This window comes from Neofelis nebulosa, chromosome 1, assembly GCF_028018385.1.
Source record: "Neofelis nebulosa isolate mNeoNeb1 chromosome 1, mNeoNeb1.pri, whole genome shotgun sequence".
NCBI classification, from domain to species: domain Eukaryota; kingdom Metazoa; phylum Chordata; class Mammalia; order Carnivora; family Felidae; genus Neofelis; species Neofelis nebulosa.
The window spans coordinates 235,969,054-236,257,411 of NC_080782.1; the positions used below are offsets into that span (position 1 = coordinate 235,969,054).

The window sequence follows — 288,358 nt, forward strand, 5'->3', positions numbered from 1 at the left end:
GGGAGCGTGAGCAGAGAAGAGGGGCGGAGGGAAAGAGTGAGTCGTAAGCAGGCTCCACTCTCAACAGTAAGCCTGATGCGGGGCTTGATCTCATGACCCTGGGATCATGACCTACACAGAAATCAACATCACTCAAGTGACTGAGCCACCCAGGCACCCCAAGAAGAAATTTTTTTTTTTTAATTTTTTTTTTCAACGTTTTTTTGTTATTTATTTTTGGGACAGAGAGAGACAGAGCATGAACGGGGGAGGGGCAGAGAGAGAGGGAGACACAGCATCGGAAACAGGCTCCAGGCTCCGAGCCGTCAGCCCGGAGCCTGACGCGGGGCTCGAACTCACGGACCGCGAGATCGTGACCTGGCTGAAGTCGGACGCTTAACCGACTGCGCCACCCAGGCGCCCCAAGAAGAAATTTTTTAAAAATTAAGCTATTACATCCATTGCAATCTTTAAAAAATACTTTTTTTCCCCTCAAATTTTAGACAGTATTACTCCCTGCCATGAGAGCAGAGGACAGTAGTATTTTATTTCCTCCCATTTTCTTCCCCTCCTGCTCTTTGCCCCAATTTACAATGTGTACATTCTAGTAAGTAACGTACACCCAGGAGTTGTTTACTACACATGTGTATATATATTGGTGTCTTCAGATGGATTTACTGTTCATCTTAAATCCTTTACCATGGCTTCCTCATTCCTGAGTTCTTATATTTGATAAATTTTTTTAATTGGCTGGAATTTGTTGTTGAGTCATCTAGCTTTTCCATGAAGGGCCAGAGCATTGTATTCCCCAAATTCCGCGAATTTTGAGAAATATCCACCAGGACATCCTGGCCTGGTCCAATATCCCTTTCCTCAGAGCCTTGAAGGCAGTGCCCCTGAAGGTCACGAGGAGAACCCTGTGGCCAGTCTGATTTCTCTCTTTGTAGGTAATTTGCTTTTCTGCCCTAATAGCTGATAAATCCTTCCTTTGTCCTTAGCGTTCAATAGTTTAATTAGAATATATCTCTTTGGTATTGTGCTATCTTAAAATCTCCTGAAATAGGATTTGTTATTTTGGTCTGTGGAGTCAGTTTGTTTTTTTTTTTTATATATAGAATTTGTCTCGCAAAAATTTGAATAAATATTCTCTTTAATTTTAATTTTTTAAGTTTCTTTGTTGATTTTTGAGAGAGAGAGAGAGAGAGAGAGAGAAAGAATGAGTGGAGGAGGGGCAGAGAAAGCAGGAGAGAGAGAATCCCAAACAGACTCTGTACTGTCAGCACAGAGCCCAACGTGAGGCTTGATCTCATAAACTGTGAGATCGTGACCTGAGCCGAAGTCACGAGGCGGACGGCCACTTAACCTACTGGGCCACCCAGGTGCCCCTCTTTAATTTTTAAAGATTACTTTAATTTTTAATCTTTCAAACACTTTCTACTTCAGGGACATCAACTGTCTTACGTTGGAATCGGTTAATCTTTTCACTTCCCTGTGTTCTCATTAGTTGCTTTCATATGGTTGTCCTTTTGCGTATTTTTTTCCACTATTTCAAGACTTTCCTTTATGTTAACAATTAGATTTTCAATGGTATCGGTCTGTTCTTTTCGTTCCTAATGTATATACCTATTTATGTGATGATGTTGGTTTTCTTGTGTGGGCAGATTCTTTTTAAATTTCATTCTGTTGTTTCAAGAATATTAGGCTGGGCTAGGTTACGCCACTGACTAACTAACTAAGTAACTAACTGGCCACAGCTTCTCCTAAGTTGATCACATATAGGTTTCTTTCTTTCTCATGCAAAGTTAGCTGAAGGCTGACAGCTTTCCAGGGTGGTTCCTTTCGGAGAGAACTCAGAGCCCAAGATATTCTGCATCTCAGAAGCCTTGTCCTAGGCTAAGTTGCTGTGGCCAGAGAAATGACAGCATGAAGAACTCATATCTGCTGACCTCCAATTCTCTGCAATTGCCCTGGAATGGACACATGTCGTTTACATTTGCTATTTAGAATGTACACTTCTCACCCAGAACTTGTCAGATGGCCGTAGTGGCTACAAGAAAGGCAAAGGAATGCGAAACGCCTGTGTGCTGGGAAGAAGGAAATGACCCGAGATTTGGTGAACATCTAGCATTATCTTTTCCACGCTTCCCGTATGATCTGTGAGCCCTTGTTTTATTGATTCACGGGCTTAAAAAAGAATTATTCCCTTGTGTAAAGAGATCAGGAAGAGTTTTCTTCTTCTATTTGAGGGAAGTTTTCTCCTAATTTTGGTTCTTTGCTGGTCTTGTGCCTGCTTGTTGCCTCTCTTCCTCTTGCTTTTTTTTCTTTCCTTCCCTCATGCAGCAAATTTGCATAGTGGTCACGCTGGGTTTTTTTTGTTTTTGTTTTTTTAATCTTGAGCGATTCTGTCCAGACCTTGTATTTTCTCTGTTACAAAGTGGGTGACTTTTTTGCTCCTTCTCCACTGTATCTAAAAACAGTTTTTCTCCTCCAAATTATAGTTTGACGGTGAGCTTTGCATATTTGTTTGTTTGTTTGTTTGTTTAACAGGAATGAGAGGAGAGTGGGAAAGGAAGAGTTTCTCTGGGGTGCTAAATAGTATTTGTTAGGCTATGAGATCGGTTCCTCTCTTCTGAGCTCTTGTTAAAATGCCGGTACCAGGAATCCCAAGGCCCATGAGGAGAATGTTCTCAGATTTGAGACTGTTTCTTGCGATGTGCTCACTTGTTTCTCCATTGTCGCTGTTTGTCAGACAGAAGGGGGGAAAGGTGAAGGTGTTTGCGTAGCTTGTCCTCCCCGGTGGGTATTCACGGGGGTTATCAGTAAGAATTCTTAGGATTTCTCTACTCACTGGTTTGGTTTTGCACTTGATCTTAGCCAAAAGGCCGAGAAGCGATCACTGGTATGGTTTTGGGTGGAGGGGAAGTCTAGGCTTGCTGTGCGTCTCTGTCATGCTCCAGAAGGTCCCGCCTCTCCCCCCTTACTGGTAGTTGAAGTGTATTTCAGTAAGTTGTAATTCTGTCCTTGCCTGTCTGCTGTTACCACATATTTTGGGGATGGTTTTCATGGTTTTTTTCCTCTTTAGGTATTAAAGGAGGGACATGCTTTGCTATAAATCTCATCTCTCATTTTAACCAAGACATCGCCACGCAAAACCGGTCCAAGTTTGTATTTTTTTCCTGCAAGTAATTGCTTAATCACTTAAAAGCTTAAGCTTTCAAAATGATTTGCATACTGTAGTTCAGAATTTTCTTATGATTTTTTTAAAACTCCGGACTGTACCTGTATATTTAGCCACTTTGTGGAGCCCCTTGTCATTACTAATATATATATATATATTAAATTATTATTATTTATTTAATAATAATAAATTATTTATTTAAAACGTTTAAAAATATAATATAATATATAAATATATAAAAATAAATATATTACATATATAATATATATATATATATATATTTGTCCTGTCTTTTTTTTCCTTACCAATTCTGCTAAAGGATTGTCTAGTTTTTAGTTTCAAAATTACAATAACAACAGAAGGTCTATAAAAGTTTAAGGTATGTTCCCTACCCTTGGTGAAATTTTAACAAAGGTGTGAACATTAGAAAATTAAGATTTATGTTGTGTGTTATTAACTAGAAGATAAAATTGTAGTTTTAAGAATTAAGAAAGTCAGGGAAGAGTAGTATTAGTCTAGTGGGGCCCCCGTAACAAGGTAACACAGACTGGGTGGCTTAAACAACCGACATTTATTTTCTCATAGCTCTGGAGGTCAGAAGTCCAAGATCAAGGTTTTCTTGGAAAACCTTCAGTTGGTTTCTTCCTCTCTCATTGGCTCGTAGTTGGCCATCTTCTCTCCTTGTGTCTTTGCATGGTCTTGCTTCTGTGTCCAATCCTTTTTTTCTTCTAAGGACACCCGTTGTATTGTTTCGGGCTACCCTAATAACCTCATTTAACTTTAGTTACCTCTTTAAAGACCTTATCTTCCAGTATAATCACATGCTGAGATACCGGAAGTCAGGATTTCAACATATGAATGTTGAGGGATCGCCATTCAGCCTGTGACAAGTAATCTGGAGAGACTTCTATAGTAGCTAGGGCCTAGGCTAAGAGATTCAAAAATACAGTGGCTCAATAAAAGAAAAACAGGTATGTTATTTTTTCTCATGAAACAATCTAGAAGAAATAGATGGTTCAGGGCTTCCTTTGTGTCGTCCAGAGACAGGTCTCTCTTGGTTGTTGCTCTACCTTTTTTTTTTTTTTTTTTTTTAGTTTATTTATTTACTTTGAGAGAGACAGAGACAGCTTGAACAGGGAAGGGGCAGAGAGAGAGAGAGAGAGAGAGAGAGAATCCCAAGCAAACTCTGTGCTGCCAGCACAGATCCAGACGTGGGGCTCGAACTCACAGAAACTGTGAGGTCATGACCTGAGCCAAAACCAAGAGTCAGACGCTTAACCAGCTGAGCCACCCGGGTGCCCTTGCACTACCATTTTCTAGAGAATAGCTCTCATCTAATGCCCAGAACTTGGCAGGCGTTCAACGAATGCTCATGGAATGCCTATGGAATAAATGAATGAACGACATAGTGTGTTCTGGGGCAATGAATGGGCTAGCATAGAGGAAGTAAGAATCTTGATGGAAGTAAATTAACAGGAGATACGATGACATATGTATGTCTGGCTAGATTTGAGGAAGGCTTGAAAGTCAAAAGGCATTCACAGGGGTTAGGAAGGTCAATTGTTATGGCTCTCATGTGTCATACATCAGTAGCTATCCATGTACTTACTCTAGCTGAGGTTGATGCTTACACAAAAGATAATTTGTCTCCCTCCTGGTTACTAAGAGATCTCTGATCTTGGTCTAGTTGGTGGCAGCCTAAAGGAGATCCTTTGTTCTAGGAGAGGGACAGAGCCCTACGCAGAGCTCAAACTCCCCAACCTGAGATCGTGACCTGAGCTGAAGGCTTGAGCGACTGAGCCACCCAAGCACCCCCGACCAGTAGTTTTTGTTGGGCAGACAGGGGTGAGGGTGGTAATTAATCTTGATTGGCCAAAGCCAGTGAAGTTAACGCTATTCCCCGTTGCCAGTGATCGTTCTAAATGTTGACATATGACCCAGTTCTGGCCAATGAGACATAAAGAGGATTCTTCTGGGTAGCTGATGGGAGATTGTTTCTTAATTGCTAAGAGCCTGGCAAGGAGAAGACCGCTTTGCCCCACTGCCTGCTTTGACTATAGTTTAACAAATCAATTTATAACCATCAAGCAACATCAGAGATAGCAGGGCAGAAAGACAGAGGCAGCTTGCTTGGGTACTTTGTAGCATTGTGGACTATCACATCCAACTGCCTTCCCCAGACTCCTTGCTCTGTGAGATAAATAAATTTTGCCTTCATCTCATTAACGTTAGTCAGGTACATTGTTTCTTGCAACCAAAGCATGCCTAACCGTATATCCATTATATTTGCTATTTATATTTATTTATTTATATTTTACTTATTTATTTTTAATTTTCTTCAATGCTTATTTTTGAGAGAAAGAGACAGAGTGTGAGCAGGGAGGAGCAGAGAGAGGGAGACACAGAATCCGAAGCAGGCTCCAGGCTCCGAGCTGTCAGCACAGGGCCCGACGCGGGGCTCGAGCTTACCAACCGTGAGATTGTGACCTGAGCCGAAGTCGGACGCATAACCGACTGAGCCACCCAGGCACCTCTATTTTTTTTTATTTTTTTTTTTTTATTTTTTTTAATATTTTATTTTTAAGCAATCTCTATGCCCAATGTGGGGCTCGAGCTCACCACCCCGAGATCAAGAGTCACCTGCTCCTCCATCTGAGCCAGCCAGGAACCCCTATATTTGCTTTTTAAACAAGCATTTAAATCCTAAAACCATCCCCTTGTCGTTTCCCTATAGTCTCTAAACAAGAAGGTGAAAGATAAAAGCTCAGAGCGGGGCGTTCTAGGGGGGGAGCGGGGTCCAGCTGACTGGGGTGCTCGGGAAAGTCTTCAGAGTGCAGATGACACTTGGGCCACGAACTGTCTAGGGGGTGAGAGCTTAACAGGCAGATGGGGATTGTCAGGGCGTGTCACACGCAGGTGGAAGGTCCCAGCATGAGGAAATAATGCCAAGTCCTTTGGACACACTAGAGGACCTGAGGGTTACACGTCTCGTCTCAGGGATCGCACCGAAACCCTGTCTTCCAGCACTCCCTGAGGTCGAGTCGCAGTTAAGCCAAGCACCTGTGGAGGTAGGGGGCCGCACATCAGCAGTCCTCGGGGACTCCAACTCCAGGCTGGGGTGTGTGCCTTTGCTCTTGGCGGGGTGGGTCCCCTGCCTTCCTAATATACCTTCCTCCTAAGACTGAGATCTTCGTGTCCTCCTTTGCGGTCAGAGGCGGTCTTCCCTTTTTTTTTTTTGAAGTTTTTAAATTTATTTTTGAGAGAGAGAAAGAGTGCATGGGCAAGTGGGGGAGGGGCAGAGAGAGAGAGAGAGAGAGAGAGAGAGAGGGAGAGAGAATTCCAAGCAGGCTCCACATCGCCAGCAAAGAGCCAGATGTGGCGTGCGAACTCATGAACCATGAGATCATGACCCGAGCCCAAGTCAAGAGCCGACGCTCAACCGAATGAGCCCCCCGGGCGCCCCAGAGTTGGTCTTCCTTTTGGTGTCAAGGGACCAGACCGGCAGTCCGGAAATTTCCTGCATGGTCCTAGAGGGTTCTCCTACGCAGCGAATGGTGCTCCTAGGGGCCTGTTGTACACTTTCTGACTTTTAGGTGTGGTCAGGCTCCTTGAATTGCCTAACACTATTAATGTTGACAAATACCATATGGGACAAAATACAAAACCTTCTTTTTTAAGTGACTCCTTATCTGCAAAGCTGACACCATGGCTGTAGAGGAAAACCCAGTGTCTCCTACTGATGTGCCACTAACTTGGTGACGTGGCTTTAGTCACGCCAAATATAAAATATAAAATCGCTTAATATTTTGGGACTTCGTTTTCTTCGTTTATAAGAGATGAGTCATTGGGGCTTTTCTAAACTCAAATCATACTTTAAGTGGTTGTTTATAATCGCTGCTCCTTCTAGACACTGAAGTCACAGGATTCCAACTCTTCCCTCCTATACTACCATTTTTAAAGTGGGAGAACATTTTAAGCACAGAGAACCAAATAAACAAAAGCAAAAGCAAGTTGCAGCCTGCCCGGCTCAGCAAGAGGGATTGTGGCCACGGAGGTCCAGGCAGGTCAGCAGCCCGTCACCTTCTGCCCTATCTGGATTTTTTACTGAAGCCTTTTACCTGTGGATTCCCTCTGGTCCCAGAGCTCAGTCGGATCACGTGGGGTGATTGAACGGGGGGCAGGAGGAGAGTATCCCATGGGTTCTGGAGGGGCAGGCCATATCCACCGCTGGCCTGCCTGAGCCTTCCCGAGGGTCCTCATAATGATTCCGGTCAGTTTCCGCTCTGCTGAAGGAAGTTAAAGGAAGCTTGCTTCCCCACTCGTGGAGTGCTACAGGGCAGCACTGGGCCGTCGAGGACCAGCTCCACGGTGGTGGTGGCGACTCGTAGAAAACCCAAGGAAAGAAGATCTCAGGACGAGAGGAGAATGGGGGTGGGGGTGGGAGTTTCTCCCAGATGAGATTCTCCCTTCACGGTCGGCTGTGGTGGGTGAAGGTTTTTGCTTATTAAAGGAGCTGGTGGGTTTTCTTACGGAAAGCTTAGGATTTTATGCTGGGACTTCAGTAGCAGAGGCCCGTGGAGAAAGGATGGGCAGCCAGGCCAGGACAGGATGGAAAGGAAAGGAGGCAGGGAAACAGTGTGACCTGATCCCTGCAGGGATGGCCATGAAATGGAACAGTTATTAGGGTCAGATCCCCGCAGCCAGCCAGCCAAGGGCTCCCAGTCCAGAGGATGAGGCCAGCTACTGGAGGCCCTAAGCATCAAGGGACACTTGAAGTTGGACAGGAAGCAGGCTCTCCAATACCGTCTTGGAGTAAGGAGAAGAGAGACTACCTTTAAGGACAAAGCTAGTAAGTCTAAACAATGGGTTGGGCCATTCAAGGCCCAGGCCCAAGGGAGACCTGGAATTTGAGGCCAAAAGTACAGTCAACCTCCATGGAGACAGGTGTGGGAGGATTAGGGAAGGAACTTGCAAAGAGGCATGCCAAACAAACATTACTAAGGTAATGACAGCTAACATCTACTCGGTATTTATTTCAATCCGGGCACTATTATCAATTCTTTTCTGGATTCCTCTTTTAACCTTCCCAACAGCCATATTATGTCTTCCCTGCTGTGCAGAGTAAGGCCGGGGCCCAAAGACGTTAAGTGCTTTGCTCAAGGTCATATCTCCAGCAAGGGGCAGGGAACCCCCGGGCAGGTGGCCCCGGAAGCCGCACGCAACATACCCCCCATACGAGTAGGAGCTCTTTGCTCTCGCTTAATTTTATGTTGCTGTCTGAGTTAGGGTGACCTTCATCTGACTGACATATGAACTTGCAGGCAGAATCATTCTTCCTTTCACTGGGTTGTCAGATCATCTCACACTGACCCGGTGGATGAAGCCATGGGTCTTCTCTCCTTCTGTCTGATAGGCTTGGTTTTACGAGACCAGAAGGGTGAGGTGAGTGTCAGGGGACTGTCCGAGCCCATCACCTCTCTGCCTATTTCCTCACCATCAGATCAGACAGCTGGAGTAAATCACCTGTCCGTTTGTACCTTAATATTTTATGTTAAGTTTATTGTAAAATTACAATTTTATGTTTTCTCTCCAGCAGTCAGTCTTGTGGGGTTCCTTTCTCCATTGGAACCTCTTTTTTTTTTTTTTCATACGTTCTAGAACAAATGGCCAATTGTCTTGCAATATTGTCTTCCTGTTTCTAAAATTGTCTCGGATGCTTGCCAACAGATCCTTTTCTTTAAAAACATAGTGTTAAATGTCTTTTCAATAATATCACTATCCACAATTTTTAATAAATATCAGGAGGAAAAGGGATTTTGTCAAAGCGTGTGCATTTCCTCTCTGTCATTTGATGGTATTTTCCTTTTAAAGCAATGTTCCTATTTTCTTTCTTCTTTTTTCACTTTTGACCTTGTTTCTACTTATCTGTTACTTCTTAACACCGCACTACCTTTCAAATTAAGTGGATTTTTAAAACTGTGAGTTGTCTCCCCCGTGATTGCTTTCCACTCATTCATACCTCTTCATCAGCAAACTTTGGATTTGCTGTGAAAATTCATGCGAAGGACACAGGTCCTCACGGCTAGCCATGAAACCTAGCCTCAGGTCCCGGCAATATTTCACTGTCCCTCTTTTCCCTCTAGCTTCACTTTTTTCCTAGGCTCAGATCCTAAAACTTACTTTGGGCCGAGAGTTTGGGTTTTCAATTTCAGACAAAGAAAGAAAAAGGTGTTTTATTGAGAAACATTTATCAAGAAACATTTAAGAAAGGTACCCGGGTGGCTGAGTCGTTTAAGCATCCTGCCCTTGATTGCGGCTCAGGTCACGGATCTCACGGTTCTTGGGGCTTTGGACACCGACGAGCTTTAAGTCCAAAACCCAAGATTTGTTTGTCATATCTTGACACTAACGTTTTTCTTCTCTTCTGTTGACAGAGTTGTACTCCAAAATACAGAAACAGTGAGCGCGAGGAAATTTTTCATATAGAAGTCTAGACACAAAGTTATCTAGCAATCTGAAAATTACCGAGGGCCGTTCCTGATGTGTCTTTCAGGTACTAATTGGAAGCTGTGTTCTCAATTTAGCTAGAACTCGATTTTAGGGACGATTCTTTCTGTCAACAGAAAGAGCCTGAAGCCACTGACGACACTCAATTCTTCCCTCCACAGTAGGGTTAGGTGAGATGGGGGGGGATCTCACTGTCTCACAAACGGCCGGCCGATTTGCCAGATTTTGCCTCTGATGATGACTTAGGAAACTGCAGAGTTTCTGCATTCCAGCCGACTGGTTCACATGGGCCCGTGGGCTGGGGCAGGGTGGCCCGGCGTCCTGGGCTGCAGCTGAGACTGAAGTACGGCTGGGAGGAGCCTGGAAGAGACGCAGGAAGGAAAGGGATGGTCTTCCACTGGCGACGCCAGCAGACCTGCCCCGAGGCTGTGCCTGGGGTTAGGAGAACTTTTGAAAAATGGAAGGCTTGAAGACCTGTAACTGCCCATCACCCCTACGCACCCACAAGTGGACGTTAGATTCATGGCTTTCAGTAAACTCCCTAGCCGTAGCCCAGCCACTAGATGAACCTCAGACATTACGTTTAGATAGAAGAGATTTTTGTTCAGTGTTAGGGCACAGCAATCTGATGATGAATTCCACTTCCTTCAAAGGTCTGGCCCCGAGCCAGACTATCACTTCAAACCCTGCCTTGGCTCAGGAGGAAATGAAGTACGTTGCTTTCAATTGCCCACTCACCTCAGCCTGGCTAAAGTCAAGTCCTCTCCACCCCTCCCCTCCTTCCTCTGCCTCTTCTCCCCCTCCCTTTCTTTCCCCTCCCCTCTTCTCTCCTTTATCCCCACCCCTCCCCTTCCTCCTTCCTTCCTCTTTTCTCCCCCTAGCCTCCTTCTCCTTTCCCCCTTCTCTCCTTTAACCTTCCTCCTCCCCTCTTCCCTCCTTCCCCTCCTCTCCTTTACCCCTGCCCCTCGCCTTCCTCTCTCCTCCCCCTCCCCTCCCTCTCTTTCTCGTTCCCCTCCTCGTCCCCTTCTTTCTCCTCCCCACTCCTCTCGGTTACCCTCCCCTCTTGCTCTCCCTCTTTCCGTCCTCCTCCCCCCAGCACCCTCCCAATGTCCCATCCTGGCAAGGCTCAGCCACTTCCAAGTCCTCCTGGAAGCCCTGGAGTTCTCTTTGGCCCCTCCGTCTCCCTCACCTCCACCCCAAAGTTAATCTCCCTCTGCATCCCTTCTCTGAACTGTTAACCAGCCTCAAAAAGAAGCGGAAACCCTGAGTAAATCAAAAGGAGAAGAACAGCAGCAGCATCAACCTACGTGAGGAGCAGGTGATCAGGAAGAGAGTGAAGCAAGGGTAGTGGAAAGGAGAGGAGCCAGGATGTTGGCCTCGGCCAGTGTCCCCCGGGGAACTCCGTCAGAACTTAGAAGCATCTGTCAAATCAAACCCTAAATGTGCCTGCCTGGTGTGCTTAGCCAAGGAGCTTGCTATGTGCGGTGTGTGAGTATGTGCTTCTTAGACCCAGCAAACTGGAGTGAATATGCCCTGTGAGGTGGGGCGGGGCGGGGGAGGGGGGAGGTTCATATAACACAGAGGGTTTTATAAGATCACTTGGTCCTTGTAGCCAACCATACCCGTTGCTGCTGTGCAGTGTGCAGCCAAGGAATATCATTTCTCTTTGCTCTGAAGCTACCTAGCACAGGTAAGGATGAATTTCCTGATGGAGCCCCAGTGCCGATAAGCTGAGCAGCTCCACACTTGGTCCCCTACGAGAAGATGAGGCCTTGGCTCCCCTCCTGCCACTCACACTGGTGCCACCACACTCTTATGCAGTCTTGAATATTAAAGCTGTTGCTTTTACCAACACTGAGCCTCTGAATAGGGACTGGAAAGAATCCTCAAGAGAATGTTTGTAGCTGATAACGAGAGAGAGTGTCTGGTTTTGCAGGAGGTGAAATGTTCTTTTGTGTGTGAGCAGGAAGCAAGCAGATCGCCCACTTCAATAGCTTTTTATACCCACCAGGCATGTTGAAATTGATCTTCTCCATCCCGATTATCTAGAAAACCGCTTTCGTTACTGGTTTAGTTAGAAGAGTGCCGGTAACCCATCCTCCTTCAAAGGCATTATCTCTTTGGAGGGAGGGGGAGCTGAGAGCCATACTTTTATTCCCCATCATTTTTGCTTTTGTCTAAATGTTAAAATGTGAGCTGAAATGAAATCATGAACAAACCCTTGTCGTGTCTTGAATTCTTTGTGAGGAGGCTAGCCCAGCTACCAAAATAAAGAAGCAGGGGGGAAAAAAATTGCCGACTATAATTAAAAGCCTGCAACTTTCCCAAAGAACAGTTGAGGCATTTGTGGAGGACCACTTTTCAGGCAGAATAATTTTGGTCCACGTGAAGGTAGATTGATTTGACCAGGACTCCCTTAACTTTAAATAATTATGCAACGTGTCTTAAGATGACGAAGGTAATTTCGGCTGTCCAACCAACACCTGTTCCGGCTTCACAAATAAACTTGATACAAATTTATTTCTGGCTGCAGGCATGTAGAGTGCTGTCTCTCTGGGTGTGTAAAGAACCAAATGGCATTTTTAAAGCTGAACGAAAGGTTCGCAGGTTGTACTACGGACTACTCTGCTCCAGAGTCAGCTCAGTGTCTGTCCCGGAGAAGCTCTCCTGAACTCTCAGGACAGACCACCGCTTCTCTGTGCCCCCGTGGAGGATCCCTGCACAGGGTGATCCCTGCACTGTATTGTCATGGCCTCTTTATCTATCAACCTCCTCTCCGAGTTCTAAGCTCCTTAGAAGGCAGAGATGACATCTTCCCATCTGGATGTTTTTCGCCTCAGCACGATGCCTGCGCTCTGGGAGGTGCTGCAGAAGGGGGTCAAGGCTGAATGCTTCTCCTCGGGAGGGGGCCTGGGAGTGACCAGCAGATCTGAAGTGGGGCAGAGGGACACCTTGGCTCTCCCAGTGTGTCCAGGACTGGGACCAGGGCTGGGAGACTTGTTGCAGAAGGATCAGGGGTCAACTTCCAGCAATCCGTATTTATTAACTGCTCACCCAATGAATAATCCGTGGTTTTCCAGGAGTCGGGCTTGGGCGAGGCAGAGGGGAAAAAAAAAAAAAAAAAAAAAAAAAAAAAAAAAGGAGCCGGGGAGAGTGGTGAGGAACATTGGAAACACAGAAGGGGCTGGTGAGGCTGGCACGGAGCTGTGACTCCACGCCGTCTTTCTTTCTTCTGAACCACCAGGGACTGCGGCTCGCCAGGTGCGGCTTTGAGCAAGCCCTGCACCCAGGGCGGCGGGTGTCCGGGGACCTGTCCTCGCTCGGCCGCCCATAGGTGTGGCAACCTCGGCTTGCCCAACCTTCCCAGGAGGGGAGGTAGTCCAGTCCTACTGAAGGAGTCGCTGGTCCCCGTTTAGGAGCCACCACAGTCCCTTTTACCAAGACCGGCTCTCTGGCAGTTTCCGATAGAACCAACCAGAACCAACCAGCGGCATCTACAAAGACAAGACCCGGCCGTTCCGTAGAGTCTGGGGCGATTTCGGCCGGCCTGGGAGGTAATGGGGACATAATTGGTGTCATGGCAAATGATCTGGTGCCTCAAGTTAATGTCGGGTTTTGCTCCAAGAGCCGCAGTCACTCATCTGGCGGAGCAAGCTGCCATCAGAAAGATTTTTTTTTTTTTTTTCTCGAGCGTTTAGGAAATAAAGCCCAAGTGCTCGGCCCACACGGGTTGCAGGAGCAGTTTCACGCCTCAGCTTTTAAAAAGGTACCATGATGTTATTCCTTGTTTTGCTTCTAGGAAGCGAGGGGTTTAGGAAATGACTTGGGCGGGTGCATCCCTGCGGCCGAAAAAGACACAGACGCACTCCCCAGGGATCGGAGAGGGCTCTCCGTCTTCCCGAAGATGCCGGGCCAGCGTCCGGTCCCCTCGGATGCTCCCGGTCCAGTCCCTCGGGCCCGAGGGTCTCCGGCGCCTTCCTAGACGCCTGGGGACATGCAGGGGGGCCTGGGGCGGCTAGAAAGGGCGGGAAGAACAAGGAAGAGGAGGGAGCCGGACTGCGCCTCGCTCCTCCGTGCCAAGGACACCGTCGCGGAGGCGCGGCCAGCTTCCCACGGATCGGACTTTCCGCCCCCGGGGCCGGCCGGCGGAGCTCCAGCCCCGTCCCCCTTCCCAGCTCCGGGCGGCCCCCAGGGCTGAGTAAGCCGAGAGGAGGGAGGGAGGCTGCAAGGATTTCCTGAGCGCTAAGGGAAGGAGGAGGGGACCGGGGCCGGAGGGACGGGAGCAAGGACCCTGAACCTGCCGCGGCCGCCTCCCCGCGAGCACTCGCACGCCGTCCAGACGCGCGCTCGGCCCCCGGCTGCCCGCCCCGCGGCGGCCCCCGCCCCCCTCGAGAGCCGCAGGGAATCAGGTCCCGGAGGAAGAGGGTAGGTGGGGAGGCGGATGAGGGGTGGGGGACCCCTTGACGTCACTGGAAGGAGGTGCCGGGGTAGGAAGTGGGCTGGGGAAAGTTTATAAATCGCCCCCGCCCTCGGCTCCTTCTAATCGAGGTCCGCAGAAGGCTCGGAGCGCTCGGGACGGACACTCCCCGGCGGCGGCGGCGGCGGCGGCGGCTCGGAGCGGGCTCCGGGACTGGAGCGCAGCGGCCAGGGGACGCCGAGCTGCGAGGATTACCCGCGGACGTGGTGGTCTCCCCGGCCGGAGCCGGACAGGGGCTCTCGGGGCGGAGGACCGGAGTGCGACACGACAGATCCGCGCGGCTGGGTCCGTGGCCCGCGAGCCGCGCGGGGACCGGGCGAGCAGGCCGCGTCGCGCTCACCATGGGCAGCTGCCGGGACGCCGGGGTCCTGCTGTGCGCGCTGCTCGGCGGTCTGCTGCTTACAGGTGAGGCGGGGCCGAGGCCGGAGGCCCGCGCGGGGCTGGGGTGGGGCGGCAGGCGGGCGCACCCTGGGGGCCGGGGCCGGGTGCCCGCGGGGAGGTGAGGCTGCAGCCCGGGGGAGCGAGCCCCGCCGGGGAGCCTGGGACGCCGGTGGCGGCGGGCACGCCTGGGGGCCGCGGCGCCCTTCCCTTCCGCCGGGCAGGCGGGACGGGCGCCTGGGAGAGGAGAGCGGCTGGCGGGGGGCCGCTGGCACGGCGCAGGGGTCCGCGCCCCTTTGCGGCCGCTGCAGTCGCCGATCCTCTCCGCCCGGCTCCCGGGTCGGGTCTCCCCGCCCAGGCTCCGGGCTCGGGGAGCGCCGCGCGCTCGGACCTGCCTGACCCCCCCCCCCCCCCCCCCCCCCAAACAGCCTGCTCCCAGGCGGCCCGGCGGGGGGTCGGCAGGGCCCATCGGAGCCCGGAGCAGCGGCTCCCGGAACGCCCGCGAGTCTGCCCGGGGGCTGGGCTGGGGCCCGGACGTTGGCGATGTTGGGCACCGGCTACTGCGTCGCACCTCCGGAGGGGAGGAGGAGAGCCCGCTCGGAGGGGGTCGCGTGCCAGCCGCGAGCGGACAGATCCCGGGAGACGGCAAAAGCTGGTGCCCTTGGGCCCACTTCGGGTCCCCGGGCGCGAACGGCCGCGGGAACGTTCCACCAGCTTCCACTCCTCCCAGCTTCCACTCCTATCGCCGGGCCCCGAGCGCCCGGCGCGCAGCCACCGGGTGGGGCCTCCGCCGCGGGCGCAGCCCCAGGTCGTCGACCTGAGTGAACCTGACCGACCAGGGCCGTAGAGAACCCGAATCCCGTTACGTTTCGGAATTGCGAGCCTAGCCTTTAAATCCCGAGAGAAGAGAGGGAGGACGATTTGGACCAAAAGGTGCGGTTGGAGGAATTGGCGAGGTCCGCCCCTTTGCCGGGAGTTAAGGATGCCCGCGGCCGACCCGTTGGGACCCACGAGGTCATGCCGCTGTGAGTGTGGAGGTCGCCCCCCACCAAGGCGTCAAAGCCCGAGCGGACGTAGGGGCCTGGGCTCGCCTTTTCTGCCCAGAGGGGCGGAGAGGCAGAGCCACTGGTTCAGACCCTCCGGCGTGGGGGGTGGGGGGTGGGGGCAGAGAGCCACGGGCTCTTTTTCTTTTCAGCATCCTAGAGAAAAGGTAAACTATGAAATAAAATACAGTAGCATCAAAAAAGGTATTGCAGTGATTCCAGGGAAGGAAAAGGTAGGGTTGAGCATCCTTTTTTTAAATGCTTGTTAAACCCAAAAGGCAGTAACTTAAAAAATATTCTCTCTCTCGGTGGGAAGGACTAATTAGATCGTCGGTTTCTAAATAACCAGTAACAGTTCCAATTAGGTTGGCGAAAATATTAGACTGAGAGTCAAGGCGAAGTCCTGATGTCTGAGAACTCGCTATAAGTTGGGAAAGTCGCTAACATAACTGTGTCAAATGAAATACTGCTTTTCTATTTCAAAAGTATTGTTTTTTGTTTTGAAAAGTCACTTATAGTGAAGTATAGTTGTTCAGAGCACTTAACGTCTGAAGTCCATTCACCTGTTACAGAAAGGTAAATCTGGGTAAATCCCTGCGAATCCAAAAAATGGAGGGAGAAGTTTATGTTTCATTGGCTTTTCTGCATCACACATGGCACATCTTTACTTCTGTTTCAAAACCGTGGTTGACCAGTGAAGTATATATAGTTCTGTTCGTGATTAGGAGCAAGTTAGATTGGTAGATTTTCAGAAACCTGGGTAAGAGTCTCTGGAGAGTTCAGATTTTATTTTACTTAAACGAGGCAGACATCTTGGAAGTCTTTTGTTATTTAAAAAAATGTCTATGCGTTATAGCAAGAAAGCGAGACAAAACATTAGCCATGTGAGAACTCCTCTACCTGCTGGTTTAAGGACTGTTGTTTCAGTGGTTGGGGCGAGTAATTGTTGAAGCATGGCTTTGTAAACCACAAGCTTCTCGACTGGTTAACCCAGTCGGCTCACAGTAAAACAATCAGCTGCCTGCTTTGTAAATTGCATCAGGAGTTTTCAAGTTTTCCGGAGAGGGGCTGCTTCTCTGGGGAGTGGTGTCCAGAAAGAGGCCAAGTTTCTGCCCCCCCCATCCCCCCGGGGTTTACCAGGAGTCTGTTCATCTTCAGGTGCCGTATAGCCCTTGAGTATTTGTGAGTTAGTAATATTTTGTGCATGTGTGTGACTATGTGTGCGTGCGCCGAGGTATAAAATAACCAGAGGCGCAGTCAGACAAAAAGATAATGCATTTCCCCCTAACGATTACATTTACCTTCCTCCAAATGTCCTGAGAAAGAAAAGGGTAACAGTAATTCAAATATTTTCAAGTCCTCTATGTTGCAGTCTTTCCCTCTACAAAGAGTACCTCCCTTACTCTGGCTCAAAGTCTCATTTTCTTACTTTTAAGGCGCAATGTCCATGATTAAGGACACAAACCCTTTTTTATCTGCCCCCATTTTTCTTGAGATTTTGAGCGACTGATATTCACAATTTGCTCGAATTGCAAATGCATCCCTTAATGAATCTTGTGAGGGAAATCTGCATTAGTAATACAAAGTTAAAATTGTGCATGAGTAGAATGCTCATTTCCAAATAGAATGCCATGAACCTTTCATAATGAAGCTAATTTGGCACGACAGTTTTTGTTGTTTTCTCACAGGTTTAGGAAACCACGCTTTTTTGGTAGTGTTTTCCATATTGCATATTTGAAATGTCAATTATCACCTTGGGCAATCCGCGGAGGGAGTTTTCCACTTGATGGATTGTGTTGCAGATGAATTGTAGGTGGTCACCTGCTCTAGTTTCGTTCATATTTTTACCTTATTTATTTATTGTTATTTTGAGGTTTTTTTCTTTCCCTGTTGGAAGTTCTAGGACAGGCTAGCCAGTTTCTTTTCTAGGGATCACTAAGTGGGTTGTTTTCATATTTGAAAGTCAGAAGTTAGAATAGATGCCTATTTCAAGGCCCCTTTCGGATTCTTCAAGACTCAGTGAATGATGCCAAGAAATAGACTGAACAGTGGTGTCTTTTTCTCTCTCCCTTTTATATTTGCATATAGAATGGATGATAAGCCCTGTGATGTCAGAGCCGCAGCTATAATGATGAGCTGGCTTTCACCTGCTATCAGTAATCACCCTGCATTTGCTTTTTCATCTATCAGCTGGTTAACTTGGTCTTTAATGGGTTGCAAGAGCTAAGCTGTTAGAGGCTGTCTGAACCAGTCATAGTCATGGGCTTATTTTGCTTTTTACAAGCAGAATGTGCAACTCTATGAAGCAAACTCTACTTTCTAACTCTGGTTACATTACCTCTTCTAAGGAGGTCGGTCATTTTAAACTCGGAAGAATCTCTTGGTTTTTAAAACATTCTCACTGACTTGATTCAAAGGTAACTTTTTTCTAAAAATTTCAGATTTCAACAGGGATACCAAACCTCTATGTAAAAATTGGACCTATTTTGTGTAATTTTTTTTTTTTTAGAACAAACTAAATAATCACTTTGTTCTCCTTACCAAAGACTGTTGAGTCATTCTACATCTACTTTGAATGCATGTAATAGGGCAGTTGAAAATATGTTGCAAACAATTGGTTTTATAGTAACAAAAAAAAAAAAAAAAAAAGGAACGTCCTTGAGGAAGGTTATCCAACATATTGCCTGGTTGTCTCTGATGTTTACTCGGGCTTAGGAAGTTCTGCAAAGCAGGAACAAATAACGAAGTAAGTAGCTTCTGTGGTGCTTTAAACTGAGATGTGTTATGTGAGCGGGCATAAGAGTGGAGAGAAAGTGAAAGAAACTCTTCGCACTTGGGTGTTAAACGCAAAGCTCATTGGCGTTAGGTTCAGTTGCGTGGTCCGGAGTTGATGGGATATCAAGTAAACATCACCTTGCAGAGTGCTTGTCATTGTGGACAGGAGAGGAAGGACCTGTGAAACAACACATACGTTATTAGGAATTTGTTATCAGCAATGGTTGAAAGCATTAAAAGCATCTGTTGCATTGCTTTAAATAATTAATAGAACAGGATAGTCCATTCCATCCCACTGGTCTTAGGATACTAGTGAGGCTTGTAAGGAATGACAAGATCTGCCAAATGCTTTCCAGGATCACTGTTGATTCCTCACACACTTGGGTGCCTTGGAAATTGCATGCTGCTGATGGAATTACTGGATTTTATACCAGATTGAGGGAGGGGAAGGAAACGGGAGGAATGGGGTAATTGAGGGAGGGATTGAAAGGAAAGCCTCTGGCTTAGCATCTGGGACTGCAGGGGGGTTTCATTAAGGAAATGGTTCCATTGAGTCTGCTGAAGATAGTGGACTAGATTTCCTGCATTGCTGCTGGGGCGGATGTGGGGGGATGTCAAGAATTCCTGGGGATTTCCCATCAGTCTCGGTAAGCTGGATGCCTGAGGGTCATATCTGATGATTGCTCCTTTCCTTGATTTTGAGCTCCTTGCGAGATCTGATCTTGTCTCTCAGACACATGCATGGTGAGAGCTAGGTGTTGAACCTCGTAGATCCAACCTGCTCATTTCAGAGATGAGAAAACCCACCCAAAACAGTTCAGTGTTTCCGCCCCCCCCACCACCCCTCAAGTCAGCTGGCTAGTGGCAGACCCAGGAACGGATCCTGACGTTCACAGTAAAGATCACATTTCTTCATTTCTGTGTTTCCTCCACCCCAAGCGGAGTAGAGATGTTCAGATGTTAGTTGAATGACATTTTTATAGTGCTAACGTTTCTTTTTAAGCGCTGGCATCTGTTTTTTGAATATGAAATTTTCTCCTATCTTCTTAAGGAAGGGATTTAGGTGAAGATATCAAAATTATGGGGCGTCTGGGTGGCTCCGTCGGTTAAGCAGCCAACTCTTGATTTTGGCTCAGGTCATGATCTCACGGTTCTCCAGATGGAGCCCCTCCTTGGGCTCTGTGCTCACAGCACGGAGCCTGCTGGGGATTCATTCTCTCTCTGCCCCTCCCCTGCTTGCACCCTCACTCTCTCTCAAAATGAACATTTAAAAAAAAAAGGAATATCAAAATTGTGGCTGCTCGCTAGTACACGGATAGGTCTGGTGAGTGAGTCGATTTTCCTTGTGAGCTGTTAGAACCCTTCTTTTGAACTGCTGTGGCTGAAACAGTTACAGCCTCCCTTACCGGCTTCATCTCTCACCACTTCCCTCCACACCCCCTGTGACCCGGCTACACGCAGCCTTGCCCACTCAAATAAATGACCCACCTTTCTTAACGCGGGCCTCATGCATTCATCACTCTGCATTCATGCTGTTTGCCTGCAACACCCTTTCCCTGTCTCTGCATGGCCTCCTCCCCTGCCTTCGAAGTCCTTCAAGAGCTCAGAAATCACCATCTCTTTGAGCTTTTCCTTAGAGCTGCAGACAGAATTTATGGTTCCTTCTGCTCCTGGATGCACGCTCCTCTCTGCAACCCCTAGATAGGCCCCCCCACACACACACACAGCTGTTCTCACCCGCATCATTACTGTTCCGCTTACGTGTCTGTCCCCTTGTTCCCTTTTCTTTGGCGCCTAGCGTAATGCCTGGTATGGGGGCCCTCAGTAAGTATTGGAATCCAGGAAAGGTGTAGCCACCCTGCCATTTCAAAGACGAAATCTCTCAGGGCCAGACGTGAACTCATTCCAGTACATTAACGTACTTCTGCCTGTCTAACCGGCCTCGGCTCCCATGGATTCCTTAGAGGGACTGTTCTCAAGAGATAATGTTGTCTGCGATGACGATGTCATAGTAAGTGAGTGTGACTAAGATGGAGGAAATGGGCTCTGATTGTCAGCTCTCCGAGATGCCTATCTCCTGTAATCCCCTCCCGTTTCGTCCTGGTGCCTCCCTGGGTGCTCTGAGCTACCAAAGCCGGGTTTCAGTCCACACAGAAGTTCTGTCTTAGCCTCTGTGGGTGCGGTACCCAGCACTGAGGCTTTGCCCTCCAGTATATTCTACAATTGCTTGGAACAACCGTGCTCTCCTATTTTATGGTTTGACTTCCTCATCCATCCGTAGACTCCGAGCTGAGTCCATGGTCCTGGGCTGTGATACAAACCCAAAGAGAGACCCGGCCACACGCAGAACTGACATTATGTTTCCACTGACCCACTGGATCAGGCTCGTCGGCCTGAATTCCCCTTTCCATAGAATAGGTGCTCTTCAACCCTCCGCGTAAATCGGTTCCTGCCAGGACCACTGTGCTAGGTAGGTGTGAGACACGTTCTTAGAAACCTGCATCTCCTGGGCTGGGACCACAGTGGTGCCCCCTTTCCTCCCTCTCCGGCCCCACACTTTGCACGTGCCCCCCAAATTATCCAAAACCAGCTTCTCAGAGTGTGGTCCGTGGTCCAGCAACAGCAGCATCCCCTGGGAACTTCATGCATCAGAGAGTCTGTCTTTTAATAAAGTCCACTGATGTTTTGTTTGCACAGTAAAAACTGAGAAGCACATTAAAAAGTGATGTCCGGATCTAATTCCTCTTCGTCTGCAGCCTCGACCTTTGACCTATGTGGCTAAGGGACTAGATGGGGGGCCAGCTGGGAGCCTCTTCTGGCTCCTGCATTGTTCTTGTGCCCTTTCTTCTGCTGGGACACCTGTGTCCTACTTTGAGGCTCTTTTTATGAGATCTTAGACTTGGCTTGGACCTATAATCGAAGTAAACAGAGGTCGTCGTCTTGAAGAAGACCATCGTTAACTACCAAACCATGGGTGGCAAGATCAGGTTCTTAGAAAATGCGGACTTGGTGCAAAATAGCAAAAATGGCATGAAATAGATAGGTTTCAGTCATAAATGAAAGCTGCACGAAGCATTTGCTTTCAGAACAAAGTCACCTGGTGATCCCAAGCCCCGAAGGCATGTGTCCTTCTCTGGAATCTTTGTTGTCACGGAGGTGTCCCTGTCTCACTGTGTCGTGCTACTATTGATGAGAGGTTTTTGTGTGTGCTTCTTGCTGGCTTGAAATGTAACGTGTTTTACGCTCATGTTCTTCCTTGTTTCGTATCGCAAATCTTGGCAAACGCTTTTGTCTTTTCACAGACTGCCACGGTGCTTACGGGCACTTTTTCTCAGCCTGGTTTCTAGCCTTCTATTTAACTGCTGGAGCATGAGTGGGTTTCCTTTCAAGCTACAGACCCACCCATGCGGTCCACGCCAGCAAAGCTATCACAATGATCAGATGCTTCTGTGGAAAGGGGCCTGAAGTGAACCTTGTATAAATGAACAGCCTCGGCTTTTGGAGTCATTTAAACTCCAGGCCACCTTTGTAGCAAAATCCTGATCAGTGACTAGTCCGCCAGTTGGTTTCTGTGAAACCCTTTGCCTCTTGCTACGGACATGGTCCCCCACGTTGGCTCTACGTTAGAATCATCTGGGGAGCTTTTAAACATCCTCTTGTCCTGGCTGCACCCCTTACCAATTCAATCACGCTCTCTCCCGTGGGACCCAGGCATCAGTAATTTTGAAAGCTCCCGTGGCCGGCTGAGGTTAAGAGCCTCCTATTTTTGTCATCCCTCGAATCACCTGGAAAGCTTGTTACCCTAGAGTGCTGGGCCCCACCCCAGAGTTTCTGATTCAGCGCGTCTGAGGCGGGGCCGAGAATTTGCGTTTCGAACAAGTTCCCAAGCGTTGCCGATGCCTCTAATCCAGAGACCACACTTTGAGAGCCACCGTCCTCGGGGCTGATTTGAGAGGCCTGGCCACCTGGGAGGCCCAGGTGCCGATCTGTGAAAGGTTCTAGGTCATCGCGAGGTAGAGGAAACGATTTCTCAGAATTTCTGCTAGGAACAGTATGCGTCAGCAGCGTGGCAGAAGGAATATCAGGGTAAAGCTTGGGGGCAAGTAACCAGCAGAAGTGGCCGAATTGCCTTCTGAGGAAAGCGGGTCTGGTTTCCGGGTGGGATACGTGAGTTTGGAGCCGGCACTGAATGGCAGGTGCGGACACTAGAGCTAGTAGTCGTCATTCTCTGCTCCCCGGCGGAGCGCTCAGCCTTTCCTCTCTCTAAATATTGGTAAACGTCCACAGAGTCCTTTTGAAAGGCGTCCTGGGCACCCGTGTACCTCGGGCCAGCCCTCCTACCCTCCGGGATCCCCACACAATGCTCCGCCCTCTGTAACTGACCTGCTGTGTCTGTACTTCCTTTGCTGGGGTCAGGGTCCCCCACTTGGGTGGCTGAATCCTCCTTGTTGGTTCTGCTGACTCTCGTGCTGTGCCTGGGGGTCTGTCCCCATTGCTGAGAAGAGTGGCTGCGTGGCTGGAAACAGAGCTGGCCTCCTGTGGTACGGCACGACGTGCCGGAAACTTTCTCGTGAAACCCCAAGAACCCGAGGGGGAAAGGCTCCATGAGGCATTCGAGGCCTCATGTTAGGTGTGCTCCACTTGGATACCAAGTTCAAATACAGAACATGTTCTTTACCCGCTACTGAATCACTGCTTCTGCAGGGCTGAGTCATGGTAACAGTTGTATCCATCATCTATTACTGTGTAATGGGCTGGCCCAAAAGTCCACGGCCTTCAATAGTAATTCATTACGCCTCCATGAGTCTGTGGGTTAGGAATCTGGGCTGGGCTTGGCTGACTGATGTTTCTGGGGTCTCCTCTCTGGATCCCTCACGCAGCTGCAGCCCCCTGGCATTTCGACCAGGACCTTGGCACTGGCTATGACCGGGCCTCCCTCCACATGTGGTCTTTTGCCATTCGGTAGTAGAGCCCAGGCTTCTTTACATGGGGGGGGGGGGGGGGGGGATGCAAGAGGGTGTCCGTGGAAGCCTCGAGGCCCTTTGAGGCCTGGACTTTGCAACTCCTGCGACACCACTCTGCCACATTGGGTTGGTCAAGAGCAGGTCCTGACCCAGAGTCGCGGGGCGAGGAGACGGGCGCCTGTCTCGGAGGGAGCAGCTACACAACACTGCGGCCACGGTTGTCAACCTGCCACGCCACTGTTAGCTCGGTTAGCTTTTTCTCTTCCGTCTAGACATCGAGGCTGGCGTTTGGCCAAGAAAATACTAGTGAAGGATGCCTTGACCGTCTGAATGGTCTCCCGGGTTGAGACAGCTTTTCCAAGAGCTTCCGAGTCCTCCATCGTACGATTAGCGAACACAGGTCACGGTTAAGGTGACACAGTGTTGGGGCTGCTGGCCTCTCACGAATACCGTGATATCAGTAAGAAAGCACAGCCGACCCTCAGATTCGGAGTGGGGGCGGCTCTGAACTTCTCTGACTTGTATCACGGGGTCTCTGATGGAACACCTTCTGGAGGATGGGGTGAGGCTGCACCCCTTGAGGAAGGGAGAAAGGAGGAACCTAACCCCTGTGGATTGTCGGGCGCTTGGATACGTATCTGTGATTTGACTCCGTCCTGAGAGGCAGGCACAGTCCCTTTAAATATGAGGGACCTGAGGCTTCCATAAATTAAATTCTGAAGCGCACAGAAGTGGTAAGTAAAGCTGGGATTATTCTGGTCTGATGTGGCTGACTCCCCAGCCCCCTCCCTCCGCCCCCATGCCTTACAGCCTAAATGAAAAGGGGAGAAGGGAAAGAGCGTGGATGAGAATGTGCTGGTCTTTCCCTTCTGTCAAAACTATCTCTCCTTGGAGGTTTGCCATCTCCAAAGAATGTGAGACGCCACCGCTACTCGAGCCTGAAGCGGCCTCGGGAGATTCCACTCCTGCATGTGGCAGACTCCAGTCAAGTCTCCATTGAGACGGGATTTTAATCGTGTGGGTTTTCTTATCTTGGGGATGCAAGGCCCCTCCAAAACACGCAAGTCAAGAAAGGATCCCGAAAGCCAGTGAGGACATGATGTTGGTTTGTTTGCTAAGAACATGACTTGGGGTGAGTTTCCAAACTGCTTTCCTGTCTGTGACTTTCCGTAATGCAGATTACGGAGAAGGACGGGTGAGCCACACCAGCGCTGTGATTCTAACAGGTCCTCTGAAAAAGCCGGGGCTGCCCTCTGCCAGATTGCTTCCAGGAATTAAGTGTCTACTTCTCTGTGCACCTTTGAGATCCCGGAAACCTCAAAGACTTGGAGTTTTTTCCTAATGAGACTGGAGCACAGGGAAGGACCCTGATGTGTGTTTGACCCCAAAGGCAGATGTCACATGCCCTGGGGGAGGGGGAGGGGGACGATGCGTGGACTAAGCCCCTCCCAGGCGCAGGCTCTACATCTGGCAGTCCGGTGAACTTCTTCACAACCGTCCCAACAAGCGCACTTTTAACTTTGCTCTTTACAGATTGAAACCCTGAGGGTTTGCTGAGGGTCACACACTTATGGAGTGCCCAGGCCAGGAATCAAACCAGGTCATTCTGATTTTGAAATTGGTGGCTCTTTCCACGGGCATGTACCCAACATATCTTGAATGACAAAATCGGGGAATTAAGGAAGACCAAAGAGCTTGGCTTCTGGGGTCTAGAATGAAAAGCTCTACGTGTGTGAGAAAAACACAACTGTCTGAGAGCATCTTCTAGAGGGAGTTGCTTTTCAGTTGAGGATGGACAGCACAAGTTTTCTTTTTTCCTTCCTTCCTTCCTTCCTTCCTTCCTTCCTTCCTTCCTTCCTTCCTGGCAACTTTCAAGTATACTATGCAGCAGCATTAACTATAGTCATCCTGTTGTACATTGTATTTCTAGATGATTTACCTTGCTGATTACCATTATCAAAAATGGATGCATCTTTTTCAAGCCCTGTTGTGTCTTGGGCCTCTCCTCCCCAGCTAGATCGTTCTTTTCAGGTATTCAAACCTGCAAGAAGTCGAGAAAGAGGACAAAGTGTTCTACTTCTTCCTTGATCGATCACTTGAGAGAATCTTTTCAATACCAGAATATGGCCACGTTCATCCAAATCTGAGAAAAGCCCTGTCCTGCCACCTATGGAGGCGTTTTAGTGTTTGTTCCAAGCATACAGCGGAAAATGTAGCCAAATGGATATATAGCTTGGATGAAAATTGTAAGGACTGGTGATACATATACTGTCTGATTTTTTTTTTTTTTTATTGTTTTCTTTTTCTAAGTTGGCACCAGAGAAGCAAAAAGTAGATGTGAACAATTGGAAAGGCAAGGTTGTATTAGGAGAGATTGCAAACAACTTGAAAATGCATTGTAAACTCTAGTTATGGCATTTTGCCTGTGATTAATGGCATTGTTTTCTTTTGGGAAAACACTGGATAACCCTCTTTTCCACATAACATCTCCTGCTGGAGCAGATTTTTGTTCTCTGTTGTTCTTTGGAAATGTTTATAGCTTTGGAATCTTTTCCATAGGGAATTCTTTAAAAAAATTTTTTTTTCAATGTTTGTTTATTTTTGACAGAGAGAGAGAGAGAGAGAGACGGAGCATGAGCAGGGGAGGGGCAGAGAGAGAGGGAGACACAGAATCCGAAGCAGGCCCCGGGCTCTGAGCTGTCGGCACAGAGCACAGAGCCTGACGCGGGGCTCGAACCCACAAACCCTGAGATCGTGACCTGAGCCAAAGTTGGACGCTCAACCTCCTCAGCCACCCAGGCACCCTTCCATAGGGAATTCGACTAGAACTAAGAGAAAAAAAGAAATGCATGGGGATTGAGTAATTGGATTGTCCTAGAATGGACCTTATGTACCTCTAACTTCTTGGGGGCTAGAGAATATTTGACACACGTTGTTCATGTGCAAATCAGAACTGGTTGTTCCACACGCTCCCCAATCCCATTCCCTGTCCTGGCACCTGGTAAATGAGAAATAGCCTATGCAAAGTATTTGTCACACAGAGTCACTTAGAAGGCAAATGAGAAACTCAGGAAATTCACATAAATGCTAATTTGCAGGAACTTCTAACTCACCTTAGCCTCTTTGGATTGACGTTAAACTTAGTGATTCTGTGTCCAGGTATGTCTTGTTAGGGGCGATGGAATCCCAAAACGCAGAGATAGTGGTTTTGGGTTTTGAATGTGTTTTACAGGCCAAGCAGGTGGGGCAGATGATTGCCTTGCTAGAAGAATTCACTCACCATTTGGGGGGAATGTTAAGTCTAAACGTGGGATGGGAAATTTCTTTTAAGGAGTATATTTTCTTGGAATGTTTTGGAATGCTGTACTTTCTGCTGTGATTACACGAGGGGGAATGGATCATCTCAAATTTAATTCTCCTGATGCCTATTTCATAACCAGTCTTCTAAGTACATGTGCAACTTCCCCTGTGAATCCAGGCATGCGTAGAAGACTTATTTTAGAACATTGTAACATACTCGCTTAAATAAGGTGCTCAAGCAGTTGTCGTCCATTAACCCATTGTATCTTATTTCAAGATGCAAACATAGTTGTGATTGTTGTGTTCCATGTTGGCCACTGAAGATATGTCTTATTTTGTGAAGTTAGTGGAATTTTCCTGACGTGAATCCCTTAAGTTAGTGAAGAGTTTAGGACTTCCTACGCTCAAAAATATGTTCTTTAAAAACAAGGTATACGTAGTTAGGAGGTGATCTCTGTGTGTTGACTTAGATAATCTCCTACGTTTCTTGGTATTCACCTAATCTGCTTCTAGATGATTCATGACCTGAGGGGACCCTCAGGGCTGAGAGCCCTGATTCATCTTCCCAGCTACAAATTCAGTGCGGTACCTGGCACACAGTAGTCACTCAATAAATGCTGGTGGACCTGAATGAAACTGTATCATAGCCATTCTTCTGGGTTTCAGAGGCCCTTGTAGGAGTCACGGTTCCACATTGGTTCACTTTCTAAGAACCTGTGTGGGCGTGTGGAGAGGAGGTTGGCAGAAATCTGCCCAAGAGCTGGCAGTCAGTCAGTCTCCCAGCACACCTGTAATGTTTGTTCCTTTTTTTTTTTTTTAATTTATTTTTGGGACAGAGAGAGACAGAACATGAACGGGGGAGGGGCAGAGAGAGGGAGACACAGAATCGGAAACAGGCTCCAGGCTCCGAGCCATCAGCCCAGAGCCCGACGCGGGGCTCGAACTCACGGACCGCGAGATCGTGACCTGGCTGAAGTCGGACGCTTAACCGACTGCGCCACCCAGGCGCCCCAGTAATGTTTGTTCCTTCCGTGCGGGCCATTCTCTGATTCCAGTGACCCCTTTCTTATCTTGGGCTGAGCTGGCCATGTTCTCTTGAATTGAATCTAAACTCAGGATTCAACGTGAGGATTTAAGCTGCTCAGCCACTAGAGAAATGATTCCCAAGAGCGGTTTTCTTCAGATGAGCCCTCCGTCTGGAAAACTCTTAGCTGGTCAAGGTTCCCAAGCCCAGCACAGAAGGGAGACAGTTGACTGGGAATCCTAATTTTTAGGTACACCAATTCAGCCTGATGACATTAGGTAATGTTACCGCCACTGCTGTTGTTTTTGCCATCTTGGATAAAGACATTTGGGTTGAAGACTGTTTCCTTTTGGCTCTGGACCATCCCCAGGGTAGGCTAGGAGGACAAGACAGGTGAGGAGGAGAGACAAGTCCCGACTAATGTAATCCTACAAGTGAAAACTGATCTTTTTTTGTTTTTTATTCCTCTCATTGCTTCACCTCCACCCTAGACCTCTTCCAGGATTTCCAGAAGCACAGCATGACCTGGGCAGATCTTCTAGTGAATGTTCCCTGTGGCTTTTATTCTAGTGGCCGGTAAAGCCAGATAAATCCCAGATTTTAAAAAATATGCAAACCAGAGCATTGGAAGAAGACAATACGGCTTTCTCCTCTCAGCAAAGAGGTCAAGGAAAGCAGTTGTTCAGGCAAGAGCATTAAGGGTAGTTGATAAAGGAAAACAGTTGTCTGAAGGAAAGATGAAGCTTCAGAGGGTTTGAAGGTTTGGAAGTCTTCGAAGGAGAGAGAGAACCAAACGTTACCTTTAGCGAACACACACTCATTCTTCAGATCTTACCATCAACACTATTCTTCTGTGAGAACGTCCCTCAGTCCCTGGGCTGGGCTGGCTGCCCCACATCTCGTACTTTGCTGTGATAACGCACAGATATTATGTAGTTTTATATTTATATGTGAATTAGCAAGTATGAAATTTTATAATCTACATACACTTGTATATATGATATTACATACGTGTATCTTTATCTCTCGTGCAGCCTGATTTACAAGCACTTTACGGAAAGTGATCTTGTTCATCTTATTCTGGCCTTCTTTTCGTATATGTTTAAGATATTAAATGGAGGAATAAATGCTGAGGTTTAAGATCAGAGAAATCACCAAGGTGAGGGGTGAGAGAAAGGGGTCATATCGGGAATGTAGTAGGAAAAAAAACCAGGGCTGGCTGGCAGTGAGAGAGAGATAAGAAGGATAGATAAATGAAAGAAACAAGTTCCCGGATTCCCAGGATCGTGGTTGAGAGCCCAGCGCTTAACCCAGTGCATCAGTCTCCCGTCGGGGAATTGGTGGCTTAACTTTACTGGCGACTGGGGACCTTCCTACCTCTCTACAGAGTTCTTCCTTCCGGTTTTATGTAACTTCTGCTTATGGATTTTGGGCTTGTCCTCCAGAGTCAGCTGATTCATAAGTTATTTTAAAGCCCGCTTCCGTCAGAGGTGTGATATCTTGGATAGTGTCAAAACTGCTGATTCTAGAAATGAAATTCTAGGTAGGTTAATGAGAGTGTATGAGTAAAAATGCCCTGAGAACTAAAATCAGTATTCTCCCAGTTTGGGGTATAAATGACTGTAAAGCCTTTTATGGATATTTGTAAGGGAGGCCTTGTTACCACCTACTGAAGTGAGCAAAAGCCATTCAGCAAATTATTTCTTTAAAAACTGAACTGCTTATGCAGGGGGTGGGTTACTTTCCCTTCTAGAACCTTGGCTCTCAGCAAAACGTGTAGAACATTAGTTCCACCTGAGACAAGATCTATTTTTAAGTTTGTGAATCCGTAAGAAGATTGCCTATATTTACTGTGTAAATTAAGCGAGTCTTAAGAAAATGTGGAAATGAAAGGAAGCCAGAATTAAAAAGAACAATTCAGTCGGCATAGCCATTCCATTGTCTAAGCGGGATTAGTCTCCAAAAAATGCGTGATGAAAAGCAAGTGTATTTCAAATTGTTTAATTTAGAAGGAAACTGATTTTGACAACAGAAACACAATGGTCAAGAATAGTGTTTTAACGAGCCTTAGAAAGTATGCTAACATAGCTTTCAAAAACTCAATTCCCCTATGATGGATAACTTCATTGCACACACTTGGCCATTAGATCACAAGGGTCAGAGGGTTTGTATATATTACTGGTTACAAAGGCAAAGATCTCTCAACTCGCCTCTTAGCGAGGGAATTTATAAAGCACCTCTGTTACAGACCATTTAAAGTACTCCAGAAGAAAGTTCTTGATGTAGCTTAGGCTTCTGAAGCTGGATCAGTGTGAGCCTACAATGAACATGAGAACTGTATCACACAGCCTGCCACGCTTTTATTTCTCCCGTTTTTATGTGCAAAGCAAGTGGTACTTTGTCATTCTTAGTAATAGATTATAAGGTTGAAGAGTATGTGAAAAGAGACCAAACGTTGGTAGACTGTGGTGACGTTTTTGGCTTTTCCTTGCTGGATAGTAGAGTTAAGGTGCAGTCTTGCCTGCCTTCTTACTTGCTTTCTAGCATTCCTCATTTTATGACACACAGATCTTAAGGTGTTATTCTGGATTCAAAATTAAATCTTCAGGGGCGCCTGGGTGGCTCAGTCGGTTTAAGCGTCCGACTTCGGCTCGGGTCATGATCTCGCGGTTTGTGAGTTCGAGCCCCGTGTCGGGCTCTGTGCTGACAGCTCGGAGCCTGGAGCTTGCTTTGGATTCTGTGTCTCCCTCTCTCTCTGCCCCTCCCCTGCTCACACTCTGTCTCTGTCTCTCAATAATAAATAAGCATTAAAAAAATTTTTTTTAATTAAATCTTCAGCATCGTGCATTTTTTATGGCTATTTAATAGCATCACAATATACAACTCCATGATATATTCATTTTTTTTTCCCAGAAAGAACTGTGTGTGAATCTGCAGTTTATTTGTGTTACATAACAGATTATAGGCAGTGACTACACATAATTTAAAAGTTCCAGGGTGCCTACGTGGCTCAGTCGGTTAAGCATCCAACTCTTGATTTCGGTTCAGGTCATGATCTCATGGTGATGAGATCGAGCCCCATGTAAAGCTCTATTCTGAGCATGGAGCCTGCCTAAGATTCTCTCTGCCCCTCTCCCCCACTGGCACAAGCATGCTTTCATAAATGAATGAGTGAACGAATGAATGGATGGGTGGATGAATAATCCAATCCTGTTCATATGCTTTAACCATTCTTTGGCAAGCTCCTATGTGGAAATGATTAAATATTCCCCATATCTTCTCTGGGATGCTTTCCTTGCTGATAGAACCCACAGGGATCCGTGTAAATAACCTGGCCCTGAAATTCGGATACCTGCTCCCATCATCTCCGTAGATGACGGGCCCTTTGGGGTTGAACAGTTAATAGACACAGAGCACTTGGTAAGATATTTGGTAGTAGGCCCAACTGTAATCCTAATGCCGTGCAGAAGGGAGAAAACTTTAGGTTTAAAATTGTGGGTTGCATACACGCTGTACTCTGCTTCTAGACTGATAATTGTTTGGATTTGTATGAAGGTTTTAATCCTTAAAAAAATTTTTTTTTCGTGAAGTCGACATACAATGTTGGATTCGTTTCAGGAATAGTTGTCTATTTAAAAATAACATGGAGGGTGCCTTTGGCAGAACTGAAACTTGTGCTCTAGACAAGAGATTAGAGGTAAGAAGGCTGATGGTAAGGCATTCCGTGCATTCTATTAACACTGCCACCATTTCTAATAACGCAGCTCTATCCAAATGCTCTCTTGGCCGTAAGCATTCTGTCACTGAACGCACTGTGTTGTTTCAGAGCACTGTGATTCTGAAGAGGACGTAGCAAGCTCTGAAAGATGAACAAAACCGTTGCTTCCATTAAACCAAGTGCTGTATACTTAATCTTACATATATTGCAAGCGTTTTTATTGAAACGGCACTTCGACTTTTCAGGTGTGCGTGCGCTGAAATTTAATACATTCTGAATCTCAGGCACTCATAACCTGAAAACTAATACGTTCTGGCCTGAAATAACTTGCGATTCGACGTGAGCGACAGCAGAACACTGTCGGTGACCGCGATCCATCCTATACGAGGTGGCTCTGGGCCCCGTTTCCCCACAGTCCTCCGAACGGTAACAACTGGGCGAGAACAGAGGCCAACGGGGTTACGCCCCAGATGTACTGGGTTTGCTGCTATTGGTAGAGAATCACTACCTAGCAGACAAAACCTTTAGAGTGTGAAGATTATTCTGTTCCTCTCCCTTTGCATAACCAGATGAAGGTCTATCAGACTTCTCTACTAAATACTTTACGAGCTACGTCTCGTGCCCTGTCAACCAGATCTTAACCCTTGCTCCGGGCAGCTCAGATCACTTCCGTGACATCGTATGGTAAATTGAAATGACATGTTGTTAGACGGCTCTGTGGAGGTGGTTTTTGACCTCCTTCAATAAAAGAGCAGCAGTGTGGGAGTCGAGCCTTTTTTGGGAAAAGGTAACTTCTTGGTCGGCAGGAGATTTCTCACTGACCAACCTTAATTAACTCTGATGTCACATGAAAAGGAGCTGTGCACGGGTACAGGTCACTGGGAGGGTAGGCTCCTGATGGTAGTGCAGTGACAGGCCTAATGATAAATGAAGGCTCCCTGTTAAACCATGACCCTCCGAGAAGCCAGCGTTAAGTAAAAAGCTCGGAGAGGAACGCTGAAGACGTGCCCCCTCGTAAACACTGATAGTAGGAATGTCGGTGTTACGAGAGTACGTCTCTCTTGGTAAACATCTTAAACCATGCAGAATTCTTTCTTTTAAATAACTTTTGTAAAAGGAAAATGAAGGCGGCCAGTGACTCACGCATGGGTACAGTGAAGACTGTCCGAGTTCTGATTATTTTAGACATCGGCCACATCAGAGGCTACTAGTGTGTCCTCTGTGCCTTGCGCTGCAAAAACTATTTATGAATTTTGTTGGCGGACAGTTAAAACACAAATGGTAAGGCAGCTTTAAAACACACCGTGGCAGAATTATTCAAGCGGACGTATCTATGGGTTATGTGCCAACACTAACTGCTGAAATTAACATTTAAATAATTTCATAATCTCTTCCCTTATTTTTTTCCCATTGAATTCAAGGCACAAATGCCATGTAAATGACGATTTAAAACTTTCTGCTAAAGCATGGGGATCAGACACTTGACATTTAATGTCTAAAGATTTGGGGGTTACTTCGAATAGTAAAATCTCTAAAGCCAGAAGCCAGTGAATTCTTTTTTGTGGATCTGTGTGGTAAAATCGTGAGCTTAACATCACGTAAGACGTAAAGGACAATAGCCAACCCCTGGGATTAGCAGCTTTCTACAAATTAAACGTATGGCTGCTGGACAGCAGTTACTTCAACATTCAGACCTCTGTAGACCCCGAGATCCATCACACGATTACTCTAATGTAAAATATCCTGTATTTGTCCATCCAAAAGTTGCAAATAATCTTATCAACATAAGGGATTAGTCAGCAGTAAGCAGGAGCTCCGTGCCATTGCCAAATACATGTCGGCTTCTAAATCCCAGCCAAAAAGAGCTCTCCCTATGTCTAAAACAATGAAGGAAACAATTCAAACACTCACCCCCCACCCGGACCTTTTACACAGCTACACCCGCTTCCCCCCCCCCATACCTAAAACAACGTTGACCTTTTCACAGAGAGAGGTGTATGCATCCGAGTCAGGAGGTGTGTATGTATGCATGTATTTAGGTTAACATCCTTTTTTTCTTTCGGAGTTTCCTTGACCTAACGCCAGTTGTTTGGGGGGGAAAACTAACATTTTGAAAATTAACATTTGGCTAACCGTGGACTCAAGCTATGCCGCTGCTGCGCAGATCCCCATGGCTTTCCTGTCTTCCATGTGGTCCGTTGGTAGATGGAATATGAACCCCTGGGTCTTTCTCCATCATGCTGGAAATGAAACATGCATTATATGTATAAATACATTTATAATGCCCTCGTGCTGCCAGCTTTGCAGGTGGTGGGGTCTTCACTTAAGACTCTCGTTCTCGGGGCACCTGGGTGGCTCAGTTGGTTGAGCGACCGACTTCGGCTCGGGTCACGATCTCGCAGTCCGTGAGTTCGAGCCCCGCATCGGGCTCTGTGCTGACAGCTCGGAGCCTGGAGCCTGCTTCCGATTCTGTGTCTCCCTCTCTTTCTGCCCCTCCCAGACTCATGCTCTGTCTCTCTCTGTCTCAGAAATAAATAAACATTAAAAAAAAAAAAAAAAAAAAGACTGTCGTTCTCATGGTGCACTCGCTTATAATGTACCCTTTATGTTACCTGATCAATACTTTAATAAAGGCACAACACAGAGGTTGAGACTAAGGTTCAGCTTCTTTTTTCTTTTTTATTAAGCACTAGAGCCCCGCAGGAATTAGATCCCAATCAAAAACTTTGGTAGTTTCTAGAAATTTGGTTCATCTGCAGTTGCATTCATAACCTTTCTCCCACCCTTGCCTCCAGCCAGAAAGATTCTATAAAACTTAGTCTATGAGACTTACGCTTTTAATAAAGTGCATCTTGGGGAAAGAATATCTTCCTTTATTATGAATTATGCTTAATTAACCTCATACAACCTTGCTAAAGGCTCATGGTCTTAAAATCAAATTTTGGAAACATGATACTTGGGGATTTATACTTAGATAAAGAGGTCATTTATCATGTAGGATTATGTACTGTTGAAAACATGCAAAATCAAAGACAGATGCATCTCATTTGAAATAAATCTGATATACAAAGCTTTGCGTTAAAAAAGTAAATTAGAATTCAATTTTAATATGAAAGGAAACACCGCTAGGTTTCTACAGAGAGCTCTAACAACAGTTTTCAATGTGACTCAGTTTGTTACAATTCCAATTTAAATGGTTACAATTCAAAATACACCATTAGAAGTGACTTAACATCGAATCAAATTAAAAAGGTTGTAATTCGGGGGAACAGTGAGGTTTTTTTGCAATATGTTTGTAAAACTTCTAATACATAAAGAGTGATGTTATTGAGCATGAAGGAAAAAATCAGCCTTTTTGCAGCTTTAAGCTGGAAAAATAGTATAAAATCTAATAGTGATAGAGAAGTATGTAGCAACGAAGTTCAAAATAGCTCCATATTGGGGCGCCTGGGTGGCTCAGTCGGTTGAGCGTCCGACTTCGGCTCAGGTCACGATCTCACGGTATGTGAGTTCGAGCCCCGCGTTGGGCTCTGTGCTGACTGCTCAGAGCCTGGAGCCTGTTTCAGATTCTGTGTCTCCCTCTCTCTGACCCTCCCCCGTTCATGCTCTGTCTCTCTCTGTCTCAAAAATAAATAAATGTTAAAAAAAAAAAAAAAATAGCTCCATATTCCGTGTCTTCAATTTACCGGATTACTTTAGCCATAAGATTTTATTCTATTTTATTAATTTAATTTTATTTATTTTTTTGTTTTATTAATTTAATCTTACCATGTTATTTTACTTTAGGCTTCATGCCCAGCCCGGAGCCCATAAATGGGGGTTGAGCTCAGAATCCTGAGATTAACACCTGAGCTGAGATCAAGAGTTGGACGCTTAACCGACTGAGCCACTCAGGCTCCCCATAAATTCTTTATTTAAAAAAAAAAAAGAAGTTTTGAGATAAAATTCACGTACCATGAAACTCATCGTTTTGAATCGCATAATTTGGTGTGGTTTTAAAAAATGCTTGTTTATTTATTTACTTATTTATTTATTTAGAGAGAGAGGGAGAATGTGGGAGAGGCAGAGAGAGAGGGAAAGCGAGAACCCCAAGCAGGCCCCATGCTGTCAGCCCTACATGGGGCTTGATCCCACGAACTGTGAGATCCTATAATTCGGTGTTTTTTTTACAAGGGTCGGGACACCGAGACTCCGCTCTCCAGGAAGCAACTCGATCCGTGCCGGGACTGCTCCGTTGGGTTCGTAGCCGAAGACCTGACGAGCTGAATGCCACGCGGCGTACTTTTTTTTTTATACGTTTTCTCTTTCTCTGTCTCCCATGTTTGGTAACACAGAAACATGCAGTCTGATAAAAAGTGGTCTCGTGTTACGAGGTCATGAGGGATGTTATCACGTACGCGTGGAGTCAGGTTGCCTTGAGGTTGTTTTTGTTTTTGTTTATTTTCGATCCTTAGGGAGAGGACCCTACCACACCACCGCTATCTAATTTTAGAACATTTTCACCACCCCAGGAAGAAGCCCCATACTCTCCGTTTTCTTCTTCCCCTGCCCCTAGCCACCACTAATGCATTTTCTGTGGATTTGCCTACGCTAGACATTTCAGACAAATGGAAGCATACGGTGTGTGGCCATTTGTGACAGGCTGCTTTCACTTAGCAGTGGTGTTTTTGCTTTGGGTTCTCAAATGAGAGACACTTCTTTTCTCACAGTCTGGAAGCTGGAAGTCCAAATCTGAGGTATCGACAGCTTTGGTTCCTCCTGAGGCCTTTCTCCGTGGCTTGTAGACGGCCGGCTTCTCCCTACGTTCTAATACGGCCTTTTCCTTTTTTGTGCACCTGCATGATCTTTTCAAGGGCCATCTAGGTTGTAGTGTGCATAAGTACTTCATTCCTCATGAGTATTTTTGACGTGATTTCTAACTCGTACATGGGTATCAGTGACAGTAATCTCCAGGTCATAGAACTTTTAGGCTGGAAGGAATTCTGAAATTCTCAGGCCACCCCCCTCTGTTGGCAGATGAGGCACCTGAGGCTTAATTGATATGCCCATGGCTGCCACAGAGCCAGTTAGTACCTAAGCTGGAGAGATCAATGATGCTAAACAAAAACTGGAAAAATCTGGATGTTTCATGATTTCTATCTGAATAAGGCCCCTAAGTCCGTATACACCTACTGGTTTTAAGTTTTTTATTTAAGTAAACCATACACCCAGTGTGGGGCTTCAGCTCACGACCCCGAGATCCAGAGTCACATGCTCTTCTCGCTGAACCAGCCAGGTACCCCCCACAGTAGTTTTTTAATGCTATTACACCACGACGCTTGACAGCTTATTCTAATAAAGGAGCATGTGATAAACCCATTTCCACGGTCTGCATTGTTTTTTGTTTTGTTATTTAAATGATGATTTTCCTGACAGAAGTGGATCTCTTTGCCTCTCATGATTACAGTAGTCCCCCCATATGTCTGGGTTTGCTTTCCACGGTTTCAGCCGCCTGTGGCCTAGAAGCACTCATCATCTTTCTGATGTACGGGCAGACGGTCATTAATAGCCTGCGTCACTGACCTCACTTCACCTCATCACGTGGCCATTGTGTCATCTCACATCATCAGAAGGAGAACGGTGGGTGCAAGTACGATACGATATCTTGCGAGAAAGACCACACCCGCGTGACGTTTATTACAGTGTATTCTAATAATTGGCCTGTTTTATTATTCTTGTTCATCTCTTACTGTGCCAACCTTAAGGACTGAGCTGAATCACGGGTGTGTATGCGTGGGAAAAAACATAGTATATGTAGGGTTTGGTGCTGTTGTGGTTTCGGGCATCCACTGGGGGTCTTGGTCCCTTGCGGATAAGGTGAGACTGCTGTATGTTGTAGTTGAGGTGGACAGAAACAGTAGTTCACAGACCACTTAATTCACTGAGGGGACCATAATTTGTTTAAACCAGGTTTCTGGGCCACCGTGGCCAACGGTGGGAAGTTCGGGTCCCCGTCTGAGCTTCACACGGGGAGAATCCTTGTTAAATTCAAGCACTCCCCTTTTGGAAATAAAGTATCCTGGGGATCTGTTTCCAACTGGGCAGTGTGATTCTGAGCCATCACTGAGAAGAGCCAGCTGATTTTCACTTGCTGTGACAATGGATATGGGATAGGTACATATTTATATCTTTATTTATTTATTTTTTTAACGTTTATTTATTTATTTGGAGAGAGAGGCGGAAGGAGAGAGCATCCCGAGCAGGCTCCGTGCTTGGTGCAGAGCTTGACGTGGGGCTCAAATTCATGAACCATGAGATCTTGACAAGAGTCAGACGCTTAACTGACGGAGCCCCCCACGAAGCGCCCCCGTATTTATATATCTTGATATACATCCCTAGTGAAATGGAGAAAGGGCCGACCTACAGTAGAGACTCAAAGGATGTTAGTCAAATCTTCACTACTCAAGTAGGTGTATGGGCGTTAAATTGCTTTAAAAAATGTTTTCAGGCCTAATGTGTTTCCCAAGCATTTGAGGAATAAATATTTCACTTTCCTTTTCCCTGTTAGTTTTCCTGGTAAGCTATAGTCTTGGCACGTCCATTAATCTTTATGAGATTCTGGTTTCCTATTCACTGAAGAATGATGGGATACTCAGAGTGTCCAGTTCCTTGGAGATCTTTTCCTCCTACTCCTCCTTTCCTTTGTTTTAATCAACTACTTTTATTTAGCTTCCTCATTCCGAGTGCAAAATTCATTGATGTTGGGGGGAGACTAATTATATAGCAAATTATTTTTCTTAGCATTTTCCCCCCTAAACTTTCCAAGAACCCTATCGTTTTCTGTGTCTTATTTAACTGCTCAGTTGTGTTGCTTTCTTTCAGTGGGACGATGGGATGGGAAGTGCCGAGGAGAGTGTGTGGATGGCGTATTCGGGTTGTTTTTTTTTTTAATTTTTTTTTTTTCATTTTAGAGCAAGCGGGAGTTGGGGAGAGGGGCAGAGGTGGGGGGTGGGGGGAGAGAGAGAATCCCAAGCAGGCTCCATGCTCAGTGCAGAGCCCGACACAGGTCTCGATCCAACGACCCTGGGATCATGACCTGAGCCAAAATCTAGAGTTGGACGCTCAACTGACTGAGCCTCCAGGTGCCCCTGGATGGCGTGTTCTTTAAGGGCCCCTTCTCTGTATAGCACTTCCCTCAGCTGTGATTTGGGTGGGTCTTTGAGGTCCAAGCTTCCTTCTGATGAATGTCAGGAGTGCTGTTTTTTGGGGGGCACTGATAAAGATTCATATGATTTGGAAACCAAAGTGGTAGGCAGTGGGGTTCACCTCATGTCACGAAAAGGGAGGCTTTCCCCTGGCCTCTCCTGGGTGAGAAAGCTCATCATCTCCACGTCAGCCATAGAGATATTTCCACGTACTGCCAGAATTTTCTGCAGGGGTCTTCGCTGGATTTTTTCCAGCACATGAACAACTGCTTAATTAAATCTCCAGAATTCCGTGCCATAAAGAAGGGCAGCAAGTATCCTGGCCCGGACGTTTTTCAGGATAGGTGTTATCAGTTGCTGACTGTGGCTTGAGAAAAACTTAGTGTTCCCACGGATCACTGGTTTTGAGCTACATGTTGCCTCAGGAAACTCCTAAAGATAAAGTACAAAGTGCTTCCCTAGGTACCTGAATGGGTTGACGTGTTCTGTGGGGTTATTGGATAGACCGATTGCATCCATACGAAACCTTGATTTTAACTTAAATTAGTTCATATGGAGCCATTTTTTCCTAGTAGCAATCTGATACCAGGACCTATGGTGTATAAAAGTTGCTCTTACAACATCAATATATATCACCAGCAAACACCGGAAATGTAGATTAAGTTCACGTAATGTCTTTGCAATTACATCTCAACATAATACTCGGTGACACAAGTCGGGGAGAGCAAGTCTGCGAGATGGCAGCGATTGGGGATCTGCCCCATGTCAGGCAGCACCCACCACTTAGATGACACAGCACTGAAACCACACGCCATGCCTGCAAGGTAGGTCATGGGTTTTCCGGTTTTACACACGAGGATACTAAGGAGCAACAGTACAGAATGCCAAGACCACGCACTTAGTAAATGGAGAACTTAAGCTTCAAATGCAGGCCTTTTAACTAAGTCTAGTTTTCTTTGCGATAATAGGACCCACGAGTAACACTAGAGAGCACTGCTAGCCTTAACCGTGGAGTTTGACCTGTGTATCTCATCTCCCTGATCTGTGATCTGACATGAAAACCTAGAAGATTGTTCGGCTCAGCCATCTATCTTGAACTCCACCGCGTGAGCCTATTTCTTAAGTGAAAAAATATTTTTAAGATTGGCTCCAAGATTGGCTCCAATTTTCCTCCAAGAATATCCATTCTCCAGCCCCCCCAACCCTTATCCCTGCTAATCCTGGGCCCTGATGTCCTGCTTTTACCAGGCATCTGCAGCTGCCTCCACTGGGAGGGGGGGGGGGGAGCAGGAGGCAGGAGAGATCCTTCTTGATATTTATTGTGATGAGTCAGTGCCCAACACCGCTTCAGGAGAGGATCACCCTCCAATAACACGAATGGTTCCAAGGATCATGGGACTGGAGATGTCAGAAATGCAGTCAGATACCCAAGGTCATCTAGCCCAGTCTCTCGGTTTGCAGATAAGAGAACTGAGGTCTGGAGAGAGAGAGGTGGCTTGGCTAGTGGCACACGGAGTCCCTCAGGTGGATGCTATTATTGTGTTGTATGGAGATGTGTAGATGTCCAGGCACTTTTGTGTGGCTTATTTTATTATCTCACAACATTCCCCATGAAGTATGCTTGTCGAATGTCACGTAGAGGTGAATAGTTCCTTTTTTCTGTTCCATTATAGAGGGAACTTGGAGATTATGTAAGACAAACCAAGGGCTTCTAAAACCGATTTTGGTCTATAATTGGTTTTCCAAATGAGGAAACTCGTTCAGAAAGAGAAATGACTCACCCAAAATATCATGACCTTACTAATCACTGAAGTATGTCTATAACCCAGGAAGTGTGTATACTTTGTATTTGAGAAAAAAAAGATCAGCCAGGCCTGTACGACCAGATTATCCACCAGGGTGGAAGTTCAGTTTTGAAGGACACTGACATTTAATCCTGAGAGTTTTTGATGCTACTTTGTATTCTTAATGTGGCTGCATTTAGAAACGTGCATGTATCTATTAGTGTTCTAAATTTAATGGTTTTAGGATATTACTTAAATCATCTGGTATAATAGGGCATATATGTGAATGAGGCTAGGACTGGAAAAAAATTGTGAGTTAAAAGAATTTAATATGACATGTACCCTTTTGCACGGGCAAGCAAGTTAAAGGTTCGAAGTGATCTTCGTGGAAAGATAGGACTTAAGGAAAATGAGAAGGCAATTTGTGAATAATACATTTCCAAAATTTGTTTTCCAGGATCTAGTTCAGGTTCGAAATTAAAAGGTCCTGAACTGAGTTTAAAAGGCTCCCAGCACATCATGCAAGCAGGCCAGACACTGTATCTCAAATGTAGGTAAGTGACTGTGTTGGTTCGGGGATACCCTGGTTGCCTTTCCTAATGCAAAAATCATTCCCTGGCGGAGTAGAAACGTGGCCTCTCAGAGAACAAAGGTGGGGACTCCAGTGGTCTCTTGTGATCTGCAAAGTGCAAGCTGTATGCTCCAGCTTCACAAGGAGAGATTCACTCGGTCAAGGAGAAACACGGAAGGGATGCCCCTAGCCTTTTTTTTTTTTTTTTTTTTTTGCATTTTGCCTCCAAGTTGTTTAAAAGCTTTCTAAACGCCAAGTTGTGTCTCTGTCCAGAAGATGACCGCCTTTCAAGGCCCTCAGAACAGCGCTTCCTAACGAAATGGATGCTTGGGACCTGGCCCCAGCCCTCACTGTGTTGTGTTTCCTTATCTGTGATTGCAGAGGGGAAGCAGCCCATTCATGGTCTTTGCCTGAAACAGTGAGAAAGGAAAGCAAAAGGCTGAGCATAACTAAATCTGCCTGTGGAAGGAATGATAAACAGTTCTGCAGTACTTTGACCTTGAACATGGCTCAAGCAAACCACACTGGCTTCTATAGCTGCAAATATCTATCTACACCCACTTCAAAGAAGAAGAAAACAGAATCTACAATCTATATATTTATTAATGGTAAGATCTCCGTTTTCTACATTCTGTTTGCCGTGAGATATAAATTCACCCTGGTCCCTTGGAAAGTGGGCATTCCTAGTGGTGAAGGACATGAACCAGGAAAGAGATTCTGCCCCCAGAAACTGGTGGAATGCATTTTCAGTGCATTTCTTGAGTGTCCGCTTCAATCACAGTCCTCAAGGCCCGGTAGTCAATGATGTGCTCCCTGCAAGGAGGGACTCTTGTCTAGTTCGTTCACCGCCGTATCCATAGCACCGAGAGTAAATGGGTGGCCCATTGCACAGTTGGATCAATAAATGAGCGACAAGATTTTAGTTCAATTAAGAGCAAAATAGAATGTAAGATTTTTTTTTGTCCTTTAACACAACTGTATTCTCTTACATGTCAGAATTGTAAAATACTGTTCTTTCTACTAAATTACAAAGGTAATGTTGCTAATGTCCCTTGAATGTTACAAAATTGGTTCCAGTTGATGATGTTGAATTATTTCGTGTTCATCGAGCAAGTATTGTAATGACAGTAGGACCTGGCGTGTATCATTCCGTAGTAGAATGGGCAAAAGGTAAAAATGAATTGTTTTCCAGTTATAATTTTTATGGCACTGTTTTTCACTCCTTGGAGAACGAACAAACCAAGTGATACTCAGAGGCGAGAAATGCAAAATCCTTAAAGAAATATACGTTGACGGTAGAAACGGGTCCCCAAGAAAGAATAAGGAAAATGGCCCATCATTTTGTTCTTCCTTGCTTAGTTCCAACCAATTTCCAAAACTTGTTGAGTGGGATTTAAAGCAACAACAACAACAAACCCCCAAGGCTCTAGAGAACGCAAAGCAAAATTAGTTGGCATCTGGCACAAAATCAAGTTAAAAAAACCAAACAAGCAACCATTGCTGTCGATAGTCTAAATATACATGGTGGGTCTGCCTTCTGGTGAGTCCTTGCATTGGAGCGAGTTTGGGCAGGATTCTTTTTTTTTTTTTTTTTTTTTTTAAGCTTTGAAATGAGACAACTAGACCGTGTTTTACCGAGCATAACATGTGATCGCCCAGATTCAGAACTAGTTTTAGGAGACAGTAGAACAGTTGTGTGATACAGTCAGTAACATGTTTCTAGCTTTGATCAGCCTGATTGAGACTCAGCTGCTTCTCTGCTCCTGTTTTTACATGTTGCACTTTTCCAAGGGGGTAGATAACAACTTACTAGCAGTTTGCCATCACAGGAATGGAGCAAATGTACTTCAAAGTAAGAGGGGGGGAGTAGGTCTGGGATCTTGGCTTGGGGAAGTCAGCCCATTTCCCACAGGAGGGACGTGAGGGTGGCAGGCAGGAAATGCTGGAGTGGGGAGTGGCGCAGAGTAGGGACGGAGACTTCCAGAGAGGTACCTTTGCAGCCCATGGAAAAAGCAGACACAACGTTTGATAGCGGTGCAAAAAAGTCACGGACCCGGCCACCCGTTCTCTTTTTCTAGTTCCACATAGTATGTTATGTTCTTTCTGGCACTCGTGGAGGAAAGAAAACGCTTTTATTCCCGTCTCTCCAGAGGAATGGGAGAAGATTCATTCGTACTAAAATTCTCCTAAGAAACTTTTTCTCCTGTGGGTTTATCAGAATCTGACTTGCAAATCGGATACTCAGATGGGTAAAAAACAACCCCAAAAACATCTCTCTTATTTTTTTCCGAAAAAATAACGTTCAGCTCTTTTCACTTTTACCTCCTACACGCCTATTAAACTGTACTCTGAATAGTAACACCAGTTTTGTGGTCTTTCCTGATAGTGACGTTGATCTCGTAACACGCTTCATTGAAGTCCAAGGTAGCTGCGATATAGTTTACGAAGCAATTGTAACTTTTACAAATCGTGTAACATTTTACGCGTTTCCTATTTGCATTTGTTTTTTTCAATTCCTTTGAAAAAAATGCAGTCGTATGCTTCCATGTTAATGGAATACATACTCCGTTGCAGGTTTAATTTCTTTCGGGGGCACGAAACCTACCTCTGATGAGTCAGAATTGTCTCTGGGATTAACAAAACTCCAACCAGTTCCTGATACACGGCTGTGATTACTCACTAGTCGTTCACTGGTTGTCACTTATTTATTATTGTTGAATGTTTACTTCAGAGCACATTATTCTGTCTAGAGGACTTCTCTCCTGAGAAGCATCTGCAGATGTATATTGGCATTTGATTTTGGTTTTCTCTAAAGACGAGACACAGTGTGAGACACGTCTTTTGAGAGAGACTTAGGTTTGTGGTCCGATGGGGTGCCAAGGAAAAGAACCGGGGTCGTGTAGCTTTGTCCGTGGAAAGCGAGCATGTGAATTATAACCCAAACCATTATGTAGGCATTGTTGATTCCCTGCTGTGTAACCGGCAGTCTTCCCCCTTCCCAACTGGGCACTGATTCGCACACCACATCTCATATGTGGTGTACAGAAAGATCAACATTGCCACTTTGGCATTACAGCTTGTTCAGATCCCCCAAGCCTCTGACATAATACGTTACATCAATTTAATTATTGGAGTAATTAACTTTAAGTACTTTAATTACTGAATGGTCTGGTAAATTACAATTTCCTTTAACGTAATAACTCCTTACGTTTGTATTTTCTTTGCGTTTAAACCGATGGGTTTGTTTGCGTCGTGCCATTTTGTTCTTGCCACCACCCCTCGAAGCACTCCTTTTCGTTTTCCAAGCGAAGGACCTGAGGCCCACTTCACGTTGCGGCTACGTGGGGAGTGACCAGAAGAGTATTAGCAGCAGAGTAAGGAAGTCAGGTTTTTCCCTTCGGAGTCTCCCCGTGGTGGGAGGACATCCAGAGAGGGCAAGACAGAGGCGGGGAGACCAGGGAGGGGGTTGTTGAGTGCACTGAGGCAGGAGAGCTGGTGGTCCCAGGTCGCTTTGGCAGCCACGGGGAAGTGGAGGAGTCGGTGGGTTGGAGGGATTCAGTTGACCTTGGTGGGTGGTTGGGTCGTGGCGGGTGAGGGAGAGCAGTCAGAGACCTTCGGATTTCCGGAGGGGACCTGGGCACCTCGTTCCCGAACCCATACTCAGGGAGAGCTTTGTCTCACTAAATGACACCGATGTAAAGACAGTCATCCTCCTCTCCCGATACACCCTGGGCTTGGGCTTGATAAAATGACTGCTGAGTGGGAGTAGTTGAAAGACACTATATGCATTTTAAAAAATTGTTCCTGCAAAATGAATGGATTCCACCCCCGCTACCCTCCAGACTCCCCGCGTAGTTATAGCTACAAAATTCTGGGTCACAAAGAAAAGCAAATTGTAAAGCGCTCCTTCATGCTTTGCTACTTGCAAACTAAGATTTCTAGATGACTAGTAATGTAAGGGCTACTTAGGTGGTGTTCACCCCCCCTTTGCAGAGAGGAAGGAATGCATTTGCACGGCTTTTCTGCCGCGGGTATATACAAGAAATTGGCCCCAGCTCAGCCTTTCCTAAAAGGAGGATTTCATTGAAACTCTTACGGTAATATGTGAGTTGGGGCCATAAAGTAAGAAAATGGAGAAGTTTTTAATGGCATCTCTGAAGTATTTAATATTTTGTCAGCGTCTCTGGTTTAGTTAGGAAGACCTTGAACTTAGCATGATGAGTTCCCCACGCTGTGAAGTCAGCCTGGATTCCTCCTCTCTCCACGACCGAGCCTTTCTGGGCTATTTAAGAATAATGTCCTCTGTTGAAAAACTATAATGGAAAAGGGGGAAAAATGGATGTGCGTGTGTTACCTGCTGGGTGAATATCTCCTACCTCTTCCCTGTAGAAGAAACTCAATCTTTTTTTTATCCTGCTTCTCTTTACCTGATTGCTTTTCTCTCGGAGACTATGAAAGCAAAGTGGAGAATTTTCGTAACAGATTTTTTTTCTCCATTGGTTCTCTCCTATGTGTAAAACTCATGAGATGTGCATAGCAGCTTAATTTCAGGTAAAAAAAAAAAAATGATCAGACACGCTGGGTACATCATTGAAAAGTAGCAGAGGTTCTAATGACTCTGATATTCTGGGAGAGATGGGACACCTGGCTGGCTCATTCAGTGGAGCATGTGACTCTCGTTCTTGGGATCGTGAGTTCGAACCCCATGTCGGGCACAGAAATTACTTAAAAGCATTTTCCAGATACTCTGGGAGAGAATGATCATCACGCCTTCACGGAAAATGAGAAGAAGCTCTACCTGGCTACGGGACGCCCAGCAAATAAAAATACTAATGGCACAGACATTCTGAGAAGGGTCCAATTACTTGTTTTTGTTTTTTAAGTGTTTATTTTTGAGAGAGAGAGAGAGAGCACAAGGAGGAAAGGGGCAGAGGGAGAGGGAGACACAGAATCTGAAACAGGTTCCAGGCTCTGAGCTGGCAGCACAGCCAGAGCTGAGCCACCCAGGCGTCCCTCATTTGAGTTATTTTATTTTTGAGAGTGGGAGAGAGTGGGGGGGGGGTGCGGGGGAAGGGGAGAGAGAGAGGGAGGCAGAGAATCCAAAGCAGGCTGCGTACTGTCAGCGCAGAGCCTGATGCAGGGCACAGGGCTTGAAGTCCTAAGCCGTGAGATCATGACCTGAGCCAACGTCTTAACGACTGAGTCACTAGGGCACAGCCCGATGTACTCGTTTGTACGGTACTTCAGTTTCCTGAAGAGCTTTTACATAATTATCTCTGAGATAAACTATGCTGGTCTTATTTCTTCCCTTTTCTGGATGGGAGAGCAGCTTCAGTGACCTTCATGAGACAGAGCTCATAAAATGACAAGCCAGGATGGGGATCCAGGTGATCCCCGGGTGTTGTCACGACCCTGGCGTTTCAGCTGCTGACTTCAGACAACACTAATTGTCATTCGGTGGATTGTCTCGTTCTTAAAATTTTTTTAATTTCAAATTCAATTTCTTTTGAGGAATGATCGGCTAAGCTGGTTTCAGAGTGTTTTTCTGAGCGACAGATAGACCTTAGAGAAACGTCTCTTGATCCCAGAGAGCCTTGTGTTGTCACCTGTTGGGAAGAGTCACCTGTTTGGGTGCCAGCTGCATGCACAGTGCTCCGTTACCCTGCTGTGTTCTAGCTCACGCGACACGGGAAGGAGACATCACTCTAGTTACCAAGTTGACCAGGGCTTTTTATTTTTTATTTAATTTATTTTTTTATTAAAATTTTTAATGTTTATTTATTTTTGAAAGAGAGAGACAGAGCACGAGCAGGGGAGGGGCAGAGAGTGAGGGAGACACCGAATCCGAAGCAGGCTCCAGGCTCTGAGCTGTCAAAACAGAGCCCAACACGGGGCTCGAACTCACGGACCAGGAGATCATGACCCGAGCCGAAGTCGGCTGCCTCACCGACTGAGCCACCCAGGTGTGGTCAGAGCTTTTTAAAACGTACATCCCAACCTGCTAATGGTCTGTGGAAGCAAATTAATGGGTTGTAATCGGCATTAAAACAGTAACAATAAAGCAGAATAGAATGGAAAATATCCAAGTATATTGCAAGACGCAAGGGTCAGCGTTATTTAGGGAAACTTTTTTTTTTTAAATTTTTTTTTTAATGTTTATTTATTTTGGGGACAGAGAGAGACAGAGCATGAATGGGGGAGGGGCAGAGAGAGAGAGGGAGACACAGAATCGGAAGCAGGCTCCAGGCTCTGAGCCATCAGCCCAGAGCCTGACGCAGGGCTTGAACTCACGGACCACAAGATCATGACCTGAGCTGAAGTCGGATGCTTAACCGACTGAGCCACCCAGGCACCCCATAGGGAAACTTTTAAATAAAACTTTTGTTTCCACGTGATGCACGTACGCATACACACATGTACACACTCGTATTTTACGTGTGTGTGTCTGTGTGCATATGTGGATCAAACGGAAACAAAAGTTTAAAGAGTCTAATGTAAAATGTATGTCTTATTATGGAGCTCAGTAGAGTCAGTTGAAAATTTCAAACTTCTCCAAGTTTAAGCAAGTAAACTTAGTAAAGTGTTAGCTAGTGTAGACAGCGTAGGTCATCCCTGTACTTTGTGTTTAGGGAAACAGCACCAGTTATAAGCACGACGGTGTTTTTTGCACAGTGCTGACGCAGAGGCGTGGGGACAGCTCCGTCGTGGAGAGAACCGCTCTCCTCCCGTGGATGTGATTGCCCCGCTGCTGGGTGCTCCTGTACAGGACAGTCACCGCGTTCCCGAAACCCATCCCCCGCAAATCGGTGTGACCCCGGGGGGGCCGTCGGCAGACGGAGGTGATCTGCAGACGTGGGTCACACATCTGCTCCGTGCAAGGCCCCGTCGCCTGTTCTGTGGGAGGCACGGAGAGCAAAGTTCAGGGGTCTTAACGATTTTGGAGTCCCCCTGGGCTACGACCTTGACCCAAAATAGATTTGGGAGCATTTTAAGATGCACAACTTTAACTTTCTTCGAGAACAACTGTTGTTCAAAAGTGGGTCTTTTAAAAAAAATGTTTTTTAACCTTTATTTTCTGAGAGAGAGATGGCATGAGATGACAGAGAGAATGTGAAGTAGGCTCCAGGCTCTGAGCTGTCAGCACAGAGCTTGACCGGGGGCTCGAGCCCACAAACCACGGGATCAGGACCTGAGCAGAAGTCGGACGATTGACTGACTGAGCCACCCAGGTGCCCAAAGAGTGGGTCTTTCTAAGGAGTGAAGACGAATCTTCAACGGTCCTTCTTGAGTCCCCCGTGCCAGTGTCCCGTGAAGCGTGGATGTTCTAACACTGCCCTCCATTGGGTTCCTACCCGGGTCTCACGCACAGCGGGTCCCGCGCCGGCTGCTCAGGTGACACAGCTTAGCCGGGTGATGTCTGGGCAGTTGGCATTTGTTGCCCAGTTTGCTCTCCTGGTGTGGCCAATCCAACCAGCCGAGCTGCCCTTACACGCAGGGACATCAGTGAAAACAGTAGTGGTCTGCATGCAGATTTACTTACGGAGCCTCGTGGCTTCCACCCTTTCCCCCGCGGTGATGACAACATTTGAAAGGTGGCACGCGCAAAGGCTGTTGGGATTGCGTCCTCTGGCCTGCCCGGTCAGATCCACTGCGCGGTGCGGGTCAGGACCGTGATGCGCAGGGAGGGCATCGCGGGGCCGGACAGACTCTCAGAGCTTCTAAAATCCTTTCAGTGGAATCGCTGGCATGTTTTCGTGAGAGAAACTTTAAAGAGAAAATCCCGTTCCTCTTCATCAGAATTCTCCTCCAAGGGGAGAGAGGCTTAAACAGTTTACATTCTGTAGAACGAAAGAAAATTCAGAGACCGACTCTGACAAACAAAACTCTTACCCGGACTAGCCGGCTGAATTCTTTAGGTCTGGATTTCCTGGCAAAAATCTATGACATTATCTGTTATTGCTTGGTTAATGTTGAAGGGCATCTCCAGCTTTAAAAGTCAGTTTTCATTTGTTGCCATTTTAACATCGTTGCCTCATGTGTTTGTTCAGGAGACAGATGATCACATTGGGGTAAACAAAGTTGGGGCCCTCGGCCTCCTGGAAACCCAGGTGGGCTTCCAAAAACGATAGCACTTTCGGGCTCATTTGCATTTCCGGAATTCTACCACAAATGATCTTCTTTAAGGAATTCCTGGGAACATTCTGGCCTGTCTCTGCATACAGCTTCATCAGAAATCTAGCACAAGGTCAGATTTTGCTGGTTGTTTTTTTTTTTTTTTCTTTTTTTCATTTTGATGAGGTTGTGTAAAAAGGGAAGGAACTATTTCTAGGATTTAAAATATACACTGATGACACTGTTGATTGGAATGGCAGAATTTTTTCCTTGGGAAACAGACCCCTCTACACCCTAGGTCTGTACTCCCTCTAGGGCCCAAGCATGAAGGAGATTATCCATTCTATCCATCACTGGGGACAGCTGATTAGGACCACATGGAGAGAGTTTAGAGAAGAGTAACTTAACTCTTATCCATTCTCCTTTCCAGCTATGTGAAATTTTGATAGAAGGCCTTCTTGGTATCTTTAAGTCCTGACATTTCACATTTCCTTTCTAGAAACATTTTTGTCATTAGACGCCAAGGGTCTTTGGCCATAGAAAACACTTCCATGTGACTGGGATAGAAGCCACTCATGTTGGTAGCTCTGTTGATAGTCGAGAGCATTGCATTCTCTTTCCTTAGCCCCTGCCCCAGACCTTGGGTTCACCTAGCATATTCCTAGGGATTCGGCCTGAGCACTTGATGGTACCTGCCAAAAGTTTGGGCCGTTCCTTCAGAAAGAGAGCATTTCCCGACACTCCCTAGGCTCCCTACCAGAAAATATGGGCATGCCGGCCTGCTAAGCTTTGCTAGCAACTGCACACTTGGGTATCACCAGGCCTTGAGTCCAGCTACATAAATACTAAAAAATAATCAGAATGAACATAGTCTCGAATGAGCCATTTGGACACAACCTAAGACTTCGAGACGTTAACGATTGAGGTACGATCGTGAAATCTCAGGATGGCAGTGAAGTCCAAAGGCAATAAAACTGACCATACCCTGTCATTTTCCTTCTACGGTGAAGAAGCGTGGAAAACAGTACCTCAAAACTTTATGGTTTTAAGGATTTTTAAAAATCTCCTTTAAGTAATCTTTTAAGAAAAACGAGCAAGGGACTTTTTCAAGGAGAAATCCCCTTAAGCTGAAAAGGCTTTAAGTTTCTGACATTTTGTAACGTTCTTTAACAATGATAACAAAATGCCTGCCCTGCCCGGAGACCAAGAGAAGATCTGTTTTGATCTTTATGGTCCTTGCAGGTCTGATACTCTTAAGTTTTCCTTTACTCTTGAAAAGATCCGTTGTTTGGTCGTCTGTGGCATGCTTTCTGGGTTGCCTGGGCATCCTCATGGCTCACCGATGGTGCTACCTAGAAATCGGTGACTTACTGGGACCGTAAACACCCTCCCCGCTTTCCCTCATCACATGTCCACCATGTCAGCGACATGCTCGGATTCCGATTAGGTTCAAATCCCTGTTCTGATTCCGGCTAAGTCTTTGACTCTGGACGAATTCCTCAGTAGGGACGATCGTTAACCCCGAGGTCTTGCCCTGCTGGACGCCATGCTAACCGCTTCACGTATGGTGAAGCCCTGTGAGCGATGCTGTCATTCTTGTCTCCATTTCGCAGAAGGGCCAGGGAACTTGCTGCCACAAGTCCCGCACGACATGGCACATGGTAGAGAAGGCAGGAAAGTGCTTGCCCTTCCCCACCTCCAACGGTCGAGAGGTCGTACCCGTGAACTTGCGAGGTGACGGTCAAACATTGAGTTTTAGCGTTGGGCCTGCCGTGTGGACCATCTGCGTGTGTACTGTGATGACTCCTACTGTTGTTCATTCGACCAGCTGCTGAGCCTCAGCCTCCTTGCCTGTAAGATGGGAAGAGCATTACTTCTGGGGTCATTAGGAGATTAAATGAGATAATAGACACAGCCCTGTGCCTGCACTTAGGAGGATCAATTGGCAGTAATTACTCTGTGTGAAAGGCGGCATGCTGGGCAGAGTAGGAATCACAGAGATGAGGCCCTCAACTCTCAAGGGGCCGGGAATTGTTCGAGCAAATGAAATAGGTTATGATGAGCCAAGGAACACAGACTAGGGACCTTCTGCCTGGGGTGCTTCCCCCTGCCCCGCCTTCCCATGCCTCCCTCCAGCTCTTCTGTACCAGCAGGTCTCAAGTTAAACACCCTCCCCCCATTCTGGAAACCTCCTCAGGGTCCCCCGAACTAGCTTTGGAACATTCCTTTCACATGGGACCCCCCCCCCCCTCACCCCAGCCTCTGGGAGGACCAGGGCTGACAGTGCGAGCTTAAGCACCCGGTGCAGGGTCCAGTGACGGGAAGTGCTCAAGAACGTTCGCCAAACAGAAGAGACACATGTGGGATTTTTCAGTTACGCTAGCCTTACCTCACCTCCCGGACTTGGAGGAGGAAATTGAGGGCATGCTGAGCAAATGAGTAAAATCTTGGGAGCAAAAACTCACCTGTCATGTGACGGGATCACGATCCAAGAAGTCTCCTGCAGACAGAATAGCGAGCTGGGATTAACAAAATGAGATGTGACAGTAATTAGCGTAAAGGACTATGTGTGGCTTGCAAAACCCACTGGCCGCCCTAGGGCCTTCTGGGGGAGGCTGTGGCTGAACGAGCGCGCACGAGGGAGACTCCACATCGGCCAAGGCAATGAATCCAGTCTCAGGCTGCGTTAGTAAATACGTGGCATTCAGAATAAAGGCGGTGCCCGTCTTGCCGTTTAGTTTGTGCTTCAGGACGGACCATGAAAACGGGAATTTTAAGCAAGTTGCTCGACCCCTCTAAACTGCATTGTCACCATCTGTAAAATGGGCACCCGCCTCAAAGGGTTGGGGGCTTTAAATAATTGGATGACTTTATGATCTTCGCTGGCAAGGAACAACCCGAGAAAGGAACTGAAATGTTTGAAGAGGTAAAGAATTGCATGGGGGAAAATAGGAGGCACTATGTGATAGCCTCTTTCAAAGTTTTCTTTTTTTAAAAAAAATTTTTTTTAATGTTTTTATTTATTTTTGAGACAGAGACAGAGCATGGACGGGGGGAGGGCCAGAGAGAGAGGGAGACACAGAATCTGAAGCAGGCTCCAGGCTCTGAGCCATCAGCACAGAGCCCGATGCGGGGCTCGAACTCACGGACCGTGAGATCATGACCTGAACCGAAGTCGGACGCTTAACCGACTGAGCCACCGAGGCGCCCCCAAAGTTTTCTTATATGAGGAAGAGACCAAGCTTCTTCAGCTCTATGACCCTAGATGACAGAACTGCTATCTAAGAATGAAAGAAGTCAAGATAGGCAGCTTTCAGCTTGACATAAGGAAACACTTTCTAACGTCCAAAGCTGTCCAAAATGAAGTGTCTCGGGACGTGGTGAGTTTCCCGTGTGTCTGGCTATTCAAACATAGGGCAGGTGCTCACTGGGTGGGTTTTGACGAGACGATGCCTCAGCATCCTCCCGCTGTTGAGACTCACCGGGGACTCGGCATGTGTCGCTGTCACTTACCGACATGTGGCTCAGGTTCGTTATGTGCTTCGTACAAACAGCCCACTGGAATAAATTCCATCATAGGTCGCCTTTTACAGAAAAGTTGCAGAAATCTGATACGGTGCTCAAGGTGGCGCACGTCCAGCTTTGGACCCAGATCGGGGTGATTCCGAAGCCCCCGCTCTTTTCCAACATGACCCTGCCCGGGCTTCTGTCCCAGCCCCCTCGGGGCTTTGTGTGCAGTGTAAACCAGAGCTGGGGGGCGGGGCGCGGGGAGGTGCAGCGTGGCACAGGATTGCGGACTGCAAGTGTGGGGGCCACATTCAGCCGACATACGTTTTGACTGGCAGGCCCGGTGCTTTTGGCTGCCAATATTTAATAATTAGAGGACTTCGCATCAAAACCCGATTCCCTACTTGTCTTTGCAAACTGGAAATTAGCCACCCTGGCCCCTGTTCCACTTGGCAACCACCGGCCACCCCGAGCAAGGACTGCCTCTCTCAGACCTGGTCCCCACGCGCCCAACGGCCAGCTTTCTCACTGTCTCTCATCCTGCTGCTCCGTTCGTTTGCCTCCCCTGCCCAGCCCCCAGAGGGATGTCACTGTGCGACGCCCAGTGGGAACCTTTCAAGTCAGTGAACGACAGATCATCAGTGTGGGTGTGGGAGAGTGCTTGCTGTGTTTCCTAGATGAGGAGGCTGTGGCCGGAGAGTCCCGTGGTGGCACAGGTTGCCCGTGTAGGATGTGAACAGAGCCCTGGCTGCTGACTCCCTGTGCCCTCGACTGTGGAAGGAACGTTAGCCCGATAGCTGCCCCCTGGGAGAACCCGTGTCCTGGCTGGAGAGGCCTGTGGCCAAGCTCCCCCTGTACTCGCTGGCTGTACCCTTGGCAGGATTTCCAGCCCTGGTAAAACAGGGCTTTCTCTGACCGCCCTGGGTGGGGACGGGGCTGTCACAGAGATGACCACAGGGGCGCTGGCACCTTACATCAGAGAGAGCTAACTCAGCTGGATTTTAATAGTGAGAATTACTTACCAGTCTCTTGTTTTGTATTTTTAACTTCTGTCAGAAGATCCGTGTTACCCCTCCTCTGTGCCACCGTTTCTCCCATTGAGGTGGGTATTTGAAGGTGGTGTTGCTCCCGAGTCATTCAGGAGGGTTAGGGCCAGATTTTGATTTGGTGGAGAGAGAATGGTCTAGAATCAGGAAACCTGAATCCAGTTTTGGCTCAGCCATTAATATTATTCCTGTGCTTGTGGGAAGGCCTCTCCTCTCTGGGCCTCTGTTTCCTCTTCTTTAACATGAGAGACTGGGATAGGATATCGTAAAAGCCTGTTAACAGTTTTGCAACTGATGATTCAGAGGTAGAACTGGGAATAATAGGACTTGGGACCATGGCCAAGATCTTGGCGGTAGAAGAAAGAGTCACAGTAGTCCTTCAGAGCTCCTTGTTTTTTCCTCTCCTCTCTCCTTCATTTCCATTTCATTTCTTTCCTTGCTTCCTGCCATCTGTCCTTTCTTCCATCTTTCCATCTGTCCATCCTTCCTTCCATCTTTCTTTTCTTCCTTCCTTCCTCCCTCCCTCCCTTCCTTCTTTCCTTCCTTCCTTCCATCTTTCCTTCTTCCCTTCCTTCCTTCGTTCCCTCCCTCCTTTCCTCCCTCCCTCCCTCCCTCCCTCCCTTCTTTCCCCACTCTTCCTCTCTTCCTTCTTACCATCTTTTCTGTCCTTCTCTTTTCCTTTTCTTTTTGGGATGCTACAGTTGATGAAGATGAAGAGCTTGACAAAGGTCACTCATTCGGTGAACCCCAAAATCCGCTAAGCAGCTCGGTGTGAACACCCAGTGAGCGGGGTTCCAGGGTGCGGGGGAAGCCTGAGACCTTGGCCTGCCTTGATCTTGTGGTCGGGTCGAGATTTCCATCTACCCAGCCCTCCACTCTTGTTTAGATCTTCAACTAACTTATCTAGATCGTAGCTGTGGTTTTTAAAGAATGATATTCCCATTCTCCTTTAAGGCAGCATTTAGTACTTTTTCCTGTAGTCAGTCTGAGCACGTCTGTGTGGGAGAAGCATGTGCCTTGACCATACAGCTAGACTACAGCATAAGGACCTTGAGTTCATTCACAGACTGTGCTTTACGCACAGTGCTGGGCACGTGATGTGTCCTGATTTCACCTTTTTTCTTGCTGCTCCTGACGTCTTCTCCAGAAACATTAGCTGGCTCTGTCCAGCCAGTGCTGGACACTGGCTGAGAGGTGGTTGATTACGCTGATCTACAGCTAGCCACCCATGTTTCAAAGAGCAAGTTCATGGAAACGCAAGAGGAAGGAACAAGGGCGGACTGTCTTCTGTGTTCTCTTCTCTCCTTTCTAACCCTTGCCCTTTTCTCCTCTCTTGCTATATCCAGTTAGCTGCTGTAATTAGGTCAGTGGGGCCTCGACGTGAGACCAGGCAAAACCTGTTTCTCTTCTGAAGAAAGGTAGTCAGGAAAGAGCTTTTGTAAACCGAGGCATTTCTTATTTTGTACCGCACGCATAATACATTTAAAAATCAGGGGCGCCTGGGTGGCGCAGTCGGTTAAGCGTCCGACTTCAGCCAGGTCACGATCTCACGGTCCGCGAGTTCGAGCCCCGCGTCGGGCTCTGGGCTGATGGCTCAGAGCCTGGAGCTTGCTTCTGATTCTGTGTCTCCCTCTCTCTCTGCCCCTCCCCTGTTCATGCTGTGTCTCTGTCTCAAAAATAAATAAACGTTAAAAAAAAAATCGTTGAAAGTTTAGGATAGCAGCTTGAGTCTGGAACATGAGGAGCTTTCTGGGTTTGCCTTGCTGTAACAGAAAGATCTGTGTACCGTATCTGACCTAACTGGCAGAAACCTCCAGGCTCGGAGCTGTCAGCACAGAGCCCCACGTGGGGCTCGAACTCAGGAACCGTGAGATCATGACCTGAGCGGAAGTCGGACGCTCCACCGACTGAATTTCAGAAATATCACCCTTTATCCCTCCTTCCCTCCTGGCCCGAAGCGACCGCTAATCTGCTTCTGTCCTGATAGGTTTGCCTCGTCTGGATCTTTCACATAAAGAGAATAACGAAATGCGTGGCATTTTGTCATTAAATATGTCAATTTATGCTGGCTTTTTTCCACTCAGCACGTTTCAAAGCTTATCCACGTTACGTTGTACCACGTGTCAGCGTTTCATTTCTTTTTGTTGCCTGGATGGCACCCCACTGTATGGATCTGCCACCTTTTAGCTCTCCATTTATCAGTGCATGGACATCTGAGTTGTTCCCACCTTTTGGCCATGCCATTCGTGTACGAGTTTTTGTGCGGACATACGTCTTCATTTTCTTGGGAAGATACCTAGGGGAGGAATTGCCGGGTCATATGGTAATTCTGCGTTCACCCACGTGAAGAAATGCCAGACTGTTTTTCCGAAGTGGCTACGCCATGTCACATTCCCACCAACAGTACATGAGCGTTCCAGTTTCTCCAGATCCTGGCCAGTACTTGTTAGTGTGGGTTGTTTTATTGTTGTTGTTATTGTTGTCGTTGTTGCCATCCTACTGGATATGAAGCAGGATCTTGTTGTAGTTTGGATTTGAATTTTACCGATGGTTCATGATGTTGAGCATCTGGTTTTGTGCTTCTTAGCTACTGGTGTATCTTCTTTGGAGAAATGTCTATTCAGAGCCTTTTTCCAGGCTGTGAAAAAAATAGCCTTTTTCTTTTTTCTTTTTTTAAAAATTTTTAAATGTTTATTTATTTTTGACAGAGAGAGAGACAGAGCATGAGGGGACAGGGGCAGAGAGAGAGAGAGAGGGAGACACAGAATCCGAAGCAGGCTCCAGGCTCTGAGCTGTCAGCACAGAGCCCGACATGGGGCTTGAACTCACGGACCGTGAGATCATGACCTGAGCTAAAGTCGGACGCTCAACCGACTGAGCCATCCAGGTGCCACAAAAATAGCCTTTTTCATTAGGCTATTTGTCTTTATTAATGAGTTGTAAGAGTTCCTCAATTTTTTATTATATTAATAAATGTTATATAATTATAGAAGTATATTTAATATCACCTAGGCATAAAATATTGTGCTGTATGTTGTAGATACATATATATGTCTAGGTTTTAATATATTCTAGATATGTATAAACATATTCTCGATATTCTAGATACAAATCCCTTATCAGATCTATAATTTGCAAATATTTTCTCTCATTCCGTGAGTTCTTTTCACTTTCTTGATAGTACTGTTTGAAGCACAAAAGTTTTAAATTTTGATGAAGCACAATTCATCTATTGGTTTTTTTTTTTTTGTTGCTTGTATGGTATGTAAGAACCCAACCAAAGCTGAGATCACAAAGATTTACCTCTGTGGCTCTTTTTAAGTTTTAAAATTTTAGTTTTAACATTTAGGGCTTCGATCCATTTCGAGTTAATATCTGTATATGGTATGATGTAAAGTACAACCCCTTTTCCTTGCGTGTGAAGTTACTTCACCATTTGTTGGAAAGACCATTCTTTTCCCACTGAATGATCTTGGCACCCTTGCCAAAGCTCAATTGACTGTAGACTCATTGACTTATTTCTGGAGTCTTAGTTCTACTCCATTGATCTGTGTGTCTGTCCTTATGCCAGTATCACATTGTCTTAGTCACTGTCATTTATAGGCTTAGTAGTAACTTCTGAAATTGAGAAGTGAAAGTCTTCCGGCTTTAGTCTTCTTTTTCAAGATTATTTTGGCTGCTCTGGATTCTTCGCAGTTTTGAAGTTTAGAATCAGCTTGTCAGGTTAGCTGGAATGCTGATAGGGATTGCATGGAATCTATAGAATAATTTGGGGAACAGTGCCATCTTTTTTGAAAATTTAAATTCTAGTTAACAGACACTGTTGTCTTGGCTTTAGTAGAACCCAGTGGTTTATCTCTTACACATGACACCCAGTGTTTATCCTGGAAAGTGCCTCCTTAATGCCCATCACCCATTTAACCCATGCCCCACCCACCTCCCCTCCAGCAACCCTAAGTTTGTTCTCTGTATTTAAGAGTCTCTTATGGTTTGCCTCCCTTTCTGTTTTCATCTTATTTTTCTTTCCCTTCCCCTTTGTTCATTTGAGTTTCTCAAATTCCACATATGAGTGAAATCATATATCTTTTTCTGACTGACTTATTTTGCTTAGCATAATACTCTCTAGTTCCATCCACATTGTGGATGGACAAATGGCAGGATTTCATTCTTTTTCATCGCTGAGTAATATTCCACTGAATATATATATACCACATCTTCTTTGTCCATTCATCAGTCAGGGACATTCAGGTTCTTTCCATACTTTGGCTCCATCTTAATATCAATCCATGAACATGGGATGCTTCAAAAATTTATTTATATCTTTTAATTACTTTCCACAATGTTTTTATAGTTTCAAAGTATCAGTTTTACACTTCTTGTGCTAAACATATTCCTGAGTACTTTGTTCTTTTTGATGCTGTTATAAATGGGAATTGTTTTCTTAATTTCATTTTCAGATTGTTCATTGCAAGTGTATAGAAATACAATTCATTTTTGTATGTTGATCTTGGATCCTGCAATCTTATTTACTGTTCTAATAGTTTTTTTTTAGTGAATTCCTTAGGATTTTCTAAATAGAAGAGTATGTCATCTGAAAACAAAATTTTACCTCTTCTTTTCAAATATGGGTGCCTTTTATTTTTTCTTCTTCTTGCCTAATTGTGCTGGCTAGGATATTGCATTATTTATGATAGCCATTGAGCCTCTGGTGCAATGTTGAATCGAAATAGTGACCTTGCCTTGCTCCTAATCTTAAGGGGAAAGCATCCAGTATTTCATCATTAGTATGACATTGGTTGTTGGTTGTTAGGTTTTGTTTTGTTTTGTCTTGTTTTGTTTGTTTGTTTGTTTGTTTGTTTGTTTTTGCAGACGCCCTTAGCAGGTTGAGGAAGTTCTTTTCTATTACCAGTTTGTTGAGTGTTTTTATCATGAAAGGGGTTTGGATTTTGTCAAATGTTTTTCTGCATCTATTGAAATGATCGTGTGCCTTTTGTTTTTTATTCTACTGATATGGTATATTAACGATGTTGATTTTTGGATATTAAACCAGTCTTGCATTCCTGGAACAAATCCCACTTAGTTATGATGTGTAAGTCTCTTTATATATATTCAATGTGCTAGTGTTTTATTGAAGTTTTTTTGTGTCCACATTCACAAAAGATACTGATCTGTGGTTTCCTTGTGATATCTTTGGTTTCGGTATCAGGGTAACACTACCCTTGTCGAATGAATTGGGAAGCTTTCCCTTCTGTTTTAGAAAAGTTTTTGAAGAACTGGTGTTAGTTATTTAAATGTTTGATAAAATTCTCTTGCCATCTGGGCCTGGGCTTTCTTTGTTGGTAATATTTCGGTTACTAATTCAATCTCTTTACTTACTATGGGTCTATTTGGGTGGTCTCTTTCTCGTTGAGTTAGTTTCTGTAGTGCATGTCTTTGTAGGAACTTGTCCATTTCATGTTATCAAACTTACTGGCAAACAGTTACAATGTTCCTTTATAATGCTTTTTATTTTAGTAATTTAGACATTTAGTAATGCCTACTGTTTCATCTCTGATTTATTGATTTGTCTTCTCTCTTTCTGGCCTTGGTTTGTCTGTTTAAAGGTTTTCCAATTTGTTCATCTTTTCAAAGAACTAGCTCTCGGTTTCACGGATTTTGCTCTATTGTTTTTCTGTTCTCTATTTCATTAATTTCTACTCTAATCTTCATTCTTTCCTCCCTTCTGCTCCCTTTCGATTTAGTCTCCTGTTCTTTCCCTAGAGTTCGAAGGTGGAAGAGTGGGTTATTGGTTTGAGATCTCTTACTCCTTTTTCAAGTTGTAGGCATACAACTATAAATTTTCCTCAACACAGCTATAAATTTTAGCTCCATCCCATAAGCTTTGGAATGTGATGTCTTCATTTTCATTCATCTCAAGGTATTTACTAATTTCCCTTTTGATTTCTTCTTTGCTTCGTTTGCTGGCTAGGAATGTGTTGTTTAATGTGCGCTCCTTCCAAGTTGCTTGCTGTTACTGATTTCTGTTTTCATTCCACAGTAGTTGGAGAACACGCTTTGTCTTATTCTTATCCTTTTTTCCATGTTTTGTTCCATGGCCTAGCATACAATTTATCCTAGAGAATGTTCGCTGTGTACTTGAGAAGAATGTATATACTACTGTGATGGATCTCTTACAGGTGTCTGTTTGGTCTGGTTGGTTAGTAGTGTTGTTCGAGTCCTCTTTTTTTATTTTCTGTCTAGTTGTTCTGCCATTATTGCAAGTGGGATATTGAGATTTTCATCTATGATTGTTGAGTTGTCTATTTCTGTCTTCGTTTCTGTCAGTTTTTGCCTCCTGTATTTTGGTACTCTGTTGTTAGTTGCATATGTTTATAATTATATCTTCCTGATACATTGACCCCATTCTTATTATAAAGTATCCTTCTTTATCTCTAGCAACATTTCTTGTTTTAGAGTATATTTTATCTAATATTAGTATAGCAACTTCGGCTTTCTTCTGGTTTCTCCAAAGCTCTGCTTCGAATTGGCAAAGGCTTTGGTGGGCCCTATAAGTCAGTGTGGGAATTGCCTCCCCCGGCCCCACAATTTTTTTTTTTTGCTCATATTTCAAATGAAATATTTTCCTGATCAACCGACTCTCCTTGGGCACTAAGTATGGTCCACAATATGAAGGAGCCGTGTGATAAGAAGACTCCTGTGTCTAGTTGGAGCCCTTTTCATGGGATTGGTTCATCCTCCTCACTTTGTCCTCAATCAATTAAAATCACATCCTCCTTTAAAATAATGAGGCGTCCTCATGACCAGGAATTAGAGGTAAGGAAACTGAAATGAAAGGAAATTAGGAAAAATCTCATAAAAATCATACAAATGAGAAGGTGCTCGGAAATAAGATATTTACTTTTGAGCTCCTCTCCAACTCCGCAGAGCTTCCTTGAATTTTTTGAGTCATTTGCTTGCTCCGAACCCAGTGGAAGAACTCCCAGGCGATGCCGGTGGGGATGGAGTGGAATGAGGACAGCATGCTGGGGCTTCTGTGTCTGTGTGCCTTAATGTGCCAGAGCGAGTACGTATTTCAAAAGGAAAAACGAAAAACCCATTTAAAAAATAGATGTAATACCATTCAGAGCAAGGGTCCCTGTTTGATCTTTCTCTGTGTCCGAGCCCACTTGTTGTCCTGAAGGATGCAGCCCAGATACTCGCATTGGATGAGAAAACCTCCTATTCTGTGCCAGTTTCCTCTCATGGCTTTGAGCTCTGAGGGCTCAGAGAGGGGAGGGTGGCATGACCTCTACCTAGCTGTGCGTCGGCGCGAGTCCCTGGTGACAGCATGTCTGCACTGCCAGAACACCGACAATCTTTGGAGCAGCTCTTCCTCACTCGACAACCAGCCAATTTGGCCTCAGGAAACCACTCTGCAGTGCTGGCGGGGTTTAGAAGTCATTTTTAATTTTGTGACAAAGACAAATGCGTCCTATGGGAGTTGTAAGTGGTTTTACTGGTGATATTAATGGAACCGTGACCTCTTCTGTATCTATGGTCCTACAAAACAAAAAATGTTTGTATTAGAATATGTCAGGCAAGTTCATTCTTGGCCCTTCCTTGAAGCAAATTGCAGAGGAAGTATATACTATTAATAAGCCCAGAGCATATTGTGTGCGTGTGTGTGTGCGCGCGTGTGTGTGTATCCGCAGTCATCAGCCGATTTGCAAACACAGTGGATTTCAATGCTGCTGTTGACTTGATACAAATGATGTGTCTTGCATTGTGTTGGAACGGACGCAATTCACTGAAGTTTTGAACAGAACCGTAGTGCGCCCAGAGCTGGTATGGGTATTGGCTTTTAAAGGCCAATAGCTGTAGTAAAATTCAAGCGTTTGGGCGACCCAAAGTGACAAAAGGAAAGGAGAAATTCAGAGGCACGGTGAGTTTACCTCTTCTGTTTTCATTTGGGATTGGCATTCATTAGCCTAGAAATGACTACACTGATGTTTACTGTTTCCTGCACAAACTTTTTATGCCAGGGCCCTTTGTTGAAAACTATTGCTTAAGGAGACAGCAAGTTAAATGTGAAGGATCTACAGTTCAGTTACATGAATTAAACCATTTCCTGGTGTTTGTGTTTACCTTGGGACTCACAAAGAAGACAAAAATACAGACTCACGGGAGGAAGGAAAGGAATGATCAAATCCCAATAGTTTCTGGCTGAAAGTCTAGCTCAGCAACTTTATTTAGGGGAGGAATTTTGTGCTGATAAGTGAATCTTTGTCTCTGCATAATTAACTTTTCCTCCCTCCATATGTCGCTACACCCACTGAGCTCTCCCGGTAGAAATATCATATTAACTGTGCAGTTAATGTCCCATTCTGTTGTGCAAAACTGAAATAAATCCAATGCAGAATTGGTAGTTTTCCTCAAGTAAAAATGGACGCTGCTTTAGAATTCGAGACCTACCTTCAATAATTCAAAATGTTATTGTAAAATAACATATGCTCGTTCTAGACCGTCTGACAATCTATAAAAAGGTAAATAAGAAAATAATCTGTAAAGCCACTCCTCAAACATTTTAGTGTATTCATTTGTCTTTTTCCTACGCCATATATGAATGTGTATTTCTGCCTTTTATCGTTAAGATCACGGGTATAATTTGTGATTTTCGTATACCCTAACACCTACTGTCCCTAAGTTCAAATCTCTCATAATAATAAGAAAAGCCACAGTTAGCACGCCTATAGTGGTCACTGTCTGCCAGGTAAGTGTTCTTCTTGTGACCCTCATAAGAACCCTTTGAAGTTCATTTTGCAGATGAAGGACAGAGGCTAAAATGATTGGCCTGTGTGCTCTTAACCACCATGATCTGTTGCTTCCCCCCCGACTCAGCCTCGTAAGGGCCTTGTGCCCGGGCTTCCCCTCACCGCCCTGGCCCCTTGGTGATTGTCCTCTTCTCAGAACTGCTCCATTGCCAGACAGTAGGACACAGGGCACATCCTTTCCCCACTGAATGTCTGAGAATCAGCCTCAGTCTCTGAGGAGCGATTGCCAGATGCAGCCCTTCCTGAGCGGGGGGAGGGGGGCAGGGGGAAGGGGGGGAGGGGAGGGGGAATGCCAGCCCTGAGGGTGGGGACGGGGAAGGAGGTCCGGAGGCCTCCAGGCTTGGCTCTGCTCACGTCACTTCTCATATTTACACCTCCGTCTTCTCATCTGTGAAAGGAGGGTTGTTGGGTAGCCCTTCATCCATTTTGTTCATTTGTTCGTTCGTTTGGTCATTCGTTCGTTCAGTGCACGTCAGACGGGGATGACTACGGTCTGTTTCTTCTCCTCTAGGAACTCTCCATCCAGCGTGTAGCCAGAGAAGTAACCTGCCCGTTCAGCACCCAGTATTTGAAGTGGGATAGCCCAGGAGGAAAGCCCAGAGGGTGGGCTGGGCGGAGAAAGGGTGTAAGGAAGGGGCCGGCCCAGCACGCTTCCCAGAGGACAAGGAGGAATTATTTAGAAATCTAGGGCATGTGAGCTGGGCTGTGATAATAGGGTCTTTCTAGTATCTAGTGTGTTCCAAATGATTCCATCTTAAGCAGGCTACAGCAGTATCATCTTTTTTGCAGGGGTTGGGGGATTAAAACTACACGAATTTATTGTCTCACATTCTAGAAACTAGAAGTTGAAGCCAAGGTGTCAGAGGGCCATGCTACCTCGGACGCCTGCAGGGGGACCCTCCCTGGCTTCTTCGTACCTTGTGGTGGTTGCTGACGATCCTTGACCTCCCCTGACTTGCACCTGCGGCTCTCCAGTCTCTCCCTGGGTCTTCATGTGGCTTCTCCCTCCGACGTCTGTCAACGTAGGCCCATCTTCTTATGGCCACCAGTCGCACCAGAGTAGGGGCCCGCCGTACGTAACTGATAATTTCATGGGCAGTGGTTCCATTTGACCGAAACGAGGTCACATTCTGAAGTCCTGGGGGTCAGGACTTCAACCTTTTGTTTTTTGGGGGGACACGGTTCTACCCATGACAACCTCATAGCCACCAGCTAGTCTAGGCAACCACTGCCTCCTTCTTGCTCTGTTTCTTTCCATTCTCCATTCGGCATCCAGAGTGAGCTTCCTAAAGTACAGCAAGCAGGTGGGGACCTAGTTGGGTCTTTCAGGCCCAGATGGAGAGAGTAGACACTGGGGTTCTTTCCATCTGGGCGTGTAAGGCTGGAGTCAAGGGCAGAAGATGGGAGCACAGCGACTCCTGAAGAGGTCATGAAATGGCGGCGGGCTCTTGAGGGCAAGGGCAAGGTAGACCGTGCAAATGTTTCTAAGACATATGAGGCCTTTCTGGTCCCCAGAGGAACCACAGGGAAGCTGAACAGGTGGTTTGAATCCTTCTGGCCTCTGAGACTTGGCCAGATGCCATACTTTTTAAGGGTGGTATCTGGGTGATCGTTTAAAGCCTTCTCCAGTCCTTTTGCATGCACTGGCACACGTTACGCCATTCGTAGATATGTAGTGCGTACCCAAAGACCTCTGATATGCCTGTGAAGTGAATGTGGTCTTCAACACTGCTTCTCCAACCTTTCCCCTTGTCCTAAGCAGCTCAGAGCTTCTCGTTCATGATCAGTCTGCTGGGGATGGTCTTGAAGTCAGGCTTCTGTCATTCAAATGCTAATCCTGTCTCCAAGTCGATACGGCTGCATTACCTCTATCTGCCATCCTCTGTGCTCCAAAGTCAACTGACCATCGCATCCAGGGCCCTTTGACTCCTTACAAAGGCTCCGGGGGGCGCTTCCTGAGGCACTTAGCGTACCTGTGGCAAGAAGTTTATGCAGAATACTCTCCTTGCTTTTTCCCCTGCACTTTCACGGTTTCTTTCCCATAGTGACCTACACCCACCGCCACCCCGCCCGTTTCACAATTGCACATCGGCGCATCAGGGGCAATCTGACCCCAGGCCGGAACAGAAGAAGGAACCTGGTTCGCTATAGAAGCATTCTTTTCCTGGGCAGAAACAGAGGGCCAAATTCAGAGACGAGAATGTGTGAATTTATGGGTCACGTGATGGGGGACCTTTGACATAACCATACTGTTTCACCAGCCATAATGTCTACACGTTCTTCATACAACCACTTACATATATGTTTTGTTTTGTTTTGTTTTTTGCATTTTCTCCTCATTCAGATACAGATAGACCTTTCTTAGAGATGCACAGTGAAATACCTGAAATTATATATATGACCGAAGGAAGGGAGGTCGTCATCCCCTGCCGGGTCACGTCACCTAACGTCACTGTGACTTTAAAAAAGGTAAAGCCGAGCAATGCTTCTCCCAGAATACCTTTACTGCAAATGAGCACGGTGAATTCATCATTTTATCGCTCTGGAATGGTTTTCTTACAGACATTCGGGCTGCTCAGTGGACTTTTCTGGAGTGTCTTTTGACTATAAAGGATAAGTGCTAGACGTCCTTCCCATGCATGTATTTAAATGAAATAAAATGATAACGTGGGCATAAATGTGTGTGAATATAATGAAAACTAAAATTGTGGGATGTTTCTATATTGCCACAAATCCAAATGTCTGCATTGTGGGGGGGAAAAAACCCAGTTCTCTTGCTTCTGTGAGTCAGTAGCTTGGCAGAGAGCGGTTAATCTAGATTTTTGCTGAGGACGGAACGATGAGACAAGTGCCTAGGGAGCCACCACCTTGAGTTTGAGTCGCGAAGTTCCTGGTAACAACAAGCTTATCTCCTGCTGGGCATCCAAACTTAGCTGCTTAGGAAAAGGGAAGAGAGGGGGAGAGAAAGTTATGCTTGAGATTTTTTTATTCTTTATACCGTGTTATGAATTATGCACGTGGAGAAGGAAAAAGATTTGGAGTCGAATCTAATAAAGACAAGGACTAAAATGTGACATTCCGGCTAATTCATCGGCAGTAAGAGTTTGGGAGTGGACTAGGGTTGAAAGTTGGACAAGAACTCCCCAGGCGGAAAGCTGTGGTGACTCCTAAGAGCTTTGAGCTTTAAAGGGGGAAGTTAAGGCCGTCCCAAGGCAGCACCCAGCACGACTGCTCACACTGTGGGTACTCCGGAGGAGTTTGGTGATGGTGGTAGTCGAGTTGGAAAAGTTCAGAGTGATTTTCGCTATCACTGTTGACCTTGAATCCTGGAGTGTGATGGAAGTGTCTTCTTCCCTTGCCTTCGCTTTCCTACATTACTGATTTGATAGAAGCCCTCGATATAGTCCATCGGTGACAGGTCTTGGCTTCCATTGTATCCGTGTGTCACCACCCATGTTGAAAAGCAGTATATTTCAGAGCCGGAAATGGCCAGAGGAGCTAACCCAACTGGTGGAAGGAAAAACTGAGGTTCTGGAGGAGTTGAAGACCCTCCCACCGCAGGCCACAATGGCCATCGGAATCCGTATCCTGACTCCTCCTTCCATGCCCTTGCCACCTTTGCTAATGGTTTAGTTGGTACAGGAGAAAGGCCAGCGTGGTTCAGAGCAGAGCCCTGTGGCACGCTGCCTGGATTCTTACCACCCGGCCACTTAACCTGCTGGGCAAACTGGCTAGTTATCAGAACTCCCTCCACCTCAGTTTCCTCACTGGAGAGATAGGAGTGATTACAGTAGCACCCGCCTCTCGTGGGTGTGAGGAAGTAGCTGAGGTGATGCATTAAAAGCCCTTGGCACAGTTCCTGGCCCAAACTGAGCCCCCATTCAAGGGTATCTGTCTAACACTTTAATACTCAATGCTTGATTGATTATCCAGTGATACTTCTTATCAAGCATGGTATCCATTCCTCTTAGTTTGACGTAATAATCGCTATGTGATTAATACAGCACGTCTCTGTTTCGTGCAAGCCCCTTGCCTCTTTGCTCTAATGCAGATCGCTGGTCTGTTGTAAGAAACATTCCCAGATTCCCACGTGTACAAATTTGAGGAGGAAGTTTGTTTTCTCGGTTTTTCTACCTAAGACCTCTCATACACACAAGCAAGAGAGCAAGGCATAGTGTTCTAATAGGGGTTTGAGTTTGCCCCATATATACTGGAACGAGTCTGTGTTGCCCTAAAGTTGCTCTAAGATCTCTGCGCCCCCCGCTTCTCCTCTTAACCCTTTTAACTTGCTGTCCCCTCCCTCTCCTCTCCCCATGGCCAGCGGTGGCAGAGCCAAGGTCACCTGAAGACAGCCTCCCGTACAGTCCTTTCTTTCGAGGCCGCTCATCCTCCTGTCCCTTTATGACACACGTAGCCACCACCGTAGCTGATGAGCTCTGGTCACCTCTGAACAAAGTTTCTTTGTCAATGGAATACTATTAGTGGCAGTAAGGGTAGATGAGAGTAAGAGAAACTTAGTCGAAAACCTTAAAGGAAGCTTCAGTATATTTTTCAGTTGGGCTGAGGAAGTCCATCAGCAAACCTTCCTTCTACATTCAGCACACGCTTGTGTTCGGCTACGCTGTTTTAGTTTTATTTATTGGACAGAGAGAGAGAGCGAGCCCGAGTAGGGGAGGAGCAGAGAGAGGGAGAGGGAGAGAGAGCATCCCAAGCAAGCCCGGCACTGTCAGCACGGAGCGCGATGCAGGGCTCGGACCCACGAACCGGGAGATCACGACCTGGGCCGAAACCCGGAGTCGGACGCTTAACCGACTGAGCCACCCAGGCGCCCCTGCGTTCACCTGCTGTTAAGGCATCAGAAATTTCAATCCCTGACTTCAGTTTTCCCGAGCTTTCCCCTTCATCGTGTGCACCAAATTAGAGGAGAAGGTTCTTTCTCTTCCACCTAGCATTCCTAAGTTTGCAGATGGAATCACGATTTACTGACACACGAAGTGCATCCCTCACTTGCGTGCAGGTCTTCAGAAACAGGCTGCAGTTCCTCTCAGAGTTAAGAAACACAGACATAGACCAACACAGACGTGCTCTCGGAGACAGGGCACTGGTGACTTTTCACATAGGAATTTCTGCCATAGAGTCACAAATCCCGGCCAGATTAGCTCCTTCAGCAAGCAATATAAATAATTGATAAACAGGGGAGTGATCGCAAGGTGCCTTTTTTTTTTTTAATTTTTTTTTTTTTAACGTTTATTTATTTTTGAGACAGAGAGAGACAGAGCATGAACAGGGGCGGGGCAGAGAGAGAGGGAGACACAGAATCTGAAACAGGCTCCAGGCTCTGAGCTGTCAGCACAGAGCCCGACGCGGGGCTCGAACTCACGGACCGTGAGATCATGACCTGAGCCGAAGTCGGACGCTTAACCGACCAAGCCACCCAGGCGCCCCAAGGTGCACTTTCTTAAAAGAAGACAGAAAAGATCTGAAACTTCTTCAGGGCAGTTTGGCCTTTTCCTTTATAATCTGTTGTGGGAAGGTAGTCTGATTATTTTTCCTTTTTTAGCGGGAGATAAGTCACAGTGGTAGCCAGGGTGCTCTGCCTCTGAAATTGGGCTGGCGATCCGGCATCGGGGGAATTTGGCTGGACCACTCAGTATGCAGCAATGCCCCTTAGTAAAGCCTGACCTCGAGGCGGGTTGTTTATATTGCCGTCTTGAAAAATAAAGTCCTTGGCGTCCAGCAGAAGGCGTAAGGGCCAATCAAATCATGGATTCCTTTCTTCCATTTGGACTCACTGTGTTTGGGACTGCTTCTGAGAATTTGAGAGCAGTTCATTCATGACAGCACTTTGCATCTGTTTGCAGCTGTGTCTGCTGTCCGTTTCATTGGCGTTTTCCCTCCCAGACGATAACCCCAGCGAGAGCCAAGTCGATGGTGTGCATCTCCAAGGACTTGGAATGATTTACGGTCCTCTTAGGACAGCCACCTCTTTACTAAGTCATGCAAAAATGGGAGGACAAGTTATGGCTTGTTAAAAGCTCCAGATGATGGGACTCGGGAGGGAAACCTGGCAGCCCCAGAGGAAAAATTCCTCAGTGGTTTCTCTACCGAATATCAGGCCAGTCTATTGCAAGGCTGATTCCCAGAGGCCAAGTGATAAGGGCTCCCACTGGAAGTCCGACGTGACAGCTGGGTCCGTCCTGGGTGGGTGCGGCTCGTCACTGAGGCTGATAATGAATTCTTATAATAATTACTATAATTTATCATCATCGTGTGTTTCTTGCTACATGCGAAGAAAACGAAAAAGCCAATTAGCACAAACTAGAGTTTTTACCTGTACTGTTTGCATCTTCGGTGAAAATTATGTTTTCAGAAGCCATCGGTGAAGCCGTATCGCCACGGTGCTGGTACGATTTTGTTCAAGCCCATCTCTTTCTTTTCAGTTTCCACATGATACTCTGATCCCTGATGGAAAACGAATAACCTGGGACAGCAGGAAGGGTTTCATAATAGCAAACGCCACATACAGAGAAATAGGGCTTCTGGCATGTGAAACAACAGTCAACGGACATCTGTACAAGACAAACTATCTTACCTATCGACAAAGTAAGTGGTGTTCCAGAGGCATGGACGTGAGCCAAAATGCTCCAGCGTGTATCTGCTTAATGAAACTTTGATTTAAAATTTTTTTTAACGTTTATTTATTTTTGAGACACAGAGAGAGAGAGCATGAATGGGGGAGGGTCAGAGAGAGAGGGAGACACAGAATCTGAAACAGGCTCCAGGCTCTGGGCTGTCAGCACAGAGCCCGAGGCGGGGCTCGAACTCACGGGCCGTGAGATCGTGACCTGAGCTGAAGTCAGACGCTTAACCGACTGAGCCACCCGGGCGCCCCTGAAACTTTGATTTAAAAAAAAAAAATCTCATTTCTTATGCTTGCAGCCAATACAATCATAGATGCCCAAATAAGCACTCCAAGCCCAGTCAAGTTGCTACGAGGTCGCACTCTTACTCTCAACTGTACAACTACCACTGCCTTGAACACAAGAGTTCAAATGACCTGGAGTTATCCCGGTGAAGTGAGTGACGTTTTTTTCTATTTCTCCCGTAGGGCGATACTTATTTTTGGCGAGTGGAATGCCACTGCGTTTTTGAGGTGGGAAAAATCAGGATATTCCGACTCCTGTGGCAGTTGGAGTCAACAGGGAAGCTGTGGGTTTGCTGGGATGCTTTCCTGGTCTGACTTTTGGGAGTATGTGTGCACAGATACGGTCTTTTGATGTCTGGAGGTTTTGTTTTGAAGTGTCTAGGCTGGTATTTCGATCGCATGATTCCGGGTGGAAGAGGGGATTGTCTCATCCCTGGAAACTTTCTCTGGGGTTTAGAGATGAGAGAGAAATTTATCACTAGATGCCAGGCAGGGACTGTCTTTTGTAAGAACAACAACAAAAAGTTGTCATCAGCGCATTAATTGAAGATACTGGCCGACAGTCAGGCACCTGATCGGAGCGTGTTTGGAAAGGGGAGATATTACGGCCCAGCCATCCCGTACTCCATCTGTGAAGTGACAAAGGGGCAGTGCTGTCCTTCAGAAAAACGAGAAGAACAAAAGTCGGGTTTCCTCATTCAAAGCAAACATCCTTGCAAACAATCGTCTGAAAATGTGTAGATGGGGAGTCTGTGATCAACGGTTAAGAAACTCGCACTGTCCCCGTGGCACCCGCTTGCCGTGCGTTAGTATGATTGACGAGGCACAGCCCAAGCTCGGTGATGTTTCTGGGTTTTGGTAGAAATCAAATATTCTCAATAAACGCCAGGAGGGAAGAAACTCTTGCCCTGCTAGGGGCTCTACTCTAAGAGTGTGATGATACATCTATTGACGGCCAGTTACCTTCTAAGATGGCGCTGTCTAGTAGAACTTTCTGTGATCGAAATACCTTTGCTGCCTAATATAGTAACCACTGGCCCCATGTGACTAATGAGCACCTAGAATGTGGCTGGTGTGAGTAAGGAATTGGATTTTTAAACTTTATTTTTTAAAAATTTTTACGTTTGTCTTACTTTTTGAGAGAGAGAGAGAGAGAGAGCGTGCGAGCGAGTGGAGGAGGGGCAGATAGAGAGGGAAACATAGACTCTGAAGCAGGCTCCAGGCTCTGAGCCCTAAGCACAGAGACCGACATGGGACTCAAACTCAAAAACTGTGAGACCATGACCTGAGCCACAGAAGTCAGACGCTCAACTGATGGAGCCACCAGGCGCCCCTTTTATGTTAATTTTGATAGCTAGGTGTGGCTGATGGCTGCAGTGTTAGACCAAAGCAGGTATCTGAACCCCAGGATCAGCTGTTTTCCGAAGACAGAAACAATGCCAATGTTATTCAACTTTGAGAAGGCAAGAGTTCTCTAAGCGAGAAGACAGAAGTAATACCTACAAAGACCGAGGGCTTTTCCGTAACTCTATTTAGGGGACCGACTGTCTGATTTTTGACGGTGGTTATTGCCATCTTCCTTCTGTTTTCTGCTGAGAAGGAAGACAGTGGCCTAACCGTGTGTCTGTTTCAACAGGGCAATGCAAGGACAGGTGGGTAGAAGTTTCTTGAACATGGCACAGACGAGTGCTAAGTTGAAGACCCAAAGACCAGTTCTGCACAGCTTCCAAAGTCTTTCTTTTCCATGCCTCGTCATGGGGAAGGATGGAGAGGGAGAAAAAACATATTATGTGTTATAAAATGTAATGCTAAAACACGGGGGCGGGGAAGGAACAATGAAAGGAAAAGGCAATGTGATCTCATCTTCTCAAAACCAGGAAGGAGTCATTGTGGCCAATTTACACCCGCTGAGCCCCGGGGCCTGCTCTTGGTGTTCAGTGAGGCAAACACGGGACAACATCCCACCGCTGCCACCGCCGGTGGGTAGGTGGCTTTGCACGTCCTCAGATCCATTTGGTGTGATTTGGCCGAAGTTGGAGAGCATCGCCCAAAGAGCGAGATCACGAGACCAGGACGATTACAGCTTAGTACGTGCAGCCAGGACTCGGGACTGTCTCCTTCATTTCTAGGAAGAGAGCAAAAGAAAACCCACGCGGTGTTCTATTCGAGAAGCAGTCGTTACGCCAGATACTAAAGATAACGATTGCCTGAGTTAGTGATATCTACGCGCAGAGAACTGGTGACTGTTTAGAGGGCTGTGTGCTTAGAGGGAAGGCACTAGATTGACACTCAGAAGGCCTGAGTTTCCAGCCCATCGTGGTCTCTGACACTTCAGTTTCTTCACCTGTCAAAGGGCAGCAAGGCCGCCCGTCTCCCTGGGTTGTTGGGAGAAACTGTTAAGATAACGCACGTGAGCGTCCGTCTGGAGAAAACGAAGTACTAACAAATGTTACTGGGGCAGGTATTCGAAACACATGGAGACAGAGAGAGAGTTTCCAAACATCTTGCCATTAGATGGGTTTGCTTCTCGGCATAAAATGTTGCTCTCCGTCATAACCTGAGAAATGCTGTACCCTTGTGCGTGAACAAGACTGTTTCTACATTTGTTACACATTTTCTTTCTAGACAAAGAAGAGAGCTTCTATAAGGCAACGAATTGGCCGACGCAGTTCCGACGCTAACGTGTTCTACAGTGTTCTTATGATTGACAATGTGCAGAACAGAGACAAAGGACTTTATACTTGTCATGTGAAGAGTGGCCCGTCATTCAAATCTGTTAACACCTCAGTGCACGTATATGGTAAGCAGATTCATCCTCGACTTTCTGATCATGGTGGGTTTGGGGCAGGCACTGTAAAAATGGACATTCTCTTTTGGCCAAGAGGCACCCTATCATGAGCGATACAATTTGCTCCCCCTCCTAGCCTCTGCCAAAAAGCAAATCGCTTTAAGTGCTCTTTAAATTTAATATTTTCGAATTGGACAGAGGATCTTTTCCTTTCCAGTAAACTGTGGTTAATAATTCAGTAAGATCATGTTATAATCTCTATTAAATTCTTTTTTTCATCTTCCATATGAACAAACCAGAAAACATGGACAGATTTTCCTTTATTCTCTGGGGGAAATCTCTCAGGTACCCCTAGGATTTAGGGAAATGAAAATGTGGTGTGATAAATTACTTAGAATTGATGTGATTTTTTTATCCCTGGTTTTAGTCTCATGAAATCCTAATGTTGTCGCTTAATTCCAACAGGCAAAGTCTGTAAAGAAAATACTTAAACCTCTTTAGAGTCCCTGAAAACCTTACTTATTTCCACTGTTGAAAAACGGTGAGGGGCAGAATCTATGGAACAATGCTGCCAGGGGCCTTTGATATTCTTTTTCCTTTAATTTTTTTAATGTTTATTTTATTTTTGAGAGAGAGAGAGAGGGAGAGAGGGAGGGAGGGAGGCAGAGAAAGAGAGAGAGACAGAATCCGAAGCAGACTCCAGGCTCTGAGCCGTCAGCACAGAGCCCGACGCGGGGCTCGAACTCACGAACCGCGAGGTCATGACCTGAGCCGAAGTCGGACGCTTAACCGACTGAGCTACCCGGGCGCCCCTTTTGGGATTCTTTTGACTTTCTCCAGTCAGTTTTTGAAATCAGATCGGTTATTTTCAGGTGCCCAAAGACTTTCTTCCATCATACTCACGTTGGGCAAGCAGGTTTTTAGAAGTCTCTGTACTCTTCTCTTACTGTGATGTGGATATGTGAGGTGTTCTGCTTTCTGTTGCCCTGCCTCTGCTTTTCTGTTTCGCTTGCAGCCATTTGATGCGAAGTGTTTTCACCGGTGAGAGTGCTTCTAAATTATTTTATTCCTGGATCGATATTGGGGCTCATCGATAGGCTTGGTCAGCATTCAGTGCCATTGGGTCATTGCTGGCAACCGTCCTTTGAATGAGGCAGTGAGTTGGATTGTTTTTGTTCTGGTCAAGATAAACATAGTCTTTTCTAATCTATTTTGTCACCTCTCCTTTCAAAGATAAAGCGTTCATCACTGTGAAACATCGAAAACAGCAAGTGTTGGAAACTGTTGCTGGCAAGCGGTCTTACAGGCTGTCTATGAAAGTGAAGGCATTTCCCTCGCCAGAAGTCCTGTGGTAGGACCATAATTATTTTCCTATCAGTTTAAGATATGCCGTGTTAAGTAGGAAGATACAGGAGCCCAGTGACTTGAATTCCTGAAAAAAATAGCAAGATAATAAGTTCCCCAGACGGCAGTAGAAAGCAGAGAACTCTGTGGATTTCTGGGCCGGGAGGGAAGGAGGTAGACCGGGCCGGAGGGGAGGTGACACGGTGTGTCACAGGACGGAGCAAGGGATTAGGTGTTTCTGAGTTCTCAGTTCAGGTTAGCCGTTCACTCCCTGTGACTAAATTTCTGCAACTCTGAGCCTCTCTATGATGTCAACGTCCTTTGAATGGAGTGTGTTGGGCAATGGATAGGAAGCATCTTGAATATGTAACATGCTCTAGTAACCCTGAAGAAGCAGGCCCTTGTAATGAGGATAATAATTCTTTTATTATCTGAAAATAATTCTTTTATACACAGCTGGGATGAAAGTTCCAGTCTTGTTTTAAAATTAAACAAACATTAATAGAGACAAGACTTATTCAGTTGCAGGGGCGGACCAATGGACCTACTTGAACTAATGAAGGGGTTTTTTTTGGCTCGAGGTTTGCATATTCAAAAACTCCTGAAGCAGGTTTTTTTTTTTTTTTTCATGTTCGCACAACACCTGATGTAAAACAATGTAATCTGTTGATAATCTGCAGTCATTCTGTGAAATCATTTCTGAACACCAGTATCTTTGGCCCAGACCATTACATTTTAAACAAAGAGTCCGGTGCGAAACCGATTAGGAAAACAACCCAGACAATATAGAAGCGGTACCACCGTAGAATCACCTCCATCAGCCGTTATTTTGCTTTTGATACTGCGTGATTGCAGGATTTGTTCTCCGTTTCCTCAAATAGTTAATAGGGAGTTAAAGAGAACGTTAAACTCTGCTATGCCCCTCCATGCCGTCGCAGTAAAAGAGAGATTTCTGTTCGTTTTACGATGGGCCGAAAGTCCAAAAGTCCATTTCCCATGAGTGTCCGTTATTCCCTAAGAGGAACTGAATCACTCTAGGCGATACATTCGCTTTTTCCAAAGGATCTGAGCCTGTTAAACAGTGCTACTTTCTTCGGTAACTATGAAGCCAGGACTGAAAACACACACACAGCCCATCTTCGAAACCACCGACTGGCTAATGGGAAATAAAAGTAAACTAAGATTGTAGTTGCAGTCGTAAAGTAGAGCATAGCCATTTGGACTGCTTTGGAACTGAGACTCTCTAGTGATGAGAATTTGCCTGCAGAACTTGCATGGATATGAACTATTGGCATCTACCTTTATGCGGAACACAGTAAACTAAGAGATTTTAAAATGCCCAGCTGAAGAACCGTGCAATGTAATGAACTCGTAGAATTTTTTAGAGTTAAATCTTTGAGAAAGTCTAGAAAACTTGAAGAAACATGATGTCCGAACGGATGAGTTAGGTGCACAGCACAGGGTGGCATTCAGTCTCCCGACTCTCAGTTCTGTTTGCAATTGCAGGATGTCTAGGCGTTGATATATTTAAAGTAAAAAAAAAAAAAAAAAAAAATTAAGTTTTGTACCTTTTGTTTGCGAGTTTTGTGCCTTAACTGTTCTCCCTCGGGGGAAAGATCTTGATAATCTTGGTTTCACTATAGTTTATGAAAGGGACAACTGGTGTGACCATTTATACAACTAATAAGAACTCCACATGAGACCACAATAGAAAAGTCTATTTTTATTTTTTATCTGGAGAAATGATCTAGTTGATCTGACTTACAATGGCCCTTGTGCTGCCGATGAAGCGTCGTGGAAAACTCTGAAAAACATCTGGAGGGGATCAGCCAGTGCTTCTGGGTTAATACTTAAGTCACATGGTGACCAGCAGCACCCCTGTGGGTACCTTAAACCATCACTTTTTCTTTCTTCTTTCAAGGTACTTCTTCCTCCTTGCCAATAAATGTGAAGTGTGTCTCAGTTTAGGGGTTTTTTTTTTAAGTTTTTTCTTCATTTTTCTTCATTTCTTTAAGTAATCTCCACACCCAGCGTGGGGCTTGAACTCACGACCCTGAGATCAAGAGTCAGGCACCCTTCCAAGTGAGCCACCCCAGCGCTCTGTGTGTCTCAGCTTAAAAACCCCACCTGGTTTCCCTGGAAACTTAGTGTCTAAATGTTTTAAATGAACGTTGAGACGAACGTATGTATCACCTTGAGCTCACAAACGTAAATGACAGTGTTAAAGTGCTATCGGAGAGGCGGTGTGGAATGACTTCCCGATCATGCCCTTAACCGCAGGTTAAAAGATGGGTTCCCTGTGACCGAGAAATCGGCTCGCTATTTGGTTCTTGGCTACTCATTAATCATCAAAGACGTTGCTGCAGAAGATACAGGGGATTACACAATCTTGCTGGCCATAAAGCAGTCAAATGTGTTTAAAAACCTTACCACCACCTTAATTGTAAATGGTAAGTTGACCTGTTCACGCTTCCTTCTGGTTTCGGGGAGGGGTGAAGGTCAGGAAAACTTGTAAATCAAAAGTCGATATAACAACATCAAGTTAAACCAACTTTTTAAGTAATTATGTTATTTCTTTTTAAATGTTTGTTTATTTTTGAGAGAGAGAGACAGAGCAGGGGAGGAGCAGACAGAGGGAGACAGAGGCTTAGAGGCAGGCTCTGTGTGGTCAGTGCGGAGCCCGATCTGGGGCTCAAACTCACCAGCTGTGAAATCATGACCTGAGCTGAAGTCGGATGCTGAACTGACTGAGCCACCCAGGCGCCCCTTTTAAGTAATTATTTTAAAAATCACATATGCCCCCATCAAAACGATTTCATGTCTGCTTGTTATCTTCCATAAGCAATAAATGTTTTTGTTATAACTGTAGTCATGATGTCCATACCATGGAATCAATTCTTTACTGTTACCAAAGCGATTCTATTAAAAAAAAAAAAATAGCTGTGATGCCAACAAATATGTGTTTGTTTCTCTGACATCAAAACCAGTGGGAATGTGGTCCTTCAGGCTGTGGCCTGGGAGAAAGTCACCGTACAGCTCTTGACTTCTGTCCTGTTCATCTCCCTTCCAGTGAAACCCCAGATTTATGAAAAGGCCGTGTCGTCCTTTCCAGACCCGACCCTCTACCCCTTGGGCAGCAGACAGACCCTGACTTGTACCATTTATGGTATCCCTCAGCCTACAGTCAGGTGGTTCTGGCGTCCCTGTCACCATAATCATTCCAAAGCAAGGTAAGGACAGTTTGTTTCCTGACTAACTTTCAAATACTTGTTATACCTGGACTCGCGATTCTTTAATGGACAGAGATGGAAGTTTGCAAACGGAAAACGCAGCCGTATTTGGCGCAAAGACTTTCCCTCCCGTGGGGAAAAGGGGGCAATATCTACTCTTCTTCCTTACTCAGTGCTAACCATGTCATCATTTTTCTCTCTAGTTTATAGTTTGGGGAGCACAGGGACAGGTTATCTTCGCCTTTTTTGACACTCAGGTTTGAACTCCAGTCTCTTGTTTTCAACTGAGAATCCCTAGACTTTGGCTCATTCAGCTTCTTCGTGTTTTGTGAACGTTGGACATGATGGGAGACCTTCCCTGCGCTGATGATCGCTACCCGTGCTCTTCCATTCATCTGAAATGCGCTCCCACCCATTTGCTGCCCCCCCCCCAGAAGTCCTTCCTTATCCCCCAAGGCTCAGTTCGTGTGTCAGCTTCTCTGCCGCGAGCACTCCTAACTGCCTCATTCAGACCCCTTTCTCCCTCTTCAGTATGAGCCACACCTCGTACACCATCGTGACTTTGCCAGGCTTGCGTATGTGTGTCGTTTCTCTTAACCACGAGCCGGCTGAGAGCTTCTCTGTGTCTTCAGGCCGTGGTGCATGTGGTAGTCGACGCTCACCGTGTGTTTGCTGAACGGTACATCCCTCCCTTCTGGTCACTGTATGGTGTTTCCTTGCATCCTGTCGGTGACAGTCCTGCCTGCCCTTTTCCCATTTTTGTTTAGTCTAGAGGGATGATGCTGAGGACAGTTGGTGGGAGCCGATTTGAAGAACAGGAATAGAATCGATAAGTGCAACAAGAAGGTATTATTGAGACTGCCCAAGAATGATCATCATGCCATAATGTTTGCTTTCACCCCACTTGCGGAGTGTTGGGGGAAATTGCTATTCAACAAAAACAAAAACAAAAACAAAATCAGCTTGCTAAAAAAATAAGAAAGACACAATTCCAGCCTAAACAGAAGTGGCTGTTTGGTTTTCTAGATTCTTCCTGCAATGTCCGCGTTTCTTCACCGTGTGTTTCAAGTCGGACGCTTAACCGACTGAGCCACCCAGGCGCCCCATGAAATATGTTTTTATATAAATGTATTTTGTGTACCTGACACCTAGATTCCGTTGTAGATAGGAATTTTAGTTAGTGACATTTGAATAAAGGGCGTTCTATTGCATGAATTTTTAGAATCTTATTTTGAGTTACATGGTAACATATTTGCATGGTGACATCTATGCGTGGCCGTCAAGAGATTAGGTGATTGATATATGTACATTACTCTTGAATATATAGGATAATTCTTGGTATTTAAATTTTAGGCTCTAGGTAAAGGACATGTCTGTGTATGGACACAACCAAAGCGTGAGTTTAGTTTTGAGGTTTGAATGTGTTTTAAGGAGCTCCAACTTCTTAATTGGCTTGCTGTGGCCCACTGGCTCATGTATCTAAGTTAAAGAGGTTCAGACTTAAATTGTATAGTTTCCGGGAGCCCAATAAATACATAAATGTATTTTAAAACTGTCAGAACTACGGCTCAGCTAATTCATCTTTGTTCAAGTTAAGAACCATAAATAAAATGCACAGAAATTTCTTCTTCTTTTTTTTTAAATGTGATCCACTGCTGAGCCGTGTTTTAGCTATGCTTTTGATTCACCTCAAGTTAGTTCTTATAAAACGTTAGGAATGAAAGAAAGGAGGAAAAGGGTGGTTGGGTCCTTTTTAACTCAGATTCCTAACGAGCTGAGAGGAAATAGCAGAATCTTTTCCCCTTTTACTCTTTGGCACATTCGGAGGCTAGGGTAACATTTCTTTTGAATTAAAAAAAAATTTTTTTTTAGTGTTGGTGTATTTTTGAGACAGAGAAAGACAGAGCACGAGTGGGGGAGGGGCAGAGAGAGAGGGAGACACAGAATCCGAAGCAGGCTCCAGGCTCCTAGCTGTCGGCACAGAGCCCGACGTGGGGCTCGAACCCATGAACCGTGAGATCATGACCGGAAGTCGGACGCTTAACCCACTGAGCCGCTCCAGGGCGCTCCTCTTTTGAATTTTTAATAGCATTAAAATAACTGATGAATACCAGATGAAGTGGAATTTTGGATTCCTTCTTATCCTCAGCAACTGGCAGAGACTTCTAAGCGGATATTCCTAAACTTGTCCCTTTTTCGTGTGGGCATCACCTAGGGAGTGTGCACCGGGGTGTTAAGCTTACGGCACCTTTCACATGTGTGTAGTTTATAGCCTCTGTTCATATAAGATACAGATAATTACACACGCTTCACAGAGACACGATGAGGATCAAGTGAGGTAACGTGTTTGGCAAAAGGTACAGACTGTCCTAGGAAGGCAAGGTTGTGATTACCGCCAGCAGTGGGGTAAAATTCTCTAAACAAGCCTCCAAACTTTTAAGGAACTTGAGAAGAATTTTCTGCCTACTTATAGAGCTAGTTTCCCAACAGTGACCATTTCTAACCCAACGCTTCCGAGAAGGGAACCCAAGTCTTGGAAAGTAAAAATGTGACTTTTCCTGTGCTTGAGCGATGGAAAAGTAGCAGATCTGGGCTGTAGAATTGAGGAAAACGGAACATGATTTTTCTCAGAAGAAAAATGAAGGACATACAGACGAGTTAGGTAACAGTTTTAAAAGCACACAAAACTGTGCCGTGGGGGAGGGAAGTAACCGTCCCGGCCCGTGGCCTGCCTCGCTCACTCGTTTCGGTCATGGAGGGAAGTGATCCTGACCTGTGGGTTGGCGAAGGCCAGGGTGGGGCAGAGTAGGATGTGGGAGAGCTGACTCCTACTTGGCAAGCCCGTGATAGATGCTAGAACTTGACCTCCCCCCCCTGGATTTTGAAGAACTAAGTAGGACTCCTGACCCGCCCATGCGATGGGCTGGTCTGGCTTGCGTGGTCCTTCGCCACATGCTGCCCTGGGACGAGTTGGGACGAGGTTGCCTGCTGTGTGGAGGTTGGTCTCTCAAGGAACGAGTAACAGTCTTGGGCTGGAGGGAAGGGAACCCTGTTTGGGAAGCGGAAGAGATGGATTTAGGGGGCCCAGGAGGAAACAAGGAGCAGACAGGACAGCCTTGGTGTGATGTTGGTACTCCAGATCAACCAGTTACGTTTTCGCAGGAAGAGTCTGACATGTTGCAAGACGGCTTTTATTCGCACGTGCTTGAGCACCAAGGGGGCCTGCCAGTAACCGACTGGAGAATTCTAGGCCTGGCTGGCCCCTCTGCCCCCCCGCAAACAGGAGGCTGGTGAGTGGCGGTTAGCCGCTGCTGGGCCATCCTTCCTGACACTCGCCGTTAACCCATTAACGCAGCTCGCCTTCCTGTCAGCGCCCAGGGTCTACCCAGTTGTTTCTGGGGTGGCCTTTTCTTCTTTTTAAAACTAAGGCCCACTTGTCACATGATGAGTGTGTTTAGGTCTTTTCTCCAGGGAAGGTGAAGGCCTGTGACCATTGATGACCGCAGCTTTGTTTTCAGAGCATGCGTTCTTTCCGTCACAGGCCGCTTTAGTTCTCTGTCTCCATCTAACTATCAAGGTCACCAGTAACACTGATTATAATAGAGTCGCAGCACAGACTACGCTGGTGTCCTTTAGTGGAACGAATTGTTAAGTGTTTGGAGTTCTTTGTGAAAAACCTCCTTTTCTTTTACTGGCTGTCCGTGATGACCGGTAAAAGTACACAGAGAGAAACTTCGGCTCCTTCCCGTGCATTAAACGTTGCTTGCATCTTTTTAAAAAAGTACACGTCTCTTAATGTTTATTTAAGAGAGGGGTGGCGCACATGCACGTGCTCACGAGATGGGGAGGGACAGAAAGGGAGGGAGAGAGAAAGGGAAGTTTCAAGCAGGCGCCACGGTGGCAGCGCAAAGCCTGATGCAGGGCTCAGACTCATGAACTGTGAGATCATGACCGGAGCCGAAACCGAGAGTCGGTCGCTCGACTGGCTGAGCCGCCCAGGCGCCCCAAACATCGCTTGCATCTTGCAAATGCATTTTGCTCATCATCAGTATTCGACCCAAATGCACTGGCAGTCACCTACTTTTCCCGCCAACCGTGTACAAAACAAAGATCCCCACCATTGGCCGCTAGCATTTATGTTTTAATTCTGTAAGATCCAGCATATTTGGGAATTACTTATTTTATCTATACGTATTCCCTCGTCTCAGGGACAGAGACCTGGGAAGTGAGGAAGTGGGTTCTATTCTTGGCACAGGCCCTGACTTCTGTGTGACCTTGGCCAGCTATTTAATCTGTGCTTCAATTTCCCCTTCTGTAGATGGTAACTGCCCCGCTTCCCCTTTCCTATAATACACAGCTATTCATGAGTGAAATGAGAAAATCACTTAAAAATGACGTTTTCTCCATTCAAAAAAGCTTGAAATGATTTCCTAGTTGTTGCACACTGATGTTTCCCTTCTGCTTCTTACAAATCACAAAGCAATTTGATCTGAGGATTAACTCTGAGGATCAATGCCAAACTCACTGAAAAAATCAACTCGTGAAAGTACAGTGGTTGTTAGGAAAAGTCTGACGGGTAAGCATGTGTTCTGTGCTACAGAGAACCGCCTCGGTAATTATAATGCCGGTAATTACCCATTAAAAAAGAAAACCCCACAGCTTCCCCACTACTGGTGTCAACCCACATTTTCCTCACTGCCAACCTGGACTACCTTCTCCAGTCTTCGTCCAGCCCACCCAAGCAAAGGCATTATCGTTCTTTGCCCAGTTAGCCCTCAAACTGTGCTTGTTTTATTTGGTCTTCGGCCAGCGAGCCCCTCGGAATGTGAGACGTGTAATTGGATTCTCAGCTCATGGAAGGTGAAGGGGGCAGAGTGCTCTGCCTGAGTGAAAATGGTGAATTTTGGAAGAAAAACCCCGTAGACGGAGGTGGAATTTCGAGGAACTGCTTCCCAAACCCTAAAGCCGGTCCCGTCTGCTGGAGTCTCCCAATAATTACATGCTTTAGAAGTTTCATGGGAAGTAATAATTTCGGTCACACAGTTTGATGTCCCATTTCTGAACACTCTCCACCTGCCCAGCAGTAGAGGACTGGGTGGGGGAGGGGGCGGTCTAGGGAAAGCGGACCACTCTGGGGCTGAGTGTGGTTCGCAGGCCTTCTTGGTAGGGGTGGGGATGGGAGGCAGCCTACAAAATGAGGGAAGGCGGAGGCATCTAGGAACTCTGAGAAGGGTTTGCTTAATTGCATCTCTCTATTGTTTCCATCAGCAAATTGGCAAAAAGAGGAAGGCCTGAATCATTAGGGATGTGTGAGGGGTAGATCGTTTGAGAGAAGCATAATTCTACATACCCCACTGATGCACACAACGAACGGGACCAAAACAAAGCAGTTGTTAATGGTAGTTAATTAGAAACGTACTCAAGGATTTAATTGACCGCCAGCTTGAATGTCTATTATTATTATTTATTATTATTACTATTGAAAGAATTTTATGTCCCATATTCTGTCTTCTATCTACAAAATGGAAGTGTTAACAATTTAAACATTGAAAAGGTCAACATCTTTCCTGGGGGCCAAACAGATCAGGTGTGAGAGGGAAGCATAATTTAAGAAGACCCCTTCTTTTGGAAATACCACACACTGCATGTTTCAATATTTACCACGTTCCTCTAGAGTATACATGCGATTTGCATCCATGTGTCTCTTGACATGTTTTCTGTGTAGCGTGTGTATGGATCTGTGGACTCAAGCCAGCCACGCTATCGAGAATTTTAATTTGCCATATACAAGACCTCGAATAGACATGGGGGCTTTTAAAGACTAATGCGCCGAAGACCATCGTAGCAGCACTTTGAGCTTGAACACACAAGTTCAAATAAATCTGGCCATCTTATACAGGAGGCTTTCATCACAAGCGAAAAGTGAACGTTCACTTACTAATGAGAAACTTCTTGCTTTCTATTATATAATTGCTGGATGAGGAAGTGCGTGTTGTCCAATGTGAATGTTTGGACAACAGCCCTTATTAATATTTCATGCAAAGTCCTGAGAACAGAACACGAGTTTGTTTGCCAAATGCCTCTCTGCCACTTTTCTGTGCTTTGTGAGATGTTCCTCTTTTTCCCACTCCTTGTGGTAATACAGCGAGTCTGATGAATAATTGTTTCTAATGAATTAACTGTCTCCTGTAATTGCTATCAAGCATTTCATTATGTGTTTAAATTAAACCAAAAGGCTGAGTCATAGGAAGTCTACGCAGAATGATTTCTATAGGGATCTTTTGAGCAAAATTCAGCGTAGCGTCCCGGGATTAGGACTACCAGAAGGCAACGACACACAGTTTGGGAAGGTTCCTTGCAAAGATCGGCAGAGTCTCTCAAATTATTTCGGGCCGTGCTCGCAGATTTTTAAGAATTGAATGGGCGTTTTCATGACCGAATCTACAAATTACTGTCCTGGCACAGGAGCCTTAGGTCATAGATAAATAGGACAAATTACTTATAAAACGTGCACCTGCTCTTAGAAATCTACATTTTGATTAGATCTCCACTGACTTAGACGACTGTTTTTCCCCCCACACTGTGTAGCACAAAGAATAAAATCAGTAGACTGTTTCTTGAAATACGGACTCTAGTCTGTGGTTTTAATGTAACTTCACTGCCCTTTTAGGTGAAAAAGTAGAGCCTGATGTATTGTGTAGAAAGGATGTGATGGATTTAGACTATGGCCAGGTGGTATCTTACAATGCACTTCAAGTCACTGGAACTTGTTTCTTCATACTTTCTCTAGAAGCCTTGGGGATGCCTTGTCACCTTAAATGCCACTGTCTACTTAATGGTAACAGCTATAATAGATGGAATCAATGAGCCCTCCCTGGTGCCAAAGTTGCCCTCATCCCTTTACACATATTATCCCTAATCTGTACAGTTCTACATAATGGACATAATTTCCCCATTAGGAAACTGAAGCCCAGAAAGTTCTTTCTTGGGGTGCCTGGGTGGCTGAGTCGATTAAGCCTCCCACTGTTGATTTTGGCTCAAGTCATGATCTCATGGTTTGTAAGATCAAGCCCCGAGTTGGGCTCTGCGCTGATAGTGCCTGTCTAAAATTCACTCATTCTCTCTCTCTCTCTCCCCCCGCCCCCCACCCTTGCACTCTGTCTCTCTCTCTCAAAACAAATAAACTTAAAAAAAATTCTTTCTCAGGTGTTTTCAGATAATAAGAGAGGCTAAGTCGTTTGGCATTTCAGAAGGTTACTTTTCATTGGTATCCCACGGGACTCCTCTGAGTGCACCCCTATGGGTTCCCAGAGGAAGGAGCAGAAATCCTTGAGGGGACGGATTTGGGGAGGCACTGGCTTAAGCCCACTGGGTTTACTCTTGTCACCAGTGATCCCACAAAGTCTACCCGTTGAGTCAGAGTCGCACCGAGGATGGGAGGGGAGAGGAGAAAGAGGTTAGCAGCAGATGGGTTTGGGACCTGGTGACCAGACCACCTGCTCTGGTTTGGGCCCCAGACCTACAGGTGGGAATAGACTCTTTGAGGGGACATGAACCCCAGTGGGATGAGCAGGTCTAAATCAGACCAACCTGAAGAAGGTAGCAAGTCAAACGGTCCATTTGACACTTTGACTCTGGTGGTACTCTGGTGGTACTGGCCCTCTCTGGGACTTTCTCCCCATGCAGGGGTATTTATTTGATCCTTTGCAAGGAAGTTGCATTCCCTTATTTGTTGTTCAGGATTGATTTTCCGGATCAGGATTCAGCAAGCACTCAGCCCTCAGGGGGCTCACAAAGCTGTGGATTTTTGCAAGAGGCACAGGAAGGCAAAGGAGTTGAAGAATAAGGGGGGACAAAAGACCATGAAGGAGAGAGCATAGGGTTTGCAGTTGATGACTGAATAAAATAAAAACATGGTGGCTGCAAATCTGAGCCTCAGCAGGCCCTGATCTAGTCACTTTGAATGCTTAATTCACTTACAATTGGGGAATTTCAGCGATTAAAAAGAGCTTTATAGAGGAGAAACTGGCTCAAAGATAAAGAATTATCCCTCACCTCACAGCTAGTTAATGGCAAACCCAGGACTAGACCCAAGTCTCTGATTTCCTGTTTATTATTCCCTTTTATTATTTCCACCGTAACATTGCATCGAGTCTCCATGGAAGGTGCCTGGAATCTGCTTGAATAAATGAACCATCATGGCTTCCGTGGAGGTCGGTGGTGAGGACTGCGGTTTAGAGGAAACCGCACGGAGGAAATAAGATCTGAATCCTCAAGATGGCGGGGAGGTCTTAGAATGTCGAATGGAAGGAACATAGATATGACAGAGTAGCATGGGGATGGGAGTAGGTCGAAGAGTTGAAAAGGCCATGCTTGGGGAGGAATTTGGCCGGATCATCAGAGTTGGGTGCAGAAAAATTAAAGCCAAAAATTGGCAGAGTGAATCCGGATCTGATGTGGAATTCTTTGAGTGAGGGGCTAAACAATTGAGCCGGCCAATCATTCCCTTTCCTGTGGCTAATGCCTGGCTGTTCTGTCTCCTTCCCACAAACCCGCCCTGTAACTCTTACAGACTGATAGACTTTCATAGGCTCCTTTTTTGGTCGTCTTCCTCCTGTGGCACGTCATTAGCATGTGTCCTGTACATGCTGTCCTGCATGTCTGAAGACCAAAGCCTTAAACTCCAAGAACGTGGGTTTTCACTCGAGCTTTTTAAAAAATGAGCTGGAGGCATGTTATCCCCTTTCCTTAGGCTTTTAATGTTCCGTATGCCTTGCCTTCATCATTGAAAATGATGTAAGACGATCACTAGTTGCTACCTTGTTGAGAAATTCTGTCTTGTGAGGGTGAAAAAGTAAGGTGAGGAAAATAAAAGTGGGTATTTAGAGACCACGTAGAGCCAAATAGAAGAGTATGTATGTCCAGTAGAAGACCCCCTGGCCTAGGACCCAGGAGTCCTATGTTTATTTCTTTTATCGCTGAAAATTATTGAGCACTTATCTGGAGGATGCTAAGTGCTCAATTTGTGTTCTATGTGTGTTGTCTCATTTAATTATTACAGAGCTTCTATGAGGCAGCTACTGTAATTATTACCATTTACAGAAAGTTTAAGTACCTTGTTAGGAAACCAGCCCTGGTTGACATGTCAGAGTCTATCGTTGAGCGTCTTCTGGCACATCGTCAACCAGTCACTTCATTTTCACTACTAGGATTGGTTCTACAACAAGTATTTAGACCTTAAATTGAGTAAGTTGGGGGCCAAAGCTCATGATCCAGAAAGCAGATGTGTTTAGAGGGGCCGATGTGCGTGATATCAAGAACCAATTTAAGAAGGATGCAGAAAAATATAGTCTAGGGTTAAAGGTCATGGCCTCTGGAGCCCGAACCCTGGCTCTGCCACCAGCTACTATCTACCAGCTTCTGGGTAAAATAAACTGCCTCTGTGGGTCCAAGTTTCCTGATCTGCACAGTAGAGATAATAGCACTGACATCATAAGATTGTTTGGGGGGATTAAAGGAGCTAATGCATATCAAGTATTTAACTCCGTGGCTGGTGCATTGCACGTAAGTTTATTTGCTGGAAGTTGTCCAGTAGTTTCGGATTGCTCTGGGGCTGCCCGGTGCAAAGCAGTTTCCTTTCGAGGTGGCCTCGTGCATATATTAGTACGCTGTGAAAGCTGACAGTCTTCTGGCAAAATGGTCCCATGCCGTTAGGGTAATGTCCTCCCAGGAAACATGCTTGCGTCTTTAGACAGGTCTTCTGACGAAGGTGATTTACTCCAAAGAAATTAAGATGGGACCAGAAATGGCAGAATTTTCCGATTTTTTTAGGAAATTAAAGGAGCTATAATATCCTGAATCTCCTCGCATTTGTGAGTTCTGCCTCAGCAATTCAAACGTTCATTGACCCCAAGTCTTGTCCAGTGATGGTACCACATGGGCTCTTGGCATTTCACTCGCCTGCACTCAATTATATTCGGGTATTTTTTTTTTCAACGTTTTTAATTTATTTTTGGGACAGAGAGAGACAGAGCATGAACGGGGGAGGGGCAGAGAGAGAGGGAGACACAGAATCGGAAACAGGCTCCAGGCTCCGAGCCATCGGCCCAGAGCCCGACGCGGGGCTCGAACTCACGGACCGCGAGATCGTGACCTGGCTGAAGTCGGACGCTTAACCGACTGCGCCACCCAGGCGCCCCAAGGGTATTTTTTTTTTAATATTCTGATACGTGAGCATGCATTTGACTTGCCTCTTCAATAGATGTGTATGTTCCTTAATAACAGAAGGAACTAGGTCTTCTCCTTTTTTCAGAGGACACAATTCTACTTCTTAATTGGAGTATGTATGAATATGTATCTTTTTGTTTTAATCGAATGGGACTAATACTTATGAGCCAATATTTTTGTCCACCCTTGAGGAAAGGCGGCGACCATTGCTGGTTGGTTTTCTATTTTCTGTTAGACCAGAAGATGCTTCTCCACATGTCAGCGTCACTGTCTCAGTTGAGATTGTCCATGAGTGTCAGTTTGTCACGTACGGATAATGCGGTGAGGAGTTCGTCCAGGTCCCAGGCAGACCCTCTGTCTCCATTAACACTCCTCGCCGTGAATGGACAGACACTGATGGTGGTGACACGGTGCTCAGTTGAGGGGATACATGTGAGGTCATTTGAGGGTCAGCAGTGCCCCGTTTTTCAGCACGTTGGAGGTACGTGATGGATGGCAGGGTTGACGCCTGACACAGGGTTGAGTCCACATCTAGTCAGGCCATCGTCAGGGGTCACTCTTCTCATCAGACAGCCAACAGAGCAAGAGACGGGTGTTCCCCTCTCGTGTTCATGGGGTGGCGGGGTTAGGCCCTGAGGTCATCATCACGAACAGGACATAGCCCCTGCTCTTAAGTAGTTCTTAACCTAGGGAGATAATAAAATGACAAGTAACATTATCAGTCCATCTACCGTGTGCCAGGCGCGGTGCTAAGCAATTGCATCGATTGACTCGTTGAGTGCCACCCTGGTGTTCACCGATGCAAAGGATCTTCTGTGAATTATCTCCCTGCTGTTCGTCTTTTTTTTTTTTTTTTAATTTTTTTTTTCAATGTTTTTTATTTATTTTTGGGACAGAGAGAGACAGAGCATGAACGGGGGAGGGGCAGAGAGAGAGGGAGACACAGAATCGGAAACAGGCTCCAGGCTCTGAGCCATCAGCCCAGAGCCTGACGCGGGGCTCGAACTCACGGACCGCGAGATCGTGACCTGGCTGAAGTCGGACGCTTAACCGACTGCGCCACCCAGGCGCCCCTGCTGTTCGTCTTTTAACCCCTGTAAGAAAACTAGTAAGACATAGGAACATGGGGTGGCTTCTTTTGAGTCGGGGAGGCCAAGAGGACATCCGTTTCCCAAGGGATTTGAGGCGGTTCACAAAGAGTACAACAAATAATCTGAATGAAAGGAGAAAATGCCATCAGGCTAGTGCAGAGATAGGGCCCATGTGCTTTTACTTTCTAGTTGTGGAGAGAGAGAAAGAGAAAGGAAATAGACGTGCGCAAGGTGAAGGGGCCCATCAGATGAAAACAAACCAAGAGAGGTACAGCCTTCCAGGGAACTGAAATCTGAGAAAAGCGATTTCTCCTGTCCTAATCCTTGGGACGTGGAATACACAGACTCCGCAACGTTTCTCCTGTGGTGAGTGTCACGGGACCGGAAATCATCAGAGCCCTTAGCCCCTATCAGTGGCGTTAACATCAAAGCAACATTTATGACAGGTGATACGATCCCTCTATTTCAGAACTGTTCAAAGGACTGAAAAGACTGGGAGTCCTATGAGCAGTTTTCTGGGACTGTGGTTCTCTAGGTTGGGCTTTTGCCGTCTAGGGTAACCGAACTAGGACGTTGTAAAAGCGTGATTGGAACTCAGATCAGACTAGCTACACATTCTACGTTCCTAATGTCGTGGTTCCCCGCTTCTCCCCGTGAAGGCTCTCTGGACATTTGCACGTTGACAGCAATGTGACCAGTAATCTGGTCTCTTCTTTTCCGTGAAATCAAAAGGCAACAACAGTTTGAAATATTTAGAGGTAACACTTTAAGACTCCTTAAGTTAAAAGACGTTATTGGTGGCCACTCTGGAGATCTCGCTAAAGATTTCTTATTTATCAGATCACCCTTCCTCAGCTGACCAGCCTTCCACTCAGGAGAAAAAGGAATGAACAAAGTAGGCGTTCCTGTTAAGACCCACATCCGGGTGTGGCCGCATGAGTATTTACCCTTTGTCACCCGGGTGATAGGGTTGCAAGGATGCCTTGGCCCTGGCTCAGATTCTGTAAAAGAGGGACAGAATCAGGGAGAGCTTGGAGTTCTTGATGGAAGCAAGCAGGGAGAGAGAAGGAAGGAAGGAAGGCAGAGCCTGGAAAGACAGGCCCTGTCCTGAGTGTGAATGGACCAGGAGACCCTGGAGAGCAGGAAGTGGCCCAGGCCAAGACGCTCACGGAAAAGCTCTTATCGAAACAGAGGTGGTCAGGGCGCTGGATCACCTCCACCATTGTCCAAGGAGCTGGGCCAGAGCCTTCAATCCCTGAAAAGCCGCCTCCACTCCCCGCTCTCCGTGCAGACAAGAAGTAGTTTTCAGTATGGGCTCCGAGGCGTCACAAGGTCTCTCCGTGCGCAAGAGTCGTCACTCGTCCAGAATCCCCTCGGCGTGACCCTGTGACCACCCCCAAGGCCCAGGCCCTTTTCCTGGAGCACGAGGAGCAGGAACCATTCTGTCTAAACACTCCTTCCAACTCCACACCTTTTTTCTGCCAGCGGCCCCTCCCCTATATTGTTTTATTTGTTTGGAGAGAACGTGAGAGGAGGGGAGCAGAGAGTGTTTGCAGATTCTGTTCATCTGATGGCTCAGGCACACCGTCACTAATGTTTTGACACAACACGCACAGTAGCGGAGGAAAGTTTACATCGGGCTCTTCTACAGGAGGGTACGCCATAATGGGCAACCAGTCCTGGCCGTGCCCTCTGGCAGGCTGCCAGGTGGTCTTTTTTTTCCTTTCTAGTTTTTTTTTTTTTTCTTTAAAGACACTTTACAGCCTCGATTTGCTCTTCGTTACTGCTCTCCCCTTTTGTTTCCTAACTTGAAATGATCAGTATTCTGTACAGATTCTAATCAGAGTTAGCACGTGCAGTCAGACCCCATTAAACAGAGAAGCAGGGTCCACCCCACCAGGAGTCCTCCGATTTCATTGTCCAAAGAAGGAAAAAAAGAGAGAGGGAGGTTATTCTCCGTCTTGAGACTTCATAGAGCTTTCTAGAGCCTCTTTTCCAACTAATTGTGCTTTAATTATAAACTGAGGCCTACATTCATTCCTAGGCATGACTCAGGCTCGAATAGGCAGCCCATCGCTGCACACCCGCACCCCAGAGGCCCTCTTTAAAGTCAGCTGCCCGCCACGAGTGTATTGGAGTTCATAGTCAAACAGGCCAGCTTCATCCTGGAACATCCTAGAACATGTCCTTCATCGTAGGGCATCCTAGAACATGTCCAGCAATCGTGCCCACACAAGTAGGTCACAGGGGAAGACAGAGATGGTGATAAAAGTTTGGATTTGTTCTTTTGTTGCATGTTTTTTTTTTTTTAAGTGGTCAAATTCAGCCAGTAGGAGCCCAAAAGTTCCTATAATTTTAGCATCAGAACATTTTTATGGTCAAAACAAAGCAGAATTTATGTCAAAAATGTAATTATAAAACATCCCTCTGCCCCTTTCACCCTCCACCAAAGGACTAGGTGCTTTTGAAAGCCAATTTTTCACTTTCTCTTGGTGTCTGACTTTGCACCAGTTAGATTTCGAGGACCCCCAGAGTCTTCCTCTCACCCGTGACTCTGAGCCAGATTCACCCTGTGAAGCATGGTGAGAAGGGTTTGGGGAGGTTTCTTGGGAACAGAACGTGTCATGTGTGATGGATTGAATTCTGGTGTGATAGAAAGATTTGAGGCCATCTGGGGTCTGATCCCACGTCTGCTACTTCTGAGTCCCGGTTTCCTTCGTAGTAAAGCAATTTTTGAAACAGGCATGATAATGCCTGTTTCGCCGAAGGGGGGGCTGTGAGAATTAGTTGGACTTAAATGTCTGTAGCTCCTTAGCTCAGACACAGTAGTATCAGCCCAGTAACTGCCAGTTTCCCTTCACCAACCGAGAGTCAGGATTTAGCAGATGCGAAATGTTGAAAGAAAGGTCAGCTAATCAGTTATTTACCATGGGGTGAAAGGCAATCCAAAACAAACCACACCCGTGTGTCTTCATCTTGAGAGTCAGGCTGTGGAGTAGACCTTCCGGAATTGGGGTGGTTCCTAAATTTGGTAGAAATCATTTAAGAAGTGAGAAGTTGTACTAGATAACCATAGGAGGCTTGGCTACCGTTACAGGCACCAAACACGTGGTCAGTTTCTAGAAAGGCTCAGTGAAGCGTTGGGCCGTTATGAGAGCGCCACACAAAGAATACACAGATACTGACCATCAGCGGCTAAAGCCCACCCAGCTGGACTCTCCCTTCTCGTTCCAGGAGATGTGACAGTCCATCCTCTAAAGAAAGTGTGGGCTCTGCCTTTGAGGTCGGGGGGAGGGGAAAGAGAGGCAGGAGGAATGAAGACAGTCTGCAAATCGGAACTGCTCAAAGCCAGCACTAAGAAATGCACAGGTGAACACAAAGGGACACCTTGGGATACAGTCTGTACGGCATTTCCTGTCAAGGTGACTTAAAGGGTTTGTAAAGGTGAATAGGAACCGAGTTCAGAGACTCGGATGACAAAAGGAGTTCTAATAGAAGCTGTAATCGTGGAACGTGCACACTTTGGGCGCGTAACATGTTTTGGTTGTGTGATGAGGGTGTTGGCCCAATTGTGGAAAGAAGCTGACCCTTACTGCACAAAGGGCTAAAAAAGAACCAAAACAAAACGAAGCAAAACAACCCCTTAAATCCCCAGCGCAGTAACGCAGTTTGTGTAGTGGATATTTGAGAAGCCTTTTCTTCCTGTACACAAAGAAGCACTGAAGTATAACAATTTCTTGGTATGGGAGGACAGTTGATGGATGTTGTGTTGCATATGGAGGAAGGGTTAAGTGCGCAGATTCTGGAATGAGTCAGAACTAATTTGTAATCCGTTTACTAATCAGATTACTAACTTGTAATCTGCCTCCTCCATTTACTAGCTGTTTGACCTTGGGTAATAATGTACTTAACCTCTCTAATCTTCAATTTCCCTATCCGTTAAAGGGGGGATGATAGTACCTACTTTTTAGGATGTTGTATGAATTCAGGAGATAGAGTATATGAATCACTTAGCGTGGTGCTTAGCAATAGGAAATACCCTTATTATAGTAGAGTATAACATTGCATAGTGTGTGTTACACTGTGTGTGTTATTACATAGAGTGTGTTACGCATAGTGTGTATTATAGCCTGTGGCCGGTTAGCTTGCCTGTGAGGACCAGCAGTGAAGATTGTGGCTTTGACCTCGGTGTTGGCTTTGCCTTTGTCTGTGGCCCCAGACTGGCTTCATCTGTCCTTGGTCACGGAGGAGCCAGATATTTATGAATGTGAAGGGAACAGGGCACATCCGTCACCCCTACAGGAAACATCAACCCAAAGCCTGCGGGTCTGTAGAGTCCTGAACATCTCTGGAGGGTGGTGTTTTCCCATTACGTGCGGAAAGAACCTACCCGGTTACTTAGACCAGGTGGGAGAGTCTCACAGATGGTTCCTTCTTGCAGTTAGACTGACGTGTCACACGGAGGGATCTCCAGCGCCGTGTGTTGGACACATAATCGGCCGTTTGGGTCTAATGTCTTGACATCGATCTCTAGTCCAAGGCGAATTTGTTTCACCTCCAGGGCAATTGATGAGATGACACAGAGTACACTCTTACCCCGGAAATCGTTTGCGACTCGATGGTTATAAATACCCCCCGTGCTCTTGTATTTGGCGCACTGTATGCAAATGGAGGCAGGAGTCCGAAAGCTCATTAGGCAAGAGACAGAGGCTGGGCGCATGGAGAGGACCGCGCGGAGCTGAAGCTGATAACCGTGGCCTTGTCCAGAATAGTGCCTGGGAGCTTTCTTATCTCCCTTTGACAGGAGGTGCCGTGGGCTTCCTGTGCGAAATCAGGAGTGAACGCTGCTTTCCTCTTGTTGTTCGGCTTCCTCCCCCCTCAAGACGGTTCCCAGCACAGTGATTATCTTTGCATCTTCAAACATGGCACAATCTACTTCCTCAAGAGCTTGATGTATTCTTAAGGCTTCGGCAAATTCCCCTCCCCCCCCCCCCCAAATCTCTTTTCAAGTGCTGTTATATAGTCAGGCTCCTAAATGACCTTCTATTTTTATGGTTCCAATTACAAAGAGGGAAAAAGGAAAAAAAAAAAAAAAAAAGCAGTCCCCAAATTAGAAAACAGCCACAGAATCTGTCCTGTGCACTCGGAGGACCTTTGCACCGGGGCCGGCCTGTGGTGTCCATAGGAGGGCTGGTGCCACTGTCAGCGCCCTCAGAGTTTGGGGGCAGGGGTGGGGGTCAGAGGCTGACAGCCCCACGTGAACTCGGCAGACCGCGCTTCCCTCGGGAAATGCCTAGACTTGCTGGGCTCCAACATATTTCTCTGCCTTTTCCTGAAGACCAAAAGGATGCAATTAAGATCTCCGCGTGAGGCGTCCCTGGATCTTTGTCCCTTCTTTGGGGGGAAAAGAAAGAATGAAATGCAAAGCTTCTTTTCCAGGTACAAGAGAACTTCAGCCCTTCGATGGGAACGGTACCAAGTACACACGCACTGGCCTGATACAGGTGTGCGCGTGTGCACAAAACCCCAGCTACGTGGGGGGCAGATGTCCCGTGTATATACCCGTGTGCGTACTGAGTGTGTGTGAGAGATGCGAGGGCAGGGATGTTACAGTCTAGAGAACGGAGAATACCGATCGCGAAAAAGAGCGCGATGACGTGTGATTTCAAAACTGTGGCATTAACATGTTTCAAGTTAGAGGAGAAAGGATATCATTCCTCTTGGGTTCGTTTTCTTCTACTAATCAGTAACGGTTCAGATGTTCACCGATTTTCCCTGATGATGATCAGGCATATCTGGCAGAAATCGCTTACATTCCTCACGGAACGGCCAGTCCTTACTGTTCTTTTTTATTTTAAATCTTATAATCTAACTTGTGTAGAAAAGAGACATTTTATTTTATTTTATATATTTTTTTTAATTAATTTATTTTTTAAAAAACAACATGAGCAGAATTTTATTTAGCCTCCATATTAGGCATGTTTTTTTTTTATGTCTTAAATATCTCCTGCCATTTTATTTTTTTTTCAATATATGAAATTTATAGTCAAATTGGTTTCCATATAACACCCAGTGCTCATCCCAAAAGGTGCCCTCCTCAATACCCATCACCCACCCTCCCCTCCCTCCCACCCCCCATCAACCCTCAGTTGTCAATTTTTAAGAGTCTAGAAGAGAGACATTTTAAAAACATCTGGGCAAGTCTGATACACGGAGCTGGTACAGTTAGGCGTTGTTACGGTAGAAGGTGTGCGCTCTTTTAGGGATATGTAGGGCTGAAATGACACGATGTCTGAGATTTGCTTCAAAATACTTCACAGAAGAGAAAACAGAAAGAAACAAGGATAGACCCGAACAGCTGTGGCAAAATCTTGATAACTTCAATCTGGGCGGTGAGTCTGTGGGGCTTTAGTACATTAGGTCTCTACTTAACCAGTATGTTTGAAAATAACGAACAGTTAAATGAAAGCTGTTGCTAGAAACAGCGTATCTGTCCCCCGTGCAGGTGTGTATGTTTACAGGTGTTAATGGAGTGCCAATTACACGCTAGGCCCTTGCCTTACTGTGAGGACGGAGTGGCTAAGCAGATGGGGCCCCATCCCCTGGAGCGGCTGGCCCAGGGGGGCCACTTAGAAAGTGGTCAGTGCTCTGGGGGAGGACTTGACAGGCCCGGAGGGGAGACCACCCAGAGAGACTCAGTGGTTTAACAGTCCGGAGCCCCTTCTCAGCTCAAGGAGAGGGATAATCACAGAACTTTTTCCTGGTCACCACAGTCCCATCTATCCTACCTTCTTCCTCACCTACTTTATTCTCTGTCATCGTATGTCAATCATTGCTGCCATTGGCTACCCTGGATCAACCGCTCATTCTTTCTGGAACTGGGCTGTTCCTCCTGGAACAGCCTGGAGGCTGAAGTTCCTCCTGGTTGGAAAAGCTCCATAATCTGCCCACAACATGTATAAATTAGAGCCCAGCAGGCTCTCTGCTCACCACAAATTCTGGGTAGGGAATGCGTTGTGGATGGTCTTGACTGTCAGACAAGGAAGCCTGGGCTTTCTTCAGTACGCCCTTTGGAACTTTGGAGCAGAAAGGTTTCCACTAAAAATGAGAACATTCGGGGGATGGTCTGAGGTGGGAAAAGCCAGCGGGCAGCAAGGCCAGTGAAGATACTCCTGACTGGGTCAGAGTGGACGGAAGTGTCTTTTTTGTTGTTGGGATTTTTTTTAATTCACGCAGAACCTGGGTTATGTAGAACATGATACATGACAAATAAATATTTACACCAAAATTTGAGTAGTAAACCATACGAAAACCGTAGTTTGCTGATAATAATGTGTGTTTGAGAGAGCATGTTACCTTCTGTCTTTAAAAGGGTACTCTACTAGCTAGCTTAATAAGAGATTTCATGGACTTTTAGAAACAGAGGAGATTGTTTTATAATTAAACACTGGAGGCCTAAGCAGTTAAAGAGCTTCTCATGATATCCCCAAACTTGGAAAGAAATAGACCGAATTTAATAACTGCTGTGTGTTTCCATATACACTTAATTAGCCCTGGAAAAAAATCAGCTGTATAATGGAATATTCTGATTAAAAGCCAACCTTTTATAGATGTGAAATGCTATTATTTCCTTGAGGTTTCCATTCATTAATGTAACTTCTTTTTTTTCCCCCCTGTGTTTGCATGTTTCCTCTTCCATGAACTCATTAAAATCTAGATACTCAATTTCCTAATTTTTGCATTTTTACTTAGTATTTAACATTTAGGACAGGAAGGATGTACGAAGATACACTGGTGTGGGTTTCTTTCAGTTCAAGCAAAATGTGTTTTCTGTTTGTAGGTTCTAAGGATGGATATGGGGGGACACTCCAAGGGAAAGAAGAGAATGCGTTTTGTTATCTTGTTATCTCAGGACTTAACCAGTGATGATTTTGATTCCACCTGTCACCCTGGACTGGACCATGCTACCATGCTACAAAGCAACATAGTAATGACCTACTTTTTTTTTTTTTTTTTAAACAGATATGACTTCTGCTCCAATAATGATGAGCCCCTGATCCTGGATCCTGACAGCAACGTAGGAAACAGGATTGAGAGCATCACTCAGCGCACGGCAATAATAGAAGGAAAGAATAAGGTATTGTCTGCAAAAATGTGCATTTGGGATATTTATTTTAAAAACACGCACTCAGCTCCCAGTTCTAGGTTGACTAGAGCCAGAAGTCATTCGAATGCTCAAACAAAAATTCAAAGAGAAGAAAGACGAGATCTGAGACAGGTCTTCGTGCACAGATACTCGGAGACTTCTCGCACTCGGTTCTCCAGTGGCCCACCACTTCCAAAGGAATGAGTACTGGGTCCCAAAGGAGCTGCCTCTCAAATATCAATGGCTCTCGACCCTAGCTGAATATTAGAATACTCCACGAATTATTAATTGCATTTGAATCTCTGGAGTAGAGCCTAAGGTTCATCAAAATTACCTGGGAGATTCTAGCATGGACCCAGGACTGAGAATCCCTGATAACCCACAGAGTAGGGTGTCGATAAGCATAAGCTGGTACAAGACTTAGGGCTCGAGTGGAATGTTTCCATTTCACAAAATACGTTGTTTTTCCCCCTCTGCCTTTGCAAGGGCAAAACCTTACTCAGGGTATGCAAACACATACAGTATGTTAGGATTCCCTGACCTAAGAAATGCAAATCAAAACCACGATGAGCTGTTGCCTGACACCTGTCAGAATGGCCATTATCAAAAAGACAAGAAATAATAAGCATTGGTGAGGATGCGGAGAAAAGGGAACCCTTGTGCCCTGTTGGCGAAACTCTAAATTTACACAGCTGCTATGGACGACATGGAGGTTTTTGGAGGTTCCTCCAAAAATTACAAATGGACCTACCACGTAATCCAGCAGTTTGACTTCTGGGTATGTATCCAAAAGAAAACAAAAGCACCATTGTCAAAGATACGTGCACCCTCAAGTTCACAGCAGCATTACTTACAGTAGCCCATTTATGGAAGCAAATGAAGTGTCCATCAGTGAATGAATGAAGACTATGTGGCCTGTGTAGACACAAAGGAATATTACTGAGCCACGAAAATGAATGAAGTCCTGCCACTTGGGACATTGATGGACTCGGAGGGCATTATGCAAAGTGAAAGACGTCGGGCAGAAAAAGACAAACACTGTCTGATCTCACTTACATGTGGAATCCAAAGCAAAACCCCAAGCTTATCGATAACAGAGAACAGATTGGTGGTGGGGTGAGGGGTGTGAAAAATAAGGTGATCAAGCCAAGTTCCAGTGATAAAGTAACTGAGTCCTGGGGATGTAATGCACGACATAGGGACTATCGTTGATAATACCGTATCGCGTATTTGAAAGTTGCTAAGAGAATAGACGTTGGTAGTGCTCATCACAAGAAAAAAAAAAAGTTGCTTAACTATGCGTGATGACAGATGTTAACTAGACTTATTTGGGTGATTGTATGGTAATACATGCAAATTACGCTCTCCATTTGAACCGAATACAATGTTATGTATCAATTATACCCCACCTTTAAAAAAATAGACTTCTAACCAAAAAAAAAAAAAAAAGTTCCCTGACCTAATGAGAGCCTAGTAGGCATCGTTGCTGGTGCTCTTTTTAGTATTAAAACATTTTTATTGAGGTATGATTGATGTACAAAACACTGTACGGATTTGACGTATACAGTTTAATGACTTTGGAGGTAAACGCACAGCCATGAAACCATCACCACAGTCAATGCCATAAATTCACCTGTCGCCTCCAAGAGTTTCCTCCCATTGAATATATGAATGCATGAATGAGCGATACCACTTAGCAGATGTTTCCATATAGGCCACAGCATGGTAAACTAGAGCTGTTGTGTCCTGTGGTGGATCTCGAGGACTTAACCTAGCATAACTGAAACTTTGTACCCATTGGCCAATGTTGGAAATCCAACTCCTCCTCTAAAAAAGGACGCCAAGAACTGGAAGGGCTCAGAGACTTTACCCTACTTCTAGGCTACCACAGTTTTATGTTTGGTGGTTGAAAACCTGCTACTCGTGGGCCAGATGCAGTGGACTTTATTACTCTCAGCAGATCTCCTGAGCTTCATGTTGGCCTTGGTCCCCCCCAGCCCTCAAGTGTCCAGGTAGAAATTGTGCACGCAGTGGATTTGCATAAGAGCAGAGGAACCTTGAACTTAGGGAACGCACACTGGGTTGCCTTTGCTGCCCTCTCCGCGAAAACACTGTGCGTTCGCTGCGCCCCTGACCTCCACTGAGCCTCAGTAGTAGCTGACATCTTCTGAACTGGGCACATCTCAGTAGACCTGAGACCTGGTGACTTTTGTCTGTTGACATTAGTGAAAACTACACTTAAAAATCTGCTCTTATCAGGCACAGGGGTAGCGATGCTTTAAAAAGGAGAAACCTATCAACCCATTGCCAAGTTGTCTATTTATATATGCATATCTTGATTTGGAGCCGTTCATTCGTATGGATACTGTCGGCTGGAGTGTGATTATGCTTATGTTATCTGTGTGTCCAGCTGTATTTTTTGCGTTTGAAGGCACCAAAGTAGACGGCATCATTCCCCCCACATAGGGTTGAACAATAACAAATAACATCTGAATTCCTCATTCTGTAAAACTTTTTGACATTCCCCAGTCTTTGGGCAGAGTGCTTGTCTCCTTTTTAAAGATGAGAGGGGCACCTGGGTGGCTCAGTCGGTTAAGCATCCGACTTCGGCTCGGGTCATGATCTCACTCACGGTTGTGGGTTCGAGCCCCGCGTCAGGCTCTGTGCTGACAGCTCAGAGCCTGGGACCTGCTTCAGATTCTGTGTTTCCCCCTCTCTCTGCCCCTCCCCCACTCGTGTTCTGTCTCTCTCTCTCTCTCTCTCTCTCTCGAAAATAAACATTAAAAACAATTTTTTAAAATAAAGATAAGAAAAATGGGGGTGACGAGATGAACTCAAACAACTTAAATGTGGTAAATGAGAAATTCAAAGCAAAGTGTTCCTGTCCCCAAAACCACTGCTCTACCAACTAGTAGAAAACTCTAAGATGCCATCAATTGTGTCCGTTTGTTTTGCCTTCTGACCACGTCAGGTACGCGTACCGTTGGCTGCTGGATATTAACACGAGAATGTATGAGCCTACTTTTCAGCGGCAGCTTCTAGTCCTGTTGTGGCATCCTAGCCACAAAAATACACAATAGGAAAAAAAAAAAGTGAAAAATGAAAAAGCCAGATGAGGTTTCGAATTAGCCTGAATGAACCCTGAAGCAGCAGCCTGACTCCATGCAGGATACCTGGAAAGCACAGGGCGAGTGAAGGCCCAAACCCTGAGGGAGAGAAGAACTTCCCTGATTGTCTGTCATGTGGCTTGAAACAACTTTATCGTTTTGTAATTTTGTACTTGTGCAAAGGTTTTGTTTTTAATTTTTTTTAATGTGTATTTATTTTTGAGAGAGGGAGAGACAGAGTGCAAGCTGGGGAGGGGCAGAGAGAGAGAGAGAGAGAGAGAGAGGGAGACACAGAATCCGAAGCAGGCTCCAGGCTCCAGGCTCCGAGCTGCCCGCACAGAGCCCGACGCGGGGCTCGAACCCATGAACCCCGAGATCATGACCTGAGCCGAAGTCAGACGCTCAACCCACTGAGCCACCCAGGCGCCCCTGCAAAGGTTTTAAATATAGACCTCCAGACCCAGTGGGCACTTGTGTCCACAAGACTGCTTTTCTGTCCATGTTTAGCAAGCATAGTAAAGTCCCAGCTTAGGCTATAAATGACCCTTTTACCTGCAGTCACATAACGAGCCTGCCCAGCGACACCCCTCCCCCTGACAGGTCAAGAGGATGGAGGGCTCACTGGAGCATCCGTAATATTCCAGGCGTTTCCTTTTTTCCCCCTTTTTTTTTTTTTTTTTTTTTTTTTGTTTAACTCCTAGAAGGGTGCAGAGGACAATCAAATTTAGTTTCCTTATTGGCAAGTTTTGGCCTAGATCTGTGAAAAATGAGTCATCAATTGGAGTTGCTGATAACAAGTGAGGAGTTTTAGTATTGTTTAATGGGGTTGCCAGACTGTTGGGGTTGCAGCTATGGAGTAGGAAGTCGAAGGGACCCTGGGTTAGAAAACACAGTCAGGAAATACATATTACGGCGTTAACTCCGTGAGGCTGGAGAGTTGCGACAATTTTACCGTTCTGGCCACATTTCCGCCGAGGTAGTTTGCTAGTTTGGAGGTTACCTTGAGAAGTGTGCCGTATGGGACCAATCCACGAAAGAGGCATGAAACCTAATCACAGAATTGCAGTTCGGGTCTCATTTCCCACATTCCTCCAGGCTTCTTCTTTTTTTTTTTTTTAATCCTTCTGTTCTATTTTCCCATCACTTGGCTCGAACGTGCCACCCGAGGTTAATTTTAGATAATTTTAGATGCTTCCATGGCCTTTATATATCTACTCTTATGTCCCCCTGACACACTTAAAAGGAAACGATATTAGAAACATCCCGAGATTAAAATCACCGTTCCATATTTAGACCTTTTAAAATGAGTTCTGGAAACTAGGCAGAATTACACATCATCCCATCCATTCTCTTCCATGAGGTTCAAACCGCATTGTAGTAGGGAGTTACTAATGCTTGGGGAGAGGGAAGGAAGGAAGGGGTATGAATAACTTCCCACTTTACAGTACCTGACAACACATTTTATCAGCATTCTTGGGTCATGTAAAAGAACCCGGAGAATGACGTGAAGGGTCTTTTTCTACTGTCTAAATCCTTGGGGTCCTGGCAGGGCAAGTTAAAGGCACCCTCAAAGTGTAGATTCCACATGTAACAACTCAAATTCTTGGCACTTGCCCTTTTCAAGTATTAAGTTAATATTTGGTGTTCCAACTGTTAGGCTATTTTCATGTTTTCCCCCCTTTGAAACAATAGTATTTGGTTACAGGCACCGGGGAAAGGATTTGTCCCTTTCACTCAGAAGACTCCTGCGTTTCGACTTAACGCCCTAGGAGAAGTTGTCTTCTGCCCAGAAAAACCGCACCCACCTACAATTCACACTTGAGCTTTTTCTGACCCTATAAAGTTTCTACTTCCTTTACCAAACATCTTTTGTTTTTCATGAAAACACGTTTCCGTTTGTAATTTAAAAATACATTATCTGGAAAAAGAAGTGCCCTAGAATCAGATAATTTTTAATAAAGTTGATCATAGGGTATTCATTTCATCTTATCCTTAAATTTCCTTCTTTATAACTTTTTCATTCATCCGTCCTGTTTTCAAACCTTATAATAGTGTATCAGTTGAAAAACAGCTTGCAGCTTGTGTCAAATAATAAGAAAGAACCGAGTATTTCTGTCCCTAGGAAGATTTCAGCTTATGTGACCCATCTCTGCCAATTTAAGGATGTATTCTTCAAGAAAAATTCAATCCGAAGAGTAGACAGAACACTACCAATAGATCTGTGCTTTTCCATCTAAAGAGTTTTAAGGCGAAAAGCAGTTTCATGTAGAGATCAAGGGTAATATACCCACCTCACGGGGCTATGGGAGGAGTAAATGAGATAATACCTCACACATTGGCACACAGCTAGAGGGCTACATAAACGTACCCAGAAACAAATAATGTAAACCCCCATCAATGTCATTTTCTCATTCGATTTTAATAGAAACTTGGGAGAGGTGAGTTCTGGAGCAGACTTGCCTATGGCTAAGGTGTTGGTTTGGGGAGGGCTCATTCAAGCAAAATAAGAGAGACTCGGATGCATTTGTATCTCTGTGGCTCATTGTGTGACCTGTATTCCTTTCATTCCTAGGTATCTCGATTTTATTCTCTGATTATACAGGGGTTCTGAGCTATCCATCTGTTCATTGGAATTATCGCCAGATTGCCTGCCCAAGTCTTAACTATGGCAGATGTGCACATCTGAATTGACTTTCCCTTGCTCATTTGCTTTGAGTTCAGTGAAATCAAAATAATTTTAATAGAAACGCAGATAGAACTTTCAGATTCAGGTGATCACTGTCCCTAATATCAGCATTCTCGGTACAGACAGAAATGAGTTCCTCACTTACTTATTGAGCAACAAATCAAAGAACGTAGATAGGATTGTGCCGAGCCCCACGAGGATAAACACTTGAGAGCTAACGTCATAAGAAAAGCAGTGCTTGAGCGGGGGGGGGGGGGGGGGGGGACCTTCATTGGTGTCCCTTGGGTCTGAACTGGCTGCGTCTGGGCCCAAGTTTCCAGAGACCAAATAAAGAAGTCAGAGTCTTACTTGACGGTCTGCATTGTCCCAGCGGCCACGAGCTAACACTTCCTTTCACGTTGCTGCCTGCAAGCTTCTCTTCGAAGTACTTCCATTTTCTTCCATGGCTTTTAAGTGGGGGGTGCGATAATTCAAAAGAAATATTCTGGATAGCTGTTTCCTCTTACTTGCCACCTCTTATATCGATTAATAATTAACATAGAGAAAAAAAATAATTGACATAGAGAAAAAGACCCCTGAGCTCCTTCAGGGTCTTCTCTACTGGTTATTTGCCTGCATGGGAGTGTTTTCTCTGCAGAAGAGAGAATAACACATATTTGGCCATCAAGTGGGGAATTTCGTCTCTATCACCTTAAAGTAGGCCTTCAAGGACTCTTCAAGATTAAGACTAGGGATTGTGTCACGTTCTTCTCTGTTTCCCCTACAACATCTGCTCAGTGCCTTGATGAACACCCAATCAGTGAGGGCGAAGTTGAATGAGAATTGCCACAAATTGCAGATGTTTTCGTTGCCAATAATGTCAACAACATACAGGATATATGAGCAGATGTAATTAAACAGATCCAACAAACAGAAGAGGAAATAACACGTAATATACACTCTACCATAGTGAAAATTACAGAAAATTTGCTGACCAAAACAAACAAAAAAACTAGGAGTGTAGTTTTCAGTCATCTTGATCTGTAGATAAAAGACAGAAACATGTCCATTTATTGGCTGGGATAGGAGAACATAAGTGAAGTGACTAGCCCCTTACTTAGCAACTCAGAAAAATGTTAGGACCCTTTGTAGAGTTTGTGTTCATCGTCTTAGCATGCCCACTGTCACATTTTAGTCTATATATTACTTTAGCCTGTGAGTCACTGGGTCTAATTAACGCTTCGGCGAGGACACCCCTCTCATCCGGAGGCATCACTACAGGCAGCCTCTGTAATTTCAAAGCCTCTGACCAGTGATTTGTGTTCTAGAGCAAGAGCTGCAACAATCTAGAAATAATGGGATAAATTCTTTTTTTTTTGTCCTTTTAAATATAAAAAACTTAACTAGCTTTTTTCATTTTTTTTTTTAATGTATAAGTATGTATTTTTTGCCCTGCTGGGTTAAATTTTAAAACCAACCATCTGTTGCGTATTACTGATTTTTATCTTTATTCTTTTTTAATCGATCTTTAAAAGACAGCAAAGTGGGTCTTAAAGCTGTGTAAATGTGTGTCACACTACTCTTTGAGACATCACAGCTTAGATCGTGCCTTCACACTCACCCCAGTGTCTCTTTCAGGGCTCATTAGTCAAATAGCACTAAAATCTAGTGAAACGATACTGTTGTATTCACAACTTTGGTCTTCATTTCCTAGACTGGGAATTGGCAGGCGAAGAAGTTGAGTAATTTGTGCGCGCGTGCGCACACACACACACACACACACACACACACACTGACAACCTCAGTGAACTTTCCAGCCTCTCCCCCAGCACCTTCGGGGCTATGAGGCTACATTCTTTGCCTACAAGAAAGGGTTCAGCCAGCCTTTCTCCACTGTCCCTGCCCAATGGACATGCCCATTACAGAAGCAAACAGCAAAGAGACCTCCTGTTACCAAACGCATCCATAATCTCAGGTCATCCGAACAAAAGGGAAGGCCTTGGCCTCACCTGTTCCTCTCATTGACGTGGAAGTGACCACCTCACAGAGTAGGACGTGCCGTCCTGCATCTCGGCTTTAGGTCTATAATTGTTACGCCAGCAGCACGAGATAAATAAGCCTGAAACCCTCATACGAGTCGGATGTCATAGCCCCCGGTCTCCTGAGGATCTGCTTTCCTGTTATTTTTCCATTCTTGCTGGGGCTCAGCGGAGGGAGAGCCTTCTGGTAAACCACCGTGCGTGCAATCGTACCCTTGCTGAATGAATGGAATAGCTGAATCATTGCAGCCCTCAGAAGAATCTTCGGGATGTTCAAATGGTTCTTTGCTCTCGCTAAAGTTTCCTTTTCTTTCACAGACGGCTAGTACCTTGGTTGTGGCGGACGCTAGGATTTCTGGAATCTACAGTTGCGTGGCTTCTAATAAAGTAGGGACTGTGGAAAGAAACATAAACTTTTATATCACAGGTAAGCGATATACCCTATACTCACAAAGATAGCCTGGTGACCTTGATGTCCTTTCAATTTGCTTCTTGGTGCACTTAGAGCTGGAAGGATTTTTGTTTTTAAAAAGTTCCATAGAATTGTTTGTTAAACGTTGAGTACCTTCATCCTTGCTCTCAGGAATAGAATTTGGCGTCACTGGATCTAACAACTTATTTCTCCGAGTTCCCTTGTAGAGCCGTCTGTGTGCATCTTCCTCCCAGATTGGGTCGTGAGGTTAGGATCTTGTCGTACTCGTTTTTAAACTCTTTTCCGCACCTGGCACGGGGTCTGGTACATAGCGGTTGTTTGGTAATAATCAAGGAAGCCAAACCTTTGATGACATGTTTTTTTTTTTTTTTAATTAAAAAGCTAATTGTCTCACAACGTCAGTCATTTCTGCTTTTGAGGAATGAGGCTCTCCTATAGAACTCTGAAACTGAGTTTGTTGACGGTAACTCGTGCTGTTTTTTTGGTAGCATTTACTGATTTTCAGCCTTAAATGTGATGGTCTCTGCAAATCTTAGAATGTCCAAGGGACACAAATGGCACTCCCTATGTCCCTCCATGGGTACAGGAAGGAAGTAAGTAGCTCAAAGTATAAAAACAATTGCCTGGCTCCACACTCCCCCAATTTTCTGAGGAAACCCGGGCAGTTTGCCAGCTTTCTGGAAACTTCGCGCTGCATGGGGCAGGCTGCAGCAGTTGCCTAGAGTTCTCTAGAAAGAAATAGGTAGGTCTGATTGCATGAGACATATGGGATGTCAGATCACAGGGAGCCTTCCGGCAAGTTAGCCAATCCTCAGAGAAGCTGTGTCGTGGGAGATCTCCTGAGGTAGATTCTCACAGAATGTGAGAGCCGGAAGAGACTTGAGAGGCTATTCAGCCTGATAGCCCCCACACTTTCCAGGTGAGGAAATGGGGTTTGGAGAGGTGAAGAGGGACACAGCAGAGCCACTCCTAGACCGGGTCAGCCCCTGTCCCCTTACAGCTGAGAAGTATAAGGGAAATCGTGTTTGTATCGACTCCAAGTTGGAAAATTCCTTTATTTAGAGAAGGATTCAGATAGCCATTGCACACAATATTGGTTCTCTTATCAGTGTTGGATGATTTGGACCACTTAGGAACAAAGGTTTGTACTGTCCTTTATGTTTGATTGGAAACAAATTCCTATGCAAATCCCTAGTCACCGTACGTATGATTTAATGTATAAAAGATTGAGCAATCCTGTGCTGAATGTTCAACAAGTTTATACAAGCTTAGTGGGCACTCCCCATTGAATAGAACAGTTCAGCGCTGCCCTGAGCACTTGAACGGCTCTCCGTGAAGCCCCGTCTTTATAGGAAGACAGTTTTAACACAAAAAAGAAATGTCACATCCCCATATCAAGAGGCATGTGTAGCAGCAAGATGGCAGGTGCATTTACCGATGTTAAGCCAATGCTGTCCGATAGAGATTACAAGCCACACACGTAATTTAGAATTTTCCAGTAAAACTACATTTTTGAAGAATAAAAAGTAAGATGAATTTTATGTAAGCCAGTGTATCCAAAATATCATCATCTTGACATGCGATCGATATTTTTAAAACCTTGTTCGGCTTCAGTGTTTAAAATTTAAAGTAATTGAGATAAAACGGAATAAAATTCAGTTCTTGGCCGTCACACTCACCCCATTTGAAAGGGCTCGGTAGCCACACGTGGCCAGTGGGTACTGTGTGGTCCAGTGGTGCTCTGAGCCTCTGAGAAGGAAGGGCTGAGGTGGTCCGGGGGAAGGAGGGCATGAAATCTGAACAGGTAGAAAGAAGAGGCTAGCCTTGCCCTGACGTTCTCAGAGCCCAGACCGGATACCATGCTATGGTTCAGCTTCTCATGGGCAAATAGACCTCTCCACGATGGCCCGAAATGTGAGACGCGGATGCCGAATTCGGGGACTACTCACAGGTCCACAGCGGGATGTGACAGTGCCTGAAGGTGCAGAAGGAACTGACCCCCGTCTTCTCTTTCTATTCCTGGCTCTGCCCCACTCGTGCACCCACGTGTATGGTCATCCAAGTACTGTCCGCACCCCTAACAGTCTTCTGCTTGAGGCCATCTTTACAGGGAATTCTGGGATCCCCAGGACCCCCCCCCCCAAAAAAAAAAGACATGGAACAGGGGGTGGCACAGGCTTGGGGTGGCATGCTTTCCTGACCCCACAGACTCTTTATATTGGGGCGGGGGTGGGGGGAAGGACAGCTAGCATAGAGCCAAGTAAAGGCCCAGGGCAGGGACCCCTCTTGCCTGGATCTGAAGGCAGTACCGGAAGAGGAGTTACCAAGAGTGGAGGGGAATGTTGTGTTCGTTTCCTTGTTGTTCGGAGTCCCCCGAAATGATTAATTTGATGACCAGCCTCAACTGCAACAACCAATATCTAGCCCATCCTACTGAACTTTGCATTGTTGTGTGTCTGTCTGTGGTCAGCATGTCTGTTGAACGCAGACAGAGATTCCCTCCTACTCCTTCCACATTATACAGTTTTTAACCATGGGATGGCTGAAATCCTTTCTAGATCTCCAGGCTTGTCCTCAGAAAGGGGCGATGAGAATCCAACTCAAACATACGTACTTGAAGTTACAGTGTTTTCCTCTAGGAATTCAAGAGCTTTCGTCTTAAACTGAATAGAACTGCTCTGAATTATTTTCTGCTAGTCCTGAAAAGTTCTAGTTTTGGTCATTATGATTTGCTTATATTCATTGTTTTTTTTAATTATGACTCTTTTCTTTCTTAAATCCTTGTCATGAGATTTATTCTCAACTAGAGATAGAGCTAAATACTCAGGAATGTTGCCCCTTCCATGTCTATTTTCTGAAAGATGAATGCATATTGGCTTGGTGTTTATACTTAACCTAGTGGAAGCACTGGTTTAAAAGATCTCACATTCACCTGTTCTAAATCAAAAGATCTGGATTTGGATCCTTATTGGTCCTCATTTCAGTCGTGTTGCCCGTTCGTTAAAATATAAGAACAATTTAACACAGTTGCCTTCCAAACTAATGAAAACAAGTTGGCCTTGGCCTTTAGAATTCCCCACCCCTTCTGCTCTAAACTTTGCCATTCACTTGCCCGTAGTAGCTACTTGAAACAAACAAACAAACAAACAACTTTCTAGTAACCACTCACTTCTTAAGGACTGTTATTTCTGTTCTTCAGCAGAAGGAAAGCCTTCTTTATTAGGACCTGACAAGCTGTACCTCTCAACCTGTGCATTTCTATGCTTGTCTGTTTCGTGAGCTTAATTCACATGTTTGATCCAACTGAGTCAAATGTCCATCCCCTAATACACACCTGTGTATTAGGTGTGTATACACAGGTATACAAGAGTATAGATTACTCTTGCACCTACCCCTAAATCAGATATCTCTTCCGAGCAAAGATTGATTCTTCTCCATGACGTCTCATAAGATGCCATGGATGTGATATGCATTAGTTGGGGCCGACGAGGATTGTGCCGAAATCTGCAACAGATATGCAAGTGTGGGAAGGTCGCCTGCTTTCGCTTCGTTAGAAGGCAGTTCTTTCCTGGGTCTGTTTTTGTACTCCATCTAAAAAAAAAATTTTTTTAAAAATCCATAGGAATTGAGAGGAAAAAATCCCTCTGGATTCGTTAACTAGTGTTAGGACGTTTTACTTCCCATCTTCTATGGATCAGAAGACAATGCCAAAGGAGGTAGCCTGAGAAAGAGTCGTTTCTAAGAGGCTGTCTGGTGACATGAACTAAAGTGACTTCGCTAACGGTGTGAGAAGCAGACCTCAAAACCCAGCTGGTTCTTTTCTTTGCCTCCGTGTGTGTGTGTTTTTGCCATTTGCTGGCACTCCGCGGGACTATGGCTGGGTGTGTTAGCAATTACTGGGGGTGAAGCAGGAACAGCACTGCCTTATCTCCCTGGTTTCCCAGTGTCACTAAATGCATTTTATTTTGAGATTCCTCGTGGTGCTTGGCAAAGATAAACAAAATCTTCCATCAGGAAACCTGTGAGCTATTTCCACAGGAAGTTTCAAATCACTAAAGTAAATAGAAACTCTGCATGATCTCAATGGTGTTACTTGGGCTCGCTTGGGTTCTAACCGCCAGGACGGGACCTCATAAATGGCAAGCCCGGGGTCTTTGAAGAAATGATTCGACTGTGGCCCGTGTGCACACGACGGCTGGTATCTGTGAAGAAGCTGGTGGCTGGCGTTTTACTCCTCAGGCTTGGAAAATGTCCCCAGTGTAAAAAGATGCTGAGTTAGAGGGGCTATTTCTGACACCTTATTGTTATGCTGAAAATGACTGTTAGCTGCTTCGGCAGCTTCTGACCCATTCTTAGCTTTTCATTTTAAAAGCAGGAAAACCTTTGCTGGTCTCCTCTCCAGCCACTGACAGCTTCATAAGCCACTGTTACCCCCTGCTCCCAGGTTTCAAATGAATACTTTGGCATTTCTTCAGACGTGACACTTTATAATAAAGTCAAAGCCCAGAAAAATCAGAAAAACAAGCAAAGTCCGATTTAGGAAAGAGTTGATATGATATCTAATTTTGGACTATTGTCCCCCTAAGGTTTAAAGGTTTCTTTATAGCTTTGTGTGCAACGGATAATAATAATAACAGCAGAACATAATGCTTTTCATCTTCAAAGTACTTTGTAAAATGTTGGCCCAAATTCTTTGCTCAAATGCAGACATGCCACCAAGTGACAAGCAATGGGAGGGTTTTGAGAGCAGGTCAGTTCGGGGCCAGTGACCAATGATTTCTTTCTTTTCTTTTTTTTTTTTTTTTTTTCAATCCTCCGGGGAAATGCTCCCAAATGAGACCAGGGAGCTTGAACGCAAAAAGCTGAGTGAAGGTCAAGGTTAAGAAAGCAGAGGAGGCGTGCTCCTGAGGTGTTGCTGGAGACAGAGATGGTTAGCTGGGGATTGACAGGAGAGAAATGGCTTCTGATGGCACAGTAGCTTTCAGAAGGTGTTCCCTACGTTTTTGAGAGTAAACTTGATTTTTAGACATGACTCTCCCCCTCCCCCATCGGAGCATCAGGCGGCTCTTCCAGATTAGTTGACTGCATTTTGTTCTCATACATCCAAGTAGGACCGTCCCCCTGAAAGGGTACCTGAGCATGTGCCGTGGCTCTTCTCTGCCCACTGTGCCAGCCAAGGGCAGGCAAGGTAGATGGCACACCAGCAGGATGGATACTATCCATCCAATTGTAGGAAACCGGGGAGGCCAGTTGGTGTTTTTACTGGAAAAGTCTAGGCTTAAAGTGGTGTTGACCAGCATGGCTCAAGTCTCCTACCACGTACCTGGGACTTCCTCACTTATTGTGGAGAAGTTTGACCATCAAACTACCCTTGGGTTTTTTTTGTGGTTTTTGTTTTTTGTTTTTTTGTTTTTTTGTTGTTAAAAAGAAACAGAGGCACGAGGAGAAACCATGAGAGAGAGGAATGCTTTTAAATATTTATTTTTTGAGAGAGGGTGCGCAGGGGAGGGGCAGAGAGAGGGAGACAGAAGATGAGAAGCAGGCTCTGTGCAAATAGCGGGACTCGAACTCGTGAACCATGAGACCATGATCTGAGCTACAGACGGACATTTAACCTACTGAGCCACCCAAGTCCCCCTCATCCTTGGTTTTTAGTACAAATGGCTCTTTTACAACTTGCCCATTTCGCCCAGTCGCCAGGAGGAGTCCTGTGCAGACTAAAGAAATGGGAAACGTGGTCATCATTCCAAGTTGTAAAACAAATTCCACTCTGTTGCCCCAAACAAGGAAAATGTCCCACCCGAAACAGCCTGCTTTGCATTTCCTGCCTCGCTTCTGATGGGCTGCCCTTAGGTGGCTCTTACCTATGTTGGATCAGTTCCCCAGAAAGGAAGAGACACATACTCATCCTTTTAAGGCTGATGCTGAGAGAATTCGTGTAGGAACAGTTGTTAAGGTCTGTGACTGTCTCCAGATGAGAAGCCTTGAGTTTTCTACGAACTGAAGCTCTTTGTTCTTGTTTTACAGACGTGCCCAACGGATTTCACGTTAACTTGGAAAAAATGCCGACGGAAGGAGAGGACCTGAAACTGTCTTGCACAGTTAACAAGTTCTTATACACAGACATTACTTGGCTTTTGCTGCGGACAGTTAAAAACCGCACAATGCATCACAGTATCAGCAAGCAAAAAATGGCCATCACTAAAGAATACTCTGTTACTCTCGATCTCACCGTCAAGAATGCTTCCCTGGAAGATTCAGGCACGTATGCCTGCAGAGCCAGGAACATATACACAGGGGAAGAAATCCTCCAGAAGAAAGAAGTTACAATTAGAGGTGAGCACTGCAGCAAAAAGGCTGTTTTCTCTCGGATCTCCAAATTTAAAAGCACAAGGAATGATTGTACCACACAAAATAATGTAAAACATTAAAGGACTCATTAAAAAGTAACAGTTGTCTCATATCATCTTGATTTATTGTCACTGTTGCTAACTTTCCGGCTCAGAGGAGATGCTCCTCCCAAAATGAGTTTGGAGATGATAGTGATGTTGAGCTCCCAAGGTCCCAGCCCGGGGCTCCCCACTCAGGCTGAGGGGCTCCGCTCTCTGGGGCCGACTTGGTGCGCGTTTGGATTTGGAGGATCCCTGCGGCGCATTCTCTGTTTTTTTTTTTTTTTTTTTGTCTTTGCTGTCTTCTCCTGCCTGATAAACAACAACCTGGGACTGATCCTTTCCTCCCACTCTGATGGCAGCCTCTTTGTATTTTTAAGTGTCGAAGCTACGCAAACTGAATAATTTAAACACGTGCGCTGGTTTCTGCCAAAGATGGACGTGAATAAGTTAATCTTCCAGCTCAGAACGAGTACAGTTGAACTTGAGACTCTGTCGGACCTCCGCCTGGTTTTATTTTGTACTATTTTCTCTGCTCTTGATTTGTAAATGGCACCTGGATAGCAAGTTACAATGCTTATTTATTTGAAAATGCTTTTTATTATTATTATTATTATTATTATTATTATTATTATTTTTACATTAAGCACATTAATCTTAAACTGGAGTTCTAAAATGGGCCCCAGGAGTGCAAGATGTTGGTGTAGTTCAGAGGTATTAAAGCTTTATCACAGTATGAATTAAGAATGCCCACCAGAGTCCAGCCGGTTCGTAATCCGGGTAACCAGGCCACTGGTCAGCACGGGGCTTCTGAGTGGACCATGCAGCCACTGACCGCCTCTGACAAAAAGTGGATCCTGCCTTCATTTTACGTGTATTTGTCCCCTGGTTATTCTTTTAAAGAACTCCCTTCTCTCTCAATGATGGCATTCAGAGACAAACCACGATCCGTTTATCAAGGAAATCGAGGCTATCGTGACCGAAGGTTGAATGCATTCTTCTAAATGCGCCCGTCAAACAAAGTCCACTTTCCCTGTGTGGAGATGGTGATAGGATTTTTGGGGGGATTAAGAAATGGCAAAATCACAGGAACAGAATTCAGGGAGCCGTGTTTAAATCAGGAGAGATTCTAATCTCTTGTAGGCTTGCATTTGGGGGGAAAGTGACTTTTTCACCAATTTAATATGCATTGTTCTGTTGTTCTCATCAATGATCGATCATGATATGTGACTTGCATGGACTATTGGAAAACAACCTCCAGGGACCAAAATAGCCGGGGCTGAGAACACAGTGGCCGGGCAGCTCAATAGAAGGTGACATTATGACAACGTTTCAGGCTTGGGAACTCACCAGACCGTTTCCTCCTTTAGGTAACAGACCCTGTCCCACGGGCTAAACTTGTCTTTCACGTGGGAATTGCTTTTGTCAAGTGTGAAGGAGTAGACAATAGCATTTCCCCAGAATGCCCGTTTCATGGAGCCCCAAATGCTCTGAAAACAATTAGGAACCTGGAAGTTGTCAGCCCAGAGGAAAGAATAATGAATTGTATCTTGAAATTTTACCTATGGCTCTTTTCGCCTGGCGTCTTTGTTCATTATAAGTCAGCGTGTTCCTTCGGGAAACAATGCCTCAGTGCCACAGATCGTGGGGACTCGGTTGGGACTAAAGCTGAAAATGCAAGTAAAATGGCTGAGGGCTATCACTTCCGGAAAAGATGCCAAATTAGACATGCAGAATCGATCGTTTCCTTCCCCTTGAAATTGCAGTCGCGATCTTTGCGGGGAGGGGAAGGGTGTTAGTATTGGCAGGAGATGATCTTAAGAATTCCATCGAGTAATTCATTGTTCACTGTGGAATTCGTCCTTCCAGAGAGTTTCGGAAAGAAAGACCAACTGGGTGGGTTGTGTTTCGTATTCGTCACTCTTCTGGGTGTGGAGGAAGGGGAGGAGGAGAATGGGGGAAAGGGTAAGAAAAAAGAGCCTAATGTGGAGAATGATTGAGTTGGACTAGAGGACGTGAGGCTGGTTCCTCAGTCCCCATTCCAGGTGGAGAAGAGAAAACGGTGTCTTTATGAAACCTGGCAGATCTCTGGGGCCATAGCAGTGAAGAACCAGTGTGGAGTGATCTTTGGCTATCGATAACCAGCAGAAATACTCCGTTAATTCTGATTTTCTCAGTTGGCAGGGATCAGCTTCCCTTTGTTAAGTTGTGGAAAGCAGCTACCCATTCCGTCCAGCCACCGAGGCTTAAGAACAAGGGCTCAGTGTACCTTTGCCACCTCTCTCTTGCCTAAAGTTTGTCCAGGGCAGGTAGGGCCTTTGGGAACTCTCATGGCATTGTTTCCAGTACACCTGTCAGGGAAGCCAAATCCTGTCTGCGTTGGTGATGCTATAGTTTGTAGCTACGGTGATAATTTGGGTGTTGGAGGCCTTGTATCCAGACTTCCTTTTTGATAATAAGGCCTACGGGCGATGACAGATTGCTTTATCCTATTTAGTGCATGGGAAATTGTAAATATGGTAGGGGAAGCTATTAAAGGTGTAACTCAGTGAGGTGTCTGAGTTTTAAATGAGATCTGTCAAATTTGGCTTGCCACCTGAACTAGACCAAATAGTAATATGGCCCCGTTCTTCGTTACCTTGTCTTGTTTCACCAATCTGTGTAGAGTCTTTGCTGTGTAAAAAAAAAAAAAATGTCAAAACTGTAACAATCAAGCACGTACAAGTGATCAGACTTGAAGATGTTGCCATCTGACTGCATTTTCTTTTAGGAAACACCACGTGACAGGTGGCCCAGAATGCCAACACAGAAATGTTGAAATGCTTCCGCCTGGGGGGTGGGTGGGGGGCGGGTGCAGGAGAGATTAGGAAAGATACACCGACAGAAGGGGAAAGGGCCATGGCAATCATTCATTCCACTCTACGCTTGAAGAGTTTCTATGTCAGGGCTCTCCTCTCAACCCTCTTTTTAGCCTTCAGATCCCATGTTGTGTAAAGTGAGGAAAGACCAGCGGGAAGCGTGGAAATCAAAATTTAATGAGAACACTCTTCCTCCCGCCAGATTAGTAACCCTGCCGGGTCAACGTGCTGTTTGAGTTACGTGATAATCTGCTTTTTCACCTGAGATTTCTAAATTGCTTCAACGAATGCTCATCCTGAGAGTTTCCCTGCAGGAACAAAAAGAGAAAGGTTGTGGGACCGGGCAGAACCCTGCAGGGACGGGGGAATCAGGGCCACTGCAGTGTGTCACTTCTTAGAGCACTGTGATTACTCCCAGGCTGCTTTCACAGTGTTAGTACAATAAGATGAGGAAATGCAAAATGGTCAGAGAAAGCTCCCTCTAGTTGAAGACAGTGGCGCAGAATGCGTAAGTCACGCCAAAACTCTTGATTTCTGTTCCAGGAGTTGCAACACGGGCAGGGGGGCGGGGGGGAGAGGAGGAGGATTCGGGAGGGTTAGGACTTGTCTTCGTCCTTTTCACCTTGGAAGCTTGAGCTACCCATGCAGCACCCGCCTAACTAGAATGTATACACATCAGCGGGACTGACTACTTTGTTACATAGAGACGCTGTACTCACTGGGGCCTCGGGGTGCTGCTGTTCCAATGTGGGATTTTAATGTTGTAATGTATTGTATCCTAATGTATTAAATTCCTGTTGTTGTACTATATCGGTCGGCATTTTATTAAAATAAATTGTATTGTATCATATTTGTATGTTTTAAGAGAAAATAATATAAAATACAATACTTGTACTATTATATAGTGCAAAAACCACAAACCTTTGCCTCTGCCTCTTGAATTAATCCTTCGGTTGCTTGCACTGGGGAAGGGGTGAAGGAAGGAAATAATCAATAAAGCTTCCAAAGTCCACGCAATTCTCCTGTTGGGTCTGCCACCTTACAATTTAGGTTACAGACAGCTGAGCAACACACACGTGGCCTCACAAACACATCGAAAAAACTACGGACAAAATTACATTAGCTCATCACGAGAATACTAGGATTTCCGGAAAGATTGGTTACGAGCCTGTGTCCAAAATCGCCTTTTTCCTTTTTAAGCTCCTCAAACAGTAGGCAAAATCCTCAGGATTTTGAAAAGCTTCTCTCACAAAAGGAAAACTGGTTGGCCAGGCGAAAAACAAAACAAAACAAAACACCTTGATCCTGAAACCCAAAAATACAGGGCTCCGTTCTTGATTTCACTCTGCGTTCTAACAAATTTCCATTGATTGTAGCAATTCGAGAAAGACGATGCAGTAGTTTAACAGTAGAAGGAGAACTTAGGGAACAAAATGTGAGGGAAACCTGACCGTTGAGTTTTGCTGCTTCTCTCTGTATGTGAAGTATTGATGTGCCTTTGTAACAAGGAATACAGCTAATGAGTAGTAACAACCCCCTTTCTTTATTCACTAGATCAGGAAGCACCACGCCTCCTGACAAGCCTCAGTGATCGCACAGTGGCCATCAGCAGCTCCAGCACGTTCCGCTGTCATGTTACTGGTGTCCCAGAGCCTCAGATAACCTGGTTTAAAAACAACCACCAAATACAGCAGGCACCCGGTAAGAGATTGTCTTCCTCGAATTCCCTGTTTCTCATCATTCTCTTCTTCCTTTAATGTTCCTCTCAGCTCTGTTCTGTACATTGAGAAACACTTGCGGATGGAGCTCTGGATCATGCTTCTATTAACTTCTTCTTCTTCTTTTTTAATGTTTATTTTTGAGAGACTGCGTGGGCGGGGGAGGGGCAGAGAGAGAGGGAGACAGAGACTCCGCAGCAGGCTCCAGGCTGCGAGCCGTCAGCCCAGAGCCCGACGCGGGGCTCGAACCCACGGACCGCGAGATCGTGACCTGAGCCGAAGTCGGACGCCCAGCCGACTGAGCCACCCAGGCGCCCCATTGTTTATATTAACGTCTAATGAGGAATATTATTAGAGTTAGTTCTTTTGCACGCCATATTCCTAACCCTGTAGAAGGATCCATACAGAATCTGCTTTAAATGGTACATTCATAAAGAAATGGTAAGAGCCCCTTAGAAAACGTGTCAGTTCAGCTTAACAGAGAAAGTGAGGAGTTGGTTCCTTGGCTTGAGGTATGGCAGAACTTTGAACATCTGGTGTATATGAAGTTCAGGGTAGTTTTGTAAGCTTTTTTTTTTTTTTTTTTTTTTTTTTAGTTTTTATTTATTTTTGAAAGAGAGAGAGAGAGAGAGACAGCGTGTGAGCCAGGGAGGGGCAGAGCAGGAGACAGAATCTGAAGCAGGCTCCAGGCTGAGCTGTCAGCACAGAGCCGGATACGAGGCTCGAACCCATGAACCGTGAGATCATGACCTGAGCCAAAGTCGACGCTCAGCTGACTAAGCCATCCAGGCACCCCTAGAAGCTTTTTAATTCACCTATATCAATTTTAATGACTTCGTAAAAAAGAAGACTATTTTAAATGATAGAATACTGGTTTAAAAAAAAAATCTAAGTTAAGGGTCACGTCTTAATTTTCTTTCAATAAAAAATATACCGAAAACCACCAGACTTAAATCAGTAAGTATCAACACTGTCTGTTGCCTGCCTGATAATTTTGTGGTTAAATAAGATTAAAAGAAACTCATTTATAATTTTACTTAATAATTCCACTTATATTAAAAGTAAAACTGCCATTTATTAATTTTTTTAAATTTTTTTTAACGTTTATTTACTTTTGAGACCGAGAGGGACAGAGCATGAACGGGGGAGGGGCAGAGAGAGAGGGAGACACAGAATCGGAAGCAGGCTCCAGGCCCTGAGCCATCAGCCCAGAGCCTGACGCGGGGCTTGAACTCACATACCACGAGATCGTGACCTGAGCCGAAGTCGGACGCTTAACCGACTGAGCCACCGAGGTGCCCCAAAACTGCCATTTATTTACAACAGCCCAACAACCGAAATCAAATGACTAGCAATGCGGAATGGTCCTTAAATATGAGTCCTCCGCTCAAAACAGAATCTCCGTTTGAGCTTGATGCTCACAAAGGGGTTGTGGTAGACCATCTCCAACGTTAAGGTATCTTAGAAAGGCCTTCCTCTAGGCCAGTCCCAAACTCACCACGTCCCATCATTTTTCTCCGTGAGCAGCGCCTCCTCTCGTACTACGTCGTCTGCTTCATGGTCCACACCAGAAGCGGGTGACCTCCCCTCCGTCCTTCTCTGGTCTGTCACCAGGCTGTCCAGGTTATGCACGTAAATAGGACATATGCCTCAAGTCCTCCCTTCCCTCCGCTGTCCTCTTGTCGTTTTCTGGGTTCAGAGAACATCTCCTGACTGGTCTCTCTGCCTGTTTTTTCTCTCTTTGCATCTGTTTTCTACACAGCTGGATAAGAGGCGGCTGTGAACCTGGCACTTCCCTCTTTCCAAGTCTTCACGGGCTCCCTATCCCACGTTCAAGCGTCTGACAGAGGAAGCCCTCAACAACTGGCCCTTGCTACTTCCCCAACTCCAAGCTCACCCTCCCCTGTTGAACCTTAACTTCTAGCCGTCTCCAAGCTCTTGTAGATCCCGGGACTCCTTGTGCTGCTTCAATGCCATCTGCTTTTGTTCTTGTGTCCCCGCTGCCTGGAGTGCCTTGCCTTCATTGAACGCCTCCCTGTCCCTTAAGACCCAAGTCAGGTGTTCTTTCTCCAGAAAGCCTTACTCATCGCCTGCACAGAGGGGGCAGGTCCTCCCGGCGTCTTTATTATTCGTGACTGCTTCTCTTCGCTCTTACTGAGTTGTTCTGTGATCATCGGTCCATCTGTGACTCATCTGTGCCTATTCCCACCGCTCTCTTACTGTGGGTCTGCTCTCTCACTCCATGTTTGCCATCATATCACATTCATCCTGAGGGCAGACAGTGCAACCTTCCTCTTATTTGTGTCTTCTCTTTTTGTCCTCCAAGCTGGCATAGTGCTTGGCAACCGATCAGTGTTTCATGAGCGAAGGAACGGATGAACGTTTTTCAGAAAGTTTTATTCTGTCCTTAGCGAGGTTCACCTGGTAGCACAGATGTCTGGACTTCCGGGTGGTTGGGGAGACTCTGTCTTGGGATTTTTAAAGCTAAAGGGACCGTTGGGGTATCTCTAGTTCCATTTGTAGAATAGAACATTTAGACCCAGCGAGGTAAAATGATTTGCCCAAAATGACACACTATTAAGATAGGTTGCTTCACAGAAAACGAATCCCTTGAGGCATTCTACCAAAACATAAGGATGAACGAACACATGAATAAACACATACGTTTGTGTTGGGAAACAGTGCCTGGAATAGTCTCCCTTTAGCGATTCAGAGTCCACGTTAGTATATCAAAGACCTCAAGAAGTCCTGTTTTAAAGAAACCAGGCAAACTTCTTTAAAGTATTCCCCCAACTAACTTGATCACCAAATACATTTTACAAAATACTAATCTAAGATGTTGGGTGTTTCTTTGAAAGACGTAAATTTGGCTGACGTTGAGTTTTCATCCTTTGAATGTGGGTTAAAGAATTAGAGTTGAACTGGGGCACCTGGGCGGCTCAGTTGGTTAAGCATCCAACTCTTGATTTCAGCTCAGGTCATGATCTCGTAGTTCGTGGGTTCGAGCTCCACATCAGGCTCTGCCCTGACAGTGTGGAGCCTGCTTGGGATTCTAAGCCTTTGGAAAGCTATACTGAGAGTAAATTTTAAAGCCTAAATAATACTTAAATGTGTAATGAAATATATAATTATAAATGTATATTTACAAATATAAAATATATAATTAAGGGGCACCTGGGTGGCTCAGTCGGTTAAGTGTCCAACTTCAGCTCAGGTCCCGATCTCACGGTTCGTGGTTCGAGCCCCGCGTCGGGCTCTGTGCTGACAGCTCAGAGCCTGGAGCCTGCTTCGGATTCTGTGTCTCCTCCTCTCTCTGCCCTTCCCCTGCTCACATTCTGTCTCTATCTCTCTCTCAAAAACAAACATTAAAAAAAACTAAAATATACAATTAAATATATGTAATGAAATATATAATTATAAATTCAACATTTACAAATAGAAAATATATACTCAAATATAAATAGATAATGGCTTGAAATCAGTTAAGCTGATTATTTCAAGTTTAAAGAGCCAGAAGATAAATTGCACGCCCTTTAAAGACTTGCGACATGTGGCGACTCAAAAAACATTTATATACCGAGAGGATTTCGGTGGCCTTGGGTCATTGATAGGATCTGGCCCATCATCATTGTCATTTGTTAAAGGCAACGCACCCGAGTCCAAAGAAAATATGAGAGAGGAAACAGGGCACACGTGAGAGCTTGCGCTCAGGACGAGTGGCCATAAAATGCCTGCTGAAAGACCGTAAGGGGAGAACTTTTCTCCTCCCTCCTCATTTCCTTTCAGGAAACCCTTCAGTGGGGCACAGCCATCCTAGAGAAGAAATGCAGTTTCAAGGAAGCCTGACGAAAGCTGAGTAGGACTTTCTTGGGCCACAGGGCATCTGCAGGAAAAAAGGGATGATAAGCACACAGGCCCCGGAAAGCGTGTGCACGGGGGACGCGGGGCAGCCTCCGCCAGGGCAACCCCCGGGAGAAGCAAGCAGGCACCTTGCAAACCACACGCCCACCACCCATGGAGCGGCCCTCCAGGCCAGCCCAGCTGCCGGCCCTCCAGGGCCTCTGGGGCCCCGAGTCACCCTGGACTCCCACCGCTCCTGGAGCGTCTTTATTTCCCCTCCTGAGAACCACAGAGGCTGCCTCCACTGGAGATCCTTCTTTCTCATTCTAGTACGTCGGGACTCTTCCTTTCCTTCCATGTCTGGTTTATTTGCAGTTCGTGTCACAGAAGGGTTATTCTCTAGTTTTATGTGTGCCCGTTTTTAAAAGCTCTGAAGACAGAATAGCTTAACAGGTCTTCTTCATTAAATAAAAATGCCTTGAGCACTCAACCAGGAACCAAGGCACTGTGTGACCTTGACAAAGACCTCATTCACTTTTCACAACTGTCATCAGAGGTAGGTACCGTTAGGAGACGCATCTGGCAGATGAAGTTAACTTCACGAGCGCTGACTGGGTGCCTGTGACTGTTCTGAGCGCGTCACTAAGGTCGATGGGTTTCCCCTTCATCACAATCTTAGGAGTCTTGCTAAATTACGACGCCTGTTTTCCAAAGGATGGAACGAGGACACAGACGCACAGAGAGGAGAAATAGCTGCCTCCAGATCACAGAGCCGGTGCCTGGTGGGCAGAGGCTGGGACCAGACATTGACTCTGGGGCCCACACTCCGAGCACCGGGCGTGTGCGGCTGACTGCGCCTGCGTGTCACTCCCAAGTCACCAGTTTTAGTGACTCCTTGGACATTAACGTCATATTCGTCAAACAACATTTTCTCCTTTCTAACCCTTAAACCTTAAGCTCCCCAAAGACTGCAGTTTATTTCTTAAATGTTAAAAATGTAAACCATATAAAAAATATTTAAAACTTTTTTTTTTTTTTAAAAGCAGGCATGCCCACGGGGCGCCTGGCCGGATCGGTGGAGCATGCGACTCTTGATCTCAGGGTTGTGGGTTCGAGCCCACGTTGGATATAGAGATTACTTAGAAATAAAATCTCAAGGGGCGCCTGGGCGGCTCAGTCGGTTGAGCGTCCGACTTCGGCTCGGGTCATGATCTCGCGGTTTGTGAGTTCTAGCCCCGCGTCGGGCTCTGGGCTGATGGCTCAGAGCCCGGAGCCTGCTGCGGATTCTGTGTCTCCCTCTCTCTCTGCCCCTCCCCCGCTCCGTCTCTGTCTCTCCTGAAGAGTGTTGAAGAGAAAGGCAGTCTGAGACATATTTACTCTGAAAAGACAGGTGAAGAGAGAATTGATCAGCTAAAGTGAGTAGAATGTCCAGGACCGGACAGGAAAGACCAATATAACACGGAAGGACCGATGGCAAGTTAGGGATGGATTCTACTGGCCACTGGCTGTTTCGAGTATGGTTTGATTCTCAGGAGTATACAGGCAGCAAAGCTCATCTAAGAAACATCCATTTCCATTGGGTTGAAAATTTAAAGGGTTTGCACCCAGCCTTGGGGCAATGGTCTGAAGCCACCTTGGAGGACATATGACCTCCTCCTCAACACTGCTCCAGCCACCTTCTCAAGGGCCCGGCAGTTCCTCCAAAATGATCAGAAAGTCACCTTTCTACCTCACACTCTTCCCAGATTCTCCACCGAGGTCCTAAAAATGTTCAGAGCTGTGACAGAGCTGAGCAAGCATGTAGGTGGGGCTGTTGGCACGGGGCGGATGGCACCATAAGGACACCAGATGAGGGTGCGAAGCGGATCCAGAAGAAGGCCTGTCTAGCTTCGTTTTGCATCGATACAAGCACAAACCTGATTGTGCAGAGAAAAGTGGGATTTCTGAAAAAGTCATTAAAATGCTGGAAAAAGTAACAAACTTTCCTCCGAAAATATTTAAGAGAGCAGAAAACAGTGCCACCCTGAGACGTTTTTGGTAAAGCCTTCCCTAAACCGAGAAACCGTCAGCGACCTATTGTGTCAATTACATTTCTATGGCAGCAAAACGGTTCAGACTATTTTAAGATTAGAGCTTTTTTAAGTTTAGGATGAGACTATTTTAAGATTGGAAACAACCAAGAGCTGAGAAAGAATAGATTCGCTCTTAAGTAGCCTGAGGCTGGGGTAGGAGAGAATCACTCTGACCCGCTGATTAATACTGCTTCCTAAGTTGGATCTTGGTTACTAGGACTATGTCTCGAATGACCTGAAAGGGACATCTTTCCTGTCACCACTAGATCCCTGATACGAAACATCTTCACCTGTAAAGTGCATATTCACATCAACGTGACCAGCTGCCCTCGGACTTCAGGGGGAACAGAATGATGGCTGAAATACAAAGTGGTTTTCATAGAGCTAGGAAAGATCTTGAGGAAGGTAGAGGAGAGAAGTGAGTGAGGGTGTTAATACCTAGGGGTGATAATGGGACTGTCACCCTCAGAATCCACAGCTTCACTTGATGTCTTACAGAACATAAAATTCAGAAATGTTAATTATCTTTTGCAAAACCTGAGTGGTAATTGTCTTTTCTTATGAAATCCACCTTTAGGGTGCGTAATGAATGAAGAAACATTGCAGGAAAGCGTGTACAGGATTCCTGGAACACGTTGGGGAGTGCGTGGGAGGGGGGGCTGACTGCTCTATTTATCACCCCCACCAAGCCCCATCAGTCTGCTGATGTGATTGGCTGAGCAGCTGCTCTCGGTGTCCTTTCTCTCCAATATGTGTCTTTAAGGTAAGGGGCAGGGAGGGGTCCATGTACCCAGACCAAGAAGGGCCAAGCTTCACAAGTGACCTTACCAGTAGCTTCTTTCCCCAGCCAGAATCTTCCAACAAATTCTCAAGGTTGAGTCGTATCCCCCGACGACAATATAAGCATAGGGGGCGTTCTGAATATGTTGCAGAGCCAAAACTCGGTTCTTTTCTAAGGATCGACTTCCATTTAGAAGGTGAGGAGAAAGGAGTGGAATTAAGGAAAGAGTACAGTGAGGTAACAGCAAGGAAAACGTCTTGATTGGTACTGCTGGAGTTCAGAGCTGCAAGCCCAACCCCAGACGAAAGAGGAACCCTGACTTTGATCACAGCCTTGACGTGGTGAAGAAATGGAGACTGACACTTTACGCAAGTCTGCGACTGCTTGTTGATGTCCGGCTGGTTCAGTGCGACCATGGTTCACCCTCAGAAAAGTAAGATAACCCGTGGGTAGAGTCCCATTTTGTATTCAAAATCGCCAGAAGTTATTTATGGAGAATCAGTGTTGACACCCAAATATGACTCTTTACTGAAATACTGTCATTTATTTAGGTCTTGCACATACATACATACATATGTAGCTAATCATACCGTAACGCTTTGCCCAAAGAAAATTGCCTGGACGCGCCTTCCGGTACAGCATCCTTATCCCCATCCAGCCCAGAAAAGCCTCCTGAAACGTGTGAGCCACAGCAAGACCCAGCCGAGGGGATCACACAGCAGACGGCACAGACCCGCTCGTAAATAGCGGGGCTGTCTGCTGGTCATTTGAGTCTTTGGTGCTTTCTGAAAGTCCTCTTGATTTTCAAATGAAATGAAAAATTTAGACCGTAAGAAATAAAAAACGAACTTGAGAATGTGAGCGTCACTTCAGAAAGGGCCTCCCCCCACCCCCCGCCTTTGTGTGTGTGTGTGTGTGTGTGTGTGTGTGTGTGTGTGTGTGTGGCAAAATGCACATGACATAAATTTTACCATTTAATCGTTAACGTGTACAATTCAGTGGCACTCAGCACAGTCACAAAGTTGTGCAACCATCACCACTATCTAGTTTCAGAACTTTATCAGCACCTCAAACAGAAACCTTATACCCATTAAAGCTTTTTGACTGTGAATGAACCTCGTCTTTTGATTCTTTTTGTGACCTCTTGCAACGCACGGAACTGGAGTGTGAGCACGGCCAAGATCAGCAGCCTGTTTTGTTTGACGACCAGCCAGTGCTTGAGGGACCGGTAGCAGAGAAAAAGAACTTGGGAATGAAGAAAAACAAAGAGAAGAGAAATCGAGACATATGGGGATGAGATGGGGGAAGAGAGAGGGCAGGCCCTTCCAAGAGCTCGCCCCAGACATCTCAGGACTGCACCCTGTCCAAAGTCACAAACCCGAAAACTAACAGCTGCTGTCTGGGTGCTTGGAGAGGGAAGAGGTCTCCACCCCCCCAATCTACAATTTGCTGCTTACACTGAAGACTGCCTGACGATCTACCTTAGATAATTGTGCACCTCCGTCTCTTAGCAGAACGATTCAATGAGGTTTTTCTATTTCACGTGTCCAGAATTTACACTGGAACCCCTCGTCCCCCCAAGTACAAACTTGAAACAGTTTAACCCAGACCTACAGTGACAGACAGCAATGCAGCTGGGGAGTCCCAATCCAATGAAGGGAAATACAGAAACAAACGTATTTGGAGATAACCTAGTCTATGAATTTGCCATTGCTTACGTGACTGAATAGAGTCAAACTGAGAAAGTTCGTTCCTCGTCCAGCCCATATTCAAGCGATAGCTTCATTTTTGCATTATCTCCTGCTTCTTTTTTTTTTTTTAATTTTTTTTTTTAACATTTATTTATTTTTGAGACAGAGAGAGACAGAGCATGAACAGGGGAGGGTCAGAGAGAGGGAGACACAGAATCTGAAACAGGCTCCAGGCTCTGAGCTGTCAGCCCAGAGCCTGACGCGGGGCTCGAACTCACGGACCGTGAGATCATGACCTGAGCTGAAGTCGGCCGCTTAACCGACTGAGCCACCCAGGCGCCCCGCATTATCTCCTGCTTCTAAGGAGCCTTAAACAATTCAATTGTATATTAGTTTAGCCATCTCATTCAACTCCGTCATAATTCAGCTGGCCACCACTGAAAAATGAAATGAAGCACAGCAAACGTATATCATGTACCCCAACACACACACCCCCCGCACACACACACTCACAAGCATTCTGTAGGGGGGCCAGTCTTCCGATGGAATAGATTTTGGTTTAGCCTCTTTTTTAAGTTTTTTTTTTTAAATGTTTGTTTATTTTTGACCGGGGGGGGGGGGTGGTGGGACAGAAGATCTGAAGTGGTCTCTGTGCTAACAGCAGAGAGCACGATGCGGGGCTCAAACTCACGAACAGTGAGATCATGACTTGAGTTCATGGCTCGAGCCGAAGCTGGATGCTTAGCCGACTGAGCCACCCAGGCGACCCTTTAATCCAAAATTATACATTGTTGTGAAGTATAAACCTACTTTTCTTGCTTCGAAAATATTTCATCATTGTATACATAGTCAATATTAAGTTTGGCAAACAGGGGCACCTGAGTGGCTCAGTCAGTTAAGCATCCAACTTTGGCTCAGGTCGTGATCTCACAGCTCAGCTCGTGAGTTCAAGCCCCACATCGGGCTCTGTGCTGACAGCTCAGGGTCTGGAACCTGCTTCGGATTCTGTGTCTTCCTCTCTCTCTGCCCCTCCCCTGCTCACGTTCTCTCTCTCAAAGATAAATAAACATTAAAAAAAAAATTTGAAAGTTTTGCAAATGTTAAACTATTTGGAGATGTGTGTGTGTATGTATATATATATAATATACCTTTTAAACTTTCATTCAGTGACTCTGCTGATGGTAAAGAGGCCCATAATTCATTTTTTTTGAAGTTTATTATTTATTTTGAGAGAGAGCAAGTGAGCACGAGTGGGTGAGGGAAGAGAGAGAGAATCCTAAGCAGGCTCTGCACTATCAGCATAGAGCCTGATGCGAGGCTTAACCTCGTGAACCATGAGATCATGACCTGAGCCAAAATCAAGTGTTGGATGCTTAACCGACTGAGCCACCCAGGCACCCCCATAATTTCATTTGTAAGACTATCTTTTTTTGAAATTATATGATCCACAAATACGTTTTCATTGTGAAAGATCACGTGGCACGGAAAGAGCACAAGCTATAAAAAATGTCCTTACGGAGAGTTAACACACGTCAAGTATTTGATTTGTATTTTGTCAACAACTTTACCGCTTTTTGCCTATGTGAGGTGCAGGTATACACATGCAGGGCATCCGTATTTGTGGAGCAAATAATAAATGGGATGGGATTCAGTCATTCATTCATTCAACAGCTATTCACTGAAAGCCAACCCTGTGCCGGTAAGAGAGGAGAGGGAGAGAGAGAGAGAAGCCAGCATCTCTAAGACAAATCTGAGTTGAGATCTTGCAACGTGTTTTGTTTGATGACTTGCTTTGTTCACCGCGTATCTTGGAGGTCTTCCTGTGTCAGCACATAATGTCCTGCTCCCGTCTTTTTAGCATCCATACCCTTTAATATGGTACGTAGCCCCATAATTTAACTATTCCTATGCTGATGGAAAACGCTTTCTAGACTTTGACCTCTATGCGATGCAGTGCTAACACTTCACGGGTCATAGGCACACTCCCTCACTCTACACAGAATGGCCACTTTGGATGAATGGCTCTGTTCTGCAGTATAAATGCATCCGACCTCATCGAGGAGCTATGACAAATCTGAACATATCACAGGACTGTGTTGAAGCAGGAATGAGTGCATGAGTGTGCCCGGGCACATGTGTGGGTTTATAATTTATAGATGTGAACTCTAAAACCTTAGCTATCAGCTATGTACAGCTATAGACTTAGCACCTCCTGACACGTTTTTCAAGTGCCTGAATCATCTTGAAATACTTCATTAGAACAACAGCAGAGTTCGCCGCGAAAGGGCGCAAGAATTCTTTTCATTTTTAAATGTTTAGAAATACATGTGTGTTTGGCACAGTTTCAAGGTGCTCACGTTCACTATAACCCCTTCAAGTCAACCAGTTTACAATTTCTTGGCAGCTTTTGGAAACTATTCTGTTAGCATAACCCAGACTTGTAAGTTAAGCTAGTGAAGCAATAGACATTGTCCCAAATGAAAGGACCTTTGTTTATGGCTTTTCCCTTTTTCAGTGCTTTCATGAAGAGGAATATTATACAGCATTTCCCCCCACTGTTCTCAGTCTTATTCTTTTCCAAGAGCCCCTCTCCTCTTTTTCATGGCTAAAGAGCAAATCGTCTCACCAGGGATCACATTGCCCATCAGAACTCCTTCAGCCCATGTGTTTTAAGCATCTCATAATTCTCTTCAACTTAACACATATTATCGTAAGGCTGCTTTTCACTCTGTCTCAAATTATTCTACCCTTCCTCAACTTTTTGTTTTGTTTTGTTTTGTTTTACATCTGCAAATGCTTTGCCCTGTGGCTTGACCTTAGAGTAAAATTCTCAACAGAGAAAGCAGCAGCTGCATGGTGACCATTTGAAAACACTGGAATCGTTTGCATTTTTAGTGCCGTTTAATGAGCCCATCATCCTTCACTTCCCAAACTTGTCAGCCTTTGTCGCGTACTAAACTTGGATTTCTCTTACCCATAGTTTTCTAAACCTCTGAAGTTTGACTGGATATGTAAACTCTCCTCTGTGTTCTTTGTGGGAAGTCAGTCAGACATCCAGTCTCTAGTGTTCTTGGATCACTCTAGCCATCTTTAATCTCTATTTTGGCTCTTCTGGTGCTTTGTTCAGATACAGCTCTTAGCTAATCAGTTCCTTTAAGAGGTAGCAATCTAGGAGCGCCTGGGTGGCTCGGTTGGTTACGCGTCCGACTTCGGCTCAGGTCATGATCTCACTCGTTAGTGGCTTCGAGCCCCACGTAGGGCTCTGTGCTGACAGCCCAGAGCCTTGGAGCCTGCTTCAGATTATGTGTCTTCTTCTCTCTCTGCCCCCCTCCCTCCCTCTCTCTCTGTCTCTCAAAAATAAATAGACACTAAAAAAAAAGAGGTATCAATCTAAAGGTCTGATTTATCATGGACCTATAACTGGATGCATCATCATGCTCATAGCTACTGTTTATCAGAAATATATCATGGGCTAATCTCAGAGAAATTATTTTGTTGGAGAGCGAACACTATCATAACAATTTACTTTTTTCAAACGTTTTTAAAAGTTTGTTTACTTATTTTTTAGTATTCTCTACACCCTACGTGGGGCTGGAACTCACAGCCTCAAGATCAAGAGTTGTGTGCTCTTCCGGCTGAGCCAGCCAAGTGCCCTCCACCCCGCCGAATTTACTTTTTATTTTATTAAACCTAACGTCTATTAATTCCCTATTCCATGAGCCAGACATTTGTCATATTCTAGAGAAAATGAAAACGAGTGAAACTTAACCCTTACCTTTGAAAAACTTACACATAATAGGTACAAGTCAATTTGTAAGTACGCAATGTGAAGGGTATAAAATTCCATGCGCTGCCGATCAGCACCCCTGATTGGCATGATCCAAGGAGGCTTCGTGGAGGAGGTGTCATCTGAACAGGCCTTTGATGGCTGAAGAAGAGAGTTTTGATTATGTCGATTCATTTGGCCAAACTGGATGGACATGTTCTGTCAGTCAGAAGTTAAGACGCTCAGCTGAGCATCAAAACAGGAGTCACTGATCAGACCAGCCGGCCAATTTAGGAAACAATGAGTCAGATCTACAGATGCATCTACTCAGTGGTGAATTGGATTAAAGTTCTATTTCATGCCCTTCCCTGGACAGTGTGCTGCTTATATATAAAATGGCAAGATTGTCCTTCACCTTATGTTATCGAGGAAAGAAAGAAAATTAATTATAAAATCCCTTGAAAATACTAAAAACTGAAGGGGTTGTGTATGTATGTATATGTGTGTGTATATATATATATGCATATATTTTTTTTTTGAGAGAAAGAGAGAGAGAGAGAGAGAGGTGGGAGGGGCAGAGAGAGAGAATCCCATGCAGGCTCCATGCTGTCAGCTCAGAGCCCGATGCGGGGCTTGAACTCCCAAACCATGAGATCATGACGTGAGCCCAAATCAAGAGTAGGAGGCTCAACTGACTGCCTCCCTTGGATACATATATAGGCCAGCATCGTCACAAACTCTGATCTTAAACCCTCAGCAGCAGCCAACGTAGTAGATGCTTCAAGCCCTTACCCTGGGTGCCGTCACCAGATTTCCTTGGAGTACACGTCCCTGCGAAAACAACTCCATGTAAAAATTTTACTCTAGCAGACCTATGAAACTGAGTTTACATTTCTAAGCTCTAGGATCTACAGCTCTTTGAATCTTAAGATAATAAAAACTGACATACAGCTTTACAGCCCGGGGAGAGTTGGGTACGTAGGTCGTAAGTGAATACCGCCACACAGGGAGACCGCGTTAACTACTGCCTTCCTTGGCTTCATAATATTCAGCAAACGCTGCACAGCTCATGCCTTTTCTCACCCCCTCAATTCCATTTTCCATGGTCTTGGTTTATTTGGCTGTGTCCTTGGATTCTGAGGGTCTGCTATCTGTTGGCACAGTGCTAGACCCTGAGGGCTCGGTAATGAATAAGGCAGTGGCGTGGGCACGGAAGGAAGTCAGCAAATTTACTACGAAATGTTAAGTGTCAGAGTAGAGGCATGTGCAAGGTGATGCCAGAGTAATAGAGAAGGGGCTCAAGTGCCTCAGAAGATCTGGGATGGCCTTGAGCTAAATATTAGCAAATGAATGCTCACTGGGGTGACTGGGTGGCTCGTACCATTCAAAGTCATGAAATGACTCATACCAAGTGAAATGGCTCATACCAAGGATACGCTGAAGGACGTAGCAGGGTCAGAAGCTGGAAGAAGATAGGCAGGAGCCAGATCATGGAGGTCTTTGCTTCATTAAATATAATAGCGGCATCCCACGTACATCCTCTGAGTCAAAGCTGTGTCTAATCTACGCAGCATACACATTGCTGTTGGCCCTCACAGCAAATGTACTTAAGTTGGTTTGGTTGCCGGCATTTAAAAGTCATAAGCTTTAACATCGAAAATCCGGATTTCTCTCTTCTCTTTAAAACTCAAAAGACAACACTGGACTCAAATTCCCCAATTCCAACTGGTTGGAGCGAAGTTCATGCTTCCATCTTTAGATGCGAAACAGTCCTTCAGCACTCCACACAACGCAGAGGGACACAGTCCCTCTCCCATGATCTCATCCCCAACTCATTTATGTTATGCGCCCGGCCCCTGAAGACATCCACTCTTGCAAATCCTGCTCTGTGCCCTGTTGGTCCAATCTGATACAGCTTCTCTCAGTGAAGGGAAATAAATCGTGTTTTGACAGGAATTTTTATTTTTAGTGGTCAGAAATTACTTAGGTGATCCCTCTAGAAGCAAGCAGGCCTGCAATTAAATTATCCTATCTCAGCAACGCAAAGTAGAACATCATGTTTCTAAGTGAGTTCTCCGTGTTAGCTCTAATGATTCACACCCAAGGGGGAACAAGAAAATTCATATATGGTGACCCTTCAGAGAACCCAGTACCATTTCCATCACAACAAAATTACAACCTATCTAGGAGTAAAAATAACCGAAAAGATATTTAAAGAGAAAAGCATAGAATTATCAGATGACATAAAAGAATACCCGAACAACCCAAAGATATTTAGTATTCTTGGATGGGAATGTTTATTATTAGTGGAACCTTTTTGGATCCATTTTTGTAGGTCAAAAATATTGGCAATTTCATCTGTTTCAACCTAAAAATAAATATGCAAATTTTCCCCAAAATTATTACATAAATTCAATGGAATCCCCACCCACATCCCAATAGTACTTCTCCCAGAATTCGACTAGCTAAAACTGAAATCCATATTGACGTGTAAAGGGCTGAGATAATTATGAAGAAGAAGGGGTCACACTGTAGCAAATATCAAGACGCATTTTATCAAGCAGTCATAACTTGTGTGGGATAAATGGGTCACTGTGAACAAAGAGCCTAAAAACAGAAACACAGATATATGGAAACTTAGTATCTTGACATAACTGTTATCATAACTCAGTGGGAGAAGAATAGATTATTCAGTAAATGATGCTGGAATAACTGGTTATTTATGCGGTAAAAATCAAATTCTTATACCACATGCATACTGCCCCCAAAAGAAAATCCAGATGGATTAAAGACCTAAATGAAAAAAGGCAAATCTCTAAGTAAATCTTCTTAAGAGATTTTATTTTTGGAAAAAAGTATATAAGGGAAATGCTTTAATATCAGTGTAGGAAACCATCTTTTTAAAACAGGCAACAAGGGGCACTTGGGGGCTCAGTCGGTTGAACGTCCAACTTCAGCTCAGGTCATGATCTCACGGTTCATGAGTTCGAGCCCTGAGTCGGGCTCTGTGCTGACAGCTCAGAGCCTGGAGCCTGCTTCAGATTCTGTGTGTTTGTGTCTCTCTCTGCCCTTCCTCCGCTCACGGTCTCTGTGTCTCTCTCAAAATAAATAAAAAATAAAATAAGCAGCACAAAGGATAGTGGAGAATATTAACAAATTTGACTACATTAGGATTTTTAAAACTTTTGTATTAAAAATCCACAAAGTTTCAAAGACTGTTCATAGAATGTTGGGGGGACCTTGCAGCATATTTAACCAATAAGGAATTAGTACCCAAACATATAGAGAACCTAAAATCACTGCGAAAAAGACAAATAGACTAATAGAAAAACGGGTGGGGGACATGAAGAGGTAATTCCCAGGAAAAGAAGCCTTCATGGCCAAAAAAAAAATGGAAAATGATGCTCCATGTTCCACCTACCTGGTAATCAGAGAAATGTAGGTTAACACCTCCGTGAGATGCCGTCTCACACCCGTCATTTTGCCCCCAATTAAAACATCTGATAGCTCCAAGTATCGGGAAGTATGGGGAAGGGCAGCTCTTAGTGTTAGTGAAAGTATAAATCAGTAGTATTTTGGAAGACATTCTGTAATTCTTGGTAGAGTTGAAAATCAGTGTACTCTATAACCCAGCACAAGGAGATGTGTGCATAACCATGTACAACTGTCTGGGACAGGTGTGCTGGCAGCCTTCTTCATGGGAGCAAAAAAGCGAAAACTACCTTATGGTAGAAAAGTGGATTTTTTTTTTTTATGCGATGAGCTAAATATGAGTTTTATACATGAGTTAAAAATGAACTCCAGGGGCGCCTGGGTGGCTCAGTTGGTTAAGCGTTCGTTTCAGCTCAGGTCACGATCTCATGGTTCATGAGATTGAGCCCCGCATCCAGCTCTGCACGGATAGCGTAGTCTGCTTGGAATTCTCTCTCTCTCTCTCAATCTCTCTCTGGCCCACCCCCTCCTGCCCACTTGCCCTCTTGGGCTCTCTCACTCAGAATAAATAAACGTTTGAAAAACAATGAACTCTATTCTACATGCATCAACCAGGATAAATATCAAAACATCATTAAATAGGAAAAGTTGAGAAAAGGCATCTACTGTATGGTGCCTTTCATTTAGAATTTTTAAAGGCCCAAAACAATGTTACCTCTTCTACGGAGGTACATACCTATGTGGAAAAAGCACAAAAACATGCCTGAGAATGATAACACCCCACCTTTAGGATAGCGATGCCTCTGGAGAGAGGAGAGGGAAGGGGATAAGGTATCGGTGAATTGTATTCGTATAAAAAGAGAGCAGGGGAGGGGGTCTAGAGCCAGTATGGCCAAAAGTTGACCTCTGACTCTCTTCGTGGTGGGCACATGGGTTCTAGTTTTCCTGCACTTTTAAATGTTTGAAACGGATCCCAATGAAAAAGCTAAAAAGAAAGCCCTTTGCAGAGGGTGCGCTCCTCAGTAGAATAAACAGCATCTGTATCGTAGGGACCGGGTCGGGTGAAGTGAGCGGCATGAAGGTTAAGGCGTTAAAGAAACCAGGGGACACAACTACGCGTAAGTGCGAGCAGATCTGGGGGATGAGGAAGCATAGTAGAGGTAGTAACTGGCCTGTGTTGGCCAGAAGGGCAAGAAACAGCGAGAGCAGAGAGTGAGAACGCGGCTGATGTTCCCATGTCTGCACCGCTTGTCGGAGCGTAGCGCGAGGGCCGGTGGGAAAGAAGAGCTTCGCTGGGTGGCTTGGGACACGCCGTCGCCTCCTCCGCGCGACCGAAACAGGAAACGGCCCGGTGGCGTTAGCTCCACGGCATCCTTGACGCTGTCTTTTCACCTTGGCAACTACGCCCCTGTCTCCTCGAGTGACACCCAAGGTCTTGGGCCTTCATTCGTTCGTTGCGTTAGCCTCAAGCCAAGACTGGGGCGACAGAAAGTTGGTGGAGGTCAGGGCTGCTGCAGTGACACTCATGAGTAGGAGACCGCTGCTGCCGTGAATGCTCGTCGCCCTTGGTAGCCCACGCTCCAGCCACGCTCTTACTTCCTGCGATTCCCACAGGTGCCCTGTCTTCCCCTTTCCAGAACTCTCACTTCAGTTATCTCCATTGGGCCTCACGGCGGTACCATAAGATAGGCAAAGCAGGTATTATTCTCATCGTACCCAAGGGGAGACATACTCACAGGCGTGAAATGCTGTAGCCAAGGCTGTGGGGAGAGTCTCACGCATCCCCCCCACCCCACCCCACCCCCATTTCCTGAGCTTAGAAGACCAGAACCGCCTTGCACTCCTCTCTGTCCACTCCTGCCTCCAGGAGGGGGCAACTTGTGCAGGTGGCTTCTACCAAGTGTCTGTTTACGTTTCTTCCTCTCTGCTTCCTGTTCCTTCATCCGGATTTGGATGCCCCGTATTCCTTGCCCCGATTACAGCTGGTGAGCCGAACTCCAGATGCCACTTTTCCCCCGCGGCAGCCTACCCCGTCTTCTCCCTCTGGACTAAGCTTCCTCAAACATTGCTTTCCTTAGGTCATTTCCCTGCTCACAAACCTCTGTGAGCCCCTCTCTTCCTCCTACACGGAAACGGAAACTCCTCGGCCAGGGGTTCAAAGCTCTCCTCAATCTGAACTCGCTTTTTCTAGTCAAGCACCCCGGACGGGTGCTTTAAAAATAAAAATGGCCACCACGTCCTCTTTCAACCCAGCAAAGGTTTGTGTTTTGTATTTTATCTTTTTAGATGGTCCCGCTCGTCACGGGCGGGAGAGACATAAAAGCCTCTTCCCTGCTGGTGGACACGTTAATGGGCATAATCTTTTTGGAAGGCAGTGCGGTTGTAAGAATCACGAGCTCTTGACCTAATACGCCTGTTTCTGAAAATATATCCTAAGGAAGCAATCCGAAATAGAGAGTAATTTATGCCTAAAGATGTGTGAATTGCACTCTTATTTATAGTTACGAGCAGTTAGATATAACCCTCCAGTGGCTTTTTCCAGCGCTTAGAACAAAACCTTAAATTCTTACCATGGCCTGTGGTCATTCATGGTCGGGCCTTGCGAACCCTCCCCTCTCCTGCTTGCTAGCTAAAGTCTACAGTGGTCTTTTCCCTGTCCCTGAAACTCATTGCCGCCCCAGGGACTTTAGAGATCCTCCTCCCTATGTGCCTCAGATACCCCTTCCAGATCTCCAAATAGCTCATCTTTCGCCGCCTTTCGGGTCGATGCTCAGATGTCATCTCCCAAGAGAGCTTCCCCTAAACCCCCCCCCCCCCCCATAACCCATGGTCCCCTTCACGTGGTTTAGTTTCTTTACGGACTTTATTGTTCCTTTAAATTACTTATTTGTAACTCTCTAAAACCCTAATCGGAGCCCTTTGTAGGCAAGCGTTTGTTTGTCTCGCTCAGTCCGATATCGCCAGATCTAGAATAGCGGCTGGTATGTAGTCGGGGCTCAAAAACAGCACATGAACAGGCGAACGGTTGTTAAAAAGTGCACTTTATGGGGCGCCTGGGTGGCTCAGTCGGTTAAGCGTCCGACTTCGGCTCAGGTCACGATCTCGCGGTCCGCGGGTTCGAGCCCCGCGTCGGGCTCTGGGCTGATGGCTCGGAGCCTGGAGCCCGCTTCCGATCCTGTGTCTCCCTCTCTCTCTGCCCCTCCCCCGTTCGTGCTCTGTCTCTCCCTGTCTGAAAAATAAACGTTAAAAAAAAAAAAGTGCACTTTAAGAAGAATAAAGGGAAAATAGCTGGGAGGAAAGATTGTACGTTTGTTTTACATTTTCTTTATGCTTTCCAGTATTTCTCACGTTTTCCTTATTGGATGGCTCTCTTAATCAGGGGAAATGTAAACCATTTGACAACATACAGCCTGGAGCCTGGGCAGACCCATTGTATCGCCATTTCAGAAACAAGCATGATTTCAGCGGCCTCCGTTAATCCTTTAAACCTCAGCTCAAGGCCCAGTTCCTCCATGGTGCCTTCCTGTGTATTCTGGTTCTCACTGGTCTCCCTCCCACCCCAGACTTTGCATTTAATTGGGTATGCTGGGCTACATGTACTCATCCTCATTCAAGAAACACTTCCTGTTTGCTGGGGTGGGGGTGGGGGGGAGGGAGGGATGATATATGTGTATTCGGTAGGGGTTCACCTCGCCAAATCTGTTTCCACATTTGTCAAATGGAGACACAAAGACCCTGTGGGCTGGCTGTAAATGTCAGGATGTGAAGTGGCCCGTGGGGTGCTAACACCCAGCAGGCTCCCCGGTAAGTGGTGTTATTATTGGATGTGCTGCGCCCTTGACGCCCTTGACGTTGGCTCTTGAAAGGTGCCCCACCTCTTTTCTCTCCACACGGTGAACGGCCTGGGTCCCATCACCTCCAGAAGTGGGGGGGGGGGGGGGGATGTCCGAGCTCTGCTGCATGGTGAAGGTGCTGTTCAAAAGCCTGGACCCAGAAAACACAAACAGGCCGCCGGGCCCCAGGTTGCCTAGAGCTCGGATTTCCTCGTCTGAACGCGTAACTATAGGCAAAGGGTGGTACGACAGAAGTAGCTGTTTTTGTCTGTCCCCCGGGCCCGCTAATGTAAACATCTCTCCCTCCTCAGGAATTATCTTAGGACCGGGAAGCAGCACGCTGTTTCTTGAAAGGGTCACAGAAGACGACGAAGGTGCATATCACTGCAGGGCCACCAACCAGAAGGGGTCCGTGGAAAGTTCGGCGTACCTCACTGTTCAAGGTAAACCGGCTTCAGAAAGCAACCAGAACCAGCTCAGACGGCTGTGTCCCTGTTCAACTTTCCACCTCCCGGTCTCCCGCTGCCGCCCCAGCCTGTTCCTTTCCCTGACCCCCTCGCCCCTCCCCTGTCGCTCCGGGAAGGGACCTGCTGGGTGGCCTGGCAAGGCAGAAGGGGAAGACGCTGGCCGGCCACCCGAACACGGTCTCTGCAGGGAAGTAGTTCCCGGAAGAGAGGAAAGCCAGCTGCCGCCCGAGGGACGGCATTGACCCATAGAGAGTGACCGCAGTGGCCACACCTGTGACAAAGAAACCCAAGGAGGAAGAGGGGTGTAGGTAGAGGGGAAAACCCACAGTTCGTTCTTTCGCCTTTTCCGATTCCCACGAGTGAGATATCTATACGCCTCTCTTCTGAGTGTCTTCCTAAGCTGGGTTTTTTGGTTTGTTTTTTTTTTAACACGAAGTAGGCTGCAAGATATTATCAGGGAGAAGCAACACATAAAAAAACAGACCACATTTGAGAAAAATATTCCAACTGCTTCCTCTTCGGAGGCCTCAGATAGTTCGCTGAGCAGCAAAATCCAAAGCGGCCTAATCCTACTCGGGGCTGTGGCCATGTGGCTCCCATTTGGAAACCAGTTTAGACGGCAATTGCAGTCCTCTGATGCCAGAAGTCATGCAAAACATAACATTTACAGCATCATAAAATATCAAATTGACACCTCCTTGGACCTAAATATCTATGGCCTATTGAGGTTTACATGAAAAGATGCAATTTGTTGGATACTCTGTTTCCAGGCTCCCCGCAAGACTTCAGAATATGGAAATACTTCTGGCAGGGGAAATAGATCAGTTCTTCCACCCTGGAAACTTACATGGCTTAAAGATTATAATTCTGAGAATTCAGACTCCTTTAAAACAGAGCGTTGTCCCCATTCTTTTATGAGGAGAGGATTTTATTTCGTTTTTTTGAGTTTATTTTGAGAGACAGAGAGAGCGTGTGCGCATTAATACGCGTGGGGGAGGGGCGGAAAGAGAGAGAAAATCCCACAGGCAGGCTCCATGCTGTCAGCCCTGAGTCCGACTCGGGGCTCGAACCCACGAACCATGGGATCATGACCTGAGCTGAAATCAAGAGTCCAACACTGTAATGGCTGAGCCCCCAGGTGCCCCAACGAGTAGATGATTTTAGACAGTCTCCTGAAAAATCCCCAAACCACGCTCCCACAAATCTATACTTCCAGGAAAAGTGGGGAGTAGCATTCCCCAAATACTTACAGTAATGGTTCTGTTTCTCTCCCAAATAATCCTCGTCTCAGAGTATTCTTTCGACTCATCTGCTTACCCCTGGAGAGAACACCTCCCTCTTCAAAGGACCTTTCATTTACTTTTAAATAAGGACTCCAGGGGCGCCTGGGTGGCGCAGTCGGTTAAGCGTCCGACTTCAGCCAGGTCACGATCTCGCGGTCCGTGAGTTCGAGCCCCACGTCGGGCTCTGGGCTGACGGCTTGGAGCCTGGAGCCTGTTTCCGATTCTGTGTCTCCCTCTCTCTCTGCCCCTCCCCCGTTCATGCTATGTCTCTCTCTGTCCCAAAAATAAAAAAAAAAATAAATAAATAAATAAATAAATAAATAAGGACTCCAGACGTGGCCGTCGGGGAGTAACTGTGTCAGGCCAGGGAGGGCCACAGATCTGAGACGGGGGTGGCCACAGAGGGCAAGGAGGTGCCCACTCCGCAGTCCAGAGGGCATTTCCCCTCCTGTGCTGACAACAGAGCAGTTATGAAGCCCCAGGCAGGAGTGAAATGACTGACTGACCTTCATCCAGTAGCCAGGTGATGGCAGACGAGCATGAGAGCCGGGTTCTTCTCATGTCCGCCCCGGCCCCGTACCCGCCCTCCTGCCGTGCATCCCTACTCTCCTCTGCCTCTGTCAGGGAGCCGGGGTTGGCATCTGACCCAACGGCTGGGCAGCTGATGGCTTGGGAGAAGGCCTTGCCCGGAGGGATATTGACACAAGTTTATAGGTCTCCACAGAGACTTTCCTTCCTTTCCCTTTGCCTTTTCTGCCAGGCTGATCTGGGTTTCCCGGAAGCCACGTCGCTTCAAGGCATCTGTGCGTTTCTTCTACCCACAGTCACGACCACCCCCCTCCTATTTGTCACAAGTCTACCCTCTGGGAGTAGTCCCCCCTGCTGGGAGGCTTTTTCTGCCCACAGGCGGAGCCATGGCACCGTGGAGGCTCCCAGGCTGGCCTAGGAGCCCGCACTCTGGCCGTCAGAGAGCCTGACTCACACCCGCTGCTGAGGGCGGCCCCATGCGAACACAGCCCAGAATGTCTTTTGTCCGGGCGCCCTCCCCATGGCAACCTGATGCTCCTTCTCCCCCGTGTCCAGTGTAGATTAGATACTTTGCACTCAGCAGCGTCCTCCAGGATCAGCAGCTGACTCGGATACCCACCCTCTTCTCTGCCCTCGCTCTCCATGGTTCTTGAATCTTCTCATCAGTACTTCCTGTATTCTGCCTTTGGGGGTTAATTAGGCGTCCATAGGCCTGTCTTCCCTACTGAACTGTAGACCTTGTGAGGTGGGAGTGGGGTCTGACATACCCCCCACGCCCCCACGCCCCCACGCCCGTGCCCAGCACTTAGCAGGAGGCTTTAATTCGGTATCTTTCTATGCAGACGTTGCTACGTAACGGGCATCCCTGATCCCATGAGCGTCGTAAGAATCCAAAGCAGTAACCAGTATTATCTTCAGTCTACAGATGGGAAGATGGGCAGTCCAGAGGGTTAAGTTATTTGCCCAAAGTCACATGACACACGCACGGTGAGGCTGACCGGGGTCCGTGTCCCGTAGCTGCGGAACGTTGCCGCCCTCCCTCCGGGCTTCCCACCCCTGAAGTGCCGTGGGGACTTGTCCTCGAGGCCTTGGCCTAAAATCGAGCTGTTGGACTTTTTCCATTACGTCCTGTTACTTGGGTTTCTCTCTACCTGGTTCTCATTTCCTGCAGTGAGTTCCTTTTCCCACTACACGCTCCTCTGGGAAGCCAGACAGCATTAAGAATCTGGCTGCCACTGATCATTTCTACATGTTTCCATCGGCCTGGGTCATTTGCTTCTGAGGAAAGGGGAGATAGTTGCCCACGTCAGCTGCCGCTACGGAGGTCCTGACCCTGTCCTTTCCCGACGTCACCTCTCAGCCTCCCAGGCAGCCTACCTACTTTTCTCTCCTTCCATCGTCTTCCAATTCTAGAGGATCTTTTTTATTATATTTTATTTTCTGTATTTTTTTTTTTTTTTTTTTTGAGAGAGAGAGATCTGAAGCGGGCTCTGCGCTGACAGCAGCCAGCCTGATACGGGGCTCAGACTCCCAAACCTCAAGATCATGACCTGAGCCGGAGTCGGATACTCAACCGACTGAGCCACCGAGGCGCCCCTACCGTGATCCTTTTTGAAATGACTAATCTTACGACAGATGACTCCCCTGCTTCAAATATATAGTGGTTCCTGATGGCCTGTTATCCTCATCCAGGTCCTTCCTGGCCTCCTGCAGCCTCGTGGCTCATCCCTCCCTTCACACCTGAGCTCCCCAGCCGTGCACCTGCCCGGAACCCCCTGCAGATCCGCTGTCCCTCATCTGCCTGCCCACAGCGTCTTCCTTTAGTCTCCGCGGCCTTCCTTCCCGCCTCATTCTCCCCCGGAAAGCCCTACTCATCCGGACAGCTCACTTCGGCTCTTGCTACAGGGAGAGAGGAAGGGTCCTCCTGCCTTACCATCATCTCCCTCTGTGCTCCCAGAGCACTTGACGTATACCTTTGACGCGGTGCTTACCACGGCGTATCATTCACTCCTCTATCCCAGAGCGTCTGAAAAATGTATCCGCGGGTTGATACACGTAGAAAACCACCACTGAATGTCTGAAAAGAGACATACGTCAATATCTTGCAATTTCTGGATATATATATATAATATATATATATATATTATATATATATATTGCAATATCTGGCAATAGACTTAAGCCAATCCCAGTTCGCCAGTAACTCAGCAACGCATTTATGTGCCCAGGGCTGGGCAGCGTAAAGAAGTGTAAGCCATCTCCCCTCCCCTCCGGGGGCCTTGAAAACCTAGCTGGAAGGAGATTAAGGTGCACATGGAAACCGTTAGAGCCGGATCAATAGGCACTTTGAGCTCCTCCCCAGGGTGAAGTTGAAGTGCTAGTTCGTAGCCAATACACCACACAGGGCCGCTAATCAGAGCTCAGGGAGGTCGCAGAGGCAAGAAGGGACGTGGGTAGTGAGCCGGGGTCTAAAGGAAGCCTAGGAGGATGTCGGATTGGCAAGGTCAACGGGGCAGTGAGCGATGAGGCAACAGTGTACCTTCTACGTCGTGTCCCTTGGCAACAACAAAGCCTAGGTGATTTTACCTCGTTCCTGGTGGCCAGCCCGCTGGGTTTTCTGAAGAGCTGGTACTTTTGACTCATGACCTCTTTTCCCTGATGTGGCGTTGATCTTCAGTAGCGCCTGGGGAAATGATCACGTTTAGGAGGTGCCTACAGACTTCACATGCGTGGCTCTTTCTTTTCACCCGTCACTGTCCCCGCTGCCGTGCTCTTTGAGTTCTTGTGTCTGCCTTTCATGTTTTCTGCCTTCTTCCTTGCTCTCTTTCGTAATTCCCCCCGCCCCCTGCTCTCGGAGTGACGGCAAAACTCCCCTCTCCCCTTAAAAACAGATGGCCTGATCCAGCGGTCATCAAACTACCTGAAACACTGTACCCATTTATAAGAGGAGTGTAACATAAATGGGACCGTATCCTAATAGGGTAATGATAGACCAGTGTAAGGAAAGGAGGATTGTTAGTCTAAAAACTAAGGGGCGATGGGGCGCCTGGGTGGCTCAGTCGGTTGAGCGTCCGACTTCGGCTCAGGTCATGATCTCACAGTCTGTGAGTTCGAGCCCCATATCGAGCTCTGTGCTGATGGCTCAGAGCCTGGAGCCTGCTTCCGATTCTCTGTCTCCCTCTCTCTCTGCCCCTTCCCTGCTCATGCTCTGCCTCTCTCTGTCTCAAAAATAAATAAAAACATTAAGAAAAAAAAATTTTTTTTTAAAACTACGGGGCGATATTATTGTTTTCCGTAAATATTTAACAAGCTTCACCCCCGGGGAGACTTTCTAACTCATTCTTTGGTACACCAGAAAAGATACCCGGAACCAAGGAAGGGAGGTGGTGGTGATGTGTCAGGAGGTAGGTTTCAGCTCCATACATAATTTTGGATAAGGAGATTCCTAAAAAGTGGCTCTTGAGTGAATCTTATTAGTCAGATGCCGTATCTTGAGTGGAAGTCCTCGAGGCTCACTGAATGAAAAGTTGGTCCCCGGATGCTCTTCAGAATAGCTCGATGCCGTACCTGCTCAGTAATTTTATCACTGAAATTAGATCCTGGCTCTCTGGTGGCTGTGAAACGTTCCCTAGCTTCAGACTTGATTTCCTAAAATATGCACACAGACCCTGCAAGCTGACCTATCTTGTCAGGTGGGGTTTAGGAAATGAAACCGAGCAAATGAGTTGTGTCTGCGGCTGTGTTTAACAGATTTGAAGAGGTTCGTGAATTAGCCAGGAAGGAAACCGTCTGCTCTTTTTATTTCCCTTGAAAAAGGATTCTTATACTCATAGATAAAACAATGTGTTATTTTTGTATCTGAAAAGGATGAGTGGACTGTGGAGTCAAAGTAGCTTCTTTAAATAATCCCAGGTCTTGTTTGCTTTGGACGGTCCAGGAGCACACGTGGAACTCTCAAAGGGGAAGTTCTAACATTAAAAACAACAACACAAAACTGTCAGTAACCAAAATAATTTCTGAAATTGACATAGCACTCAAGAGCCCATGGAAGGCAGTGGGACCGTTTCGATGAAAGCGGGGCACGTTTTCACCCAAGGACTTAAGATAAACTCGACTTTAGAATTATTATTGCAAGTAAGAACCACAACGTGTGTGTAAATACATTCTGATAACAGATTTAAGCCTTGCTATTGAAGTACGGTTTCAGTAGCCCTTATAATTACACAGGAGAAAATTCCACGTTAGACATTCTTTTGGGGACGACGGATGGATAGGAAAATCATGGAAAGCACCAAAGGACTGCCTCAGGGTCCTGCAGTCTAAATGGAAAGGCATCAGAGGTGAGATCTGTAAATGTTATGCCATAATGATTGCACATTAACACATTTCAGAAAGGACCCACACAGCAGGAAACATACGCTGTGTTCCTTAATAAATTCTGAGAGTACAGAATAGGAAAAGCTCAAAATTATCTCAGGTATGCAGTGCCTCCCTTTTATCCCCCTTGGCCAGGCCAGCCTTCGGGTCTCGTTTCTTTTTGACACTCCTCTGAGGCTGGACGGTCCTCTGCTTTGGCTCCTCTCTTCCTGAATCCTGCCCCAAATTCACTCCCCCCCCACCCCCCCCACCCCCCCGCTAGCCTGGCACTAGGAAGGATGTGATAAACTAATTCACATGAAGATGTTGGTGATTGATGTTACTGTTCTCCTGGGTGTTGGCAATTTAGAAGGGTTCCCGAGGAGAGACCAGCGCTGGCAATGGAGATATGAACTCTCTACTCACTGATTTCACACAGGAGGGCCAGAGGACGGGATGTGCATGCCTTCGTACTTGAGTCTAAACAATGACATCAAGCTGGCCTTGATCAGGAATTCAAAATATGGTGATGGAATTCAGCCATGATATCTTCTGCTCATTGAACATGCGTTAGTCTAGCTAACTTTGGTGACAACCCAGTGGGGATTTTTTTTTCCCATTGGTGGGCAAGAATCTGAAGCGCAGAAAGACTTAGTACTTGGTTCAGGGTTACAAAGCTCGGAGGGGTGGAGCTGAGAACTGAATGTGTGGGGCAGAACCATTCCGCTCTACTGCCTCTGGGTTGGAAGGCAGGAGAGGACCCCCCGCGTGAAGCCCGGTCATCACCCCTCCTGAGCTGTGTGCCCTTGGGCCAATTACTTACCTTCCTGGTGCTTCCGTATGTTCATCTGCAAAACAGACGTTAGTAATGGTATACCAGCCTTACTGGGTTGTAAGGATTAACACACTTAGAACACTATCTGCCATATAATAGAAGCTTTTTAAATATTAGCTAACGTTGCTGTTTGTTAACATGTTAAACCACATTAACTTCAACAAAACTTTCTGCATTACAGTCTTCCAACACTTAACGAGTGAGTCACCCAAATGGTGTTCCAGACCACAAAATTCCTCTGTGGCCTAAGGAGTTTAGCTTTACTAGCTTTCCTAAAAATGTGTCGTCGAGCTGAAGGCACGTGATGGCAACCTTAAATATCTTTTACCTAGAACTATCCTTGAAAGCTCACTTCTGAAAGTTTAATTTGAATAGTCTTTCCATGTCACTCTGTCCTTAAGAGAGGTTCCAAACTGGTGTCCAAAGATTCCTCAAAAGCTTTATAAATGGTATGAAAGCCAATTTTATTAGTCCAATGAGCCTTAGAGAAATTAGCTGGGTTATTGGTTATTGGATTTTAGATAACAAGGGGTAGCACTGTTTGCCCGGCTCACGTGGAGAATCAGGTCGACGTATGTCCAATCAACTTTCTTTTCATCCATAGAGAAATATTTATTGAGATTTCCACGGGGCCGGTGCTAGAGATGCAAATGAACACAAAACACACCCTTCTCTTGATGTCTTAAGAGCTTCATGGGCAAAAAACCCACATAAACAGTTTTCTAAAAATAATGATAAGACCAGAGAACAACTTCTAAGCCACCCTGGCAGGTATGAGGTGAATTTCTCAGGGAAGGTTGTGACTCGGTTGTCTGCGGAAAATGATCGCTATTTGGGTCAAAGTCTGACTAGTTTTAGGGGAAAAAAAATTGTGATATATGCAATAGGTTTGGATGAAAATGCAATCATCTCGTATAGTACTTGAAGCCCACAAGATAAGGATGTTTTAAAAAAGGAAAAGGGAGCGCTGGGATGGGGGGAGTGGGGGAGAACCTTCAAAAGAATAGCCCTCAGGGCACCTGGGTGGCTCAGTCGGAAAGCGTCTGACTTCTGATTTGGGCTCAGGTCGTGATCTCACTGTTCGTGGGATCGCGCCCCAAGTCGGGGTCTGCGTTGACAGCATGGAGCTGGCTTGGGATTCTCTCTCCCTCTCTCTTGCTCTCAAAATAAATAAACGTTAAAAAAAAAAAAAATGGCTCCTACTAGGTTCATACATTTCACCTGTGAGCCAGGGTCCTGTTGTGACCCCGCATTTGAAGGACAAGCAAGCCGGGGCCTAGGGTCCTGGGTCTAAGACATAGCTGCTTGCTTCCTGCCCTTTCCAGGTAGAACTTGTACTGTCTCGAGTCAAGGCAGGTCCCCGAGCCGGAGGCCCTGGTCTTCTGCTTAGGGAGTTCTGCTAACCTCCTGGGAAGGACCATCGGTGCTGTGGTGCAAGTCGAGTGGCCTGGCCCTGCTGCCTGTCGATTCCGGCAGCCTGGCACCACACCGTGCCACGTGTCAGGGTCGGCGTGTCACCGCCACAACACAGAGTCCGGGCCCTGTGCAGCGTGAACAGCCGCCACCATCAGAAAGGCGCAGGGCAAGGCAGCGGGACTCAGCAGGCGCACAGCCTCTGGACGAGGTACCTCACCCCCCAGGAACCAGTGCATCCCCTGGCTGGCGTCCCCCCTTCCTGTCCCGAGAGGGATGGTCTGAAGCTTGAAAGGTAACTGACATGGAACACTCTGTGCCCCAGGGTTAGCGGAGTCTGTAAGCTAAAAGTGCAGTCTTCCTAACTCTTCAGATTGGCCCCATTCTTGTCAATATCCCATGTAAAAGTAAGCTCGCAGTGCGCCCTGATGCTGGCTTTCACACACCCCATGTGACAGGAACGTCCCTGAGACCCAGTGCTAACTCCTAGTTGTTGTCAAATCCCACCCACGTTTCCTCTGGCCTCCTTTCCCCTGCCGTGTACAGCTGGGCCGTTTCATGGGCTGAGCTCATCAGCTGTCACCAGCAAGTTGAAGCTGGGTCCCGCCAGGCCAGCGTGTGGACGTTTGACCTCTGAGAAAATATCCAAGAGCTGTATAGGAAGGGATGATGCTGACGTGAAGTCCGTCTACTCAACCTAAGGCTCTCCTAATGGTTACTTTGCAAACACAGCCTGAGATTGAGCTATCAAGAGCGACAGAGACCGAGCACAGATACTACATCGTATCTGGTTAAATTCTTGGTTTTCAGTAAGCACTCATAGAATGTTAAATAGACCTTTCTCCTGTAATAAATGTTCATCTTGAGGATGTTTTTTAATGAGTTGGTTCTTGAAATGTGTAAATGCACCCGAGCACACTGGGTCCCACTGAAAGGAATTTTGCCTGAGTAAGGGCTGTGGAATTGCTTCGGGGGTCAACTTCCTGCCCCGTGGAATGCAGTGGGAAAGTTCCCACAGTGGGAGGGGGCCTCTCCCAGGGCATTCCAAGCAGGAGGCATCTGCAGAGCTTTTAGGCGGACAGTACTGTGTCTCAAGATACTATCAGCATCTCCAACAGCCAAAGGCCACTGAGGCCTGAACAGGTCTCAGGCTGTGTGTGTGTGTGTGTGTGCGTGTGTGTGCGTGTGAATACAGCAAGGCAGCATTCGACCTTTCACATGGCGGAGGAAATCCACACTCCTATTAACTCGAGCTTACAGTATTCCCATCGAGAGGCTGCGTACGAAGAGAAAAGCTTATCATACTTTGAAACTTCTTCAAGGAGGCTGTTCTCATTCTCATGAGGTTCGGGGAAACGTAGCCACAGGCCAACAAAGCTTGGCGTCGTTGAGCCAAACTCATTCTTGCACTCAGCCAGTATTCTCAGGATGCCTGCTGGGGGCCAGGCCCCCTTCTAAACACCAGAGACATAGCAGCGAACGAGAGAACCCCGGTCCTACCCTCTGCTCCTCCGCTCGGGACGTTGAACGTATTTATCTGTTCAGACTGTGAGCTCTAGACCGTCCATGCCTTTCATCCACCACCACGTACTAGTATCTAGAACAGAGAGTGCCACGTAGGTGGTGTTCCGTGGGTTTCTTGGATTAATCCGCACGAACAGGAATTTGACCTTGAACCCTCTGAAAGCTTCATGAGACGCTTTGGACTCAAAGCCAATCATAATTTATCTCCTCGCTCACCCGGTCCGATGGGGGGGGGGGGGTATAAAGACGACGAGGAGGTGGCCGCAGCCCCCAGAAGCCGCCGTTCTGGTAGAGAAACAGAGTGCCGAAGCGCGGAGGTGCAGAAAGGGCTGGGAGGTGTGAGAAACTACGAATGTTTTGATGTGATCAGAGCAAGTGGGAGAGCGGCAGGGGACGAAGCTGAAGAGATAGGCGGGGTTGGGCACGAAGGACCCAGGGATGTGGATTTTTATCCCTACGGCTGTGGGGAGCAGAGGTGGTGGTGATGGAATTTACACAGAGGCGAGATCACGCTGGCCCAGAGTGGAGGAGAGCCTGGCAGGGGGGCGGGGAGTCGAGCCCGGTCAGGAAGCCAGTGCTGCGGTCCAGGTGACAGCTGGCGGGGCCTCGATGTAGGCAGTGATAGCGGGGCAGGACAGGAGGTGACAATTTCCTGAGCCATGGGAGGAGAGCCGGCAGGACTTTGTGTTGGCCTGGACGGGGAGAGAATGTGGATTTCCCCTCTAGACTAAAAGGTTTGCCCAGCGGGGACTGTGGCAGGAAGTTGCATGTGCTCGGTGGCTGGATGGATAAGAGGGGAGAAGGAAATGGCTCGGGTTTCTAGCTTGTGTGTTTTCTGTTCTTCACAGATATTTCCCCGGCTCCAGCTGCCTGCATGCGGCTTGTAGTTTAAACCCTGCGCGCCGACGCTCGAACTCTCTGCGGGCTGGTCCTGACCTGCCCTTGCCTTATACTGCCTGCTCTGCCCCCTCATGTCCCAGTTTTGGGTCTCCACTCATGCCGGCCCCTCTGCCTGTAGACCCTCGCCCACCTCGTCTCCGTGGGCCACCACCCATTTCAATGTCGCCTCTTCCAAAAAGCACTAGATTTCCTCCACCCTTGAAACTCTTACTCCGTGTCTTCGTATTGACCTTAAGTCTTTTTTTTTTAAACGTTTATTTATTTTTGAGACAGAGAGAGACAGAGCGTGAACAGGGGAGGGGCAGAGAAAGAGAGGGAGACACAGAGTCCGAAACAGGCTCCAGGCTCCGAGCTGTCAGCCCAGAGCCCGACGCGGGGCTCGAACTCACGGACCGCGAGATCATGACCTGAGCCGAAGTCGGACGCTTGACCGACTGAGCCACCCAGGCGCCCCTGTATTGGCCCTAAGTCTTGGTTGGGTCGCGAGTGATGAGTTCCGGGAGAGTGACACCTTTCTCTTACTCACCTTCCCGTCGCCTCCAGATGGAATGTCGCCTCCAGTAGGATTCAGGACCTCCTTGTTGAATCGAAACAAAGAGCCCACAAGATGAATCCCACATCTAGGAAACAAAGATATTATTGCTACCTACTCCTTTGGGTGGTTGTAAGGATTGGCATATAGTAGGTGCTCAATAAATGATACCATTCATTGGGGCGCCCGGGTGGCTCAGTCGGTTAAGCATCCGACTCTTGGTTTGGGGTCAGGGCATAGGATCTCGCGGTTTGTGAGTTCGGGCCCCACCTCAGGCTCTGTGCTGACAGTGTGGAGCCTGCTTGGGATTCTCTCTCTCCCTCTCTCTGCCCCTCCCCCGCTGGCACTGTCTCTGTGTCTCTCAAATTAAATACATAAACTTAAAAAAATGATACCAGTCACATCATTATTTCTAAAAAGAGTGAGTTCCATTTGTTCTTCCCTAGCTTAATACTAAGCCTCTGCCTCCTTGTAATGAGGTTGAAGGATAAGGCAGTCCTTTGAAATTCATGGGAAATTGTCCCCTGGAATCAGTAAGTAGGGGACCACTGTTCTGCCCACTGGGGCATTCCTTTACAGATCCCAAAGATCTTCCTCTCTGGAGGCTTCTCTTGAACACTCTGGGTCTTTTCTTGTCTGGTGCTGGAGGAACTGCTCAGCTTTAGATCTCTGCGTGATTCCGGGAAATGAGGTGCTTGGGAAGAACCCCCTTCTCGTCGCAACCCCTGCAGGCTGGCTGCTGTTTCGAAGGTCAGAGACAGAGCCAGAAGCAAGGAGCAGGAGGTGGGCCAGTTGGCCGGCTGTTCCAAAAGGAGCGAGCAGGCAATGGTGATGGTCCTTGAGTTTTATTTTTATTTTTAAAATCAAAGTAGAAGAATTTTGTGAGTCCCAGAGGAGCCCTTTTGTGTCGTTTTTATTCTTAGGTATTTTTCTTTAGAATTTCCTCTAAAACTCATGAGGAAGAGCTCACATATTCCAGATTTAGCACTTTAATGGGCTTTTGTTCCCGCCTTAATTTTTTTCCTTTTTAAAAATTTCTCCTCGGGGGGGGGGGGGCGCCTGGGTGGCTCAGTGGGTTAAGCGTCCGACTTTGGCTCAGGTCATGATCTCACTGCTCGTGAGTTCGGGCCCCGCGACGGGCTCTGTGCTGACAGCTCAGAGCCTGGAGCCCGCTTCGGATTCTGTGTCTCCCTCTCTCTTCTGTGTCTCTCCCGTTCGCATTCTGTGTCTCTCAAAAATAAAATAAACATTAAAAAAAACTGTTCTTTAATTTCTCCTCGGATTTTGAAGTAGCTATTTCTGGGATTACAACGTTTGCGAGCTCAGCCACAGAATTTCTGAAACTCCCTTTAATTTCTGCGTGAGCTTAAGATGGTAAAATATCATGCACCCTGCTGGACTCGGAAGGTGAGGGAAGACCGGTCCTAGAGGCCAACCCTTGAGCCGCCAGGCTGCATGCGCCATGGCGAACCATTTAGGGGCATTTGGACCTGTTCTGTAGAATCACAAAGACCCTCAGTTTGATGGTGCTTGTTGAGGACCATCTTGTTTTTTCTCCCTCCAGGAACCTCGGACAAGTCTAACCTGGAGCTAATCACTCTGACGTGCACCTGTGTGGCTGCAACCCTCTTCTGGCTCCTGTTAACGCTCTTTATCCGAAAACTGAAAAGGGTAAGAACGGTTTGTATGAAGTTCTGTGCTCCTGTTTACGTAAAACTCTAAAGTGCTCGTCTCGCATCTAGACCCGGCACTCAACACACGTTAGCCTCTAGTCTCCTTCCCTCTTCTTCCGGTCTCTGACCTGGGGAACACCCGGAATGAACCGTTAAAATGCCTCTCAACCATCACCCGTAGTATCGAGAGAAAAAGCTCGAGCGGTGAATAGATGACTGTTTCCCAGGAACAGAGGGGATACCTTTGATATAAAAATGTGTGATAAAACCTTTCAATTCAACACGAGACCTGCGCAGTCTTTATTTCCTTATTCTCTGCTAAGACATGCAAAGGCGAATGCAAAATAAAGACTGTCCTCCGACTTGCCTCTCCGCACCAACAAGGGCACTGTGGTTCCGAGCTCCCGGAGCCCCGCCATACAACTCAGTTCTTCAGTGGGGGGGGTCAGGCTGGAACGCAGGACGTCAGATTTCTGTCATTCAGCCTGGAGCACCACGTGCTTTTCTGAAGTTCTATGGGCTCAGGAGCCAACAGTCCTTCACCCACCCGTGCCTCAAATATTTACTGGAGAGGAGACTGGCTTTACTCCGTTTCACAGACAAATGTGAGACTGCCGTCAGAGGCAGCGGACTGAAAGATGTGTAAGGAGGTGGTCGGGCAGAGAAGGGAGGGAAGAGTGTTGCAGGCAGACAGAAGAGCCTGTGAGAGGCCGGGGCAGGGCCGGGACCCCGTGGGAAAGAGAGACTCACGGAGGCCAGCGTGGCTGCAGCATGGGAACTGGGTAGGAGGTGAGGCCGGAGAGGAGGGGCTGTAAAGCCGGGTGAGACAGTAAGAAAGGTAGTCTGTATTCTGGAAGTAAAAGGAAGTCTGGGGGGCGTGAGGGCGAGGGCGGGAAGGGGTGTTGTTCAACAAAGGCAGGCAATCCTAAGTGTAAGAGATTTGCGTCTGGAAAGAGAATTTTGGCTGCTGTGAGAATGGACCAGAGGAGGCAAGAGTGAGTAGAGAGGAACTTTCGCCGAAGACTTTATAGGAGTCCAACTAAGAAATGATATGAGCTTCGTCCAAGTGATTAGGATCCAGAGCTATTTTGCACGTAAAACAGAACTTGAAAAGCATCAGGGAGGCCTCCTCCATTTCTAGAGATTTATCAGCCCTTATTATCGTGTCATGTCTTAGGACAAGCTTTTTTATGTGGTGTCTCCGGTAATTCTTCCAAAAAATGCAAAGAGGTAAGACATACTATTATTCCCATTTTATAGAGAGACAAAGTGAGCCTCAGAGAGGTAAAATAACTTGCCCAGAGTCGCAAAGCTGGTTAGAGTGGGAGCTGAGTTTTGAACCAAGGTCGTTCGACCTTACCTAGACTTGTAACCAAAACCAACAAGGTGTCCTTCATAGCCGTTGAAATGAGAGGCGAGGATAGTAGGCATCCTCCGTGGTGAATAGGCACCATCAGGAGTCCGGCGTGTGGAATGATGGGTTTTGAGATGTGACAGCTAAGGCCACACTGCTTTAGAAGGAAACAGAGGCCACACAGTGGCATTGACAGGGGAGAGACATCATAAAGGGAAATGGATCAAACTTGCCAAATAGATTAGACCCGCCAAATCTGGAAGGCCCGTTCGGAGGCCACAAAGGAGGGACAGAGAGAAAAAACTTCAGAGAAAGTGAGGTTTAGAGAAAGAGTTTGAAGGTTGCAGTTGGAAGGAAAGCAGCAGAAAAATGCAGCCCACCACACTCCTCCCCACGCCCCAGATTAGGGGAGGAGCACAGAGGGGCAGAGTGGAAATTCACTGGAAAGGTGAATTGGGACTAAATTGAAGATGGCCCTAGTATTTCTAAAAATCTGAAACCTTGAGTTCAATAAGAAAGGATGAGAGCAAGAAAGGATTCTCTCTCCAGAAGGGAATGCTTATAAAATTTGAAAGGTGATTAATTGTAGGAGGCAAGGAGATACAAGTCCTCAAAAACTATTTCCATGTGGTTTCTCTAAACCGCAAGTGAATTCCTGGTGGATACGGACTGGACGTTATCCTTTTAATCCCCACCCTGCAATAAGCCGGTGTTACAGTTACACGGCTAACGTGGATCGTTGATTGATGCTTACTGTATACCACACCTTGTTCTAACAGCTTGGCATGGATTATTTCACATAATATTCACAACAGCCCTAGGAGATAAGGACTGTCATTATCACTATTTCACAGATAAGGAAACTAGGTTGAGAAGGGTTAAGCAACTTGCCAAGGTTATGTGCTGGTCCAGAGTTGATCTGTGACTCAGATCCGGCCCGCCAGCCTCAATGCCTGGCCTCTGAAAGTGCTTAGCTGTGCAACCTCCATGCCAAACACCTAGTAGCTGCTCAGTGTTAGTGTCAATCGGAAGAATAAATATTTGCCGACTAAGATTCTACGATCCTACTCTCCTCAACCACTTGTGTGGTGTTGCCTCTCACCTGCCTGATTGAGATAAACCATAAAATTCCGTAGGTGCCAGATGGGGAGATTGTCTCTCTTTGCCCGGCCCCTTGCCTCGCTCTCAACACCCCTTCCAAGCTCCCCACGCGCTCTCCGGAAAGTGAGATGTCCCTTGTTGGGCTCTCGCTGTCCTGTGCCCTTGGAAGATGGGAGATTGTTTCTCGTCGGACTGTTTCGACTGGACATGGAAAAGTGTACTCATAAAACCTCTTCCAGCGGCTTCTCTAGCGCACACCCGGCACGCTGGGATAGGGGTTTGTATTCCTTTCCAGTCTTACAGACTCACACCATTGTCCGACAGGCTGGCCCCTACAAGACTGGCACCGATGGCAAATGTAGCTGGTGACGAATGTGCTCCACATCCTTCTCTGTTTTCCCCTCGTCGTGGAGGCCAGGCCAGTCTTTCTGCTTTGAGCGATTTGTCACACATTTTAGTGATAATTCCTGTGAGTAGGAGACCGATTGCAAGTGATGGATGAGGTGAGCTGTGACAGCCCGGGGCAGGGTGAGTTAGAGCTGAAGAATGTGGGCGAGCGTGACATGGTGTGTATGGAGAGGGTGTCTTCTCTCCTGAACTCTGGTCCTGCTGAGGGAAGGGCAACGCAGGACGGGCCCGAAACTCATTGAAACGCAGTTGATGCGACTCCTCGGCGAGGCTGATCAAAGCCCACCTTATGTGGGCAAGCATACTTCCTTTCTGTCCTGCCCACAGAAATGCCATCATCAATTCTACACCGAATGAACAGGCAATACACCCACTGCTATGATGACTCTAAGACACTAAATGCAAATCCACTCATCTGTGACCTGAAATAAAGGGTATTTTCTGGGCTCGATGTGCCTTGCCAAGATAAAATAAGCACCTGAAGGGAGACACCCGCCTTGTTTGACGTCCTACTGATGCCAAACGCGATCAGGACATGGCCGTGTTTGAATCTCAGACCCGATTTACCCCTTGGCCTTTGAAATAATCAACTTCTGTTTCTTATCGGAGGTAAATCTTACTGTGTTCTCACTGACGGACGCTATAGTTTTTCCGGGCAGCTGCAGCAACCAAGGGCTTCTGAGTAGATTTAAACACTTCACAGGAAATATGCCTCTTAACTGTCCCAGGGCTCCTGGGTTCACTTCGCCATTCTTGCAAATGCTGAAAAGCCTCAATCCCACTTGTCACCTTGTGACGTATGCTCCTGCTTGTGCAGAATGGCCATGGAGAGCTATGTTCAGTCAGTCGTTTGGAGTGACGTTTATGCTTTTTTGGAGAAGGACTATCATATGATAATTGTCTAAGAACAAGCACCCAGGTCACTGGAGAACCTGGGTGCGTGTTATCTGGGCAGTGCGGTGAAGCCAGTCTACCGAGAAGCCGCGTGAGAACCGTAAGGGCTTGTTTAGTGGGAGTTGCACACCCAAGTGTGATGTGCATGTGTGTATGCAGAGGGGGACTTTCTGTACCCAACCACACGGTTTCAACGAGCAGCAGGTGTTGCCAGGTACTGTTTTAAATTGGGCATCCGGGTTTTTGTTTTGTAAGTTGTTTCCTTGATAGTGACGTCGCGATCTCTTTCTTTCTCAGTCTTCCTCGGAAATAAAGACTGACTACCTATCGATTATAATGGACCCAGACGAAGTCCCCCTGGACGAGCAGTGTGAGCGGCTCCCTTATGATGCCAGCAAGTGGGAGTTTGCCCGGGAGAGACTCAAACTGGGTAATGTGTTTGTTCAACAGATTCCTAAACGTGCAAAACGTGTGGTTTGAGGGCTGCAAAAGTCAACTAGACTCGGGTTCTACCCTCCAGCTGCTCACAGACTAGCAAGGGAGATGGGCACTGGGGTAGACAATCCTAACAGTGCTGGGACAGCAGTACAAGGGGACAGGGCACCTGCTCCTTCTCCGAACACTTTCCCAGCACCTTCTCTGAGCAGCAGACACCCGTCTAAGCCGCGGGGGTGCAAAGGCGTCTGAGTGTCTTGCCTCAGAGGGTGAAGGAGGTAGCCACAAAAGGAGACAGGTGAAGGGCAGAGATGAGTTCCATCAGGAAGCTTACAACCACAGGCACCCTTAATGACCTTTTGGGGGACTTAGAAATTTGTAACCTAGAACACAATTCAAGATGGCAAGGAACAGCCCAATCAAACCTTTGGTGAACGCGTCAGTGCCCTTGAAGGCTGTGGGTCAAAAAACCCCTCTGCACAAATCCACAGATTAGATACTCTGAGTTTTCCTGGGTGTTCAGGATGTCCAGACAGAGAAGAAAGTGCTAGGGGTCATTAGCGTTTCAGGTTTGAAGAGCACGGGCTGTTGTTTCCCAGGTAACATAGATGCTGTAAACATCAGGCAACCGTGCTTTCCCTCAGCTTGCCCCCAAGTCCCCCCCACCCCTCCCAGCTCAGACATCACAATGCAAATCGATCTCCAGCCCTCAGTAGTACAAAACAAAAGGAGCTGCGATTACTCTTGCCCAAAATTTTTGGATAGTGGCTTCTGAAAAATTTCCAGTCGCTCTGTGTGTGCCAGAATCATTAATAATTGGAACTAGGAACCCAACTCGTGGACCCAGTGTTCCTGGATCTTGTCACCCTCGGCAAAAGAGCCTGTTGTTTTAAATTCAACTGCGTTGCCTCCCCTCCCCCCACAGCTCGGGCCTTGAAATGATTCCACTTAGGTTTCTTCTTACATGAGAAAGGATACTTGGCCCCAAGAGTATGTTCTGTTTGGCTTGGGGAAGAAAATTGGAAATCAGTAAGAAGCTGGAGAGACAGGCAAAAGCCAGCAATGGCTGCTGATGGGTGGGTGTGTGTGGGGGGGGTGGAAATATCAACTGAATTTAGAGTCGTTAAGGGCAGGTGGTACATAGATGAGTTCCTTCTGCAAGTCTAAATTATATGGCAGCTAGCCCAGCCCCTCAGTGACCTTGGCAAGGAACTGAGATAATTTTCCCACAACCGTAAGCCATTCTCAGGCCACGTTGCTTTCCAGAGTTATTAGTCACCATCAGACATGCTTCTTCCTGTATAGGACAGATGAGCTGTTCATCCCATCTCTTCACTCCTTCACCTGGTATCTATCCCTGTGATCTATATCACACTGAGGGACACTGCTAATCCTTCCACCAGATTTCCCCTGGGGCTCTGTGGGTTTAGATAATCCCGTTTGAGGAGATTCTCCTTGCTGAAGACCTTTCTTATGGATCTCTTCCTTCCTGGAGATGCCAGATGTCATGATTTGGCTCATGTGGATGGGAGTGTCTTTGATGGGTGAGAGAAAGGGTGTCAAGTCAGCTCACTGTGTCTTTCAATGCAGAGTGTGGCTGCAAGGGCCAGAAGAAGGCTCCCCCTACTAGCATGGGGGCAAAAGGCCCAAGCTTTTTTGGTTCGTAAGCCAAATACATGACAGAAAGTAATCTGAAGTAATGTCTGGCAAGTGACAGTAACCCAGATTCTGTCTGGATGGATGGAGAGAAAAAGCTGGTTTGATGGGCAGAGTTATAATGGGGCTATAAACACACACAGAAGAATACACTGTGTGGGGAAATACACAGACAAGTCGCATCCGATTTTTTTTCAGCTGTGTGGACTCTGTCGGTAACTATTAGCAGCACTGTTGAGAGAAGTCGGAATTTATGGTACCTGATAGATGCAGTAGGAGTTTGGGTCAAAAGTGCTGCTCTCGTTGAAATTCCTGAAATCCAGGAACAAAAGGAATCTGTTTTGTTAGTGGTTCCTCGCTAAACGTCAGGGAGAATTCAGCTCTTACCATTTTATCACAGGAGGTGGGATAATGTCAGACAATGCATCTTCTACTGCGAAATAAAGTGAGCATTGCCTAATATAGGCCACAACACAAGGAGTCTGGAATTTGCAAGTGGGCGGCGCCCAGGCAGGTGTTGCCTCTTGGAAGACCAGCTCTGCGTGGCAGTGGCGCCTTGCACCCTCCCCGGAGTGTCCCCGGGGCCCTGGCCGGTCAAGGACATTCTTGGAGGAGGTTCCAATAGCCTTTCATTGTGTGGCAGTGACCTAGCTCTTTCACAAGCCAGTCAGTGGCATTTGGGTAACACCGAGGAGGATTTTAAGGGAAAAGAAGGATCAGGCAAGGTCAAGCCTGGCTCCCCTGAAGCTGGAACAGTGGGTCCGCCAAAGGATTCCGAGGCATCAGATGATCAAAGAGCCCGTAATAGCTTCATGCTGTTTTATGAGGCAGCAGTCAGGCTTCCGAGAGAAAAAAGATGGAAAGGCCGAGGGAAGCCAAGTGAGAATGAGCTTATTCTCACTGACCGAAGCAAACTCCCCAAACACCAGTGAAAATGAAGTGTGCCGTGATGGCTAAGGAGGGAACGCGTGTGGGCTGAGGCCGTGGAAGGGAAAAGGGTTCTGCCTGCCCCCCAAGCAGCAGGGGTCTTCACGGTATGTGGAGAGGTGTCCCGGAGATAGAGATCATCTTGATATTTGTCAGGCTCGGGACACTTTTCCTATTAGACAGTAGAAGACGCTGCAGAAGAAACACGTTCTTTTGCCCTAAAACAGCAAGGGGCAAGCCTTTAACCAGAATACACCGATCTTTACAAGTCTGGAGAAGGTAGCCACTGGTACTCATTCTGTACGTGATTTCCACGTCCCGGTCCTGCAGGGTCCACCCAAGGCACTTTTATTTCAACCTAGAGTCCCCATCCTGGTCTACTTCATGGACAGTTTTAGCTGAAGGAGGAAGCAGAGACTCTGTCCCTGTCCATGGTGCGCACTCTAGGAGGAATGACCTTTCCCCGTCGCTACCAGGGGCGTTTTGACCAGAGAAAAAGCAAGTCGCGTCACCAATGTTCCCTCCTATCTGTCCCCAGGAGATAGATGCAAAGAGATAGCGACAAAGAGGCTCTTCTGATTACACCGGCAAACGAATTTTTCCTGTGTCCTGACTAGATGGCCTCGGGGGATTGGTAGGAGCGGAAGATGCTAAGCAGAGGCAGGGGGAAGTCACCTATGTGACTGAGTCATCGTGCCTAGAAGTATAAAGTTGTAATGTGATAAGGAAGCAGGCAAACTTCACAAGAATCTTAGAAACAAACACGCACCTATGTCTCTTGGGGGGAAGGGATTGGAGTGTAAGGACGGGACGGAAGGTTGGTTCGTTAACTCACTGAAGGTGCCTTAGCAGAACAGTCAGATAAAGAGGACTAGGCTGAGGGAGGAGCGGTCGTGTTAAATTACCACTCTCCCTACCGGGATTTACTTCTGACCAGAGGCATTCTGTTGGCTATTTTTTCCCTAACCAAGAACCAAACAAGAGTGACTTCTTTGGTTCACTCTTCCTTTTGCCATATCCTGCTTGAGGTGTACTTTTTCTCCAGGCTGTATTCAGCTACCTGTTTCCTGATGGTGCAAGAGAAGGTCCCCTGATATAAAAGGGGACTGAGGTATTCCGGGGGGGGGGGGGGGCGGTGCTCCCCGGGGGGAGGTATTCCGGGGCGGTGTGTGCTCTTCACGGAGCATCGCCCTCACGGTCTCCGACCCACTGGGGACAGGGGGGTTCCTCTAGTTACCCGTGACTGCTTTGAGCGTCTCACAAGTTCCCAAATCGCTGCTCTTCATTCTGCATTAACGCACAAGGGGCCTTCACTGCACCGAGCGCTGAGCTAGGTCCTGGGAAGACTCCCACGTGGTAGGTGCCCCTCTGAGTCAAGTGGTCTCATTTAAGGGTAAGGAAAGAAACGTGTTAAAACAGCTGTTATGGCAGGACATAACAGGTCCCACGAAAGAAACCTTACTTTCTTACTGCGTTTGGCAACCATTTCCCTGCAGCTTAAACCAACTAACTACCAGTGGTTGGTTGATAGACTCGTTTGCTGAGCCACGAAGGCCTGTACATCATGTAAGGACATGTTAGAATATCTTGGCTGGCAAGAAAGTCTGAGAAATGACTTAGTGATTTTTTTCTAGCTGTGGAGCATTATGATAACCGATAGCAGTAACCCCCATTCTGTGTGTTCTTCCTTTCTGCTGAAAACAGATCAGAAGAAACGACCTTCAGAGGCAAGAAAAGGCGCTTAGGTTAAACAAAGGGAGGTCTTGGTAATAATGTTATTAAACAGTGGAAGAGACCCCCGCGCCCCCCCCCGGGAGGATTTTGTGAAGAGGAAATTGGTCACCCACCCACACCAAATGCATCCTAGGGGCCTGGCCTAGCTGCAAAGGATAACGGCCCCTCAGAAGCCCAGTGAGGAGGCGGAAGAAAGATACCCCAGAAGTGTGTCCCTTACTTTGACTCTTTTGGGCTCAGTTTGTTGGAGATTCCATTCAAAGCTACACGGCTCACATACACACATAGGTCAAAAGGCACCTTCTTCCCGAAAAAGACTTGTCCTCATCCTGCTGGCTTGGCAAACAAATCAGTGTCTTCTTTTCATTGCAGGCAAGTCACTCGGAAGAGGGGCTTTCGGAAAAGTGGTTCAAGCATCCGCGTTTGGCATTAAGAAATCCCCCACGTGCCGGACTGTGGCTGTAAAAATGCTGAAAGGTACGGAGGCTGTAGTTTGGGCTTCGGCCGACCCACCAGATTCCCGAAACACTGGTACACGTTAGCTATGGCCTGGGAACAGACACAAGCTACTTCTGCTCAGGCCACACCACTGTCTTTACTGCTGGGAGCCCCTTGGCTTCGGGAGTTTTCTATTAGGCCAGCAAGAGCGCTGAATCAACCCTGTAAATGAAACCATCCAGCACCGTCCACGGGAAAATGATTTCTGTCACCTCCAAGACCTTTCTCCTCTCACATCTCAGGCTCGAAACTACCAGCGATTTAAGCTCACTGTAACCACAGGTTCAAGATTTTGGAGGGATCCACGAGGACATTCTAAGGGGAAATCAGCTGTGGGTTGTAAATCCCAACGGCTTAGCTGGGGCTTGACCTAACTCTAAAGTGAAATCGTGAAGCCAGAATAATTGAGACCATCAGAACTCTGAACTGTGTGATAGCGTCAGGTCCCAAACACAACACATTTCCTCTTTAGAAATTTACATAGATGGATAGATAGATAATCTTTCTGGTGTTGAAAGACACAACCACTCAGAGAAGCCCTGGGGAAGTAGGGCCAAATCGCACGGTGATTCATGATCACCCGCAAGACAGATGAAAATGAGAATAGGGGAAAGCTGTATAAATCAGACATCTCAGGGATGCAGATGTCTTCTGAAGTATAGAAAAGACTTCATTTCCTCACTCGTGGTGGCATTTTTATGTTACTTCAACTCGTGTTAAGATTCTTTTTTTTTTAATTTTTTTTTTTTACTGTTTATTTTTGAGAGAGACAGAGACAGAGCATGAGCGGGGGAGGGGCAGAGAGAGAGGGAGATACACAATGGGAAGCTGGCTCCGGGCTCTGAGCTGTCAGCACAGAGCCCGACGCGCGGCTCGAACCCACAGACTGTGAGATCGCGACCGGAGCTGAAGTCGGACGCTTAACCGACTGAGCCACCCGGGCGCCCCACTCGTGTTAAGTTTCTAAAACCAAAAAGTAGGCCTCTTGCAGGAGCCCCAGGCAATGATATCTTCCACCTCAAAAGGCTGCCCTCGTCAAGCAAAGGCTCTGATAAAAACCCTCCAAGGAACCTGACAGTTCTGCTCTGAAAGCAGCCAGGGAAGGAGTCTCAAGGCCCACAAATCCGGACTTTTGTTCCAAATGGACTGCCCAGAGGATGGCAGGCCTTTCTGTGGCATGCCTACATTCCAGCACGCCACCCCACACCCCGTGGCCCAGGCTCCGAAGAGAAGAGGTATCAGTATGCCCTCTGTGTGAGAAGGCACCAGACTAAGTGCCTTCATGTATTAGCTTGAACCACAGGAGGTTGCCATTCTTCTTCTTTTTCTCTCTGCAGCCTTGTGAGGGAGATATTATTTCCCCACTTTGCAGATGAGGAGACATGGCCCAGAAAGGTTAAATCACCTCTGCAGGGCCCCAGAGCTCCCCAGGGCAAAAGTAGGGGTTTGAGTGCAGTGCTCTTACCCTCCCCCCACCACGGTGCTGCAGAAGAGGGGCTGTCTAGACCCGGCCTCCGGCGGCCTGTGGCCCCCAAACCCTAAAATGGCCCTGATCCGAGTTATGCAGGCAACCTAATATCCACCCTTGAGCTGAGTCGGGGCTCCATCTGGAAGCGTCTGCTTCCTCAGCTTGTCCCATTTCCCTGCCTACGACCACACATCATCGCCAGCAGAGATGGTCTTGTGCCCGCACTCGTCTGTTGTGGATCCAAGGTAACACCTGCCTGGGGACAGAGCGGTCTGAACAAGAGAGCTGGGTTTTCCCCTGTGCCAAGGGGGCATAAATGCCTGGAAGGATTGATGAGTCGGAGGAGGGGAATTCTGACTTGAAAATTTTGAAAGGCCGGCAGAACGTAGTGTACGTAATACAGAAAAAGCATACACGGTGTCTTGATAAAATGCTTATCTTTTTAAAGCCATTAGCCTGGATTTTAAAAAGATCGCCAAATCACCCAGTCTATAAAATCCCCCCCCAAAACCATTTTCATTCAGCTTTCTTGCTTGAATTGGTTGGCCATCTGTTTCTAGGAGAAATTGAAAAGACAGACTGTCAAACAAAGGCCATGAGTCAGAAGCTCTTTCAAAGTACCCTGGAGCAGAACCTTTAACCTTTTCGGGCCTGATGCCCATGTCTGCAATGAGAAGCGTATTCACGGTGTTTATTTTTCTAACAAATATTTGTTGTGCGTCTCCTGTTGAGCCAATCCCAACCCTGTTGGGAAGCTTCTAGAGTTTATCTGGTTATTAGTTAGAAAATGATCTGCAAATGATTTGTGCTTACAAAATCCCATCCACATGCTTTGGCCATTGGCCATTTCCAGGGCTGTTCTACAGACTTACTTGCACATGTGTAGAAAGATTACACATCGCCATCTACTACAGTGTTATTTGTAATGGGAAAAAAAAAAAAAAAATAGAAACCACACACGAAAACAAAAAAAAAACCGGAGACCGTTCGCATGCCAGGAATGCTATTAATCAACTAACAAGAATTGGAAAAGTCTCTGACACATTAAAAAAGCAAATTAAAAAAAAAATATATATATATATGTATATATATATATATTTTTTTTATGACTCATGTAAACAAAAAAAAGACCTTTATGTGGGTATATATGTTTGTAAATACATAGAAAAAGGTCTATCTAGGGAGGTATGTGGTTGGAGTGGCTTTCACTTTTTACTCTATGTACATCATATTGTTGGAATATTTTACAGCAAGATTGTAGGACTTTATTTGTTAAATTTTGTAAAGTCTTACGGATTAACCAATAAGAAAGACCGAAAAAAGAAAAGAAAAAAAAAAAAAGAAAGAAAAGAAAAAACAGACAGAACAAACTTAATTTAGGCTTTAGACTCTGCTAATGCTTAGACTGATGTTGTTTATCTCTGAGAATGGAGTTGAAGGCAGATGCTTATGGATCCTCACAATTTGAGATAACCCTGCAGACTCCAGGGAGGAAAAGGTTATAGGGAGAAAATAACACATTGCAAAGATGTTTACAGAAGTGGCCATTCCACTCTTGCAGACCCCTGGTGCTCCTTCTTTGTCACTCTTCAAAGAGGGGAAAGTGGGAAAAAGAGGGGAGGTGTGGGCGCATCCCCTGTCTGGAAGGTTCTTGCTGCGCCTGGTTCTGCAGAGCGGAAGCCTTTGGAAGGTGCTTTCACGAGGTGCCCAGCTCTGAGTCAGCGCATTGCTGAGCGGACCAGGTCCACCGAGAGGAAATGCCCAGTGACTAACCCCACCACTGCTTCTGGGGCTTACTGTAATCAAAAGGATGTTGGCTCAGGAGGGAGGGAGTAATGAAAACAGTCTGGAGTCCTGGCCTTGCTGCAGAATGTGGGGAAGTTAGTGAAGCAACCGTCTGAGCCTCGGCAAGCATGGGGGGCAGGAATGCCGCCTCCAGCGGAAAGAGCCCCATTGTCCTGTCGCCTTGACTCTTCCTTGTTTCTCACACAGAGGGGGCCACGGCCAGCGAGTACAAAGCTCTGATGACTGAGCTCAAGATCTTGACCCACATTGGCCACCATCTGAATGTGGTCAACCTGCTGGGAGCCTGTACCAAGCAAGGAGGTAAACGAGAAGGAGGGACCGCTCCCTCTCTCCATTCACATCCTAAGAGCAGAGTCTGACACGTAGCTCTTTCTCCTCGTTCCTCCGCACCTCCTGAAAAATAGCCTCTCGTGTCCAGAGGAGACAACTTGTCCACTTACAGAAAGGTGCTCCCCTCCTAGAAATGCCTTCCCTGTACAGTCAATTGAAAGGTTCTAAAGAGAAGGATTCCCTTTTAGACCCTTCCCATGGGCTCCAGGTCAAGTGAAGGGCATTTTTTCTCTCAGGACGTGGCCAGAGCTGAGGTAATGGACAGAAGGTTGAGTATTCCTTGAAGCTTCCCATAGAGAAAGGAATCCCTCCTGGGAGGATCTCAGGAGGAGGCGATGCGGGGGACAACCAGAGGGGCCATTCCCTTCAGACAGGTTTTCTCCACTGAGGCAAGCAGCCGGGATAGGGCTGTGGGGATGACTGAGGACACCAGCATGTTCCTGAAGACCTTCCGGTCTTCCCCTATGCAAGGTTAGTGCTCGCGTGTAGATGTGCGATCGCTGCTTAAGCCAGAAAGAAAGATGCAAGAGACCTGTGCGCATGAGTGTTATCCAAGCTCAACAAAAGGAGTAGAGGTGAAGGGTAGTTGGGTAGACGTACCTGTTCCAAGGAGCCGTGGGTACAGAAAACAGCCAAGAGCCAGGAGGCTCCAGCTAGAGACCCAGCCGTAGCTGGCCGCGCCTCCATCACCGTGGAGAACTGACAAGTGATAAGCCATCTGTTTGGACCTGCAGGGCCTCTGATGGTGATCGTTGAATATTGCAAATACGGAAATCTGTCCAACTACCTCAAGAGCAAACGAGACTTATTCTTTCTCAACAAGGTAAGGAGCTTAGGGTTGGGAGGTTTAGGCTATAGCAGCTTAAAGCATGAGAAATCTCTGTTTTTCCACGAATGACCAAGCTTCGCACCGAGTCTCTGCTTTTTTCCTTTTTTGAGTTTTCCTTGCATGCTAATATGTCACACTTTTTGTGGGCAGTGCAGAGAATATGTAATCCCAGCATGTGCGGCGATAGAGGTTAAACTTTAGCAGCCATCTACCTAAATACCTATCTAAGCATCTTGATCGGTTTTTTCCTCTCTCTCTCCACACGTACACACGCACACATCACTTGGCGACTGGTTTCTTGAAAGATGATGGCAAGTAGAATTGTCTCCATTTTTTTAGAGAAATTAAGGCCTCAATCAACTGAGTGACTTTTTAGTGAACGAGAGGCCAGTGATGGAGCCAGAGAAATCACGTCCTTCCCTTGCTCTGCCCTGACTCTGCCTTCCCCAAACCCTCACCACGCACGTCAGCTCCGCACACACACGGAGCCAGCCTGACGCACTAAAATAAAGCTACGTAACAAAAGGGACGCGAGGCTTTAAGTCCTGAAGGCAAACAAAGCTTAAAAGATTATTGAATGGCGGAGAAGGTATAATAAAACTTGGCCGGGGTGACCCGTTCCCCCAGTGTCATGTCCTTCTCTGGGCTGGAGCAGCTTGGGAAGCAATAGTTCAACATTATTAACCGATGATCAGCAGCGTTGGTGATGAGTCTATGCGGGGTGGTGGTTTCACACGCAGACTCTGGAATCATACATCCTGTCCGTCTCCACCGCTCAAAATCTGGGACCTTGGACAAGTTACTCAATCCCTCAATCTCAGTTCCCTCATTTATTAAACGGAGGTAATAACAGAACCCAACTCATGGCACTATTGAGGGAATCACTTTTTTTTTTATTGAACTACGCATTCCCAAAGTGTTACCTATCCCTGTCATCACTGGCCCACCGAGATAGAAAGATAAGGAGAATCCCACCGAATGCCACCGATGTGGATGACGGATAAAGTGCCACACCTCCAAGAATTACACCCACCTGCCACGTGGACAGGCGGATAAGAACGACCAGACAACTGGCCGATTCTCTCATCCCTCCAACTCTGACCCAACCGAGGACATAGGTGGTCTACTTGGAACCATATATACAAGAACATAGTGTTCCCAGTTTTAAATCACGCGCTCTAATAATTCGAATCTTGAAGCTGAAGGGGTACCTCACTGGCTCAGTAGGTAAAGCCTGTGACTTTTGACCTCAGGATCCTGAGTTCAAACCCCACGTTAGGTGTAGAGATTACCGCAAACAAAGGATCCTGAAGCTGGAAAGGATGTGTGCGGTCAGCTAGTTCACTCTCTCCCATGAGAGATGTGCCCGGAAAAGTCAAGTGATTGGCTTACGATTCGCTTGACTTTTAGTGATTTAGTGATTCACCCTCCAAGAGGTGAAGTCGGGGAGAAAAATCCCAGTTCTCTGGACTCCCCCATGCAAAGCTTTTTTTGTGCCCTACCAGCATATACGGGGAGAGGGGGGAAGAGCAGGGGGAGAAGGGGCGGGGGGAGGGGAGAGGGGGAGACCAGAAGAAAAAGGGGAAAGTGGTGGCCTGGACTGAGAGCAGTGCAAAGTCCCTTCAGTCCCGAAGTCCTGGACTGGCTTCAAAAGAACTAAGGCAACGGCACACCCCAGGGACCCGGGCAGGGCGGGAACGTTCGGGTCTGTGCATCCTTTGTTTGGAAAGCTTTGCTTCCTACTCTGGCTATTTTTAATGAGTCGCCTCCCTGTTGGTGGAACTTTGCGTTTTCGTGGAAAACACATGTCCGTATTTCATATTCGGAAGGTAAAGGAATATAAAGAGAGAGTGAAGGGAAAACCCGAAACGGGATGTTTCATTTTCCAAACGGATGCCCCAGGATCGTTGAATACTCTTTGTAATAAATGTCACCGTATTCTGCCAGAGTCCCGAAAGCTCGGTACCTAGACCTTTATTTATTTCACGGAGGTGGTTACCAATAAGCAAAGCTGAGTGGAGCATAGATTGGGAGTCAAGGAGGGGGTGAGGCAGCTCGAGTTTCTGGTCCCTGCAGACCCAGGTGCCCAGGCTGTGACCCCTGGGAGGATGAGGAAGAAGTCTGCCCGGAGAGTGTTGCCAGGGGCTGAGCCATGAGCAGATGTGTTGAACCCGTTCCTCCCCATACCCTTGCCAGTGCTGTTCTCCCCGCTGCCTGTGTGTCCCCAGGAGAGGCCTTGTAACCAATAAAATGTCAGTCCCCGATTGAGCAGAACCAACTCTAACTGCCTCCGGGAGACACAATAACAAGGAATTCTAGTTCACCTGTTGTCAGGCACTGGGTACCTGTGCTGAGGCCTTCCGACCCGCCCGCAGTGCTCCCTCCCAGGGGTCAGGAGCCCGGTACCCCCCCAACGGAGTCTGTCCCCCCATCTCCCCTGTGGCTCCTTCCTCTGGTGGCTGTTTACTCCCACTGCGCCCTCTAGTGGAAAGATCTCTCCTATTTGGTGACAGTTCTAGGAAAGGCCACGCAAGGCTGCCTGGCTAGTTGCCCCCGGACCGGCGCGCCGTGCAGGTGCGTGAAGGGACCCCACCGAGCCCTGGCCCCTCTCCGCCCCTGTCGCGGTCTAGCCAGCTAGCATCACCGCACCAAGGTACACACGACACGAGCACATCGCCACAGGGTCACCGGGAGCTGAGCCTGCAGTGTCCCGGCTATGAGATGAATTCCCAAAGACGCTAGAACTATTTTCTGGGTCCACGTGAACGCCCCAACCGGGCACCTCCTTTCCGAGGAGTCCACCTACACGACAAGCTGATGGAGCTTTTCCAGTGAGGAAAATGGGACCCCCCAGAACCTAGGTAATTTGCCCAATATCACATGGTTAATAGAGGAGCCAGATTACAAACCAGGGCGTGGATGTCCAGCCCAGGATGAAAGGCCTTTTCTGCCCTTATTAGGATCAAACTGTATCTTTGTTCTGAACGGAGGGGAGAAAAAGAAATGTTCACGTTCCGTCCTTCCCCAAACAAATGAGAGAAATTGAGAACCACAGCCTTCTCCCATTACCCACAGGGATGATGTCAAGGGAAGCCCTACGTCCACTAGGGATTGACTTCTGTTATTCAGATCGTCTTTCACAAGATGGCGGGCGGTATGGAAAACGTGATCAAGGGCATGGACTGGAGTTGGCCAGACCTGGGTTTAGCTTTGCCATTTACCACTTGCATGTGACTTTTATTCCTTGACTCCTCGGAACCCGTTTTCTTCACGTATAAGCAAGAACTACTTCAGAAAATGGCTAGGAAGATTAAATAAGAAAACGTATGTAAGATTCTTAATATACCGGCTCGCACAGAGTAAGCACTCAGTGAGCACCATTAATGTTTCTTTATCCTACCTAAGATGCTGTCTAGAAGCCCATTGAAAAGCAGAACCAGACTCTAGAAACCCAGGAAGAATCAGGCACCTGAGTGCCACAGGGCCCTTGCTACCAATTTGCTATCTATCCGTTTTGTGCAATGACATTCTCTCAGCTCAGGCGACTGCCAGCCTAAGGGCTTAGTTTGCTCATTGCTGTTCTGGAACTCTCTTTTTCTCCGTGTCCTTCTTGGTCTGTTCAAAGGATGCAGCATTACACATGGAGCCCAAAAAAGAAAAAACGGAGCCAGACCCGGAGCAAGACAAGAAACAAAGACTAGATAGTGTCACCAGCAGTGAGAGCTTCGCAAGCTCTGGGTTTCAGGAAGATAAAAGTCTGAGTGATGTTGAGGAAGAGGAGGGTAGGTATTAATTCCTTCCTGTCCTACAGTCTGAGATATTTTTACAACATACTGTGCATCTCTGAAATTTTTTTCTTATTTATCACCCTAATAAACATCCGTGGGAGACTTGAAGGGTAATGTCCTGAGGAGATAAGATTTGAATTAAGATTATTTACAGAGTTACTAATTTTGACGGGGAACTGTACAATTGTCTCCCCTCAGGGCTTTTTGTCTTGACGGATCATCCCCCGCCCCCATCCTTGGGTAAAATGGGCTGGAGGCCTGGAAAAATCTCGGATATTCATGTTGAAACTCCAATGCTCTTGAAACTGAACTCTGATCTACTTGTTGGTTTGTTTTCTGTTTTGCTAACATTGTTCCAATAAACAGGGATTTGGTAGGATAACAAGAGCCATCACAAACAGTTATGCTTTTAATGCTTTCCAGATTCCGATGATTTCTACAAGCAGCCCATCACTATGGAAGATCTGATTTCTTACAGTTTTCAAGTGGCCAGAGGCATGGAGTTCTTGTCTTCCAGAAAGGTCAGGCTTGCCCTTTACTGTCTTCTTCTCTGCCAGGCCCGGAAGACGTTCATATGGACACGCACTCATTTGTGCTATAAATCAATTGGCTCTTCCCAGTATTTGCTTAACTTATGGCAATTTGTTGTCATGTGTTGTCATCAACAGATGCCTCAGTTTGTCCTGATAGGACTGAGGAGTCTTGGATACCAAGGCATAGAACTTAACTCTGGGGGGAAAAACCTCACCAGGTTTCAGATTAGACGAATGTGGTGACCATTCTCCACCTTGCCCTCTGGCATCTTTTCAGAACTGGCCAGAATCTCAGAATACACAACTTCACAGGAGAGCTTCTGTTAATACATCCCAGTGGGGTCCTCCACGGAAACTGCAGCTGGGTCCCGATCCGACCTTGGCACCTCGGGATGAAAGGCTGGGCAGGGGGGGAGTGGGGGCTCAGGGCGGTTTTGCTTACTGGTAGAAATCGATGGCCAGCTTGGTTTACCAGGACGCTGGATCCAGGGCATTTGTTGACTTTGGGGCCATGGGTATAAAGAAATGCCTTCGTGTTTATGGTAACCCCTTGTGCGTTGAGAGTCGCTTCCTTCATGGAAAGGAAGGATGCGAAATGGATCCTCCAATTAAGAGGAAAGGAAATCAGCCGGTGAGGTTAAGGAAATGCATTGATTACACAACTCTTTTCTTCTAGTGCATTCATCGGGACCTGGCAGCAAGAAATATTCTTTTATCTGAGAACAACGTGGTGAAGATTTGCGATTTTGGCCTTGCCCGGGATATTTATAAGAACCCCGATTATGTGAGAAAAGGAGACGTAAGTCAGTTTGACGTTTCTTGGGCTCATTTATACCCTCTCATCTTTAAACCACAGACCAAAGCCCTGGGTAGATATTTACACGCTCCCTGAAAACCATCATGTGCTTTCTGTGAAGACAAGCAGCCTGCGTGGCTGTGTCCCAGAGAGGCCTTGCGTGGGGCTCAGCAATGCCCCTTTCCCCTGGTCCTGGCCTTTCCCGGTTGCTGGCTTGGTACCTGTCCTTTGGGGCAGAACTGCTAGAGACTGCTAACCCGGGGAGTGTTCCGTGGGGCCCTGGTAAGACCGTATCCTCACCTCCCCTTGACTCCTCTGGGAGTTCCCTGAACCACTGGAAAGAACACCCTGGACTCTTCCCTCAAATAAACCCGGGTGATTGCTTCAGCAGGTGTGTATATCCCAGGAAGGGGTGGGGGAGGGTGTCGGTATTATCTTGCTGGGGAGGAAACAGTTTACCTCCCGAGTCTGCCCCCCTGCCTCGCATCTCCCTGCAGGCTCACCCTGGCTTCTCTTTCCCTGCTTGTTTTTGAACACTGTGTTATTTTTCACTTTGGGCGGTGACCTCCCGTGTCCTCTCTTCTCCAGCCTGAGGGCTTAAGCCTGTGTCTGGGCTCTGAGGATTGCTCTAGGCGTGGTTTTCCCACTTGGCCAAGCACACAGATCACCTGGAAGGGCTTATGGAACGAGAATTTACTGAGCTCCCCACCACCCCCCCCTCCCCCCCCACCGGCCCCGGGAGATTCTGATTCAAGGAGGCTTGGGTGGGGCCTGAGAATGTGCCTTTGTAACAAGTTTCTAGGTACCGCAGACACAGCTGATCCCAGGGCTATACTTTGAGAACCGCTGCTCCAACAGTCTCTTTTCCTGAAAGGAGAGCTTAGGAGCCCTGATTTGCAAAGCCTGTCGTTTTCTGTCATCTCTCTTTCAGCCTCTCTCACTTCCGTTTCACTGTCTCTGTCGTCCCTTATTTCCTGTCGAACCTCACCCGTCTCCAGTGGCGAGGCCTGAGGGGCCCGGGTGGCTCCGTCGGTTTAGCGTCTGACTTCAGCTCAGGTCACGATCTCGCGGTCCGTGAGTTCGAGCCCCGTGTCGGGCTCCGTGCCGACAGCTCGGAGCCCGGAGCCTGCTTCGGATTCTGTGTCTCCCTCTGCCCCTCCCCCACCTGTGTTCTCTGTCTCTCTGTCTCTCTCTCCCTCAAAAATAAATAAAAACATTTAAAACAAAATGTTTTTAAGTGGCAAGGCCTAATGCAGTGGGACCCCTGCTCTCCGAAGAGCAGGAAGATTTGTCTTCCCACTTGAAAACGAGCCACATGGTCTCCTAGAGGCGGTCGGTCTATCACCTTCCAACGCCTTTGCTCACTCCCCAGATTCAGTGACTTTTAAGATCATCTTTCTACATAGGGATGCCTTTCAAAATCCTCCTTCTTAAAAAAAAAAAAAAAAAAAAAAAAGCCCTGGAAATCATCAGTTTTATGTGTCCTCATTCAGGTCACTCTTTTCCAGGTCCCTGTAGAGCGCGCATGCTTTCTGTGGGGAGAAGGGCTTCTTACAGAGTCATGGAGTGAGGACACGTCAGACACGTGGGAGGGGCTCACCCAACACTTACTGCCCCATTGGTGTGGCGCTGCACGTTAGAAAGGCTTCCTCCATTCTAGGAAACCATAGCTGCTCTAGGAAATGATCTGTGGGCCAAGTGTTATCTGGGAGGTGACCCCGTGGGCACTTGGGTTGAACATGCTTTGTTTTCACGTCCTTCTGCTCAAGGCCCCCCTGCCCTTTTCTAGACTCGACTTCCTCTGAAATGGATGGCTCCCGAATCTATCTTCGACAAAATCTACAGCACCAAGAGTGACGTGTGGTCTTACGGAGTGCTGCTGTGGGAAATCTTCTCCTTAGGTAAATCTGGGGGAAGGGGGGAGGGGGGAGAAAGGGACCTGCACCCTCTGCCGCGCGTCCTCCGGGTAAATGCACCCTTGAGAACAGCATCTCAGAGACGCGTGGGTCCGTGTAGGGCTTCGGACCAGCATCACGTCTGAAGTCAGGTTTAGCCAGTCTGACTGCTGTCTCTATCCTTGGCTCCTTCTCCTCATTTCTCGAAGTCTCGGGCTCCTAACGCCCTGCCCCTCCCCTCCCCGCATCAGCCACCTCTCAGAAGTTCTTCGGAAAGGCCCCACCAAGCACAGCTCAACCAGGGTTCGAGATGGGAGGCCTTTCTCGTGGCTCCAATATTAGCACGGCTAGCCCTCCACGCTGGTTTATGCAGGGCGAACGATAGGAGTGCCGATCATATTGGTTCTGCTTCCAGTAACATCCGCCATGGGTGGCTGGAAACCCTGTTCACGGCCCCAGGCACACAGATGTGCACAGAGCCCACGTCTGCTTGTAGACAGACACACACGGATGCCCTGAGGCCTCCCAAACGTGGGGTCTAGCCAGCGGTCTGTCAGACTTTGCCAAAACTCTGCCTTTCGGAGCAGCTTAAAGTCACCCGGTAACATCCCTGGTTTCCTGTAATGTGTGAAAATCATTCCCCTGCTTTCGATGACAGACACCTGCTGCTTTCAGTCCTTGAAAGCAGCTTGGCGGCCACAGTGGCCCCGCAGTGACACAGTGCCAGAGGCGCACGCCTCCCAGCTGCTTCCTACGGCACAGAAAGTGCAGACAAGCGAATGTTGAGACAGACGAGGTTCGAGGTCTGGAGCAGAGCAGGTTGGGAGGCGTCGTTCACTCCTGGCCCCCGCCAAGCGTCCCCCTAGAAGGGAAGGTTGCGTGGGTATTCTGGACGGTAGAACGCAGAAGGCAACATCTTGGCCCCTCTGGCAGCCCCCCTGTCCGCGGGCCGTCCCCCCTCCCCCCCCCCCCCGCCATTCAGCCTCGCCCTGGAGCCCAAGGCCCCCTTTCCCTCCCCCCCCATTCAGCCTCACCTTGGAGCCCAAGGCCCCCTTTCCCTCCCCCCCCATTCAGCCTCACCTTGGAGCCCAAGGCCCCCTTTCCCTCCCCTCCCCTGTTCAGCCTCCCCCTGGAGCCCAAGGCCCCCTTTCCCTCCCCCCCATTCAGCCTCACCTTGGAGCCCAAGGCCCCCTTTCCCTCCCCCCCCATTCAGCCTCACCTTGGAGCCCAAGGCCCCCTTTCCCTCCGCTCCCCCGTTCAGCCTCACCTTGGAGCCCAAGGCCCCCTTTCCCTCCCCTCCCCTGTTCAGCCTCGCCCTGGAGCCCAAGGCCCCCTTTCCCTCCCCCCCCCCCCCCCATTCAGCCTCACCTTGGAGCCCGAGGCCCCCTTTCCCTCCCCCCACCCGATTCAGCCTCGCCCTGGAGCCCAAGGCCCCCTTTCCCTCCCCCCCCCCCCCCCCCCGATTCAGCCTCACCCTGGAGCCCAAGGCCCCCTTTCCCTCCCCTCCCCTGTTCAGCCTCGCCCTGGAGCCCAAGGCCCCCTTTCCCTCCCCCCCCCCCCCCCCCCCCGATTCAGCCTCACCCTGGAGCCCAAGGCCCCCTTTCCCTCAGGTCCCACACAGCAGCTAGTGTTAGTGCTTGGGTCCTGTGAGGAGGTCAGGGAAAGTAGCGAAGGAAACCGTTCTCGCTGACGTGGGAATGATCCACGACTGGCCTATTCCGGGTCGCTTGTCTTTTTAGAAAGAATCTCATTAACCCAAGGTATGAGTCTCTAATGACGGGATTTCTTTAGAGTTCCTTATGGGGCGCGGGGAGCCCCCACCCCGCAGACTGGATTAGCCACAGGACTGGCCTGTGGGCGTCGGACCCCCAGGCCTGTGGCCTCCCAAGGGTTTGCTGGGCTTCTCTGTGGGTGGTGTGGGTGTGGGCAGCCATTCCAGTCCCTGGGGATTTATGACCGAACCATCGCTTTAAGGGGAGGAAAACACCGGTTGCTCCCCTGTGGCCTTTCGCGCCTGGAAGCCACGACGCGCCCTGTGCTTTCTCACGCTGTGTCCTACAGGTGGGTCCCCGTACCCGGGTGTACAAATGGACGAGGACTTCTGCAGCCGTCTGAAGGAAGGCATAAGGATGAGGGCCCCCGAATACGCGACTCCTGAAATGTGAGCCCCTGGCCGCCTCCCTTCCCCGTTGGGCCCACACCCTTCCTGCCGGCACACCCCAGAAAGGAGATGCTGTGCTGACCTTTGGGCTCCCAGTCCCGCTCAGCCACGGGGATGAAGGCCTAAAGGTCGCTCCGGTCCTCCGTTCGCTAGAGACCCATGAGGGGGGTTTCACTTGCAATTCAGGGGAAGAGGGGTAGGAGAGGCAAAGGGGACTCTCCCGAACGAGGTAGTAATCCCACTCCGCGTCCTCCATACTCCATGGACATGAAGGCTTCTCTGGACTCGTTTTAGGAGTGGGCAGCTGTGTGGAGCTTCTCGAGGGGGCTTCCCGCTTACCATCCTAGGACTCCAGGCCCCACGGGAAGGCTGTCTCCACTGTGCCAATGTTGGCCGGCCTCCCTGGGACGCTCTCTTTTCCTGAAGCTTTGTGGACTTTTCGCACGTGAAGGCCTGAGCGGGAATGTGATGACAGTTGCAGTTTCCTTGAGCTGCTGACAAGGGCCTGGGCCTCCCCAGGGCGGCACCACCTTTCCTGAACTGGCAGGCGGCCCTCTCGGTCCCACCCACACCATGGGGTCTTGTCAGAAGCCCCGGGATGGCCTTTGGGGAGAAATCCGAGGGAACGAAGGAAGTGTGGGCTTGGCCGAAGTGCAAGGCTGCCGTCTCTTTCCTTCAGCCTCTGGAGACAAGGCTAGGTCAGACGCAGGACAAGGACGGGGGACTCGGGCCCACAAAAGCGGCGTCGGGGAGTAGCGTGAGTGCAGAACGGAGCCCCTGTTCTGGTCAGCCCTGCACCGTGTCTGCTGAGTGACGGGCAGAGAGCTTGAGGCAGGGCTCCATTCTGAGAGCTGGGACCGGAGCTAGGTCAGCCCCGAGGACCACATTTGGGCCGAGGGGGGGTTGAAGGTGTTGAAGAGTTTTTAATCGCTTGCTTCCTTTTGCTTGGTGGAGAGGGGGCAACGGCCAGATCCGGTGTAAAATGAGAGGACTTTGCACTTGACGGTGTTCTAAGCGTCCCTCTCCCCACCATCCCCCGCCCCGGCCCACAGTTTCATCTGAAATTCCCAGAAACCTTGAGGGGCAGACAGGCAGATGTTCTCCTCTGAATTTGATGAGTAATGAAGCTAATCCTCTCAGAAGTGATTTGTCCTCTGTCAACCAGGTAGCAGAGGAGACGTTTAGAAGCCAGTCTTTTGAACTGATTTCCCTGGCTCACGGGACTGTTAAATTAGAAAGATACCCCACATGCCTTAGGAAAGAGGTTTCTCTAATATGTCCACTGATGCTTCGAATATTTCCACTTTTCATATGATCTCATAATCACAAGACTGGTTCTCCATTACTAACCATAATCATAATTGCAGCCAGTATTAGGTAACGTCTAATATTTATTAACTAAGTAGTTATTTAGTGCTCAAGTGCCAGGCCCTGTTTTAAGTGTCTTTTAACATATGTTAACTTACCTGATGCTCGTAACAACCCTCAACGTAGGCACAACTATTATCTCCAATTTACGGATAAGAAAACCAAGGCACGGAACATCTAAATGGTTAGCCACACTGCCAAGGAGGCAGTCTGAGCCCAGAGCCACAAACCTGCCGGGTCTGTTCTAATATCTGTCCAGATTCCGGTCCAAAGTGACCCTAGAGGGACAAAGTCCTATCAGCTTTGGACTGAAAACCCCCTTGGACTTGATCAAAGCTTCAGGTCTTGACATGAGTCCCTCCCGGGTGGCACTTATAGCCCACGCGGCCTGTGGAGGAAAGGATGGCTCTCCGATGCCGGGGCGTTTTAGAAACTCTGAAAGGCAGCAGCTTTGTGAAATGTTTGCTGGGCAGGCTAGACTTCCAGCCTCCAGCCACTCTCCAGCATTTGAGAGCTGATGTAATTTCCTTCTTGTGGGAGGCCCGGGTGGGGGACAGAGTGCAGCCCTCGGAACAGGCTTCTGTGACCTGAACTTGGCCTCAAGTGGCGTGCACTTGGGAGCTTGGGTGATAGCTTGAGAAGGAAGCCCTTCCCCCAGCTGGTTTCAAGAAGGGCTCTTGGGTCGGGTGCAACTGGTGTCTCTTTATTAAACCTGTTTACTTAGTGATGGAAACCGTTCGACGCAGAGTAGCTGGTCCCTCGCCCAGGGCCTGTTGAATCAGATGTCTTTCAATAAGGAAATAAGCAAGGAATGTTTCCAATTTTTTTTTTTTTTTTTTAATTTTCCTTTGGTGTTTGCTGAGATGATTCGCGTTGGATTTTAGGCAAGAGGAGCAGAAACTAGAAATCAGAAACCAAGAATCAGAATAAAACAGCAAGTAGTTTGTAGGTGGTCCCTTTTGCTAGTTTCGGCGGAGAGGACCCGGGGAGAGTCCTCGCGGCAGCTCGCTCAGCGGTGAAAGGATGCTTTGCAGTGGGGGGGTGCGTGTGGGGGGGACCCTGCATGACTGCACACCCTCTACTCTCAGGAACCACCCCTTCCCCCCTTCTATTTAAAAGACTTTCTTGCTTTGCCTACCTTTTATAGACGATCTGTGTATGTATTTAACATCCTTCCAACAGCCTCCGAGATTGTTTATTGCTAGAAATTGCTTTGGATGATTAGGCTCCAGTGTGGGAAGGTGGGAGCAGGCCAGGGTTCGTCACAGCCAATGCAGGTAAACGTTTGTGCACCCGTCTCAGTAAATTAGTGGAATGTGTCGACTTAAAGGGAGATCGTACAAGACTGCAGACTGTCTCAGGCTACTTCAGACCTTTGGCCACTAGCAGGCTGACCCGGGTTGCCGGAAAGGAGCAAGTGCCTTTGAGTCCTCACTCTGAGGCTGCCTGCCGGTCAGGGATAGTTAGGGACGCTGGGCACTGCGGCCCTCTCCTAGGTCTCCCAGAGAGAAGGGACAGTGGCCCAGAGTTAGAGAGCCTGTGTTCCCGTCCTCACTCCCAGGCTCCTACGTGTCTGCAAAGTGAGCCTCAGGAGGTCGACATTGGCCTTCACAGCTCTTGGGACCAGTTGACCCCCCCACCGCACCCCCTAGGACTTAGGTAGAATAGATACAGTGGATGCCTTACATGGGTGGGGGAGAGCCAGAATCCTCTTCTGAGTAGTCTTGACCCATCAGTTTGGACAGAGGCAGGAGAATTTGCCATTCAGACAAGACATCTTTGGGAGCCCCAGTCCCTTTGTCAAAGACCTAGGAGATCTACTTGCTGGGTACGGAGAAAGTAAAACCTCAGCTCCACCATCGAAGTATTGGCACAGCTTGCTTCCGAAGCCCGGTGTCCACGGAGGGTGTCTGATGACCACATGGGGTCACTACTCCCCTGGGCACCTAAAGAGCCACTCGCACCCGGACCGCAGTGTCTTGCCTCTCAGAATTGTTTTCACTGACTGGGATTCTTGCCGTTAAGGCTTTGGCCAACATTGAAAGACAAGGGTACCAGACGGTCCTGTGGAGTCATTATTTGCTAGATGGAAACCCTGCCATCGATTGAGAGGTGTCTGGGACCGCTTCCTTTCGGATTTCGGTTCTAGGAAGAGCCGTGCTTCTTCCAAGCGACTGGTGTGCTTTTAACGTTTGGCTTGCGTGCGTCACGTCGTCGATTATTCCTTCTTCTCACCAGCTGCCTGGAAGCTTGGAGCGCTGCCTCTCTCTCCAGCTACTCAGAGGCAGGACATAAATTCTGTGGTATCAGCATTGCCTGTGGTTTTGCCTTTTGTCTTTATTTTCCCGTCCTCCTGATCGTGTTCTTTTCTCTTTTCGTGACCTGCCTGTACTCCTACCGTCTGTGTTGGCCACCTCACGTATACTTTGAAACCAAAGAAGGATATCCCAGCTGGGAGAGGCTGGTGGAGACTGAAAGCGCATGTCTAAGAGGCGGCAGCGTGGGGGGTTCTCGGGCTTTTCCCGGGAACCCCCAGGTCCCAGCACTATAAGTAATATCTGCAAGATGATTAAGGATTCATGGAAGGAAGCCTTGCTGTCTCGGGTGACTCCCTTATCAGTACTGGAGTGCTTATATGCCAGGCTCTGAGCTAGGTGACGGGGGTCGAGATGTGGTCCCTGCCCACATAGCGCCAACAGCCGGGTTCTGATCCAGTTCCAAATCCTGAGCACATTCAGCTTTTGATCCAACTTGGTCAGAGCCCTCTCTGGCCCAGATGATCTTTCGAGAGAAGAGATGACTGACAGCGAACTTCCCTTGAGGAGAGCAGAGCACCCAAGGAGAGTAAATGTGTAAGCCAGTCTGTGCAGGGTGCTCTTTTGTGTGTTTTCCAGGGACGGGGGCAGGCAGGGACCTGTATCCTCTCGACGCGGCCCAGAGAAGGGCCCAGTTACTTTTACATCTCAAAGGTCAGAGGAGAAGAATCATAGAGGAACCCTGTTGACATTCAAACCCCAGGACACGATTTGCTTTCTGGAATATTAAGACAGACGTTTCCCGACCTGTACCCAGTGCCCTGAGAAGCGTGGGAGGCCAGTTTGTAATGGCTGCTTTGAAATGCTGGGGTTGGCAGGGGGAGAGGGGATCCTCCACATGGAAGCAACCTGCTTGCAGCCCAAGGGACTCCTCACACTTGACACAGACTGTCACCCTTTGGAGGTGGCATGAGTCTTGTATGCAGTGCCTTCTCGACCAGTCTCCGCTGCTGAGCTCAGTCACGGAACTGGGGCGCCCTAGACCTACTACATCCTTATTAAGCAGCGCAAGCCAGGGGCGCCTGGGTGGCTCAGTTGGTTAATAAGCCTCTGACTTTGGTCTAGGTCATGATCTCACCGTTCCTGAGTTCAAACCCTACATCAGGCTCTGTGCTGATGGCTCAGAGCCTGGAGCCTGCTTCAGAGACACAGAATCTGTGTCTACATTAACTTTTACCTTGAAGGACATTGCCATGCCTTTGAACATGAGGGGAGGAGCCCCATGCCGCACACCCAACTGCAAGTGGACACTGTGCTTTCCTTCCAGTACCTCTGCTCTATTCAAGAAGAACTTATGTCTTCCCCTCTGCAGAGACCACAAGCCCTCCAAAAAACTTGGGTGGTGACGGGATCTGGAGGGCGGGGTTTGTTAGTCTGCCTCTCTAGACACGTTCTAGACACGTTCCCACCACCAGTAGGACCCCAGCCCAAACAGCCTGGGCGGGGGGGTGGGGGGAAGGGGTGCTGCAGGCCCAAATCCAGAAGTGAGGGCAAGGATCATAAGCCGCAGGAAGCAGAACCGTTATCTGTAGGACGACACCCATCACGTCGCTGATGTGTGGGGCAGTCTACACCATCACCACCGCTCTCCAGCTATTTCTACCGTGCTTTCCCTCAACAGCTATCAGATCATGTTGGACTGCTGGCACAAAGACCCAAAAGAAAGGCCAAGATTTGCAGAACTTGTGGAAAAACTAGGCGATTTGCTCCAGGCAAATGTACAACAGGTAAAGCTAACCTACCTAATCTAGAATATCAGAAGATATTCTGATACGCCTTTGAATGTAAGTCAAGGGGGGAGGTATTTTATTTGTTGTCTTAAGAGCTGCTAATAGCAGAGATCAGAAGCTAAAAAAAAAAAATGTGTGTGCACGCAGAATTATCTTCCCCAAACGCAAGAAAGATTGTGGACATGACATAGTGGAAGCTGATATGTTTCACAGAAATAGGCTGAAATAGAAATCTGTACAATTAAAGCTCTGTCTTTGGTATTTTAGGATGGTAAAGACTATATCCCACTAAATGCCATACTGACAGGAAATAGCGGGTTTTCATACTCGTCTCGTGCCTTCTCTGATGACTTCTTCAAGGAAGATATTTCAGCTCCACAGTTTAATTCAGGAAGTTCTGATAATGTCAGGTAAGATTTCTTTCCTTCCTCAGCTTTACATTATAAAATTTTCAAATAGAAAAAAAAGCTCACCTCCCAAATTCAAACACAGTTAACATTTTGCCCTATTTTGTCTCTACGCATATACTCTGCATGTATGTGGCTCTTTTTGCCCAACTGTTTTGAAAGAGTGCTTCGGGCGTTATAACGTTCTACCCTAAATCTTGTAAGATCTTTCTCCTGTGTTACCACATCAAAATTATCACACACAGAAAAAAATTGGTAGTTTTGTTTTTCAATGTTTATTTATTTTTGAGAGAGAGAGAGAGAGAGAGAGACAGAGTATGAGCAGGGGAGGGGCAGAGAGAGAGGGAGACACAGAATCAGAAGCAGGCTCCAGGCTCTGAGCTGTCAGCACAAAGCCCAAAGTAGGGCTCAAACCCACGAACCATGAGATCATGACCTGAGCCGAAGTCAGACACTTAACCAATTGAGCTATCCAGGCATCCCTTGATAGTTTCTTAATATTATTAAATATTCAGGTTTCCGTAAGTTCCCCAAATGTCTTTTATACCTTAAGAAAAAACAAAAAATAAATCAGGATCCAATCAAGAACAGTACATTGCATTTTCTTTACTCTTATTAAAAAAAATTTTTTTTTATGTTTATTTATTTTTGAGAGAGAGAGAGAGAGAGACAGAGTGTGAGCAGGCGAGGGGCAGAGAGAAAGGGAGACACAGACTCTGAAGCAGGCTCCAGGCTCTGAGCGGTCGGCACAGAGCCCGACGCGGGGCTCGAACCCACGAACTGTGGGATCATGACCTGAGCTGAAGTCGGACACTTAACCGACTGAGCCGCCCAGGTGCCCCTCTCGACTCTTATTTAGAATAATCTTACATCTTTTTTTTTCCCCAAAGACTTTTTTTTTTTTTTTTTTTTCATGAGACCTCAGATAAAATCATTTGTTTTTCCTACTGGAGACACTAACATACCATTCATTACTGTAGAGGAAAATTGGAGAAGGGACCAGGGAAAATGTATGGATTCGGTGTCTCCACTGGGTGCTGGGCGGGGATCAGCTCTTCAGTACTAACGATTATACGTGTGTCAACACGTCATTACCAATGACCATCCCACATCAATGCCAACAGTCACATAGGAATCAAACATCGCCACTAATGGTTACGTGTGCATCATACACATTCAGCACTGATGCTGTGCGTGGTCTGGGACTGTGCTGGGCTCTTTGTACAAAGCATCAATTCCTTTAATGCTCAAAACAATACTATACAGTAGATATTATTATTACCGTTACACAAATGGGGCCCTTAAGGCTCCATGGAAGATAGCGTGCCAAAACTGTGTGCCTAGAGAGTGGCAGAATAGAGTCTGTGACCCAGGTATTTTAACACTGCGTCCTTGTTTCCATGCAGTTAGGACTATGTTTAGGGTGTTTAAGACCATCCTATGGGCCTTCTAGCGTCTTCCTCTGCAACAGGCACAACCCCAGAGCTTTGACCTCAGTTCAGCCAAACGGGGCAGGTGACCAGGGGAGGCATAGCTAAGGGTTGGGCCAGTCTGAAAAGACTGACAGCCATCTGTGACAGGCCGAGAAGTCCAGTGACCAGCCCCGGTTTGTGGTAATGGGTTACATGTCAGTGGCACTGCTCCCTCTCCGTGACTAGCCCCACAGCCTGCAACAAATGAATCACCCATTTCTTTTTAAAGACAAGAAAACTAGGTCAGACCGAACACATTCGCAGTAGCTGATTGTGTCAGAGATGAAGGAGGGAAGCTGTCAAAGTTGTTCGAGCCCTTTCAGGGGGTTGCTCAGCCTTCGGCCAATGAAGTGCTCATCTAGAAATCGGGCCTTGCAGATGGTGACAGGGTTTCAGACTGAGAAACTGCGTCAGTAGGTGAACTTGCCCGAGGAAGAGCCAGATGGTGGAGATCTCTGCCAGCCTTCCTAGTGGGTCATCAACAAAAGGTCAGGAGGTAGTTATAGGGAAAACACACAGTTACAACCCATTTTTCCCAGTCTGTAATCCCAGAACAGAATATACAAGACTAGCCATTAAATCCGCGGTGTGGCCTGGGGGGGGGGGTCATTTCATTGGTCTCCTCACATCCTTGGAGAAGTAGGCAGCTACACGTTATCAAGTCACCTCCCTTCGCTGGGCATCATTTCTCTCCTCTGTAAGATACGGCGTTTAGACCACGAGATGACTCGGGTTTCTTCTGGGCCTGACATTTCCCCAGTTCCACAAGGGATTACAGGCCTAACCACTGCTGAGTCTCTCCAGGGTCCCTATGGGATTTTGCCCAAAACTGTGCAGTGTGGATTGACAGCCGTAGGGGGGAAGTGGCCACCACTGTCAGGATTCCCAGGAGAACACAGCAGGAAAGTTCCAGTACTCTGGTTCATCTCAGCTGGGAGACAGTGCCCATAGTCCCCCGACTAATAAAAACTAGATGCATTTTCCTATCTTGATTATCCTTCTGCTTCTTCCTCAGATATGTAAATGCTTTCAATTTCTTGAGCTTGGAGAGAATCAAAACCTTTGAAGAACTTTCGCCAAACACCACCTCGATCTTTGATGTAAGTGATGGGATTAGCCTACTTAGTGCACTATGGCAGGACCCTTTGCCAGACTCTTACCCAAACACAAGCTCCAGTAACCTGCTGGCTCCCAGTTCATAGGGGTCAGTAATGAGTGGCTCAGACAACAATTTTCCGGGGACAAGACTTAGCCAAACGGAGCTGATGTGAAAACAGGTAATTCTGTACTTTGACAGTGACCTAGAATTCACTCCAGGGTCCAAGTCCTCACCTGGTCATAATTTAGTCCCTTCGGTCACAGTTTAGTCAATAACTTCATGGTGGGTTTCTAAGCTTCTTAGCTATCAATGGAGGAATCCAAAGCTGTGAGTAGCTGGGTCTTCCTGATCTAACAGAAAGCTCTCTCATAAGAGTAGCCTACCTCGGCCTTACATCCCTTCCCACTAGGGTTCTAGAGGCTGAATAGCCATGTTCCTCCCCAGCCACGATGGGAGAAGTAATCCGGAACAACCTGGCAAACCCAAGGCCCCACCCAGCTTGTAGTTGGAAGCTCTGGGCCTTGAGGTTGAGAGAGTAAGGGGAGGCGAGGGAAAACCGGGCAAGAGTACACTTTGCTTCAAGACCCTTACACTCAAAGTCATCTCCAGGCCAGGTAAGTATGGTTGCCACTAAACGGGCTAGGAATGCGGAATCTCAGGACCCACCCACACTCCCGGAGTCAGACTTCGCACTGTCACAAAGTCCCTAGGGGACGGATGTGAACAGTGAAGTTTGAGAAGCACGGGTGATGCCCACGTCCCATAAAGGGCCTGGGAAACCCGCCATGGTGTGAAGGTGATGGCCACAAACCCAGTAGCCTGGAGATTAAAAAAAGCACCAAAAGCTTCTCAAACGCACTAGATAAAGAGGAGAAAATGATCAAAACATTTAAAAACATGGCAAACAAGTCATACAAAAGTATTCCAGTCATACAAAAGTAGCTGAAAATTTTGTTTTTCTGCTTTGGTTTTAAGTGCTAGGAAATGACACTGAGCAAAACACAAAACATTTCTCTCAACCTCAACCCTCCCCACCGGGATTCAGTGGGGACTGCAAGCTCCTTGGCTTGCTTAGGCTTGTCTACTGATGATCAAGGACACAAACACAACCCAAGGGAGACTCAAGAGTGACAGGAACAAAGAGTCCACTCACTGGGAATGCTGTGTTAGCACAGTAAGGAAGACCTGCCTAAAACCCGATGCTAAGGATGAACCAACGAGAAAATGGAATGTTGAAGGGTGCCTGGGGGGGGCTCAGTTGGTTGAGCGCCGAACTTCGGCTCAGGTCATGATCTCACGGTTTTTGAGTTTGAGCCCTGCGTTGGGCTCTCCGCTCTCAGCCTGTTTCGGATCCTCTGTCCCCTCTCTGGCTGTCCTTCCCCACCTTGTGCTCGCTCTCTCTCTCAAAAGCAAATAAAACATTAAAAAAATCCATTAACAAACATGGAATTGTGCTGGAAACCATGACAGCTGAGGGTCTGACAATTCCATAGGAGTCATAAGAAAAAAAACTGATTTTAAACCATGTCTTCATAATTTCTTGGTTGTTGTTTGTTTTGGTTTTGGTTTGGTTTTTGTTTTTGGTTTTTGTTTTTTGTTTTTTTTGAGAGAGAGAGAGTGAGCGAGCAGGGGAGAGAGAGAAAGATCTCAAGCAGGCTCCAAGCTCAGTGCAAAGCCCAACACGGGGTGTGATCCCACAACCCTGGGATCATGACCTGAGCCCAAATCAAGAGTCAGATGCTTAACTGAGCCACCCAGACACTCCAATTTCTCAGAATTTTTTGTGTGGTGCATCTTCTGTGTGGCCACCAGAGAACAGCATGCCCATAGATGATAGTCATCTGCCAAAATTCGTTTTAGTATATGTAGGCAATAATTTGTGTAAAAGTTTACTATAAAAAATGCTCACCTGTTACTTGTAGTTTTCCCTTGTGTTTAAATGCATTTCCTTCCCCTTCGGGAAGCAGGGCCTCCAAGTCACTGGGAATAATAGGCATTGCTTGCAACAAAATGTAGATTTGCCCCCTATGGAGAAAATGCTTTGTCTTAATAGGCAGGTGAGGACAGAGCTTGGGGTGACTTTGCACAGCCGAGTATTATTCCACCCCCCCCCCCCAGCGTGGCCCCCTCTGGGTGAGGCAAGAAGTGTAACCCTTTTTCCTCCCCCACCCCCACCAGGATTACCAGATGGACAGTGGCTCTCTGCTGGCCTCCCCCTTGCTGAAGCGCTTCACCTGGGCCGAGAGCAAACCCAAGGCCTCACTGAAGATTGAGTAAGGAAGTTGGGGGGGGGGGGGGTCTTTTCTATAATCAATCGATGGAGGGGTGTGAAGGAAGATGCTGGGGAAAATGTAATGGGGACATTTGAGGGCTACTTGCCTCCCTGAACTACAGTGTCCAGGCATTGCAGAAAAGCACTGTTTTCCCCCTCAGAAGGGCAAGAAAGAGGGTATAAAATCAGGGCCATGAGCACCAGAGCAGAGAAGGAAGCCTGGGATTTAAGAAGTGAAAACATGCAGAAAACTCCCAACAGAGACAGGCAGTCCAAACGCGTGAGGCACAGTGACTCAGCTGGAAGGAGCCTGACATGCCCACCTGTGAACAGTGCCTAAGTCAGATGGAGACGTGCTCATGGGGGCGGGGAGGGGAGCTAGCCTACGATTACAGCCTCGGCCGGCAAAATCTGTACAGGAAGCGTCACAGCCCTGTTTTCCGGTACTAAGACATGCCATCCTGAGACGCCGAACCTTCCAAACGAAAGCTCGTTTCCTGTTGGATCCTGGCATTCCATCCCTACAGCGGCCGTCGGCAAGTACCGTTGGAATTTCTTAGGCTCCGGCTTTTTATTCCACTGGCCCTGCTGTCACTTCGGCTTCTCTGTGCTAGTCTGTGCCTGGGAAGAGCACTGGACAGGCAAACTATCCATCAGGGATTCCTTCCTTCCCGCGTTCAAACGCCTGCCCTGTCTACCCCAAAGTCAAGAACCTGACCGTCTTTTCTTCAGGACCCACACACAAAACAGCTACTCAACCCTGCCACTGTAGTGTAAGAGCAGCCATCAACAACGTATAAACAAGGAGTTGTGGCTGTGTTCCAATCACCTGTATTTACAAAAACAGGTAGCCGTGGCCAATGAGCACAAGAAAAGATGCTTAAGGTCACGGGTCATCAGGAAAATGCAAATCAGCTTCACCCCCCACTAGGATGGCTAGAACCAAAAAGTTGGAGGTGATGAAAGTCTCGTGCGTTGCTGGTGGGGATGTAAAACGGTCTGGCCACTTGGGGAAACGGTCTGGCCGATCTTAATCACAAGGGTTAATTAGAGTTACTCTGTGACTCAGCAGTTGCCCTCCTTAGGTACACACCCACCCAACAGAAGGAAAACTTAACGTTCACGCAAAAACTTGTACACAAACGTTCGTAGCAGCATCGTTCATAATGACCCAAAGTAAAAGCAAGCCAAATGTCCTTCAGTTGCTGGATAAAATGCAGTAGACTCATACGATCGAGTATTATTTGCCAATAAAAAAGTACGAGGTACTGGTACATGCTACAACGTGGACAAACCTTGAAAACGTTGTTAAGTGAACGAAGCCAGTCACCGCCGACCACATGCGGTAGGCTTCCATTCACATGAAACGCCGGGCAAAGGCAGATCTGTGGAAAGAAAGTAGACCAGTGGTTGTCTAGGGCGGGGGGTGGGAAGTGTGGGAGAAGGGCAATTGGCTATGCTAATGGGTATGGGTCTTGGGGGATGACAATGGCCTGAAATCAATTGTGTTGATGGTTGCACCATCTACGAATATACTAAAAACCATTCAGCTGGACCCTTTATTTTTTTTAATGTTTATTTTTGAGAGACAGAGACAGAGTGCAAGAGGGGAGGAGGAGAGAGAGGGAGAGAGGGAGAATCGGAAGCAGGCTCCAGGCTCTGAGCTGTCGGCACAGAGCCCGACACAGGGCTCGAACTCACGAACCATGAGATCTTGACCTGAGATGAAGTTAGACGCGTAACCGACTGAGCAACCCAGGTGCCCCTCAGCTGGACACTTTAAACAGTGAACTGTATCTCAATAAAGCTGCTTAAAAACAAAACAAAGCATGCAGGTGACCAGCCCACAGGTGGTAGTTTGCTGATCTTGATCTAAGTCAAAAGATCGCTCCAAATGGCTCTCTGAGTGATATAAATCCAAAGGGTAGGAACATGGCCAGGCAAACATCTGCATAGTTTCCTGTTAACATAAGCACAATGATGATCCCAGAGTGGAGTCCCCTCTAACAGATTAGGGGACCCTCACAAAGAATAAGTATACACAGGAGGAAAGGAAGCAGGATGCCACAACCTTTTGTTTCCTGCTTTGGAACACTTACCTAGATCTTTGTGAAGGAAAACGATTGCACCCTCCGGAGATTAAAAATACAGATAATGCATGTTGGGGAGCCTGGGTGGCTCAGTCACTTCAGCATCCAACTCTGGGTTTCGGCTCAGGGCATGATCTCATGGTTTGTGAGTTCAAACCCTGAATCGGACAGCACGGAGCCTGCTTGGGCTTCTGTCTCTCTGTCTCTCTCAAAATAAAAAAATTTTTAAAAAGAAAATGCTGGACGTGTTCGTCCAGAACCAACCTAACTGTGGTGGCACGTCAGCTTTCCTCATTCTCATCCCAGCTATTAAGAAACAAACGTGAGGGCTCCCGGGTGGCTCAGTGGGGTAAGCATCGGACTTTGGCTCAGGTCATGATCTTACGGTTCGTAAGTTTGAGTCCCGCTTCGGGTGAACTCGAGTCCTGCTTCGATGAGCCCCTGCCGCTCTCGCTGCCCCCACCCTCTCTCCCCTGCAGGCTTACTTGCATATCCTCTCTCAACAAACAAACATGAATGGACAAGACAAGCTTTTCTTTCTTGTTTATCTATCTTATGCTGGATGCAAAATACAGAACCAGAAGCAAGTTTCTCCTTTGAGCCTTGCTAGTGACACAGAGTCCCGTAACTTAAAAGTTTTCTAGGGGGCGCCTGGGTGGCGCAGTCGGTTAAGCGTCCGACTTCAGCCAGGTCACGATCTCGCGGTCCGTGAGTTCGAGCCCCGCGTCAGGCTCTGGGCTGATGGCTCGGAGCCTGGAGCCTGTTTCCAATTCTGTGTCTCCCTCTCTCTCTGCCCCTCCCCCGTTCATGCTCTGTCTCTCTCTGTCCCAAAAATAAATAAAAAACGTTGAAAAAAAAAAATTAAAAAAAAAAAAAAAAAAAAGTTTTCTAGAACACAAACATGACAGGGAGACAACCGCACTAACCTTTTTGTATGAAGCTCTATTCATTTCTTGATGCTGTTGTAACACGCGATCACAAACTTGGTGGCTTAAAGCGAGAGAAACGTACTCTCTTGTAGTTCTGGAGGCCAGAAGCCCCAAATCAAGGTACTGGCAGAGCCACGATCCCTCTGGAAGGCCGAGGGAGCATCCATTCCTCACTTTTTCCAGCTCCTGGTGTCTCTGGGCATTCCGTGGCTCGTGGCCACGTGTCTCTGCTCCACCTTCAACCCCCCCCCCTCCCCCCCTCCCCCCCGCCTTCTGCGTGTGGCTGTGCATCTCCATCACCCTCTCTTACAAGGACACATGTGGTTGTGCTCAGGGTCCGCCTGGATAATGCAGGCTAAGTTCCTCTTCCGCAGATCCTCAGCTCCACCACCCCTCTCACCCTGGAAGAGAATATTCAGTCTTCTGCCATCTCAAGTGCCAGTCACAGGTTCCAGGGATTCTGGAGGCGGGAGCATTTTTCAGCCCACGATGGTAGCTAACTGGTCTAAGGACAGGGGAGGGCCATGTGTGTCCTGGAGGGATTTTCCACCTGAGATGACGGATGTGCGGTATCTGGTCACACAGTCTGCCGCCCCCCCGGCCAGTGGAAGACGTCATTCTGCTGGGTGCCACCGAGCTGGGAGTAGAGGGGCAGCGTGCAGCTTTAGGACAGAGGGCATCTGCCCGGAGGTGGGGATGGGGCTCAATAACCGTCAGCTGTAGAACAGCCGTGAGCAAATGACCCGACGGGAGAGAGCGGACGGACATCAGCGTTTGTTTCCAAGAAATCAATTCTGTGCATTTGTTTTCTTTTCTTTCCTTTCTTTAGCTTGAGAGTAACCAGTAAAAGTAAGGAGTCGGGGCTTTCCGACCTCATGCGGCCTACTGTCTGCCATCCCAGGTGTGGGCACACCAGCAAAGGCAGGCGCAGGTTCACATACGACAACTCACAGCTGGAGAAGAAGATTTCGTCCTGTTCTCCTCCCCCAGACTACAACTCGGTGGTCCTATATTCCACCCCGCCTGTCTAAAAGTTCGACACGTAGCCTTATTTCTAGAACCACGCGAGTATTTATACCCCCTGAAAACTAGCTTTTGCCAGTAGGACACATACATACATGTACACCTTTACCTTTCCACAGGAGCAAGCTGCCTTTTGTGATTTTTTTTTTTTAATAAGTGCTTCTTTTTCTTTTTGACTAACAAGAATGTAACCCCAGATAGAGTAATAGTGATAAGTAAAGAACACCACTGGTAAATCCTCACGTTCATTCAGTGTGTTAGAGAGACCCTTATTTCCAAGCCCAATGACTTACCTGCTCCTGCCCCCGAGACCGCAGGGCGTTCAATGATTCAGGAGATGCACCGATCATGCGAGGCAGCATGGACTCCACGGGGCCAGCCACCAGCACCCTGGAACCGGGAGGCAACGAGCCGTAAGCCGGCCCGCGCAGTGTCTCTGGGGTCCTCTAGCAGATGCAACTTCCGGGGAAGGAGGAGGAGAAGGGAGAAAGGAAGAAGCGAGCAAGGAGGACAAAAGCACTGGGGAGAATCGGCGCCGTCCTGCATGGGAAGGGAGTAGGTGAGGGCTGTCCCCCATGACACTGCAATGGCTTCCGGACCCGGACCAAACCCGGTCCACCCGGAGAACCCACCTTGGGGAGCAGACAGGACAGAGACACGAGGGGACATTTTCTGGATTCCAGCAGGCAAGTAAAGGACAAGCAATTTTTTTCTTTTTGGCAACTACAAGTTTTAAAACGTTAGCTATGGGACTGGATCTATGCCCATTCCCACATATGGCACATTTTAAAATTTCTAGCACGGAGCGTGGTGCTCAGATCTGAGCCTGGACTGCAGGCCCCTCTGGCAATATACACTGAAAACTCACCCTGAGCTCGGCTGGCTCCACGGCCACCATGGCCTTGCACTTAGCAGATTGCTCAGAGTAAGCTCACTGGAACGGGTTTGGTCTGCTAGGGTTACCTGTGGGGCTTTAAGCCCCATTTAAAAAAATGTCAGATTCTATTTTGAGTATTAATATATAATCAAGACACTTTTTTTTTTTTTTTTTTACACTAACCTGTTTTGTCCAGTTAGTTATAAACGGAAGCTGAGGAGGATGAAAACAAAGAGTCCTGCGGAGGGTTTCCTCTGTACCAAAACCAGGATAGGTGGAGCGAAAGCAGGATGAGCACAGTAAAAACCCCATCTCTTTACCACCCAAACCAACTCGTGGGAACAGTTGGGGCCCAAAGGAGAGGAAGCCAATCATGTTTCCTTTTTAATGGGGATTCTACAATCTCATGCTGGTCTACTGGAAAGATGTGGAAGAGTATTAACCAATGTTTATTAAGCACTTTATGCTCCTGGAGAAAAAAGGTGATATGTAATTTATGCAAGATACTTTTAGAATTGGGACTCAGGATATTAGTTATTGAGCCATCAATAGGAGAAGCGCCTCTCTTCATCTGCTTTGGCCCTTGCCTTGGGTCTGAGAATGATGGAAATAGGGAGACAGGGTACAAAAGGGTGCCTACTCTTCAGGGTTTAAAGACCCTGGAACTCTCAGCAGGCTCTGATGCTGTGTATTTAGGACGTATGTACCTTCTAAAGCCAGTCAAAGCTGGACAGGTTAACAGTGAATTGCTGCTTCTGGTAGAGAAGAGTGTGCTTCCCTTTAGGCAAGTAACTTAACTCTAGAACCTGAAATATAATAGGAGAATCTTTACTTCCTTCCCTGTGTGTCACATTCCTGTGTCAAGGTTCTTAGTCTAAAGAGACGGGACAGTCAGCACACCCCAAAAGGAAGGAAGCAGGTGCTCCGGTGGGGGTTCTGCTGGAGAAGCGTCTGGCCAGCAGAGAAGTGAGGCAGGCCTCTCCACCAGGACCCCAGTCCAGACAAAATCAGGCCAGGGCCAGAAGAGGGGAAAAGCTTTGTTCTTCCTCGTCTTCATGTGCACAAAAACCACCTGTGACAGTCGGTGATAGTATCAATGAGGTAACCAGAAGGAGGTTCAACAGGGAAAAGAAAAGAAGACCTCAATCAGCTTTGCCGATTTTTCATATCCGATAAGGATCCAGCAATGAGTGAAAACAAAAACCTTAACTATACGTACAATATCTTGATTTTGATAACCTAATTAATTCTTAATTGTTCTAAGACCTTAGTAATACCATCTTTCCAAAAGAAAAAAAATCCTCAGAATTTATGTTAATTCAGCTGCTTCAAAGACTCAGGTTTAGAGCCTACGTGAGTCCGTTGGTCAAGACGGTTCCATCTAGAGTGTTAGCACAGAAAGGAAAATGGAAGCTTGCAGTCATGAGTCCACCCAGTTGCAACGTGCTTGCCACAGACTGGTTCTTTAACCAGCACTGAATGTTAAACACTAAAAACTGAAACACTCGTTAACCCATGGTATTATTAGAACCATTTGGCATCTATGACAAACATAGTTGGCACAATCCTTTCAGGATTTGTGAGAGCACGTATGTGTAACAGTGTGGGTGGAACGGGACTGAAACCATATGGAAGTCTGTATCTAGTTAAGTCTAAGAAGCGATGCTCAGACCTTGGTTTTAGCTCGTGAAACAAATTTGTCCAAACCCTGAAAAAAATGTTATGTAGGTCTTCTAGCTGTGCCTGGTTTCCCAGCCCGTAAAGAATGTCAAACACGAACAGATACTTGCCAGTCCCTTTTCATTGCAAAAGGAGCGCAACTTGGACCGACAGTGGTAGTAACTGTATGTGTATATACGTGTGTGTGTGTTGTGCGTGACTATTTAAGGAAACTGGAATTTTAAAGTTACTTTTATACAAACAAGAATATATGCTGCAGATATAAGTAAGACTTAATTTGGTCCTACATCTCTAGTCACCATGAATGTATTTTGTATGCTATCTTCATATAATAAAATTAACTTCTGAAAACATCTACCTGTTTTCTCCAACTTGCTTATACGTGAGGAAAAAAAGGGGGGGGGGGTGTCACAGGTTTTTCCTTGGGGGTGGAGGGCCGGTGTCCCGGGGCATCTCCTTAAATACCAGCAGTGAAACACAGCCCAAGGAAAATCCAGCAAGACCTCTGAAGAGAGGGGCAGAGTCTTCTCTCAGTGCCGCAAGATGCTGCTCTAAACCATCAGGGTGCTGTAAACAGTAAATCAAAACCACAAAGCAGGCACATCGCCCAGAAAGCAAAACACTAAAATGAATACAGTTAGAAGTGAAATGTACAGACCGAGTGCAAGCACTGGCTGCAGATGGAGGTACCCTCAATGAAAGAGGAGGCGGGTTTTCCCCAACACTAATTTTCAGCTAAGAAACGATTACCGTAATTACAGGATGTGTGTGTGCGCGCGCGTCTGTGTGTATATTAGAGGTCGTACGCAGGAAACCATACAGAATAATTAGGCAGAAGCCCGAGACACGAGAGCTTCCCTAAGAAAAGCACACTAGCCACATACTGTTTTCTGTGAATTACGTCGTCGACACACTCATCACCGACAGACATGGAGCAAGTGACCAACAAATTGTCCTCGTAAGTGGTCATACCGTCACCTTCCTGAAAACGTCACGCAGAGACTAGATTGGAGACACATGTGGGAAAACAGGTCTACTTTTTTGGGGACAAAGGCAAGAAAAAGAAAAAACGACTCCCCCTGGTAAATTTGTGGTTAACCGAAGAGGGCACACGGCGTTTTATCTTCGTGAATCAGAAATCCTTTAAAAACAGTATCGGTTTTCATAACATAAGAGTAAAGTCACTCATTTAAGCACATGATTCGAAGAATGCTCGAGGAATTGGTTCAGAAATTTTCTCATGACTCTGGAAACTTACAGGACATTTGGGAACTGTTTTTTTCCCCTTTTCTCCAGCAGAAGGATCTCCCAGTAAGGTTTATCGGACTCGTCAGTGTTAAACATACTACCAGACTTCTGGGTTTCACCGGCCAGGAAATTTTACAAAAATATCCTGGGTTCCAACGCAGGGATGACTAACCTTCTATTTTCTCAACGAAGGATATTTTAAGGGAGAAAAACACAAAACCAAAACAACCAGAGGCCACAAATACCCTATTCCTTGAGCTGGGTGTGGTACACAGGTGTGTTCACTTTGTGATAATTCATGGAACTATGAACTTATCTGCAAGCTTGTATGTGTGTACTATTCTTCGATACAAGGCTATTAAAAGGAAAAAAACATTTAATGCCACAGTTTTCACAGATGACCAATTTAAGAGAGTATGGGCTTCCTCTCAGACGAAAATATATTCACATCATGTGCCAGCAACTAGTCTAAGTGCTTTGAGGAATAAAACTCAATTTCCAAAGCAATCCAATGTGATTGGTACTATTAGTTATGCCCACATCAATGGGGAGACTGAATGAAGTAATCCAAAGAGCACTTCAAAATCTCACCATCACATCTACCACCGGCCTGCACCTGTAGTCACATGCTCTGCCTTCCTTTCTGGAGGGTCAATCCAAAACCTTTCCTGGCACGCCTGGATTCCTCCCTGTACTCGAGGACACAACTCCAGCAATTCACCGCTCCCTCACCCCCCATCAATGTGTCCCTCTCCCATCAGATCACACAAACATGCTCTTACCCCTCCCATGTTACAAAAACAAACAAACAAAACCTTTCATCCCTACTTGCCTCTTCAGCCACCGCCCCATTTCTTTATTCTTTACAGCAAAATTCCTTGATGTAGTTAGTCTCCAAGTTCACCCCCTCAAGTACTCTGAAACCCACTCAAACCTGGCTTTCAGTGTCACTCACTGAAACCGCTTTTGATAAGGTTGCCAGTGACGAGTGACCTGCAAATTGCTAAATGCAACAGCCAATTTTCAGTCTCAATCTTTGTTGACTCATCAATTTGACCCTTATTCTTGAAAATACCTTTTTTACTTTGATTCCAGGACATCAAACATTTTTCTTCCTAGTTCACTGGTCATTTCCATCCCTCTTAACTTCTCTTCTCTGACCTTTGAGCACTGACAGTTCCAACTCCCCCAGGGCTCTGTCCTTGGACCTCTTCTCCTCTCTGGTTATGCTAACTCCCTTCATGATCTCAACCAAGTTCAGGGCTTTAAATGACATCTGCATAATGACTTGCAAACTACACGTACAAAGCAGATCTCTCCCCCAGACCCCAAACTCACTTGTATGCCAATATTAAATTGAGCATCTCTTAGGCTGCGGCAGACTGTATTTTCCAAAAGTAGTGGCGACCACAATCTCCCATCCCACATGACCTTTGGCAACATGCTCTTGCCACTTCCCCATCGAATTCTTCTCCCCTAGAATCAGACAAGCCTTTGTGACTCACTTGCGATCAACAGAATGTGGCAGAAGTGACACTGCATGGCCCCGAGGCCAAGTCAGAAAAGATCATGCCCTTTCCACCCGAGGCTCCTGGCACACTCATTCTCCAAAAGCTCCCGCTAGAGACCCAGTGGCCGTGACTGGAGAAGCCTGAGCCACGTGGTGGGCCCACGTGTAGGTGCTTCCACGGACAGTCGCCAGCTGAGCCCAGCCTTTAAGTCATTCAGTCTGGGTGCCAGATCGGAATGATTTCAGCCCCCAACCACTGAAATTTTCCCAGCAGAGGCCCCAAACATAATGGAATAGAGATAAGCCATCCCAGCTGTGCCCTGTCCAAATTCCTAACCCACAGAATTCCTGAGAACAACAAAACGGTTGTTGTGTTAGGCCATTAAGTCTGGAGTCACTCATTAAAAACAGCCAGCAGCCACAACAAATGCGTAGTAAACATCTTAAACGGAACAGGTCAGACCAAACTCCCAATTGTCTTTCCTCGCTCCTGTGTCCTTCTGCCCACCCTCCAAACACACCCTTTTCTAGAACGCTCTCTTCCAATTTAATAGGATCCTCGGTCCTGCCCAGCAGAGGGTCAAAATCGGAACAGTGACTCTGACTTCTTTTTTCACTCCATATCCAATAACTGGGACGTCCTTTTGGCTCAGTCTTTAAAACATATTCAGAATCAGGCACGTGGGTGGCTCAGTCGGTTAAGCGTCCCACTCTTGATTTCGGCTCAGGTGTTGATTTCAATTTGGGACATCGAGCCCCGTGTTCAGCTCTGTGCTGACAGGATGGAGCCTGCTTGGGATTCTCTGTCTCCTCCTCTCTGCTTCTCCCCTGCTGACCCACTCTCTAAAAATAAATAAATAAACTTAAAGAATAAAAAAAAAGGGGCGCCTGGGTGGCTCAGTCGGTTGAGCGTCCGTCCGACTTCAGCTCGGGTCGTGATCTCACAGTCCGTGAGTTCGAGCCCCGTGTGGGCTCTGTGCTGACAGCTCAGAGCCTGGAGCCCGCTTCGGATTCTGTGTCGCACAGCCCCTCCCCGCCACCGTCCCTGCCCTGCTTGCACTCTTTCTCCGAAAAAATAAACATTTTAAAAAAGAATAATAAATGAAGTTAAATACATTCAGAATCCAGTCACTTCGTGCCACCTCCGCCACCCGAGTCCAAACCCCATCATCTTTCACTTGAAAGATCACGAGAGCTTCCTAACTAGTAACCAAAGTGATCCTTTTTAACTGTACCAGGTTATTCTCCTCACAACCGTTCTTCTCTTTTCCATGTAAGCACCAGCATGGTCTTACAATGCTCTACAAAGCACTACCCCCTTCCCCATTACCTGATTTCTCTTCCTACCTAGTCCCATTGGCCCTTACTCTTACTCTAGTCACATTGGCCTCCTTGCCATTCCCCAGATATGCCTGGCACATTCTCTGACCTGGAATTCTTCTCCTTCCCATATCCACCTGGCTGGCTCCTTGCTCAAATACCACCTTCTCCATAAGACCTACCACCCAGATCATCCGATCTGAAATTCTAGCACCACCACATTCCCCACATCGAGAGTTGCAAGATTAAACACACACAGGGTAACCAATTAAATTTGAATTTCACACAAGTAACTTTTTAAGACAAGCATGTCCCATGTAATACTTGAGACGCCCTTAACGCTAAAAAAGAAGCGACCCGTGGTTTACCTGAAATTCAAATCCAGCTCCGTGTTCTGTATTTTTGTGCGCTAAATCTGGCAACCCTACCCACGTCCTTTACTCTACTCTGCTCTCTTTCCATAGCCATTGTTACCTCTTAACGTTCTACACGTCCTCTGTCTTCTTCCTGCTAGAATGGAAGCTCTGTAGGAACCGAAAGATTTGTCTGTCATGGTTAGAGTTGTTCTGTTGATTCCTCTAGGGCAGTGCCTGCCACAGAACAGGCATTTGGTAAATATTTCATGAATGAGCGAATCCAATTCATTCATTGCACTGAGTGGGATGTCAGAATCTTGTTCTGGCAAGCCGGTTTCTTAACCACCATGCATACTGGTTTTAACGAATTTTAAGGACATGAGTTTTAAAGGTCTTTCTTCACTGCCCCTCTTGCCCCAAACTCGTACAGAAGGACATTTTACAGACAGCCCGAATTGTGCACCTGCGAAAGGTAGAAGGAAAGGGGACACACGTGTTTTTGACCATTCAGAGCACAGGCCGTGAAAAGAACAGAGCCATTTTATCCCCATTGAACAGATGTAACACTGGCCTAGCTTACACAATATTTTAATGTGTTTCATGTTTTCCCTCAAGAAATCGAAATCTAAAAGAAAGATCCCCCCCAAAACATCCCCCATCCGAGGCAGACTAGTCTCCCTTCTTCCCCATGAACCTACAGTGGTCATTTTGATTTGCCACCGGATCCACTGGGTTTTTTTTTTTTTTTTCTTTTTCAAGACCCTTCTACACTTACTCTCGCTCTTCTCCGAATTTCTAAAAGCAACTCACTAGCTCCTGCAGCTAAAAATAAACCCTCCTTCCTCTTTAAGTACCCCTCAATTAGGTCTCCAGTCCCTTATCACTTTCTATTCTGTTTTTCAACTTTTCACTTCAATACAGTACAGGAAATAACCACAATAAACACTAAGTACTCAGATTCAACAAATATGAATGTTTCTGCCATTAAAAAAAATCTACCTTCGGGGTGCCTGGGTGGCTCAGTGGGTTAAGCGTCCAGCTTCGGCTCAGGTCGCGCTCTCGCTATGCTATTCCTGAGTTTGAGCCCGGGGTCAGGCTCTGTGCTCAGGCCGGGCCTGGAGCCTGTTTCAGATTCTGCGTCTCCCTCTCTCTCTGCCCCTCTCCTGCTAGCACTCTTGTCTGTCTGTCTCGCTCTCAAAAATAAACAAACATTAAAAAAAATATTTAAAAAAAGAAAAAAAAAACAAACAAACCAAAAACGAACCTACCTCATAGTCTGAATAATGTTTCTGGAGGACTTGGGGGGAAGGGTACTCTTCACCTGTATAGTAAATTACCCAAGTACTGAATCAGAGGCTAGCCATATCTTCTTCCTAAACTACACTGTAAGCCATGTGTTATATAGAAATGTTTGCGTAGAACTATGTACTTCATAAATAACAAGTACAGGTATCTGCATTCTCAGTACCCAAAATAGATCCAAGTAGGCATTTAGCAGATATCCGGTAAACTAATGAATAAACCTGCCACCACCGATTCCTCCAAACACACAGGAAATGTTCGGCCTTTTAAATCCTGGACATAAGACAAACTTAACCTTGTGAAATGAACTGGTACCCCCCAAAAGGACAAACTTCTCTGTAATTCTTTATTAAAAATATTGCTGTACACATAGAGACTGAAAACAGGATTAAAGGTGAATAACCCATATTGGGGTCATGACATTAGAACTTAACATACTGGTGCTTTTAGGGAAGTTGTTGACATCCAAACCACAGAACCAAGGTCAAAAGCAAAATACAAAGGTACCCTCAAAAATATTTACAATGAAGTAAATACACTAACAGAATTTAAAATAGGTACAAAAAATTGAAATGACCAACGTTACATGATTTCAAGGGTTGTCCTTTCTGTGCTTTGATCTGTCATAACAGGAAGGTGTGGGAAGTTTGTATCCTTAATTTGACTACTCTCAGATATTACAATCTTCCTATGAATTAAAAAGACTACCTTTTAGACAACCTCTTAAGTGGAATTACACTATGGAAAAGAGGGCTCCCCCAAAAAACACCTAAGCAGAACTAATAAGAGTTCTACTGGAAACCATTCCCAATAAAAACTAAATGAAAAATAAATATAAAACAAAGCTTAAAAAAAAGATGTATTACCTGACACCAACTGTTTTCTGGCCGACAATATTTACTCATGAAAACAGATCAGCTGTCCACCTTTATATTCAAGCCAAGTCCTGAGGTTACTAGGGGCTGAAGCAAACTAGCACTTAGGATGCAAACATTCTTGGGTTTGTGATTTGAACCTGCCTTGCAGAGGGAAGTTTGCTGGTCGATACAGGATGAGAAATTCAAGCCCTATTTTACCCCTGCCCTTCCTTATTAGCTTTCACAAAACATTGGTCCACAAATTAAATTTTCAAAAAGTTCCCAGACCCCAAAACTAAAATAGATGATCCCCTTTCATTTTCAAAGAAAACAATATTGGAAAAAATCTCCAGCCCGCTTATAAATTAAGCATTTCATATTTCTTCTAGAATACAAGTAGTTCTTTTTTGTACAAAAGAATCACAATATGATTTGTCAAAAAACATATAAAAAGACAGCTGCTCTTCCTCAAATACATGAGCTAATGATAAAAGACTTTTGCATGTTAATGTCTCCAAGTTCTTGTTCCTTTTACATAAAAAAAGAACATTATGGTGGCAAATGTTAATTATCCTTTGAAGAGTGAACATTATGTTCTCGTAAAATCCATCCAGATCAAATGCAATAATTGATTTTCTTTTGAACTCAACAACTGATGCTACCAAACGTGGACTCAGACACACTTGTTAAAATGTGTAAAGCATGTCTGTAGTCTTCAAAGCTTTCAGGTGAAGAGAGGTGTTTTTTTCTTGATGCAAATCTCAAGGCAGAGAAAATCATTTTAAAGCTTATAAAAAGTGGACAGAGAAATATTAAAAACTTCTCTGAAAACTACAAATATGAGCAATTATTAAAATTGAAGACCGTAACATCAGTTGCAAGCGCTTGGAAGTCTTTCCTGACCTTCTGAGTTTCCACGTTTTCTTCATAGTTGCATGGTGAGCACCCAGTGCTAGTAAAACATTCAGTGCTGGGAAAGGAGACAGAGTCTTCATTACTGTGTTTTTGTGAAAGAAAACTCCTATGTATTTGGCAGTCTTCAGTATCAAAGAGTAGGTGTGTCATTAACTAGAAATTCCACGAATACCCAAGTTTGGCAACAACTGCACGTCCGAATATTAAGAAAGTTAAGAGGAGGAAAATTCCAAACTTTTGAGATTGACTTATTCAGGAATATCCCACATAGTGAAGTTATTATCAAAAGTACTATTACTTTGGGCTAAGCAGTGACTGCAAAGGCACAGCAGATTGTTATCCCTCCAGATTCAGGCTGTAAAACTTCAGAAAGCTCTCGATGCCAGACCACTGCTGTGTTTCGTTCACCTTCCGAACAGCGTCTCTGTGTCTGTATCCAGTGTAAAGTACCATAATAAAGCTGTGGTTCCAAGAACAGAACTTTATACAAAAAAAGCAAACTGGAAATAATCTAAAGCAATATACTCCTGAACTTCAGGCCTTTAACGCAATTTACCTTTTTTCCCATTAAAAAAAAAAAAAAAAAAGTTGCATAAATGTTAAGTATGTCTGACGAGCAGGGAAACACCTTTTTAAGAAAAGACTCTGGATGAATCTGGAGCCCAGAGCTCTGTGTGCTCCTGTGTGTAAGTTCCTGTGTATCCAATCCTTAGTCATAAAGGATTTAAGTCTACTAACAGGGGAGTTCGTATCCCACAATCCACTGACCTCTCTTTTGTCTGTTCTTAAAAACAAAACAAAACAAAAACCCAAAAATCTCCACTTGAACTAACAGCGGTGGCAGACAGAGCTTGCACCCAATACTCTTACAAGGATTATACACCACACGGTGCTTCTGTGAAACCATTTACCTGGTCCATTACGTCGGTCAGGGCAACCCATCCCCCAAAGAGCCAATGCCGCAACCCTCAGTGACAAAAATGCTGCCCATCGTTGTTTCCCAAAAATGTCCTGGCAAACAGTTTCCCTTAGTAAGTAAGTATACAATGTGGCAAAAGTTCCAAGATCAGAAAAAAGTCTTTAAAAAATTAAAATTAGTGCATACACAAGGGGAAAAACACAACAGCCGGAACGCCATTCACCTGATGGCGCTCCTTGATCCAAAGTATTCTTCACAGATCCGGCCCCCATGGCAGCCACAGCTCTAGGCTAAGTGGGACATTCTTGCTCTCGGGTAGCAGTGTACCTGACTGAAGTGCAAGCAGCCTGCTCATCTCCTGTCGGGTTTCCCAAATGTGGAAGGAGAGGATGAGACCAGTTCAGCTGGAGTGCAATTTGCTATCGGGTAAGGTCCTCAGCCGTGTCCTGCGTGCTTCTTCAGCAAATACTACAACTGCCCATTCGCAGCTGCAATCAGTTCCTGGAAAGTGTTTTCGAAGCAGCGCTTTAAGTCACTGTAAGTCACCACAAGTACGCTCTTCTCGTCTCTGGAAATGAGGCTTATTTTTTCTGGCACGCCAGCATCTAACTGAAACAGACGGAGACGCAAAACACGAAGTTCATACCAGGCACAAGACGATCCACTTTATCTACTTTAGGACAGCTTCTGCCACACTGACAAATATTTTAAAAATTTCTGTGCTGTTCCCTTCTAGATACACACGCTCGTCAGTGTGCACACTTCTCAACGGGGATGTTTTTTAAGCAGTCCTGTGTTTCCACCTAGCTTCCATACTTCATACCTGTTTGCATTATATTCCATCCTTTAATTATTCCCCCAATACTTTCCGTTTTTGTTGCTCTGTTTTGTTTTGTAAAGTAAGCTCCACGCCCAATGTGGGGCTTGAACTCATGACCCAGAGATCAAGAGCCACATGCTCTACCAACCGGGCCAGCCAGGTGCCCCAATATATTCCAGCTTTTTGGCATGACGAATTCTAGTGCGCCGAACACACTCGTCTACTTAATTTTTTTTCTTCCGTGGAATTACTTCCTTAGGAGAAACACTTACAAATATCAACAATGAGCCAAAAAGTACAAATAATTTTATGGCTGAACACATAGGGCTAAACTGCTGTCCAAAGGGCATCAGAAACCACTGACTTATGAGTTGTACCAATTTACAAGCAGCTCCCTATCAAATGCATGCCTTGATATTTTTATTTACATTTTCAGGTATTACCAAATGTTTTCATACATTTACGTATGTTACTTCCACTTGTGTGAATGCCAGTTTATGATCTTTACCCATTTATCTGTCAAGATTTGGTAGTAATATTTTAATGAGGTCTTTATAAAGCATTTATACTAATCCTTAGTCCATCAAATAAATTATCATTTTCCTTCCTTTTCACTCATTCATTCATTAAAATGTTTACAAGTTACTAATTCCGAACGTTCAAACTTTCAAATCACCTTACCAGCTTAATTTGTTGTAATTCCCACCAAAATACGCTATGTAAAATTTTAATTTTTAGATCACCAATATGGCCATCCATGCTTTTTAATTTGTTACACTCTTCCCAAACTTAGAAAATTACCACATTTTCAGATTTGGGATAAATTTTATTTACTCCTAGTTATTTTATGAAGTCAAACAGAATTTTCAAGTTTTTAATTATCCTCACATTCATTAAATAATCTTCACTTCAGATACCTATCTGTCCACGGCTTGATTTCACAGGATCTAGCTGTCACTGTTTAAGGAGTGCTACGTATTTTTAATTACTGGTGCTCTGATACATGGATACCATTTTCTAAACTCTGGGAGAATCATTCTCCACTCATTGCTTTTAAGAAAAATGTTTTCCCCTTAAGGGAAAGGGCAAACAAATACATGTCATACTAGATTAGTTCAATGGTACATTCAGTTTGTTCTGTCTTAATGTCGATTATTGACAACACTCTCTTTAAAGAGTTTTAAGGAAATTCAAACAAGGCAAAGGAGTGCTTAAAAACAAAAACCACATTCTCCCTGAACAGTTAGCACACTGAACACGAACAATTCTACACCATGTGCCATGAGGCATTTTCTCCTCTAGTACTTGTAATTTAGGGACAGTTTAGACCAGGGGTCAGCAAATGGTTTCCATAAAGATGGCCAGACAGTAAACGCCTTAAATTTCAGGGCCGCATACAGTCTCTGTCACATATTCTTTTTAGTTTTGCTTCTGCTATTTGTTTTCAGTCTTTTGAAAATGTAAAAAAAATTCTTAACTTGCAGGCTCTACAAAAAAAACAAAAAAAAAACAAAAAAAAAACAAAAAAAAAACCCACACACAAAAACAAAAAAACAGGCTGTCTGTCTGTCCAGTTTGCAGACCCTTGAGATTTAGATATAATCCTACATACAAAGACTAATGTTTACTTCTGGAGACCCATTCTACACTCTGTAATTCCAAGTAATTCATAAGGAAAATGCATTCCTTCCTTCCTCTGTGAACCGTTTCTCTCCTAGCCCTTTCAAAAACAAAAGTTCACCTCTCCAGTGAATTTATGACGTGTCTCCATCTACTTAGTTCATGTCATCACCTGATTCTCCACTTACAACACTGGGCCTCCTGTGCTTTTATTATTGTAATATTGTATTACTATGCCCACAGTGAACAGTAAATGAACAGATAACATGTACGGACATCCAACACGAGACTCACAAGAAAGCAATTCAACTGTTAAAAAAAAACTTAAACATAAAATTTTTGTTTTTCCCACCCACTGCTTTTGTGACGTTTTATCACAATAAGATGATCCACAATGAAAAATTCTATAATTATTCATGAAGATGTCAAAAAGGCCGGCCAAGTCTAGAAACTGTTATTAAGTAGATACACCTAATAATTATTAATAAAATGTCTTTTGGCTACATAGAATACATCTAACTTCTTAAGTCTCTTAGTATTTATAGAAAACACAACTTTGCACTGTGAGCTTAAAAATCCAGATACAAATTACCTTGTTAAGACAAGAAATGATATGGCTGAGGTCAATCCAAGGGGCACCCGCTTCTGTCACCTGATGGAAAAGATGATCCCTAAAGAGTTTCAACAGATAACGGTCTCCAGTCTCCGACCAGGTAGGATCCTTCTGAAACCTGGGGGAAGGTAATATTTTACCTCAGTAACTCATGCTGTATGCCACATGGCTATGTTGATTCTTCAGACTCCACACTAGTTTGATTGTTTTCTCTGATAAATCCGTTAAGTACCGTTTGTGTGTCTGTGTCCGTGTATGTAGTGTTTTACGGGTTTTTTTTTTTTTTTAATCTTCCAAAAGTTACAGGGAGGCTAAAAAAATTGGCCTTTTTCAAATTTTATGTGCCAACTGCCAAATATTAAAAAAATAACTTCACGGGGCCCCTGGGTGGCTCAGTCAGTTAAGCCTCTGACTCCTGATCTCGCCTCAGGTCTTGACCTCACAGTTCCTGAGACCGGGCTCTGTGATGACAGCAGGGAGCCTCCTTGGGATTATCGACTTCTCCCTCTGCCCCTCCCTTGCTTGGGTGCTCTAAGTAAATAAATAAACTTTAAAAAAAATAATAATTTCATAGAAAATGAAAGTATATGAAACCCAGTTTCTATTTCTTAAGGGTAACCGACCCTTATACACTCCTATTCTATAATCACTTCCTTAGGTAAATGGAGGGAAAAGAAAGGTCTTTAAAAATCTTTAGAAATAAGTTGAAAGAGATTATTCTTTTCCTCTTCTCACCTTTAGGATATAGAGTAGAGAGATAAGATCAGATCTGTCTTCTACTTTACTGGCAGCAAAAAATAGAAAAATGTTTAAGGAAACAAAAAGCGCGTAGATTTTGGTTTCCTACCATCATGAGCGTATGTGAGAATGAGCTGTGAAGAACCAGAGAACTGACCAGATGATCAGTTAGTGTCCAGTGACCTCTGGAACTTACGATCTAGTGAGGAAAACAGATGTTCAAAGAACCAAAACATGTTTTAAGTGCATATTTTGATAAGGCCATTAAGAAAAAGGGAAACAGTATGGAACGTGAATTCACCTAGGAGGACAAAGAAGGCTCTCCAGAGGAAGCAGTGGATGTTCCTCCCAGAGGAAGGACACCCTAGTCAGAGGCATCAGTATTTGCAAGGACAGAGCATGCCACACTTCAGAAACTTAACAAAGGTCAGTGTGGTTGGAAGGGGCTGAGGGGAGGAAAAGAGAGAGGCCAAGAGAGGGACAGAGAGTAAGAGCAAGGAGGGGGGAAGAGAAAAGACCAGGGCAAAGAGGGACAGAAGGCAAGACAGGGGAGAAGAAAATTAAAAGGAAAAAAAAAGACATATCTGAAGCAAAGATAAGAGAGAGATCAGGCTATGCAGTCTTGGTTAAAAAACTAGGTGTTTTCTAAGAACAAGATGGAGGGGCACCTGGGTGGCTAAGTCAGTGAAGCATCCTTGGTTTTGGCTCAGATCACGATCTCACAGTGTGCAGGGCTGCGCGCTGACAATGCAGAGCCTGCTTGGGATTCTCTCTGCTCCTCCCTCCCACACACTCTTTCTCTCTCTCTCTCTCTCTCTCAAAGTTAATAAATAAACTTAAAAACAGATGAAAAGCCCACCATTTGGGTTTAAACACAATCCTAAGAGTTTTGCAAAGATCACTGTCCATTAAAACGCTAATTAAACACATCCATTTATCTCTGTTTCCTCTCAAAACCCCACCAAACTGGCAATGAATGTCTAATAAAGGATATAATAAACACACAAGGACAAAGTGATCAGAAGCAACAAAAGAAGAAAAATCCACGAAGAAAAACTGGAAAGATGAAAAACAGGCTGGTGAGTGGTATGATGAGCTGACTTGAAGAAGACTGACCGCTAATGCTACAGAAGGCACAAGAAGGGGGAGCCACAGAAGGGAGCCATCGCCGTGAGGCCAGGCAGGGAAATCATTAGGTACTACTGAAAGTGCAGTATGGGCTCAAGGTGGAATCAGCAGAATTGATGGAAAATTCTATAAATAACAAGTAGATAACCTCTCTCCCATCCCTGCTTCCATTTCTGCTTTGCAGAAATTTTCCAGAAAAGGTACCGGAAATCTCTCTAGACAGGGTGAACAAAGACGCTCCCGCCCCAGGGTGCCAAGAAGAGCAAGCGATGGCAGGTAAGACCATTCGGTCAACCCCTCATGGCTACTTGGCCATCCAACGCTTGACCACGAATTTATACTACAGACAGAAGGTTGGAAGGTTATTTTCCGGATGCTAACTTGCCCAAGGGAAATTCTGACACTTAAGAGTATACCAAAAACAAACAAAAATTATACATCACAGCATCACACTGCTTTACCACACATTCTACAATCTCTGACACCACCAGGAACTTATCAGTAGCTTTTTAGATGAAATTCTTTAAATTTCTTTAAAATTGCATTTACTTAGCTTTTTAGTAATTTCCACACCCAACGCAGGGCTTGAACTGACGACCCCAAGATCAAGAGTCGCATACGCTTCTCACTGAGCCAGCCAAGTACCCCAAAAAAGATTACTTTCAACATGAACACATAGCCAGGATCAGAAATCCACTGGAGAATGAAACAGAAGAAACTCATTTCCTATGAGGCACTGCAGGGAACAGAACAAAACTTAGAACAACAACCAAAAAAAACCCCTAACCAAAATCTGTAATTGAGACTCTTGCACAAACAAGAATTAGATGCTGTAAGACAGAAACGTTTAGAGAGGGGCGCCTGGGTGGCTCAGCCGGTTGAGCGTCCAACTTCAGCTCAGGTCAGGATCTCATGGCTCATAAGCTTGAGCCCCGCATCAGGCTCACAGCTGCCAACACAGAGCCGGCTTCTGATCCTTTGTACTCCACTCTCTGTCTCTACCCCTCCCCCAATCATGCTCGTTTGCTCTCTCCCTCCCTCTCTCTCTCTCTCTCTCAAAAATGAGTGAACATTAAAGAAAAGCATTTAGAAAACAGAAAGTTCTTGAAAATTAAAATTATGACAGCAGAAGCTTAAAAATTCGAAGGATTGGGAAAAAACCTTTATTTTTAGACAAAGTAAGTTGAGATAATTACCTCAAAAGTAGAACAAAAAAATACAGTACAGAAAACAGAAGAGAATATTAGAAAATTAATGACGATGGTCTAATATCTGAGTAACAGGAATTCCAAAGAGAGAAGCTATCAAAGAAACAATGAAGACAACTTCTCAGAGCTGAAGGACCTACGTTTCCAAGATTAAAAGGGCCTGCCCACCCTGCTGATTCATCAGAATGAATAAAAAACCCTACACCAAGGCATCTCACTGTGCATTTCTGAACATCAATAAAGAGAAGACCCTAAAAGCACAGAGGAAGGGGAAGGGTTTGAAAAGAAAATAGATTTGAATCCGGAAGTTAAAAGACAGTGGAGCAAAGCTTCAAATTCTGACAGAAATTATCACTACTATTACTTAACTATGTACTAGAGATACCAGCTAACACAATCACTCCAAAGCAACTGAAACTATCGAAATTAGAAAGTAGGAAATGTAACTACAATTATTTGAAGATATGACTCTGTATCGGGGAAACCCAAGAAATCTAGCGAAAAACTATCCAAACACTAAGGTATCTGGGCACAAATTTTACAGAAATTGATAAATTTCACGTGTACGATAATAGGCAATCTAAGAAGAAAGAATGGCAGGGGTGGGGGGAAGGGAGGGGATTCCCATTTACAACAGCAACAAGAAAAAAAATACCTAGTAAACTTAGTGTGCCACAACAACATAAGAACAACTTAAGCACTGAAGGACAGACAGTAAAGTAGGTGTGAATGAATTCAACGATATATACCATTGTCGTGGTTACGAAACTCAACGTCTACAAACACATATGCTCCTTAAGTTTAATAATAAACATGTCATCTTATAAAATAAAAATACCACCAGGTTTATAGATTTTTTTTTAACTAAAAAAGCTGATTCTAGAATTTATACAGAAAATTAAACAGTTTTAGGAAACAACAAAAAACAATGAAATGAAGCTGAGAAAGAATGAACACTACCAGATTTTAAAATGTCATCCAAAAAAAAAAAGTTAGTCATGAAGGGGTGCCTGGTTAGCTCAGTCGGTTAAGCAACCATGCTTGGGATTCTCCCTCTCTCCTTCCCTCCCTCCCTCTCTCTCTCTCTCTCTGCCCCTCCCCTGCTCACTTGCTTACTCACTCTCTCTCAATAAATAAGCAAACATTCAAAAGAAATGACAGTCACTCAAACATTAATGTGAAAGAAGTACCGTCTTAAACCAGTGGGGAAAAGCTCGACTATTCAATAAATAGCTTTTGGGCCACTGGAGCGTCTTCTGAGAGGGAAGGGTGGGGGAGCTGAATACATACCTTATATCCTATAAATATTCCAAATACATAAAAATTTAATATGGGAAGAAAATAAAACCGTAAGTACGCTAGAAGAAACAATGAGAAGATTCCTGTAGAAAAGGCCCTTCTATGATTGAAAACCCAAAAGGATAAAAGAAGTTTGATCAGTTACACTATGTATACAAATGTCTGCATGGAAAAAAAAAACTGAGCAGTCAAAAGAGAAATGACAAATTAAAAAGAAAATGATCAAAAAGGACAAATCTCTCCAGCTCCTATAAATCAAAATGACAGACAATTCAACTGGAAATAAAAATGAGCCAACAATACGAACAAAGAAAAAAAAGGAAACAGAAACAGATCAAAAACATAAAAATGACAAGCAACATGCTCATTAAGAGTAAGTACAAAATAAAACTGCACTGAGATTCAATTTCGCATCCATCAGGTAGACAAAAATCCACAAGCTTGAAAAGGCTCTCTGCAAGGGTTTACGGTCACATATCCACAGACCTAACAACCACAACTGGGTCTATCTTTATGCACACATACAATTAAGTATGCATAAGTCAGTCCCTGCAGCACTGATTATACCAGCAAAACAGTAAAAACAACTCAAATGCCTACTGATCAGGAACTAGAGCAATAAATTATAGCATGTCCACAGAATGGACTATTACATGGCTATAAATTATGGAGGCATAGCATAGTGGTTAAGAGCACAGACTCTGGAACCATACTGTCTGGATTTGAATTCTGGCTCAGATGCTCACTTATTACGTGACCCTGGAAAAGCTATTTCACCTCTCTATGCCCACACATCTCTGTTAATCGAGAAGACTAATAGTACCTGTATCACAAGGTAGTTACGAGGATTGAGTTGGGATGTATTTGTAAACTATTGAGAATAGTGTTTGGTATACACTAAACGTACCTAAACAAAAAGATTTCCAAAATATAGTTAATAAGGAAAAAGTAACATACAGAACACTGCATGGTTTACAATTTGTATATATTAAAAAGTGAGGAGGGGATGAAAGGAATTAAGAATGTATCATTGTAACTCAGGAAGAATATAAAATAAAGATCAGTGGGAGAAAAGGGAGAGACTGGGGATGTTACAGGTGTGAGAGATTTTTTCCCCACTGCAAACCCTTTTCTACGTTTTAAAAAACTGGTTCATGTTAACCTATTCAAAATTAATAAAAAGAATTTTCCAAGGACAGTCTAGAATTTTATACCCAGTTATACTGTCAATAAGTGTAAAAATAGAATAAAGATATTTTCAGACTTACAAAGACTCAAAAAACTCACCTTTCTCAGGAAGCTACAGGAGGATGTGCTCCAATAAATCAAAAGAATAAATCAAGGAAAAAAGCAAGAAACAGGGTATCCAACACAAAGGGAGAGACCATGAGAATTCCCAGGATAATAGTGAAGGGAAGCTCCAGTTCTAAAGTGTGAGTGTGAGCAGGCTTAGAGCTCAACCAGCCCAGATAGGAACAGAAGGACAGAGGCTCCGGGGGCAATTTCTCTAAGGGGGAGAAAAAAAAAGGAACTGATAGGTTACCTATTTTTGACCATATGGGAAGGTGTTTTGTTAACTCTGGCAAAAAGTCTGGAATAAAGTGGTGGCCGATATTTTTTCATTTGCTTATTAGAGTTCTATAACAAGGCAATTATTAACCCGAGGAAAACAAAAATCAAAAAACAAAATACAAAAGAAAGGAAATATAGTCATGGTTTACTCTGTGGTGCAGCTATGAACAGTATTTACCCTGTTATACTAATGTCAACACTTTTAACTCAAAACTTATGGGTTCAATGGTAGAATGTGAGTGAGTGAGTGAGTGAGTGAGTGTGTGTGTGTGTGTGTGTATGTTTAGTTAAGGAAAGAGGGTAGGAAAGATAAAGCCTCATCCTACACAGGACAAAGTCATTAGCTGAGTTAAATACTTAAAAAAAATAAAATAAAATAAAATAAAAAAAATCAAGCAATAGTATCATAAGCATATTATTTTTAAATAAAAAGAAAAATGCCAGAAGAAACAACTTGAAGGGTTTTTGGGGGGTTTTTTGTTGTTGCTGTCATCTTCTCTTCATTTAGAAACATTATCAGAGAAAATACGAATTGAGTTTTGTAACTGTGAAGAAAGGTAAGTGAATATGAATTTTGTGGTCGAAAACAAAATCCCTCAAGCAGTATTTATGTGTCACCTATCTCTATCAACAGAGGTAACATTCCTGAAACAGAACTTATACTACAGTGAAAGTAGCTATAATACTGTTCAACCTGTCTTTGACAGTTACTATTTAGTACAGACGTCAACTCTCCTTCTTTCTTGAACGTACGATAAACTTTAACTTACAAATGAGGCAGAACTAAATGACAAATAATGAAGGGTGGCAAGGCCTTTCCAGTGTCACTGATATGACAGCTGTATGTATTGTTTATGTGATGTTCTTAAATAGAAGATAAGGGGCGTGCAACAGTTAGACATGTCTGAAATCTCTAATCTGACTAAGGTAAACTGAACTGAGCAAGCTTCAAAAAGGAGACAGGGTAGAGGCAGTCCTGACAGTCATAAAATGTTCCCTCATGCACAAACCACAATGGAGCTTTCTAACAGTCTCTTTTCTGTATGGGTATGTGTGTGTGGAATCCCTAAGAACAACCACATCTAGGCTGTAGTTAAAAAACAGCATCCTAATGGCTACCAACAGGCTTAAGGTCACTTCACATGAGAATTTTTCTCTTCCCAAAAAAACCAGTAAGAATCAGGTATACTCATTCTCGTTAGTGCATTTGATTGAAATCATATTGTAAAATACTGTAAATCCTTACTCCGGCCTCTCATTGATTGTTCCCAATTTTGCTAGAAGCCTAAACAGTCTTCCATTTTGAACCTCCTATAAGACATTTTAAAAAGAGAGAGAATGTTAATATTCCAGCAAAATTTTATGAACCTGGTATCCTACACCAGTATTACCTTTAAACCGTAAATCCTAATATCCCCACACCTTTTGGTAATCATTTTGAATGTAACATGTCCATTTCATTCAGTATCAATACTCAAGATGATCATGCAGCTGGCCATTTTTAAGAATGGTTAAAGTTACATGGGAAAAAAAAAAAAATCAAGATTCTGTCAATTAACTGGAGCAAAGCCACAAACAAAAAGCAGAACACAAATGCCCAGAGGACATAAGAAATTAAAAAAAAAATTTTTAAAGTTAAAAAATATCTGTAAACGGTCCTAGCCAATTCAGCACAAAAACTACTGTTTTCTAACTCTTTGCACATACAGATGTCATTGTATGTATCTTTTTTTTAACTCTTTACCTTTGCAAGGTCTTCCTCTATGACATCATTTCTCATTTGAGCAGCATCCAACTGAGTATAAAATCGAGCACCAATCATGGGCATGATGTCATTTACACTTCGCATCCTGTTTTGGTCAGTCAACAAATACCTAGCGAAAATAAAGAATCACCTGAACGCCAAATGTGCAATTTAATTTTTTTTTAATTTTTAAAAAATGTTTTATTTATTCTTGAGAGAGAGAGAGAGAGAGAGAGAGAGAGAGAGAGAGAGAGCGCGCGCATGAGCAGGGGAGGGGCAAAGTGAGAATAGGACACAGAACCGGAAGCAGGCTCCAGGCTCTGAGCTGCCAGCACAGAGCCCGACACGGGGCTTGAACTCACTCACAAGCCGTGGCGAGATCATGACCTGAGCCGGAGTCAGATACTCAACCGACTGAGCCACCCAGGCGCCCCTCAAATTGTGCAATTTAAAAAAACAAACACGACACACAAGCACATAGCTATCGCTGCTGCCATCACAGTAGTGTATACAATTCGAAAAGATTTTTTTCATCAAGTCAACCTCACTTTTAAGCGTTGATGATTTCTCTGGGAAATTTTGAGAGCCAATGGAAGAAACTGTAAACATGTCTCTTTCTCTACATCTTTGCTATTATGAAAATGAAAAAGGAAAGTTGAGTAGGGTTACACTTCACCGTTTGCATTCTCAAACCCTTCCTTACAATAGTGGGACATGAAAAGACTGTAACAAGCTTTTTTGGAGGGGTGAAATAGGGGGCGGTTGTAGGTGAAGAGATTTTTCCATTTGCTCTTCAAAATAATTTGTGTCGGGGCGCCTGGGTGGCTCAGTCGGTTGAGCGTCCGACTTCGGCTCAGGTCACGATCCCACATCTTGTGGGTTTGAGCCTCACACTGGGCTCAAACAAGGTTCCAACTTTTTAGAAAGGTGCCCTCTGCTCTGCAGCGTCATTTACCCGTTGTCATCATCTATTTATTTCTGAAAAACTGTCACGCACTAACATATATCAGAAGAGGCCAATTTCTCCTACCATTATAACTGAGGCCAAAAAACCCCCCAAAACCAAAAAAATCCGTTTCGAAAAGCGACCTGCTAGAATACAAAGAAGACCATGACCTACACTTCTGCCTATTCTGACAGGTGAGCCGTTTCCTAACCACCCTTGGGACGGGAGCCTCCTGCTCTCGCACTCTCTGCTTACAATTCTACCCCATTTTCTTCAGGGGACTTATCGCTACCTGCCAACATCTTACATGTTTCCGTGTTTGTTACCTCCTCCCCATCAGGGTGGAAGCTCCAGAGGTTGGGGGGTTTTGTTCATCTTGTTCAAGGTATCTTCAGGGTCTGGCACAGGACAGGCATTCTTTTGTTAAATAAAATCCTCCTGTGGATAATCTATGCCTTAGCTATTTATCTGTAACTACTGACATATTTACATCTAACTACTTAAAGTTATTACAAGCTTTGTGACTTTGGCAAGTTACTTTACCTCTCTAAGCCTCGGTTCTGTCATCTCTAAAATGCAGCTAACTTATAGGGTTATTGGGAAAATTCATTTGTATCAGTTAGAAAGTGCCTGATACATGGTTTACCGCTCTATAAAGTTGTTACTTAGTATGCAAGTATGGCTTTTTAATTTACTTTTGATTAAGGAAAATTTCAAACATTCATAAAAGTAGAGACAACACTATAACAAATGATGTCCATGTACCCTCTGCCCAGTTTTGACAATTATTAACATATGGCTGGCTAGTTTGTAACATTTATATCCTTTACTCTCAACTTTTTAAAAAGGAAGTTTGGAGATTACTACTGTGAGATGTTGCAAATGAAGGCCAGGAATTGCTGCTGTGAAAATACGTGAAACAAATATTTTCACTTGAAAGAGAAATCATGTGAGTATTCCCCGGAAGCAGGCAATCACCGGCTTCCGGTGCTCGGTCACAAGCAGGACACTTATGCCAGTGTAACAAAGTACAAGTGGGCAGCCCCATCCTCTAGCCCTCAATTTCGTATCCGGAGCTAGTCCAAAAAGAAACTGAATCCTCCAAGGCTACACAGAAAAATCAGAAGGAACAGCTGAAAACTAAGGCACTGAAAAGGACCAATATGCTCCAGCTGCTTCTAGAACATAATAGAAAAAATTTCAAGAGATACCATAGCATCTGTTCTCTACAATCACTTGTAATGACAGTAAGAATTATGGCGGTCCACCCTCTGGAATTCCCGGATGTTAGATGTGTCTGAGACAGGGAGAAGTCCCCCTGCGGTGACAGGAGTCCACAGTGGGGCTCTCCTAAGTCAAATGCATTTCAAGGACTTCTTGGGAGTCTAGAGATACTGGAGCAGAAGCCTGGGACCCTTACGTCCATGCTTTCTGTAATGGCTGTTTTGGCCACAGAATCTGTAACTGGATTACATCTGAGGTTTATTTATGACAGCTCGCGCAAAGAGAACAACCACTCTCTAGAGCAGCACTGTCTGACAGAATTTTCTGAAATGATGGGATATATTAGCCAGAAGCCGCATGAAGCTTTTGAGCTCTTGAAATGTGGCCAGTGCAAGATTGATTTCTTTATTTTTAACTTTATTGTATTTTAATTAAACTAAGTCATATGTAGCTAGTGAATACCAGTGCAACCTCAGTGGGTACCCTCTGACCAAACATTTAAAACATCAGTAACTGAACACATTGGTTCATGAATTTATTCAAGGAAATATACACTTAACAATAAAAATAAAGAAATTAAAAGTGTTTAACTGTGTTTTGCCTGATTTTGAACAGTAGGAACTAAAATAATAAATAGAAGCCCTATTAAAAGGCCTGTGTGGAAAAAAAGCTGTCTTATCTCATACGATCATCATATATGTTTAATTGTGTATTACAACTTACAGAATCAGATTCTTCAGGTCAGAGGAGTAGTTGATTGTCACCAGTTCCATGGCTTTCTGTAAATTCTCTCGCTGAATTCCTGCCAAAGAGTTGCAAGCCAAAGCCAACACAACTTTTCCTAATGATATCAGATCTGCTTGCTGACATGAAAGAATAAATATAACTTTTAATTTTTATTTTATACGTACAAATTTAACACAGTGACACTACTGCCTGCATGGAAAAAGCACCTTTACAAAGAAGCTGCAAAACTCAGCACAGGGTTCTCCAATGTTGGTGCTCAGAGTCACCTGGGAGCTTGAAGGGGCTTCCCGAGCCTCTCTACCAGAGATTCTCATTCGGTAAGTCTGGGGGAGCAGGCCCAACATTTTTAAAGCACCCAGGTAATTCTGATAAATGTAGTTAGGGCTATACTCTAAGCAATTCATCTGCCAGCTACAGAATTGTTGCTTCAAAATTAAAAAAAAAAAAAATTTATTTAGATAGAGCTGACATTCTTATTATTAAGGCTGGTTACCACATATTCACCTGACTACGATCATTACAACCTGTAACATGCCCCTCTCTCACTTTCCATCATGCCCTAAATACAGTGGGAGTTTGAAGAATTATTTGAAGAAAAGTTACTCCATTATTCAGAATGTAACATAACTATTACCTGATTTCAGGGTATGTTCTTTAGAACATCGAGAATGCTGCCAACCCCAATGACATCCCATCTGCCCTTATTTCCAAATAGCCCATTTTTACTCACATTATTAACAGATCTTTGAGCTCTGTAACCACCTGGTTTCTTTTTCTTTCTTTTCTTTTCTTTCTTTCTTCCTCTCTCTCTTCCTTTCCCTATTTACCTATCTATTTTTTTTATGATTTACCACTGTGAGGCTTTTGCTCTAAAAGGATTTTCAAAGATAGCTGGCTACATTGAGGTAAGCTCTCTATTACCTGTCTAACTCCAGGAAACAGAATGGTTATCCCAAGTGGCCCTTCTTGGCAGGTAACTATTAATAATTTTATGCCTAGGAGAATGGAATAGCTCCGAGTTAAATAAAATCATTTGAAGTAATTTTGACAGAAAACTTCTGTAAATCTTCAAAATCTGAGACCTGATCTCAAATATTGGATACATTTACTGAATACTGGTCTAGTAAAAGGAGTTTTCAAAGCTAGCTATACATTAAAATCACCTGAGGAGCTTAAAAACATCAAACAGAAGAAGTAACCCTGTAGCTATCCCTTCACTCCAATTCTGGTATTATTAGTCTGGGTTAAGATCTAGGTGTTCGCGTTTTTCAAAGCTTCCACCACAGTTCTGATAATGAAGTCAGGATGGAGAACCACTGGTTTTGTGGAATGTTTATACATAGTATAGTTGCAAAACAGGCAAATATTTCAAGACAGTCACTAATGAAACTTTAGCACACTACAGCTATCCTCAACATTTTACACAAATAAGAAAGTATAAAGAAGCCAAACTCCATTACTAACATTTAAAAAGTTCAAATTCAAAAATTCATTCAGTACTAGCATTTGTGAATTTGACGCTCTGAACAGGAGACCCTATTATAATCGGTGGAAAAACGGATTAGAAAACCTACTTTGACTCTATTGTGCTAAGAGATGCCAAGGATTCATGTCAAAGAAACTTTTTAAAACTTCACTTGTGGTACAGACTTAGGAGCCCAGAAAGGGAGGAGGTAGGGTGGCAACGGGAGGGAGCACTATTACTGTTCGATCATTTCTGTTCTCGGAAGGGCACTGCCATGAATGAACTCAAGAAGGATTCCCCTCAGTCATTCTCAGGATCAAGTAAAACATTCCGAGTTATAGTAATGAAACCATAAAAATCTTGGTCAAGACAAACTGGTACATGTAAATGTGAACTGTAAATTTCTCTAAGTGTTTCAATCCAATATCCTCAGCAAAGCACACTGAACGTTGCTATTATCTATCAAGTGTCTGAGCAGCACGTACCAACACACAGCCTCCCAAACCCTTAAAACAACAGAATTTTCAGTTTAGCTCCACCCTCAATTGATGCTGTAACTAAACCTCCCACCTAGAACATTCCGTATTCCCTAGTATGAGCCAGGAAAACAAAAGTCCAAGACAGCCGAAGGACTGGATGGGTTTTTAAAATAAGAACATCTGATTTTTGAGTGCGTCCCACCACTTTCTAAAGCTGACTCAAGGTGGAATACACACGTTTAGAAATAAAGTCTACAGGTCACATAATCCAGATTAAATTAGAACGGATCTGTTTTTAAGTAAGAGGTTAATGACGTCCTGCTTAAAATTAAGAGAGTTCAACATCATAAAAGCCCAATAACTCTCCTTTCCTTATTTGCCAGCTAAATAATTTTCCATTTGTTATTTTGCTTCTTACCTCCATCTGGTTTTTCCCCCCATTTGTTGAATTCTGGAGGTTTTCCCCCCACTCATTTTCAGTTTCTTCCTGATTCTTGATTTCTTGATTTTTCTGATTCTATCTATGGCTCTACTTATGTCCACTTTACTGAAAGTCAGTCTCTATTCACGTGTCTGAAACAGACTATGAAAAATAGACTACAAGAAACAATGCACTCCTTTCTCATGTACCCTCTTCTCCGTAAAATCACAATCCCCCACTTGGGACTATCTTTAATTCTCTCCTTTACCTTACTATAAGCTGTGTGAAAAATCTTCCACACATACATAACCCACCCCCCAAAAATTAAGGAAAAAAAAAGAAAAAGAAGAAAACCTGAGATATCCTTTTATTTCTGGAAAATAAAGGGAAGGTGACAACTGGTTGAAAGCAGCAGGCAGCTCCTAATTTACCAATCAACTGCCCCAAGTGCTTACTGAAGAGTTGTTTGTTTGGAACTCTGGGATTACTTTTCCTTCAAAAGAGTTTTTCAAGGTAACTACCTGTCACTAATGTAACTGAAATGATGTACCTCTACAAAGAAAAAATGGAAAATAATACTGCTATAGTACTCACAGAAAACCAAAATCAAACCAGCCTTATACTAGAATTTTCTTTTAAAAAAAGGAACTCTATTCAGAAGAGACAAGAATGACATAGTGTAACGCTGAACGTGTAAAAAAACAAAACTGCAAGGTGTTTCGTCTTTTAATGTGGACATGGGGTTTCCAGATTCTTGCAACAGAGTTAGATGACACTAGTTCCAAACAGTGTCTGATTTCTCCTCCAAAATTTTCCTGGATGTATATTTTAACAGCCAATACTTAGTCTCTCTTAGAAGCACAGAGATCAAGAAGAAAATTGTTCAGAGCCAGTCAGGCACTAGGTGGAAGACAGAAGAAGGAAAGTAGCTAAGAACCACCTAGAAAAGAAAGAGGAACAGAGCAAACCCCCTGAGGCAGAAGAAAGCTGCTGCTGGCAGAAAAAAGCAGTCAGATTCTTCTGTGCGCCGCCCACTAGATGGCGCTACCAACCAGGACAGCTTGGCTGCCGCCCAGTTTAGCTGGGGGGAGGGGGGAAGATGGGTCACGTCCGCTTCCAACCCATACAGCTCAACGTGATGAGTGTGGCTCTACCTCTCGGGGACTACGCTGTCCCCGGGCCAGCGGCAAAAGAGGTTTACGCATGAACTGGATCACTAGGCATCACTCAGACTCTACTTCTCATTCTGTCTCTTCCTTTTTGTTCAGAAACTTTGGCTTATAATTCAGCGAACTAAAATCTCTCAAAGATTTAAACTAAAGAAGTTGCAACGAGAAGGGCAAAGAAAAGGTGAAGTGTTTTTCTCCTGGACTTTCCACATAATTAAGAGATTCTGCCTTATATCAGACCTCTAGAGGTTAGTAAATGTTGAGAAACACCAAAAATTTCTTAACACAAAAAGAATGAATAATACGGTCTTAAAATGGCAGCTGCGTATCCTCCAAAAAGATGTGAAGTATTGCAATACAGACGAAATGACCTGAAATATTTACTTTATGTACACATCACCTGCACAGAGCAATTAAGGCAAAAGCAACTACACTTAACGTTCCTTGCAGAGACAGGCTCTTATTCTCTCACGCCTTGTATTTATCAAGAGGTATGAAACGAACAGCTAAGACGAAGAACATAGAGGGGCCTAAAGCTATGCTAGTATTATGACTAGACTAGAACCAGATTCTGATCGTGTAAAAGAAGGGAGTACGCCAAAGAAAAATTATTTAGAACATGTCGATACAACAATAGTCCTTCGAAAATATTTCTAAAATGTGTGGATTGGTGGTGGGGCAGTATCTAAGAGTAAAAATAACAGCTGTGATTTTAACACATTAAACAAGTGGGAAAAAAAGTAAAGTGTCACTGAATATGATCTATTCGCCAATTACTCTGTTTTAATCTATGTTGAGGACTTTCCCGACCACATAAACATATTTTCCTCTGAATGCTTAGTCTCTGACACTGTCGTTACCTCTCTGCATTCCAACTGATAAGGACTCTGCACTACACACGGCAGTGATTAAGAAATACATGTTCAAAGCTGACCTAGAGACACCCCCAGAATAAACTGAAATCTAGACTTAAAAGCCCCACTCCCAAATAAACAAAATCTTAGAAAAAAAGCCTTAAGTTATTAAGTGTCCATGTTCACTCTTACTCACCTGGTACTGGGCCATTAATGCCAATGGATTATTATTCTGACTGTTATCAAATGTTAAAACATCAAAAACTCCAACACAATTTACTCGCAACCTTTAAAGACCAGAGAATTTAAACAAAATTATTAAACTGAGATTTTAAAAAAGTTCAACATTTCCTATATTAGGAAGGATCTCAGAATCTTATCTAGTCTAACCCCCTATCCTACCCCCATATAACCTCTTTCAACCACCATTTTAGAGATGAGGAAATTAAGGCTCACAGATACCAAGCGATAGGCCTACGGGTGTAGAAGTCAGTAACTGATAAGGCCAGGACTGGACTGTTACTCACACCTTCGACTACCAGGCGAGTGGTCTTTTCACCACACCAAGCTGCTACTTTATCAGTGATTCATTCACGAAAGAGAACTAATTAGCTTTCTAACATTTACTGAAGATGTATTAGGCACCATTCACGTGTATTGATCATTCGGTTTTACATGTATTAGTCATTTAATCCTCTCAATAATCTCACAACACAGGTACCTTGTAAGTGTGGAAAGCAGAGACACCAATAGTCTTCTATGGTTGCTGCACACACAGAAGTTACAGAATTTGCTCAGGATCATACAGACAGCAACTAAGGAGACTCGGTATGATGAACCTGGCTCACCAGGTACCAGACCTTGAGCTCGTTGTGTTATGCTGTCCAAGAGAAGTCTCAAAATCACAGCAACTCAAATAAAACTCTGGTGAAGTCAAGGGCTGTGCTCCTTAACTTGGTATCAGTGGTCCTCAAAGCACTGGACCCAATGAGCAGCAACAGTATCGCATGAGAACTTGATGGAAATATAAATTCTCAGGCCCCACTTCAGATTCACTGAAGGAGAACTCTGGGAGTGGAGCCCCATCACGTGTGCTTGTTAATGAGCCCTCCAGGCAATTCTGTTTCGTGCTACAATCGGAGAACCACGGTTGCACATAGAAAAGGTATACGGATATCACTTCTACATCCAGCCCCTGACCCTAACTATGTATACGTCCCAAACTTTTACATGATTCCTGGTAATGACCAGGCATTGTATTCTTAAGAATTCAACTTTTTTTTTTTTTTTAACTTACAAATGGACTCAAAGTCACAGCAGTTCTTCTGGATGGAATATACGAAAAGGTAGAATTAAACGAATCATCATGCTTTGTTTACTAAACTGTCACAGGTTAGATGCTCAATGAAGAAGCCAAAACTCAAAATGGTGGTACCTTGTTTTGCCAGTTATCAGAATCTTTGTTGGGTCCATAACTCGACACGCCAAACCTGCTGTGTGAATGGTACGCAACGCAGAGCTCAGTTGGACAATATAGGCCCAAATAAGAGATTCTGGCAATAATCCGGCATGCTGTCTGGGTAATGGTCCATCATGTTGACCTATACAGCAAATAAATAAAAAATGACACCTTTTAAGTAACCAACTAAAAGACTAAAGAAGTCGAACCAAAATCAACAAAGAAAATCCATGCATCATGACACCACTTGTCAATATATACATACACATAAAATTTAAGTTCAGTCTGTTAGTAAGACGAGACCCCCCAACTTCCTATTCATGAGATTATACCTTTATGCTGTCAGCAGCAGCACAACTCTCACTGAAATGTTTTCTGTGAACCTTGTAATTACTGAACAATAAAGAAAATTAAAGGATTTATATTTAATGTGAACCAAATATGTGTAAATTCTGATTAAAAACAGGAATGATGGGGCGCCTGGGTGGCGCAGTCGGTTAAGCGTCCGACTTCAGCCAGGTCACGATCTCGCGCTCCGTGAGTTCGAGCCCCGCGTCGGGCTCTGGGCTGATGGCTCGGAGCCTGGAGCCTGTTTCCGATTCTGTGTCTCCCTCTCTCTCTGCCCCTCCCCCGTTCATGCTCTGTCTCTCTCTGTCCCAAAAATAAATTAAAAAAAAAAAATGTTGAAAAAAAAAATTAAAAAAAAAAAAAAAACAGGAATGATGGATATTATTTTACTTAAAATGTGGATAATCCTGGCCTATGTTATTGTTCAGGCAGGTGAAAACTGCTCATTCTATGCCTTGAAAGAAAAATAAAAGCCTCTACTATCATTGATGCTGAATGTTTTCTTATTCTCCTTAAACTGCTCATCTCCTCTCTTACAGCCATGTTAGGATGACATCCGACTCATAAAAATATAAACGTAAAAACCTGAGTATCACTTATGTCTAATAATGAAACACAAAAATAATCTGATCTACCATGACAGTAATCATTTTGATTCTACCAACTCGTTTAAGTGCTTCCTCTTCTTTTGTAATGAGAGAGAGAGAGAGAGAGAGAGAGAGAGAGACAGAGACAGAGAGAATCCTAAGCAGCCTCCAAGTCGGCAGAGAGCCCAATGCCACTGCGGGGCTCGATCCCACAATCCTGGGATCATGACCTGAGCCAAAATCAAGAGTCAGATGCTCAACCGACTGAGCCAGCCAGGTGCCCCTCGGTGCTTCTTGATACTATTTTCTGGGTCACTGTTAAGCCTTACACATCAGTGGAAAAGGAGCCACATAAATTTAATCCAGATTTTCTAATTCTTTCAGGGAATATGACACCTTATAAGTTCAAGTGTTCTTAGGGTTGTAAACAAATTTTTTGTGAATTAGGCATAAAAGCAACACAGTTAAATGGTTAATTGTGGAGATAACAAATAGCAAAATTTCTGGCTTGGGATAAAGTTTCCAAGGAAAAGCAAATACAAAATTGAAAAGTTGCTCTCCCTCAATTTAGACAGATTAAAGATAGTACAATCTGGAAAACGGTGTCCGAAGTGGTGCTAGTGAGAACTGCCAAGACATCGTCAAAGATCACTATGAAGAGTTTAAATAAAACTATTTGATAAATGTGGTAATAAGGAAAAGCAGTATTTATAGCCAACAGTGTTTTGCTTGCTCTGAGCCAGATTCTGTCTTTACCTGTATACTGTTAACAGCAGCAGAGTTACTTTACCCATGTTACCTCACTTCAAACGTTTTTTTTTTTTTAAGTTTATTTTTATTTATTTTGAGAGAGAGGCAGAGAGCAAGCAGGGGAGGGGCAGAGAGAGAGAGAGAGGGAGACGGAATCCCAAGGAAGCTCCGCACTGTCAGCACAGAGCCTAGTGCGGGGCTCAAACTCACAAACCATGAGGATCATGACCTGAAGCCAAGTCAAGAGTTGGATGTTCAACCGAACGAGCCACCCAGGGTGTTCCTTCTTATCACAACCCTTATATAGTATGGTATGATTATTATTTCCATTTTCTAAATTAGTATATTTCTTACAATACAAAATTTTTTAGTTTGTGCTAAGTTAAAGAGTGTAAGAAAACATCAGACTTCCATCTATAGCTCTCCAAAATTATAATTTTTCTTTTAACAGTTATAAAGGGAAACTAGAGAATTGCCTTGGAGTAGAAGTTGCTACAAATTAAAGGACGTATGCTATGTCCAGGGAAATTACGAGCATTCAAACAATACCTTTAAATAACAGAAAAAGGAGTGATTCCTGTGAAAATGTAAACATTTCAAAATACATCACATAATTGGTTAACACCAAAAATAAAGATAAAAAAAAAACTGGAAAGGAGTGCTAATATTCACGGTTCTCAACAGGGGTCCATTTTGCCCCTCTGGAAACATGTGGCAATGTAGGGAGGAGCTATTTTTGGTGTCACTGCTGGAGAAGGGGCCTGCTACTGGCATCTAAAGGATAGAGGCCAGGGACGCTGCCGAATATTGTGGAATGCACAGACAGCCCCCACAAAAATAATTATGCAGCCCTAAATGTCAACAGGGCTGAGGTTGAGAAACCCAGCTATAAATTAAAGCCAACAGTCATCTCGCAGGTGCTGCTACTAAAATAAACTTGAACAACTACAGCTATATCCATCTATAGGAAAAGTTATACCACATCCCCTTCAACAAAATTATGTATGTGTCTAAAGATGACACGGCAAAAGAAAAAAAAATGACCACACCACATGACCAGATTTTCAATGCCAAACAGCCATGGAACCACAGCTCTCTTCTTCCAACTGTCAGAAAGCAAAGTTACAAGTAAACAAAAGTAATATCTCGTCCACAGTTCAAATCCTTAAAGGAGTCACAATCCAAAAGAGAATATACTGTGGACTCACATCTTTCTTCCTCCTTAATTTCTCTCAGTATGTGAGTCAAGAAAATCTTTAAAAGATTAAAAACTACAGTAAAAAATGCAATGCTTTGTTAACTGTACTTCAATTAGTAAAATTTTTTAAGAGACTTCAATGCTTTTTCCCTGCCCCCAAACAAGAAAATGATGCATACGTTTTCCTTACCCAAATACCTAGTTAATTAACAAACATCTCAAAATGGATGACCTACCTACTTTGACTCTGAAGCAATTTACTACCCTCTAATAAACATTTATTAGGGCATAATTACAATATTTTGGTTCTCTTAAGTACTGAAACTATACATATTAGAAAATATCCCATTAAAGTAAATGTTACCTGAAAATTTATTTTGAAGATTAATTCCTTAAGTAACATGTAGTCCTACCTTTTAAAAAAATTTGTTTAGGGAAATCACTTCATAAATGATATATAGTCACACTGGGCTATAATAAGAGAGTCATTAAATTATATCCAGAAAATACAAAAGTTAGGGGGAAAATACTTGTAACAAATGAAAGATGCAATGCTACAAAATGATAAAAAGAAAAGGAAACAATGTGACAGGAGACCAAAAAACAAAACAAAACAAAAAAACCAAGACTGGAAAGAAATATACCAAGAGAAAATGTGGTTGTACTTTGGGTGGTGAAGCTATAGGCATTATTTTCCAAAATGCCTTTATCCAGAAAGCTTTATAGTTTTATTTTATTTTTTTAATGTTTATTTATTTTTGAGAGAGAGAGAGAGCGAGAGAGAGAGCGAGTATGAGCGGGGAAGGGGCAGAGAGAGAGGGAGACACAGAATCCGAAGCGGGCTCCAGGCTCTGAGCTGCCAGCACAGAACCCGATGTGGGGCCCGAACCCATGAACCTCAAGATCCCGACCTGAGGCCGAAGTCGGACGCTCAACCGACTGAGCCACCCTGGCGCCCCCAGAAAGCCTTGTAGTTTTAAAAGAAAAAACCAAAATGTTTAAGAGGAAAACACTGTCACCACATTCTCGGTTATTTACATTTCAGACACCTCCACGAGTCTTTCACACCCTGCCTCCATTCTCAGCCTATACACACAATACTCTATTTCCCAGCCGCTTATGGACTGGCTTCGATTCTTTGAGACGTTTCTTTTTTTAATGCGCTATGATCACAGAAACAAATTCACGTGCATTTTAAAATAGAAAACCACTCTTCCACAGAGCAAAGGCATTTGTCAAAATGAATCTTGCTTGCGTGTCTTTCTTACCCCACTTTCTCTTTGTGAAATAGGCATCAGCATTAGGGTCATTGAAGTGTCTGCTCATCATAGTCTCTCCTCCCGCATGGAAATCATATGCAAACACAAGGGCTTAAAATAAAACACAAAACACTCATTATTGCAATCTGGCTTCAAGTAATGAAGCCCACAAAAGCAGAAAGACAAGTACAAATTACTCACAAGGCTCTGCAAATGCTTTAGTGGTAAATACTTCACGCAAGGTTACGATATTTGAGTGCTGAATTTTTTTCCACATATCGACCAACACCATGCACTTTGTGTTAACGAGACGAAAACCTATAAAAGGAAATTTTTTCTACTAAACTGCAAATGAAATCCCTCCTTTATTCCATCAGAATCGCGAAGAGAAGGCCATGTGATGTATCATTTATGAGCTACTAATTTCCAAATGAATTAACAAACTTATTTATTATCCTTTATACACATATTAAATAAATAAATACATGCAGGAATATTTCAATAATCTTAGCCTCAACAATATGCTTCAAAGAGTGGCTAACTTATCTTCCGTACCATGTATCCTCCGAAGGCAATACGGCAGATCGTCTTTGCTGTTTACAGCTTTGTAGCAAGATGTGATGTATCCAAAATTACTTGATTTCTGTATCCGGTTGGGCGGCGGCAGTGGTTCTAGAGGGAACAGGCTATGGTAGCTGTCAACTTCTGTAGGGACTGCTAGAGTAATTCGTAAAAGACAACTTTAACTTGCTGATATGCATAAATCTCTCAGAGCAAAAAAGAAATCGAATTTACCAAAAACCACGGGTATCAAAACATACTTTTGAATTCTGGAACAGTGTCAACACTCATAACAATTCTATAAAAGAAAATGGTTTCATTATCAATAAAAAATAAGCATTATAGGACAACCAAAGAACCAGATTTCATACACTCAGAAATTTTTTTTAAAATTTCTTACATAGGTTTCACACCCAGCCCAGGGCCCGACACGGGGCTTGAACTCATGACCCTGAGAGCAGGACTTGAGCCGAGATTGAGAGTAGGATGCTAAACGGACTGAGCCACCCAGGCGCCCCTTGAAAATATTTATCTTTTATAGCACCACACAACTTTTTGTTTCTCAGTTATTAGAAACAATTTGTGTTATCACTTACAGGTATTAAACATTTCTGATTTTGATTTTGCTTCTTAAAACACTTTGGTTTGCACAAAATATATTTAGACAATGGTGTTAAGCATATGAATTCTTGTTTTTTAAAACATACAGAAATTCAAAACAAGTAACATTAAATTGGAGAGTGCGTATGTGTAATATATCTGTGGGTATACGTATGTATAAATATGGCAATCTATCAAGACTTTCAACCATTCAGTGGAACAGCACTGTTTTACTCCCTAGTAAAACATAAAAGAAAGAAAATGAAAACAACTTTATCCTCATGATTTCCACGTTCTTCAAAGCAAGAAAAATTATGTTTAAGAATAGCTGGGATAGGGGCGCCTGGGTGGCTCAGTCAGTTAAGCGTCCGACTTCAGCTCAGGTCACGATCTCGCGGTCCGTGAGTTCGAGCCCCGCGTCGGGCTCTGGGCTGATGGCTCGGAGCCTGGAGCCTGCTTCCGATTCTGTGTCTCCCTCTCTCTCTGCCCCTCCCCCGTTCATGCTCTGTCTCTCTCTGTCTCAAAAATAAATAAATGTTAAAGAAAAAAAAAAAAAAAGAATAGCTGGGATAATGCATTGTAATTGGCTCATGATACTCTAGTCAGGCATTTAAAAAACTATTTATCTTGAATCCCAATCTGTTGTTTCTTATAAGGACTAAATAGGGGCGCCTGGATGGCTCAGTCAGTTTAAGCATCCAGATCGATTTGGGCTCAGGTCGTGATCTCATGGTTCTGTAAGATCAAGCCTTGCATCGGGCTCTGTGCTGACAGCTCAAAGCCTGCTTGGGATACTCTCTCTCCCTCTCCCTCTCCACCCCTCCCCTGCTCACTCGTGCTCTCTCTCTCTCTCCTTCTCTCTCTCAAAATAAATAAATCACCATTTAAAAAAAAAAAAAAAAAAAAAAAAGACTAACTGTATTCAGTGGTTGGTTTCTGTAAAGAGTATAGGCAATTTACTTTTATTTTTAAAGTTTATTTATTTATTTTGAGAGAGACAGAAAACCAGAGTGGGGGAGGGATAGAGAGAGATGAGTGAGAGAGAATCCCAAGCAAGCTCTGCATTCTGGAGTGCAGAGCCCGACACGGGACTAGATCCCACAAACCGTGAGATCATGGCCTGAGCAGAAACCAAGAGTCCGAGGCTTAACCGACCGAGCCACCCAGGTGCCCCTATGTTTCCTTCTTTACCGCTCCCTATTTTCTGATACATACATGTATCAGTTTTGCAATTCAAAAAGAGGAGGATTTTTTTAATGCTTCAAATACAATCGAATTACATTTTCCAACGGAACAGCTTCCATTCTCCTAAATGTCTTGAATGACTTAGGAATACTCAAGAGATTTCAAATGAAAAGCAGGTAAGTGAACATGCACAGTACACACAGAAAACCTTCTAGAAAGAACACAGCAAGAACTTCAACAATGGTAACCTCTGAGTGGGAGCACTGTTATTCTCTTCTTTACACTATGCCATACTTCCCAAACTTTTTACAATAAATATGTTTAGCACTATTTTTAAAACACATCAATAAATCTCTTTCTAAAAAACACACAGACCAATATGACTAATAATTTTTCACTGAACGACTGTTAAGGAATACAGGTAAAAAACCCTAATCAGAAAACTGTAACTCCAGAAGACAGGCTCATAATGGCCCTTCCTGCCTTTGCTAAATTGACATTCACCATCTCTTTGTTCTCGAAACAACCATACGAGACACGACTCTATTTCGTAAAGAAAATAAGGATCACACATCTAGAAAGGGAGTTGGGATGCAAACTCGGGGCTCTGATTCCACAGTCTCGTGCTCTTAACCCCCAGACGGCATTTTGGCCAGAGTGCAAAAAACAGACACTGATTCAAACAGACACTAACTTTCAAAACAAGGTCACGTGACATATTCTACTGAAATAAAGGCAGTACAAGGGAAGTACACACACAAGGAAATGCAGCTGCAACTTTGCCCATTTATCTTTTAACAATCAGCGTAATTTCCACAAACAAATGATGAATAAATTTTGTTCCCTGGTTATTTCATGAGGAGCATCTAGTAAGAGAAATAATTAATTTCAAATTAGTGAAAAGGTAATGAGTGCCTACTCATTAATGAAATACAGGTTCTTATCAAGACAGGTTATTAATCAAAACAGGTTATTAATTTTGATTAATAAAGTCTTATTCAAGACAGGTCTTAATCAAGACAGGTTATCAAGACAGGTTATTAACTTATTAATACAGGTATTAATGAAATACAGGTTCTTATCAAGACACCAAGAGAAAAATAAAGGACAGAGATCTATATGGAAACATAATACAGTACAAGGAAAACAGCTATTAAAAAAGTACAACTCACCATGGCACTGGTTCTTAAACTTCGACACCCTTCAGAGTCACTGACAGTGATAACAATACACAGTTTGCTGGGCCCCATGCCCAGTGTTTACTTAGTTGGTCTACAGTCGGGCCCAAGAATTTGCAATTCCAAGAAGTTTCCAGGTAATAATGAAAAGGTGCTGCTGGGGCAAGGACCACATTCTGAGAAGCACTACGCATGGAAATACCCAGAAGGAAGCCATTCTCAAGGATCCTAGAAAAGATCTTACAGAGGATTTGGTACGTGTACTACAAACTGAAGGATGAGACTGCTCTCAGTGATACTCCACAACGAGCGAACGAGCGCTTTGCTTTGTGGTGAGGGAGTAAACAGAACCACCACCGCCACCCAGGCCTCAATGCGTATGCTGTGTTCAGGAACCGTGAAATCTCACGCGGTGGGAGAGCAGGGTGTATTACAGAAGAGGTACAACGTGGAGAAAAAGCTGAGGGGGTTCTGTTGGGACTGGATCAGAGGGGAATATAAATGCTAGACTGAGGACCTGAAATTCACTACGCCAAGCAGCGGAGTCATAGCACCAGTGTGTGACAAAGAGACTGAGGGAGGGTCACAATCAGCTAAAAACTGTACTAACTCCTTTGTCCCTGTGTGCCCTTTCGAGCAAGCCTTGTTGAATTCTCTGCGTCGCGGGGTGGAAAAAATCGTGCTCCAGTGGAAGACCATGGAGTATCCAACGGATGGCTTTTCGATGTCTGATTCTGATGTCACGGAAGGTATTCTGCACCTCTGTAAACTGCACACAGGTAACTGGCAGCACTGCAGAAGAACGCCTGCCTCTTCCGTGGAAAAGCCAGTTTGCACACGCCTTGCGATACCCCTGAGCTAGCAGTAACAGGTCCTACAACCGGCTCCCTCACGACTTAAATAAAATCTTCAAAATGTTCATTTTTATGTGTGTACATATGGTGTTACCTTGTTTCAGAAAGTCATCTTTGAACACTACATTTCCCAGTCTACCCTGAAATGATCGTATGCAGCCTGATATTAACCTTAAAAAACCGAATGTTTCCACTGATAGGAATACTCATTGTCGTTTTGCTCTTCGTTTCCAGCTCAACTTAACAAATACATAAAATTAAGTATGAATAAAGGGAATAGGGGGTGCCTAAATCACTGTTAGGCCATCGAAAATCAGACTAGGGATACCAACGTGTAAGATTATGGACAGAGCTGCATTCTTCACGTCAGCCCCAAGTTTTAGTCTGGGGTCCAATTCCACCAAGTGATAGTAAAAACAGTGATAAAAAATAAAACGAAATGTTAGTGTCTTTGCTCTATTCAACCCTACCTCCCCTCGAAGGACATATAAGATAACAGGTCCAATCTAAGATATCGAAAGTCTGAGATTCACTACGGTTTCTCAACCTTGGCCCTACTGACATACCAGACTGGATCAGTCTCTGTTGTCAGGGACTGGTCTGTGCACTGCAGGGTGTTCGGCAGCCCACCGGTAGCCAGCAGCACCCCACCACCAGCTGTGACAACCAAAACCGTTCCAGACACGACCAAATGACCCGTGATGGGGTAACCACTCCTGGTGCAGAAGCACTGATCTACAGGAAATAAATTATGACTTCAAACTTGAGAAGTACTAATCTGGTGGGAATATGAGGTATGGAATGGAAAACGGAGAGAAAAAAGACAGCAAGACCAAATATTAATGCATGGGTCAACATGAGATGAAGATTGTAGTAAACAAAAGACATGAAAAAGATCAGTTAGAGCAGTAACCCCCCCCCCCCAAAAGCATTTACTAAACCTTGTGGAACATGGGGCCCAGAAGCGGATTAACCATAACCTTTAGTCTGTGACACTCAGGTCACTGGCTCATGTCTACGTAAAGGCCTGGTTTTATGTAGTTAATTATTCTTAATAGCATAATAAGCATCTGCAAACTCAGTACTCATCAGACCTTTACCTTACATCTAAATTACGGTTCTCTCTACCAACCTCTGCCTTCCTTCTCTCACTTCCTTCCGTTTGTATATGGCTGTATCGCACATAATATATACATATGCATATACACATACATTTACATAAATGTAAATCCATGTATAAATTTCGGTTAACTTTGTAAAAAGGTAGTATGCTTTATATAGTCTCCTGCAACTCACTTTACTCACTAATCTTCCTCTGTGTGGTTGCAGCTCAGTGAACTTCCTTCCTTTAAGCTGCTGTACCACCTTCCATTAGCTGACAGCAGCACAGTTACTCTGGATTGATCAAAGTTTCTGCTATTTGGAGCGACAATGTTATGGATACTTCGTCATACATTTTGCGGCTGAAAACGTATAGGAGTTTACCTGTTTCCAGGAGGAGAAGTGCTGGATCACAGGTTCACCCAACTTATGCTCCCTATAGCAACGCACCGGAGAGCCTGTGGATCCATATCCTAACACTTTACACGACTGGACTTCGAGCCTACCTGAATTTCCCCTAATTGTCAGTGATGTTTCACATCTCTTCATACATGTACTGCTCATGTGAATTTCCTTTCTTTACGTGCCTATTCCTATCTTTTGGCCATTTTTCTGTTGAGTTTTTTTTGCTCTTACTGAATTGTGTTTCTTATATTCTTTGTCAACTGTGTAAATATCTTCTTCCAGGTTTTTTCTTTACTGTGGGTATCTTTGGATTGCTTTTCAATTCTAACTTAGTAAAATTTAGCAGTATTTTCTTTAAGAGTCAGCAATCTTTGCCTCCTGTAGAAGAAATCTTTCTCTACTGATATGTTAAATCTATTCGCTAATATTTTATAGTATAAAAAGTTTTTAAAGTTTTGTACACAAGTGCCCACCCCCTCGCTTTGCCCTGGGCATTTCTTCCATTTGGCTGTCCCTGAGCTGTAGCCTCTACACACTAAACCAGCAACAGGTCCTAAAGTGAATCACTCTAGCAAATTACTGAACTGGTGCGGCGGGGTGTGGGGGGGAGGCTGGTGGTAGTGGTTATGGAAACCCCCAAATTGGTAGTTAGAATGTGGGTAGCCTGGGCACCCCACCTTGGCGGGCATCTGAAATGGGAGTAGTCTTGTCAGACTGTGCCCTTAATAAATAAACCGTTAGGACATGAAGTAAATGCCAGAAGTATTATGAGTAAAAACAGCTCATATGCTTTGACTGCAATTATACTGCATCTATACATCAGTTTAGGAAAACTGACATCTTACTCATTATGTCTTCCTATTTATAATACAATATTTTGGGGGCACCTGGGTGGCTCAGTCGGTTGAGTGTCTGACTTTGGCTCAGGTGATCTCACGGTCCGTGAGTTCGAGCCCCGCATCGGGCTCTGTGCTGATGGCTCAGAGCCTGGTGCCTGTTTCAGATTCTGTGTCTCCCTCTCTCTGCCCCCCGACCCCCACCCCATGCTCTGTCTCTGTCTCTCTCTGTCTCTGTCTCTCTCTCTGTCAAAAATAAACATTAAAAAAATTTTTTTAAATATATAATATTTTGCTCAAATTATTTATCTTACTTAATATCTCTTAGTAAGTCTCCCCCATTGAGATCGCACACATCTTTTGTTGCATTTATTCCCTAGCTACTGATAAGCTGAAACCACTGTAAGTTGCATCTTTTCTTTTAATTATATTTAAGTTATTGGCTACTGGCCTACAGAAATTTAACTGACATATATTAATCTCGTATCCAGCTATTTCCTAAGCTCTATTATAATTTCAAGTTATGCCCAACCTCTGGTCATACGACTTATACATGATTGCGGTCATAAAGACTGGAAAGGCAAAAATAAACCTACTTATTTTTCTTTTCTTCTTTTATCCCAGCTAAGACCTCAAAGACAATGTTAAATAATTAAGGAAAATTCCAACGTGAATACTTTAAAGGTTATGACAGATCAGTTCCCTGTCCGTCTAAACTGAAAAGATTGGTGTTAGGGCATAAGAGCTAGACATATTACTCCTTTTAATTCTTTAGCAATCAAGAAAATGCACAGTAGACTATGTTGAGTCCTTGATTACAACCACATGCTTTGAGATTATCTCTATGGCAAATATATTCCTACTGCATTATTTATAAAGTTTTGCTAAATTATACCATATTTAATCTTGCTATATACAGAATAAGCTAGGGAAAGAGATTTTAATGTACTCTGAGAAACACTGTGGTACAGTCAAAAACCTAGCTTTAAATCCAGACTGACCAGCTGATTACTAGCCATCAGTGCTAAAGGCAAATTACTTAGCCTTCCTGTCAACCTCAGTTTTCCTCATACGTAAGAGGGAGAGGATAGTATTCGTGTCAATGTCCTAGGATTTTTATGAGGAAGAAAGTAAGACATATAAAGAATGTAATCAGCACATTATCTGGTACACCACAGTTTCAAAAGTAATAATTACCTTCCCCGCCTGTTTAAGTATCCATACTTTATCAAGTTTCAGGAAACAATATTCTAATGCACAGTGCGGTAAATCACCATGAATTTTAAAACCACCTAACTTTTTTGACAAACTAGAATACTGTCACATGGAGAACTGAAATGGACTCGATGATCAGTGGCATCTTGGAACTCTTCAAAAGTAGATTTCAAATAAATACACTCATAAAATTGTAACCAGCTGTTCAAGGCATAAAAACATGTACATCGAGATCCTGATAACCTTTAAAAGGAAGGATGAACCAACTCGCATTTTACCTGGCATATCTGCTTGGTCGATTTGAGCCATTGTTATTAAATGCCTGTTAATCAGCTCCTAAAAAAAGAAGACAAGTATATTTACATATAAACAGAGCTTCTAAAATCTGATTTTCTTATTATAAGTAAATACGTATTAATATTTTTTGATATGCACACTTTTTGATGTCGACAACATGAAACGACATTTCTAATAACGACAAAACGTCTAAATTCCAGGCCTGGAGAGACCTGCCCATAATTAAGGTCGGGGTTAAGTAGCTACGCTTTGACCCAAAGCACGTAACTATAACTCTGTGGCTGAAGACAAGGCCCACCCTAAGCTCGTCAATAATTTATTCATCAACATTATACTGGTACAACTTGTGTGAAATAACATTTTTTTCTGAGATTATAAGTATACAATGAAATTCTACGTATGAAATAATGTCCAGCTGTTTACCTAAAAAAAAAACAAAAAAACACAAATTATTTTATAAAACCTACTTTATAGAAAATATTAAGCTCTATTACTTTTTAGGGGGCACCTGGGTGGCTCAGTCGGTTGAGCGTCCGACTTCGGCTCAGGTCACGATCTCACGGTATGTGAGTTCGAGCCCCGCGTCGGGCTCTGTGCTGACTGCTCAGAGCCTGAAGCCTGTTTCCGATTCTGTGTCTCCCTCTCTCTGACCCTCCCCCGTTCATGCTCTGTCTCTCTCTGTCTCAAAAATAAATAAATGTTAAAAAAATTAAAAAAATAAAATAAAATAAAATAAAATAAAATAAAAATAAAAAATAAAAAATTTTTAAAGTTCATTTATATTTGAGAGACACGGGGGCGGGGGGTGGCAGAGAGAGCCGAGAGAGGGTGGTGGGGGGAGGGGGAGAATCCCAAGCAGGCTCCATGCTGTCAGCACAGAGCCGGACACGGGGCTGGAACTCACAAAACTGAGATCATGACTTGAGCCAAAACCAAGAGCTGGAAGCTTAACGGACTCAGCCACCCAGGTGCCCCAATATTAAGCTTTTTTAAAATGAGGTTTATTTCTAGGCCAAACTACTTATTCTCAACCTCCAGATATTAACAAAAAGTGGTCTGAAGGTTAGACACCATTTCAATAATTTATTTATGTATTTCAGAGACCTTTCAACGCACAGGATACGAAGCGCCAAAAGGTGGCCCATTTAAGTAGCTATTTATTCTGTTTTACGTCCTAACACATACTGATCTACAAATTTTCTTGAAAAACGGGTTTCCTTAAATAAATATGCCAATTAGGACTCATACAGTCTACATTCTAGCTGCTTTGGTGCATACAGCATGTTTGATCACATGATCTCATTTGAAAAGAGCTCTGTTCTTTCTCCGGCTCGTCGCTACAGCACAACAGCCATTACGGATTCCCCCCAGGAACTCTGAAAGCCTACCTGTCGGAGTTCGTCGGCCATGAAGAAGGAGGGCGCATTTGCTTTTGGTTGCATGTAGGCAACATGAGGTGCAGTTGGAGGATATATGTGGTAGTTTGGAAATACCTAAAAAGGCAGGGAGGGGGGAAATGTAATAACCAACCTTTCTCACTCGATCAGCTTTTTCATTGTTTCGGTAAAGCTGTAAGCTTTAAATGACAGCGCTAGATAAATGGATCCATTTTCATCTTTAAATCATAGTGAACTAATAAGCACCTTAGAGGACAGCTGTTGTCGGGACACTTTCAGAATGAACTCACTTTATACAAATAACCTTGTAGTAATCAATGTAAAAGTCTGACGAGAAAGGAAACATTCCTTCGGACACAGTAAAACCTAACTTCCAAGGAGAGGCCAAAGCTGCACTTTGGAAGAGGTTATGTAGTCCGTCAGCATTTTTTAAAGCAGCGGGAAGAGAGAAGAAAGCCGGTGACAGAGGTGTCTGGATGCGTCAGATAACGAGGTAACCCTGCCCTGGCTCCCCAAAGAACCACCCCCTTGCAAGGGCTTCTCGTGGCCAACCTAGACAGACTGCTGCGTCCACACTGGTAAGCACCTCACACTGCAACAGTGAGGAGGACGGACCGACGGACTGACTCTGGGTCTGGGCCGCGGCTCAGGCGAACAGAAGAGTGAACGGTCTATTTAAATACCTTCAGGGCAAAACTACGGCAAAGTTACCGAATCTGCTTCCAGCCTCTTTGCTTTCATTTTTCCGAGTGGACTTTTCCCCACCCCCTGGCTTCTTCTCTTCTGCCTCTGCCTCTCCTTCCTCTTCACCGGCCCCTGATACAAAATAAACGTACATTCTAAACTATCTTTTCCTTTTTCATTTTGAAAAAGCTGAAACAAACGCTTTGGTTTTCGTCTTTGTAAAATGAATTCAGCTGATTTCTGCTGCCCTCAGATAATTATTCTGCTCTGGATCTCAACCGGGAAGTGGTTTTGCAACACCTGTGTGTATGGTTTCCTTTAACCTATATCCGCAGGGGAAGATTTCCTTTCTCTTGCCTCGGTTTTCTTACACCAGAGAGCACAGTTTGGCTTAATTAGCTCAAGTTCACCATGAGCACATTTCTAACAGTGGTCTGAAGGGTAAAAACATCATAAAAATGTGCCCTATGTAATCTCTACAAAAACAGCTGAGAGAGTTTTGTGACAAAAGAACCTCTTTATAGATTAAACTAAACTACTTTCTACAAATACGCTATAATAAAAATGTAAATAGTTATAATAAACCCCCAAAAAAGGCAACACATTGATGGAATTCTTACTTGAAAGAACCAAGGAAAGTCTCTACTCTACCTCAATTATTTGACCTTCTGTTCGGCAAGCTGTTCTGTGATAATTTTTGAAAGATCTCTGACCAAAAACAAAACAAAACAGAACAAGACTATTAGCTATTTATTAGTTCTTGGAACATTTACATAATTTACAAGTACTTCTATAAATGTTTTCACTAAATTATTATCCCCATTTACAACTGGGGAAATGGTCTCAGAGGTACTAAGATTCAAAAGTCACAAAACAATGGCAGGACCGGGAGGGACTCTTAAAAACACATAAAAGAACTCTGTCATCTTTCCTTTCAAATTGCCTTTTAGTAAGCCATTAATCAAAATAAACCATCAGTTTAACTTGTGAGATCAAAACGTTTCATCGAAACCTATCCTCTGTAATTATGTCGAATGGCTACCATTTCGATCAGTTGTCCTACCTGAATGGAACTTGGCTTTCGAACTCACAAGCTCTTCACCCACTACTTATTTCACCATACCGGTTAAAAACCAATTTTTGGACACAGCCAGAATGAAGCCAAGAGATACAATTTATGGAACGTGACGACACTTCCCTCTTTGCCCCTTGCCCTCTCTCCCTCTGCCTTCCTTTGGTAGCTCTTTCTTCGCCCACGATCAGGGTTTCCCCCGCTGGGCTTCCTCCTTCCTTACCAATAACCCACACTGGAAGCCCCTTACCATCCCGTGTCCTCCACTATCCAGAGATCTAGAGATTAAATCATTGCCTCACCTGAAGCAAGAGTTTATCATCAGTTTGTTTTTAGTAACTACCATAAGAAACCATGTACTTTCTCCAAGTTCTTAGCAGAGGTAAAACTACGTACACCTATAAAGAAACGCAGCAAACATCAACTCCAGCTAGCACCAGTACAAGGTAACCCCACGAGCAAAACATGCCGTAAAGTACTAAACTAGAGCCAGAAGACAATCTAATTTGTGATTAAACCCGGTTCTGTCTAAACTGGAGTTGTTATTAATACAGAAAGCTTACTTTGAAGGGATAAGAAGAGGTCAGGATCATCATCTAAGTTAGAAAAGTAAATACGTTTTCACATCACGATGCAAGGCGGGGGGGGGGGGGGGGGGGGGGGGGGGGGGGACCTCCTCACTAATCTCATTATCAAGAAGGAACTGCTGTAAGACTACTCTCACTTCTCCCGTCATGTAGACGTACCATTCCAGTCAAAGGTGCTGGGGTTGTGTCTGTATAGAAGTAAGTCGTCCCGCCGACGGTTTCCTTTTGGATCACCTGACCAGAAGATGGAGTCTGAGAAACGGGATTATTAACAGATGTAGAGGCACTAGAAGGCACCATGTAATTTGCTGGATTTGGAGTGTGACTTCTTCTTCTGGGCGCAGGAGAAGTATGTGGAGTGATCTTGGGAGAATGAAGAGGAGAAGATCCGGCAGACAAGGACATTCCTGAAGAAGACGTAAAAATGTTTCTTAGGAGCAAAAACTGGCTTTAGAGAAAAAGGTCTGGAAAATAAAATGCAAACATTCATTTGGAAGAAACATCCTCTTTAGCAAATTCTTTAAGTGCAAAAATAAAAGCCATGATTTTATCTTGGTTTGTTTTAGAGAAAGCTCTGATGAAAGCAACTGTAAAGACGTTTCTTTTTTTCAAACATAGTCATTTCCAAATAAGCTAGGAAATTGATTGCAAGAATAGTCTCCTCCATATCAAGGTTTACATGAGAAACTTCAATAGTAAGAATCATCGGTAATTTAAGAAATTAATTTTATGGAAAAAGGAGAAATAAGCAACTGGGACTCTCAAAAAGCCTTTTTATAAGCCTTTAATAAAAGCCTTTCTCTCATCAAGGGCTCAATTCCTTTTTGGCAAAGAATCATTTAAAACTATGGCTATTAACACAAATACCACATTATCCTCCGGGAGTATGGTTTTAAAAATCAAACTATTTAATAAAGAGATTTACTAGATTTCTTTTGGCCAAATACAGTTAACAGAATGGTTTGAGAAAGCAAAACAACGAAGTCTAGTCTCAGCTGAAGTACATGCAGCTTACGCACTATTCTTTTTTAATCACGCAGTACACTCTCTTTATGCCTCTTGTCTTTCAACTCTAAGCAGGCATACGCTAAAACAAATGAAAACTTCTGCAGATGCGTACTCTGTAATATTAGGTCAAATGATGCCACTGGATTTTAGTGGAAGTTTTATGCAAACACAACTAGAGGAAATCATTGTATGTAGGGCATCCTCTATTAGGATTCTAATGTGAAGAAAGGGAAAGGACAATTGTCGTAACCCTTCAGGAGATTCCAACTAGCCGAGAAAACAAGTCCAGGTCACACGTAAAAGACATAAAATGACTCACGAAAACACTCCACTGTAAATTAACATACTGCAAACTACATGCATAAATGCAGGTGGAATGCAAGTTAATTAAAACCAGGTAGAATCAATCAAAGGCTTAATGGAGGTGATCAGTTCTGAGCAGAGACTGAAAAGAATTTCTAGAGCTATAGGTACACTTCTTTAAAAAACCCAGCTTACTCCCCGAACTACTTTGTGGCCATGGGGAGTAACTAAGACACACACCTTTAAAGTAATATGCCACCTCACAATGCAAGAAAAAAGTTTACCAAAATGCCTCTTGTCAGAGAAATACGATTAACAGGGACATGAATTTCAATTTTGAGAAATTCATAAAACGCCAACACTGTTTTCTGGACAGATGTAGGTGGACAAAAATAAGGTGAGAACTGAGATAACACTTCGCTCTAGTCGGGATAGCCCTTTCCACTTTCTAAAGAGCCTTAAGGTAATTATTCTGATTTTCTGAGCAACTAAATGAGTTAGGAAGGCGAGGCAGGTCAAGTTACAAGCACCACAGTACAGAAGTCAGACATGAAGAGGTTCTGACTTGACCGGTGTGACATTTGTGCAAAGTCGACAGCAAAGCCAAGACTCAAAGCCAGGTCTCCAAACTCCAAATGTGACAGTCGTACCGCTATAATACAATGTCTACTGCACTGACATGAAAACAGGCCGGGCATTGTCAAGCGTGTCTTAAATGTATCTAAGAGAAACGCTAAAAATCTAAACCCCCGTTTAAAAAAAAAACCAGTATTTATAAGGAAACCAAGCTACTATATTGATATAAGCTTATTTTTTTAAAAAAACTGTTCCAGAGTCCTCTGTGTTTTCTTAACTCTGTATTACACATCGAATTGCAGGTTAACCCATACGGCAAAAAACTGAATTATTTAACTATCTTTGAAAGATAAATACTCCCCACTTACCTAATATGAAATGCATTTAAGAGTTTTCCTAAGCTAGTATTCCAAGTCTTTCCAAGATAAAACTGGCCAAGTCATCAAAGATAAGCGAACGTGTTTACTACCTTTAAGTTAAATAGCAGCAAGAAATACAGCTACCAATTCTTGAGCACTTCCCATGGGGCAGGCACTAGTAAAAGTACTTCGTATACATCAGTCTGTTCAACCCTCACAACAACCCTGTGAGGTAGGTGTATCATATTCACCTCACTGCAAAGGAAACTAACATTAAAAAAGTTTTTAAACTTATTCTAAGGACAAATACAGGTTCTTCAGCAAAGGAATCAAGACTCAAACTCCGATCCATTCGATTCCAAAGCCTGTGCTCTTAGTCAATATGCTCTACGGTCGCCCGGTTCCTAAGTCCTGTACTAGAGGGTGGAAAGGGGTCCATTACTTGTAGTAGTAACATGAGCAACTACGTAAGCCACGTGGGGTGGCGGAGGTGCAGCACGGGGTGAAGGGGAAAATCTTGACACCAAAGTAGGTGTGTAAGTGGGACAGAAGGTACACTATCTCCTTAAGGCTCAATACATGGGGAAAGATTACCAAAAACAGTCTGTGGTCAGTTAAGAAGGAAATTCACGCACAGAATTTAGAAGCTATAAGTAGCCAGCTTTCTATGAAATTGTCAATGTTGTAGCTGTTCTAAAACAAAGTTACAACACTGACATTTGCATTCACGTCTCTGAGCTGAGGCAGGTAAGTTATTTAAACACATTCAAAAGAAAGCATGTACACTATGAAGTACCACCACCCATAGGGATAACAGGATATTTAAATGCATAGGAAGCTAGAAATGAAATGAACCCCAAATTACCGAAACATCAAACCTAGCCACATAAGGCACAGCTTTGTGCCACCAGAATATTTTACAAACATGTTAAAGAACTGAGTAAAATATGCACATAGCTGCTCGAAGAGAGGTATTCTGTACTTTCCTATGAAGACAATAGCCACAACTCACTTACTACCAACTGCCCATATACAAGACTAAATTACAAACGGCACAAAGGAGTGGAACCATACTACAGAAATGAGTAGTCAAAAGTAAAGATGAATGAAAACGAACAGGTTTGATTTCATCTCTCTCACATGTAAATACTCCTTTAGAAGTTCGCTCTTTCCATATACAGGGGGAAGGCCTACTTGTAGTGATTCCCACACCAGTGCCTTGCTGTTCACCGGTACTCGATCACCAGAACGCTTAAGCAAATATAGAAACCACTGAGGATACCATTAAGAGACAATATGGAAGAATGGAAATTTGTACTTAAAAAAAAAAAAAAATGATTCAGAAACATTTCATTTCTGTATTTATGTTCTGTGTTACTTTTTCTAATTTATTCTTAGAATGACAATTTGGTGACATCATATACAATACCTATGCACTGTAATTCACTGGGTTAAATGCAAACTGTCATACTTGAGTCGGACCTGTTAAATTAATTGCTTCAGAACATTTAAAAACATCTTTTCTTAAATGTATCCCAATTCAAATAAAAGTGAGGAAACCATACGGAAATGCTCACCAGAGGAGTTAACCAGAGCAATTAACAAAATAGAAGAACTAATATAAAAAACTTCAAGGCTACTTTATGGAGTCAAACTATCAGTGTTTTTGGATGACATGATTCTATACTTGGGAAAACCAACAAAAAGACTCTTGTAAATAATGAGAGAATTCATTACAGTAAATGTAATTACAATATTAACGTATACTAAATGAACAGCATTCCTAAATACAAACAACCAGTTAGGGCAATATCGTTTCTGGGAAATCAGATTCCACTAACATGATACCGTCCCTTCAACCCCTACCGAAATTGTGAATACACAGAACTACAAGATAAAAATACAACCCAAATTTAAAATATACCTAAGGTCAAAAGAACAACAACAAAGAACTCCAAGAACAAGAAATTAAAGAAAGATCTGGAATTAAGAGGTTATACTGCGAAAAGTCGGAGGAAAAAACCCTAGGCCAGATATAGTCTCTCACTGAGGCTTTAATGCCCACAGGAGAATACGAAATATGGCCTTCAGCCCATAAAACATGGGGAACGGAACCCAAATCCCAGTGTGAAGCCAAGGAGTCTAGAAAAGCTGCAACACCAGTGAATGTAGGAGGAGAAAACTTTCTACCTACTGGCCAACAGAGGCCAAAAAAAAAAAAAAAGTAAGCTTGCTTGTTTGTGGAAGAGAGAGATGAAGGAAAGGAGCAGACCGGGGTGGTGTCCAGAGAAAAGAACCCAACGCCTGTATCATGCACAGGTGTAAGAGGGAAAATTTCCAGCAGACTTCATGTGACAGGAATCCCAGTGAGAAATTCACATGAAACTTGCACCGGCACTGGACGTCTGCATGAAGCAAACACCAACTGCTTTTGATGAGTGCTTCTACAACCCAGAATACACAAGATCTGCCCCCCAGAAAAACAATCCCACTTAGAAGAACTCTCAAAGAGCTGGAATGCACAATATACTTGAGAATTAATTCCCTGAGAAAAAGGAATCTCAGAAAACAGAACCCTGTAAAAGAAATAAAACTAAAATGATTAAGGACATGAAAGAAATGACAAACATGAAAAAACAGGACATTTGTTCTTAAATAGAACTAGACTCTTGAAGAGTAAAAAATATAATCACTGAAATTAAAGGGGGGAAAAACTCAACAAATGAGTTAAATGGCAAAGTAGACACAATCAAAGAGAGAAAAGATAAACCAGAGAAGGAACTGAGGAAATTACCTAAAATTAAAACTCGGAAAATATGAAAAAGTAGTCAGGAGACACAAAAGGTAGAATGAGAAGGCAAATTTCCTGGAGAAAAAAAGAAAGAATATTGGGGAGAAAAAGCAATATTCAAAGACAAGATTTGTGATTTTCAAGAATTAATTTACCATATAGATCCTAATTTAAGAAATCCTGAGCAAGAGATCTACACAGAGTAAGTAAAAACAAATCTGTCAGTCAACTGAAATTGTAGAGTGACAAAGATAAAGAGACAAATCTACAAAGCTACCAGAAAAAAGACAAACTATCTAAAAACAAAAAACTCCCAAAAAACAATGACATCAGCAACATTAAACGATGAAATAATATGATCAAAGGAAGGAAAATGAAGGGCATATATTTTAATTTATTTTTGAAAGGGGGGGGGGGGGGGGGACGGAGTGGGGCAGAGAGAGAGAGAGGGAGACCCAGAATCCGAAGCAGGCTCCAGGCTCCGAGCCGTCAGCACAGAGCCCGAGGCGGGGCTCGAACTCACGAACGGCGAGATCGTGACTTGAGCCGAAGTCAGACGCCCAACCGACCGAGCCACCCAAGCACCCCAAATGAATGGTCATGTTAAAGTTTATACACAGTTTGCAAATGAGGGGGACAATGAAGACATTTTTATCTCTCACATCTCCTTGGTGAAAGAACAATTAAATGGTTAACTCGGTATAGAGGTGACTCCTTCTCCCTAAAACAATAGAATATCAAATTATATGGGTAAATCTGAATAAGCACTGACAGCGAAAGAAGAACAATTAATCTGAGATAGAGTAAAGTCAAAGTATAATTAAGATTCTAGGAATTATAACATTAAAAAAGGGCACAAAGAAACAAAGTCATTAAAAATCCTCATAACAATATCTTTACCTCCTTCCTCTTCCACAATTTCATACTTAGTAAAAGCAAGCATGGTAAAATTCTAGGGGTGACAGCTACACAAAACAGAAACATAATATAAAACATGCAACCTCTACCTCACACCATATATAAAAATTACCTCAAAATGGACCAATAACCTAAACATAGGAGCTAAACTATGAAACTCTAAGAAAACAAGCATAAACCTTCAGGATCTTCAGCTAAGCAATGGTTTCTTAAAATAGGACGCCTAAAGCACACATAACCAAAAGAATCCAAAGTAAACTGGATTTCATCAAAATTGAAAATTTTTTACACTCCGCAGTAAACCATCAATTAAAAGATTTACAACTCATATTCAATAATGGGCTCATATGCACAATATATAAGGAAATCTCATGACCCAACAATAAAAACAAATAACTACATTTAAAAATGAGCAAAGGATCTGAACAGACATTTTTCCAAAGAAGACACACAAATGGCAGATAAGGGGGTGCCTAGACGGCTCAGTCGGTTAAATGTCCAATTCTTGATGCCAGCTCAGGTCGTGATCTCACGGTTGGTGAGTCTGAACCCTGCACTGGGCTCTGCACTCAGGCTGTGGAGCCTGCTTGGGATTCTCTCTCTCGCTCTCTCTGCCCGCCTCCCCCACGCACAAGCGCTCGCACTCTCTCTTAAAATAAATGAACTTTAAAAAACGGCAAAGAAGCACATAAAGAGAAGCTCAACATCATTAGTCATTAGAGACATACAAATCACAACCACAAAACCACTCATACCACTAGGATGATTATAATAAAAACAAGACAGTAGCAAGTATTAGCAAGCAAATGGAAAAACTGAAACCCTCAAACACTGCTGGTGGGAAGGCAATGTCATGTAGTCACTTTGGGCAACAGTCTGGTAGCGCTTCAAATGGTTAAGCATAGTTATAATATGACCCGGCAACTCCACTCCTAAGTATGCTACCAAAAAGAATTTACAACATACGTTCCTGCAAACAGTGGTACATGCATGTTCGTAGCAGCATTATGCACAATAGTCAAAAAAGAGATAAAACCCAAATGGCTATCAACTGGTAAATGTGTAAATAAAATCCGATCCATCCATACCACGGGATGTTATTCAGCCATAAAAAGGGGAAAAATCTGATACATGCTATAACATGGATGAACCCTGAAAACATCGGTAAGTGAAAAGAAGCCAGACACAAAAGGCCATTGATTTAATGATTCTATTTCTATGAAATGCCCAGAACAGCAAATCCATAAAGACCTAAAGTAGATTAGTGCTTTCCAAGGGCGAGGGATGGGGAAAACGGGGAGTAACTACTACCGGTGTGAAGTTCCCTTTGAGGCGAAGTGAGGGAATGTGGAACTAGGTCGTGACAATGGCTACACAATTGTGGACACGCTACGAACCGCTGAACTGCACATCCCGAAAGGGTGAATTTCATGATACGTCGTTTATACCTCAACACGCAACAAAACGTAAAAATCCAGGGCTACACGAACTAGAAATGTACAGGGCTTATAGAAAGAAGAGATTAAAACTCTACTAACAGAAACAAAAGGTAAACTGAACAAAAGGAAATAAATACCTGTACCTGTTTGTTATAGAGACTTTAATACTACCCTTAACTGATCTAAAAACATAATGCTAGCTCAATAAAAAGAAATTTTTAATTAGCCAAACCCATTATATCTATGTGGAAAAATAAACACTGAGAATAGCCAGGAAAATTATTAAAGAATATTCAGTACAGAGGAAGAATTAAGAAAAAGTTGGGGCGCCTGGGTGGCGCAGTCGGTTAAGCGTCCGACTTCAGCCAGGTCACGATCTCGCGGTCCGTGAGTTCGAGCCCCGCGTCAGGCTCTGGGCTGATGGCTCGGAGCCTGGAGCCTGTTTCCGATTCTGTGTCTCCCTCTCTCTCTGCCCCTCCCCCGTTCATGCTCTGTCTCTCTCTGTCCCAAAAATAAATAAAAAACGTTGAAAAAAAAAAAAATTAAAAAAAAAAAAAAATAATAAAAAAAGAAAAAGTAGAAAGAACCAAGTGTGATATAAGAGCACAAGATAATAAAAAGTGGTAAGAGCTACAGTAATGAAAATGTTTGATAAAGGTTCATATCAGTAGTGGGTCAATACAATAGAACAGGCACAAAACTGGACCTCAAATACATACGAAGAAATAAGATAAGGCTGGGGCGCCTGGGTGGCGCAGTCGGTTAAGCGTCCGACTTCAGCCAGGTCACGATCTCGCGGTCCGTGAGTTCGAGCCCCGCGTCAGGCTCTGGGCTGACGGCTCGGAGCCTGGAGCCTGTTTCCGATTCTGTGTCTCCCTCTCTCTCTGCCCCTCCCCCGTTCATGCTCTGTCTCTCTCTGTCCCAAAAAAAAAAAAAAAAAAAGAAATAAGATAAGGCTGGCATTTCAAACTTCAGGGGACCGCTGGTGAGGACAGCAGTCAGATACGACAACTCACTAGCTGTCACAAAATGACAGAATGAATCCGGATATAAGCAAAGATGGCTATTTAGATAAAATAGATAAAAGCAAGTGGTCTTTTCGTTTTTCAGGCAAATATTCTGACTGAATATTTAAAGAGGTTAAAGAGAAAAGTACCTCAAAGAATATTTTTTAAAATATTATGAAAACACAAAATGCAAAAGTCAAAAGAGAATTTTAATCAATTTGACTTCCTCAAAAACAAATTTCCTACAAAACAGCAAAAAAAGGTATTTCCAACATTTAAAAAAGGGCTAATTTGCTTAATATAGTTCTTAAAATTAAGAAAATAGAAAGCAACCAAAAGAAAAAAGAAAAATTACACTACTAGCCAGTTTGTAGACAAGAAATTTAAACGCCTCCAATATTTAAAAAGATGCTCATATTCACCGACAATTAAAGAGAGGCAAATTAAAACCAGCCTCTTTACTGGCCTCTTCTCAGATTGGCAGAGATTAAAGAGTTTATTAAGACAATTAGTAAAAAGATGGGTGGCATATAAATACTGTTACACTTTAATATCAGTTGTTAAAATCTCTTTTGGAAAACAATTTGGCAATATCTGTCAACTGCAACTTTTTAATTGACACGATAATGGTAAGTACTTCGAACAAAGTCATAAAATGAAAAATAAAAAGCTGTGAACTCCATAAAAGTGGCTATATTTGTCTTGCTCAGCTTTTTGGCCCACAGGAGTCACTGAATAAATGCCTCATGAGTAAATGTTAAGAAAGGTTACTTTTAAACCCTTTCCAGGAAAAAACAAAAGTAATTATTTTTTTCTTTCAGAGAAGTTTAAGAAAAAAAAAAAAAAAAAAAAAAAAAAAGATGTCCTTTCAGATACAAATGCATCTGAGGTGCCAGGCATGAACTCTCCCTAACTATGAAAACATTAGAAACATTCCTTTTAAATACAGAATATGACAAAAATGTAAATTATGACAACTCCTACATAATATCATATTATGTAAAGCCTTAGCCAATGCAACAAAACACAAAAAAGACTGCAAAGGATGACACAAAAACAGACACTCAGATCAACTGAACAGAACAGAGAACCCAGAAATGGACCCACAAACGTATGGCCAAGTAATCTTTGACAAAGCAGCAAAGGATATCCAATGGAATAAAGACAGTCTCTTCAGCAAGTGGTGCTGGGGAAACTGGACAGCGACATGCAGAAGAATGAACCTGGACCACTTTCTTACACCATACGCAAAATAAACTCAAAATGGATGAAAGACCTAAACATAAGACAGGAAGCCATCAAAATCCTCAAGGAAAAAGCAGGCAAAAAACCTCTTTGATCTTGGCCGCAGCAATTTCTTACTCAACACGTCTACAGAGGTAAGGGAAACAAAAGCAAAAATGAACTGCTGAGACCTCATCAGAATAAAAAGCTTCTGCACAGCGAAGGAAACACTCCACAAAACTAAAAGGCAACTGATAGAATGGGAGAAGATGTTTGCAAACGACATATCAGATAAAGGGTTAGTCTCCAAAATCTATAAAGAACTTATCAAACTCAACACCCAAAAAACAAATAATCCAGTGAAGAAATGGGCAAAAGACATGAATAGACAGACACTTCTCCAAGGAAGACATCCAGATGGCCAAACGACACATGAAAAAATGCTCAACATCACTCATCATCAGGGAAATACAAATCAAAACCACAATGAGACACCACCTCCCACCTGTCAGAATGGCTCACATTAACTCAGGCAACAACAGATGTTGGCAAGGATGTGGAGAAAGAGGCTCTCTCTTGCACTGCTGGTGGGAACGCAAACTGGTGCAGCCACTCTGGAAAACAGTATGGAGGTGCCTCAAAAAATTAAAAATAGAACTACCCTACGACCCAGCAATTGCACTACTAGGTATTTTTCCAAGGGATATAGGTGTGCTGTTTCCAAGGGACACATGCACCCCAGTGTTTATAGCAGCACTATCAGCAATAGCCAAAGGATGGAAAGCCCAAGTGTCCACCGATGGATGAATGGATAAAGAAGATGTGGTATATACATACAATGGAGCATCACTCGGCAATCAAAAAGAATGAAATCTTGCCATTTGCAACTATGTGGATGGAACTAGAGGGTATTATGCTAAGCGAAAGTAGTCAGTCAGAGAAAGACAAATATCATATGACTTCACTCATATGAGGACTTTAAGACACAGAACACAAGGGAAGGGAAGCAAAAATAATACAGAAACAGGAAGGGGAACAAAACATAAAGAGACTCTTAAATATGGAGAATTAACAGAGGTTTACTGGAGGGGTTGTGGGGTGGGAGGGGAGGCTAGGGGCATTAAGGAATCTACTCCTGAAATCATTGTTGCACTATATGCTAACCTGAATGTAAATAAAAAAAAATTTTTTTTAATTTTAAAAAAAGACTGCAAAGGAAGAGATAAAACTATCATTATTTGCAAGTAATTGTCCACATATAAGAATCTATAAAATATCAGAAATACCAAACCAACATACAAACATCAATCGCATTACCTACACACTAAAAATGATCAATTAGAAAAACTGTATTTTTTAAAGACACCAATCATAATACTACAAAGTGTCTCAGAATATCCAACAAAATATATGTAAGACCTAAACGCAGAAGATAGTAAAACTTTGTGGAAAGATGTTAAAGGAGACCTGGAGAAAGGAAAGAAATGGAGAGATAGTCCATGTTCATAGATAGGAAGACATAATGATGATGATTCTCCTCATCTTTTTTTTTTTTTTTAAACATTTATTTATTTTTGAGAGACAGAGACAGAGCGTGAGTAAGAGAGGGGCAGAGAGAGAAGGGGACACAGAATCTTAAGCAGGCTCCAGGCTCTGAACTGTCAGCACAGAGTCCGACGCGGGGCTCAAACTCACGAACCATGAGATCATGACCTGAGCCGAAGTCGGACCCTTAACCGACTGAGCCACCCAGGAGCCCCTCTCTTCAATTCGCCTAAAGATTCAACTCCATGTTGCTTTCATGTATCCCCAAGTCTCCAAAGCTGCCTCCTCCCCTGGGACATTAATCAACAATCCTCCTTGCCAACACCAAATTCTCTAACCCCCATCCTCATAGTAAATTACAATTTGGCCTTATGAAAAATCTTCATATCCTATAAAAAAAATTGTCTTGATACCCATATTTTATAATTATTCCCATCATTTTGTACTTTATATTTTGTTCCAAGTACTACACAATTTAAACTGTGTCTCTGTAGCGAAGAACTGCGCCTTAATCCTCTCTTCTCTATATTGCTAACTACACTTTGTAATGGCACAGTTCTTAGAACACAAGAAACTCGTTGAAAATAAATAGAGAGGTTAAAGTCTCCTCTTTTTGGTACCAACAACCAAGATGCTAAATAGAGCAACAGCCACAATCAGAAAATGGAGAATGCCATCACCAAAATTACCTGCATAATACAAGAAGCTGGGAGGAGAAAAATAAATGTTGATGCTATCGAGTGGCATAGATGTTGACCATCACTATTTGAAAGCAAATACAAACCAAGCCACAAACCGTTATGAAAGAAAGGAATTTGAAAGAATTTGGGGTGAAGGACACTCTTCTCACAGAACAGTCTGATTATTCTAGCGTTAGTCTTTCCAGGTCAATGTAGGAAAACTAATCAGTAGAATCTACTAATTCAGTAGATTCTTACTGAATAGGGAACTGGGTAAACCTAGCTTACTAATAATTTTAACAAAGTTCCAATAACCAAACTAAATCCCCAGCAATAAATTACCCTGTATGACTACACTGTAGAGAATGGTTTAGATTAGAAATTATCAAAATATATCTCCTATTGAACAGATGAACTTGAAGGCAAATAGAAGAAGCATTATCTTCTTAACAACAGACTCATTATTTGGGGCCTCATCCAAAAGAAAATCACACTAAGGAATTCATTTAATAACATCCAGTAATAGAAAATACAAAGTCACTATTAAAAATACATCCCTTAATTTATTCATTTCTTAACCAAATTCCCCAATCACACCACCCCCCCCCAAGATAAAATGATGCAGATATAGCCCAAAACACAGACAATAAGTTTTTACTCCTAAACTCTTAACAGAGTCTTAAACATACTAACAATACATTCTTTTTCTTTGACTTTGTTGACGATTTAAAGGATGGGTATAAAAGGTCAACTCCAAAATAAGTTCAGAACATTTCTCCCCTCTTGCTCTTCCAGTGTTTCAGACACAAACTTTATTTCTTAGTTCATTTCTATCACTAGCTGTTCTTAGAAGAAAAAGAAAGTGAATTTAAGTATTTAATTTATAATCATTTAGCAATTAAAGCTTGGAGATCATGGAGTTTTTTTGCAATTTGATGATCTGCAATTTGCAGCCTGTCAAACAAATTATTTGCAATTGCAACTTGTCAAACAAATCCCCAATATACTCTAAGTAACTATACTGTATGCAAGACAGATTCCTACTGAATAGAGCTTTCTGAAATAAAATGTTAATAGTTACAGAATACCATAAGAAATGCACTCAACACTCCATAAGGGAATAATTCCTATATAAATAAAACTGCTTTAAAATAGAGTTTCTCCATAAATTTAGAAACAAAGATCCTTGACTGGGGGTCCCCAGGACCACCCCCCATGTTCAGAAATTCACTGGAACTCAATCAAAAGGATTCGGCATATAGTTGCACTCAGGGTGAAGATTTATCACAGCAATGTAAGAGGCATGCACATCCAGAGCTCAAGGAGACACACAGGTGGAGTCTAGAGGAGTTCATGGGTAGGTTTCCTTAGGCTCTCTTACTCTCAGGAGGGTTCACACAGCTCACTACTCCTCCAGTAACACATGTACAATCTATGCGTTCAGAGAAGTCCATCAGAGACTTCGTGCCCGTGGTTTTTATAGGGAAGTGATTAGGGGCAGCCTCTGCCTAACACATACTAGAATTCCAAACTCCCAGAAGGAAAGCAAGGGTGCAGCATAAACCGAACTGTTCACACAAAGAGTCTAGGCACAGTAAACCACCCCAATCAGTTGGGGAACAATGGGAACACTCCTCAACCGCCAAGTTCCCAGACATCAGCCAAGTGCCAGCCGTGCAAGCAGACTTTTTTAAAGATAGCAGTCTTTAGCCTGCTATGGTAACTCACTTCTGCACAGACACCTTGAACTGCCTCCAGCATAGTCACCACTTTTTCATAATTCTGCTCTATAGTGAAGTGGTAGTATCCATCCACTAGTATGTATGTACTAGTATGTACAGAAAAATACAAGAGCAAATATTTTCTTATCTAAACCTTTGCTGCAGGGAAGGAACAGGAGAAAAAAAGGTAAACCCTAGGACAAGGGCAGTGAATTTCACTACATTTTACCCATACATGTTTAGAAAAGATGACATATTAGTGATGCACACTCCATGGCTAGGAAATGCAGCAAAAAAAAAAAAAAAAAAAAAAAAAAATTAAATGCAGCTCAAGGGGCTAAACCTATATGCTTCCCCAGCTCCTATCTCCAAGTATTTGAACTATCTAAATATATACACTAAATGTTACGGCTTAATATAAGATTTAAGCCACTAACATTAAATAAAAAAGACTTTGTAAGATCATTAGTTAAGCCATATTTTAGCTTCTAATACGCTAAAATTATAGAAACCATTCAAAACGTTTACTTATTTAAACATTAGAAGAATATGAAACAACACTTTATTCTTAGTAAATAACTAACAAAAAGAGTTGGACTCAGTAATCCTACAGAGGAGCATCTAGGCTATGATTTGGTGTATGCATCCTAAAAACAGCTGCTTTCAATTTCAATACCTTAAAAACGATTCACATATCCACAGACTTTATCCTAAAAATTCTAGTTCTACAAAGTATCCTAAGAAATCATCCTAAATCCTGAAAGGTATTTATAGTTAAGATACATGTATACATATAACAGAGTGCATATATGCTGCTTTTTAAAAGATAACATTATGATTCAACTCTTTAATAGAGGAAATAACTTTTTAAAAACTGAAAGGCAATTTTAAGACTAGAGAAAATACTATCAATCAGCTGAAGTCTATTAAGGTGTTAGGAATGGTTTTAGGGGAAAACAGCTCACTGTAAGTGATGCTTTGTAATATGAACTAAAATTTTTCTCATGACATAGTTTTTGATCCAGTTAGGAAACAGAAAAGCTATCCGAATAATTAGTAACTTTACCTAAAATAAATCAATTTCTTTTAAGTTTAAACTTTGAATGACCTTGAGCATAAGCTTGTTTGCACAAATATCAAAGCCATCATCCATCATCTATTTTGCCTTATAGTAAAAATATATACATTTAAAAAATCCTAAATTTAGAAAAATCCCTGGTCGATTTCTGCTTCGTGATAATCACCCCACTGAGTCACCCTTAAACTCATAAATATCTTCTTAAGATAATTAAGAATCTACTTAATTATCTACTTAATTTTAAAGATAAATAAGAATCTACTTCATGAACGCAGCAATCGTTTGAAGAGAATGTTTTATCGCTTCCAATTTTTAAGCCAGTAGACTAAGCTTTCACCCTCTTTTTACAAATCAGAAGACTAAGGCCCAGAGTAGCTCGGTGACCTGTTTAGTCACATAAATTCAGTATTCATAGAAATGGAACTAGAATATAGGCCCCTCACGTGCTAACAGAGCTCAGTGTAGCACTCAAGCTGCTGAATTTAACCTAAATTTAAATCCCTAATGGCTATGTAAAAGTAATAAACCTAGGAGGAAAAACTATAGCATAAAAAAAAAATGTGATTAAAGGCAGAATTGTCAATTTTCCACTCTGTCAAATATAAAATCCTAAAGGATGGGATCAGAGTACAACCAATTAAAAACATGTATCTGTTAAAGTTTCTGGAATTCTAGAATAGGCCTCAAAGTTATACCATCAGTCCTAAAGCTTCAGTCACTGTGAAAAGAAACAAGTGACTATGAAGCCATGTATAACTGCTACAGACAAGAGTGACTCAGAAGATCCTTGAATTTAAAGATGAAATTAGAATTCAGGGTTTCTGAAGAATCCTAGTAATGTGGATGTATGGGTCCTTTTATTAAAGATGTTTTAAAATTTATGCATCTAGTGACATTAATTTTGCTCCCCCCAAAACCTATTATTAAACTGACAGGATACATTTTATAATAGACGGCATCTTAGAATCCAGGAAAATATGGTAAATCCAGATTACAGTTTTGGTCACTTTGCTGCCAAACAAGGGGACTAACAGCAACTGTACTTCAAGATCTTGCCATCAAGTAAAAATAGTCAGTACTTTACCAAGTTTTAACTTGGGAACATTTTACCATCACTGTTAAGCCACAAACTCAGGTGAGAAAACTTTCAAATCAAGATATAACTGAGACAACCATCATACAAGCATGCGTATATTTAAAATGTGGATCTAATCCTCAAATAGACTGTACAAAATAAAACAAACCAGCATCCAAAAAGCAACAGGATTAAGAAGTAACAGCTAAGATAATAGACTTTACTTTTTTCCCTGGAATAATTTCATCATTCAATCAAACGAAGCTTTGCAAACAGTTATCAAAACTGGCTACAAATGTTCTTAATTAAAAGTACCATGCGTTAAGGTCAAAACAATCCTGCAACTAATGAACCTGACATTGAACTGTTCAAAAGCTCACTATCAATAGCCCAATTTTCCAAACTCTGACATGATAGATGTTCAGTTGCACTTCTAGCCTAAATAATAAAAGATATTTAGTAGTCAACTTAAATACTGGCTAGTTGAAATTCCCACTCTTCTATATATTTTAAATCACACGAGCTTTCCAATGGCTAAAATAAAATGAATGTCTTTGCAATCCTAAACCATAACATTGTATGTGTTACCACACAGATGTACCTCTGGCCAAAATATTCTCTAGGACATGTCACATCCTGTTTTTAAAAGCCTCCAAAAAGATAATCCACAGTAAATATTCCTGCTTAATTTATTTGCCTAGAATATCAGGATAAACAAAAATTTTCTTTCTGTAGCTTAAGTCCCTCAGTGTTTCAGATTCAAAACTCCATTTAATCTAACATTCCCATTTCCTCAGATTGATACCAAAAAATATCGTTAACTTTTTAAGGTAAAAATTGGTAATTATCAAAGCATATCACAATATTAACCATAAACCAAAATAGTAATTATTCACAGATCTAGTAAAATATACACTAATCAAATTAAGTTCAATTTAGTCCTATTAGTTTCACGCCACAAATGCAAACTACCTTTGCAAAAATGAAACAGCCCAAATGCCAAAAGGTTTACTTGAAAGAAATGTTTATAACCCCATGTGAAAAAAGGGTACTTGGATTCATACTCAGCAAAATCCTATGCTGACCTCGCAGGGTGTTCTAATTCTTGCTGGAAACAAATAGCAGTAAAATTTCTATACTTTAAAAAATTGTTCCATGAAGTGTGGTGACAAATAAAAACGGAATCAATAAGGATATTGATGTTAATTGCCAGAACTGATTCCTTCACAAACCCTGTTTTCACAACAGCAACCCCTTATAATTAGGGGAATTAAAAGTTGCTGAACTCAACAATCCCTTCAGTTAAACCAACAGACCCCTCATAGAGCTGTCCAACGCTGCCCAAACTATCCATCCTTTAGTCGAATCAGTCAGTTTCATGAATTGTAGGATTTATCTTCAAGTCCAGTGCTGACTCAGAGGGTAGCTTGTTCCCTAGAGAAAACAACCAACAAAAATCAGAACAGCTACTGCTCATATGCTCTTTCAACACCCAAGTGGAAAGGACAACTTATTGGGTCCAAAAAATAGTTCAACTTCCTTTCAACTACAGGAGTAGCCAATAAACTGAAGGCAGCTATGTGCCATAGGCAGGTCTTGGTTAAAGCTTTCACTCAGTTACAGCAAAGGAATGTGAAATAGATTAAAAAGCTTAAATTTTCTCAGCTATCACACAAACCATAGGGTTTCTCACTCAAGAAGAAATTTACAGGGTATATAAATGAAAAGTATTCCAAGGGCCAAAGCTGTTGTTTTGTTCTAAATCTTTGAAGAGCTGCTTTCCGTGTGTGTGTGTGTGTGTGTGTGTGTGTGTGTGTGTGTGTGTGAGAGAGAGAGAGAGAGAGAGAGAAAGAGAGAGAGAGAGACAGAGAGACAGAGAGAGACACAGAGACAGAGAGAGAGAAGTGGGGAGAAATTAAATGTCTCCACCCAGAAGTAGTCTACATGTCTTAGGGCAGCTTTGCTTAATGACATACATAAAAAACTGGTGAAGTGTTACAAAACTCCTTAAATGCAAGATCCTCAGTCACTAGTTACAGAAAATATTCTGAATCAAAAGATAAAAAGAGTAACATGTGCTGTCTCAAGACTTGTAACAGTGGGTTGCCCTATTATTTCTGAAACCGAAAAATCAACACGGACAGCTTTTGCGCTTCAAGATATACCACAACAAACCCAGGGGGCCTTTCCACTTCAGGAGTCAGGGGTTTTGTCTACAAATAGTATGCTATTATGGAAGTGGGAGGGAAAATACTCAGTTTAGAAAGGCAGCCAGAGAGCTCAAGCTAATTTCAGAACACAGAAATGCCGTTTTGTCCTTTCACATGAATTAGATTAAAAGATTCTCGTAAAACAAGTGTTAGTCAAGACCGTCTCCAGAAAGAATCATGAAGGTGACAGATGAAACTTTTCATTTCTTCAAATGTATTAATTCCGTTATTTATTCAAGTATGGGGGAAAATTCAAGTAAAAAAATTTCCCTGGTCATTTCCAAGCTGTGGTGTGAAAATTCTTGATTCTCAACCAAGAATCTCAGTACCTGAGGACTCAGGTGTATGGAGGACAAAACTGGTAGCTAAGTACACAGTGCCTCGACATGCTGCCCATTCACATACAAGCATCTGACACGTTGGTAATTTGTGGGGTTTTCCTTTGCTTCGGTTGGGCATTAACGTCTTACCGATTCCTCGCTTCCCCAGCCTTTCCCAGAGAAGAGTTAAGCCCTAACGAGCTAAAACACTCATTGCACATCATGAACAGTACCTGTTGTATACTGTCCTTGGGAGAATGCACAAAACAGTCACTCAAATCATCTTCTGTATTCTGTGGTTCAGATGAGGAACCTCAGCCGAGTAAAGTTGCAACCCTCCCACCTTCCTTAAGTGTGTACATGTTAAGTTTTCGCCTATTAAGAAACCAGGCCTTCTGGGCCAGTGGTTTTCAAACCACCTTCATCAAGTAAAACCCTGGGCTTCCAGAGAAGCTCCAGGGTTGTGCAAATTTTGATTTGAAATTCTTTCATCTATTTTTTTCAGTATTTATTAAATCGATAATAAAATCACAAATGCAGGTCCAAATAGTGTGCATTCCTTTTTTAACATACTAGAGATTATCACCAACATACTTAATTTGTGTTGGGTTACAACATTTTCACGGAGACTCCAGAATAAAGCCTCTCCTGTCACCTTTCTCTCTCTCCATACACACACACACACACACACACACACACACAGATGGATTTTTTATTAGGAAGGTGGTGACTCTGCAGTAATCTTTATTAAAATTAAAATATAGAATAAATTATAGAATAATAAATAAAATATATATTAAAATATATAAAATTAAAATATATAAAATATATAATATATAAAATAAAACAGAATAATAAAATTAAAATATAGAATTAAAAAATATAGAAAAGGAGATTAAGGTAAGAAGAGTCATTATTCCTTCACTCACCAATTTCAAGCTATTGTGTTCAACCAAGTACCACACAGACTTGTTACTCTCACCGAAGAACTTCATGAATACATTTTAAAACCCAGACCCTGGAGGGGCGCCTGGGTGGCTCAGTCAGTTAAGCGTCCGATTTCAGCTCAGGTCAAGATCTCACGGTTTGTGAGATCCAGCCCCACGTGGGGCTCTGTGCTGACAGCTCAGGGCCAGGGTGGAGCCTGCCTCTGATTATGTATGTATCTCTCTCTCTCTCTCTCTCTCTCTCTCTCTCTCTCTCTCTCTCTCTCTCTGCCCTTCCCCCACTCATGGTCTGTTTCTCTCTCTCTCTCAAAAATAAATAAAACATTAAAAAAAAAAAAAAAAAAACTAAAAAAACAAAAAACACCAGACTCTGGAAAGCCAGTGTTATCACTTTAATAATTTTTGGTTTGGAGATGGTATATAGACGTCCCAAGCGTTCCGCTGCTTTAAAACAAGGTTTGAAAACCACTGTTCTAAGTTCTAATTAAGGTTTGGTATTCTAGATTCACAGGCGCCCTGGGGGCAGAAATGGTAATTAAGACTTAAGTTTTTGATGCCTGCTCAGTTGCTAGTTCCTGCTGTCTGTACTCCAAACCACCTTCCCAGTCCTACCTCCTACTGGGCTCCTCTCCCCACATTCTGACAACCCTCAAAAAACAATGTGTCCAAGTTGGGAGTGCTACTGGCAAACAAAATTGGTAAAGATTTTAAGAGAGTGTTACCACGTATTTTAAATATATGGAAAATTGATCTACCTCAGTGCCATTTTTCATTAATTTTTCTAAGTTCCTGCCCGATCTGACCTTTTCCACTTGCCTAGTAATTTTATATTTTTAGAGATTTTCAGTAATCTGTACACCCAACGTGGGGCTCGAACTCATGACCTTGAAATCAAGAGCCACATGCTCAACTGAGACAGCCAGGCACCCCTTGCCTAGCAATTTTAACCTTCAAATGAAATCCTACTCTTCTGATATTTCAAGATGAAATCTCACATCACTGGCATTACACAAATGGCAGACTCCAAAGATATTTCTTTGGAAAGATAAGTGACAGAGAAACTCTGCATAACAAAAGCAGTGACTAAGAGCCTAAGGTGGAGACCAAGAATTATCCACAACATCTAATGATAGTAGTTTAAAGGGTCCTGTGGAATCACTGCACACCAGCACCAACAGGTACCAACACACTGCTTGGACGCACAGCTTGTTTTAAGAAAACAAAACAGGGGCGCCTGGGTGGCGCAGTCGGTTAAGCGTCCGACTTCAGCCAGGTCACGATCTCGCGGTCCGTGAGTTCGAGCCCCGCGTCAGGCTCCGGGCTGATGGCTCGGAGCCTGGAGCCTGTTTCCGATTCTGTGTCTCCCTCTCTCTCTGCCCCTCCCCCGTTCATGCTCTGTCTCTCTCTGTCCCAAAAATAAATAAAAAATGTTGAAAAAAAAAAAATTTAAAAAAAAAAAAAAAGAAAACAAAACAAAGTGCCAACTATTTAAAAACAAAAACACCCTAGCCTAGAGACCCTAACTTAGCCTCTCCAAGGAAACTCTATGGACTTCCTCACAATCAGAATTTCAGGATGATGCCTTAATGCCAACAGAAGCCTGCTCCAAGGCTATGCTTCAACATCACACCCGAGATTTTCTTCACATCTATTTAGTCTTTACCTATCAGACTGAAGTACTTTTTGAAAGTTCACTAACGTCAGAGCATTTCTAGATTATACTACTCAACTGGTTGAAACAAACAGGGAAAAACAAACAAAAAAACGTCACAGATTCTCAGCTGTGTTTAAAATGTTTACAGCAATCATATCCATCTTTTAAAACCCATCTCTGGGGCGCTTAGGGGGCTCAGTCGGTTGAGCGTCCGACTTCAGCTCAGGTAGTGGTGTTGCAGTTCGTGAGTTCGAGCCCCGCGTCGGGCTCTGTGCTGATAGCTCAGAGCCTGGAGCCTGCTTCAGAGCCCTCTCTCTCTGCCCCTTCCCTCCTCATGCTCCGTCTCTGTCTCAAAAATAAACAAACATTAAAAAAAAAATTTTTTTTTAAACCCATCTCAAATATTTCCTATTCCATGAACCTTTCTTTTCTGAACACTTTCATTCAAATCAGATAAAATCTCACCTTTCTTCAAATTTCTGGCATTTTGAGCTTTTTTTTCTTTAGGAGTAAAAAGGTAGATGTCAGAATCTCCTGCGACATCTCTAAAAACTCCAGATGTGGAGTTTCTGATTCAGTAGGTCTCAGATGGGGACAGGGAAGGCTGTACTTTGAAAGCACCCCAGATTCATCTGTAACTACATATGAAACACTTACAGGAAACACTGCATGAGACTGAGCAATGAGCAAGGTTTCAGAAATTCAAGAAATAAGACCCAGTCTCGATCTCAAGAAGCTCACGCACACTGTCATAAGCCCATTAACGTGCTCAAAATTTTCCAATTTTAAAATTTACTCCAGGTCTCCATGTGTGATCACAATAATGGATAAAATGTTAAAAAGGCCTCCAGAAGCATTCAACTGTAGTGGAGAAAACATATATAAAACATAGACAAAATTTTTTAAGTATATTATGAGATACTCAAACACTCGAGAAGCACAGGGATGGTATATTTTCGTAATGACCAGAGAAGTAGAAACGGCTTTGGGGAAAAAAGAGGCATTTGACCTGATCAGTTAAAAATAGGCAAGACCTCAAGAAACCGAAAAGCATTCCCGGCAGAGTAAGGCCAACGCAAGGGCACAGAGATGGGGCAAAAAAAGCTGAACACATTCAAATACATATTCAAATACAGATTCTCAAACATATTCTCTCTTTATAACAGAGATCCTCCCTCCATGAGGTAGAATTAAAAGGATGAGGCTTATTTCATCAGAAAAGCAAGCAGTAGTCTTTAAATAGTAATCTTCCATTGTTTTAATTTTTAAAATATTCACTTAGCATCTAAACATTGTTCCTGCCACAAGGGAGTTTATGTTCCAATGGCCACAAAAGAGGACGACCCTCATCCTGATTCAAACAAAAGCAAAACTTCAAATTGTAATGAGTCCTGACAAGCAAGGAAATAGGACAAGATGGAAAATAATGGTGGGAAACTTTGTTTACATTAGTCAAAGGCCTTTCTTTGTGCCATTTTAGCTGACACCTAAGAGAAGAAAAGAACCAGCCCCAGAAAAAACAGGTGGAGGAAGCAACATATGCAAAGAGTCTGAGCCAAAAAGAGCCTGAGGTACGTGAAGACCAGCAAGGCTGGAACTGGTTACATACTGGGGAGGAGAAAGGGGGACATTCAGAGAAGCGCACAACATGCAAATTATGTAAGCCATAGTAAGGAGCTGGGATTTTATTCTACTGACAATGAGACGTGACCTCATTTATATTTAAGATTACTTTTACTTTTAAATGAGAAATGAACTGCAGGGACAGACCAATTAGGCTGTTTAACTCAAACACCAAAGAGGCGGTGATGGCCTGGTCCACGGATGGAGGCAGTATATACTAGAGATAGCATATGCGAGTTGAACTGACTGGATTACTAATCAACTGGCCGTGGAGAGCGAAAGGAAGAGAGCACAGATGCATGCTAAGCTTCGTACTCAAGCATCTTTCGGAGCATGATGACAGATTTACCCAACTTCCTGTAAGCCTGAACTCAGCAAACAGAATGCAGGATAATCAGAAGAATCAATAAATTCTGAAATGAACTGAAGTTCAAGAGAAGTAAGGAGGTATTCTTCTAAAGTAATTAAGAGATTCTGAAATGGCTTAGCTAGCTTAAGAGGAAAATGAAGCTGGAGAAATGACTTAAGCAGTTTAGGATCCTGGCTACCTATAACGTTTTATAACATTATAAAACGTATAAATTCACATGCACACAGATAATACGTCCATAACAATCACACCCAAATTCCAAAAACAGAAAATTTTAAGACAATGTTACTTTAATTATAAATGTATGTGACTCAAAGTATCTGAAGGAGGAAAAAGTCCTCCTGCTCTACCTCCTGGTAAAAAGACTAGCATTTCTCCACTGTCCCTAACCCCCTAAAGCACTGGTTCCTAACCAGGAAGGGACAAGAGAATGGCCAGACAGGCTGTCTAAAAACAGACATGTGCAAAATGAGAAGGGAGAGGGAGGGAGGATCTGAGTGCGAAACCGGAATGGCAGGTTTAGGGTGGGTCTAGGTCACATATTTTTTAAAACCGCCCTGGGAAGTGTCCATACACATCCTCAGTTCATCTTTAAAAGATTAACACTGATTCAAGCTAATTTTCACACAGTTTTAATTAGTAGCTTTTTTTAGTATTAATGGCTCAAGTCAAAACTCCTAAGTGTCAATTTCTCAAAACTTAAAAAACTGGTAAAATGTGTTATTTATTTTACCAAGTTTTAATGCCACAAAGTTAGAAGTAAATTACTTTTCAGGGGATAAAAGTTTTAAATTACAAATTTATTCTTTTTATACAAATACAGACAGAACACTTGAGAGCGCTCTCATCAGGGAGATTAGGTAGACAAAAAAGACTATAAATCTGATTTTTGTTAGTGAAATGATGAGAACCCACTACACCTCTAACCTGATTTCACAACATCCTGAGATAGCCCTCAGTCTTCCTGCAGGAACAGATACAATGTCCAATCCACAAATTTGCAACATACAAAATGCACACAAGCCACACAATATACCTCTCCTCCAAAAGGAGTCACAATTCCAAGAATAAGACAGTCATAATTTCCAAAAATTAGGAAAGCATGCAATTGAGCAAACCTCAAAACTCCCTCCTTCTCTATAGAAGAGATTAAAATGTATAACCAATTGTTAAATAATACTATGTGAGGTAACATGAATAAAATGGAATATAAGCATTTTTCACACACACACACACACACACACACACACACACACACACACTGTAGAACTATAAATCAGGCAAGGAAAGAAAACTCCACCCTGTACAGTGTCTTTTATTCAAATTGTTTAGGTATGTAAGTTATTAATAGAATTTCTCCCACTGTTTTTACTTCACAATTACTAAAAGCAACCATCCGAAGTTACTATCTATGATTCTTCCAATTACACCAATATATCTGCCTTTATTTACAATTACTGGTTTTAAATTCTCATTTTCTAGTTTAACAATAAGCATTCTGAATATCTGTTAACTTACTCAAAACGGGTAAAAAAAATAAAAAGAGAGAGAGAGAGAAAACAATATTTTAACCTGTAAATTCAGGTAGAAGTTTTGGACTGGGACTAACCTAAAAACTCATTCTATAAAACAGATAGGAAATATGTACACTCACAGACCTACATACTATTACTTCATAATAAGGGCATGATTTCACCTTACATCTTACATATATATTATTCTCCTAACAGATTACACCTTTCACCCAAGATAATAAAAGCAAGTATTTTGAACAATTTTGTGGATAAAGGTTATACGTGCCAGAACTCAAATTAATAAAAGTGAGTATCTTACCTAAAAACTTACTGATTCTTTTTTTTTTTTTTTTTACTTTTTAAGATTTATTTTTGAGAGAAAGAGAGAGAGTAAGTGAGCATGAACAGGGGAGGGGCAGAGAGACAGGGAAACCCAGAATCCAAAGCAGGCTCCAGGTCCTGAGCTGTCCACAATGAACCCGACGCCGGGTTGGAACTCACAAACCACGAGGGATTGTGACTTGAGCTGAAGTCAGACGCTTAACGAACTGAGCCACCCAGGCGCCCCTTACTCTGATTCTTAAGACATATAAGATCTAAATTTGTAGATATTATGTTTTTATGCCTAGGGAAATTAAATTCCCAGTGAAGTCTGTATTTCATAGATTTTTTTTTTAATGTTTACTTATTTACTTTGAGAGAGGGAGAGAGAGCAAGAGAGCATGCGCACCCGAGCAGGGCAGGGGCAAGGGCAGGGGCAGGGAGGAGAGAGAATCCCAGGCAGGCTCCACTCTGTCAGCGCACAGCCCAATTGCAGGATTTGCTCCCTGGAGTCAGGAGATCACGCCCTCAGCTGAAACCAAGAGTCACAGGCTCAATGGACTGAGCCGTCAGGCAGCCTCGTAGATTTCTTTTTGAATCGAAGGTAGCAGAGCTTCACATCCTACACGCAAACACATCGCACATAGAGTGGACCAGAATCAAATCATCGGCTACCAATGGAACTCTTTTTAAAAAGTATGACGAGGGGCGCCTGGGTGGCGCAGTCGGTTAAGCGTCCGACTTCAGCCAGGTCACGATCTCGCGGTCCGTGAGTTCGAGCCCCGCGTCAGGCTCTGGGCTGATGGCTCGGAGCCTGGAGCCTGTTTCCGATTCTGTGTCTCCCTCTCTCTCTGCCCCTTCCCCGTTCATGCTCTGTCTCTGTCCCAAAAATAAATAAAAAACGTTGAAAAAAAAATTAAAAAAAAAAAAAAAAAAGTATGACGAAACGATTTTCTTCTCTTTAATAAAGTCCAAAGTCTAGACTCATGGTAAACTGTACCTTGGATTCAAAGAACCTCTAGGACTTGGGGTAGACCTGATTCTACTTATTTTGCCACCCTTCAGTGTCTACCTTAAGCCTTCTAATGTACTAATAGAAGAAGCCTGAATCTTCTTTTTAAAGACTCCATCAAAAAAATTTTTTTTGATTTAAAAATTATTTGAGTAAGACCATGAAGACATCACATGTATTCTTTTTCATTCTTTTAAGAAGTATATAAAGAAACAGCAGTATTTTTACTTGTAAGAAAATATAAAGAAAAAGCACAAAATGTTTCTCTAACCACTGAATTACCCTTCAGTTATAAAAATTATATTTGATTAAAAGTACAAATATTTTCTCTTCATTACATTACACAATAAAAAAGTTGCAACACACTCCAAAAAGCTTTCCTTACTATGTTTTTTTTTTTCCTTTTTTTATAGTTTATTTATTTTTGAGAGACAGAGCATGAGCGGGGAAGGGGTAGAGAGAGACACAGAATCCGAAGCAGGCTCCAGGCTCTGAGCTGTCAGCACAGAGCCCGATGCAGGGCTCGAACTCACAAACCGTGAGATCATGACCTGAGGGGAAGTCAAAAGTTTAACGGACTGAGCCACCCAGGGGCCCCCTTTATTGTTTTTTTTAACGTAAGTAACCTTTAATAGAAGCCATACGGATAGAGCCAAAATAAATATAACTCAGTTTCCATCTCTGGTTTTCTCCTAACATCTAGAAAATTTTGGCAAGTGATTTATATAATCATACTTCATTTTGACTGATTATATATATACCTGTAATAAAAAGTATCTGGACTACCTGGCTATTAGAAACACTAAAAGCAGTGAAAAATCTGTTAAGTACCCTACAGCTGCCTCACAAAATGTACTTAATCTCATTTACCAAAGTTAGGAAAACACAATTGAGTTCCAATGATGAATTCGACCCAAGTGCCATCAGCTACACACTCTTACAAATTTGATGGAGACCACGACCTGCACACCTGTTTTGTTTCCCATGTCTACAAACTGTATTCATCCCTTTGGCCTACCTTCAGCCTTACCTCTACCAACAGCCTTATTTCCATGAGTTCTCATTCATTAATTTGACAGATATTATTACAATATAGACTACGTGTAAACTACAGTATCTAAACCTCTAAAAATGTGAATACCTAATCCACGTTTTCAAAAACCACTCTTAGGGTATGAATTGTAATTTTAAGAGCTATATACTATACTAGATAGCCTGTATAGTAACTCACTTTGGTATAGGTTAACTTAATTTGATCCCTATACTATTTGAAGAAACAGAACGGTGACCTGCCTGTTCCTAAACCTGGCCAAATGATCTGAAACGGTAGGACCTTCCCTAGCCTCTACAATGGTGGCAATCTTTTAAATCGTAACACTTAGATTATTTAAACAAAGGGTTGAAACAATATGGGGAGAGGGCAAATATTTCATAACAAACCTAACTTTTCTGGATCAAAAGAACCATTTTTTCTTCCCAAGTGATAGCGAATGTCTATTAATAAATGTTTTTCATTCATAGTGACAAATTATGTTTGCACTGTTTACAAACAAGAATCCTACTCCAAGACAAGTGTGTCTGCTTCTAAAAAATTATAGATAGTCACAAAAATATTAAGATTAATACCAGTTACTAGAATTTTAGCTCTGGGTTTCTTTCCAATGAATAAAAACTAATGCCAAATTTAAAACAAAAATTGAAATTTGACTTCAAGAAAATGTTGTGATTGAATCAATAAACATCTCTCTTATTTCTCTAGCATAAATAACAATTTAGTTGGTCTCTACATAAAAACTTTAAAGCATACATACTAAAATGCAATGTGTAAACAAAAGATATCTGATTACTGATTCGAGATCCATGAGGTTTAAAATTTTAAAGAGCCATGGTACTTATGCTTTTCATTTTTTGGGCATTCTGAAAAATTAGATTTTATTACAATAATTAACTTACAATATTTTTGCCCCATTACCAATACTAAGGTACGAAGAAATCCCCATTGCCCAGTTTGTTTTTTATTGTGTTTATGATCTTGAATGAGCTTCAGAACCCCTGTAACAATTAATTCAATGCATACTTATCACTTCAGTCATCCAGAACATAGTTGTGAGCTAGAAAAGCAAAACTAGCCTCAAAGGATAATTTAAAGCCCATATACCTTATTCACAGGCAACAATTCAAGTCCCTAAGTCAGTGTGTTTCTTTTTAAGTTTATCTGAGAGACAGAGCGTGCACATGTACATGCATGGGAGCTGCAGACACACGAGGGGGGAGGCGCAGAGGGAGAGAGAGAATCCCAAGCAGGCTCCCCGATGACAATGCAGAGCTCAACGCGGGGCTCGATCTCACCAACTGTGAGATCATGACCTGAGCTGAAGTCAAGAGTCCTATGCTTAACCCACTGAGCCACCCAGGCGCCCCTCAAAGTCTTTTTCTTTGAAAAAAAAGTAGTAGCATCAAAAAATGTATGTGTGCTCTCAGCCTTCGGCTCTTTCCTTCCTCCTAAGGAAAAGAAAGGGGTTATAAGAAAAAAAGGAGAGGGGCGCCTGGGTGGCTCAGTCAACTGAACGTCCAACTCTTGATTTTGGCTCAGGTCACGCATGATCCCAGGGTCATGGGATGGAGCCCAGGGGCTCACTGAGTGTGGAGGCTGCTTGGGATTCTCTCTCTCTCTCTCTCTCTCTCTCTCTCTCTCCCCCCCACCCCGCCCCTCTCCCACTTGTGTGCACTAAGGGGAAAGAAGACAGCACAGAGCACTAAGAGCAGTGGTTCTCAAAAGGGCTTCCCAGGAAAAGCAATCTTATCAGCATCACGTGGAAACACATCAGAAAAGTCAATCATCCATCTCCCCCAGACCTATGAAGTCAGAAACTCTGAGGATGGGACTTGGCAAGGGTAGGTTTTAACAGGCACTCCGGGGGATCATGATGGGCTCTCAAATTTGAGAACCACTACCCTCATGGTAGAGATACTGAGAGCACCACACTGCCACCAATAAAAAGCCAGTAAGAACTCACTAAGTGGTTCAAATAAACTTGCCCGAGTTGTCCATACAGGGCACTGAACTCAGGCACTTTAACAGACTCAGTGAGCAAGAAAAAGGCCTTACCTTCAAGGAGTTATGGGGGTGAGAGGACAACGGAAAGGCAAAGAATCTGAGTCATTGCGTAACTTGAAACAAACTGCTCACAAACTCTGATACCTGAAGGGTATCAATTGTATTCTGGTTCAGTGCCTTCACCGAGGCACACGGAGCTGACCAAGAGTCACCAAAAAAAGGTAATAGTTGATCCGAAGCAACAAAGGACTACAAGTTTTAGAAGTCTTTCCGTGAAAAACTGCTGAAGATCTCAAGTTCTGACAATTAAAGCTTCTGATAGGAAAAAAATCAAGTATGCCAGAAAGCTTCATTCCCTGTCATGCTAGATAAATCACTTATTGTAGCTTCTTTGCCAATTTCCTTAAAATAGATCTCAGAGATGCAAATAAGATAATGCCCCCAAATGTATACGCAGGAGACAACCAGGATCAACTGTTAAAATTTTACATCCAAAGGCTGGCGAACGTAACCGCACTGCTTAGAAACACAGAAGCTCCTGTTTGGGTGGACAGTCATCACAGGACACGAGGCAGTTTCCAGGCTTGTCCCTACAACTTCCCACTGATGCTCCTCCTCTCCCAGCTGACCAGAGTGATGCCTAGAAACCACTTGATCTGGGTCCCTAACTGACTACGTGGAAAAGAGCATCTCGGATGACCTGAATATCTGGCCTGGACTATCACAAAAGCAAGAAATAAATATTGGTCATATAAAGCCCTTACGGTTCGGATGTCTGTTTCAGCGGTTAGCCTACCACCACCCCACAAACAGTGGGCGATAAGATGACAATCCATAGTAACTACAGCCTAGAGGGCAGTTTGGGGGACAATGATTGTATTAGCATCCTACTCATCTGTACTGTTTTCTTTAAGGTCCAAAACCCCTCAAAGGGAGCATTAACGACTAGTTACTACTTATAGGAATACTAATCTAAAATCTGGGAACCGCATCTAAAATACAGGAAGATATTTATGAACTCATGAGGAAGTATGTCATTTCGGACATATCAATGTGTAAGAGATTCGTGACTAAAAAAATCCGGAACTAATAAACATCATCACCATAAACATGCAGTCCACATCTGAGTGTTTGCTAGTATTTATGTTTAGGCTTTACAAGCCTATGTGCACTGGGGTTTTAAAACAGATACATCTCTTAATTCCTCTCCTTTCTAGGCCCCTTCCCACATGCTCTACTCAGACTGTACATCTGAAAGGCAGAGAAGAGTAACAAAACAGATAGATGACTTTCATATATGAATTTGACTAGTCAAGCAGAGAAGAATCAGGGAAAATTCAAGATATAGAAGAGGCTGTGACCATTCAAGTCGTTCCTGTAGAATTAGGAGACTACTCCTAACTAGACATATAACACACGGCACGGTAATTTTATTCACACACACACACACACACACACACACACACACACACACTCTCCCTCGCTGAGTACCTACCAGCACCACTGAACCAAAAGGTTAAAGAGGAAATGATCCTGAGCTCTCGACCCATTTGAATTAAAGGGACAAGGTTGGGAGGTGAGAGGCCAACTTGTAGCTTTCTACATTCAGCTGGGAATCAGGAGTGTTCTTGGGCATTCAACTAATCTATGTTCTCTCTGCCTCAGTTCATCCAGAACCATTACAAAACCCTGATTCACCAGATGCTAATCTTACACTACTGAAACAAAACTCCCCTCATCTCCCCCTACGATACAAACGCAGCCTTGGTGGGATTTTCATGTACACAGACCAGGTCAAGGAAGTCCGATGCCTTTTGAAGTCCCTGTTAGGTCTAGTACAGAAATCAAACTCTTCTCTCCTTTTGCTACCTCTGCCCCATCACTGTGTTCATTTTTGACTCCTTTTAGTGTACCTATCTCCTGTAGATCCACGTGTCACAAAACAATACAATTTTCCGCTAGAAAGACTTTTAAAATCATCGAATGTTCTCTTCTCATAGAAATGAAGGTGCTACAACACTGGGATCAAAGGGTGCGTGCCAAAAGCCACACAGCTACTTTACTGTAACTAGCGCCGTGTTCTAAGGGCAATCAAGTCCTGATCCAAGGAAAGCGGCCAAAGAGCAGCAGGGACGTTGCTGCAGTTGTAGATTACTGGACTTATAATGGAAGGGAACCCCGGCCCACTCCCATCCAGCCCCTACCCCACAGGTAAGGGACAAGTCAGCCAATACATGAGATTTAAACAGGAAGTCCGCAACAGGAACTCTCAAACCTAACAGGAGGTATTAAGCAGGGATTCCCCAACCAGTAGAACATCCACTGGTAGCTATTAAACCTTACCTGACAGGTCTCCAAGCCAGCTGCAGCAGCCACATCCCCCTCTGCGCCATTAACGTCTCGCCTCAGTTTCCTGAAATTCCCAACTGGGAAGGGAATATAGCCCGCAGGCACTCCCAACCCAGTTATGGCTCTACGGTTCTACGGTTAGTAATCTTCCCTGGGACATCACCATCTGTAGCATTATGCATGCATACAAAGAGCAGTTTCCATCTAGGACGAGCTCAACGTTACAGGCCAATGAAACGGTCCTCTTCACAAAAACCTCAGAGAGCCCTGATCTTAACTATATATTTTTATTTCATTTTTTAATATACAAAGTAATCCCAATTAGAAAACCTGGAAAGCTTTGAGTGATTCTGCTGAACATACCTGAAAAACAAAGTCGTTACAAAAAAAATGGAAAACATGCAATATAAAAATAATACTTATATTTTCACTGGTTTTAGCACCTCAACACACGAAGTGACTCTAGTTCTGATACAGTCAAACTTTCAACAGGCACACTGCGGTTCTCATAGGACCATTTGCATCTATATTCTCTCGAACATTTGCAGTTTTAAGAAGTTTTCAAAGACGTTTACGAAATCATTAAAATTCACTGTATTTGAGAGACACTGACCAATGAAAACATTTCTTCTCAAGACAAAAGTGAAGCTTAAATGAGTAAGCACTTCCTAGGCACTATCTACATGCCTAAATTTGTGCCAGATAAGAAATGACATGGCCCTTCTTAAGGAATCTGTAATATGCTTAGGAAATCCAGACTGATATTTTTACAAATTAGAAGAATAGTTTCATGCCAAACTACCTCTATTGTTATTAAGTATAAAAATAATCCAGAGAAATCAGTTCAGACTGAAATATCAAAATAAAATCATGGTAGAATTACTTGACTGACCCACAGAATCCATCTAATAGTAGACTTCTGGAAAATAATTATAGGAAAACCTACTCAGAGTAACATCCTATAAAAACCATGGTGATGTTTAAGAATTACATACATGTTTTTTATAATTTTATTTTCGTAATTATACCATTGAATACAACATAAAATAGTCTAAAATGATAGAGTATGAAGTTTTTAATGCCTTCAGAGATTTCAATGTAGAGCCTAAGATACACAGCAAAATTTTCAATATGAACTTAGGTATTCACCACTGGCAAGACCAGAGTCTCAACCTATTAGCAGAGTTTCCTATTTTCCCAAAGGTACACACACTTCTTAGCTGGGTATCAGAGTAGTGATACAGCTAACTGGGCAGACACATCTGTGGATTTAACTTTATCCACAGTAGTGTTCCAGCCACAAGGACTTAGAAGAGTTCGTAACTTCTGACCTATACAATTTGTTCGTTTTAATAATATACCCCAGCTTGTCCTCTCTCTTGTTTTTCAGTCATACAAACTGATCAGTTATATGGACACACACATACATACATACAACTCGTCCCAAAAAGAAAATACCTAAAAGGGCTATCACGTAGAAAAGATTTTGACTTACTCCATTAAACACAAAGAGAAAGAACTAGGACTAGTGGACAAAAGAGAAGACAGAGTTTAGTTCAGTGTTAAGATATCATTTTCTTTTCTATTCGAGCTTTTCAAAGGTACCCTGAGCCACCTTGCTTGGCCAATGAATTCCTTACTACTTTAAGTGACAAAGCAGAAGCTAGATGATAATCTGTCAAGAAAGTCACTTCTAAACCAGCACAAGGCTCAATTATATCAACCCCAGAAAGTTCCACCTAGATCAATGACCAGTATCAGATTGTTCCAGAAACCAACTACTACGCAAATGAAATGAATGAAGGCTCCATTTGTTCGCGTTTGGTATGAAATGCCACAGAGCTAATGAATCACAGAACTTTATCATTTTTTAGCGTAGAACTTTAAGAAAAAATCTTCTTATTCAAACCTTGCGACATTACAAAAACAACTGTTCTTGCTTAAGCACCATTTGATATATTTACATAAAATTATATATATGATGTTTAGTATTTTTTTAAATAAATGGTGAAAATGTGTCAATTTCCCCCTTTTCCTTTCCCGTCACCTTCTTCCCCCATACACTGACCAAGCCGAAGAATAAACAAAACCAGCTAATTTTATCCATCAATTTGGCACCCTCATTTCAGAAAACTAGATCTAAAAACTTATTTTCTTGAGATTTTTCTATAATGTTACAACACAATGTACAAAAATGCAATTATTTAAAAGTGGTAAGTTTGGTATAATAAGTAAATGCTTCTCCCCAATCAACCACCTGACATTTGCCATCATAATTCACAGTAAAAATATCTCATGGTCCAAAAATCTGCACCTTTCTCGTCTTAAAGAAATGAATTACTGGAAAATCCTGAAAGTCGGGAACGGCTCTCTTCGTCATTCATAAATTGCTGATGGCATTTCCAAATTCAGGAACTCCCTCTGTCCCTCCCAAGTGTCCACACGCAATCAAGGGGCTCAAGAGATGCTCAAATCCGGACTCCCAGTTGTGCATTAAGCCACCAGATACACCAGCACACTGCCCAGAAACGTACGCTCCTGTCGGTGCCTGTCTCAAAATCACTTTCAAATGGACTGGAGTTAATACTGAGGCAATTAAACTCGAAGTGCAGCAAGATTTAGATTACTCAGCCTACTATCAAGTCGAGAAATACACTCTTAGGAAAAATTCTGATTCAAAAAGAGTCAGCAATTAGCTCTCATGACAAAATTATTTTTCATGGCACAAAAAACCCCGTCAACTATCATTTCATGCACTTAGTGCAGTCATATTTTCATTTCTAAAGATCTATTCAAAAGTTTCACCTAAAGCAAGGCCTACTGGGAAAAAAAATAGATCTTTAACTCTCACTTTCGAAATATTCTTACTAAAATACAGTCTGGAAACAAATTTTGCTAAGTGTGTGTTAAGCCGGCGGCTCTTAATTTTCAGAAGGTTGTGCTTCTCCCAGAAGAAAAATAATACATCTTGTGACCAGAGAAAAATACATGTTTCAAAATAAAAATATGCATATAACTGTAAGGGTTCTCAAAGACAATGAAGTCCAAGTGGAGCGCCATAAACCCAAATACTCCTTTAACAACTATTCATAGAAGATACTCAGAATGTACCTAGCTACTGTTCTTAGGTTAAATGTGCATGCAACAGCTAAGCCTGTAGATTCTCGATTTCTTAAAGGAGAATAAAATGGCTACGTGTACAATTCAATGGAAACCTAACGTGTGCTGTACATTGTCAGCAATGTAACTACCCTTTAAACCTAATTAGTTCTGAATAAATTCAAGTAACTTTTGTATAGAATTTTACTTCGTACATTAAAGCTTTTTCAAAATGCAAATCAGGTTTTAAAAGTGATGAAAACACATTTTAAAGCAAAAAAACTTTTTCACTCCAGATCTACTGTGTTTCCAGGCATGCTTTGATTCCTTCTAATTTGAAGAAATTCAAATCTAATTACCTACTTAATTTTGTTCAAACATTTTTACATCTTGGGCCAAAAGATGTATTTAAATATGTATTTTTTTCACCTATGATGAAAATGACATTGCTATAGTTTACATTTGTGTGCCAAAATTTTTAAGGGTTCGTGTTTTTTAGGGGAAAACACAGTAACTTGACATATTTTCAAGGGCAATCATTTCTAAACTAGAAATAAAAGAGAAAATGAAACTTTATCAACTGAAAATTATTAACAGATTACATCTACAGTAGACAAGAAGCATCAGAGATAAATTAAATCACCACTAAGGTAGATACATAAGCTCTACCCCTTTTTTGATTCTACAACTTTAAAGTGGAAATACCAAAATCCTTTCCCGGGCCTTGAAAAAAAGAACATTTGTGGGTAAGAAGTGATGGAAGACACTGAAGGGACACGTAATTTTTTTCTCTTTGTTCATCTCCAGAAAGTGTTAAGCCATTAACTAAAAGGAGAAAATATGAAGAAATAATAAATGCAAAACCACTCATCATTCCAGTATTTGTGGAAAATACTTTAGCTTATTAGTTAGTTGATTTTCATTTGAATGAAAAATAATTTTTAAATAAGAGGTATTCAGGAACACATTTAATATGATACACTGACCCATTTCCAATGGTTCCAGACAGGAATTACTTTCATTAATAGGAAGTAAAATGACCTTTTTAATGTTAGAGCTATATAGAACCATACATAGTTTCGCAGTTAATGTAACATTTTAAATTAATTAATTTCATCTTAAATTTAGGTTGCGATACCCAATTGAGACCAATGAAACACCCACCTACACAAAAGCTAATACCTACTAAAGAGCTGAAAGAAGTACCACAGCATTAATAAAATTTTTAACTAAAAGCTTTCAAGATCTAAAATTTTCTCTGACATTTTAACTCTTTGAATATTTAAAAGGCCTATTTTTTTTTTTTTTTAATGGCAAGCTTGAACTAGTCTGATCACAGGTGTGAACAAAATATTTACTTTTGAAACAAGAGAAGATGTGTTGTTAGGCCAAAATAAATTGGCACTTCATTAAGAGAGTCAATGTTTTCTGATTGGCATATGGACACCATTCTTGTGGGTGCTTTATGAAACACTGCTCAGAAGTCTGGACGATCTTTAAGAAATTTTACGTGCGCAGCTGACACGTAGATTATGTTCATGTAAGCAATGTGAACACACCTCCATGGGAGAAAAATCATAGCGTATTACTTACAAGTAAAACTTTTAGGCTACCAGGGATATTCAACTGTGAAACTGCTCTCTACGGAAGAAGGGAAAATGTTTACAAATTCAACTGAACCTAGAAAGAGCCAAAGTAGAAGAAAAGGTAAGGGGACAGGTGAGGGGGAGGGAGTTGAAAGGGAAGGGGAGAGGAGTAGGAAGAAAGAGAGCAAGAGAGAAAAAAGGTGGCAGAAGGAGGCTCTGATAAAAGCCTGGCAACACAAGGTTATTCCGCCTCTAAGTGCACCTGATACTTTACACGCTCTGTTCCATAGAATTATCAGCATCTTCTCTCATTCTGCATCTCAAAAAGATCCTTGATTTCAATGGCGGTATCGAAACCAATGATCCATCTCACTAACTGGATTAAGCTCTGGAGGCAGAACTAGTTCCAGGCTGATCCAGGTGGACTTTTTTGGCTTCCGTTAGTATATCGGTAATTCATTTTGTTTCTGTTTTTTGAAACATTCAAGGCTAAGTGGTCATTATCCGGCATAGGTTCTAGAAACATAATCTGTGTGAGCAGTTCAAACAGTTTATCAACACAACATAACCTACTTTATCACTTAATATAAATTCAACATAATTCTCCATACCTTGGTTTCCTAATTAAGGTACAGAGTAGTAGGGAGGGATGATGTTATTTATCCAAGAAGTTTTTCATATTGTTATATTAAAATAAATGTTAATGTGATGGAGTGCAAAAGTTGCATTAATTTTTAAAATGAAAGAGGGGACTTCAAAGAAAATGGTTCACAAAGGGTCACTGTGAACTACACCTCGGGACCCCTGGTGTACAAATGCATTTGCTCAAATTCTTCTGCCATTATGGGTAAACGCGGGGAAACAAAAGTACGATTTTCTCTACCTCGATGACCCCTAATGCATTTCTTTCCTACTACTGTTTACACTTCACCCAATTTAAAACTACTACAATAGATTTATAATCAAACACGGGAAAGGCAATACATCTAAACTTACATTTAGAATGATACAGAATTATTTTTTAGAAATTTCCTATAAAATTAAGACTTTGAAGCATATATACATATGAATATTCTATTTCTGATGTTTTTACAGAAGCTTTTGAATGAAACAGCAGTATTACTGACTTTGAAAAATAGGGGAATACTATGGTCCAAGTAGATCTCCTGTATAAGAAACCATTTTCTCCTTTAAATTTGTGTGCTTTTACACATGCTCATATATAATTTTTGTTCATATTTAAATTGTGCTTTAAAATTTTCAACTACAAACTTGGTCTATGGTACCAAAACTGACAACACAAAACCCATAATGTGTCCAAATGTGAACCGTTCAAGTATACAATTTCAGTTCTGATTAACTAATAGCAAATGGTGTTTACGGATATGTTCTCTGGAACTCACTGGAAACAGTCACTCAACTTACCTGGTGCTAAGCCAGCAGCAGCAGGACTTCCCAGGGACGGGTGAGAGAAAACTTGAGAGAAGGCAGACATATTTGACTGGGACACGTTACTCAGCCTGGAGGTTGATCCTCCTTTAGGAATAAACTCGCTTGCAGTAGGATTTGGTGTCTATTTAAAAATCAAATATAGTAAGTTAACACACTTTAAGCCCAAAAAAGACATTGAATCTACTAGGCATTATTCCACAGTGCTTTATTTACTGAGTAAAAGATTTTATTGAAAGGACTTACAGCATTTCTAATTTCCACATTCTGGGGTGGTATAATCACATTTCTTGAAGGAAACGTTTTAATCAAATTTGAGGATTTTAATCACTGCGGTTGCAGAATTTAACCCCAGAGAACGTAAAATTTGCCTCGATTGTCAAATACCCATCATACCAAACTATCCTAACACGTTTTAGAGAAGTGGGAGGTTGAGACTACCTCAAAACTGAGCAACAAGTTTCAAGTTTCATATCTTTAAACCACTTCTACCAGGATAAAGGTCAAAAGTGCCTTTATTCCAGAATTAATCATTTTCTTTTTCATAAGTACTTAAGCTATTTCCCCAATAATGCGGTGCCATGTATTTAAGTGACAGAGTAAAGCCAAGAAAGACATTTAAGAACAAGGAAAATATGGGAAGAATCAAGATATAAGAAAAATGTACCAGAGGCTCCCATGTTTTCAATGCCTACAAGTATCACATGTAACTTCTGTTATATTTCAAATATTTTACTGTGAGATCACATGGAAAAAATTTTTCTTCACAGTTGTACTATGCTGCAACATTTTAGATATTCAACGGCATGTAACGTTGGGCTTTAAGAACTACTGGAACATTATGAGACTGTACCATCAAATTCACAAACGGTCTCTATCTTGTCCATGAAGAACAAATGAATATCCAAAATATTTTTCTGAAATGGTGACCATTTTAAATTCTAAATGCCTAAGCATAATGAAGATTCATTAATGATATCATTTGAATTCAACTTTCAAAAGGGTCAGCCAAGGAGATAATTTAGTATAATTCACACTTCGGCCCACATTTTATGTGTACGTACAAACTAAGTTTAAAACACACTGAATCATGAATTTAATTACTTAGAGATTTTAATTACGCAAAGCATTTAATCACTTAAAAATCTTTTAGAACTGGTCGTTAGAATGTAAAAATGCATTCCCACAGAAGGCAGAAAATAAGACGACGGACTAATTCCTGTATACCCCAAGAACAACTTCCCTATTCAGTAGGAACGACGCTTCAACCTGATAAATTAGAGTTCAAATGATTAGATTTGGAAGATTACAGCCAATAGGCTGACCTAAATTTAAACTCGAAGACAAATGAGAGTTTACCAGTTACATACCAGCTAACATTAAAGTGATAAAACGTAGAGAAAATGTTAACCTGGGTTTAATTAAAACATACTGAAGAATGAACCTCCTTTACTGCCACATCTAAGACATGAAATTCTGAAGGGAAAAAAAAAAAAACAAAGGAAGAAGAAGAGGAAGAGGAGGAGGAGGAGGAGGAATCAGGCCTGATCCAAAATATATTTTCCAAAGGGAAAAAAAAAATTCCTCTTCTACCACTTTTATATATTTATTTTTATTTTTTAAAACTTCCAAAGTCTAAAGTTTTCAAAAACAGTGGCATGTTCTTTAAAAGTATGATCAATTCCTTACTTTCTGGGGTAGAAAAGAAGTCCATGCATTTTACTAATACACTAATCCCTAGTTACAAGGGAACACATGGCGACTAACAGGATCACTTCAGAGCTCTAACAATGTTTAGAAGGTAAGAGTCAAGATAAAAGCAATGTGTATCTTGGTAAAAGAGTCCAGAGTGCCTAAAAGAGATGGAGACATCAGGACTACAAGATTACTAAGAGACAGCAAATTCGGACAAAGAAAATTACATGTGTATACAAAAACTTTTAGTGGCATACTCCTGAGAAATAGGTATTACTCATTTGCCATGTCAGTTAGACCTTATATTTACTATGAATAACAGACTACCTGATTTCAAAGCTGAGCTTCTCTAAATTAATTTAAATTCAATTAATTATTTTAAATTAATTTTAAAGCCGACTTTGAAAGGTTTCTTACAAAGGAGAAAAGGATGGAAATAATCATTCCACCGTTCCCAAACAAATCATATATAAAATGTCATTATAACAAATGAGAGAGCCTCCAAATCTATTATAATAGAAATTATTTAAATTAATGTTAACTATGAAAGTTTACACACTAAACTGCAACCTTCAGAGATTCAACAGTCACCGTGGCAAAAAAACGTACCTCACAGTGAATTTTAATTAAGAAGTGAAGAGAAAAATCTAAAATCTTCCCTCCTTTCTCTTTCCTGATCTAAGATGGCAAGGCAATTCCCTTGAGTGGATGGGGTGAGAGTTGGTTTTATTCAACTCTGAGTATTTGAGATTAGAGAAAAAGTAAACGGATTTAAATGGCAGAAAAAACAATTACACAGGATTTAGGTGTAACACAAAAAAACCCACTACATTTAGGAATAAGAGAATAGAGCTATTATTATTAACAGACAATGTAAATTCTTAGAACTATCAGAAATATTTCAAGTATTAATTAAAAATTATAATAATACTGAGAATACTTTTTTATGATGCAATTACTTAACTACCGTTAAAGGATAGATTCTTTTTTTTTTTTTTTTAATTTTTTTTTTTTTCAATGTTTTTTATTTATTTTTGGGACAGAGAGAGACAGAGCATGAACGGGGGAGGGGCAGAGAGAGAGGGAGACACAGAATCGGAAACAGGCTCCAGGCTCCGAGCCATCAGCCCAGAGCCTGACGCGGGGCTCGAACTCACGGACCGCGAGATCGTGACCTGGCTGAAGTCGGATGCTTAACCGACTGCGCCACCCAGGCGCCCCATGGATAGATTCTTGAAATGGCTTTAATTTGGGGGGGTTAAGGGATAAAGATGGGTTTTAGAAAGTGACAAAACAGCACAGGAACCCACTTTGAACATGTTTAAAAAAAATAATTTTCTCAACAGTAAGGCAAAACTGGTTAACTAAAACCAGTATCACCTTAAAATTAAATATCTGTTCATCAGAAAATAAACAGTTTCTTTTAGCTTTAAGAGGTGAAGGCTGCATCTAAAGACTCAAGGACTTGGGTTGTAAAAATTTTCTAACTTCAACAACACTAAAGAGAATAAAAAGTTTTATTACTCCTGCTCTAGGATTTACATAATCCTTACGTAACTATCCAAATATGTTCCTGTAGTATCAACTTTGTTTTTTCATATACAGATAATCATATTTATATTCATAATTTTATTTCTAATTTTTATTCATATTTTAAACCCTGATTTTCAGCAAACTTTAAACAGTTCTAAATGCACACTTGAAAAAAATTTTTAGTCAAGTAAGACTTTGGGAGAATTTATCAAGAAAAATAGAGTTTTAGGTTCTCATATACTTAAATTTGTATTGCAACTTTCATGCCAAAAACAACCAAGTGCTTTTTATAAATTGACACCATCCCCCAACATTTACCTGTAATCCCTACCTGTATTCTCTAAACAAAAACAGACTAAATCAAGTCCTAACCTTTAGCTTCAAAAGCACTGTTGTAACTATTTTAAAAGATTTTTTAACGTTTTTTTAATTCGGGGGGGGGGGGGGTAGAGAAAGGGTGAGAGCGAATCCCAAGCATACTCCCCACCTCTGTTAGCGCAGAGCCCAACACAGGGTTCAAACTCACAAACCCTGAGATCATGACCAGAGCAGAAATCAAGAGGCGTAACTGAGCCACCCAGGCACCCCTGTTATTATATTTTAAATAAAACAGTAATTAACATTTCAATGTAGACATCCCACCCAACCAAAATGATAGAGTATTTCCTTAACTTACAGGGTTTTTCACAAATGAAGTAATTTTCTGATGAGGTTTCTAACTCGGGTTTTTGGTTTTGTTTTTTTAAGTTTATTTATTTTGAGAGAGAGAGGGAGAGAGAGGGAGAGAGAGAGAGGGAGAGAGCACATGTAGGGGGAGGAGTAGAGAGAGAGGATACCAAGCAGGCTCCACACTGACAGCATGGAACCCGAGGCAGGGCCCGAACCCACGAACGGTGAGATCATGACCTGAAGCCAAAACCAAGAGTTGGACACTTAACCAACTGAGCCACCCAGGCGCCCCAATAGCTCATTCGTGTTCAACACAATTTTATTCTTTTCTACTATTACAGGATTCCATGGAAACTGCTACTCTTAAAGTAAAATTCAGATTTTTAAGACTCTGCTGGATTCCACTATAAACAGAACACTTACTTAAGACCACAATAAATCAGTCCCATAAATTAAGGGACTAATTTAATAAATAGTGCAAAACAAAATGACAAGTGCCACCATTAAAATAGGTTTTTAAATTTTTTTTTTCAACGTTTTTTATTTATTTATGGGACAGAGAGAGACAGAGCATGAACGGGGGAGGGGCAGAGAGAGAGAGAGGGAGACACAGAATCGGAAACAGGCTCCAGGCTCCGAGCCATCAGCCCAGAGCCTGACGCGGGGCTCGAACTCACAGACCGCGAGATCGTGACCTGGCTGAAGTCGGACGCTTAACCGACTGCGCCACCCAGGCGCCCCATAAAATAGGTTTTCTAAATGTGGTAGAAAAACAGGAAGATTATATTAAATGAAAATAGAGCACAAACTCTTACATACTGTTTCACTGCAAATATGTCGAAAAGGTCTGTAAGAAAGTTACCCTAAGGTGGTATGATGTATGATAAGAAACCACTACTGTTCCTGAATATTGGTCGGATTTTTAAAAATTACATAATAAACCCATAAAAACCCATAAAATACCTTCCATGATACATTCCTTATAATGAACTCAATTTGCTTTACTTGTCTAATGGCTTAAGTTTTTATCAGTAATCTTTCTACTTTCTAAACGAAACATGACCTGCTTTTTCTTAACAGTTTTATTTAGATATAACTGACATATAAACACAGTGCACATTTTCTTAAGTTTATTTATTTTGAGAGACAAGCACACACAAGTCGGGCAGGGCAGAGACAGAGACAGAGAGAGACAGAAACAGAGGAGAGAATCCCAAGCAGGCTATGCACTGTTAACGAGCGATGTGAGATCACAACCTGAGCCAAAATCAAGAGTCAGGACACTTAACCGACCGACTGAGCCACCCAGGTGCCCCTAAACTGCACATATTTAAAATATAACCTCTTTGAAACTCTGGTCACAGGCAGAAACCAGGAAACAATTACCCAAATCAAGATAATGAATATATCCATGATGCCCAAATGTTGCCACAAACTTCGTTTGAATTCCTCCCTCCCATTCCTCTCTACTCCCCTACTTTGGTCTCGAGGCAACCACAGATCAGCTTTCTGTCACTATAGATTAATCTACCTTTTCTAGAATTTAATATGAATGAATCTTACATACATATACATGCAGGGTTTTTTGCGAGCTTCTTTCACTTGGCAACATTAAGATTCATCCATGTTACTGACCCCACCAATATTTCATTCCTTTTTTACTGCTAATATTTCATAATATCCATACACCACAATTTGTTTATCCTTTCATCCAATGGACAAAGGTGGTTTCCAGTTTGGGGCTATTAAAAACAAAGCTACAAAGAGAACGCTCAGGTACAAGTCGTTGTGTGTAGACCTATTTCATTACTCTTGGGAAAGTGCCCATTAGTGAATGGCTTGGACACACACTACTATGTGTATATATAACCTTTTTTAAAAATTGGTACGCTATTGGGCACCTGGGTGGCTCAGTTCGTTAAGCGACCGACTTCAGCTCAGGTCATGATCTTGCGGTCTTTGGGTTCGAGCCCCGCGTCAGGCTCTGTGCTGACAGCACAGGCACTGGAGCCTGCTTCAGATTCTGACTCCCTCTCTTTGCCCTTCCCTTGCTCGCTCGCTGTCTCTCTCTCTCAAAAATCAATAAACATTAAAAAAAATTGTTTAATTGGTAAGCTGTTTTACAAAGTAGTGCTACTATCTTAATATATCCACCGGCACTTTGTGGAAAGATCAAGTTGCTCTACATACTCGTGAACGTGAGCTTTGGTCAGATTTTTCTATTTTAGACATTTTAATAGATGTATCTCATTGTGGTTTTAATTTGCATTCCCCAATGATTTACTTAATGGCCACTCTGTATCTTCTACGGTGAAATGTCTGTTCAGACTTTTTGACCATTTTTATTGATTTTTTGTTTTCTGTTGTGGAATTTGACAGTTCTGGATAGACATCCTTGGTCTATGTGTTACACAAATATTTTCTCCAGGTCTATGATCTTTTCATTCTCTTAACAGCAGCTTTCAAAGAACTGTGGTTCTTAAATGTTGACGAAGTCGTTACACCTAAGAAATACCTGCCTAACCCAACAAAGGTTACAAATATTCTGTTTTCTTCTGTTTTAGGATTTCATGTTTTACATTTAGGTCCAAGATTCACTGAGTCAATTTCTATGAAGCGTGAGGTAGGAGTCTAATATTTTTGCACACACTCAATTATTCCAGCGCTGTTTGCTAAAGAGACTCTTCTTCCTCCGCTCAATAGCCTTTGCTACTTTGTTGAAAATCAACTATTTATTAGCAAGTTAATTTCTGGACTTGATTGTGCTCCACTGATGCCCATCTATCTTCACGTCAAAAGCACATCATCTTGATGACTACAGCTTTACAGTAATTCTTGAAGTCGGATAGTGTACGTCTCGCATCTTTTTGCCTTTTTTTTTTCTTTTTTAGTTTGGATTGGTTCTTTGAATGTTTACATGAGTATTAGGCTAAACTTATCAATTACTATTAAATAGCCTGCCGAGGGGCGCCTGGGTGGCTCAGTCGAGCATCCGACTTAGGCTCAGGTCACGGTCTCACAGTTGGTGAGTCTGAGCCCCGCATCGGGCTCTGTGCTACCAGCTTGAAACCTGGATCTTGCTTGGGATTCTGTGTCTCCCTCTCTCTCTGCCCCTCCCCCACTCGGGCTCTGTCTCTGTCTCTCAAAAAATGAATCAACGTTAAAAAAAAATTAAATACCCTGCTGAATTCTAATTGACAGTATACTGAATCTATAGCTCAATTTGGTAAGAATCAACATCTTGCATCTTAACAATAATGAGTCTTCAGATGCATGAACATGTTATACGTCTCCATTTATTTAGGTCTTCTTTAATTCCTCTCAGGAAAGTTTCAAAGTTTTTAACGTACAGTTCCTCAGACTTTCTGTCAGATCAAACCACATTTTGTATTTCTGACACTACCATAAATTACATAATTTTGAAACTTTCACTTTATGTTATTTGTTGCTAGTGCATATGTACCAGTTTCCTGCGGCTACCGTAACAAATTACCACAAACTTGATGGCTTAACACCCCAGAAATGCATTTTCTTCCACTTTTTGGAAGCCGGAAGTTTAAAAGCCAGTTGCTGGTGCTCCCCTCCAGATGCACGGGAGCAGAATCCATTCCATGCTTCTCTCCTAGCTTCTGGCAACTGCCGGCACTCTTTGGCATTCCTTGGCTTGTACCACGTCCCCTGTTTCTGCCCCGGGCCTCACATCCCCTTCTGCTGTGTGCAGTCTCCCTCTGCCTCGTCTTAACCAGGACGGACCTGCCACTGTTCAGGGCCCACTTAAATAATTCAAGATGGTATCGCCAAATCCTTAACGTAATTATACCTGCGAAAGACTCTTCTTCTAAATCAAGGAGAATTCACAAGTTCCAGGCAGGGATTAGGACATGAACTTACCTTTGAGGGAGACCAATTTGGGCTCAATTTGTTCTTCTTTCTCTAGTTTCTTAGAGTAGAAGCTGAAGTCATTGCCCTAGGAACTTTTCCTGTCTACTCTAGGCATTTAATGCTAAAAATCTACCTCATTAGTGTGTTAGCAGCATCCCACAACTTTTAACATGGCTTCACTGTCATTCACTTCAAAATGAAAATTACAAAGTAGTTGTGCTATTACAAAGTTGTACTGAACTTTCTACTTCCCCTATTTCTTCTTTGCTCCATGAATAATTTAGAAGTGTGCTGTTCAGTTTCCAAAGACTTAAAGATTCTCCAAAAATCTTTGTTACTGATTTCTATTTTAATGCCATTGTGGTCAGAGAACACATTTGTATGACCTGAATCCTTTTAAACTTACGGAGACTCGTTCCGTGACCCAGAATTGGTCTTAGTCAATGTTCTATGTGCACTTAAGAAGAATATGTATTTGGCTGTGTGTGGGCAGAGTGTTCCATGAACGTCAAACTGACAGAGCTATTCAAATCTCCCATATCCTTACTGATTTTGTCTTTCTTCTAATACTCAGAGTACTGAAATCGCTATCACTGTTTGTCTACTTCTCCTTTCAACTCTATTAGTCTTGGTCTCATATTTTAACCCTCTTTTTATTAGGTACATAAACATTTAAGAGTGGTACATCCATGCTCTTAATGAACTGTCCCTTTATCTAACAACTCTCTTTGTTCCTGATAATATTCTCGGCTCTGAAATCTACTCTGTCTGATAGGAGTATAGCTATCCCAGCTATACTGTATGTACCCCATACATCACTATACTATATATACAGCTGACTCTTGAACAACATAGGTTTGAACTGTGCAGGTCCACTTACACACAGATTTTTTCAATACAGGACCTGTAAAATGTGTTTTCTCTTATGATTTTATTATTTTCTTTCCTCAAGCTTACTTTACTGTAAGAATACAGTATATCATACATATACCATGCAAATGTTTATGTTATCGGTATGGCTTCCAGTCAACACTAAGGTACTAGTCATTACACTTTGGGGGAGTCAAAAGCTACACATGCATTTTCAAATGCATGGAGGGTTACTACCCCAACCCCCATGTAGTTCAAGGGCCAACTGTATTACTATACTCTATATAGTATACACTAATGTATACTATAGTATGCTATAGAGTTACTATACTCTATATAGTATACACTAATGTATACTATAGTATACTATACATTACTAATCTATACACTAATATGTAGTCGTACATTACTATTACTATAATTACTGTTGTAATTGTAATTGTACTACCTGCTGTAGTGTCCAATAATGTACATGGTATAGAATACTAGTAATAAACATGCACATTAGTCTTTTCTGACTAGTGCCTGGTATAATTTTAAACATATGTTTGTCTTTATGTCTAACGTAAGTTTTTTGTCAGCTTCAAATAGTCGGATCTTGTTTTTTTAAATCCAACCCGAAAATCTCTGCCTTCTTCTTGGGACATTTAGGCTATTTACATTTAATGTGATTATTAAACCTAGCTACCATCTTGCTACCCTTTTTTTAATTTGTTCTATTTGTTCTTTGTTCCCCTTTTCTTTTTTCTGCCTTCTTTTGGGATTAACCGACTTTTGAGTTTTCATTTTATTGCTTCTCTCCACTTATTAGCTGTAACTCTTCTGTTCTTATAATGGTTGCCTTAGGTTTTATAATACATGTGTTTAACTTACCACCAACTATCTTGGTCTGCTAGAGTCATAACAAAATACCATACATGAGTGGCTTAAACAACAGAAATTTAAGTTCTCACAGCTCTAGATGGTGACAGCCTAGGACCAAGATGCCCTATTAACTTGGTTTTCACGTTTTGTTGCGCTGTCTGTATCGTTTCTTTCCCAAACAGATAAATTATGCCACACCTATCCTTTTGATACTGCAGATACTTCTGAAGCATCAAATCATGACATCTATTCTACATTCTAAATATTTCTCAAATTCAACTATTTCTACCCGTGTCACCATCAGTGCCCTCCTCTACACCACTGTCATCTCTTCTCAGGTTTACTGCAACATCATCCCTATTGACCAACTAAACTCCAGTCTTGCTCACCTCTAATCCACTTTTACTTTTCAGCCAGGATAAAAGAGAATAAAAGAGAAAAGCAGAGAAAAAGAAAAGGAAGAGGAGGAAAAAGAGGAAGGGAAAGCAGGAAGAAAGGAAGAGAATGGAAGTTTTGCTTAATGTGTTTACTGATGAAATCCATTTAGAGTGAACAGGTCAAGTCTCCACTGTTCTTGACAGAATTAATTAAAAAAAAAAAAAACAAACAGGAGATAAAAAGTTGATGTTAATCTTAGCCTTATCTACTTTTTCTAAAACCTACTCCAATCTCCCATCTTCACCATTATTGTTCCCTATTTGGACTTAACAAAAGAGCCTAGTTGGGACTAATTCCAAAGATTTATGCCCAAGGGGTGTGGTTTTCCTGGCAGAGGTGAATTACTTGGAAAGGTAAAAGAAGGGATGCTGATAATGAGGAAGAAAGGCAGGAATTAGCAAGTATTTTGCCTTGATAAATTGTGTGTAAAAAGGCATAAAAAGATGAGACCCACAGGCACAAAGAAAAGCCCTATTCAGAGCTATTTTTACCAGTCTTCAGTGTTCATAAGTCATACAGGATAAAGAGGAAGGGGGGGAGGGGGGAGGTGGAAAGGAGAAGTCAAATAGCTAACTAGAGCCTCCAAGTTCACATTTCTGTAAGACTTTTTTAAGTTAATGGGTTGTTATTTCCCCTTATTTCAAGCACATCCAAATATGGTCAATTTATATTTACATTTATATTTATTATCAAAATATACTTAATTTCAGCTGACCTGCTCAAGACCAGCAAGGTTTCATCCTATAAGTTAACAATTAACATCTAAAATATTACTACTATTGTGAAATTAGTCTAGTATCTCAATTTCAAACTTTTCTGAAGCAAACTGGTAAACATCCCAATAGAGGAAATATGATTTTCTAAATAAACCAGAATCAAATTGGTGAAAACTGTGGAAGAAAGTTGATTACTAATGCTTCCAAGAGATGTACTCCAGTGTTGTTTTAAACAGAAGTTCTCAAAAAACATTTTTTTAATAGATAAATAAACAGAAGTTCTCCTATTTATAATTTGACTATCTTTAGAGTGAAGTAACATCAATACATCAGAACCTACGAAATGAAAATCAATTAGTAATAAGGTTTGTACTAAGATAGAGTTTAATAAAACGTTTCAGAAGCTCAGCAAAAGTAATTATATACATTTTGAAACAATGGGAATGTAAATTTTCAAAGATACTCATTAGTTTATCCTTTACAAAGTACATCATAAATAGGTAATACCCTAAACACCATTCTTTTTTTTTTTTTATTTAAAAAAAATTTTTTTTTAATGTTTATTTATTTTTGAGAGAGAGACAGAGAGAGAACGAGCAAGCCAGTGGGGAAGGGGCAGAGAGAGAAAGAGAGGGAGACAAAGAATCTGAAGCAAGCTTCAGGCTCCGAGCTGTCAGCACAGAGCCCGATGCAGGCTCAAACTCACGAGCCATAAAATCATGACCAGAGCCGAAGTGGGACGCTCCACCGACTGAGCCACCCAGGCGCCCCAACCTAAACACTATCCTTGAGAACAGTTTGACAATATGTATCAAAATGAAAAATAAGCATGCCTTAGTACTCTGAAACCTAGGAACTAAAGCTAAGGAGAAAATCAAGTATGGGCACATAATTTCTGTACACATAAGTTTTGCATGTAATTTTTCAATTTATGATTGTTTTTAAAAAGGAAGTAACTAAAATATCTATCAGTAGGCATTCAGTTATGTGGAATTTGGTACCTACAATAGCATGTCGCCATAAAAATCATGTGAATTGATTTATTTTTATTTGCCATGGAAACAGGCCCCCAGAGTAAAAATAAAATACAAATCAGGCTACAAATCAGCAATTATACTAAGTAACTATTTCTGTAAAATGGTGTGCTTCTGTCTCAGAGGAAGGGGAACGAAGGAAGACGTGTACGTGTGCGTGTGCACAGGCATACAAAGGATGGTGAACGTGTTCACTAAAATGTTAAGGGAGCTCTTACCTCCAGATGGTGAGGAAAGCGGAGACATTTTGGCTTCCTTCTTTGTACTTCTCTATGGTATCTGGTTTTTTTTCCCATAAGTATATATGTTTTACAAAAAAGTTACAGAAAAGTTTAAGATTTATTCATCATAAAGCCACTTACACAGTTCCCTTTGCTTAGAGTTATCATCGCCACCGAACAGCACGACGATACACAAGCATTCACACGGTATGCGATATTTCAATTGATACCAACAGAATCAATGTGCACAAAAAAGCAAAATCGGTGTACGGTGGATAGAAGACATTTTCAAACAAAAACAGATGAACCGCTCCTCTTCCACTTGGAACCTATCTGTTGTATGTCAAAGTCCCCCAGGAGTAGTAATCATTAATGGTCACAGAGGCGTTATTACCTAGCTCATTCTCAGTAGTACTCTCATTTATGCGTCAATCAGCTCAAGAAAGCTTAAAAACAAAAAAAAAAATCACCCTCCCTAAAAAGAGAAAAAGACCTATTCAGGTCAGTTAATGAGTAGTCCAGGAAAACAAGACCATCACAGCACTCCATAGAGTCGAGAATTACTATATAGCTATAACTGTTTTCTATATCTATGTACAGCTTCTATCCATACATATATAATACTAAAACTTATTTGCCACATTATATAGTAAGAGAAATTTACTTAGAGGCATTTTCTCTAACCAAGAACTCTGTCATACTCAATCACCAGATTCAACATATGTTAAGATTTTTCAAACATTTTTCTATAATGATATTTTTTGCCATGAAACCCTACCAAAAAAACTTAAGACAATGCACAAAGCATTAAATTTCAGGACTAACATCAGGCCAAATACTATGAGTCACCAATCACTAATCCGGGTTCATCCATTCGATTATTTCAACAGCTAATACATAGAAGATACCGTATTAGGCAATGTGCTAGGCAATGTGCTAGGCACTGTGGAGAAGAAAAACATAGAAAACACAGGCACTATGGTCTAGAGGCTCACAGACGGGCATTTCACAGGTACAAAATGTACACTGAACCCAACTCCACAATCCCAGACGTTCAGAACATCCACATATCAATAATAAGTAGAAGCATCTACAGTGTGCCTTTAGGACAGGTTATACATCCCTTAATTAGAACGATGTAAGTGCTAGGGAAAAGTGAACAAATGCTTCATGCTGACTAATTAGGTCAAAAGATGATATGCTTGAAATGAATCCTAAAAGACAAGTTTGCAGAGTCAAGACAGAGAAAAAGACACAGCAATCAAAGCAATGTTCAAAGACAATGTTCTAAGGCAGAGGCAGAAAGGGCATGGTATTCAATAGTTGAGTAGGTCTACAGCAGTAATCAGGAGAGAAATCAATAGGTACAGCTTGGATACATTCCCGAAAGATCTGGATTTTATTCTAATGACAAAAAGCAGATGACAAAGATAAGAAACAAGATCAAATAATCAGTTAGGCAGTGGTTTGAAAGTTAAGACCAGAAGCAGGAAAGCAGATAATGTTAATCTATAATAGTAAGTGTCCAGGTAAGAAATGAAGGTGGACCTAAATTATAACTCAGTGATGTTAACGGTGAAGACTATTTCAGGCAATTTCCTGAATTAGTGGCAAGTCAGTTGGGCATCTGACTCCTGATTTTGGCTCAGGTCATGATCTCACGGTACATGGGATTGAGCCCCACGTTGAGCTCCATACCAACAGCACCTGCTTGGGATTCATATTCATTCATTCATTCATTCATTCATTCTCTCTCTCTCTCTCTCTCTCAAAACAAATAAACTTAAAAAAAAAAAAAAGTGTCTAGAAAATTTCAAAGTAGCCCCATCAACGAACCCTCGTTGGCCAAATGATATGACAGATAAGAAAGATGGAAGAGGCAAGAAAACTCGTAAGTTAGACAACTGGGTGACATCAATAACCAAGACAGCAAAGAGTTGTGAATGAGTGTGTCCGGTTTAAAGGAAAAGATGTGATAATCATTTTAGACATAACGAATTTCCATGGTCTTATGCCGTACAGATGAAGATGTTCTGAAGAAGCTAGTACTTACAGTGAGTGTAGAGGACAGAGAGGATAAAAAAATATATACCTGGAAGTCAACTATGAGTAGGGAGTAGCTTAAGTCATGAAGATGTGCTGAGATCCCCAAGGGGCGCTGTGTGAGGTAAATGAGAAGAGAGTCAAGGACAAGAGCTTAGGAGAGTTCCTGAGGCCAGGACCACAGACGAGAGGTCCCCAAGAGAGACTATGAAAGAACAGTCAAAGAGCTAAGAGAACAAAAGTTTCAAAGAAAGAGGAATGGTCAACAATGTCAAATGGAGCAGAGAGAGATCAAGCAAAAACTGATACTTCTGGTAACCCTATCAAAAAGTTTCAACAGAGTCATGAAAGTGAACTGCAAAACACTGGGGATTGAGGGATGAATTAACAGTTAAAAAAAAAAAAAGCAGCAACAATAAGCAGGAAGCACTTCTCAAATTGTTTTGCGGTTTCTCAAACATGTTGACCCCAGAACATTTCCTCACGTAGCATTCCTTACCCTTGGGGTCCCAGAGCAAAAGAAACTTAAACATGGCATGTTCACAAACTATCAGGAAGAAATCACTGTCGAGGGAGAGACTGTCTACAACTGAAAAGGGATAAATAATAGAAGACATTGTTAGAGGGAATAAAGATAGGCTCTGAAGCATATAATAGAAGAACACCTGTTTGTCTGACACAAGAAGAAAAACAGGAAGGGCATGAATGAAAATGCCGTATACAGGTCAAAAGCTGCCACATGAGACAATTCATTCTCTCTTTTTCCCTCCTCTGAACAACACAAGTCACTTACTCAAAAGTAACAGAGAAGGGGTGAGTAGGTGTGAGCAGAGTGTTAACGGTTTGGAATAGCAGCTATAAGAGAAAAGAAGTAGATCTGAGGTCAGAAAGCAGTATGTACATGCTAATGCCGTTTGAGCTGCACCACAGTTCTAGAACTCTTCAAAGTACTGAGGAGCCCTGAGTAGAGACAGGTTTAAGCCTCAACCTCATAAAATTCCAACCCATTCCATCTAAAGCCCAAACGATTCCATCTCCTAGGGCCTAAAGTCTGGAAATCACCTGAAATAACGCTAAAACTCAGCAAGAAACTAAAGACTGAAGTGTATCCAGTGAGTTTCCAAAACCTCTCTGGGATCTTAAAAGCACCAGTAACAAGCAACTAGAATTCACAGGAGGATTCGTGGGCCAAAGGATTTTAATGTGAGCATTCTTCTACTTAAATACTTCTTACAAGAAATGCCATTTAATCAGACCACAAGGGGGGCAAATGCCATCAAAAGTGGTGGTGACAAGTATGAATCTCCCTAATACACCCAACAGTCCAACCGTTCTCATCCATCACTTCGGGGGTAAGCTAAAACAACAGTAACACTAATAATTTATGATCCATATTGAGACAAAATGAATATGATTTTATTTAACATGTCATTACTTTTAAGTAAATCTTAACCAGTGACACCTTGAGAAATTTACAAAATCATGCACTTCCCCTTCTTTTATTCAAGTTGACCCCTAATTCTTTTGTTTTTAATGTTTGTTTATTTTTGAATGAGAGCCAGCACAAGCAGGGGAAGGGCAAAGAGAAAGGGGGACAGAGGATCAGAAGTCAGCTCCACGCTGACAGCAGTGAACCCGATGTGGGGTTCAAACTCACGAACCACGAGATCATGACCCAAGGAGAAGTCAGACGCTCAATGGACTGAGACACCCAGGAGCCCTGACACCTTATTCTTATGGGAAAGATGGGAGCACACTGTTATCCCTTCCAAAAAAAAAAGCACTTTTAAACTAATTTTTAAAAATATTCAAGAGTATTAGTTAAAATGTGAGCCTCTAAAAGACAATTAATGTCACTGCCTCATTACACACACACACACACACACACACACACACACACACAGAGCCACACACATCTGAATATAACTGACAGCACCCTAAATAAATATAAACAAAGACAAAGTTTAGAAGTGATAAGGTGCAACTGTAGAAATGGAAATTTATTTAATATCCACCATGGGCTTGGAAATTTGAATCCTCATAATTCTGTAAGGTAGGTGACAGAATATTTCAATCCTAAACAACAGTATCTGAACTAGAGAATCACTGTTCTAAGAAAAAAATTTGAAATTCACATACAGCTTTTGTCAGGCAGAGAAATGGGTAATCATCGCAGGCAAAGGCTAAGAAAAGATAAAAGAGAATTCACACTCAGGTAAAATAAAGTACTCCTGGTGTGGAGTCTCCAGTAACCTTCCATCCGCCATCTGCTTGGGTGTCCGGGCGAAGATGGTGAGAAAAGTACAACATGGAGAAGCCCTGTAACTTCACAACAGTGTCAAGAAGTAATTAAGACTACTGCCAGGCTCAGGAGATTGAAAAGTATCAAGAATACTTGGACAATGTTAAACTTTTGCGTTTTAAAAAAATAGAAGATCCTCGGGGGCGCCCAGGTGGCTCCGTCGGTTGAGCGTCCGACTTCGGCTCAGGTCATGATCTCGCGGTCCGTGAGTCCGAGCCCCGCGTCGGGCTCTGTGCGGACAGCTCAGAGCCTGGAGCCAGCTTCGGATTCTGTGCCTCCCTCTCTCTCTGCCCCAACCCACTCATATTCTGTCTCTGTCTCTCTCAAAAGTAAATAAACATTAAAAAAAAAAAAAATTACATGGGGCTCCTGGGTGGCTCAGTCGGTTGAGCGGCCGACTTCAGCTCAGGTCACGATCTCGCGGTCCGTGAGTTCGAGCCCCGCGTCAGGCTCTGGGCTGATGGCTCAGAGCCTGGAGCCTGCTTCGGATTCTGTGTCTCCCTCTCTCTCTGCTCCTCCCCCGTTCATGCTCTGTCTCTCTCTGTCTCAAAAATAAATTAAAAAAAAAAAAAGTTAAAAAAAAATTACAAAAATAAAATAAAATAAAAAAAATAGAAGATCCTCTAACATTTCAAAAGAAATCACCATCCTCTGTTCTAAAACAGTTGTGATCATTAAAGTAAAACATGGTGGCCATATAGCCCAGAAAACCCATGATCAAATTTTTTAAAGATATAAAAGTATTAGAATACCACAAAACTGCATACATTGCCTAATAAAAGGAAATTAAACAGTAACATTTTGAGACAAAATACATTAATGGTACAAAAATAGTAGCAAATACATGCTCAGACTCAAAATATTTACAGTCCAGTGAGAAAAGGCAAACAGATAGAGAAACTTAATATAAAACAGAATGAGGTAAGTCTTAACACCAAGTATCATAGAAACAGTAAAAAAAAAAAAAAAAAATTTCTTTGAGGTGTTTAAGCAAGCATTCACAGAGAAGGTAGTAGTATTTGAGTTAACTCTTGAAGGGAAAAGGAGGAAAGATTTTTTGTTTGTTTTTCAGATTTGGTTAATCATAGCACAAAATACAAAGATACAGAGAAGTGACAACATATTTCGTGTTATATGAGGTATGAAAGATTCAAAATGGATAGAATTTAGGAAGTGTGGATGGTTAAAGAGAGATAGCCCTAGATAAGTAGAACAGATCCTGAAGGGATTTGAGAAAAACTATTCAGAAGATACACTTAGGGTTTATATAAACTAGGTCAGTAGTGTTAAAAAAGGAAAGAAGATGATACTGTAGAATTTTAAAGAATACAGACTACAGGCAGACAACATCATAGAAAAATATCAGGTTTACAATTAAATAGACTTGAGTTAGGAATCCTAGCTCTATCACTTACTAACAACAAAAGTTTGGGGGGTGCCTGGCTGGCTCAATTGGTAGAGTGTGTGACTCTTGGTCTCTGGGTTGTGAGTTCGAGCCTCATGTTGGGTGTAGAGATTACTTAAAAAAAATAACAATAAAGCCTTTAAAAAAAAAAAAGTAAGGTTTTTCTAAATTGCAACTTCCATTATTTGTCAATTGGGGATGATATGTCATTACTGTAGAACAGCCTTAATATGATGGCAAAATACATTGTCCAATGTATTATCTGTCAGTTAACGGATAGCCAAACTTCAGTAGTTCCCCTTCTTATACCAAATGGCAGAATGTGAGATGACCGGGAAGAAGTCAACACATGTTGCCTCAGTGACTGGGAAGATGAGGAAGTCATTTACTAAAGAAAAACCACATATTGAGGAGGGCATCTTGTGGGATGTACACTGGGTGTTGTATGGAAACCAATTTGACAATAAATTTCATATACTGAAGCAAAACAAAAATAAAAAAGAAAAAAAAAAGAAGAACCACAAAAGGATCCACAGATTTGGAGAAGAGAAAAATGCACCGAGTTTTAGACATGCCAAATTTGCAGTGATAATGGGATACGTATCTACATGCAAAGATAGAAAGCACAAAAAATCTGGATCTTGAACTCAGCAGACAGTTCTAATAGAAATAAAATTTTAAGAATTTTAAGCGTACAAGGGAAAGCAAAAAACAAGCGAGCCAAGAAAAGGAGCTCACAAGGAGCCACAGGTGAAACGAGTCAAGACTGCAAAGAGGAAAGAGTTTCAAAAACAGAGAGGCGGCCAGCGGTTCTAAGTGCTGGATCAAATGCTGTATTTGGTAATTAAGAAGATCTCTGACATTGTACGAGAGCAATTTCAGTGAAACTTGTAAAATGCCAAGTTGCAGATACTGAAGGAATAAATGGGTGGTAAAGACATCAGAGAAAAGAACAGAAGCTATTCTAAAGGTCCTCAAGTGGAAACTCCACAAACATAGTACAGAGACCTGATGTACGTCAAAAGAGCCACATGTAAAATAAATTTAGCCTCCACCAAGCTACAAAAAAACCTAAGGAAAACAGTATCGTTGATTCTCTGACGAGCATGTTTTGTATTTATACGTCTTTTTTTTTTTTTTGTATGAATGTATTAGAATGAAAGCATGAATCACTGTTTACAAAAGTCGTGGGTTTGGTAAACAGGCTCTCTCATATCATGAGACTCTTGGTGAAAAAGAAATAAAAAGATTGCTAAGTGCTAAAAGATGGGGGATCATAGAGCTC

The 288,358-nt window shown here is 44.0% G+C and overlaps 2 protein-coding genes and 2 long non-coding RNA genes across 12 annotated transcripts in view; 1 reads left to right on the forward strand and 3 right to left on the reverse strand.

Annotated features, from left to right (window-relative positions):
• The first annotated feature begins 13,903 nt into the window (after positions 1-13,903).
• On the forward strand, positions 13,904-188,471 carry FLT1 (fms related receptor tyrosine kinase 1). The gene is made up of 31 exons (XM_058688848.1): positions 13,904-14,089; positions 14,213-14,546; positions 40,769-40,865; positions 41,264-41,490; positions 64,702-64,826; positions 68,798-68,960; positions 69,297-69,433; positions 71,908-72,082; positions 73,304-73,421; positions 75,695-75,864; positions 76,485-76,644; positions 95,985-96,099; positions 104,238-104,346; positions 110,380-110,688; positions 115,154-115,300; positions 135,044-135,175; positions 148,135-148,241; positions 152,298-152,430; positions 157,125-157,229; positions 160,711-160,824; positions 161,589-161,677; positions 165,309-165,465; positions 165,895-165,992; positions 166,681-166,803; positions 168,590-168,701; positions 170,757-170,856; positions 176,161-176,266; positions 176,537-176,679; positions 179,164-179,248; positions 181,426-181,520; positions 185,368-188,471. The coding sequence occupies exons 2-31, from the start codon at positions 14,483-14,485 to the stop codon at positions 185,567-185,569; spliced, it is 4,017 nt and encodes a 1,338-aa protein (XP_058544831.1). The 5' UTR covers positions 13,904-14,089; positions 14,213-14,482; the 3' UTR covers positions 185,570-188,471.
• On the reverse strand, positions 18,038-20,291 carry LOC131487822 (uncharacterized). Its single transcript, XR_009249981.1, has 2 exons — positions 20,075-20,291; positions 18,038-18,515 (listed from the first exon to the last, which is right to left on the reverse strand). It is a non-coding gene; the product is annotated as an uncharacterized LOC131487822 (long non-coding RNA).
• Positions 176,936-185,368, reverse strand: LOC131487815 (uncharacterized). Of its 4 annotated transcripts, none has more exons than XR_009249979.1 (4): positions 184,536-185,368; positions 181,157-182,904; positions 178,398-178,615; positions 176,936-177,223 (listed from the first exon to the last, which is right to left on the reverse strand). It is a non-coding gene; the product is annotated as an uncharacterized LOC131487815 (long non-coding RNA). The 4 variants fall into 4 exon arrangements; XR_009249977.1 differs by lacking the exon at positions 176,936-177,223 and having other exon boundaries at positions 177,333-178,615; positions 184,536-184,599; positions 184,849-185,368; XR_009249976.1 differs by lacking the exon at positions 176,936-177,223 and having other exon boundaries at positions 177,333-178,615.
• A 5,715-nt stretch (positions 188,472-194,186) lies between the features above and the next one.
• PAN3 (poly(A) specific ribonuclease subunit PAN3) overlaps positions 194,187-288,358 on the reverse strand; it is a 134,440-nt gene continuing 40,268 nt past the window's right edge. For 2 of the 6 annotated variants that reach the window (XM_058688891.1, XM_058688858.1), the window contains 15 exons: positions 269,378-269,525; positions 232,325-232,572; positions 231,158-231,214; positions 229,814-229,918; positions 228,407-228,464; positions 220,749-220,910; positions 220,395-220,511; positions 220,203-220,304; positions 216,028-216,193; positions 214,789-214,879; positions 210,181-210,320; positions 207,288-207,417; positions 206,790-206,854; positions 199,578-199,716; positions 194,187-197,154 (listed from right to left, as the gene is read on the reverse strand). In XM_058688891.1, coding sequence (XP_058544874.1) covers positions 197,014-197,154; positions 199,578-199,716; positions 206,790-206,854; positions 207,288-207,417; positions 210,181-210,320; positions 214,789-214,879; positions 216,028-216,193; positions 220,203-220,304; positions 220,395-220,511; positions 220,749-220,910; positions 228,407-228,464; positions 229,814-229,918; positions 231,158-231,214; positions 232,325-232,572; positions 269,378-269,525 — 1,869 coding nt within the window. In that variant the 3' untranslated portion in view covers positions 194,187-197,013. Of the gene's footprint in view, positions 197,155-199,577; positions 199,717-206,789; positions 206,855-207,287; positions 207,418-210,180; positions 210,321-211,178; positions 211,200-212,571; positions 212,732-214,788; positions 214,880-216,027; positions 216,194-220,202; positions 220,305-220,394; positions 220,512-220,748; positions 220,911-228,406; positions 228,465-229,813; positions 229,919-231,157; positions 231,215-232,324; positions 232,573-269,377; positions 269,526-288,358 lie in introns of those variants that run through there. The other 4 variants (XM_058688869.1, XM_058688880.1, XM_058688912.1 and 1 more) reach the window with 4 other exon arrangements.

Bases quoted from the DNA above. Each gene is read 5' to 3' on its own strand.
- FLT1 (XM_058688848.1), top strand. From the start codon at position 14,483: ATGGGCAGCTGCCGGGACGCCGGGGTCCTGCTGTGCGCGCTGCTCGGC. The intron at 115,301-135,043 runs GTAAGAGATTGT...CTCCCTCCTCAG, and splicing joins CCAAATACAGCAGGCACCCG to GAATTATCTTAGGACCGGGA. The intron at 168,702-170,756 runs GTAAATCTGGGG...TGTGTCCTACAG, and splicing joins GTGGGAAATCTTCTCCTTAG to GTGGGTCCCCGTACCCGGGT.